This window comes from Aquila chrysaetos, chromosome 1, assembly GCF_900496995.4.
Source record: "Aquila chrysaetos chrysaetos chromosome 1, bAquChr1.4, whole genome shotgun sequence".
Classification (NCBI taxonomy): Eukaryota; Metazoa; Chordata; class Aves; order Accipitriformes; family Accipitridae; genus Aquila; species Aquila chrysaetos.
Window position 1 is genome coordinate 56,719,512 of NC_044004.1, and position 288,358 is coordinate 57,007,869.

The window sequence follows — 288,358 nt, forward strand, 5'->3', positions numbered from 1 at the left end:
TTACAGCGACTCCCATACATCCTACCCAATACTAGAGTTTCAGCAGCCAAATTCAGCATAAAACACATAAGCAGATGCAATCTCTACTTTTTAACAGTTCACAAACTGAAGCTAAATATGCAAGAGTGAATTTTTGCATATTACTCTCACTGAAAAAGCTAGAAAATTTTCCAGATACCCAACAGTATTGAGGTTTGAGGCAAAGTTGAAAAGGATGTTGATAAAATCCTGAAGAAGCAATCTGCCTGTGGACTAAGAATGTCCATGTAGGGTGTTAAGTGTGTGTAACAGAAGGAAGATGTCATACCTGCCTGGTAAACCTCCTGATGTTGACTGGTCTTAAGTCCTGACCCCATGACATGGTCCCTGAAGATGGACTACTGTGTAAAACCCTTCTTTTCTGCAGGACTGAGCAAGCTGCAGCTTACATTTTTCCTCTTAAGTCAAACAGGAAGTCTGCAGCCAAGTTGGAGAGTGAACTCCTGAGAGATCTCCTGAGCTCCAGTTCAAACTGGATTTCTAAAGACCATCTTTTGCCTCCCCTTCAGTTAAGAATCTCATTCAGGCTTCATTTTCTTTATAGTTTTTCCATAATCTATGACTTCAGCTTTTCATATACCAAAACTGTTCATGGCTCATGTCAACTGATACCTATGCAGACAGGCGAGGCACAGTGAGAACGGCCCCTCTCTGCAACATGTGCAGATTGTCTAGCAGTGTGCTGAGTGGAGCACTGATCAAAGGCAGCACAGCGGAGCTCAGAAGCTTCAGTGAAATGTCAGCTGTGCTCCTAGTATCACAGCTAGCATCCACAGAAGGCTGGAAGAGCAGAAGAAAGGGAGGAGGAGGGAAGGACAGAGGCTTTCAACTTCAATGTGAAGTTATTTGATTCAGAGTTGGAGGATTTACCTTGTGTATCTTCAGCCTTATGTATTCTTCCCTCAGAAAGTTTCACAAACAAGGTTACATCATGACATCTGATGTGTAATCTTTACAGAATAATCAAGCATTTTGCTCTTTCATTATCTTGCCTAACAGCAGGCATTTGCCTACACAAGAACGAATCATCTTAGGACATCAGACATAGTCATTACAAGGATAAACTTCAGTGAGGTAGGGAACAAAGATACTCTGAGAGCACAGGAATATTCTCACTAGCTAAAGAAGATGATTCATCAGGAAATGTTAATGTAGGGTCACAGGTAGAAAAGTAATATTCAGGCCAGAAGCACAAACAAGCTGGATTTGTTTGTCTTAAACCTAGCTTCCAGTATTTGCTTTTTTTGCCTTAGTTGTTTATGGTGATTTCAGCTTTTGGTTAAGATTGTCCTGAATTGATCATTAAAGCAAACTACTGAAAGAGATCTAGCACTGGGCTTATATATCCTAGTTAATACAAGGCAAACATGACTGCCGAGTAGATTCAGCCAAAGACAGACCAGTGGGTTCATCTGACCCAAGAAATACCTACAATTACTCTTTCATTACTTTGCTGAACCCTATTAACTTAACCCAGAACTTCCTAATTACCAATTCTGGGCCAGCAGGAAAAGCGCACAGTTGATATGGGCAGATATGGTGTGGTTTCCGTACACTGAGGGAGGAGAACTGTGCTCCAGTCAAGAACACGTAAGGAAGGAGATGTATCTTCTAGAAGGATTGCACTGCTTCAGCTTTCCTGAAGATGATCGTGCTCTGTGCGATATGCTTTTAGCACTTGATGGATTCACTCACAGTAGCAAAGCATCTTGAACCAAATGGTGTTGGACTCATGACCAAGAGACTAACGCAAGAGTTTTCAGGTCTGGCTGGATTGTCTAAATTGACCCAGGATGGCTGCATACTTTGCATTTTTTCACCTGGCTACACAGGGGCAATTTTCTGTGCCAAAATGACCAGTCTCCTTGACATAAAATGAAACAAAATTAAATAACGCACTCAGAGCTTGTTCTGCACAAACTATTGCCAAACATGAGGCGGGTGGGCCTCTCCCTGTAATATTAAACCTCTCAGCACTCACGTTATCCCACCTCAGAAGAGTTATGATACCATATGAAAAACATCATTCACGTGAAGAAAAATTTTCAGTCTTTTACTCCAATATTTTTAAGACCATCGACATGAAAACGCAACTCGAACACAACAGGGTGACGACAGATAACATAGAGCCTATAAGTCATAAGCCACACCTGATTAAAGTCGCACTCCCTCACCTCCCTAGCCGTACCTTCAAGCGAGGGCTGCCCATGCTAAGTGAGGCCCAAGCGACCGGCCGCACACCACCACTGACCCGCTGGCCGGCCGCTGCCCCCCCCCCCCCGGCCGCCTCGCCTCGCCCCGCCTCGCCTCGCCCCGCCTCAGGACTGAGGAGGCGCCATGCTGCGGACTGCCAAAGGCCGCAGCCCCCTCACCCCGCCCCGCCCCCGCTGCCCACCGGGCTCCGCCGCCGCCGCCGCTCCCTCCTGGCTGTAGCGGCCGGCGCCGCCCGCGCGCCGCCTCGCGGCGGCAGCGCCCCTGCGGGAAGGCGCGGCCCCAGCGCAGGGGAACGGGCTGGGTCTCTGCGCGCACGCGCGCGCCAGGCCGGCACCGGCGTGGCCCCGCCCCACCGCGCATGCGCGGCGGGAGTAGCCGGAGGAAGCGCGCGGCTGGCCGCGGCGGCGGGCCGTTGGTGGTGGTCGCGGAGCGCTCCCCTCCCTCACGGCCGCCGCCATGGTGCTGGAGAGCCTGGCTCGCATCGTCAAGGTCCAGCTGCCTGCGTACCTCAAGCGCCTGCCGCTGCCCGAGAGCGTCGGCGGCTTCATCCGCCTCACGGGTAGGTGGGGGGAGCGAGGGGGGGCCCGGCGGCCTGGACCCCCTTCCCGCCCCTCCGGCGCTCGCCGGCGGCTTGAGGGGCGCGGCGGGGCCGGGTCGGGCGCCGCGCTTCTGCCTGGGCTCCGGCACATTCCCCCGGGCCCGTCCCATGTCGGGCTGCGTCTTCCACTCCTCGCTCCAGGCATCGCTCGCTTTCTCCCGGCCGCGCTAAACAAGTTATCTGTTACAGAAGGGGGGGAACCCCAAACGTGAAGTCGCCGTTAAACCGTTTCAGCAGGGAAACTATCCGACAAGACGCTTAAGATGCCCTGTGAGGTAAAACGTAGTGATAGAGTAAAACGCACCAGGCTCCTCGGCCCCTGCTCGTTTGCGCTGTACTTAAAATTCCTCTCTGTGCAAGTACCAGCAAGTCAGAGGCCGTGCATGTAAAGAAAATGGGATTTTAGCTGAAGGCCTAAAACACTGCTGCTTCATTTGCTTAAAAGGTTAAAAAGAGCGTCTATACCGAGTTAAAAAAAAATATTATTTCTGGGAGCCTGCTACATACACCAAGTTAGGGTTTTTTTTTAATTTAATCATTTTTATAAGTATTTTCTGGGTGAGGGAGTGAAAATACCTATTCATTAATTATAGCTCTATCACAGAACAAACAAGAAAGAAAACTAAATACTAGCAAATTCTGTGTTCGGTGCACTTTAGTGCTTAAATACTAGTAAATTCTTTAGGTGTTCAATGCATTTCAGTGCTGTGCAAACTGGAGCTGTCTGAGCCCAGGTTCAGCTGTGATAATACAGCCAGAACCTCAAGTAGTGTTAAATGACAAGATTAGTGTGGTGATAATAAATAAGAGGAATGCTCTAAGAGAAACGCTCTGGAAATAGAAAAAGTGTTCAAAGTGTAGAATCAACCTTACATGTTTATCTTGCAGCACTAAGGTATATGACTTTAATAGTGCTGGAAAATTATTTAATTTAGAACAGGCACAATTTATTTAAAACCAGGCTTGAGTACTTTTTTTTCCAGAATGTTTAGGCTGCTTGTAAACTTTAAGTCCCGTTATCTTTCCCATGACAAGGAAACCCATTTTAAATGAACGATTTTTCTTTCCCTACAACTACTCTCTCATCTGAAAATGCTGTTAATTATTTTTACTGAATAGAGAAATTCAGTTGCTACAAAGTTGGGAGGAATGGGATACAATAAGCTACAGAACAACGAGGCTTCTCATATTCCTAGTATTTGGCAGTTTCCTACTTAAGTCATTGCCCTTTTAACCACAGGTTGTACTTAAATTTGTTAAGCTTAGTAATGCTTGAGTTTAATTTCTTCTTGCTTCACTTGTCCAAACATACGTTTCTGTAATAGGATTATTTGTGCAGTCTCTGTATTTATTCATACTACATAGTAGTAATATAATTTATTCTGAAAACCTCTGGTCAGAACTCTTTTTTTTTTTAAATGAAACGATCAATGGGGGAGAACTGTTTTGCTGTCATGTTACATACCTCAACAGTCAGCTAGACCAGACTAATAGCTGCTGTTGTGCTTGTATATCTTCCTCTCAGGGTGGATATGAATGAAAATGGAGGAGAAGACAGCAAAACTGTACAAGTTGCTTAAAGTTATGGCATAGGGTAAACACAAGATGGTGAGTCTTTTCAAAAGGAAATCATAGGAAGCCATCTCCTAGGCACCTAAATTAAAAAATTATCCTCCCTTAGTGCTTAAAAGTTTTTGAAAGTCATTGAAACCTCATTGCTCATTGAGGAGTCGTGTACTTATCTGCACTCAGAGTCAGTCTAAAGTTTCATCTGAGAAAACTGGATTTCTTCAGCAAGTGCAGCCTCTTCTATATTGTTGTTGTCATCTTAGTCTGTCCTGTCCTAAAGTCATAAGCCTGTAAGAGCAGGGGATTCCCAATTCTGGGAGTTATTTTGCAGCAGCAACTTACAGGATCATATCTATTGAATTACTGTTAGTGAAAGACTGTTAGACAATAGAGAAGATTAGATTAATATTCTCTTTTTGTGTTTACTACTGCAAATTACAGAGGAGCATATTCTTTGGCAAATGACATGTCAAGCATTTTTCTTTGCTTCTTTTTGGAAAGTGGGAAAAAATACCGATCTTAAAACATTTAAAGTGCATTAGTATTTGTCCTTTGGTGGCATCTACTGAACTTAGTCAGGGACCAGCACTATAAAACACTTGCTAGCATAGACCTTGTTCACAAAGGCAGGCCAGAACCCAAATCTGGAACAGTGCAGTCCTTTGCTCGTTCGCTTTTATTGCTTCTGTAAACCTGCATTAGCTTCCAGGCAGGTGCAACTTCAGTTCCTGTAGTGCATCAGCCGTAGAAGCAACAGACCAAAAGTATAGGGAGGATCCTTTTGTGTAGGATATTATATAGTGTACTGATTAAAAATCTTGAGAGAGCTGTTGTCTGTCGTGACCTCACTAAATCACAGTGGAAAACTGCTTGCTTGGAGACAGGAAGACTGTTAACATCCAGTGCAAATCTCCTGAAGGTAAAAGCAATGAGGAAGGAAGGAAAGAATGTTTGACCTTGGGTTCGAAAGTGGATATCTAAATCGTCATGCTGCTGCTGCTGCTCAGATGCCTTTTTCAGTTTCTTGTCATAGCTGCTTTACCCTTCCCTTCTCAAGTTCACTGAAATGAACAGTGTTGTCTCGTGCTGCCATTGCTTTTTATCCTGGTACATGTCATTAAAACGGCATAGACATTCACCTCAAAATAGCATGTGGTCAGATTTTCGAGGTTTCTGTAACAATCTAGGTGTTAGACTTCTTTCCAGAGACATGATACAGTCCTGTGTGGGCTGTCTTACACTTGGCCTACATGTTAAGAGGGACTTTAATGTAACAAGCTGCCAGGCAGGAAGGAGACAGTTTTGTGGATCGTCTTTTACGGTACTGAGGGAAAGAAGGGTGATACCATGATAACAGTCTTCAGAACCCATTTGAACCATGAATGTGTCATTTGCAAAGTGGCTTGCTAACCTACCCATAGCTTTGGCTTTTAATTTATTTAAAGTGTGCTATGTCGCTATAAGGACTGTCACCTCTCTACCTTCATAAGCTAACAGACATATTAAAGTGGTGTGTGGAGTCCTCTGTGTTTAGTTTGTGTAGCAATGTGAACATCTTTACGACACCCAAGCAAACAACAGAAAACAGTTAGGATAGAACTGCTTATTAGTTCTGAAGAGCATGTAATTGAGTAAGTAATTTGAATTTGCATGAAGAATTTTATCAGTTTAGAGACTATACAATCACAGTTCCAATCTCCATTTTGAGTGGTAGCTAATGCTTGTTAAAATTTTGGCTTGCAGTTGAGCTGTTACTGTAAGAAGTTGCTTTTGGGTCTGCATAGGGTCATTTCCACAGAAATTAGCTAAAACATAAATCAAAGTAAAAGATATCAAAGGAGTAGTCGGTGAAAGACAAGCAGGGACCACTTGCTTTGATTTGACTCTCAGTGACTGGCCAGTCCCTTTCTGTTCACAGTGTATGTGTTTATTATTTTTTGGGGGGCTTGTTACTGTTGGACTAAATGTTAAGACAACCTCTCCTTGAAAATGTAACTGTGGCCTATGGTCTGTGGCCTCAGCTTCTTGGAATTCTCTGGGCATTCCTGTTTCAGTGATGTTCCTGATACTTTCCAGGACTTATCTTTGGGATTGGTCTGTGTCTAACACAAGTCAAGTTTGAAGACTAACCTCTTCGATACTCTACTCTCCATTTTTGGCTCCAAAGACTGCCTCTTCCCATGCAGCAGAACTGATAAAGAATCTCCAGAATCAATGTAACTGCTGAATTCTGAGTTATCAGCTGTGAAAATAAACAGTCTTGTGACTTGCCTTACATCTGCTTCAGAAAGGTATGAATGGCTTCAAAAACACAGAGCAGCTTACAGTTGTAGGAAGATACCGCTGCATTAGTTTGAGTGAAGCTTTTCTCCCATCCCTGCCCACCCAATCCAAAGATTTGTGACAGTATCTTGTCTCTCATGCCCTATAAGCATGGTCACGTTGACTTTGTGATCTAAAAGTATGAGCTTCTGGCAGTCTTTTGGCAATAACAAGTCAGTTTATGATTAGTGTTCACATTGGTGTAATTGAGGGCTTTCCAGAGACTCCCAGATTAGAAATATGTAAAGAAATCATTGGCTAGTAAGGACAAAACTCTTTATCAGCAGTTAGCATGATATAAATATTAAATAATAACCATGATACATAATATCCTTGTACTTCCTATTCCTGTTTGTTTCTAATTTCCTTTCTCAGAGAGTACAGCTATCATGTTCCTGTTTCGTTTGGATGAACCCAACTGGTTATGAGTCTCCCATAGTCATGACTACTGTTCCGATTTTGATGGTATATCAGGGAGTTTCAAGCTGTATTGAGATGCCACTTGCTGTTTACTTGCTGGTCTCCTTTAACAATGTTTAATTCTGATGCGAGACATTTCCTTTCTGTGTGTCAATCTTAGCCCAGTTGTATTCATCACACACTTGATAGGTGCCCTGCTTCTGGTTATGGTGCACCTGTTGGAACATCTGTTCTGTCTTGGAATTCAGAGTAGCTTTGTAGAGATCCACCTCTTTGCCAACAGTCAGGTTAAATACTCGATTTGGAAATTTTTTTCAGTGACCAAATATTTTTCCTCTCTTCTAAAGTACGTTCCAAGTCAGTCTTTCACATCAGGTCAGAAAGTGCGCTTGGATTCCTATTGATGGAGTGTTCTGGAACGGTAATGATAGAAAAGACCAACAGGCACTGCTGTCCAGGAAACTCAGTATTTTGTGTAACTGAACACGTTTAAGTATCTCAGTATTAATTGTTATTATTTAGGGCTTACAGCATTTTAGGGGAACTGAGAAAAGAGCAACAGAGATTAGTCTATTGCAGTGACTCTTAGCAAATTTTGTCAATTATTGTGCACAGGGACTGCTGCAAGTGCAGGTGTGGAAAGACTACTGAAAGTTCTTGCAGTGCCTTCAGCATGTATACAGTTGTGGTGCATTCCCAGATAAAACACAGTAAGTGTGGCTTTCATGTCAAAGGCTGTAGAAAGCTCAAACAACATAAAACTAGTCCCACAAAGTATTTTCATTACATGGTGTACTTCCAGAAAATTGAAATTTTTAAGAAAATGCCACTGTGTTCTAACTGGTAAAGTATTAGCGTGAACGTGTCCTCTGTTGTTACAAATAAAATCAAGCTATACAGAATAATGTAACTTCTGAGAACTACAACCTACCTAGCATCCTTAGCCTGCTCTATTGTATTTCCTTTCTTGTACATCTTAATCTCAAAAAACAAACTGTAGAACAAAATTTTGCTATGTTCTGATCCTAAATAATTTAAAAGAGGAACTTGATTACAGTGTCTTGTCTTACAAAGTGCTTGTGCAGCTATTTGTGCTCCAGCTCATTACACTTCTTTGTTTCTCATTTGAAAACATTTTTAAACTCTCTTCCATTTCTGTATAAGTGTTTAGATTTAATGTATTCTCCAGAAATTTAGAAAAATGCTCTCTCCTTTATTTCACCATGGTACTTAAATTACACTGGAGTATTGTTACAGCATGTTTTGCTGGAAAAGTGGATCCACCTTCAATATATATAGATCTTATGCTAGGTGCTGATGAATTTCTTAAAAAGTCCAGTAAGTCTTTCTCTCACCAGTATGTCTAGATTTACAATGATGTAGCAAGGCAGCTAAGTCTGCAGAGGATACTTGAATCTCTTACCTGTACTTAAAAGAAGTTCCTCAGCTTGGTAAAAAACAATTTTCTGTGGCTTGACTTATCTGATCTCGGGACTCTTTCTTTCTCTGTGTATTGTAGAAACTGGTTGCAGATCACTGAGCAAACAGAGCTCTGAAAAATAAACCAAAAAAGATTGGTGATGGTTTTGCTAGTGCTTATCTAATAATCTGTATAATAAACTTGGAACAAATAAAATGAGGAAAACTTCAAGAAGCTAAAAATCTGAAATAAGCAATTAAAAATTGAATTATAAAACATACTGAATAGTTCTTCATATACAGAATGTTAAGATACTGGCACTGAATATACTTACCGCATGTAATCACGCCCAGTTTGCTGGTACACAGTGCTGGTTTACCTTGGGTGAGCAGTACTCCTGTAATTTTTAGGGTTCCTCGTTTCAGTACGTCTTTCATTTGGTTTGGATTTATTCTCTTCCATTGAGTCATCTTCTAGAGCTTTAAAATTAAACTTCAGATGAAATTCTAGGAGTCAAATTTTTACCTTGGCTACAGTAAAACCCAGGTTCTTAATCTGGGTTCTTAATCTGGGTCTGTCTTCTTAAGACTTACCCACAGAGTCTTGTTTGCACTCAGAGCCTTGCTGACTGAGCAACCCCATTCCCTACCCTAAGCCTATGTCATTTGAGAGTAGCTGATGCTGCACCATACTGAAGTGGTGTCAAGAGGCAATCTAAATTCCACCTGTCTTTAGTTTCAGAATGGCTACGGTTATTGCCTTTCCTGGGTGTGCTGGCCTTGCTCGGTTACCTCGCTGTTCGTCCATTCCTCCCCAAGAAGAAACAGCAAAAGGATAGCTTGATTAACCTCAAGATCCAGAAGGAAAATCCAAAAGTAGTGAATGAAATAAACATTGAAGATCTGTGCCTCACTAAAGCTTACTGCAGGTGTTGGCGTTCTAAGACGGTAAGACACTGTGCTACTGTAGGATTAGAGATTGAAACTTGCATATTTTTATCAGTGCTTTAGTGATGAATTTGCTATATGTTGACTTGTTGCTTTTCTCTGGAGGTGGAACATGGTTTTGGTTTTTGAGACTGGCACAGTTCTTATTTTTCTCCACTGTAAACCTATCTGCATGCAGAAAGAAACAGTAGAAACTTGTAAGAAACACAGTAGGGTTTTTTCTAGAAACACTTAGAGAGTGACCACCTGTGAGTAGATTAAAACCAAGCAAGCCTTGTTTAATATTTGGAAATACATTGTAACTAATTAGAAGATAAACTACTCTATTTTGCAAAAACAATACTTAGAAAGTTGTTCATAGTAGGATGAAAGTATGGCTGGACCTGTGTTGGTGAGGGAGAGCATATCCCCATCTGGTCCTGAGCAGCCAGTAGATGACTGGTCTGGATAGTCTCTATACCCCAAATCAACTAGATGTACAGGAGTATTTTTCATCTACCCTCAATTTCTTTTGAATGTCCTGACTGCATGCTGGTTTTGTCCTCTCTGGACCAAATGCTTTCCTGTTCTAACAAAAAAAATCTGCCCTGGACCTAAGAAACTGCCTCAACTATTCTTGCTTCAGGCTAATCACTTCAGCAAAGTATCTCAGCTTTCCTTAAAACAGTACTTTCTGGTTGCAAATGATTAAATCTGTTAAGACCACTTTTACTAGTTCTACAATAAACCTTAAACCATTTATGGCTGCTTTGCTTGTTCTTTCATGGAAAAGGCTTTGTCCCTGACTTTGTGTCTAAGAACAGCTAGTTTAGGACCTTAAAAACTTAAGTTACCTGTTAGCAGTGGGTTGTTTTTTCCCTTAGTAACATGTGTCCTGTGTCTGATAGGAGACAGGGAGTTTGTTGTTGAAACGGGACATACTAGGAGGAACTAGCAACATTATCAAAGTGCTCTTGGCATAGGGGGAAGTATAAAAATCACCATGCAATTGCGGTACAGAGTTACACTAATTCCTCATGTATGTTTTCTTCCAGTTCCCCGTCTGTGATGGCTCCCACAATAAGCACAATGAATTAACAGGAGATAATGTAGGTCCACTAATACTCAAGAAGAAAGAAGTATAGCAGATGCTTAATCCACTAGATCATGATTGATAAAAAGTCTTTTTATACTGTTGTAGTTGCAAGGGACAGCATTTTATTATGTGATTGGTATGATTTAGTCTAATGATTGCTGTAGATTTCTTTTTGGAATAAACTGCATTTAGACAGTACTAAATCTGTCACTGTTTTAATACTTTATTCTGAGAAGAATTATGTCTGCTTTGTAAAACTGTAAAGTAACTATCTCTGTAAATAAGTCGTTTATTTCAACAATAAAATGACTTCCTACAATTAAGCCTCTTTTGTATGAGCATGCAGTTATAAAACTGGCACTATTTCCAAGTGACAGACGTGTACCTTTCTGTTGATTTTGTTCTGCTGAGAAGCCATGTTTTATTCTGCTTTTCAGGAACAAATTTAAGTGCACTTAAGTGGGAGGAAAAGATACTAAATTCATCCTTTGTGAATATACGTAAGCATCCCACTGAGGGCAGGCAGCATAGCGATGTTAAGTTATGCTAGGTGAAGGTCTGGCCTGTGCCTAAGTGGACAGTTTGTTAGTCTCATGCAAAGCAGCCCAGCTCAGACAAACCCCGCACAGCTGGAAAGTCTCATACAGCATCCTAGGTGGAGTGCTGCAGTTCTAGACCATATGAACTAAACTTGAGCAGGTCAGCCACTAACATTATCCCTTTATTTTGGGCCCCTGTGTTGATCATTCATAAGCTTTTGTAAGAGAAGCACAAATTTGCTTCTTGCAAGTTCATTTGTACTGTAGTGGGGACTTTCATGGGAGGAATTGGTTAAATGACAGAACCGAGAAAGCAGAGCTGAGCTGTATTCTTGGCTTGTTACCCATTCAGAATGATTATTTGGGCAAGTCAGAACCTTGCTGTGGTATGGCTTAATTTCAGATGCAGGTAAATAATTGCTACTTATCTAACTGCTAGACTTCTAATGAATTCTTCTAAAGTGCTTTATTCTCCAGTGAAAGACTGTATTCATCAATGTAAAAATAAAAATTTGTTCCATGCTATGACTTTAGACAATTGTACTAAGGCAGATTTCAACTGTTCCTTGACAGCATTTCATTTGACCCATTGTTAGGCAGGTGGGAAGCCCCAGCATGGTGTGCCATTGTCAAAGTTGATCATCACAGTGCTGAAACAGAAAGCAAGTAAGAAAGCAGTTCTCACTTAATGACTCTTGCAGCAGCAGTAGAACTAAGGTAGATCAGTCCTCCTGCATTTGTAACAGTTGTAGTTCTAGGTACCTAAACCTCTTGCCTTGTGGTGAAAGATGGCAGATTAGGATGTGATTGTAAGTTAAATACCTGCTTCTACAAAGTGTGTAGTAGAACCATGGTACAATCTGTAATGTTTAAATGCTTCATGGTGGCCTTACCTTAATGGATGAGCAAATCCTAAATGTTATATTAGGATATAACATTTATAGTAGAGGAAAATGCATAATGTTATTAAGTGTCTCATACTCAGTCTTCACTTATAGATGTGTTATATTGAACACCAAGCCCCAATTCTTGGGTTCAGTGAAGAAACTACTATGTGAAATGCAAAAGCCTGCCTTTAGATTTATTTTTTTTCCAGGCTTTAAAATCCACAGCCTATTGTAGCAGGCTGTTGTTATATACAAGTCTGTATGTGCTTCCAGCTTTTATCAGGGTACTTTTGCATTCAAATAGTTTGATTTCCTTCAAAGTCGGAGAAGTAAACTACGTACATCAATCCTGTTCTCACTTCCATTGCTCTATTCAGACAAACCATGTTAGAGTAAGTAATAAAGCAAAATTGGTTTTGTTTCTCCCACAAAGCTTCTCTAAAAGGAGAATGATAGTGTAAGGTTTAAACTCTTGACTCGATCTCTAGCATGGCTTCATCATGTAATTAATTTTTTCTCCCTGCTTGCAGTTAGATGAGATAGTTTAGCAGCAATCTACAAATGCGGCTATGGAACAAACGGGTGGGTTTTTATTTGGTTTTGGTTATGTCTATAGAGGAATGGAACACTTTGGTAGTATGGGCCTGCAGTAGCAGCACTCAGTCACAGTTCCTTTGTAAAAAGGACATTTTAGTAATTTCCACAAGATAGTGATAAAATGAAGATCACAAGCAAGATAAATGACCATTTTCTTGCATTTCAAAATCTGTCAAGGTAACACTGTCTCTCATGGCCACAGAATTTTCTATAGAAAACTGCAAAGAACTTACTAATAAGTTCAGATTATCTATCTAAAGTCTATAGCCAAGAACTGTGGGTCTCACCAGCGATTGAAAGAGTTGAACCAATTACCTGCTAGGATGTGCTTGGTCATGTCTTGCTCCTGGATGACTTTTATCCCTTTGTGTGGAGCCTCCAGGTTAGGTTAGAAATTTGTCCTGGCTGCTAATAAAGATCAGGACTGAGGCAGTCTTCACAGTCTTGATGCAAAATCAGGGGAAGCTGAACTTGGCATGTCATGACATGGCTTTTTGCTCTACAAGAACAGTAATGTTTACTTTTCTTTTGATTATGAATTTGAACAATAGTTATAATAGACCACAAATAAACCTGTAAAACAGATATGTTTAGAGAAAGATGACTGACTTGTGGCAACTACTAGACAAAGTAAATGTAATTGAAGTGCAGTTGGCGCAAAATTTGATGTCTTGCACACTGTTTATTTAAAAAGCAAACTACAAAACCTGTATCATTCATTGTTTTGTGGCTGTACTACACCATGAGTGTTTCATGGTTAATTTTAGACTTCAGTCTAAATTCCCTAAAATGCTCAGTTTGGCTAAAAAAAGAGAGAGAAAGCAGTGATTATAATTGCATTATCACTGCAGCCCCTGGCCTGTGCGACTTCCTCCTTCCAGATGGCCAATTTCTGTCTTTTCCCATATGCTGCCTGCTCTAACTCTGCCTGCTGCTGGCCCCCAGAAGCACACTGTGCTGTCAGACCCTTCTGCTGCAGAGGTTCTTGTGAACCTTCTGGAACGGCACACACATGCCGTGCTCAGTACTCTCCCACATTATGCCTGTGATTATGTCTCATGACAGCAGGACTCCTCTGGTTATAGTTTACTGCACATTGTGCTATAGTTTTATTTCCTGCAAATAAGAGACTGGCATGGCATAAAGATTTTATTGGCTTGAATTTATGCATTATTCATGAGTGATTTCATGGCATTTGTTAAAAGGGAGATGGTCTTAAATGTCATGACTTCACCCACACAAACTCTGATAAAAAGTGAAATCGTATCTCAAAGTTAACTGCTACTTAAAATCAGCTGAAATTGTCATAATACTTATTAAAACCAGTCTCCTAGGTTCTTAGCCCCAATATAACATTTCTTTTCATGACAAGATGCAAGTGTTTTGTTCCTTTCTGGAAGGCAAGGAGAGGAGGATTATAAAGCATTAATGCTTTTCATTTTAGATCTGCAGGTCTATGTAATAGCTTCAACCTGATTCTTTTTGAAGATTTAATAAAAGCTGGAGGAAAGGGGTCTTGTGAGAAACATCCATATATGGTGGTGAGGAAAGGAAAATTGATTCAATTTCATTTAGATTAGTGAACAAGATGACACTTTATTGGTATAGAGCTATTCAGGCACTTAGAATGGTGGAAGTGATGTAATGAATAAATTGAGAGTGCACTGAGGTTAAGGGAACATGATAAATCCAATTTATGAGATGCTGTTATGATGGTGAGCAAGTACTAGAGGCTATCATGAACAAGGGCTGTTTGTCAGAGGTTTGCTTGCATACTTAAGGTTGTGTTCAAATTTAAAGGGCTATAATCCTTACATGTCACACTTCTGTTATTGAAGAGACTCCAAATTCGGCACAGCAATCCCTCCCTGCAAGAGGATTCTACTTATAAAACTTTATGAAAAAGTGCACTATATAAAGCTTCTACTCCTGTAAGTTTTACTCAAGTAGAATTATTGTATAGACAGTCACTGATGAACTGAACACCATATTCCTTCATCTTATCAATTAGGTTTATAGACGTTACAGTTTCCAAGTATAATAACCTCCTGTTAAAACTACCCCTGCTTAAATAACAGAGTACCTCCGTGAGCCGTGCAAAGTAGGCAGAACAGGCACAGAAGTCAATGGCTGACACAATAACCACCAAGCACAGCACCCTAACCATTCATCAGTGTGCAGTTCGAAAGCATCTCCCTTTGTGGTCAGGGTACAAACATGAACTGAACTAAAGATTGTACATTCCCCAAGGAAGCGGAGAGAACAGCAGTGTGTATAGTAAGAAAAATGTCAATGTGTTTGACAACTGTTAGGGGAAAACTTACCAAAGAATTTCCTGGTATTTTTATCACTGTGCTAGAATTGAATTGCAGGCTATGAACCTTAAATATTTCTCAGGAAGCTTTCTTTTTGGCTTGGAGAGGAAGACATATACAAAGGCATACATACTGAGCTGTAATTAATCTGTATACAGAGGCATACGCTTTTGACACTCTGCAAATAATACAGTTTCAGATAGTTTTCTTTTAAAAGTATTTTTGTGTTGCATATTAAAAGTGTAAAAGCTAAATTCTTACTTATGCCAAAAACATATAAACACATCAAATATATTCTATACAGTATCCTGTAAAATGAGTTCAGTGAAATATATAGTGTAGAAATCTGCAGCGAGGTGTTGTCCACCTCAGTTATAGGCACTAACACCCTTAGTAAAAAATAACAAAACTTCCAGTTTCTGAGGGATGCTGTACTGGCTCCATGCCTCAGAATGGAGCTGGGAATGACCTACTTGGAGCTAGTTACTTGTACAAAACATATAAAGCAAGAAAGATCTGCTGATATCTGTCAATACTAAACCCTAACTGATACCAAAGCTAAAGGCAAGAGCAGGATTTTGATGAACAGAGGAGGTTTACTCCTGGCTTTAGGACAGTCAAGGAGAAGAGAAAGGAAACTCTTCTGGGAATGGGAAAATCAAATGTGAACTATATTGCAACTGACTGTGCAAGAGACATCTGTATTAAATAAAATTAAGAAAACCAACTTTGAGCTTTTTGCTCCCCCTGGTGAAATGTTTGGGCAAGATATTTGACACGAGTATTGCCAGTCATTACTGCGACCCATAGCCACACACAACTTGCATTTCTGGAAAGACCCACAGGATCTGTGGGTACATGCTGAGGGTGTTAGCGCTGTGTCCTAAACACTGCTTCCTCGTGACATCTGCCTTCACACAGCAGCCTTTCTGAAGGTAGGTGAGAATGAGGCTCCTTTCGCTTTGTACCACCCCTCTCAGCACTGCATTCTCAAGGCTGTTCATTTAAAGTCTATTAGTTTTCTGCATCAGTCAGAGGTAAAAAATGCCTTGGCAAATCTGAGAGGCCTCCGCTCTCCACAGTCAATCCAGCCAGCTACCTCTTGGAAAAATGAGCACTAACTGGCTATATTTTTAGCAACTACCTCGTTGTCTTTGCTGCAGTTATCCAAATGCAGATGTGAGGAGGACCTGATCATGGCATTTTCTCAGCCAGATGAGTATTAACTTAGGACAAAGCAACATGAGATCCTAGCTGACCCACGAATCTTGATTTGAGAAGAGGTCTGCTGCTATTGCCAAGTTCCCCAAAAGGAGCTGAGGAAGAAAGGGACAACTCATTGCCACCTTGGCCTTGCTGTGTCAGCCACCCCCGGCCCCAAGAAGAGCCCTCCCCTCCATCCCAGAGTGGCCAGCACCAGACCATAGGCACTCTCAGTGGCCGAAGAGCTGGCTTTCCTTCCCTTGATATCATGTTGTGCAAAGGCTGAGGTACACACATGAAGAAGCAGCCATCCTGATCCCATACAGCCCTCTCCCAGTCCTTATAGCCTCTCCACAACCCTCATCCCATTTTCAAGCTCAGTTCTTTTGTCTACCAGCACCAGCCACACCTGTATTACCAGAGTCTGTGATGGACCCAACTGTCTCTTTCAGCACATAAGTACCACTTGCTGTTTCTTGCTACGACCAGAGCTGACAGTCCTTTGAAGGCACAAAGGAGTGCATGAGCTGTGAGGAAGAACAGTGACAGGAAAAGGCAAGTTTTGGAGCCCAAATGAGGAAGGAGATGGAATCACCGTCCCATGGCAGGACTCATTCACCATGTGTCAGCAGTCTCTTATTCAGAAGTTGCATTCTTTGAGCTGTTGAACTCGTCATCTCACAGCCCAGTTTCAGCTGTCAAGAAGTTATTCACATCAGTCTCCATTTTCTTCTGTTTATATTCCACCTCATGACTCCACTCCATGCCTGAACAGTTCTGATCCTCTCCCTGGCCTCACACCCACACATTTCAAGTAACTGTTCACTGCTGACTTCTCAGTGACTCACTGCCTGGCCAGCCTGTTCACTGTATGTTCAGCTATTTCATCTCTTAAGGCACCATCAACACATAAAAATATTTTATAAAACTCCACCAGGGCTGCTTTTAAAATAGCAGACGTAACTGATACTTGTTTTGGTTTCCTCCATAAAGATTACAGACATGCTGTGTTTACTCAACAGAAGTGTAAGGGCTGAAGGACCATACAACTGTAGATGGCTGTCCTACGAAGGTTCACAGGCCTCTGCCTCTTCTCCAACCTCAGCACCTTCCTCATCCTCCTTGCTAGTTGTCTGAGCCTTCTGCAAAAGTCTGGGCCCTGCCAAGCCAATAACCAGGGCTCCAACTGGAGCAGTGATCAAGATAGCCAAGAAAGCTACTGTCAGTACATCCATTCCGTACTTCTCAAGTTGCTCATCCTGATGACTTCTTGCTGTATCCAGGGCAAGGGAACCTATTGCAGCCTGCAGGAAAGAAAACGTTGCTGAGATGGAGCAAATAACCTTTAGCACTGAAAGAGGCAAAAAAAGGGACTAATCATCAGTCAACATTTAACATAAATTTGACATTTTTAGTACATTCAACCCATTTATTTCTAGGCATTACATAGGAAAGTAAATGTTATATTACACCTGTGAGAACAATTTTCACTTGGCTACACTTCGAATTTCCTAAGCTAATGAGTTTAACTGGGTGGTTCCCTCCCATGAAGAACATTGCTTAGCTGCCATCCTATCCACATTTCTGGAGGATGTGTGATTAATGAAATGGGCCAGTATATTGCATATTGCAGCTGTTAAAATGCCACACTTTGAGAATGCGTCCTGATGGCAGTCAGCTAGTAGCAGCTTCTGAAAATCTAGTTCACAAATCTTGCAATAATCCCTGCCTGTTCTGATTATTAACTTTTGTTTGCAAATAATCATGGTATTGAGCCAAAGTCTAAATGACTTAACAATCACTGAAATAAAGGAGCAGGAATGCAGGCAGCCTGAGGCTTCTCTAGCAATATGGCTGTCAGACTAACCCTTACCAAAATGACCACAAACTGAAAACCCACTCTGAGCCTCTGGTGTGACTGCCCCTGCAGACACTTCACGTGTAAGAGGGAAATGCTTTTACTTTTGTTTTGAGAGTTCTCAGAATCTGTATGTAAAGGCACAATAATCTGCAGTAGCTGAGAAATAGCTAAACTTCCTATGATACATGTACAGTTTGCTGTCATTATTAAGACTACAACCCAGGATGCAAGCAAAACACCTTCACATAGAAGGCTCTCTGTGCACTTTTCAAGCAGATATAGGGTGGTTTAGAATATGAACTGTCCATATGCTACACTCCACTGTTATTGAGCCTGATTACTGCTGTGCTAGTTATGAGGAGCTTTGCTAAGGCCAATATATTTGGCCGGGAATTAAAGTGATGTTGGACTGTTTACCTGGACAGTGGCTTTAGGAATCCATGCCAATGAGACAAATACTTTCTCCTTGAAATTAAACCCAGCAAAACACACCATCAGGAACGTTGCTATAATTCGCACAACTAGGGCAATGCCTAGTGTAGCCACACAGAGCCCTGCAACAAAGACAAACACTTCTCAGTACTTTTGTGCATAGGTGCCTGAGGGGAATAAGCTTCCTAAAACTGTAGGAAGGTGAGGTTTATAGTGAGGTTGGCTTTTGGTTTTTTGGGGTCAGCTGTAGTCTGCTTTGCTTTAGATGTCTTTATAGAGATTCTTTGGAAGCCAATAGTGAAAGCTGGATAATTAGTGAATGATCTTACCAACAGTTTCAGGCCTCAGAGACGTAACAGATACTTCTGCTCCAATTAAACCAAAAAGAAAAGGTTGAAAGATATTCCATGCAACTGCAACAATTTTTTCTACTTCCCTCTGCAATGAAAACAAAAATAATCTGTAAATTCACAAAAATATGGCCAAGTAGACACAACATTTAATTAATCAAAGGACAAAGTGAAAATGCATCATAAAGATTGTCCAGAATTGCTCCCCCTTCTTTGACCTAATACTAAAAGATTCAAAATCAGTTGCGCACCTTTCAAAGGTCAGAGTTTGCCTAGCTCTGCTAGTAAATAAATGCTTGCTATCACAAGAAAAGAAATAAAAATCACTGATGTTTGAACAGTAACAGCAGTTTGCAGACAAGAGGAAGAAAATAGCGCATAGTTGATTTTCAGTATTTAGGAAGAAGTAATTTCAACAGCTTGCTCTGAAGTTTCTGAGCCTTTGGGAACTGCATGCTTAAGCGTGTTCTTCCATTTGTATCTGAGCAGAGTTAGACCCTCAAAAGTTTCAGCCATCACCTAACTCTGCTCACGCTGCATGCAGTCAGAGGCCTGTCTCCATGTGAGCGGCAGCAGCAAAGTTAGACTGAGCAAATCTGAAATCCCTTCCTAGTGAAAGGTGTTGAACTTTCCAGTGCGATGTACTGTATAAGGGCAAAGCCACCTTTTCTCCTTGTGTTTGAACTTTACACCTAACAATTTTCCTAAAACAACTGCTGCCAGGATAAACAGGAATCTTCCACTTACCTGAAAAGCTACACATAGCATATCTAATAGCATTTCTTTTTTAACTAAGTGGGCTCTGAAATAGCAAACGAGCCTTCAGGCTGGAGTGTGTGGAAAATATAAGTGCAGTGGTCTGTCACTTAATAATCAGTCCAGAGCCTAGACATGTCCTGTCCTTGGTGTTCTCTCTAAGACTGATCCTGCAACATCTCTTGCTCTTTAGTCAATGGTAGATGACTGTAATACAAAAACTTCTGTAACCTTAGAGAGAACAAGGTGGAAATATACAGACTTCTGAACATTTTTCTTTATTTGCCTCATTTCTCCTGGTTATCTCACCCTTTTCTTTTTTGGCAAAAATTAATCCTCTTTACAGATGTTAGCATTATTTCAGTCTGTTTACTGTCCACTTAACTGTTCCAGCAATAGGTACGATGGTCCTTGTTCTCAGTGGACAGCATTTGCCAAGTGACTTCCACCAGGGACAGTAGGAGGCAGTGGCCCTTGAGAAGCTCAGCAGGAAAACCTTGGTAATATATTGAGTATACAGTATGCAGACATCTCTGACTGTATCTGATAAAGAAGAGCTAAGGTATTTGAAATCAACATCCTTAAGGCCAAGAAGCTTCATTCACTGATCAAAAGAAATTAAACTAAGCATTTATAGGCTGCATACACTCTTTTAAGGTCCTTCCTTCTGAAATGGTTTAAAAGCTTTTCAATAGAGAGCTTTATCAGTTCTAATGTGCTTAAGTAGTTAATCCCAAGATGAGTTTTTCTTCTTTTAAAATTGGACAACAATGTAATACTTTCAATAGAAAACATGGTTTCTTTTTCATTGTTTTAACAAACCTTGAGATCTTACTGAAGTCAGGGTCTAGATGGGGATAATAATGTGGACTCTGCTATATCTGATGCCCTTTCCTTTCTCTTCTTCTCCCCTTCTCCTACTGCATGTTGCAATGCTACAGCTGTGGAGAGAAAGATGCCCTTAAAACATTAAGTGTAGATGGTATCAAGCAAAAGAGGCAGTGAGACATGCCAAGGTACAGAAATGCAGTGGGGCAGCAACAGTAAAAGGAAGCAGGCTTAGCAGCTAAGGGAAAGTGACTAAAAAGCAGTCTTTTGTATGATTTTTGTATGGCCTTATATCACCATTTATTGTGGGCACCCTGCACTCTGATTTATCCAGAATACACTGGCTGGGATTTGGGAAAGATGAGAGAGGATGGTTAATTAGTGTTTTCCATTTCACCCCCTGCAAAGCCACAGGGAACAAAACCTCAGGGTATTCAGGCCATGTGCACAACTGTATTTTGGACACCTGTTTGTAAATCTTACCATAAAGTGGCTGTGTAACGTTACAGACACTCACAGAGCTGGGACATAAAGCTTTGGATTCCTAGCCAAGTGCCTTGACATCTTGCCATCCTTTACATGGCTTAAGATGTCCAAGAAAAGCTTGTGAGCATTAGGCTCTGTATCAATATATATTCACATACATGGTAACTTTCTGTCATGCTAAATGTTAAAGACTTCCAAAATAAACATAGAATGTTTTTTTTTTAATCCATACACCCCCTAAAGCTTCATAAATGCACCATTACTACTCCTGACAGAAATTCAAACTCCTGTCAGACTGTACATTCAAAGGAGTTTTGGTATGGTATGCTTCTTTATGTAAACATTCACCTTTTCATCAGACCATCCCACACCTGCAACAAAGGCTAAGACTAACGTGCAGAGCCCTCCTGATCCAGGGAAGCCAAAGTAGATGCTGCCAAAAACAGCAAACATGGACAGCCCAAGTACAAAATACGATCTCTTCCATGCCAGAGATGCCTGCAGCCAAGGAAAGAGACAAAAACGTAAATTTCTTTTAGAAATGGAGGAAAAACATTACTTCTGTTAATTTTGAAAATAACAATTTGGAAATAAAAATTGCCATTAACCCTTGTGAAAGAATCAAAGCTTTCCAGTGAGACTTGAACTGCTAAGTTGAGTTGAGGGTTTTTTTGGGGACATTAATTCCTAAGCAATTTAAATTTTGGAAATTTAATAATTTCTTTACTCTGCCCATCCAAAATCTTGCTGCCAATAGGCTTTTTGTATCACAAGGAACATGATGCTCTATTCTAACAGCCCTGCTTCAATTCTGTGATAACAGGATTTTCTACCTGTACAGTCAAGTACTAGAACAGTTTATCCAAGGAGAGGTGAAATCCTTGCCACTAGACGTTTTTAAGGACAAGTCAAACAAATGTTTGTCAGGGACAGTCTAGTTTTATTTGATCCAGTCTCACAGAACACAGTTATATCTCTGCCATTGCTCCCCATTTCTATATATCTCTTTAGCTTCTGTATCACACTTCTTACATCATTTAATAAGAAGAAAATTTGGTCCCACTGAGGGCAATAGATGCTTTTCAAATTGACTTCAGTAGTCCAGAACATATCTACTTTCTTCCACAATTTTCTGTTCACTTAATTGCCCCTTTATAGTAAATTCATCTACCACTTTACATAAGCTTAATTTTTATTGAAAGTAACACATTCTAATTAGCATTAATGATACGCCCAATCACTTAAAGCCTACAATCTGTCCTCTTTACTCGTTTTTAATCTTACGCTTACTGGAAACATCTTACAAAAGTAAATGCATCGCACATCAACCTAATTGATGATTGTTTTACTGTCTGAAATGGGTATCAGACCGTTTCTCCTTTACATGTGGACATTTCCACCACCTTCAACGAGAGCAGGAAGGTGAGCTGGGTTCCAAACTCTGCATCAGGAAGGACTACAAAATCATATATTGTTATAGTTGCAGTAAACAAGTAATCACCTATAAAACACATCCTCACTTGATAGGCTTTGCAACCTGGAAGTTAGCACTGGACACAACTTTCCCCAAAACCAGCTTCACATGAAGCTTGGAAATTAATACCTTAAGAACATTATTCCTTAGCAAAGAATCTCTATTTTATAAAAAGGTTTTTTTACTGGGTTTTTACCTGATCATGGCTTGGGAAATATCGAACGAACATTCCCAGGATCCCCCCAGCTGCTATGCCAACAGCAACCTCCAGCACTCCACGAAGAACATTGTACAGAGTAGAACCTACTTGGCAAAAGAAAAATGGGTTCAGTAAGCCGTACACAGACCCTTCATGCACAAACCACACTGTAGACCTACAAGGGTGATTCCAAGACAGTGTCTGCTTTAAATTACTTGGAGGCAAAGGGGTTCAGGAGGGAACCGATGGGCCTGAAAGAACTGGATAGTACAACTTTCTCTCTCTGAAAGCTCATGCCAAGAAAGTGTGTCAGAGAAGTCAGAGGAAGAGCCACTGTGAGAACATTGCCAAACCCAGGAAAATTTGAAAGAATTATGTTGGGCATGCAGGGACCAGACTTGGCAGCTAAGGAAGCAGACAGGGAAAAATGTTCCCTGAAAGTTGTTGTGACCCACAACTCAGAGCAGACAATGTTACAGCAAGACTTTTGATTGTGGGTAATATCCCTCTCAATATTCAAGTCCATACATGAACTTTATAAGGAGATGTCATTAAGTTACGGACCAGTCAACCACAACAGAGCACACATTCTTCAAAATATCACTGTTCTGGATTTCACCACGTACAGATTAACCAGCATACCAGAAGAGAAAGCCATCCCAAGGCAAGTGTTGAAGCCTGTGATAGCCAGAATGTCATCAATGCTGCCGGCTGCCATTAGCAAAGTTGGGACACCTTTCTCCACACCATATCCCCCAGCTTGTAAAATCAGCATTGAGGGAACCACCACAGCAGGGGAGACTGCACCTAGAACAAAACTGAAAACACATAGGTTCAGCCTCTCTTAAAAAGAAAGCGCTGAACTAAAAAACTTCAAAACGTTCTGACCCCAATTCATATATCAGGGAGCATAACTGGCCTGCAGGGTAGACTCAAGTCCTCATCTGCGGAGTCCTTTACTTTTAATGCTGTTGAGTTGGGCAGGAAGTAAGAGCTGACTCCAATTATGGATAGAAATATCTCTGCTTGTAATTAGCAGGGAAAGGTAAGGAAAATACCTTATGTAAAGGTCTGTTTATGCTTTATGCTCCCTGATATATGCCTTGGTTCTCCCATTTAGGAACCTAGTCTACACATGCCTATGATTCAGTAGCCCAGTTCCTTCTTATAAAAATCGGTGTGTGGCAGAGGAGAAGTTCACCCATCTTGCTCCAGTATATGGGTCCTGACCAAGTCCACCAGTTTAGATAGGACTAGATGGAAAAGGTTTCCTCTTCAAGGATATTACTCCAGAATATAACATGCCATATCCTTACCCTTGTAACAGGAAGACTGTCCTACGTTCATCTCTCTGCAAGGAAACTCTGAGTTCCAGTATGAAGATTCTCCAAATTGTGGTATCATTTTCTGTCTCTAAAAGCCCCCTGTGTTGTGGTTAAAGACTCAGGGATTGCACCATCCTTCTTCAAGTGCTCAGATCACAAACACAGAAGAGTGATGATGCAAGTACTCCTCCACAGCCTGGAAATGTGACCGTTAAATTAGCCACAGAGCCAGACATGAATGGTAAGCAAACAACCACAGGGGCTAAGCACAGCTTCCTAACTGGTGTTAAACTGAGGTCTCTGCTTGGTGCAGAGAACTAACCGCACTTGGATCATTTAGCTGTAGCATGAAAACAGGCACCTTTGTCATGCAGGAGAAAAGAGGGTACGTTACCCTAATATAAATCCCCATTGCCATGGCAAGTGCATGAACAAGTAGGCAAGAACAGCAGCTGTGCATGTTTCTGAGATGCACGGTCCAAAAGAAAGCCGTAAGCAGACTGCTTTGAGCTTCTTAAGAGCCTGCAATGTAGAAGCACATTCAGACATTAGTATCAGTACCCTTGGCTTTATAGAGAAGAAATACATTTACGATCTGATGTGGTTTATTAAAAGAATCCCCTCTGAGCTGCAGTACAGGATGTGACAGATTTACATGGCCTCAGCCAGAGATAGGGTCAAGCACAGCTGGATTTGAATACAAAATTCCAAGTGTGGCAGTGAAACCCACTGAATCTAGGTTTGACAAAGTTCCTGCATGTCCCAGGAAGGAGTGGCAGAAAATTCTGTTTGGCTTCTTGTGCAGAGCAAACTAAATGTGAGACGTTGGGCTAGCTGGGATCCATTTGAAAAGTGCACCCTCAAAAAAAAAGTGCACAGCTGATTTACCCACAGTTACTTGAGGTCATTTGCTCCATCCACAAAAGATTTTGCTACGTTCCCACAAGCTGCATGAGCACCCCCCAAAAATTATCCCCAAATCCATGAACAAATCATGAAAAGTTGTAGAACTGCATAAACTTGGCACAAGGAACCAAGCATCTCTTTCAGCTGTCTCTCACTTGATACCCAGAGAAGATTAAGTTCCATTTGGCTCAGCAACTTCTATTAAAAAATTTCTCTAAAACAGAGTATTTACTTGTAACAGCTGCCTTTAATAGTCACAAACATGACTGACTCTGCTTGGACAGATGCGTAATTTTGACGGGGGGGGGGGGGGGGGGGGCGGCTGGGGAGCAGAAATCAACGAGTTGCACTTTTTACCAGTGCAGTTTATCCTGGCATAATTAGGGCTGAGAATCACCCGAGCAACTGACATCTTTGGCTTCACAGCTTCAACTACATGAGGAACAATTGTAGCTGCATCAAGGCATTGCTACATACAGAGTCCATATGACAGTTTCGTTGCCACATGGGAGAAAAAGGAGTCAAAGATGAAGTTCCCTTGGCAAAAAAAAGTTGTCACAGAATAGAAAAAAAAAGCAATCTCACAGAACTGGGCATCCAAGCTGTGTGTAACAACACACAGTCCATGCTCATACAAGCTTCAATGTCTTGGAAAAAAATGATCATAATCTAGGAAACCAGGCATTCTTCAAGAATGACAAAACCCTATTTTCCTAAATATCTGAAGCACTGGCAACTCCCTAGTTTTTCTTGGTTAAGAAAAATCAGTTTAGTTGTTCTGAACTAGCTATACTTGACCTAAATTTTATATAAACTTTAAGCAGTCCCTTAAACTTAAATAGATAGGGGCCAATATGGTACAGCTTTATTTCAGCCAGCTGATTTTGATCAAGCAAAACCTTGCCTTCATTAATTTATGGAGCATCACATTTCATAGTGTGCAGAGGAAGACTTTTTTTTTGTTCACAGCGGTGTTATGGGCTTTCATTGTGATGTGAAGCATTGTTTCTGTAGTGCAGCAGGACTCATCTTTACAATTAATATATTTGCATAAAAATGGCAATGATTCAAAAAAAAAAGGAAAGAAAAAATAAAAAAGACATACAGGTTTGGATTTTTTGGTTGGTTGGGTTTTTTTGATTTGTGAGAACACAAGCAACATTCTCTTTCAAGGACTGGGGATCCCTTGCTTTACTTGTTTTAGTTTGTCAGTGTAAACTGACAGGGAGTTTGTCAGAGAGCGTAAACTCTTCCTGACAGACCATGATGGAGCACACGTCCTCAAGATATTCTGCTCACAAAATGCAGGAAATTTCTTTAAGACAAGGGGGAAAATAGCCATAAAATCAGTTTTCTTCAGGTATTTTTTTAGATTGCTTGCCTACTCTACAAATCCAACTGCCAATATTAAGATACATATGACTATACAATAGAAACTATGCTTTCTGTAACGATCTAATTTGCAGATCCTCCAAGACTGAACAGTTCAATATTTTTAACAGATCCAATTATTCACTTTTTTTGAGGGCTCTTGTATACTTCGCCTCAGACAAATGGCTGGTGCCATACCTTTGGATCCAGGCCGAGTCCTGCTCGGGTCAAGATAATTGAAAGAGCAATATTCCTCAGTGCTGCAGACCAGCGCAGGTTTATCTGGACGATGTCACTAATGAATGGGGTATTTCGGATTAGGAAACCAGCAAGTAGCATCCCTTAAATGAAAACAAATAAGCTCCTGTCAAATGATTTGGTTTTATTGCACGAGAAAAGCTTGCATAGCATACTCAAAAATAGACACCATATTATATATTTGTGAAAGACAAAGAAACAACTCATGTTCTGAATTATTAGCTGTGTTTTAACAATGCGGACTAAGGCACGGAAAGAGACAGACACGTTTAAAACATTGAAAGTGGCCTAAGAACACACCAGGTCACCAACGAATAAATCTGCAGGATGCTGACACATAGCTTTAGTGCAAGTCAACAGAATGCAGCTTTGTTCACCAGGTGCAGGTCATACTTACCATAAGCAGACACCTCCTCTGCATCCTTAAAGATAATTTTCTTGTTAGCTTGTTTTAACGTGAAAAGAGGAAGATCATCTAGTATTGCGTATTTATCTCAGCAGTTGGAAATTGTTAAAAATCCTCTCAGGTATAAATGCATGCAGGTATCACAGGAACCATAATGCTGAGTTCATTGGGAAATATAATCTAAAACAGCTAATCATGGACTAACTTAAACATTTTAAAATGCTCTGGCAATATGACTCATATGCAAAGAGGGGGGAAAAAGGGGGGGGGGAATCAGGAACTTGATCTTATCCTCTATTAGAGCTATTTGCAAGATTCAACCTCTTGCAAATATTAGCAAAACCGTTGGAACTGTTGTTCGGGAAGGATACAGAAAAGTACAGGAAAGGTTGACTATAAATATAGATCTGCAGAGATACATTGTAGGTCCTGATCATTCAAAGATACATTTTTGTAGCGTAATTTTATATAAGCTACCTTAAGAAACAGGAAACCAAAAAAGACAAAAAGTAAACAAACACTGTGCTCGAGTTAGTCCCAGCTTGGTGTGAGCCTTGGCTGCGGACTTGATTTGTCCTGGAACATGCTAAACTTTCTGACACTGTTCTTCCTACCACCTCCCGGAAAAAAACAGTGGTATAATTAATCAGTGGTACTTCATGACAATTGTATCAGGCTAGTATAATGATCACATGCTCTTTGCAATGTTTGCATGAAGTCCAAGTCACTGGAGCTACCCTGATCTAGAAATCTACCTAACAAAGCAAAAACACTCCACCTCAAAGGATGCCTTCACTGTTCTGCTCCATGTTGCCTGCTGCAGAAACCTCTCTGCAAAATATACTATGTGACTATTTCAGTAGCAATTTCACTCCCTTTTCCTGAGACAGAGGCTTACTAGAAGGTACTTAAGTGCTCAGCCAGCCACATTATACTGAACTGCACCTAGCACAAGTAGATTAAAGGCATGTAAGAGTACAAGATTTGTTTTCTTAGTGTAAAAAAGAGTATTCAAAGACATTGTCTATCTCTTCTTCTGACTCGGATTTCTCCATTTTTTCTCAAAGACTAGGGATCTGAACAATGAACTCTGACCTAAGCAACTCAACAGACATGTGCTGTCATGCTTAAGTTTCTGTTGTTCAGTATTACCTGTCTGACAAGCAGTTTCATGCTCAACTCATAACTTTTACATATAGATGTAATTAAAAAAAAGCAGAATCCAAATGGTCAGAAGCTTTTTTTTTTTTTTTTTTTTTTTTTAAGAGGGATGTTTACTTAGCAAGGGCAGACTCCCTGTGTGTTACGTTCTGTATTCATACTATTGCAGGCATGCATGCTATACACAAAACTTCCCTTCCTCTCATTTGAATTTTTTTTCTCACTCGCGAAACTCAGTGGTGCAGGAACGCACATGCTGCCTGGAGAGAGCCGTATATGAAGCTAAACTGCCCTTCTGTAAGCAGTGCTACTGTGTGAGGCACAACACCAGCTATGCACGTTACAAAATCACACCCATGCACCACAGTCGGATATCTGTAGCCCACCCTGCCATGAAGTTTTGCTGTCTGTCAACAGCTTTACTCATTTATGCACTAAGCATAGTAAGGGGCAGTATACAGCTGGTGAGAAGAACCCGGAGCTTCATTTTTCAGCTTTGTTAACATCGCAGCACTTCACAATATTCTACTGATCTAACCCAAACTTCCTCTAGGAAAGATGTCTGAAAAGGTTCTGATGCTATCGGAATTAAGGTAATTTTCATCTCCCATTTCTGTTTTGCATTTTTATGTAAAATAAGATGTTGATATGAAAAACAATGTTATGACTGGTTCAAAATAACTCTCTTCAGAAGAATTATTCCTTGTGGTGAACTTACTTTCTCAGATTCAGTTAACTTGAGATAAAGGAAGGAGAAGAAAGAAACTGCTTTAGACTACCAGTAGTAGGGAATTCCTGCAGAGTTTTCTTTGGAAAACATTTTAATTGTGCAAGATACTTGCAAAACAGCTCAGCAATAATTTTCTTATGAATTAATTATTCTACTGTAACAGGAGGTCTAGACTAAGACTCCTGTTTAGTGATATTAAACCCGAATTCTAAGTAACTGTGACAGAGGGGACTGAAGGACAATAACCTTTGAATCTGTAGGTATATAGTTCTCTGGACCCCAAAGAATTAAGAGGAGAGCCTTAGTAACATACGGGAGATTTCACTTGAGCTAGTTTGGGGAATTTTGCACCTTCTCAGAGAGGACTAGATAAGAGTCACTTGGAAAAGCTGCAGATTTTGAGCGTGATGCAGTTGTTTGTTCCCAATCCAAACATACCTAGCATACAAATACTACTCGACGGTTTAAACAACACAAATACACAGGAAAAAAAAGAAAGAAGGGTATCTTACCTAGAAGAGCGGGGAGAGGGGGTAGTGTTCGTATTTTAATGAATCCAAAAATTTTACCTCCAATGACAGCAAAAAAATAAAGAAACAGAATTCCAAACAGATTTCCACCTGGGAGACACTCAGTCCCAGTGATGGACCAAACCACAGCCCAAACCAGGACCACGATTGCAACTGGAACAAAACAAGAAATATTCATATTTAATCATCTCTCAGGGACAACTTTGCTGTTAGATCACATTTGTTTTTCTACTAATGAAAAAGGTACTGTGACTTTCAGAAATAAAATCACTTACCTTAAAAATTAGTTTAATCATAACAATGTGTTTAATCTTTGATGCTCCCTAAGCTGATGTTCTGATTCTATAGATGTTAAGATATTCTAAAAAATGGTAACAGGAACATCAATAGGGACCAAAAAGTACCGAGTGAGCCTTGGCCACTGCGAAAAGCACTTAAGAGGTCCCAAACTTAAAGCAAAGACTTTCACTAACTTATCTTGCATTTGCTTATCTTCCTTCAGCTAATTCAGAACTGCAGTAAGAACCTGCTGTTGTACAGCCTGGCATATCTTCAAGCTAATGACTGCAGTTCCAGTCTAATTTTTAAAAAATTTAAGTATAATTTTTTGCTGGATGTGCTTGTGCAACACATTGCTATCCGTGGCGGGGTGTGTGTGTGTGTGTGTGTGTGTGTGTGTGTGTGTGTAATCTGAAGAAGATCATGTCTCTGGACAGCCTGAAGTAGTACAGATACTTCCCTTGATACAGCAATCAAAGAGGGATAATACACAGGGAAAAGAATTTCCTGAAAAATATTATGTGAACATTAAGTGAAAATATTATAAAAATATGTGAAAATATTAAGAACCTTCCAGGTTCCCAAATCTGTTGCTACAGTTATCCAACAAGAACAGGCATGCATAGATATAAAAGCAGAAGACTGAAGGAGACCAAAAAACATGTTGAAGAAACCCCTCTTCTCATAATCATAAGAAAACATATTGCATTTTCAGATTGGATTTTTCTTAATCTTATATGAGGGTGACAGGTGGCAGAGGGAAGACCAGTAGATTTCCAAACATAAAACCCTAAGAATCGCAAGTGAGAGAGAACAGAGGCTGTGGAAGCAGTCAAAGCCACAGAAAGTGCCTTTTGTTAGGAAAAGTCTGAAATAACTGGTGAGCCAGGCATTCTCTTCTGTGAGCCTTCAGAGTAAGGCAAATCTTAAAGAGAATGAGTCAGTTTACCTTGTAGTTAGGATTCTTGGCTTTGCAAGCCTGGCGTATTAAGGAACAAAAGCAGCTATCACTGCAAAGCCTCATATTTGTTGCCTTAATTCAACAAAAAGCCATCCAGTGTACCAAAAATACCACTGTATTGATAATAATCTTAATGCTCTCACACCAAAACGAACTATTGAGATGAGAATTAAGAGGTCTTTCTTCTGATGAAAACAATTTGCAATGCAAAAAGTGTACCCACCATGTTAAACACAGAAGAGAGGATGGAGGAAAAAAACCCTATACATTCAAATTTTTGTTTCACCTAGTTATTTTTTTTCTGCTAAAACATTGAAACAAAAGTGTTATATGTATTTCCTTTCATTATTTTCAAGGACAATAGACAGATATCATTACATCCAGAGAAACGAGTACTTCATTTGTTATTTCTCATTTTAATTAAACTCTGTCTTTCTTACATACCATTTGTCACTGTTTGGGCCAGTAAACCCTGAGGAGGACAAGTAAATATTTGCCTCCATGTTCTTGCAGGTACTGAAGACCCTGCTATCGGTTCCGGAGGTTGCTGAGCACAATGGTTCAGGAGAGCAGTTTCTTCTGTTTGAACATTCCCATCAGTACCTTTGGCATCTGCTGTTGGTCTCTCCTGAATGAAAACAACGAGACTCTCTCAGAATTGGTACCGTATACATTTGAAGTAGCGTACAAGACCTGAAATTGGCTGTGATGTGCTAGATCCACGCTGTCTACAGAGGACTACGTTAACTAAACAACTGCTGTAGGAATGGTCCAGCTTTGTAGTACATTTGGGATTTTGGGTTATGTATTTGTTTTTGCACGGCACAAAGAAGTGCATATGAGAGGCTCTGGGACATTTGCCTTGTTATCTGCAACAAACAGGACTCCTGTCCCAATACAAATAGCACCTGTTCAGCAACAATATCAGCATATTTGATGAAGAAACAGCATTAACAGGCCAGGTTCAGCTTGTCTTGTGTACAAGCTAAATATTTATTAATATTTTCTACAATTTGATAAGGTTCTGCTTCCAGACTGGACTTCACAATACAGTTAACGATTAGCATCATTTCAGTGAGACAGTGTCTTTAATATGACTCCTAAATAAGTTCTGTTGCAAAGCCTTGAATCAAAATAACAAAACCTACTTATGATTAGACAAAGATGAAAGAAACAGAACAGCTGGCCAGTGCAAGCATTACTCACATGATTCATTGCTGGAAGGCTCAAGCTGGTAAGTCAAGGTAGAGATGGAGAAATACTGCCCTAGGAGTTATTTCCTTGAAGAATGGTTCCTTGAAGCTGTTCACTTATACCGATTCATCTACTTATCCATATTCATAGCCAAAGCACTTTTTGACCATTTTTGGATATGTGTCTTCCTTCATTTTAGGGTCCTTATTTTTGACAAGTTAATCATCTACCTTCCCTTATGATTATTCACCTTCATGTCAGCTCATTGTCATAGGATGGACATGGAATTCTTGCCTATACTGTGGTTTGGCCCTCCTCCAATAATAGTTCCACATTTCTGACAATTTTTCTGTCTCATCTCTCTCTCTCTCTTTCGATACATATATATATATATATATCTCCCTTACTCAGAGTCACAGTTGGAACACAAATCTTGTGAGCTTTCAGCATGGAGTTACTTGCTTATCTACCCTGTGATTCTGTGATCACCAGCTACCCATGTGTGTAAAGATATGCTGTACGGTACTTATCTTTACAGTCAACACTATATGTTTACTCTAAAGTGCCTTTTACATTAAGAATTTCATTTTTACGTGCATTTACTGCAAATCTTTTTTAAAGGCATAGAAGTTTCCAAGAACACTGGAAATATGCATATAGAAGTTTAAAACTGGGGTGTGCGTGGTATTTTATTAGATAAGAAAAGGAAGACATGCATGAACAACTTTCAGCAAGTGGACTGATAGGCACAATTTGAAAGCAAAGAAGCAATCTTAAGTCCATGTAATTCTCTTCCATAGCTGATTGTAAAATGTATGCTGATGCATTTTCCACTTCAAGCTGAAATTACAACCGCTGATTTCCAGCAATCCAATGCACCACAGACTTTAAAAACTGAACGTTTGTTAATTGTGAGAAATTCTAACTGAGATTTCTCTTTGTATTCCCTTCAGATATAGGGATTTTAACAGATGTAGGAAGAAAAAGGAAAGGAAAAGAAGGGTTTCCTCTGACTGAAATTGTACTTGAGATCCTAATTAATTACCTCACTTTGCTCGTGCATGGGAATCATGCCATTTGTCTCACATACTGATGGCTCAGTATCTTCATTATCATTTACATTAACCTCCTTTACCATTGTTGTAAACCTAAGGAAAGCAATAAAGATAGAAAAGTTAGAGAGAAGAAAATAATACTATTTTCCAGATAGAAGACTCTCAGTGATCTTGTCTCCTTCCCCATAGATCACATGAAAAAACCCCCACAGCCCAATTTGGAATTTAATGTTTTTTGCATGCCTGTATATGCTGTATGTGAGAACAAGAGACAGAAACTAACAGAAGAACAGTATTAAGCTTACAAAGTCAAGCAGTAAAAAAAAATAAAATAAAAAAAAAATCTGAGTTTTAGAATCAGTGATCTGAGCTAATATGTAATATCTATATTTGTGCCTCCTATCAGCACAAGATAAAGCTTATTTACTGTCAGCACCATTTACCAGGACCATTAGTTCTGGAAGTGTCACAGGCCCTGTGTGCATGGCAGTGCAAGTGACCATTTCATAAAGCTAAGAACAACAACTATAGTTTCTAAAGCAGACACACAAGGGGACACTTTTCTCCCTAACTTAAACCTGATCAGATCCAGCTTCGTTTTCAGGGCAATTTTCAAGAACATGGTTCTGTTAGATATCACTGTTCACAAACGCTTTGACTGAATATCTAAGAAACAGAAGATGCCTGTTTGAATAAAGATCAGGGCTACGCACAACTTGCACTCTATATTCAGGTGAGGCTGAGAAAACATGGCTCTTTTTTACTGCTTATATCCCATGGAGATACTTCTCAGAGTGGGAAATAAGGTCCAAGTTGTTTGTGGGTAATTATCATTGTATTTACCCAGTCTAACTGATCCACTTCTTGTCCCATAGATGCTAACAAGAGATATGGCAGTGTACTGTTCTGGATGTCAGAATTTTGTTTTTGCAAATTTTTACTGTAGTTTCACAAGTCTGAGCCAGCAAGAGTCACATGTACATATCTGAAGGCAAGGCTTGCTAATGCTCTTCTCTGTGACAGCAAAGGTGTGCATGTATTCTCCACCAACTACCTTTCAGTGCTAACAGCATTTACTTGAAGTCTTTTACATTGCTCTGGCCATATAAAACACTGCTCAAGTTAAACCAGAGCTTTTGAGCCAAGAAATTCCTTCCTTGCTAAATTGCTGGAAGCAAGTCAGAGAGCCGATTCTCACAATTATCAAGCCTTCAATTTATAATGATATGTTTGATATTTGGGAACAATCGACGCCATGAACAAAGACAGGGGCTATTGTAACACCAGGGTGGTTTTGTTTGAGCTGTTCTGACATGAAACTGGCTTGAGACATGGCCAAGGCATAGAGGAAGAATACAGAGCCATAGGCAAACACTTTCAGTGTGTTCTAAGGTAATAGTTTTTTGCTTTCTTTCCTTTTTAAATGTAAAGTGTTAATTTACTCAAATTCCAGTACTTTTCTGTATTTTTAATTACCACTTGTGGAACCAAATAACTGTGGTCTCAAAGTTTTTTAATGAAATAAGTGATACTTTGGGATTTTTTCATAGGATTGTTCATTCATCCTTTTGCTGGGACTGGGAATCCACAAATGCGAGTCTACTAACTGGAATAGAAAGTATCAGCAACCTACCAGTGCCTCCCTCCTTCCCTTCACCAACCACTTCCCCAGGGTATATGTACTTAATTTTGTAATTCTGAAAGGGGTGCATGTGGGTAAGGGACAGAAGGATATTGCTCTCCATCCAGCTTTGCATGGGCAACATCGCAGTTCTCGGGGTCCTGTAGCTGTTGACACAAAATATGTTAATACTTCTGAGAAGCCCAAATCCACCTCACAACAGCTTCAGCTCCCTAATGCATTGTTCGCAGTAGCGTACAGGAAAGGAAAGATTGACTAAGCAAGGAGCTTGGATGTTCTGCTTAGCAGGAATGGTTTCAAGGTGTGAATGAGGAGTCTGATAGTGGATGTACTGTCCTTACCTGGTTTGTGACAGGTCTTCATGCTGTCAGGTTCTTGATACTGCTACTTTCAAGCAACAGCCACTTGGATTAATGAGACCAAAGCGAGTAGTCAGTTTACTCACACCAGGGTGGGGGTTTTTGGTGTTCATGGTATTTGTTTGTTTGTTTTGTGGGTTTGTTTTGTTTTTTTAAGCTTCACCCCCTATACAAACAAAATCAGCGATTGAGAAATTGGAGCAGAATTCATACCACAGGGTTAAGACCTGTACTGTGGAAACCAGCCAGTGACAGACTTATTTCAGTACTGCCCTGTAAAATATACTTCCCTTATTTTGAAACAAAAAAGGTTTTTATTAGACCCTCTCATTTTACTTCTTTTTAATTGTTAGGGAGGAAGAAAGGGAGGGAGAGCTGAACTGAAGAGATGACTGACAGGGGCAGCATGTGCATGCCTATGTCATTAGCTGTATCGCCCTGGTGACTGCCGACATTCTGGCTTTGCGCACACACCGTACAGAGAGGAATACAAATAAAATACCACAACCACCACCAGAGCAACTAACGTGCAGGAAAAAAAACCAAAGCAAAACAAAACAAAAAACAAACCAAACCCCACAAAAGCCCCAGCCCAAACCACGCATCACCATCCCCCGAAAGACGTGGGGTAAAGCCTGATGCAACCTCCTTCCCCGCCTCCCCAGCAGCGTCCCGCCTGCGAATCCGGGAAGAAAACTTACCTGGGGAACGGCAGGGATCGGAGGGGAGGAACCGCTCTCTCTGAGGCCTCTCCCGCCCGGCTAGTCCCACATCTCCGTGCTGAGGAGGTGGTAATCCGCTCCCTGCAAGCAGCAGGAGCAGGAGGAGCAGCAGCTCTCTGCCGGCTCTTGCTCCTCCTCCCCCGCTGTTGCTGCTGGTGCCACGGTCCCTCCTCCAAAGCCACAGCTTCAGCTAGACCAGCAGCAAAAACCTCCCTCTGGGGCTTGGGAAGACCGAAAGGGCTTCCCGGGTGCCTTCGTGTCTCCTGGCGATGTGAAGGGGTCCCCGCCGGGCAGGCGAGGGGTGGCTATCACCCCAGCTGGCAGAGGGGCCTCGGGTTGGTCTGAGCGATGGACCGGCCCGCAGCCCACGGCAGCCAGGAGGAGGAGGAGGAGGAGGAGGAGGAGGAGGAAGGAAGCAGGTTTTTGTGTCTCCCAACGCCAGCCCTCCGCTCCCCATATGTCATTTCATCGCAAGCTGCACCCGTGAAGCGGGTTGCTTTCTACGCGGCCTTTCCCGTGGCTGTGGGAAGGGACGTGGGGAAGCTACACACAATCCTCTTACTCAGACTGCGGGAGGGTGGGTGCAAAGAAAGGGTAACGGTCTCCAGATGATTCTGCTCTGGGTGCACGCAGAAGAATTGCATTGCGGCAGGCAGGAGAATAAAAAAACAAAACAAAACAAAACTTGCATATTTGTGGTGTTCCCATGAAGACACTTCTACCTCTGTCCACCTCATCTGTAAGTGCACATGAGGGTACGAGACAGACCTCTCTCAATCTCATTTTGCAAGCTACGCTGGGTGCACATGAAAGCAGATCCAAATGCAGCGTGTTGCTACTTTGCTCCTAGTAGCATTACACAGAATTAAGCTGACTACAAATCTGAGAGAAAAGCTCACTGTTTTCTGATCAGGTTAAATTTCCCAGAAGGACTTTGAATCAGGGAAGTCTCTTTCCCCCTCTCCCGCAAGAGAAGAGTTTGACCTAGAATCTGAAAAGTCAAAAAACTCCTCTTTGTATTATCACTGGGGTGGAAGGAAAACAAACAGCATTACCCGGCTCTTTTAAAAGCAGACCAGGGAATTAAGAGGTCACAAGAGCATTAAGAAGCATTCTCCTCTAATAATCCCAGCAAGCCTGCTGGAAAACCCCTAGACATTAGAACACATTTCAGAATTGTAGCTGTTAACACATCCATGAAAAGCATTGCTAATTAGGCAAGAGACAGCAATCTCCGCTGGTTTCCACCGACTGCCACTGAAAAATCCCTATCTCTGTGCTTTTAGTGCAATGCAAAAAGCAGATGATATCTCCTTTTCTTGCAGGAGTGCTGTGATAAGAAAAGCCATTTCTGAGTAGCATCTGTATATTTCAATCACCAGTGAGCTTACAAATGTTAACTAGTAAAGTTCAATATGCAATAAGTATAATGGATTTTCTCTCAGATTCTAAATTATATTTTCAGAACACACAGTGCAAGTTTCTGATGTTACTGCAGTGGGGAGATTCTCTTCTCAAGGTAGGCCTTCTACACCTAGTGCAGAGGAAGGACTTTGGCCTTGATATTAAAGTCTGAAACCATTGAAACAGTATCCTGCCAGCCTGAACTTCTAACATTTGAATTTATGTCAGTGAAGCCATTTTGGATAATTTCAGATTTCTGCCTCAACTTGATCCTGCTTGGCCGCCATGGTCACTTCATTGAAATACTAGACACTCAAAAACCCCATAAACAAACAAGATCAGAATGCCCCAACCATGATTAAAGGTAAAAGTTAAACCCATAATGAGCCTGAGGAAGACAACAGCCACAATACTTTCTCATTTGTAAAAGTTACATTTACTTATAATTTCAAAATAAGAAGCCTGATCTTAACTAGACATGTTCCATTATCTTTGAAATAAAATAATTTATATTAATGCTTCAGCTAATATTGAAAAGCTTAAGCAATAGTTTTTAAAACATAACAGTTGTTGTTACAGAAACACACAAAATATTGTACATTTTTCCCCTGTGCTTTCTGATTACTGGTCAATCATACTCAGTAGCATTTATGTATGTACATATGTATTTAATATATGAATATATATGAAATTACATACAGCTTCATTCACAAACTAGATAGACCTGTGTGCAATTTTTTTAATGTAACCATATTTCTACACAGTCAGCCCATGTCATTCATGTCAATTTTAACAATATGTTAGCAAAACAAATAGTTTTGGAATTCAGGTTATTCATTGCTTTAGATCTCTTGGTCAGGATCTATGCTTTTTTTCCAGAGTATGAGACTTTACGATAATAGGTTTCTGATTCATAAATCCAAGCTACCATGTGCTATCACAATAGAAATATCAATACAAACTCTTGTAGAAACAGTCCTTTTCAGAGAAACTTAGCCTTGTGTTTTAGCATGAAGTACTCTATTGGTATTTGAGAATCAAGCAACAGAATACCAAAGCCTAGCACCTAGCATATAGATTTGACGGTATTTGTCTAATATTAGTACATCCTTTTGAAGAGGAATATATTGGCTCTATCTAGAGTGGTAAAATCCACTCCTTTTGCTTGTGTGCCAGAATCCAAGTGTAGTCACAAAGATCCACCCATGTATTTAAGAATATTTCTCCCACATATACTCCCATTCATGCCTGCCAGAGTGATGTCCTTGCACAGTACTTTCTGTACATGGAAGGAGGGGAAAAAAAAAAAAAAGATATAGTAATGATACTTTCGAGATCATTTTAGCAGTGATCTATACCATTAGTGAAACAATTCTGGTCTCTATTTCTTCCCACTAGGTCCTCATTTGTACAAGTTAACGTACCCATTTTCTAACTGGTTATAAAACTACATGTGATTCTCTGTGCTCTCTACATGGTATAAGCTTTAGTCTTAACCATTAGAGCAGGCTCCTCTCCATCATTTCTGCTTCACGAAGACAGTGTCTATAGTGGTTATGTGCTTAAACAAAAACCCCTCCCAAACTCCACAAAAATCCTACAGCTTCCAATGCTAATCTGTTGCCCTGCCTTTTGCGCTACTGCTTTTCCAGATTCCAAAAGCCTAACTTGCCCAGGATATGGAAAATGGACACTGCAGTTGCACAAACCAGCTGTGCATGTACACTGACTCTTTGCTGTATACACAGGAAGTTTCATGTGCTCATACACCACATATCTACAGTGTTTGACTGTCTTGCACTGCCCACTTTGGATCTCTAAGTGTTGTCAGGCTTGGGACATATTCTTCTCAATGATTCAGACTGCTTTTCTACAGCTATTACAGTTCTAAAACATTTTACTAACAGTTATACAGAGCAGAAAGGACTTAGTTTGTAATTTGCAAAGCAGAACGTGCTTTCAAGTACAATTTGCAATTAGTATGTTCTCTAATATAGAAACATCTATTACCAGTAACAAAATGATTCAAACATACCAATCTTCAAATTTGCTATTATTTCTGCTTTCTTCTGTTTAAACCACACTTAGTTCAGGATCCGTTTGGCTGATTTAATAGTAGTTGCTCCTTTTTCTCTGGATAGTCTGTCAATGCTAGTAGGAAATGTAATTGTGAATATTTAGCTTCCAAATACTTTGCAGGATGAGAATAAAGGTAGTATTTAATTCCTTTCACTCAGATTTGCTTAAAACACAAGTCAGATTTTGTACCTTAAATAATATTCTTTGCCGTCTGAAATCTTAAACGTAAAATTGGTATTCTTTCATGGTTTTGGAGTTACCATAAATTGAAGCCACATGAAGTATGCTTTACTCCAGCGTTTCACTACTTAGGGAAAAGTGAATCAGTAAGATCAATCTAGAAAGAGATCATATAGCAGTAAAAATGCATCAAATTTGTTTTGAAAGACATCATGTGCATGATCTGAATCTTTACAAGCTGTCTTAACTGAGAAAGATGATCCTCACTTTTTGCCTTTCATGGCAGGAATTTCCTTTTGCAGGTAGGGTCAGTCACAAGCTCCATCCTCCATCAATGATTAGTTCATTACCAGTCACACAGGCAGACTGAAATTACATAAAAACAATAATTTTACCTAATTTTTCATGGCTATTAATTACAGGGGAAATACTTTTTCTTTAAATTAAAAAAGGTGCTTTCTTTTTATACAAACACATTTTGTTTTACAAAAATATCTGAATAAATAGAATATAAACAAACTTGGAAATGAAAGCCTTTCAGCTAACTCAGGGGAGTGTAGCAAAAGTATTATTAGAGGCATTAAGATGAGAATGCATCCTGAGCGTACAAATTGACATAAACTAGACTTCAGATATCTTACCTGCAGGAACAATACATCACGCTATGATGTTATTAGGTCTGTTCAGCTGAGCAGAATCTGACCAGGTCAGACAATTGTAAGGGGACCTAACTGAAAATTTAGGTCATGCAGATAGTGAGGTAAGCAACTGAGCTGTTGACATTCTTCTCTATGTCAGTACTGAAACATACCAGAATACACTGGAAAAGTGGAATTCTGTCTACACGTGGTTGAAAACCCTATGACCAGACTGGAAAAAATTAGTAGCTTTACAGAAATGCTAAAACCAAGATGAAAGTGAGAAGCCAATTACTGATAGATGGCAACATTAAAACTGAATTAATTCCGCTGAAGTATTGTGTTATGCTCAGTAGGACTGCTGGACAAGTCAAGAGAAATCCAGTCCAATTTTAGAATCATAGTAAAATTTACAGCATCTGAAATAACCTTGATGTGCACTCACTAGTGTTGGTGGTATCTGCAGTGGTCATTAAGAGTTTGGTGTATAACAGCCTCAGTGGGTCTATTGTCTTCCTTATGCTGAAAGGGTAGATTCACTGTGAGCATTAGTGCTTTTAGCTAAAACCTCCAGCAGTTCTACGCAAATATTTGCTCTTAAATAGTGAAGGTAGGTGATGACTACTAATTCTACCTCCTTAAAACATGATCTAGCCATGGTGCAAACTTGGAAAAGCAGACAAGCCCACTTCTCCTACCATTCAGGATGATCTGGGGTCAGTCAATTTGCTCAGATGTCGTGAAACCACCAGGCTATGGTACCAAATACAGAATGCCTTAACAGTCACTGTCAACACTCAGAGTACTTTTTGTATCGTAGGTTGAACTCAGTAAAAGATTTTTTTTATTTTTGTAACAATCCAGCTCAAAGACAATGTAAATCCTCCTAAAACAAATTCTCCTTATTGTGAAGTGGCAAAGTAGCATGGGATTCTGTGACAGGAAATTTTATTGTTCCACACTTACTTCATCAGAGGCCAAGTACACAAAGAGATGGGCCACTTCTTCAGTAGTAGCCATCCTACCAGTCTTCTGTCTGGCTAGAAAGTCTTTCAATGCCTAGATATACAAGAACATTTGATATATCAAAAATAAAAACCCCAATTATTTTAATCCAATTAGTAGGATATGTACAAAGCAATACTGGAAACAGGCCCTAAGTCACAACTTCCTTTAGTACACTGAGTTGGGAATTTATGCGAGTAAAAAGAAATTAGAAGATTAATGGTATGAGTTTCAGGTCTCCAGGTAGGAGACTGGACCTAAATCTCTGGTTCCAGAATAAAGCCAACACAAGTCCTTCTTCCTTTGGTGGTAGATAATCCCAGGCCCTTCAAATGAGGGCTCACAATTATCTAGTCAGAATAGTTAAGCATCCCAAATAATTTTGAATTGCATAGGCCAGAATGCCCTTTCTATCATGGTTTTGCACTAGTTTGTGCCTGCCACATGCCACAGTAAAAAATGTCTTCTACTTTTGCACTAGATACTGTAACCAATGGTTGCAAATACTTCCAGAGACGACATACCGTCTGTATTCACTAAACAATAGTATCCTTCTGAGGCATATTAAGACTTCTGTCTTGAGTACAAACTGACCAAACTATCAAAGGATACACTACTGTTATGTTTTCATTGGTACTCTGAAATAAGCGACATGCCTGATTATGGGCAGAAGTGTCACTATATATTTATTTTAAAGGGAGTTAAACATATGTATGCACATGATCAAACTAATAAATTGCTTTCTCACCTGTTCTGGGTTAGGCCGGGCTTGGATTCTTTCCTGTAAAGATGGTGTGTCAACAGTTCCTAAGCAAAATTTTAAATTCAGTGTTAAAAAATCAACTGCATCAATAATCAACAAAAAAATGCAGTTCATTGGTTCTATTCGTATGTCTTAACACTTATGTGTAACTTCATAATGATTCAGGAGAAAGACTGCAAAATAGTATAGGATTCTAAATTTCAATAGAAGGCAAGACTTCTGAGAATTAGATTCAATCCATTTTAGATGGTTAAACAATGGCTAGCCTGTTAGCTAGCCCTTGCCTGCTTCTAACTTCCTAGACTGTATCTTTGAAAATAAGCATTCAAATACTGTGTAATGCATATACAAGGTGCACGTGCTGGGTTAACAGACTAAATGTACAGCTTAACTACAAAAGTAACAACTTTTCTATTTTAAGTCTCAGAAATGTTTCAAGCATGTCCTGTTCTTTTAGATTGCTGGTAACTTTATTAACAAAGAATAGATTTGCAAGTGGCAACTAATGTCAAACTAACTCCGGCCTTCTAGCACCTGCTCCTAGTTTACAAAAGAATGTAAGAATACTTACCAGGACATATACAGTTGCATCTGATGCCTTGTTCAATGAAATCAGCAGCCACAGACTTTGTTAGACCAATAACTGCTGCCTTTGAAGTACTATATACACATCTGTTCACAACTCCTAACAGAAGATCAGTGCGAAGGCAGTGTAGAAACATATTTAAAACAAAAAAGAAAAAAAAAAAAAGCCCCAGATTTGTTCAACATGCACCTGCTTCTGGACTCTAGCACTTCCTGTAGCACCTGTAGTCTCTCTATAAGGGCAGGCTAACTAGAATGCTGACTGGCAGAATTCTACTCGGGCATACACCAGAGGAAAGCACAAAATCTTTCAATAGTATAAGTTTGGGGAGTAGTCTAGAAAAGTTAACAAAGCAAACAAAGATTTAGGAACAGCACAGGCCCATCTGCTAAGTCACCATCAGGCTTCCTCAGGAAACACAGCTACAGTGCTTATGTAATTATCATTTCTTCATTGTTTCTCTGAAGAACATATGTAACAAGATATCACTGGAAGCAATTCCTTTTTAGTTAATACAAACTGGTAAAAAGGATGCTACAAAACTTTCAGGACACAGATTCAAAAGCTCAAAGGCAAGAATCTTAGTGTTTCTGCAATTTCCCATCTGTGTTCTTACGTGTATGTACAAGTTGATGTGTTCACTTTTGGTTTTAATTGCATCTCTCCACAGGATTGGCAGTGTCCTCTAAATTCAAAGTTGTAAAATATTTATTTTGCATTCCCACAATTTTAAAAATTTATATAAGGAACTCTCTAGCAAGGTACTGACCTTTAATGCTGGATGCCACAGAAGACATATTTATAATATTTCCAGATTTCTGTTTAAGCATCTGCAAAAGAATACTTATATCATTCAAATGCAAACTATTTTGTCATCTGCAGGTCCAGCAAAATAATTTTGCCTATGACAACCCACAGAACAGCCCTACATGCAATTGATACGCAGGGTAACAAAGCTTAATTGGCATGAATAGGTGATTCTCTCTTTTTGATCTGTTGACTGAGGTAGTAAAGCAGAATCTGAAATTCTCTCTAGGTTCTCTTCGGTCATCTCAGGGACAAAGACTATGACAGGAAAGGATTTTTTTCCTAGATAGCCACCTCTGGATCATTGTGCTCTGGTCACCACAGTAAGTTACCCTACATAGACATCTGCTCATACCATCTACTAATGCAGTAATTCACTTCTCCATTGCTTTGGAGAAAACTAAAACACAGGTCTCTAGCACCTTTGAATTGTAGCTAAATTTCTTTAAGTTATAACCTTTTTCGGCATCTCAAAACCTGAGATGCCTGAAGTTATTATAAAACACCTTTGAAAATGAAGATCAGCTAAGAAAAAACCCCAACCAACAAACAAAACTAAACAAACAAATAAAAAGGACTGGAACAACACTGAAAAGAGTAGTCATCATCCAGTCATGGTCACAACTTCCACTTCTGGCCTTTGCATTTACAGGAATACACCTTGTTCAGTCCACAAATTTTTGTAGTCCCCAACCTAGTTACTACATCAAACACAAGTGTCCTCAAGCTGCTAGACTATCCAGTTGGATTGTTGTTCTGATATAACCAGCATGTTGGCATTAGGGGCACTGATTGCTTCACAAGATAGTTTCCAGATTTGCATAAAATTCACATTAATACACATATTTTATAAATATTTTGTAGCAGTGGTATTGTACAGTTGTGTGCTATAGTATAATACAGTAGCACTGTATCGCAACGGCTCCCTCACTGCTCTGCGTTTGAAGGATTTTAGTTACAAATTACACAGAGCAAAACCCCTGAATTAATCTTCTCTACCATATCCTTTAGATAGATTGTCTACTTGAAAAATTACACGATGCAGAGAATGTTTTAGAGCAGGATCACTATAATCTAAGGGCCTCCCCTATCCAAAGCTGCATACTTGCATTATCTTAAAGCCCATGCTGTCAGAGTGGCAACAACTTAGACCTCTCACACTTTAAACACAATGCAGCACAGACTAAAAGTGATGGGCAACCAAGCCTTACCTTAGGAAGGAATGTCTTGATCATTAGATACATGCTGCGAACGTTAAGGTTCATAGTGAAGTTCCAGTCTTGTTCTTCACACTCCAGAATGGTCCCATGATGAACAAACCTAGAGTAAGTGCATGAAGTGAATTACTGTCTTAGATTTACATTTCTATGACTTTTTATGCACATTCTTGCATTGCTATTTGTAATAGCTAACCCTTCCAACTTTGAAAAGGATGGGCAAGAGCTCTTTTGAAGAAAGCAAGCAACAGTATATTTCCTCTGATGAGTATCAAGGAGACAAGACAGACCTGATATGTGGAAAGAAATATTTGGTAATAGGGAAATTAAAAAAGATAGAGCACTGTCAAACCATCAACTTTGCTCACTGTTGTGCCAGAAGGGCCAAAGCTATCAGTATAAGGCACCCACAGAGTGGGGAAAACAAATTCCAGAGCCATTCTATCTTGGCCTGAGTAACACAGCTAGGCACAAAAAGTTCAGAGTTGATGAAAACACATGAAAATTTATATTAAAGATATAAAATGCATTAAACAAAAGGAATAATATGCAATTAAGTAAAAGAAACTACTTCTGTAGGACATAGAAACCTGGAAAAAGAAGTAGGATCAAATAGAAGCTGGTTACCCTGCAACATTACAGAGGACATCAATCCTTTCAATGTCCTTGGCCAGATTTTCTATCTGCTCCTTTTTGGTGACATCCAGAACTCGTATTTGAATGCCTAGAAAAACATGGAATTAATTTCAGTGTATTTGGCTAAGGATCAGCAGTTTATTTTTCTGAAGTGCTGAGGACTGCATCTATGATGCAAGTCAGTGGCTTGCCAGGAACAGTCTCCTCTCAGTGGTTCACCATGACATGGAGACTCACTGAGCGAGGGCTACACTTAATGATCAAATTAGTGTAATAGTTAAATCAGGACAGCAATGGACAGCATGGCATGCTATTTAAAATTTCAGAAAGGAATTAACAAAAGATCAACTGATTTGATTGTCTTACAGCATCACACAAGCAGATGAGCTAATGTTATTTACCATAAAAACATTTCCAATAAATTTGAATTCCACCGTGCTCTCAAACTGAAGAGTTACAGAGCCTGTATAATCATAACAAGCTTTCATGCCCACTATTAGAGAATAATAATTACTTGAAACTAGTTACATGTATCACATATACTCACAATCACATTACATGCTATCTAGCCATGTGTAGTTGAGGATATGACGAATCAGCTTTATACCACTTAATGAGAAAAACTGATTTTGCATAAGCCAATAATTTACATAACCTGGAAAGATGTCATAGCCATGATAATAGCAATAAAGAGGAAGTGTAAAAAATTGATGACTTCTATCATGAAGGCTAGTTAAAAATATGATGCTTATGCTTTTGCAATTATTTGTTTATAATCAAACAAAAGAGGGCTGGAAATGTGTTGCTTTTCACTATAAGCTTCCATGTATTTCAGTCTCTGACAGCTGTCACTGTCAGTGCTTATAGCACTAGCTGTGCCTGTGCCATACCTCCAAGAAATCCACTGATAGCAAAAAAAAAACCCAAACCAAAACAATCTTTCTATTTTGTTCAGAGAAGTTATCTCTGAAAGATTGAGCAACGTAATTACTGCAAACCAGGGTCAGGCTCAACTCTTCCAAACCCTTTTCAATAGAATCAGCCCCTCTAACAGAATTGCTTTGGGGCCAACCACAGCCGTGCCATCCCCCAGCCAGAAGCGAAAAGAGCTAAGTAAAAGAACTACTCTTCCAGATGAGCTGTAATATATGATATGATATAAATATGATACAATCTACATGTTATTTTATCTCATTTTACTTGAGTAGCTTCCAGTAATCTAACACAACTAGCTTCTCTCACCCATGCCAAGGCTGAATCCTTACTATGGAATAGGCATACTTTGTGATACACTTTGCCTGCACCCTTGTTCCATACTGCGTGTAAAGATTGAGCTGTGCCCCCTTCTCAAATACATAAACTTTTTCATCCAGAGGAAACTAGGATGAGTGGAAAAGGAGTCAGGGTGTACTCCAGTAGTTTCCTTAGTGGGTACAATTAGGCTCCCAGGGCACTAAGACTTGCTGCTGATCATCCTTTTGCCACAGCCTGGTCACAGCATATCCTACATCAAGGATGAAGGGACATCTAGTGCAGAACACACCTGTGCCCCAAAACATAGGGTTGTTCTGTTTGGGTTTTTTTTTGTTTTGGTTTGGTTTTTTTTGTTTTGTTTTGGGTTTTTTTTTTTTTTTACAATTTAGTCATGTGCAACTAGTGACACACAGTCTAATAAGTGTTTACAACTACCTATTGAGTGACGGTAGAGGAGATGGAGACAGACTTCTCGGAGGCCCACAGTGGAAAGATGAAAGGCAACAGAAAGAAGTTGGAACATGGGAAAGTCTGACTGAATATAAGGTGTGTTTGGTTTTTGGTGGGTTTTGGTGGTGGGGTTTTTTGTTGTTTCTTTGTTTTTTGTTTTATTTTTTTCCTTTTAAAATATCAGTATTATTTTAAAATCATGAGGGCAGTCACACTGGAATGGGTGCCTAAAGAGGTTGTTGACGAAATTCCATCCTTGGAGATATTCAGAACTTGACTCAAAACAGCCTTGAGCAACCTGCTTGAACCAGAACCACTTTGAGCAGTAGGCAGGACTAAATGGCCTCCAGAGGTCTCATCCAGCATACATGAGTCTATGAAATACTGTAAAGCTGCCTGTAAAGCATCTGAGTGATGTCTAAATTATGGGAGAATGTGATTTGAAATAGATAAAAACCTGTTTCTTTTGAAGCCAAACTGACAAGTCCATGAACAGGCTTTATATGCCTTAGTTAAACGATATAGACACTTTTGAAGAGATTGGTGTATAATGATGCAATTAGACTACAGGCTGGTGATTAACATCAGCACTGGAATTACCTCTGCTGGATAAAATTCAAAGACCACAATGTGCCAAGCCTTAATGAATTATAGCTTAACTAATCAGATGTCAAAAGGATGGAAAAGGCTCTGAGTATATGGAAAATTACCTCTTTCCTTGTGAACACTAGCAGAAGGGAAAAAAAAGCACAGTTCAAAAAGCAACACTTTCCTAAATACCCTCAGAATGAACCTGGAAAGTCCTAAAAGTTCCTAAAGAATTACAAAGGGATTGCTTGTGGTGAACTCCAGTCAGTAGAGACCGATGTTTACTCCAAAAGCTGTGCCAGAGAAAAGTGTTTTTGTGTATTTGACTGTCACCCTGTAATAGGAATTCATTAAATCCACTTCCTTCCATCAAATTAAGTTGTAAGCATTTTCAGTTGTAAAATATATCCAAGTCTTATTTTTTATTTCAGGATTTAAAAAATATTTTTTTAATATAATGTCCCATACTTGTGTCACTTATGATTAAGAAACACAGCTATGCAAAACCTGCTCCTTAAAGTGTGTTCCTGTGATATTCGTAGAAAAGCAACCTTCAGGCCTGAGCATTTCTACAAACGGAATAGGCTTTTCTGGTGTTGATGAAATCAGTTTCTGAAGACATAGGAATTCTACTAGACAGCTATCCTCTTAGTAAGTATGGACCATAGAAATGCAAGACACTAAACCTACTTTTCATATAGCTGGATGAAAGTTCTTGTAATCAGAGAAAAGCATTCCTTGCCTTTTAGAGTGATATGTTTGACAATTAGCCTAGTGATCTCAAAAGGTAACTGAAAAGGGTGCCATTCTGGGAAGCAGAAATCAACTGCTTCTGTGACATGAGAAACTCAAAGTTATTCCACATGCCTGGAACAATAGTCTGATATGCTGATGTTGCAGTATTTTACATGCTAAATCTCTGCCATTCCACACCACAGAATAAAGCAATGCCAACATCTGAAGAATTAGCCTCGATATTTTCCATTTTTTCTGACCTTTTGAAGTTTGCCCTATCCCCAAATTATATTTCAGCCAGTCTACAACAAAACTTGCAAGATCTGAAGTAATACCTACTGTAGGTCAATTACCTGGATATTTCTCCAGTTCTTGCAGCTTAGACTCATTAACGTCTGTAGCAATGACCTTGGCTCCTTCTTTAGCAAAAGCCTGAAGAATACAAATAAGAGAATTAGTTTACACTTAGATATTACAGATCTTACCAGAAATAAAATCTGTTTTCTTCTCATTTCCTTTTTGACTTGAAATAAAAGTTGGCTGAAGGCAACTGATCTCTCACTTTTCATTCTGGGCATGTCAGGGAGTAATGGACGTCAATTACCACACACCCTGCGGACTACTAAGTAACTATACAAGATATAAGACAGATTTAAGATCTTTTCCTTAAAGTAAGGAATCCATAAATAAAATACAAGAACAATAACCAGACTAAGACAACAATTATTATTGCCCTTATTAGCTGCACGTGCACTAGCAAGCACATTACAAACACATAGGGCTAGAATTATCTTTATTGTTGGATTTAAATGAAGTTATGGGATTTGACAGGTAAAAGCACAAGTCATAAAAAAAGGAATGATGATATATAAATTTTATGAAAATTCTTTGCATCCAAATCATTGGACTAGAGCAGTATTAAAAGCAGCACGACTTTGATACTTGACCAGAGATATTTCTTGATTCTTGATGCTCCCGTCAAAACCAGCTTTCTCTGCATTGTGATTACTGATATATTAACAGCTATGCTAACAAAGTAACCTCCATGTCAAAAGTATTCTGACATCTCAGACTGTAGCCCCTCATCTTCAAAATAAGTGTCTCAAGTGCAGCTTAAGAGGATAGTGGCATTAAACATGCCAACTTCTTGTAGCTTGTTGGGCATTCACAAAGTGAAATCATCAGGAAAATTACCTGCTCCTTGGACTGAGTAAGTGATAGATCAGCAGTCTTCTGCATTCTTAACTGCATGCATGAGAAACTAACTGGTCTGGCAAAAGTCTTACTTACAGGAGCTTTTCCTAGCTTGTTGATTACATTACAGAGTTACTGAGATTACTAGTTCCTCTATCTGCTAGTGAAGAAGGAAGTGGCAGGGGAAGAACTGGTCAAAAGGAATTAAAAGATAACCAGAAAGTTAATACATATGTTGAATTCTATTTAACAGTAATGAAATAAAATTTGTAAAGGATTTCTCACAGTTGCTCATTGTGAACAACATTGTAGCTGTGCTGTTAGTATCACGTAGACTTAGTTACATCAGCTATTAATGTAGATAAAATATCTTGGGTTTACTATAGGGGAACTTTGGCGTATCCAGCCTTATAACAGGAAATATTCCCTCTATCATCCTTATCTGCTTCCAGAACAAAGCAGCAGAGACTTCAGATTAAAAGTACAGACAGTACCAAACATATATTGTTAAAAAGCACTTGCAGCTGTTCTCAAATCTTGCTTTTATCCTTGCCTAATATCATCACTCAGAGCTGAAGACTTTCAGATATTCAAACAGCAGAAAGCATGCATGATATAGTACAGTGACTACCTTATTCCCTGAATTTTTCAATGCGTAGTTCTAGCTTCATCTATGGTTTATTAATTGAAGAACTTGTCCAATGACACCTGCATCAAACAAGCTAGCATTAGAGACCTAGCTTAGGTACAGGAGAACAAACATTTTCCAACTTACTATAGCAGCTGCTCGTCCAATCCCCTGTGCTGCTGCAGACAGCAGTATGATCTTCCCATCAAGCCGACCCATACTGCTGACCTGTGCAGACAGAAGACGTCACAGAATCAGATGCAAATGCATTCCAAAACCTAGATGCGATTCAGAGTACCTCTGCCATCAGATTGTATCACAAATTGTCCTGTTTGGCTGCAGCGTGACCCTGAGTCATCCAGGGTTCTAAGGGGGGACGGACGGACACTGCCTCAACTTTTTTTTTCCTCACCATAAGGACCTCAAAAAGATCAAAAGGCATTTGAGCTCAAAAGCCAAGATTTATTATAATAGAAACCGGACTTCATTCTTCCTTAAACATTAAAAAAAAAAAAATCAGGATGAAACAGAATGGAAGTACAATAAATAGCTTGTAATCCAATGCTTCCACTGTCCATTGTGTTGTTAGAAAGCTGGTCTTCTACTCCTCTCAAGCTACAAATTCATCAACTTCCTAGATTGCAATAAATTCCACACAATACCCTGGTCTTGGTATCTGCTCTGAATTGTCTTAGGAATCTTCCAGCACAGCAGTTTCCCAGCTCCAGCAGGGCAGAAGAGTGGGGGCAGGAAGGAAGCTCTGTACTGTCTTGCCTCTCTCACGTTGCTTGCTCTCAGGGAACTACTGAGCACGCTTGGGGCAAGTGGTAGGGAACCTCTAGGAGGTTCCACCTTACTCAAGGTGTAGCAGCCAAAAGGCAAAATGTTTCCAGTCAGATTTTTGGTTATTTAAGGAGTATACTACTTAATAGGATGTTTCAAAGAACTGCCTAAAAAGTAAGGTCACTGTATTCCAGTCAGAGTGCAGTATCTACTGTTTGTTAACTGGGTTTCCAATAAGCAAAAATTTCTGCACTTTTATAATCTACAAAACAAAGTTTGTTTATGTAGCTATGAGTGTAGAAAGGTGACCCAAGAACCTGAAGTCTTTAAATATATGTATGAATCCAACATAACGAGTACTTCACTGAGAAGTTAAGATAAAGATACCATAATCTCCCCTAGGTTAGCAGCCAATGCTATCATCTAGAGATGCTCAGATCCACGCTGTGCCTTACATTACCGAGTCAAATTTAGTGTCCTACATCTCAAAACAGATTATTCATTTCTGATTTTGACCAGAAATTCTGTTTTCTCAGCAGCTTTTCCCAACAAAAGTTGCAGCAAAACTAATGTTTCCCTGAAGGTTACGGATTCAGCAAATCAGACTTCTTCTGAAGCAGTTTAACTGAAAAATTCTTTCCTTTCTAATATAAAACACATTTTCTCCTTCGATTTAAAGTCAGACTGAGTTACAGACCATTTCAAGACATTGAAATGTTTCACCATAGGTTTTTCCCCCATAACTGGGGCACACATGCACACACGCACAAAGAAGGAAACAAAGCACAAAACAAAAGAACAGTCTCCAAAGCAAACAGTAACTGAGATGCATCTTTCTAATTAGGGGACAGCACAGTACCTTAAAAATAATTTTCTAGGTTGGCTAGTAAAAAGACATCTCTTCAGATGTCTCTGATGGTAGACCTGATAAGGTTATATGAGATTGGGCCTGTTTTAGCATAACCTTTTTGCATTGACAGGTGAAAAATACCAAGTTAACCAAGCAAAATGAGATTACATGCACAACTAGGTTGTGATGTCTCTCTAATGTACCAAGCTTTCCAAAACGCAACTCCTCAAACACAAAATTCTGGGAAAAGTTCTATGAATTGTAAGCAAGTCCCAAGTACCTCAACAATGAGCTCAAAGTTCTCCCTCAAGGCAGAGGAAGCTCGCTCTTACTCTTTGTTGTCACATATATCTTTTCAGTAGAACAAAAACCCTGATCAGTTCAAGTACTTCCCAAATCAGAGTAACACTTTGGAAGCAAAATACATTTTTCAGTCTAACAGTTTTTATGAACATTTGCCACACTGATTCTATGAAGCATTTAAAAATAAATATTAATATAGTCACTCACCAAGCGATCTCAAACAGCTTGTTATATTTACTGACCTTTGTACAAAAGGAAGTTTTATACTTTTTTCCTGTGCTTGTTGGGATTTGTAGTTTAACTGGTAAATTTCTCTATACAAACGTAATTTCCTGTTGAAGCATTCAGATGCTGCCATCTAGTGAAACTCAAGATTTTAAAAGTGTAATTTTTTTTTTCCTGCACAGGAAAGGACAAAAAAAGGATCGCCAGCATTAGCTGTCCATTCTCCCTAATGAATTGAAGAAATCAACAGGATTCCCACCAAAAGAGAGCACAAACATATTTTTTCCCAGGTAATCTCTCTTTAGCAATATAAGCTATCAAATTCCAAACTAGGACAACACTTGCATGATTAATTTTGTTCTTTTTGGTTTTTTTTTGTTAAACTGGTGATTTACCAACTTAGCTTTTCTTTTTGTATCTAGTGGTTTAACTTATATTTATTAAGGCAAAGTTAATATCATCAGACTGGAAAATTCTAGGACTAACTAATTTAGTTATAAGCTCACCTGAGACCTAAAGTTACCCTGATAGCATTCTTAAAGAATTTGGAGTCCTGCCTGAACTTCAGCTGGGCACATTTACCTCATAAAAGCCATTTCTGTGGGTAAACTGGGACACACACACACAAAGTTCAGTAATGTTGTTTATCTTGCCTTTCCGCTAAACTATGATAGCTTTCTAAGGCTTTGTAAATCCGCTTCCCAGTAAACAAAATCTTTAATGACTAGGTTTTCTAAAAGCACTTATCCTTCCATCCCTAAGCTTTTGCCTACTGAATTCAAACACAGACCTGTTGCAATAGGTTCTGGTTTTTCAGATGAACCACCAGAAAAATCTCCAAATGTAGAAGTGTTCCAAGCAAGCAATAATTAACAACCCCCCTCCTTGAAATTGTATATAAAAGAGGTAGATCTATATATACATCTTCTTTCCCCCTTCTGGAAGGGTCAGTTTAATTCATTTATTAGAACACCAAAATGGAGGGAATGAAAAAAAAGCTGGCAGCCAAAGGAAATATTTTTCAACCATAGTAGGAAGTTGAAAAAACAAACAAACCCAAAACGAACCCCCCTCCCACCCAACGCCAAAACAAAACAAAAAAACCCACCACAAACACCAGTGCTTTGCACATTTCACTATTGGGAAATAAATTGCTCTTACATAGCTGTGGCAGGAAAGGAGACAGTGCAGTGCTGAACTCAGTAATGCTATTTAGAACCTGTGTATTTTTGGCTAGCAGTATCTTTAAGAGTTTCCCAAAATGCATTCCAGGTCAGAGATTTAGAGATAAATGCTTGCAGTTTCTTAGTAGTTACAGTAGTTGGCAGTGTTTTCAGCTATTCAAGGTAAACAGTCAGTTCTTTATTAAAGATCTCTGAAGTACCTCCATCAGGTAAGTGACACTTGTGCGATTCCTCCAATTCCAGTAACTGCTGAATGCTCAGGAACATGTCAACGTAACCATTTGCTTATCAGTTTGGGTAACCCAAAAGGGAGTACTTAAGAGACCTAGCATCATTGAGACCTTTATTCCTATAAAATACAGATGATGCTTTTGATGCAGTTATCTTGCTTAGGTATGACTTTCTCATCCTATGATGATGATTTCATTCTTAACAGAGTTGATATCAGGTTTTGAGTGCCAAATTCCTATATAGTTGGCAGTGGAGGGCATGTGGGGAGGGGAAAGGGAGGAAGATCTCTCTTTTTCTCTGTCAGGAAATGCTTGAAGTCTAAGACTCGATTAGAAGATTTAAACAAAACACTGGTGACAGACTTGTGCAACAGTAAACTTCTGCACAAAGAAATGATTGCAGAAAGTTACAGAGGACACAGACAAGAAGCATAATAATGATGGAAATGGTGAGATTACTATAAAAGATAGTCTTTAGACACTGAATATTGTAATCAATATCCTTAGATAATAGCACAAGCGAAGTGACCACCAAAAATATTTTTAAATACTTAACACATTAAAGTTTATTGTCAAACAAACCTTCTTATACAAAACATACAAAAAAGTAGGTCTCACAGTGCAGGTAAGCAGGCTACTAAAATAGTTCCGTCTTGGAGCCCTGATCATCCAGTTCATTCTCCATTCACTAGAGTAGCAGAAAAGTGTCAGGTCCATTGCTTACTATTAAAAAAATTCCAATACCCAACTTCAGACAGGAACTAGAAGTATATTGAAAGATGATGCAAAATACAAAGTTACTCTTGGTACCATAATTGGCTGAGCTGCAGAAATATTGTAAGGAGTTTAAGAGGAATCCTTGATTGTGTGCCCTATAAACAGAAAGTTAACTTCAGTTGCAATGTCCAGAAAGAGAGGTTAAAATTGTGGTGAAAATGCAGTTTCTGCAGACTTAGAGAAAGCATGGTATAAAAAACATATGCTGAGAAACAAAAAGTATAGTTCTTTCCAACTCAACAACACTCTGAAGATACAAATATTGACCACCTAGAACAGGGCTGTTTTAGGAATGACAGAATGAAAACTTTAAGATTGTAAAGTTTCACAGTAGATCATTTTGTGATTCATTCCTCTTTCCATTTTTTTCTTCAATACGTTGGCTTTTCTTTCTTTGCCATCCAAAAAAAAAAAACCAACCCCACCAAAGTAGAATGCCATCAGATCAGCAGGTTGTGGGCAACATGACTGCTTTTCCATTTTTGTTCTTGTATTCCAGCTTTCCCAGTTCTGGGAAGTAGCAACTCCAAGACAGCAAGGGATTTGCATGCCACCAGAGCTCTTCTCACAATTTGCAGGAGAGGCTGATGGCTTTTGACCTGAAGCAATTATCTTTTGCATATGCAGATTCCGGCTGTAGCCACTGCAAAGGCAGCTTACAACAGAGCACCTTTATTGGGTGGTACAATCAGGGGCCTTATCTTTCTCTGAAGTTCCAAACCAGTGCTTAAGATGTTCTTCTGTAGGCTCTATTCCTGCAGGTCGTGTATCTATAGAGAAGACAAGAACATTAAAGTAACACTTAAACTTTCCCCATTAGACAAGCAGTAGGAATACAGCAATTTAATCTTGACTACTGTTTTAAATGTCAACTATCAAAGCTTGCCTCTGAGGAGCTTTGTGTTGTGAGGAAGTCTGTACTATTACCAAGCTGGCCATCACAAGAAACCGCAATGAGTCATATTCTTTCTGGAAGTCTGCCATTAATGCCTTGAGAACTGGTTAACTCTTCAACATGTCTGCTGGGGCCTTCTGAAAGTTTTTAGAAGCAAGTGTAATGATGAAGGCAGTAGCATTAATATGCTAGTGATCTATGCTAAGAGACTTCCCCAGAAGTCACCAGGCCAGATACAAGAAGTCCTGAGTAGAACTGATGAACAGAAGTTATCACAACAGCTATTACTGCAGCTGGAGCCAGGCAGACTGACAGATTCAACATCAAAGACTGAAGTCTACTGTCTTGAAGAAGTTTAGAAAAAAGTTAACCAGCAGTTAACTTTGAATAGCTTTGCCAGAAGCCTGTGCTTAACCAATGTGAAGTTAAAAAGCAAAACATTTGAGCATCAGCTATCTAGTAATGATATATCTAATAATGATATTCTGCTAATTCACTTTAAGTCAGTCATCAACACTTCCACTACAGCAAAAGAAAAGAAAAAAAAATTTATAATCTTCAGGGGGTGAAGGATTCACTTAAATATTTAGGTTCTGTAGAGCATATATAAGCTTCCCAGCTCCAGCTGGTCAGCCCTTCAACAGTCAGGTGACTAACCACTCAGGAAAATTGTGTTATCATGCAAGTTTCAGGTCTGAATATAGAAAGTACAGCATTTACCCTCAACTTACAGACCACCCCTTATATTTTGCCTTTCCAAATATTTATAGGACAACACCACTATGTTACATACCTGTTAGTGTACCCAAGCTGGAATTATCAAAGAAATTTGTTGGGCAAGTCAGTGGCAGAGGCTTTGATAAGTCCCGAGTCACAATTTCCTGAGAAATAGGTTCCTTAGAGGGTGAAGGCATTTGCTCTTTAAGGGAATATGACACCGTCTTCCTTGGAGACCTTGGTACTGTCGCTTGAGTGGTTTCTCTTGAGGATCGTTCTTTCAATTTTAGTGCTCTTTCTTTCCATTTTCTAAGTTCCTCTTTCAGCTGAAGCTCATTACTGAGAAGAAAAAAACACCACAGCATTTAATTAAGAAAAATTTCAAGTAGTTCCTTTAAATAAGGAAAAACTCCTGACAACAGACAGTTCCTATATTTTCAAGATGACATACCACAGACACGGCAATGCAAGACCATATCTGTATATCTTGCTTTAAGAGGCAATTTTATTTTTTATTTTTAAGCTAAAATTCCTTCCAACATACAATTTGAGTATATCTTCTAGCATTTAAGAGATTCTTATGAAAGCGATTTAAAGTTCAAAAGCCATAAAGATATTTATAAGCAATCACTAGCTTTAAATAAAAGTTTGAAGTGAAAGAATCTAGAAAATCTAAAGTTAATAGTAATTACTCACTTCTATACATCTTGCAGAAAGAAGCACTAATGACATGCATAGTTAAATAGCAACAAATGATTTGACATGTTGCTGATCAGCTTTATACTTACCTCAGTAGAAGGTCATTTTGTTTCTTCAGGTGTAAGTTCTCTTTCTGTAGCTTAGCTTGTTCAGATTTTAGAACAAGTATTTGTGTGCTCTGCACAATACCACTACCACCACCACAAGTAAGGGGTATTTGGGATTGCCGAGGAGCTTCTTTTTCCAGCACCACTAGAAAACAGTTTTATACAGATGTGTGCGTTATTTGGACAGTGCTTAAAACTAAGTCAATATATTTTTTAAGCCTATTCCTTCCTGTGTTCTTATATGTAAAACCTCACTAGGTTATAAGTGCCATTACAACAGCTGTTCTTTTTTATACACAAACACATCTCCCAGCATTCATACTGCCAGGGAGATAAAGAAACTTAAAAGTGTCTTCACTGGGCCATTTAGAGTTAAAATAGTTATAGTTTCAGGTATGTCATAACTATGACTAGAACTAGCTATTCATATGCAAAGTCAGTCAAGATAAAAATGGCAACATGACCTACTGCAACTGCAGCTTATCCCACCACAAGCACAAACACGGCTGGAGAAATAAACACAAGAACTGCTGTGATTCTAATGCGGTATATGTGCAGCTAACATCTGAATTTCCATCTCATCTTCCAACGCACCCAATCCTCCTCATACCCTTTTACCTCAAAGGCCTGCATCTCATTCTGGACTTCAACCATATAACCTTTAAACTGAATGTTTAACATGGAAGAGTCCCTTATATTTATCTTGAATTTACCAGTAACATCTTGCTCTTGCTGTGCTCTTCTAAGTTCTTCTTTTAGCTTTGTTAACTGCTGTTGTTGGTGTTCTGCAAGAGCTTTATAATTAGCAAGTCTATATGGGGCAGGAAGGGAAGAAGAAAAAGAAAAAGAAATCCTCAGTTTCATAATTATTACAGTTGCAGGAGAGCTAGTTTGATTTCCAAATGAACTCTCAAATAAAAAACATACCCAAGTTATACAGATAGAACTACATAAACCTAGTTGTCAGTTAGATTTTAGATAAAGTGCAGAAAACCGAAAGTTGGACTAGAATTATTTTCTGCATATCCCTTCTCTCCAGTGAACTAGAGAGTGCTTTCAATTACTGCTTTCCCCTCACCCTCTGCTGTCAGAACAGTTATTTCATTCATGGCTGAACATGAGCTGGTTGAGAAATTTTGGTGGGTGTATAGGGAAGGAGTTTTGTAATCAAACCAAGATACATATGGTTTTTACTTTCTTTGTAACCTAGCTACAATAAAAACCTAGGACACCTAAAGCTGAATGCTCACCTCTTACTCTGTGGAAAAAACCCAGGAAAATAAAAGCTAAGAACTAAGTAGTTGAGAATTGTAACAAGTTCAATTTTAACTTACTTCATATCAAAAGAGTTGGATTGTTTCATTCTTTCCATATCATATTTTACCAATTGTGTTTTGAGATGATCAATTTCTTCTTTGTACAACTCAGCACCTTTATCTAATTTTGCCTGAAAATAAAAGATATAATATGAAGAAAGGCGTTTTACCTAGAAATTAATTTAAGTTGCTTACTTTGTATCTTTACTATGATCTGCTAGATTTTGCAGGACAAGACTGGGAGCAGGAAGTTATTTTGGAGTAAGAACGCCCACATTACCAACTAGCACTATAGTATTAGTTGGTATCCTAACTCTGGTGTGTTACATGCAATCATATTTTAGAAAGTTTAGCTGACTTGTTTGCAGATATAAGTCTGGGAATTTTGAACTAGTATACAAATATATTACATAGAAAAAACAGCTTATGCTTCAGTTTCAAAATTTATATATTTTTTAGAATGTTTCAGAAATGCACTACGTTTCACCTACAGCTGTTCTCAAGCATGCTCATGCTCTGTCTCTGAGATTAGAGGAGAATGGGAAAAGTATTTTGCTCATACCTGAAGACTCTGATTCTCTGTTAAGGCAGTTCTGAGGCACTTCTCTGTCTCATTCAGTTTGGCTTGCAGTTGGGTGAGCTCACTTGTTGCTGTTTTTATTCTTATCTGTGCTTGTAACTTGTTTATCTCGTCATCTTTCTCTTTGACATTTTTTCCTACTTCGTTTATTACATTTTCCAACTTCTGAATTTTTACTTCCATAGCCTATTGAGATTTATCAATCACTTATGAGTAGTTGTGCCATGAGATATAACAGTAACAGCATATGGTCATATTCTTAATAAAATGAACAAAAAACCCAAACCGCACAAAAAATCTAATACTACAGGCTCTATGGCTGGCAGCTCTTGGTCTCTACCTCACTGTTTTGTGTCACCCTTTAGTATTCTAGAACACTCAAGTCTAAGAAAAAGGTGCTTTTAACAAGGGTAACTGTGAAAAAAAAAATAGTACAGAGAGAAAAATGAGTCCTAAATTCCTAGGATTAAAGACAGAATTCTCCAGCTTCCAGTTTGACATAGTGAATACCATATCAGGAATACTACACTATTGAAGGAAATACTTCAAAAACAAATGGGAACACTTCATATGGATTTCTAAACTGACATTTATTTGTGTACAGAAAACAGGCAATTAAAATAATCACATTACAGGCAAGAGCTCAAACTTTAACTTCGGGAATAACAAAAGCTACAAAAATAAAGTGCACTTTGAGCCAATATATTGTGTGGCACAGATTTACAGTTGCCATCAATCTTTATTTTCTTTTCAGTTTGAAGTGCTCTCACTTAGAAAACAAGCAAAGTTTTCCTTGGAAACAAGTATTGATACCTTTATATCTTGTTCTGCAGCCTTTAATTTGTTGTGAAGCCTGTAGTTTTCTTCTTCTAATGCGAGACTGGCAGAGCCACCAGGGACCAGTTGTTCTTTAAGAGTGTTTAGCTCCTGAAGCAACTCTTCACTTTTCTCTTTTCTCTGTTTCAATTCAACATCAGCATTTTTACAATAATTGGCAGTTCTGGCATCCAGCTCTGAAGAAAGTTGAAGGAGTATCTGAAAATAAGTAGTGTCATACAGATAATTTTAAAATAATTTTTGAATCGTCTAGAAAGGTGGTAAGCAAAGAAACAGGAAGTATCTTGGCCTGTATTAATTTCACATTCTTGTTTGTGTCCCATTTGAAGACGCTTGCTATCAGAAATGGAATCACTAACACTCAAAAGACTGGTATCATTTCCAAAAGTGGGGGAGGCAGGAAGGGACACAAGAGAAGAAGATAATGCATTGCAAATTTACCAGTATTTCTGCATAACTCAAACACTAACATTACAGAAATAAAGGAACTATATTAGAAAGACTTTTTGAATGTCATTAACAGCAAGAAACACAATTATTCGCAGAAGTTTTTGCTAAAATGTATTCATTGACTAAAGTGAAACCATTTGAGAGAAAACATACACATTGGATTATTCTAGAAACCCATATGCTTAACATGCCAGATAAAGAACTTCACACTTGTCAGGAAATGACATCATTATACTAGATTTGTTTGTTTGTTTAGTAAAAGCTTTGATCCACTTAATATGTCTGTCAGGGAATTCTTTCAAAAAGCCTGCCAACATTGGGAAAGAAGTCAAGACTGGCTATTGGCACTACAGAAGAAACTTTTAAAAATGGGCTAAACTTAACAGGACAGAACTGAGTCACAACACTGGGGGAAGGAGGGCGATGAGCTCTTCATACTTCAGATCAATACTAGTAGAAGGAATAATCGTATGAATGGACCAGGAACTTCCAGGATACACTTGTTAGGAAGACTGTTCCTAACAACAAATCAGAAGGTAGTAGATTCCCTCCCATAACCTGTTTTTTGAGAAATCTTCAATACATCTAATAAGAAAGATGAAATCCCATGAAATCCTGTTCATGATGCACTTAACCCTGTAAAACACTGGGTCGTTTTTTCCAAAGGGGGCAAGAGGTAAGAAGGAATGAAAAGAGAAAGGAAGACTGAACCACCTCTAGAATAACTTGACTTTCTGAAATTAGAAAAGGTGTGAGAATATAAGTTACAATTGAGTTTTAAAAATGACTAAAGTAGTTTTGATGAAGTTGGCTCAAAAGAGAGCAGACAAACTTGTGGGCATAAAGCTTGAAGAAAGTGATTGTATCAGGCTGCCAAGTTCTGCAAGCAAAGCTATATAACAATTCTGAACCTACAGCTGCCAGAATTCATTCTGATAAAAACAAACACCCCCCCCCCCCCCATTTATCATCTAGAAAGTCTTTTACAAAGCAAGTTTCCAAGTTTGGATGCATGAGGAAAGAAGTCTTTAAAAATCTTCTAAGTATTCCTCCATCGTACAGTTAAGTATGAGTATAGTTAAGTGCTTTTAATAATGAATAATCTTTAAATAGTAGGTTTTTGTGGTTGTTTTGTTTGTTGTGGTGATGTTTTTTTTCCCCCCAATCAGATTAGAGGCATTTACAGAGTGCTTACACAAAATACATTTCTGATTAAAGATTTAATTTTACCTTTACTTTAGGAGTCCAGAAGTTAATGACTTGCAAAAGCCTTTCATTATCTTTCTTTAACTCTTCTTTAAGTTCCTCTGCATCACAATGAGTTCCTGAACAAGCTTCCCAGAACTGTGTTGTTTCTTTTCTAGCACTTTCTTCCTGCTGTAACTCTGCCTCTATGCAGAGAAGTTCACTTTCCATTTCTGATACATCTTTGAGAATGCTCTTTAAAAAAAAAAAAAGACGACGTAATTCAAGTTTAAGTATTGCTGTGATAACTACATGTCTAAATATACATTTTGCCCTCTTAGCTATCAATATTTGCTGGAAGTCTGTTTTATCACCTAGTTATTGTATAAAAGGAGTTTCACTATACTTAAAATTATACCCTACTGGGAAAATGAGATGACAATCTACACTCCTGGGGCAGGTGGGAAGGGGAAAGGGGAAAATATGCATGTTAGTAAAAGTTTATCTCATTGTTTTAAAAGTCATCTTGGTATCGGGTAGTATGTGTTTTACAGGGCAAATGAGTAAATAACATTCCCACTATTTTATAACCTACTAATTTAACTTTGAGCAATAGAATTTTCATATTATAGAATTAGTAGCCTAAGAAAAATACAAATTCTATTCCCCCCCTTAAGTGAAGTTTTAACAGATAAAAGCAATGCCATTAGATTAGCACCACCACATTACCCCATGCCTTGAAACATGCAAGCTGTTCTGGTTGAAAATTGTTTCAAATACTACCTCTGCAGTTAAGTGCAAACGCTGCAGCACTTCACTGATACTGATGTTTAACTTTTGAGAAGATATTTCATTCCGGTTCAAATAAATCTTGCTGAGACACTGAATCTGAGCTTGTAGCTGATCTTGTTTTCTCTTTTCCTCAAGCAATTCCATTTCATACTTATTAACAGTGGTATGATGATCTCTTTTCTTTGAGCAAACACGACTGAACAGGAACTGTTGTAGAAGTACAGGATGTATCAGTGAGTTTGCTTTAAAATGGTACCCTGCATCCAGCTAAAATTCCATATTTTATAATTCAATCTATTTACTCTCCTAGTCCATTGGTGTCCAGGACAACTAAAACATGACTAAGAAAAATCAAGTTCACACGTGCTGTATAGCAATGACATGTAAGACTTAGCTGGGTCAGCATTTCTAAAGTATGCTATTTTCTGTAGACTCCCAAAACCGCCAAAAATCTGAAAGGCTCTAGACAGCCTTCCATAAATCTAGTCTTTAAAAAGCAAAGTAGTCTTCGTTGTATTTATTTTCTCTTAGAGTTATGGAAGGTGCAGATGATCTACAAGAATATTATCACTGTGCTGATTTAAAGCTTTACTCTAGTTGAGATCACTACTTAAATCTTAAACATCTTTAACCATAAAAGTTAATGGGTATCTGTGGAAAAAAAAAAAAGGAAAGATCAAACCTAAAAATACTACATGAAGTTATGCAATAAAGGTCTTTGGAATAGTTAAACTTTTTAGCTAATGGATATTTATAGAGATGACTGACTTTGAAAATCATGTCCAGTATTTTTGTATACTGGACATGAACCTCACCCTCTCCCTGGGGCCTGCCCCCCCACCCCCTTAACATTTCATGTTAAATAAAGAAACAGAAAACAACCTTATCGCTTACTGTACTTCTGCATATAACAGGAAATCTTTCCCAATTGCTCTCAACTTTTTTTTCTGATAATTGGAATCAGTTTCTCTACTGAACTACAAGTTGGGAAAGGTCTGCAAGGCTATAGAAGTTATCAAACTGCTTGAGTAGTTTTGCAGAGTAAACATGCATCTCCAAGGCATCTTGCATGTCTCTTTCCCCCACAATAAAATACATACTTAGGGGCCCATAATTTGATTTATTGAGTACAGAAAGAAAACTTCTTTTCCCAATTAAAATGGATTAATATTAATGAAACAATATTGTGCAAAGCAGCTGAACTACAGTCAAAAACTAAGGTTTATTAACTTAACTAAATAGTTCCAGTTTTCCAGGATTGTAAAGCATTTACTATCAAATTATTTTCCACAAGATATGGATTCACAAAAATCAAAGCTAGAGTATATAGAATGCTAGCTATTAATATTGAGAGCTTATTAAAAAAAAACCCAAACCAAAGCAATATGAAGCATCCATATATTCAGCATTCTAAGTTGGTACCTTCAGTTTGTTCAATAAACTCTGGAGATGACTGTTTATTTTCTCATTTTCAGTTTGAAGTCTTTTGACTTGTTTACTCTGTTCTGACGAAAGCTGAGTCAGTATCACAGCTATCAGTGCTTTCTGACTGTTCAGTTCATTCTTTAGATTAAGAGACACTGTAGAGAGACATTCATACCTCTTCCCCATATTTGGGAATTTCTCAAGAAGCTCCTAAATGCAAGTGAAAAATTCATTCAGTCACAATAAGGAAAAGAACAATTAGCTATCAACAGAAGCTTAAAATAAACCATCAGACTCCAAGACTAACCCCTACAGTATGTATTGGTTTTACAACAGAAAAGTTAATAGGACTAAGACTTCAGTTGTGACTTACCACAGGAATATGACAAAAACACTAAGCCAGGCACAAAAGCAGAGAATTTCTTAGTTTTCTAGAAAACCGTTTCACAAGCTCAAATTATTTTGATGATTTAGATTGCCTGGCCACATCAAGATATGTAGATCAGGCCATGAAATTGTCACCTGTTCACAAGTTTGCCAGCTGGGCTGCCCTCAGGATGAGCTCCCAACTTATCTACTTGGTCCTTTGTTGAAAGAAAGGGATCACAAAACTGTTCCTAGCATTTTGCCATAAAAAGGGAGATGTGATCAAGCAGTGAGCAGGCTGAGAAATGCAATAGGCTTCGAGGGACTCCCAGTAAACTCAAGTATCACATATGAAGCAAAACTTCCCAGGCATACTACCTCCATCTTTGGTTTTTAGTTGAAAGGAGCAGGATTCACCAGTTTAACTCTTCACCCCGCAGTAAAAACATTGGAACTAACATACCCTGTGTCCAACAGGACCAAGTACAAGATACTTGAGAAAACTGCACAAGAAAGAAGCAGACAAGATCTTACCTATTACAAAAGTCAGAAGGGGAGAATGCCATTAAAAGGGATCAACTGACATTTACTTCCCTCATTATTAGCTCCCTACTGCTGATGTAAGATAGAAAGCTACACATAACTGATTTTTGCAATTTGGTCCTTTACCACTCTTGGTGTTAAATGAAGAAGCACTCAGGGCTTTGCTAGCACAATGCCCAAATCTGCTGTACAGACGTACAGACTGCAGTACAATGGTACTCTTGAAAGTATTTCATACATATTCATAAATTGTGGTTTATTTTGTCTTTCAGTAGGTTAGTAGTACTTCTCACATCTGTGAGAAAGCATACTCAGGAGAGTTAATTATCAAAAGCTCTGAGGAATTACAGGAGTTCCTATTTTGAGGAGAGAAGCTATTTAATGAAATTTATTTTAAATCAATTTATTTTTGATGGGGAGTAACAGAAGGGAGGGTTTTGGCAGGGGGGTTGCAAAAACAAAATGGTGAAATGCTTCTACATGACTAGTTATTTTCATTGGGGTGGCTGGACAGTAGTGAAATCAAGTGAGATGTCTCAACTGAGAGGTTCAATTTAGCATTCTCAGAACAAGATGCATGGTCACTGAACAGCAACAGCAAATCAACTGATCCCATGGTTTGCAGCATCCTTGCAAGATATGCAAACAATTTTATACATTATATACAGAAGCAAAGTTTATGCTCCAGAAGAAATGGTATTAAGGTTTTACATACATCCTTAAAACAAGCAGAGAAGTAAGTTTACCTTAATTTTCAAGGTTTTTTGCTTCAGGCTGTCATCAACCACCTGCTCTGCATTATCCACTGGGTTCACCTGAATAGACATATCATTCAGGTTTCTCTGCTCCAGTTGGTCTAGAGCAGATTCCAGTTTTGCATTTGTTTCAACACACTAAAATAAAAGCATACATATTTAAGTACCATTCAAGAAGAGAAGTTATTAATAACTTAGTTATGCAACTTGCAACACCAACCATCTCAGATTTTTTTTGCAATTCTGTCTTGAGCTGGTCCCGCTCAGACCTGACATCCTGGAGAAGTTTTTGTAGCTCATCTTTTTCTCGATTAATTGATGAGATTTCTTCTTTAAGTTGGAAAGAGTGACTAGCTCTTTCAGCCAATAACTGCTCTTTTTCACGTGATACGCTATCTAGTGTCTCAGTTAACTGTTGAATCTACAATAAATAATGGAGAAGAAAAAAAAGAATTATGATTTGGTCCTGGTTTGTATAGTCCCCTATGAAGTACTCAAATCAGTTGTGTCAAATACAATGAACACAATTTCCAATAACTCTAAAATTCACACTAACAGCAAGAGAAGTTAAAAAATAATTTTGGTGTTCTAGTCAGAAATTAAGAAGAAGAGGAATAGCATGACACCCAGAGAACTCTACTTTAGTCAACTTTGGTCTTCAGTAAACCAAGAGGAAACAAACAAAAAGGCAGTCAACATATGTCCATATCACAAGAAAATGAAAAGAAATAGATTGCCCATCTGCTTAATGAATAGAACAGTAACACATTTGCTAATCTGAAGCAATCCTTAATTATACTCTTTGACCTACAGACCAAGGAAGAGTTTGACAGGTGAAAAGCAAAGAAATGAAAACTGCAAAAAGACTGAGTGGGCAAGAGATAAGTGCAAGACTTTCTGAATAACAGATATAGTTTGAAAGTGTGCAAAGCACCACGGATTCCAAACCCACTTAGGGTCATAGTGTCCACACAGTACTTTTTGAAGGCTGAATAAATACATGTACAATTACTGACTATTATATTAAGCCTGCATACGTTGGATAAATTGGTGTCCATTCTAATGGAATGACCAACCCAACTGGTTACGAGGCTGAGATGAGGTGAGGATGTTATTCCTAAACATCAGTAAAGAAACTTGTACAAAATCCTTTGCCCATGTTCATGCTTGTTTAGCACCCATAAAAGCGACGCACTGAGAATTAAAAGTCAAGCAGGATTTGTCTTGAGCAAAAGTTTAGCACATCAGTGATAAAACATTGGAAGACACAATAGCTACCAAAACCAGAACTCCTCACCTTGTTTGTTAGGCTGTCCTCCAAAATCTCTGACTGCCTCTGAACCTTTAACAAATGTTCTTCCCTTTCTTCAGCTTTGATCTTCTCATTGCTGAGGAGTTCTTGTTGCCACTTCAATTCCTTTTCAGTTTCAAGAATCTGGAGTAAAAATAGAGCAGCTAATTTAAAATTAAGTCCTGAGATAGCATGCGAATCTACTGTTCACACACCAGGCCATTCAATAGCTCACTGCAGTCAAAATATTCAGCACAACCCCCCCCGCCCCTCCTTTGAGTACAAGAAATCTCAAGTTTTGTCTTTGAGAGTTTCTCCCTTCACTAAGCAAAGCCTGCCAACTAGCATATTGATAAATCCTTAGTAATGTAAAGAATTAGACAAAGTATGCTACAAACACATTTGGACATATTTTGTGCAAAGACTGTTTACACAGATGAGTAACACAAAGCAGAGATATAATTTGAGTAGGGTTCACATCAAGAACTCTCTGGAATTATTACTTACCACAATTTTATGAGTTGGACTGTTCTCAGAGTGCAGTTAAATTATCTTTGATAATTTGTTATAGAACTAGCTTTCCTTTCACTAAACCTCTGAATTTCCAGTGAAGTTTTACAGCAAGAGAATTGATACTCAGAAACAGGTGAACTGGAAGATATTGGTAGCAAGAGTAAGAAGATTCTCCTCCCACCATAGATTTGCATTAACTACAGATACTTCAAGTGATTACTCAATGTCTGAACAAGGACAGCTGCCCAATGGATACCACCCAATTCACTTGTCTTCACTGTTAAGATATGCCTCATCCAGAAGAGAAAGAAAAGTGTCAGAATTTGTCAGCTTCAGTTTCAAAACTCTGGAGCTTAACTGCAAAACATACCATTTCATCAAATTCATTAAAAAAACGCCTGTTAAGTGCTTTGTAATGAAACCCATGTATTTTCTGGTTCCTCATTCATTCCTAAATAAAGCAGCCTCAGATAACGTTTTTGAAAGAATTTACATGCATCTTTACCATTCCACAAGACAGAAGTTAAAGCATGCCAATATTCTTCAGTCTGGGTATATAACACTAATACTTCTAAGATATTTTTCAAGACAGCTTCAAGAATTAACCTTCTTCCTCTACCAAGCATTTATAGTTATTATACTTTAATCAGAGATAAAGCACCTTATCAGCACTCTCCTGTAGTTTAATCTCCAGTTTGTTCTTCCCTGCTTGAAGACCTTCCAGCATTTCCTGGAGGTGATCTCTCTCCTGTGCTAACAAGTCACACTGTTTCTCCAGCTGTTGAAGTTCACTGCTTTCACTCTCAATCTTTTCTTGGAGTTCTCCCAGCAGCTGGTGCCTTTCCTTAGTAACCAAATTTAAGTCCTCATTCAACTTGACTACCTATTAAAAAGTTTTATAAAAAAAGTATAAAATCAACACATAACTACTAGCAACAACTCCTCTTCTGTTGCTAAATTGTATTACCATGACATCATCTACTGGATCAAAAAAACCCCAGTACAAGTTCTCATGGGTAAAATACCTGTTATTCTAAGGAGTCCCTGAGGGGACATCCTCTAAATTATTTCTAAGTCTCTTATTACTGTACTTGCCTTTTCTTTCAGTTTGTTTATTTCTTCATTTAGTTTTTCTTCAGTGTTTTGCAATTTCTCTTCTCCATGTGCTAGCATGTTCTTCTGGATATCAGCTTGCTCTTTCTGATGCCTTAGTTCTTCCTGTAGATTCTCCATTTCTGTCAGAACTTTTAAGGACTGCAGAACAAGGTATTACATGGATGTTCACTCAGTATGACTAAGTTTTGCTTACCAGGAGTTAAGAATAAGTCAAAACATTTGAATTTCTAGGAGAGAACTATCAGAATAATCAGTCTTTTACTTATTAAAAACCCCCTCGGTTGTCACTCCCCCATGCCTAGTTTAAGAACTCCAAAGGAAGACAGTCTTTAGAAATAGTCTTTGTTGGTTAAAAAAAAAAAAAAAAGTAGGCAGAAGTAAAGAGGTGAGGAAAAAATGTTGTGTGTTGTGGGGGGAACAGATTATGCAGATGACTAAAAAAACCTCCCAAAACACATCACCATGAAAGATACCCTTATTCTTGTGGCAACTGCCACAAATGACATGAACAGTTTGTCCAATTGTTTAGTAGCAAGATATAAATCTAAAATTAAAGATTTGATAATCTTAGTTTGCTGATTTTAGTTTTTAAATTAGTTGGTCTAATACATACTTAGAAGAGATTGGTGGTTCTACCTGAGGTCTGCTAAAATTCATATGAAAGCTTTTACATTTCTTAAAATAATTTGCAGAGCTGCTCTTAGGAAAAAAAAGTATTTACCAGACTTCCTTGTAACTTTAGAAATTGTCAGCTTGATTTTTGTTAACCACACATCAGAACAAATTTGTCTGAAATAGTGTGTCAACATAACCATACTTTCCGTGCAAATACTTGGAATACTGAACTCACTAATCTGCCAGAAAATAAGACATCAGGAAGGAGAAATAGGCTAGCTAATCAGTTTCTTTTCTGGGTTTATCTTTCTCTTCATCAGTCTAGAACGAGCTGAAGTGGTAGGAGAATTAGGCCCTTAGATATCAGTAAACCTAGATTACCTCTACTGTTCTAAATGCAAAAGCATATAGATGAGAGATGTAACAGGAATTTGCAGAGTACTTGTCCAGCAGGTGGCAGACAACTGTGCCTAAACTCAGAGCGGCACAGTGCCCAAAAGGGCAGGAAGGGGATAGGGGGAAGAAAAAATAAAGAGACAGATTCCAATATCCAGATTGGATTAGTAAACTGAATTTTTAGTTTACTGCTGCTATGAACAAGTGAAGGGAGAGGAAGAGATACTAAATAGCAGAAGGCTTCATGACTGAAATAATTCGGAGTGGTACAACCTGCCTTTAAAACAGTTATTTAAGATTTTATACATACTCTCTCCTTGCTTTCCTGACAGTCAGCCTCTAGCTGATCTCTTTCTGCTTTACAAGTCTCTACTATTTGCTGCAGCTCATCTTTCTCCTGATTAAGTGAAGTGATTTTCTCAAGCTGCTGACGGATATGCTCATTCATTGTTCTTTCATTTTGTTCTTTCTCTGCCAGTAGCTTGCCATATTCAGAAGAGACATGAGTCAGGTTTTCAGTTACTTCAGTGAGCTGAAAGAACAAGTAAGAACAAATATTAATATTTCTAATGATCTCTAGCATGGATCGAATTAATTTGATAGCAAGTTTGGAAAAGAAGCCAGTAACATCCTAATTTATTAAGTTTTGTTGTCCCAGTAATCAGGTTCTGATTTAAGAAGAGTGTTATTGGATCATATTTCACAAGCACTATCTGTACATATGGGTTGTTATGAGGAAGATGTAACAATTTTGCTTAACTCAATCAAATTTCAGTGCTTCTGTCTCACTGGTAGACAAAAGTGAATGTGTAAAAACCTACAGGCCATTATAACTCCATAGAAATTACTCCATTGCTGTATCCACAGCAGATAGGCTTGATTCTAACAAGCATTAATGTCTTCCAAAAGCCACAATAGCTTCAGACATGAAAATAAGTAGGTAAGAAATTTATAATAGTGCACCAAGTTAAAGAATGAGCTAAGCTGCCTTTTAGTTGCTCAAGTATCTTCAGTTACACAGTTAAAAGACATATTATTAGAATTTAAAAAGTTTTAAGACTTGGAAAATGCACTGATGTCAAAGAGCAGTATCGATTCCAAGTAATAATCCATCACTCAGCACTAAGGCATGTTTAGTTATAAGTAAGGGTGTAGCTTGCAGGTCAAATTCCATTTGATCATCTTTTCACTGCCTCTCTTTCTATGGAATTCTTTTGAGAAGCAGTATAGGGAAAAAAAAGAAGGGAAAAACTTTCAATTAAGTTTCATTATTACATTTACTGAACCCTTACAAACTGAAGTCTGCAGAGGACATAGGTTGCCAATCCTGACAGAATGTTTAGTTTACTTGACAAAACTGCATCTGACCTTCTGCTGCAGTTCATCAGTTGTTTCCTTCAATGCCTCTTGTGCTTTCAAGAGTTGATTTTCTTTCTCTGAGATGCTTGCTTTCAGCTCCACAATAGTCTCCTGATATTGTCCAAGAGAGTTATGAGCACATCTCAATTCTTCCTGCATCTCTGAATTCTTTGGACACAACACAGTTAAAGTACATTAAACCCTGAACAACACTTCCAAAATTTAAGACAGAAGTTTAATACGGCTATTATCCTAAAGGAATAGGACTATTTTTCTTACCATGCTAACTGTCTCCTGTACAGTTTCTCTTAGCTGGTCTCTCTCATTTTGGAGATTCTCCAGTTGCATTTTAAGATTATCATCTCCTCTTTCTGTCAGAGTGCTCACTTCCTGACAGTCATGCAATTTTGGAATAAAATCTGTTGTCCCCATTTTTTCAGATTCTCTTTGACATTCATTGGCCTTCACTTCCTCCATTTCATGCAGTTTCCTTTGTGCCTGGCTTAGCTCTTCTCTCAGAACAAGTAATTCTTGCTCAATAGATTTTTCTTGAATCTGTGGTATCTATTTTATACAGAGATAGAAGTCAATACATTTGGGGAAGTAGCTTTATGAGAAACATATCTGACCTTTGACAGGTTGATTATGTAAAACAAACAGAAGCAATGTTTTAGAGACTTGTATTTTTTTTCAGAATAAGATGCGACTGAACTCAATATGCAATTCAAGTTTCTTGAAATAAGAGACATACAAGGTAAAATTTGAAGTGGCAACTTCTGAAACAAAGTACCAGAAGCAGAATTTCATGGCCATAGTTTAAGCCAGGGGACGACCAAACCAAACCAAAAAACCCAACAACCCCGCCCCCCCAATCAAACTACAGAGACCTTATCCATATTTCTAGCCTCAACAGTAGATAGTAATGGTGTCAAGACAATAATTGTCTTGAAATTTGTCCACTCTCCCCACAAATATTAAAATATATGCATACTTTACATTTTTCAAAGTGTGTATACACACACACACTTTGTATATATTTTGTATGTATACATATAACCCATATGTGCAATCAGCATGTCCAATTACAGAAAATGTTGGCTACAATGTCCCTTTAACTACCAGGAAAAAAGTCAATTCTATCTATGCTTTGAAAAAGCACAACCACGCTTTCCACATGAGCAATTTTTAGCTTCAACTACTTATAGAATCACATTTCTGTGCAGATCAACTCAGAACATCACCATCCTGTATCAAGTTAAAATTCTATTTACATAAAAGTGTTTGTCATATTCTACTACCGGTTGTCCATGTAGAACAATGGGGTGGAATATGTTTCAAGTAAACAGTAGTAACCATGGTGTTTAATGGTCTGCAGTCAAGTAGCAGGACCCTTTTCTCCAGTTTGTTTTGCAAATTATTTTCACTTAAATGAAAGTTTAAATAAGCATCCTTTCCATTACAGCCTTAGCATAATTACCAAAGTTCCTTCCCCATAGTCTTCTGTTTTCAAATGTAAACTGTTCAGCTTATCCTGCAATGAATTGTTCTCCTGCATAAGGAAAAAGATTTGCTCCTTTTGCACCTGAAGCTGATCACTTTCTCTACAGTTATTATTTTCTGATTTTTCCTCAGCAAGCTGGTCTCTCTCTGATGTGATGATTTTTATTTCTTCCGTCATTTGTGATATCTATTAAAAAACCATACAAAGACAGTATTTCCATCAATTCAAAACCAAAATAAAATGCAAAAGTTTTGTTCACTCTGCTATAGTATTTTTAACATCAAACCACTGTAACCAAACTAGAAAAACTCCGCAACTGAGTCTTTGGCCTTTGTCACCTGTTTTGTTCTAAATGCTAACCTTTTAGCAGCCTCTTCTGCAATATTGGCCCGATTTTTATCTGGAAAAAGTCTGAGAGAAAGAAGACAAACAAACACCTGTTGGATTATTTTTAGGCATCTGTTCTGAAACATGCAAATGCTGAATTGACACCACTGACTGACTGGGTCTGGCAGCTCATATACTTCAAGAAAAATTCTATCTCACATACTACAGATTCTCCCTTCAGAGAAAGTGTGCCACTGAAGCAACTGTGCAAGATACAATATTCTCAGCACATTTCTTTGTCAGTTGTTGAACATACAGGCACAAAAACCAGTGGATCAGCCTTCTACTGTATGTTGGGCACTGAGCTGCCATTTACAACCATGTGTTACACTTCTCACTGGGACCAAGTGTTATGAACCATTAGACTCATTCCTACCTCTAAGTAACCCTTATCCCTTCTTTCATTTGCCATCTAATGCCACCACTCAAATTGACAACCACGGGGCACACTAGTTAAAGATTTATTAGAGTGTACATTACAGCTTGAAGCTCTACAGAAATAGATCAGCAACTGGTAAAGACTTGGATCAGACAGTACTACTTTCTTGCCCACTTTCTACCAAAAGCTTAGAAATTTTCCAAGGACAAGGAGAAAAAAAACTATATGCAGAATAACTAGGCTTGTTTTCACAGCATTGGAAGACACATTAAAAGCATTTTTATTTTGAATTATTACATAACGTTTTACCCGTATTTCGAGTTCTTTAATGGTTTTCCCTAGTGCCTCTTCAACACACAGAATCTGAGATTCTTTTTCAGAAATATCTTCTTCCAACTTCTTGACAGTGTCTTGGGATTGCTTGAGAGCGCTCTGTGCATTTCTCAGTTCTTCATGTGCCAAAATGTTCTTCAGAATAAAAGAAAGAAAACCGATAGAAGAAAAATCGAGTATTTAATTAATAAGCACTCCTCAATTAAAAAAAAAAAAGCACCACACAAAACCCCACTCCCCTATATATTTCAATATAGTTTATAAGTGTTCTTACACTCCTCCCCTTAGCACATATGGTCCATTTCTATAAAGGCAGAATTCCTACCATTGAAACAGTGTCCTTTATATCCTCTTTGAGTTGGTCTGTCTCAGCTTGGAGAGACTCCTCTTTTTGCTTCAGGTAATCTCTTTCCTGGGTTAAAGTTTTTATTTCTTGCTGACATTCATTGAGCTGCTGAAGAACTGCCTGGATCTCTGAATCCTTGGCCTTCAGTCTCAACTCCATAATCTTTTCCTGCTCTTTTAATTGCTCCATTTCATGTAACTTTCGCTGAGTCTGAATAAAATCTTCTCTTACCTCAAGAAGTTGTTTATGCTCTGCTGTCTTTTCTTCCAGTTCTTTCATTTTGCTAGAGAGCTTTAGTTTGTAAAGGAAAAGGCCAAACACTTTCATTGTAATGCAAAACTGCATAATGTGTACATGTTCTCACAGAAATCTTATATTAGCTTAGAAAAGGTGAGAAATGCTAGCTTTCAACAAGAGAACAAGAAGTTCATCATTTTCCTTTAAGTCACTGCTTATATTCTTGCCCACATTACATAAGCATTTGTTTACAGAACCTTCCTGTGGTTTCTCCTTAGCAACAAGTCTTACTAAAACATAACACCACACATGAAACTGTAGTCTACCTTCACTCCTAATTTGGTAATTCCTATCAAATTCATAGCGGGAATATGACAGCCGTATCAGTGCCAAAAGCCTTGTCCAAAATATACATCTTTAGTTCTCTTTTCTTTTTTTTTTTTTTCCCTTTCTAGTTGCCAATTTATGCAGTACTCTTTGGTTTGAAAATCATCTGTTCTATACAGACTCCAGTTCCCAATGAGGAAACTTTGTTTCTATGACTTTAGATAGAGTAGGTCATAGCAGCATATTTTAAAAAATATTTGCATAATAAAGATACAACTTAAGAATGGGAAAAGAAGAATTAATAGGTCAAGTACAGAAGGAGAACATACAACCCAGAGCAACATTATACATTTCTTTGCCTATGAAGAAATAGACTGTCAAGCCGCATAATCCTGCAACCTTATACACCTGGCACAGAATAAGTAACATCCAGTCATGCTAGAGAAATTTCAATGATAGTGTTATTCAAGCCTTTAAGTCTACTTCTCAAAAAAAGGTAGGGTTTTTTTTTTTGTACTATAAATAAATTCCTCATGTCTTATCTATAAAAAGGAGCAAGCTGACACTGACCTCTAATTTCACTTCATCCAAAGTTGTTTTAGACTCTCGTGCTTCTTTAGATAAAATATCTATTTGGAGCTTCATTTGTTCATTGTTTTCCGATGCAGCTACATATTTTTGCTCTAGTTCTTCTTGGAGCTGTTTAAGTGCTACATATTCCTGATCAGACTTTACATATTTAAGTTGTGCATCTGCTAGATTGTCTTTTGATTTTCCAATTTCTTCACTCATATGTTTAAGTCTAATTTCATTATCAGCTACTTCAGAAAGCAGCTTTTCTCTTTCCAATTTTAGTAAGCGTAGTTCCTCACATTTTTCAAGAATCTGCCAACAGAAAAGCAATATTAATAGCAGTTTCTAAATCAGTATTTGTCATAGCTGCATAATAAAAGCCAAGTTCATATGCAGATATAGGAAATAAAGTACAGAGAAATACACAGCATAGTACATTGGGTTTTGCTTTGTTCGGAGGGAGCTGTCTAGCAAACAATCCTTCAAAGGGAAGGAAGAGAGACAAGCCTTTCAAAACCTTGAAACCTCTTCCTCTAGTTCTTTAGATGGTCTTTAAATATTTCCTTTTTCCTATGTATGAGCTAGGACTGGACTGATACTCCTAGCTGTAACTCCTAAACAGAATATTTAGATGTATCAATAGTTCCTTCATGATACAGAGTTTATAAAATTGTTAACATCTAATTAAGTTTTGTTCATTACTGGAAATAGACCATTGGAAGGGTTTGGAACTTTTTGCAAAGCATTCATAAGTTTGTGAGATTATTTGCCCTGGATAATTTTCACTGCACATGCCTAGTAGCAGGTATTTAAGGATGAAGAAACCTAGAAAGTGTTTGCAAACAAACCATTTAAGACACATTTATAGCAACCTTAGTCTACTAAGCCCTAACCTGCCAGGAAACAGAAAAGTTTCCTTACAAGTTTTCCAGAATTTGCAAGTTAAATCTCACTTCTCAAGCAGTGTTTCTGCTGAGAGGTCTTGAAATTTTCTCTTTGCCCAATTAGACAAAAATTCAGTTTTAGAACAGTAAACCAGGATCAAACACCATTACACATACACACAGAGTTATCAATAGTGACCATAGCAAATAGACAGGCAAACATTGGACCAGAAATTCCCGATTAATTATAGTAGACTTTGTGATTAAACATGTGATCTTAAATTTATTCCTAGTTGCAAATATTAAATACCTGAGGAACAATAATTCAATGAACTTAGTTGTAAAATCTTAGGTCATTTGATTCAAGATAACCTTTGGCTTTAAAAATTCATATCCAATAGGCCTCCATTAATACATTACCAGTCAAGCACAATATAAAAACAAGGAAGCAGTTAGATATTTTGTTGTTGTTGTTTACCTCTTTCTGCTGTATCTCAACAGTATTTGGTAGAGACTGAAATTCTGATAGCTCATTTACTTGTTGTTGTAGAAGTACATTCTCTTTCAATGCTTTTTCTAGTTCTCCTTTGAAGTCAGCTGCCTTTTTTTCCAGCTCCGCAAGAGACAGCAGATCTAGAGAATTAACAAGTTTAGATTAATAAGACAGTGTGAGAAAAAAGTGTGTTTTAAATTAAGCAGAATATTTATAACGTATTCTGGATGTCATATCAGTATAATTCTAGAAAAGTATATTTTACAGTGGCCAACAATTAAAAGATGAAACTACTGGTCTGAATTTGGTCATCATTTGTTAGGTTGACATCTAATTTATTTTAGATTCTCCCTGACAGCCTTCATTAGCTTGACTGTCTGTGTGAAATAGAAAACATTCCGTAAGCTGCAGTTTTCCAAATGGTTCAAGAAAGTGCTAAAGCAGTTACTATGTGCCAGCAGCACCAGAGAGTCTAATATTTTATATTGAAAGAAGGTCCAAGTATTCAAGAAAACAAGAGCTAAAGTCTTCCCTATCCCCCATCTTGGTTTAACCCCAGCCAGCAACTAAGCATCATGCAGCTGCTCACTCACTTCCCCCCCACCCAGTGGGAAGGGGGAAAGAATCGGGAAAAGTAAAACTTGTGGGTTGAGATAAGAACAGTTTAATAGAACAGAAAGGAAGAAACTAATAATGATAACAATAATAAAATGACAATAGTAATAATAAAAGGATTGGAATATACAAATGATGCACAACGCAATTGCTCACCACCTGCTGATCAACGCCCAGTTAGTCCCCGAGCCACAGTCCCTCAGCCCCACTCCCCCCAGTTTCTATACTGGGCATGACGTCACATGGTATGGAACACCCCTTTAGCCAGTTTGGGTCAGCTGCCCTGGCAGTGTCACCTCCCAACTTCTTGTGCCCCCTCCAGCCTTCTTGCTGGCTGGGCATGAGAAGCTGAAAAATCCTTGACTTTAGACTAAACATTACTTAGCAACAACTGAAAACATCAGTATGTTATCAACACTCTTCTCATAGCTAACTCAGAAACACAGCACTATACTAGCTACTAGGAAGACAATTAACTCTATCCCAGCAAAACCAGGACACCCCCCCACCATTATGGGGAAAAGAGAGGAGAGAAGGAGGGGAATAAAGCACCATCTGAAACAGTACCTTTTGGAACTTTACCCTCCATCAGTGAAGTTAGCCTTGTGTTTTCTCGAAATACAGACTGCAACTCTTTCTGCAAGTCAGCTTGCATTTTTTTGTAACTGGCTTTTCCTGCTTCTATTTGGCTTTGGTAGAATTGAACATCCTTTTGCATTTGCTTGTAATTATTTAAGAGTTCATTCTTCAGGAAAACAAAACATGAAATTCACACACAAAATAAAAGTCTACTTGCTCAACATTTAAATATTCCACCTGTCACATTTCCTGTTGTCACTCTGAACAAACAACTTTGGCCTTGATAAATACGGCAGTAAAAGACATAACTTAACTACATTCCTGTCAGAGTCCTACAATGCAACATACCTTATCTCAGAGGTCAGGACCATAACTGCTTCTACTACTTTGTCTTTACTCCTTCAATGCTCAAAGTAAGCTCCATCCCACTTCTCTGAGTTCACATCTCTCATTCTCTTCTGTTCTCTGATAAAATTAGGTTTGGAGTCTTATGTCCTACTAACTCCCTAAAGACTGTTCATCTGCTCGCTCTCTCTACTGGTAAACCTAAAACTAACCATGCACTCCTGTAGTAGAAGCCTCTATTTTCTTTTTATCTTTCTCCTGAAGACCCATTTTCCATTAATTCCATAATAAAAACATTATTTGGAGCACAAGTCATTAGCTTTCTCCAAACACTAGCACATCTTGTCTTTATCGGTTGCCTCCTTCACTAGTGTGGGAGCAGATAGGCCCTTAACAGCATTTTGTACAGCTGTAAATGCAGTTTAACAAGTACTTGCCATCTTCTCCTTAAGCTCCAGATTTTCAGTTCTGAGAAAAGCAGATTCTTTTTTGGCATCCAAGGCTATGGTTTCACTATCGAAGAGGGATTTATTCAGCTGCTGAATTTCCTCAATTAGCTTATCAGAATCTCCCTGAAAAAGACAAATAAATACTCAAATAAATCAAAAAATATATAGACATACTAAAGCAAACGTGTTCATTATAATGTGTTTAAAATGTAAATACAGGTTCAGAAAACTTGGTAAGTTTACTCTGAAAAGAACAGTAGCAGGCTCGTCAGAGATGGGATAAAGAGCAGCATTTCCCATAGTTTTACTTCACCAGAGTACTGCTGTATGATCATGTAGTAATTAGCATTTTAAGTTTTGTAAAAAAATTTTCCTAACGTCTGTAAGGAAGCAGATTTCAATTATACCAAAGTTATATCTAAATTTAACCCACCTCCAACAAAACCAAAACTATCTCTCAACCCAGCAGAAAACTCAAATTTACCACTGAAAAAGACGTGTCTTTTTTTTCCGCTCCTGCTTTCTGTAATTCTTCCACACGATTCTGTAGTATCTTTATTTTGTTCTCTTTCTCTTTCAGCTGCTCCAATTTGGAGTTTATTTCTGCCTAAAAGTTGGAGGAAAAAAAGGGATAAGGAAGATTCTAGTGCCCAGTTTGGTTTTTCCAAGTAAGAATTTAACAAAAACCTGCTTTGTACATAGTAAGCATTCATGAGTTTTAGACATATCCTCACAGCTGGTAAGACTAACCGGAGCCCAATGATGTCTAGGTTGTCCTCAGCAGATGTAGTATTTCAAGATAGACAAACCGAGCACATTTCATACAAGTCTTATTGCATGTAAATTAATGGACAGGCTCACCTCAAGTTCCTCATTGTACACTTCAGCATTTGAAACTAGATTCTTTAAGTTGGTAATTTCATGCATTAGTTGTATCTGTGGAGCAAATTGAAGCAAAATTGCAGAGGATGTTAGAAAGCACCCACACCAGTAGTTTTAGTTGCCAACACCATGAAAATAAGCAAGGTCAATCTTGTGTTTTCTTTTCTATTAGTGGGCAAACCATATAAAAACAAGCATATCTATTTAAACAGCTACAAAGCAAGTTGCTACATATTCTTTCAAATGGATAGATAGGATGCAAAGCTGTTTTATCTTCCCAGTCATTAGACAGGATTCAAGTACAATTTAATCTGCAACAGCTCAAGAAGCAAGAGCTACGTGATCAAAGTAATTAATGCAGGAATTGTACAGATACAACACTTCAAATTCTAGTCACGTTAAGCACCTTTTTATGACACAATGCAGATATTTATGATTTAATCTATTCACTAGCAAGAATGAGAAGGTGCCAAAATTGAGGTAAAGCAAGCCATGAACACATTCAGTGGCATCCTCTGAAAGGAGGCACAAGTAGAAGAGTAGATAGGAAAGCATTTCTAAAATTGAAGAACTCTTTTCTTTTAGTCTTTGTTAGAAAAGCTTTACAGTAAGCACTCATCTACAAGTACTCCTGTAGAGTCACAAGCGTAGGTAAGGAGAAAATCCAATCTGTAGTTTTAAGATCAGTGAAAAGCTTTAAAACAAGCGCTGTCCTATGAGTATTTCTATATAGTTAGAAGTATAGTGAGACAAAAACCCAATCTATAATCTTAAAATCACAGTATGGTTGTAGAAGATATGGTACAATACTACTGTCAGAAGTCATTTAATGTCATTATTCAGAATAACAGAGTTTACCTGTATATATATCTGTGGTGATTTAAATTGATGTATTTCAACTAATGTATTTAGTGAAGTATGTGACCTTTCAGTGTTGCTTTAATTAACCGGCTACATTGGTATCAGCAAATGCTTATGTTTTATGGACTGTCTTCAGATGCATATCTGAAAACACGAATCATTCAAAAAGCAATTCTTGTAATAGATGCAATGTTCTAAAGTAGCTTCTGTTATTAGATACACAAAAGCTTTGCAGGGAAAACTAGCTGAGGATTTGTTAAATGTTGGCTGATAAGGAAGATAGCAAAATTAGTCTAGCATATAAAAGATCTTCTAAAAAGAATCTTAAATACAAGCTAAACCATAATCTATTATGGATCCATTTTGTTTAAGGCCTATAAATCTTTGTAGGGAACACAATGGAAATGAGAGATTATCTTGTTAAATTGTAACCTGAAACAACAATGCAAAAGGCTGTATCTTCAGCTTCAACCTTAGTTTCGTGGTCAGAGGATATTAAACAGACTAGCATGTACAAGTAATCTGCAGAGAAGGTATCAGGAAAGAAATGGAATAGTACACCCATGTCTCAATACCTCAAGTTGTTGGTTTTGGGGTTTTGTTTAGGGTTTTTTTTTTTGTTGGTTGGTTTTTTTGCACTGTGACTTATTTCACAGTTTAGCCCTTGGGCAGCTAGAACCTAATACAAGTAAAACATATTTTGGGTTACAGAATCAGAGCATAAAATGTTTGGAAAAACAAGGTATATCTCCACTAACAGAACAAGGAGGTGAAGAGAACTGAAAGTCAGCATTTCCTATATCATAGGTTATCCAGTAGGTAGGTTTACCTTTTCTGACTTCCAGGCACAAAATACATTCCAGTTTTCCACAGACATTTCTATTCACGCTATTAATTTTACATATTTTATTACTAAGTTAAATAATATGGTAAAAGTTAATGCTCGCATAGTTCAACAGATTACCAAAAGCCAGAGCTATCTTGGATTGTAAACCAAGATGTTTTACACAAGAAATATGTGAAATATGGTTTAGCAACCATACTTTAACTTCAAAACAGTTCTAAAATATATTTATGCAGCAAAGCAACAGTTTCTTGTAGAAATCTAGAGTGAAATTCAGATCATGAATATATAAAAATAATATACGGATACATATATACACACACAAACATATGCTTAACCAGACTTCAGTATGTGATTCTCCCAAAATTTAAGTCTGAATTTTACACTCTGAGTAAATGCAGTTTAAATCCTGGGTTCATTCATTCTGTTGCTGAATGTAGCTTATAACACCATCTGTTTGTGAATTGACATCTAAGTATATGTACACTGAATAAACTCTAGAAAACATTTGAGAATAGAGAATTCTTATCTCTATTTATTGCAATGCACCTTACCTCATGATCTTTTTGTGTTTGTTTTTCCAGTGCCTCAAACTCATCCATTTCTATTTTTTCCTTCAGTTTCTCTTTCATTTCATTTATTTCTGATTTCAACTGCTCATTTTCCAATACTAGGTTATCGAACTTAGCTTGCAGGATGTTGACCTCATTTACAGCAATATCCTGAAGAAGCAGCACAAGAAACTTTAGAAGTTGTTGTTGGAATGTCAGTCTTATTTCTGGAAAATACAGAACAGACTTACCTTTTCTAGCGCTAATGCTTCACAGAGTTGCACAGATTCTTCAAAGTCTCTCTGAGTCTAGAAAAAAAGAATCACTTTCAGTTAACTGATCTACAAGATCAAGCAAGTTTAGTATTATATTCCTTGTTGCTTGTCTTTTCATTGCTAGTCCTGTTTAAATACCAATGCTTACTGGATCATTTGCCACAAAACCATAGAACCATCCTACACCTTCACAGAGATTACCAAGAGACAGACTTTCTAACCATTTATAATAATTCTTCAGACATATAGAAGAATATTGCTGTTCTACAGAACAGTAAGGCAGATCTTACTGAGAAGTGTGTAACACACATGCACTGTAATAGCCAACTGAAATAGATTGTGACATTACCCAATTCATGTTAGGTCCAGCAGTCCATTCTACATCTGAAATCTGATCAGGAACCATCAGAGATTGGTTGTCATGTTCAGAATTCTCTAACATAGCTGAAAAGAAAGATCTATTAAAAAAATACAGAGTAGCAGTAGATTTTAAACTGGAGATTAAGAATTATTTTATCAAAGAATTTTATCACATTGGAAGCAATCATTCAACGGCAAAGTAGCAGCACACTGAGTAGGACTTCTGAATCTCATCATTTCTCTTATGAAAGGGAACAACACTGAAGTCCAGTCCCAACACTTAAGCTGACCACCTTACCACAAGTTAATGAATACTAAACCAAATCCAGAATATATACTTAACTACAGACTAAGAAAAGCGTTTAAGTGTCAAGGAAAGAACCACAACAGTATCCTGCAAGATTTAAAGAAAAAAGCACCACTCCCCCCCACATACAGAAAAAAAACCCCCATGACAATCCACACACAAGCAAAAAAGCTTGGCAGAAGTATAGGTAATAAGGCTGTAACAAGATGCAATTCAGCAACACTACTATCCAATTATGCTCTTGTCTTCAGTTCAACTTTCTTTGTCCCCTAGCTCCTCTAATAAGTCCTTGAAATCCTCTATATTTCAGTCTGATCTTTGAGTAATGACTTCTCTATTCTTGTTGAGGATTTTGGAATTTCACCACCCCCCACTTTTTTTTTCCTGTCCTTTTTGGGGGGAGAACAAGGTTTGGATGGATAGTCTGTGATAAAGAATAACTTTGGCTACTTTTACAAAAAAAAAAAAAGGGGGGGTTGGGGTAGGCTGCATGGCAGAAGTATTTGTAGACCCTGCCTTTCACCTCACAGCTCTTACCTTTGGTTTTAACAAAATTAAAAGTTCAATATCCAGAAGTGTGTGTGTGGGGAAGTAATTTCCTTGGAAGGTGTGTACAAGGACATTTAGTTTTGGTTGGGGTTTTCTGTTGTTTTGGTTTTTGGCAGGGGAGGTGGTGTTTTTTTGAGGTTTTTTTTTTGCCCCCCCCCCCCCCCCCCCCCTTTTTTTTTTTTTTTTTTTTAATTTGTGCTATCAGAGAGTCAGCTTGCTCCCTATGGGAAACTAAGTAATGCTTGCAAAGTTACCCAACAGGAATTTGCTACACGTTATTTCACCTGGGATAGTAAGACTCACACTCCCACTTTTTATTTAAAATGAACCTTATTTCCAGCACAAGAACTACCAGTGTTATTGTGCTAAAACCACTTCCCTTCCAGGCAGCATTCTTTGCTGGCAGACAAAGGTAATTTCCTTATGGGCTACAGGTAACTCTTTCAAAATTGGGTTCATGGAACATAATTTGGGTAGTATAGTGACAACTAAATGTAGTTTTCATATTAGCAAATTAATTTGCATTATAACTTAGATTTATTAAAAAGGAATTACTTCTAATTTCAAAGCTGCTTTGCAGAGTTTCCTTATTGTTTTCCTGAATATACTTACAATCCTCCATGTCTGGTAGTGCCGACAGAGACATTTTCATTTTTTTTGTTTCAGCCAGCCTTGGTTTTTCAAAGTCTTCAAAATAGCTCACATTCGCCTGGTTTATTTTACCAGGAGCCCAAGTAACTCTTCTTCTTCTCTTGGTCTTTAAAAAAGTATTTACAGAAAAAGTGATACAACCAAAGCACTAAGTAGCGAGTAGATGTCGCATTAGACTAGTTCTATAATAGTACCAGCAGCTAACTAGCCAGTTGTTTGCAGTTTCTTCAAAATTAAACCACAGCATAACGGTTTGAAACCAAAAGTCTCTGCAGTCTGTTCACTGCAAGGCAACATTGAATTGATACTCACTCAGAAGTTATTTTAGAAGTTCTCCTTTAAAAATAAGAAAAATTATGTGAAAATTGCCTATCAGACTTATTCTTCATTGTCAATATAACCCTATGCATTTAACATTATCTTTTGCAAAGTACTTTAGAGTTAACAAATAAGATCTAGAACAAGTGCTTACTTTAGCATTCTGTTTTGAGGAAAAGGAGGCAGAAGTCACCAGCATCTCAGTTAAGTTTCGTATTCTATCTTCCTGTACTTTTTGAAGAGAATTTTTTTCTTCCAACAGCTGGGCCAGTTGGTCTTTCTCCATTGCGTGAATTTGAGTCTTTGAAGACACCTTGCATAAAAAGAATATTAACCAAACTGACATTTTAAGAGCACAAACTACTACTACAGAAGATACACAATTACTAATACTTAAAAAGTACACACATTCTTTTAAGCCTGGAAGAGCTGTCTTTAATCTTTAACAATGAAACTGACAATTTAGTCTACAATTTACCTGTAGACTTAGTATTTAAAGGGGTCAAAACTCCCCAAAACAATATAGCCTCAGATTTTTCTAGACAAAAAGCATTATTTCAAGTGTAACATAGTTTAAGATGACCTTCCCACAGTGCCAGAAGCCTGAAGCTCTTTTAGAACTACGATTCAATTGTCAAATAACAGCAAGCTATTCTAATGTATGTGGTCTTTTAAAGCTTGAAGTACTGAAAATTTATTCTGATGTAAAGCAACTGCATTACAGTAGCTAGTTTTTTTGACAACTTTATAAGTTTACAATACTTCAGAGTAATTCAGAGTTCACATGGGATTTTGGAACAAACTCTTCTGTACTTAGTGAAGTACTTTCCTCACTATCTCAGAAGATAGCAAGCAAACATACTTCTAGGCACAAGTTTATACTGCAAATTAATTACCTTAAAAAATAAGAGGTTAGTTATTTTTCCTTAAACTTTTCCTATGACTTTTTTTATTAAAAAAGAAAAAAAGCACATTTTGATGATTTAATTCGCCAAAACAGTATGTTCAGAATTATGATTTTCCTGTGCTTTATTTTTTATATGATCTATGCTCTAACAAGACTTGCAAGATTGCTCCTCAACTCCATAGGTTTTTGGAGAAAGATGAACACATGAAAGACCACACTGGTGGGAAGTTACTACTGTTTGTTTTCTAAATGTATCTTCTGCCCATACATGACATAACTTTTGACAGGGATCTTACGCAGTTGCAACTTCTTGCAACTCAAACTGAAGTTAAACATCAGTAAGGGGGAAAAATATGAATTAAGTTGGAATTTCTAACTGACATTCAATAAATTCTTATATTGCAATTAATTATTCCTTTTGATATGTGGCAATGTTAAAGTGGGCTGTAAGGCATGACAAATTTCTATTTCTTAAATATGTTAACCTACAAAAAGCAAGCAATTCAGTTACTTGATCTTATTCAGTATTAGCTTTCACAAAGATATGTTGACTACCAACAGTTGTTCTAAACTTCACATCATCTTTTCAATTTCTATTCTCTCAATAGAAATGACAGATATAACTTTAAACAGTTTACCTACCCCTCCAAATTTAACTGATTTTAGTTTAAAAAACGAATGTTTCCAAATAGCTATCAGTACTAAGGATAGATGAATTTTAATAAGTTTCTTACATACTTCCTCCAGCTGCTTTTTCAAATCCAGAATTTCTTTGCGATATCTCTTCAGGAGGGCATCGTCATCAAGTACTTCATTGACTTTCGGAGTATTCTTCATTCTTTTGGCTGTATTGGCAAACTGGAAGAATATTCTCTCATGGGCAATAGTTAGAGAACAAATATATCAAAAGACTTATTCTGTCTCATTATTTCCCAACAGAATTAAAGGGACAGTCTATTAGATAAAGAACAACATATAATAACGGACACCAATATTTACATTTGCTTGTTTTTCATGTATTCTAAGCTTTGAAAAGGTAAGTTTACTTTGCTTGATATCAATACCTAAAAAGTGAAGCCTAACATTTAAGCAAAAATATACCAAGTTATTTTTTATTTAATAAAAAGCACAAGAGACTACCAAAAAGGAAGACAATCCTACCTAAAGAATACAGTTCATAAATAGTTCAATTACCCTCCTTTCCTGCAGGACCTGTCTAACATCTTGTGTTAGCAAAGACTTGTAGTTCTGTGTTTGGAAAAGGCAAATGAGAAAACAGAGGTTATCTCCTGCCTGCAAGGTGACAGAAGGAGCTTTGTTCCAACTGCCAGAAAGCTCTAGTTAGACAACCTAGTACAAGATGATGACTGGGAAAAGATGCTGTGTACAAAACAAATATTTCAAGTTGCAAGTCCACAGAGGACCTTTAGAAGATTCAAATGACTACAGATCCAGCAGATTACAGTTTCCACCCCTCCAATCTACAATGAAGCCCTGAGTCAGAATAATGCTTGAAAACAGGCGAGACGTTTTACCTGAAGAGTACTGAGCGTTTCATCAAAAGAAATGGGAGTAATTGTACAAATAATAACTGTCTTAGCATTTCCTCCAAGGGAGTTCTGCAGAATTCGAGTCAGCTTGCTGTCTCTGTAATTTATGAAGCTGATGAAGAGGGAAGGAAAAAAATTAAGAAAGAATTCATATTTTTGTATCAAAACCACACAGGAAATATCTTTTCTAGAGGTAATAGGTTATTTGAAATAGTTACCCACATAAAATAGGATTATATATAAAGGATTATAATTTCTTAGTTTATTAGTGACTTATCTTAAAACAGGTATACAAACACAAGTGCTTACCCAGAAGGGTCATCACAAAGTTTTTTGATAACTTGACCCAGAATGAACAAACTCCGGTTTATATTGCAGCCTTCTTTCAGTCGGACACCTAGGTATCACACAGTAATTTTTTAAATTTATTTTTTAATTTAAAACAACATTAAGATACATTTTCAACCTGTCAAGCTTTTGTGCTATGTTACGCTCAGAGATTATTCAAGAGTTAGATCTCAAGTGCCACAGTGCACTATGACCCATCAGCAACCAGTATCAAATCCTTTATAATAGCTGAAATGCATCAAAATAAGATAGTAATCTATCACAAATAAACATTAATAAGCTTTACATAGTAAGCAGCTGGGGCCATAAGAACTTTAATTTTGTTTCCTATTTAAATTTTGTAAATGCCCATATTTACATGTCTAACAAACCAGCCTTAGATACAACTTTTGGGTTAGTTATTCCTTGTAAGAGAGAATATTAACTTGTGTTCCTCTCAGATCACTTTTTTATGATAAACGCATTTTTGTGCAGCTTCATGCTGTCATTGTTAACAATCAAGCTTCCTCTTTAGTTAAAGAGTTCAGCCATCTATTCAGTCTTTACCTTTACATACAAGTCCCTACAAGCTTCTAATGATTTCTTTACTACAGGTGAACCTTTACTGATTCATCTCCATTCTATTAGTTCAGTGCATGACTGTTGCTGGACCTGCTGTTCTAGAAAAGTCATATTACTACCTAATTGTTTGCACTTTACAGCATTTTCAGTATTTTCCTGAGTAGATCCTACCCTACCAGGGGGAAAAGGGACTATTTGTAAACAATAAGTAGCACAATAGCACATAGAGCAAATAATTTCCTTTCTACCATAGCCTCTTATAAGAGTTTATTAACTCTAAGAAGTGGTCATCAGGAGAGTCCCATTTAACACTCACCTTCAGATCCTGTTTGACTAGCTCTTTCACTGCCTGCCAGATCTACCAAGTTCTGCAAATCATTAAATATTTCACAGGTTAGTTCTGAGACAATTCAGTTTTAGATCCTCTTAATTCTAAATCTCTGCTAAGAATTTCATAAGATTCATACACTTAGAAAAAAACAAGAAGTCTGTCATTATTGGAAGTAATCCATAGCTACTACACACATACCAACCAACTCTTTCAAGGTACATAAGGACATGGAATAAGTTTGTATGAACTCTATCATACCACCCTGAACAGCGTTTCAAACTTGCAGTGCAATTCCTCCTACCCTCACTAACAAAAAGATAAAACGTAGTTTCTCAATACAGAAGTGTTAACTACAGATTCAAGCTTAGGAAGCTTCATGGAATCACAGATCATCTGGTTCAATCTTTCATGGGAAAGAGAGCTTGGATGAGTTATCTAGCACCCTGTGCTGAATTGGCCGTATGTCTCTCCTTGCCTGTCATTGTGGAGATAAGGAAAGGAAGAAATTAAATACCAGAGGAAAAGCCTCTGTCATGGTTTAACCCCAGCCAGCAACTAAGCACCATGCAGCCACTCAATCACTTCCCCCCCCCACCCAGTGGGATGGGGGAGAGAATCAGGAAAAAAGAAAAGTAAAACTCGTGGATTGAGATAAGAACAGTGTAATAGAACAGAAAGGAAGAAACTAGTAATGATAGTAATAACAATAATAAAATTACAATAGTAATAATAAAAGGATTGGAAAATACAAGTGATGCACAGTGCAATTGCTCACCACTCACTGACCAACACCCAGTTAGTTCCTGAGCAGTGATCCTCCCCCCAGGCCAACTCCCCCCAGTTTACATATGAGATGTGATGTCACATGGTATGGAATACCCCTTTGGCCAGTTTGGGTCAGCTGCCCTGGCTGTGTCCCCTCCCAACTTCTTGCGCCCCTCCAGCCTTCTTAGCTGGCTGGGCATGAGAAGCTGAAAAATCCTTGACTTAGTGTAAACACTACTTAGCACCAACTGAAAACATCAGTGTGTTATCAACATTCTTCTCACACTGAACTCAAAACACAACACTATACCAGCTACTAGAAAGAAAATTAATTCTATCCCAGCTGAAACCAGGACAGCTTCACTCTGAATCTGGTTCAAAGTCAACTAGAACTTTATAGCATCCCATAATGATTTGCCTAAGCAAGCAGCCCTCACTTTAATTGGTTTGTTTCAGAAGGGTAAAATCCTGTACTAACTCCACCAAGCAGCAACAGACCAAAAAGGCCAAAAAACCCTCTGTCTCCCCCTCAGTTAGTAGAGGTTACTATAAAGTCAGTTGGAACAGAGACAGGGTAGAAGGTGGGGGGTGGTGTAAGAAGAGTAGGTCCCATAAGTTATGGTGAGGAAAAAAAGTAGGCAGTAGTTTGCTCAGATACTGCATAAGCAGTGTTTACATTCAGATCCCAGAGCTTTTTCACATGAAGCCAGAACAGAAAGCTATTTCCACTATGCATGTGATTGACCTCATACTATTCCCTATTCTGAGTAAGAGTGCTCATGCAGATTTTAAGCAAGCTCAAATGCTTTCATATTGATTTCATTCCTCTGGTTGATTTGGATTCTCTTCTGCAAATCAAGGAAAGGCTATATAGAGGCTTCAGAAACCAAAACAATCCCCTAGAGATCAGCAGTGTATTCCCCGCAGCTTAGGACATTTCATATACTAGTAATCCACCAAAGAGATACTAAGTGGGGTTACTTCTGAAAAAATTAATCTTCTGACCATTGCAGCTGTAGGCCACACATTCTTTTAACAACTAAATTTGAGGAGAAGAGAAGCCTTAAGGTTACCCACTTTACAAGTTACTTCACTGGGCTTGTCAGTCGTCAAGAACAACTGTAGGGGAAGCTGTCTTTAACAAAATGCAAGAGCACTCCGACAACAGCCCCGTATGCTCCTGCGAAGGGCATAACACTCCCCAGTCCAGCCTGAATCGTCTAGGAACTATTCCCATGTTGGAATTCCCTTTGGTGAGAAGATAGATATCTCCTCTAGATAACACCCCAGGAGTCTCCCTCTATACAGATGATCAGAAACATGATTTTTGCTCAAGAAATGCCTGCTAGAACTTAACAACAAAGCATGCTTGTAATGTCATTTTAAAGTAACATTATTCTCTCAAACAAGCAGTAACAGTAAATTCTCTACATAAATGCCTATTTAATAGCTTCTTGGAGTACAGCTTACCAAGTGGGATACCATCACAGCTCCATCACAGTTTGCATTTGCAGGGTCACTTCGTTCTCTGCTTTCAATTATCTAGAAGAAGAGGGTGCAATAAAGTTTTTGTCACTTCGAAAGTAATAAAACCCCTCCTAATAGTGAAACAGTTTTTACCATTCTGAAGATAGTGTGAGAACGGCTGCTGTGTTCATTCATTTTTGTTTCTCCATAATGGCGATTTTCTGTCAAAAAGCAATATTAGAATACTTCTGCTTATATTCTGATAAACTGGAGACAACAGACAAAAAGCACAATTTTAAAAACTATCTGAAAACCACTGACTTCTGAATATAATCTCAAAGAGATACCCTATGATTCTAGATATACCCAATTCATCAATGCTTTTCTAAGATATCAGCTGATATTGGCTAAACAACTTACTTTCTCCTTTTCTGATCCATTCCATAACTTGTTCTGGGGCAACCACCACCTCTTCAATCAGATCTTCTACATATGTGTTCCTCTTAAGAACAAAAACAGTAGTAAATTTTACTGAACTCTAAAACTCACTTCAATACATTAAGTTAACATTAGCAACAATTATTATGGTATTTATTCCATTTTGCTTCCTTCTTAAAAGGAAGCAACATCAGTTGAATGTCTTTTTACTCTGAACACAAGGGACAGGGAAAGTTTAGACCTTTATCAGAACTGTAGCCTAAAGGCACAAGAATCAAACAACAGAGATCTAGAAAGTTTCCTAAAAATAAAACTGGTAAGGGAAATATCCTTCTGGACATTTTCTGAGGGAATCCAGGAGAATTTTTCTCAGTAAATGTTTTAAGGCCATAATTGTACAACTGATAAATCTCCTTTCTTCCCAAGGTCCAAAAGCATTGATCATTTAGGGCATCGAAAGAAAAAAAACAAAACCAAACAAACCACCACAAACCACCAGTTTTTATTATTTGCTACAAAACTTTATATAAAGAAATTGAAGATGGCATTAATACAGATTTATTTTTCCCTACTGATTATCTTACTGAATAGTTCTAGTCTGATGGTTATTCTATGTTCAGAGTAGGAGAAAAGCGTATCTATTTTGTAGATGATATGAAGATGGTATTAAAGTAACTCTGTATATCTGTTGAAGACTTCTAACACATTGAGCTAGAGGCTTAATATCGTGTTTGTAGAAGTTTTATTAGCTAGACAACTCCCAAGTATTCGCTGCCAAAGTTAAATAAAATATACTGTCCTGGAAAACTTAAGGGATTAGGTCTACTTTTACAAACATTTGTAAAGATAAACCAGCAACAGAAAACCCAGCTTCACTGTTGTTATTCTACTGCAAGTGTCCTTGCGCTAATTCTGAAGATAATTACACAATTTGACACAGAAAAGTTTTCAACTAGATGCCTCTGAAAGCTTTTTTTTTTAACTACTTCTTTTACTCCAAGCAGATACAATACTACTACATCCACTTACATTAACATCCTCACGAATTCCCAGAGGCTTCTTTTTCCTGATATCACAAAGCAAATCTGTAATGGTTTCATTGTAGATTTCCATGTAAGAAACCCTTAGCAAGAATTCTCTATCTGGAATCTATTGTTCAAAGGAAAAAAAAAAAAAGAAAAAGAAAAAATAACAGACTAACCAACAAACACCTTTTAATGCAAGTATTCCTAACTCAAAGGTACATGTTTGGATATCATTCCACAGATTTCTTTCCTCTCATCCTCTTTGCACATTAGCATCTACCAATATAGAGTCATTTTTCTTCTATCCCACCTCTTTCCAGCTGCATTAATGGTATATCACTTTCAGTGGGTTATAAAAGTAAGATAACTGGCCTACAGAAGCTTGACAATAGTTCTCCCACTTAAATGCCATTTCCATATCTAATTTCCTCCTGCTTAGGCTCTTTCCTCTCTGTATACCTAGTGTTCTCTCTCTGCTTGATTAGACTTACTTTGCTGCTGCTGCTTCTTCCCCTGCCTCCCTAGTAGAGAATACTGGGGTGAGGAAAGGCTGCAAATGGACTCAAGGACTACAGCACCATGGAAAGCTTTCTTGGCTTTAGTTACTTTTATAGACCCCCTAAGGTACTCTGTGCCTCCTCAAAGGAGCAGTGACCATTTCACATAACTGATAACAATTACCTGAAGTCCTCAAGGCAGAAGCAAGTGCTCTGCCGATGACGTTTTGGAAATCACTGTTTTAACTTACACCTTCTCCTTACTTCCTATTAGTATTTAGCAATTAGCCTATGATTCTTTTGAAAGCCTGAAATAAGTAAATTTAGTGTCATATTCTTCCCACTAAAAAAGTCTTCAATACTGTCAATTTTTTAACATTTTAAAATAGCAGAATAAACACAAAGCTTCACATTACCTTATCTACCACATTAATGAGTGAGCAACCATTTATACTTGTAATCAAGGTTTAGGATATTCGCAAGCTTAACAACCCCCCTCAGTTTTGTTCTGATTTGATTCTGACTAATAGAATCCCATTATCTTTTTTTTAAACCGCTCATCTTTGCAAGGCTACCAAAGCAACTGCAACATATGGTCCAATATAAGTTCATTTCCTTCATAAGCTCCTTAATACTAAAATTAACTTTTATGTAACAATCACAAATATTACTAGTCCTTCCAGTCACTTCAATTTAATGGAATTGCTCACCTCACAAATAAGTTTGAAAACATGTTGAATTGCCTTAGGGATAATGCCCACAGAATCTTCATTTCCCATCATTGTGTATGTCTTCCCTGAAGCAGTCTGTCCGTAAGCAAAAATTGTGCCTAGAAAGATGGTTAAATTTTACTAATTACTTATGAAATACATTACAAACAGGATTTAAACACAGTTTTAAAACTTACCATTATAACCTTGCACAGCTGACTGTATAATTGGAACAGCTACACCTTCATATAATTGCTGAGTGTTGTCACTTGAGTGAAAGACACGATCTTAAAAAAAAATAAATTAAAATAAAGCACGTGAATCCATTGTATTGCAAGTCAAAACCAAGCTGTCATCTTACTTGGTATTGCTGACTTCAAATCCAATAAATGGGCATCAGATGGTTTGTAGGATAATTAAAGCATAAAATGTAATTCTGACACTAACTTTTTTTTTTAAAGAAATATTAAACCCAGAAACCAAGAAAGATACAACAAACAGACAACAGACAAGTCAAAAAAACTAAGAATGATGGATACCGTTAAATAGTCATCTGATTGAATCCTAAAACCAGTTATGGCTAGTTTATCTATGAGGATTATAAGCCTGACAAGACAGGCTACTTGTTAAACTCCCAGCTCGGAGCATGCTTTTATTGAATCTATAATTTGGGAAAAATCTTTGTGGTAGCTACGTTTATATTAACAAGTAGCGTGGATCAGTAGAGACTCAAAGTATACGAGGATCTAACATCCACACTAGGCACTTTTCCGGTTTGGGTTCTCCCACCCCCTTCTCCCGAAGTGCTCTGAACTAGCCCTAGTCTAGTCCATTTTTAACTGGAATTTATATGAAAAGAATCCAGCTCGTGTTCCAAAACCACTCTACAGCATGAAACCAGAACAGAGAAAGCAACGACCATCAGGACGCTGACTTCAAAAGCACGTTCCTGGTACGGACTAAAGCAGAAATCCTGTGTGCCCCAGCAGCACTCCTTCAAAATTATGAAGTTGGAAACAAAGCCCAGGGACGTTGCAAAAAGCTAAGGTCATTAATGCTAGTTGGTATATTCAACTAGTACAGTAACAAAGATCCACATAAGCATCAAAATAATTGCTTTCATATTCTTACCATAACTGAATACTTTTGTACCATTCACTTCGGAAATAGTATTATTTTCACTTTTCCAGTGGAGCGACGCTTTATCTTCTAGCGCATTTTCTCTAAAAGCAGAGATATTCTGTTAGCTTTATTAGGTTAGGACTCTGCTCCTATAAGGGGAGTCTGCCCCCTTACCGCGAGTACCGCTCCCCCAGGCCCTCGCCAGCCCTGTTCCTCCCAGCTTTCCCCTTCCTCCCCGGGGACGGACGCCGCACAAATGCCCCCTTCCTCCCCCTCTTCGTAGGGCGGTAGCGGCGCTCCCCGAGGCCCAGCTGAAGGCGGGGGGGGGGGGCACAGCAACGCCCAGGGAAGCCGGCGGGGGGGGGGGGGGGGGGTTCACGGCAACGCCCAGGGAAGCCACGGGCAGCACTGCAGCCTCCCCTCAGGCGGGGGGCTCGGGTGCGGCCCTCCCCGCCGGATGGAGCCTCACCTGGCGATGAGCGGCCGCACACGCACGCAGACCGTCACGGCTCCCTCCTCCGCCATCCCCGCGGCCGCCGGGCACGCGCCGCCTGGGAGAGGGAACCCGCTCGCCCCTTTCTCGTCCGCACGCAGGCCAGCAACGTAGCTACCCCAACCGCCACCGGAATTTGAACTTCTCCCGAGGCCGCTTCCTATTGGCCCGCGCAGGGCAGACGCCACGGCGGAGCGTACCACCCGCCAAGAGCTGACGGGGGGGGTGGTGGGGGGGAGAGTGGGGAAAGCGTAGTGAGGGATAGATGGCTGAACAGCCCCCTGAGAGCTCCCGCCACACGCCCCCCGTCTGCCGAGAGGCCTGCGATGGTGCCGGCCAGGGCCGCGGCGCCGTAGGAGTGACGCCCTGCGGGCGGCGGCGCTCGCCGGGTAACTTTATAAGCTATCTACTGCATTTGAATAGTATGCTTTCACACATAAAAGTGACATTGTTATGTAATTAGGTTTATTTTTTTGTTTAAGTAAAAGTTACGCTGGTATTGGAGTGCGGGTTAGAAAAACAACGTGGACGTGAGGTGAATGGTAGTTGCTCAGTTTAAAGCAGCGTTGTTGCAGGAAGCAGAGGCAGACTCTGTTTGCCTACTCTTCTAAAAAAACGGGGGCTGCTTCGGTGTGTCGTCTTCCAGTGAAAGCGATGCAGTCTTCAGGCCAGGGCGGGCGGCCTTGGCGGGTAGGGAAGGAGGGTAAGGCAGCTGCAAACAAGAGCCTACAGAAATCAAAAAAGAAGGCGTGCTCCAGTTGCATTTCTTTTAGGGTCAGCTAATTAATGACTAGTTTATGAAAATTCCTGTTTAAACTTTTAAAGTAAAAATATGTGTGTCGTCCCCCCCCCAGTTTTAATCATCATCCTCCTCTTCATCATCCTCAACATCTTCCTCATCGTCGTCTTCCTCCGCTGCAGCTAAGGCTTCTTCCTTCGCAGCCTTGAAAGCCAGTTCCTCCTCCAGAGTGGGGTCTCTTGTCTCGGTGATTTCTGGCCCGCTGGGGTATTCTGCTTGCACTGGTGGAGGCAGTGCAGGAGTGTGGTTCTCCGGACTGTATTTGTGACCCCAGCCAAAGTAGATATTGTCAAATTTCCTGAGAAAGAAAAGTGAAAGATGGCACATTCTCCCCCTGACAAAACATCGGTGGAGATATTGTCAAGCTTATCCTTACTCTGTTGTGCAAAAAGTCACTGTGGTGCAGATATCCTATAACTGAAGTGTTTACAAGACAGCACCTCTTTTTAACTGCTGTAACTGTTGATTAAGACATCTTCCACTTAAAAATCTCCAAATGCTAAAATGATGAAGGCTGTACGTACTCTGTCACTGCAGTGTATTGCAATACGACTCCAACTTCACATTGGTAACATAGCGCTGTTTCTGACCCCAACTCCAGTGCCTGTTTAAAAGCACGTAGAGGTAATGACTGTACCATGTGCAGTGGAAACGAACGAACATTAGAACCACAGAATGTAGCTGTTTTTGTAAAAAAGTACCGCAGACTCAAGAATATAGGTTTTAAATCGAGGACTGTGCCCAAATACTAACTGGATATTTACTTCCATTAACTTTATACTAGCCTTTCCAATGATTATTCATTTTCTGTCTTACATATTTACGGTTGCTATGCACATTTAAGTGGCCTTCTCCATCAGTCTCTGGAATAGTTAGAATTCAGTCAATGAATTAATAATAAAGCAACTTTGACTTCATTAGACAGGTATCTGTGTTTAGCATATACAGTCTGTGTTGTAACCATGCCAACTAGCTACTCACTTTCCAGATGCAAAGGCATATGCTCCGGGCCATCGGTTAGACTGGAGGATTGCAACAGCGTATTGCGGGATCAGGTTTGTAGAAGGCTGAGCTGTCCAAGCAGGGATGTTCTGAATTCCTGGAGGCAGCCAAACACACACGGTCTATGAATAAATTGACTTATGAGCCTCTACAAAGTATTTAAGACTGAGCTACAAGACTTTCACAGAATTCAAGCAATGATTGTATTAAGTTTCATATTAGAAGCACTAGAAGTCAGAAACAAGACATGTAGATGCTGTATTCAAACAGGTGTTTTGGATGTATGGGTAGGTAGCACAGGAACGCTAATAGAGCCATGTACAGAAAAGATCATGCTGCTGAAATTCAGTAGTACTCACTGCTGTTTCGTTTGCCAAGGACTTTATATCACTTATGGATAAATTACATAGTTTTATTTCACCTTGATTAAAGAATGGAGAGTAGGAAAATAATTTACTATCGATGTAATCTAATATTCAGGTTCCCATATTCCCATGATTTACTGCAGTAATGCACTACAGGATCTAAATTTTTACTTGTATATCTGTGCATATGTGTATGTATATATGTTTATTTATTTACACATGCACACACACTTTTTTTAACCTAAAAAGATATGTAAAAATAGCTGAATGTATTTCACATAGTGAGCTGTCTTGAACTTGCAGTAGCCTGGCAAGTCTGAGGTATTTTTTCTCTTCATTCTCAACAAGACTGTTAACTAGTAAACCAAATTATTTCAGTTTTAATGTCAATACTTGTGGGAACATATTTAGCTAACAGTCACAAGAGCATTCCAGACGCCTTTAGAAGGCCTTGAACAGAATAAACAAGAAGACAAAAATAAGAAAGATATCAGTTAGAAGAACACAGGTGCGCATTCCCACGATAAAGGGAACTTGGCACAAAGAACTCTCAATGCAGCAGTTTATCTTTACCAATTAGACTGAGACAAGTTCGCATGTTTTAGTATAACCAATTATGTCTTATGTTTATGCGCATGTACAGTGTTGATATAACCAATCATTAAGTGTAACTAGGCGCGTGGACAGTGCGTGAATAATGTGTGTAACCAATAGTAAAATAGCTAAATGCATGTATGGATGTAACCAATGTATAAAATGATGTCTGATGCTCTAGTAAAGGGTCTTCAACTATGATCATATTGATCTGTCATTGAGTCCATGATTATGCTCCCGCAAATACTGTTAACCATTTTGCTTTTGATCAATTTTGTAAAAGAATGTGCTTAACCTACAGGAGCAAACTATATTGCTCCATGAAGCATCGGAGTCCTATATCTTCAAATATTTACTACCTAAATGCCAACATTCCTAGTGGCTCTCTATCAAAAACTTCATATTCCATGAAGAGTACCTTCATCTTCAGAGAGTGGAGTGAGAAGAGGTGGTCCTATTTCTTGCTGTAGTTCATCTGGCTCCTCTGCTTTCTCCTCCTCTTCATCTTCTTCTTCTTCCTCTGATTTTTGAAAAGGATTAAGCCAAACACAGCGACCCTATAATTGACATGGTAAAATAATAAATACATGTAACAATCACTGAAAGAATGCAGGCCATTTAAAACAACTGGCTCAGGCACATGCACACACAGTTAAGGCGGGGGGCGGGGGGGGAGAAAAGAAAAATACATATTCCACAACTGGTATATTGTCGGCAGAATATTGTATCCTCTTGGCAGAGCGTTCCCTATATCCCTCATTCCTCCCTCATCCCTGCTTACTATTTCAGAATAACCTTATACCTCTGTCATCAGCTTTTTGTTATTTTGTAGTCTTCAGTTCCTTGCCAGTTTAGTTTATATCCTTGCTAGATGACTGCAAACTAAGAGGCTTAACTTAGGGACTTTTCCCCTTCCTTTTAAAGTCTGCCTTGTTATTTAGCTACCAGTCAGAGGAACGTAACAAAATTTTCTTAAGATTCTAATGCACATAGAATTTATTTTTACAACTATGGTTTTGCTGGTAATAATTTTAAACCTTATTTCCTACCGTTTGCTGTTATTTCGCACTAGCATTCTTGACTGGCCAGCAAGTCATCCAGCAATGGTCATCAGATTAGTAATACCTCTTTCCAGCACTAGCCTGATATCACAAGCTTCTAAGCTTTTTCATTTGCATGTTTCACAGCAGAAAGTAAGCAACAAAAAATAAACCAGAAGAAAACATCAAGTAAGTTCCATCTGGCAAACAATAATAAACTACCTGCATTTTAGCATCCTACCCAAGAAAAGAGACTTTAAAACATTTTTGTCAAGTAAGGACTTCAAAAGAGAAAACCTATTATAGAAGATTACCAGAAATTTTTATTATCTATCAAGGCCTAACTCCATACTGTTATCTAAAGATAGGTTTCAATCTCAAGAACACACCATTGAAATACTAAACCTAGAAGGTTCCTAAATACATATATATATATATATATGCTGTATGTAAATATGTGCAGCATATTTATGTATTATATACTATATAAAGTATATTTTCTGTAGAAAAATATTTAATTCCAATACCATTTCTGGTGAATAGTTCAAATGTGCAGGTGAGGAGTGTCATTTACGTTCTGAAACCCTACAGGTACTACAGTGTGAACAGTATCTGAGGTCAGTGTGAGCTATGCCAGAACATACCTGCTTTAGAATATTCTGTACGTGGTGTACCCATGTGGTGAGAGAATCCACCATTTCAACCACAGAAAGAGGCTGAAAATCAGGGTTTTCTTCATATGTATCTCTTCCTGCCCCCCCCTCCTCCTCTTCATCTCCTTCCTCCTCTGCAAACTGGTAAAATCCAATGGGAGAGATATGGGTTCCTGCTGAGATTCGAGCTATCTGTGCACGCAGGTAATTGGCCTCATTTCCAGGGAAAGGAGGAAAGCTCACAACAGGAGCATCCAGCCTACCAGTGAAGAACTTCTTGATTTTCCTGGCACAGACAATCTGGGCTGGCATCACTGGAGGCAACTTCACCCAGGGTTTGCCTGGCTCATTACAGACAAAGTAGACATATTTATTAGCCCCGGTCCCATTTTCTTCTTTTGGGATGACAGGTGGGGGCTTATAGGTGGACTTTGGTGGTTCATCTTCTTTTTCTTTCTCCTCATCTTTGTCTTCAACCTCACCCCTCTTTTTCCCTCCTTCCTCAATAACTTCTTCGTCTTCTGTTTCCTCCTCCTCTTCCCCCTCATGGTACTGTACTTCAGCTATAATATAGTTCATCTCCAGGCCCAAAATTTTGCCCCAGAAGCGACAGGTCTGGATTGGCTGAACACTAATTAGTTTTTTAAGGGCAAGGAATATGTGATAGGATTCATCTTTGCTCAAGCCAATTCCAGCCTGTTCAAAATAAAAGGCTGTTTCCATCACATTAGGTAGAGGGGTTTCTCCCTGGGAAAGAAGATCCAGAGTTAGAGCTGAAGAACAATGTAATTATCTATTTGAAAAATTAAACATGTTATCCACTGAATGTTATACTTTACTTTCCTGTAGTGCCACTTATTCTCTCAAAGCGCTTTGCAGACGTTCACTTACTACATCTTCCACTATCATTTAGAAAAATTAAAAATGCCATTTTAAGGTTAAAGAAGAGAACACCGATGAACTGCAGCTTTTAGAATACAGGATTTCAAAAGTCAAACTCCTAATTACTGCAAAATAAGGAAGGTCAGAATTCTTACACAGGATCTACAAAGGACTTCAGTGCTAGGGCATGTCAGCTATGCAAGAAGCCTTGATGCCCACAAACAGTGTCACTGTGTTTCCTTGTGTTTGCGGCAGATGCATTTGGGGAAAATATAATACATATTTTATACATTTAGACACCAAACCAGCAATATTTCTCTGGAGTGAATGTTGTTCTTTTGAAAACCCTGGCATAAAGCTCCCTGCATTTTTTAAAATACTGGCCCCTGTTCTTACTGAAGTCCACATTAAGACTCCAACTGGCTTCAGTGGAAGGAGAACGAGGCCAATAATGAAGATTTCATTAAGTATTTCCATTCTCTTTATCACCCTTCTCTCATTTCATGGGGGTAGGTGATTATATCACACAGACAAAGATACTAGAAGTTGTACACGGCAGGGTAGGGAATTTGGAAGAAGTAGTACTAGTTGCATATGGAATTTCTTTGGCCCTGCCAGGTTTCTTATATCAAAGCAAGATAGACAGGAGTATGAAAAATTCAAAATTCTTTTCTGAAATACCCTACTTTTTCCATTTTTACCATCATATACTGTTACTGTAAAATAAGTAATAGGCTATGGAAAAGATGAAAGGCTATCTCTTCTGTTGTTAGTATTTGTATTCTGCAATGGCAATTCATTTGAATATATACTGGTAACTTTATATGAAAATCAACATCTTGTTGATTATTTTCCCTTGGTTATTAGAAGAATCCTCTTGATTTTTCATTGGGTACAAATGCTTCTGCATATAAGCAACTGAATACTGAAAAGTCCCTGTTTTAAGAAGTGGCTTTTCCATTCTAGTAGTTCTTCATTGTAACCATATTTTTTTTTAGTTGAAGAAGGAAAGGCTGGAACCACAGCTGGAGCTGGAAGGATCACAAAATTCTCCATTCTCTATTTTACAGTAGCAGCTGTACACAATATTCTTGAACTGGTGTCCAGAATTATGCTCACTTTAGGTAAAGAAATGTCACTTTTAGATAAGAAATTTGGATGCAGTATTCCATGCTGAACTGGCATATGGGAGATATTGTAAACTTTACTTTCTGTTTATCATCTCTAGAACATCTATGATTTTAAAGGCTCAGGATATTAGATTTACTATAGGAAAAAATCCCAACTAAGTAACCAGATGGGTTTTCTTCTTCACAACTAGACAGGGGACCAACTCAGCTATGAAGAGGATACATGGTACCGTGGCTGCAATTATTCGTAAGATCATGAGGGGCAATACTACAAAGGAGACCACAACTACCTCCCATCCTCCTTTCCTCCTTTCCCTTCCCACCATACTCCCACCCATTCCCCGGTATATATGATATCTGTTCTTCTCTGGTAATAACTCACTATCTCTTCTTCTAGTTCTTCATCTCCTCCTCCATTTGCCTTGAGGAACAAAGCTTTACGCTTTTCTGCAGCTTCAAATGTTGGAAGAATCTCATGTTCGTCTCGAAGAGTGTCCATTTTTTTCTGAAACTGAGCCCACTTCACATCCTTGCTGATATTCTCAATTATGTCTACTGCATTTGTGGGCTGTTCATCCAGGATCTTTGTTAGCATATTAGCAAGATGATCATATCTGTCATATAAATGTAAATATTATTGGCCTACTATACAGAAGTCTTAGAATATTATGTTTTTAATATCAAAAGTAGAAGCTAATCACCTGGAGCTTTGGAGAAATCATTGTAATAGTTAGATGAAAGGGGATCATGGAGCATTATGGGAAATTAGACTTGAAGCTAGCCTGATTATAATATACTTAGGAGTAGTCCCATCTTCCATTTTTGGTATATACCGCACCTGCCTCAGGACCTCAAGCTGAATTTAAACTTGCTCTTAATCAAATCAGTTTCCCTTTGAACTCTATAAATTCCCTTGGGAATTTTGATTCCGAAAGATGTTGGACCCACACAAGTATCACATAGTGATGAACTATTGCATTTATAACATATTCTCCCATTCTATATATACCCCTGTGGTATCCCTCCCTTTCTCAGCATAACCCTTTGCCCTTTTACCAACACTACTTTTTTCTCCACTCGTACTTCCTACCCGTTTCAACTGTGTCCCTTTTTCAGACTTACAAGTTCAGGCCAGATGTTGTGCTGCTCTTCAGTAAATAGGCTTTTGCATTCTGAATTGCCAGCATTCGGGATTTGGGATCGGGTATCTGATCATCATACGGACTGTGTCCTGGCTGATGAAGACCATAACCTGGTTCACGTGACTGATAGGGGCCATGCGCACGCTCGTAGGCTTGATAGGGATCTCGTCCTACTGCGTATGTCTGATAGGCACTTTGTGGTTCCTGTGTTTGGTAAGGGTCTAATCGTGCTGCGTCTGACTGATACATGCTTTGCCTTGACTCCTGTGCCTGATGAGAGTCTTGTCCCAGCGCGTATCTCTGTCCGATGTTTATTTCTGGCACGTGTAGCGTTTAAGAGGCTTGTTCTGCTCCTCGTAGATGATAGAGGTGTTGCATTGGGGTCTGTGATTGATGCGGTGCTCGTCCCGGTGCATGGGTCCGGCCGACACTTCCTCTTTGGTCTTGTTCTTGGTAGGGGTCTTCGTCGGGTGCTTCTGGCTGAGAGATGCTCTTTCTCAGCCCTTGTGGCTGATCAGACCCTTGCCTTACCCCCTGGTACTCGTAGGAAGCTGGTCCCGGTTCCGCCTGCTGAGGCTGATAAGGGTCTCGTTCAGGCTCAAAGCCCTCAAAAGGCGGCTGCTCGGGGCCCCGCTGAGGCGGGTGGGAAGCGTACGGCTCGCGCCGGTCGGGGGTGTGTCCGGGCCACAAGTGCTCCCTGAGGCCTCGCTCCTGCCCTTCCCGCGGGACAGCCTGGGGCGGCAGGTCCCCGGGAGGCTCGGCCACGGTCTGGTCCGGGGGGTGCGGACCGGGCCGGAGGCACCAAGCTGCCCCTCAGCCGCCGTCGGCTCCGCTCGTCGCGGAGCAACGGCTGCCGCCAGCGGGGCGGAGCGTCGCCGAGGTAAAGCGGCCGCCGTTGCTTGGGACGCCCGGCGGGGCGGTGCCGGAGGGGGTGGGCCGGCAGCGGGTTTTCTGTCGGCACTCGGCACTGCCGCGCCGTTTCTCCCCGCGCTGGGGACGGGGTAGCGGCTCGTCTGGGCGCGCTAGGCGCGCCCGCTGCAGCCAGGGCCCTTGGAGGGGAGCGGCGGCGGCGGCACAGCGGGGCTGAGGGTGGCCGTTGGAAACCGTTGGCGGAGCCCCGCGCGCCGATGCCGGCGGTTGAAAGCGTTGGAGGCGCCGCGCGCGGTGGGGTGGCCGTTGGAGCCGCAGCTCCCGCTGCGCCCGGGTGCCTCCCGTCGGCCGCTGATTACCCGGCGGGCAGGGCCGTGTCCCGTTCGCGTCGCCGCACGCTGAGGAACAGCAGCCGGCCGGGAGAACGACCCGAACGCCGTCCCCGTCAGCGTTCCTCAGCGCCGGGCGGGAGACAGGGCGGCTGCCTGAGGGGGCTGTCCCGGCGGGCGGGCCCGCCCCAGGGGAATCGCCTTCGGGGGGCTGGGGGCCCTCCTGCTGGGCTCGCTTCCCTCAGCCCAACAGATTTGGTGCGTTTGGTAGGTGGGAAACCCCACTAAGCTGCCCGAGCTGTTACCTCTTTTTTTTCTGGAGGGGTTTTCAAGCCTTGCTTGTTTCTTTTCATCATGACCCCCAAACCACGAAGGGCTGTTAGTACTCTGTCTTGAACGTTTGTGGTACAAGAATCCTTCAGATCTCTGCTGAGAGCAGAGGAATGGGTCTTCAAAAGCTTAATTTTGATTTAAAAATAAATAAGTGACGTTCGTTTGCCTTTGTGACTTTAAACTGCATTTTCTACCGCACACAATCTCCTGCGTTTTAGTGGTGATATATCATGCTGTTGCCATAAGGTACAAAGTTTGTTCTCTTAGGAGGAGAAAAATATTTTAAAATCTGATAATTACTTTAAAAAATTGTATTTGCAGATCCAGGGAAAAAAGCAGACGTAAATTCAGTTGGAATGAAGGTGTTCTGATAGAAAACGGTTTTCTTATGTGATGCTATCAGTGTTAAGGAGACAGCTGGCCATAATGTAAGTAACCTCTGTTTGCAATAATATTCAAACACTAAAATGCAAAGGACGAAGTCACGTTACAGAGGAAGAACCCGCTAACTTCTATTAATTTAGTTACTCAAGATTTGTTTTACAGAAATACAGTAGCACATTGCTGTATGCTTTTTTAGTCCTATCAGGTATTATGTGCTACAGTGCTCTCTACTTCAACAGATACTCAGTTATGTTAATAACCAGAGCCCTCATCATGTGTATATAAAATTTGCTCACATGACTTCTCTCCTTATTTGCTCGTAACTAAGTCAGTGAAGAGCTTTTACTGTCCGAGTAAAGTTAAACCCTTACCTAGTATTCAACAAGGAGGTTATGAAACAAAAACATAGAGCAGGTGAGGTTTAAAAAACAAAAGGCCTTTTAAGGAGTTGCATTTTAGCAAATATCTACAGCTGGCTCAAGGGTAACTGTCAAGTGTTCTCTGACAATTCAACAGGGAAAATAATACTGTCTTAAGGTGTACATGTGAAGAAGTTTGGTGTGGTAAGGTTTTAGTAGTGGGGGAGCTACAGGGGTGGCTTGTGAGAAGCTGCTAGAAGCTTCCCATATGTCCCATAGAGCCAATGGCAGCTGGCTCCGTGTCGGACCCACCACTGGCCAAGGCCGAGCCCATCAGCGATGGTGACAGCACCTCTGTGATAACATATTTAAGAAGGGGGAAAAGTTGCTGTGCAGGCACAATCGCAGCTGGAAAAGAGAGGAGTCAGAATGTGTGAGAGAAACAACTCTGCAGACACCACGGTCAGTGAAGAAGGAGGAGGAGACATTCTCCTGCAGCCTGTGGTGAAGACTATGGTGAGGCAGACTGTCCCCCTGCAGCCCATGGAGGTTGACGGTGGAGCAGATATCCACCTGCAGCCCGTGGAGGACCCCACGCCGGAGCAGGTGGATGCCCGAAGGAGGCTGTGACCCTGTGGGAAGCCCGTGCTGGACCAGGCTCCTGGCTGGACCCTGTGGACCTGTGGAGAGAGGAGCTCATGCTGGAGCAGGTTTTCTGGCAGGACTTGTGACCCCATGGGGGGCCCACGCTGGAGCAGTCTGTGCCTGAAGGACTGCACCCTGTGGAAGGGACCCAGCGTGGGTCCCTTAGTGTGCTTAGTGAAGAAGTGTAGCCCATAGGAAGGACCCACGCTGGGGAAGTTTGTGGAGGACTGTCTCCTGTGGGAGGGACCTCATGGTAGAGCAGGGGAGGAGTGTGAGGAGTCCTGCTCCTGAGGAGGAAGGAGTAGCAGAAACAATGTGTGATGAACTGACCCCAACCCCCATTCCTCGTTCCCCTGCACCTTTGGGGGGGAAGAAGCAGAGCAAATCAGTAGTAGTTAAGCCTGGAAAGAAGGGAGGGTGGGGGGAAGGTGTTTTTAAAATTTAGTTTTTATTTTCTCATTATCTTACTCTGATTTTGATTGGTAATAAATTAATTTCCCCAAGTCGAGTCTGTTTTGCCTGTGATGGTAATTGCTGAGTGATCTCCCTGTCCTTATCTCAACTCAGGAGCCTTTCATTATATTTCCTCTCCCCTGTCCAGTTGAGGAGGGGGAGTGATAGAGCGGCTTTGGTGGGCACCTGGTGTCCAACAAGGGTCAACCCACCAGTGCTGTACAAATCTCAGCAAAATGGCCTATTAAGGTTATAAGTTGTATTAAATAAAATAGCGCAATACCTGAACTGTAAAATATACTTCTGTCATTGATCAGTTAATGTAACTTTTTAAAAATGCAGTTTATTTTGGATGTTTATTAGAAGTAACCAGAAAAAATTCTTAGATGGGGCATTGCAAATTTCTGTCCAAATTTCCAAGTTCCAAGAGAGTAAATACCAAAAGTATCATTGAGGAATCTGACCCATTCTGAAACAGCAGTAAAACATATGTTTCCACATCCTTTAGTAGGCAGAGCATTTATATGAAGAATTAAAAAGTTTCTGTGTTGTGTTCCTATGATTCCAACAAGTAAGACAATATAAAAATGTTACTTCTGCTAGGTTTCACCTTGCAGGAGTTTTATTACCGACTTACTGATCTTTGCAAGGAATGTATGCAAGTTCATTTTGCAGATGTATTTGCAGAACTTGCATATGGACTGCAGAGGGCGGTACAGTACTTGCAAATTACTTGTGAATTCCTTTTTATTTGATATCCATATTTCATATTTGAAGGGAAAACTTGGTTCGTTTAGTAATTCACTTCTATAAAAATTGTATGGAATTAAGTTATCTTTCTACCTGTGATGTTCTGTGAAGCAGCTGCTCAAGAAAGGGCAACTGCTTTATCTTTTCAATCTTGTTCAGCAAGGAAAGAGAAAACTAGGAGCATGTATGTTGCAATTATGGAAGTTAGGACATGTGTAAAATGTACAATGGCTCAGGGCAAAGAGTACCTCAGTGCAGGAGGATGTTTCAGCAAGGTACTGTGATGATCTCTTGTTGATACAGAAAAGTAGGAAATGGATATATGCAATATTGCTGCAGGATCTTACTCTGATGAACACTGTCAGTAGCATGGGTTAATCAGCTGAACAGTAAACTAAAGCATTAATGTTTCCTCTTTCCAAAGGAGATATGTTAATGGTTTGTATTGCCTCTGCTGTGGCCAGGTAGCAATGGTCTCATGTCCTATGGATTCAAGTCTGTTTTCCAGTAGCCTTTTTTTTTTTAATTGAACTCTTGCCTGTTGCTGATTTCCAAGTGGAGATCCAAAGATGGTATAAAATGTTGCATGTAGAACTGGACATCTGTTGCATTTCTGCTCAGTTTCATTGGTGAATTTTGAACATGCTTGCACTGGGAAGGGAATGACAGGCAATCTGAATAGAGCTTCCCATTTCAAGTAGTAATCTTTCTGTGCTCTGTTGATTTCTGTGCAAACAAGTATTGAATTGGAAAGCCCAGATTCAGGTCCCATGTGTGTCTTCGTAGAAGAATGCCTTCATCACCAGACCAATAAGTAGCACCTGTAACTACTGAGGTGAAGTTGCTCTTTACTGTGTAGCAGGCAAGGCAACTTTAGCTGAATTACAGCCTGTACACTAGGAATCAGGTGCTATTGTTTTCTGTGTGAAGCTTGTTCTGGCAAGCGGCTGCCAGGTGTGCTGTCAGCTCACTTAAGAGGAAGGCATAATTAGTAGATTCTTATTGGATTTGGTATGGCATAGGTTTCAAACTGCATACCATGGTCAAGACTAAAGTGTCAGCATGTGAAGATGATCTTTAGCTTTTCCTTTATACTATGTTTATGAATTAAATACTTAATGCTTGCTCTGACTGCTTCTAAATGACTTCAAGAGGAAAGGTACTTGAAAAGTGTAGGTTCTGTCTTGTTACCTTTGTTAATTCTCATGAAAAGACTATTAACTACATAACTACTTTTTAATATCTTTTTTCTCTTCAGAAGCCAGTGACCTACGTCTCTCCTGCAGTTCCAAAAAATCCACATGCAATTTTTTTGCTTAGTTAAACATACAGCAAGTGGTTTTAATTGTGTAACAGAATTTTCTCTTTTACTCTTTTTTAACCCAGAGAGGATCAAAATGTATTTCTGCATCACTTTCAGAATATAGTTTTCCATTTGATTGAAATTCTTTTTTAATGTCACTTCTAATAGCAATTTCCTGCTAAATATCCAAGTGCTTGTTGTATTAAAGCAAGTATTATTCTCAATCTTAGGTGTTTATTGTGCAGAGAGGAACAGATGCTCATACAAGATCTCCTTAAAATATGGCAGTGACTTTTTTTTTTTTTTGTTAGTTACAAGGTTATCATTGAGTCATTACTGCTGGTATGCCTCTTTCTTCTTCCATAGGTCTTGATTCTTTTCTCTTCTTTGGGTTATATGCTGAAGTCAAACTGTATTCCTCAGGTGGTCTTAGACGTTAGGTTAGTGCTGGCAGTCTGAGATGTTTTTCTATGAGGCGATATTATTGGAAAGCTGAGAGACTGTCATACTTCTGCAGGGGGCTGATAGGAAATGCATATAGTGCTCTGAAGAGAATAATAATAATTTTTGGAGATCTAGTGCTGGCTCTTGCTCGTATTGAAGTCGGTGGGAGTTTTGCTACTGACTTCAGTGGAAGTAAGATTAGGGCCTTTGTCATTTCATTACCATTTTTTGACATAGACTAGGTTATATGCTGGGAGACAAACTGATTTTAGTCCGGACTTACAGTGGAGAGTTGCTGTGGTTAAGGGCGAGCGTGAGTTTGCATCCTGAGGTGTGAATTCTGTATTCTGTACGTCCTCTGAGTTCAGAAAATTACTGTGAGTTACAGGATAAAGTTCAACAGACAGTTGTTGTGGTTTGACCCCAGCTGGTAACTAAGCACCACACAGCTGCTTGCTCCCTCCCTCCCACCCAGTGGGATGGGGGAGAGAATTGGAGAAAAAAAAAAAGTAAAACTCATGGGTTGAGATAAGAACAGTTTAATAGAACAGAAAAGAAGAAACTAATAATGATAATAATAACAATAATAAAATGACAATAATAATAATAATAAAAGGATTGGAATATACAAGTGATGCACAATGCAATTGCTCACCACCTGCTGACTGATGCCCGGTTAGTTCCCGAGCAGCGATTCCTCCCAGCCCCACTCCCCCCCAGTTATATACTAGATGTGACGTCACACGTTATGGAATACCCCTTTGGCCACTTTGGGTCAGCTGCCCTGGCTGTGTCTTGTGCCAACTTCTTGTGCCCCTCCAGCCTTCTGGCTGGCTGGGCATGAGAAGCTGAAAAATCCTTGACTTAGTGTAAACACTACTTAGCAGCAACTGAAAACATCAGTGTGTTATCAGCATTCTTCTGATACTGAACCCAAAACACAACACTATACCAGCTACTAGGAAGACAATTAACTCTATCCCAGCCAAAACCAGGACAACATTTAACTATAACTGTGCAGTGACAGCAATGTTGGTGTGGATGAGCAAAATTTCAAGGGGGTAAAAAATTTTATATCACCTGGTAATTGGAGTGCTAAACCTATGCTGCAAACAAAGCTTTTGTTCAAACTATGTTATTACAGTGAGGACTTTTGTTAGGAGAAGTGCAGGAAATTGATAGTTTTTCAGATACTAGAATGTAATGTCTTTGTGATTATTATTTCTATTACTGAAGTTGATGGTATTTCTCTGGTTTTGGGCACTGTGTGACTGACTAAAAATTGCAGTGGACACCATGATTAGTGCTTTCTGGGTGCTGTACCTCTAATTTATTATAATTTTCATTGATGCTGGTATACCATTTCTTCCCTGTCACTACCAGCAGAGCGTGGTGTTTTTTGGTTACTATTTCTAAGAAGAAAGCTTAGTTTTCTGGCAAAGAGGGTGCGGCAGTTGTGCATCTTTTAAATACATGCTGGGTTTAACCGGTGTCAGCCTAGGTACTTTGTGCTGGAGCTCAGAACAGTCCATTTCCTACAAGGCGGCTAGAGCACAACTGCAGATTTTGGAAGCTGTGTGGTGTGATACTTGCTAGGGTGAGATGAAAAGCAGCGGTGATCCTTGCTAGCACATTACAGCGGCGACACAGAGTTCAAGTGGGCCTGTTTTGGATCTACGTAGGGCCAGCTCAGCTTCTGTTATGTGTTTTTGTTGACTGTTATGCAGAGAAATCTGAATGTCTGTGTGGGATAGTGCCTTCTCTTTAAAAGGTCTAACTACGTATAATTGTGTGTTTCTGTACTGTTGTCATCAATTGAACCTCTTCCAGTGGTTCATGTTGAAGATACCCAAATTTGTTCCTCAGAGCTGTATAGATCCTGATGACTGTGGTGTTGCAACAGTGGAAATATGGGCTGGTGGAGTTTAGGATCTTTGATTGCCACAACAGTGTTACCTGGTGGCAGTAGTGTGGTGGAATGAGCTTCGAATAACCTTCTCTGCTCTGGTTTGTTGCAGGCTCGTGAAATATTAAACAGGCTTGTTGCTCCTTGCTGTGCATCTAAAGTTCTCCTTTCCTGGGGGATAGGGAGGTGAAAGGGAGGGGAGATTTTGTTCAATGTAGAAATTCTTGGGGATTTTGTTTCTGTTAATATTTGATTAAGTGACAGTTAAAATGGGGCAATGATTTTAAAAAAAGGAGGTTCACTTTTCACTTTGCAGATCTGTAACCTTTACTGTAGTTCTGAGAATGATAAAAAACTTTTATATTTATTAGATACTGCGTTCAATTTACAATGATTATGTGTAATGGTTTTATTCTTACATGAAGCTAGGCAACTGCAATCACTTCAAAAGCATTATAAATTTCAGTCAATTCCTATTTTGCTTTTCCCTAGCTGTGTATGTTATAGCACTTCTCATTGTAGAGAGGATGGCTTCTATCTTTTTTTCCCCTACTGTAGTAAACCCTGTAGTCTCCAGCAGCAGTGTAAAACAGGGTATAATGATTCAGCAATATTTTACAAAACTATACAAAACGTGAGGAAATAGAGAACCAGGCCTGACATTTTGCCCTTTCAAAAGCAGATGCTTTGCTATTTTTAAAATACTTAGAAAATAAATATTCTAGAATCAAAATCCTTCAGAAGTGTAGATGGCATTGTTTTCATTAGGGACTCTGAAAGTGGCTAGGAGGTTTTGTGGAACCTAGGGATATACAGAAGAAGTTTCAGTATTTCACTAGGATTAGTCATATGTGTAAGTTCATAATTAAATTCTTTATAGGAGGAGCTTGCCATGTTAGACTCAATAAATAAGAAATTATGCTCAAAAATCCATCTTTATATTGCAGTCCCATTAGAAAATCCATGCTACTGAGTATCACTTTTAAAAAATGCAACTTTTCAGGCCATGTTTTTTCAACAATGTCCAAGCAAATTGTCCTATATTATGCTATTTTGACTGTGTGATATGTAATAATTGACTTGTTTGAAGATAGCGGTATGCTCAGAAACAGTATGTTTAATTTGTATCTACTGAGTTCATAATACAATTGCATTCTTCATTTGAAATAATACTCAAAGTGTAATGGGGTAGCAAGCCTATGAAGTTCACTTTGTGATGATTTCCAATAAAGAGAAATCCATCTCTATCATTGTTATTTCATGAAATACCATTAGATAAATCATGACACCAGAGAAAATGGTTGAACCCCAGCCAGCAACTAAGTGCCACACAGCCACTCGCTCGCTCATCCCCATTCCCAGTGGGATGGGGAAGAGAATTGGAAAAAAAAGTAAAACTTGTGGGTTGAGATAAGGACGATTTAATAACTAAAATAAAATATAACAACAACAATAATAAAATATAATAATAATATAGTAATGAAAAGGAATATAACAAAGAGAGAAATAAAACCCAGGAAGAAACAAGTTATGCACAATGCAATTGCTTACCACCCGCTGACTGATGCCCGAGTTGCGATCGCCCTTCCGGGCCAACTTCCCCAGTTTATATACTGAGCGTGACATTTTGTGGTATGGAATATCCCTTTGGCTAGTTCGGGTCAGCTGTCCTGGCCATGCTCCCTCCCAGTTTCTTGTGCACCTGCTCACTGGCAGAGCATGGGAAACTGAAAAACCCCTGACTTGGGATAAGCGCTACTTAGCAACAACTAAAACATCAGTGTGTTAGCAACATTATTCTCCCACTAAATCCAAAACACAGCACTGTACCAGCTACTAGGAAGAAAATTAACTCTATCCCAGCTGAAATCAGGACATCTGGATATAATTTGTATAAGTTCAATTACTCTTTCATTGTGAATTGGACGTCTAGGTTCAGTCTCCATTGTTGTGGACAGCTTTGTCCTATTTTCTTTTTCCAGAGATGTAGAACTTCCTGTAAACAACCTTATTCTAGGAACATGTTCACTTGAAAAGTAATATTTTTTGTTCTTTGTTTTCCTCTCTATTATTTTGGATAGGGCTTCTATTTTCACTTAGTCACTTAGTTTCCATGTCTTTTTTCTATCTATGAAAAGCGTGACAAAAACAAGGCAAAAAATTTGCATCAGCAATCAAAAGACTATATTTAGGTGAAGTAAACAGGAGTACCTATGAAATGTCTCTGAGATATGTTTCCCCGTATTTTATATTAGTATCAATATCACTAGACTTTTTGGTGCAACAATTTCCACCCTATTTTACATATAAATAACTTTTTCGTAGAAAATATACCGTGAATTTAGATAGTAGAATAGATTCTATTAGTTTGTGTTTTTCTTGCAAAATATTTATGTAACCATCGTAAACAATGTCTTGCTCACCTGCATTTGAAAATTGCTTCCCTCTTCCATATTTTGTTGATGAAAACTGCTTCTTTGCCTGTCAGTGCTACTTAGTGTTCAAAGCATCCATATTAAACCATAAATTTATTTGTATTCCTTTGTCAAAATATGAAAAAATATTGTGTCCATGTAAGAAACTGTCAGAGCATCTTAAAAGGTGCCCTTAAGTATGTAAAACATAGGGGCTATAACATTTTACTTTTAGCTGTCTGGAGTGAAATTGAGAGCTCTTTGATGCTTAGAGTTAATATATATAGGGTAAAATGTTTGGAAGTTAAAAAGATGTGACAATCCATGCATTGAGCAAGGATTGCTTAACTGAATGATGTAGAAATTCTGTCATGGTATGCTATAAATTATGCATCTCTTCAGGCTTTAGTCACCCTTCTCAGAACCGAAAGGAGTCATGATTATCTATTTCAGACTCCAAATTTATAGATCTTCTACTGAAGGAGAAAGCGACTTCCCCCCTTTTCCTTCATGGTCCAAAGAAATAAGCAAGACTTGTTTTCTAAAGAACAGCTGCTGGGAGCATACACCCTTTATACCCACCTAGGTACAGCTCAGGAGGGGAGAGACCTGAATTCAACTCTGTTCAAGCTAAGACTCAAATCATATTCCCTGCATCTTGAATAAGGGAACTGTGTCTGTCTGAGGGGACTTGGGTACACTACAAAATTCTACTATCTTTTTCCTAGCTTAGTATTCAAAGTTGGTTTTTCTTTTTCTTAAATCTTTTGTAAAGAAAACCATGATCTTGGAGCATACTCATGAGAGATTCCAGTGCAGTCAATAAAAAGATGAAACAATTAGAGCTAATACTTCATAGCCAACAGTAGTTTTCCAGGATATAGTAATAACTGTAAGAAGAAAACATGGGGAGCAAAAAGTCAAGGTATTAAAATAATTCACAATGGAGTTTGAGACTTCTCTTTAAAGAATCTAGGTCCAAACACCATCTGTTAATCAGATAGTGGTTTGCTTCCTGAAGTGACCATAATTTTATTTGGGGGCGCAAATTCCATCGTGGGGTTAATTAGTGAAATTCTCTGTACCTCAGTGAGACCCAAACTCCTGTCTGTTAGGAATCTGCATTATGGGTTTTTCATTAATGATATTCCACAGAAGGACACACTAAGTTTATGCATTTAAAAAAAAAAACCAAACTTTTTGCACAGATATAAATAAGTGTGAAGCAATCAGAATAATGCTTCAAGTTTTAGAGCACAGTAAAAACTGCCCAAGCCTCTTACAAGGTGGTGTATTTACAGACTGAAAATAAATTGTAACAGGAAAATCTTCAGCAGACTGAATATGCCTACCTATGTTGCATTTCCACTGTCCTTGACAACTCATGGTAATTAGTATTTTAGGTTGAGATTTAATAAATACTACTCAGTTTTGTGAGGTACTGCTTTAACTACTGCTTTGAAACAAACATTAAGAAATTGGGTGAATAGGTTTAGTTAGTTCATTATTGGTATTCAAAAGAATATTATGGCTGTGGAATTCTGAGCTAACTAACAGGTTTAATTATGTACCGTTTGACTTTGGATTTGCTTCCCCTGAGCTTGAAGACACATCTTGTTAACATTCTTCTTTCTATGGAGATTAAAATAGCATCCAGTTGGTTTCTTACCAGGTCTGTGATGCTGTACCTGTTAGAAAAGAGACACTTCCTCAGCCCGAGATCTTAGAGTAGCTCTGACTCAAAACTACTTTTAATACATAATCCAGAGTTTGAACTTTATTTAAATGACGTATAGACATAGTATTGGTCTCTTTATGATAATTAATTCAACAATTCTTGCCATGTATTCTTAACCTTTCACTCTGTGTATTTATTCAATAATTTTGTGGTCAGAAAGTTAACTCTGAGTAATTAAAGCCTCTAATAAAACTACTGGATTATTGTGAGATTGCTCTCAAAAAAAATCAGGTCCAGCTTTAAATTATATAGTTTGTTGCCTTTCTCTTCATTTGCTTAATACTAAAGCACAACAAAAAAGAAAAGAAAAAAAAGGTTTCTATATAGAAGTATTAATTCTTTGAATTTTAAATCTCTCAATCCGAAAATTGTTACAGGGTTTCAGTCTGTTTTATGAAAACACAAAAATCCAAATATAATAGGAATCAAGACATAGTAATGGCAAAACTTGCCAAGTATCTAAAAAATGTAGATGTTTGAGTTACTTTTGGGAGACAGTGTAGTTTCTGAAATTCTGGATCTCTTCCAGAAGTTGCATTTCTACCCTAAGCCTTATTTTTTCCTTTTTTTTAGTTGTGGTGGTAGGTGTTTTTTGAAAGCTGTCACTGTAGACACAGGTGTATCCTGCATATGCAGCTGATATACTGTTCATTTCCTCTAAGCATGTACTATAAATTAATTTACCTACCATCTATCTTGCATTCCAGCTCTTTCTCCTGAGTGTGGAACTTGCCCTTCAGTGACTGAGAGTTCATAACTCAGGGTCTATGAGCTCTGAATAAATTAACACATTCACTTGGGGTGGGTGGGGAGAGGAATGAAAGATTATTATGAATTTCCTGCTAGGGAGAACTCAGTTACTGAGTTATTGAGTCTCTTCTCTCTCTTCCCCACCCTGCAACAAGTGCAATAAGGTTACAAATTAGCTTTTGCCTTGGTTTGAGATTTTTTAATGTTTTGGTCCAGTATTTACAGAAAAGCCATTCTGAGAGCTTGACGGTTTTCATTCTAGTTTAATTATACAGAAGTTACTGCCTGGATTATGGGACAAGAGTACTCTTTAGGAAAAAACACTTCTAAATGTGTCACTGTTTGAAGGTATTGTGTTTAAGTGAACCCCATTTGTAACTGTAAAGAATTTTTATTTTTTAGTTTCGACAAAGATGGTGAGAGGAAAAGAAATAGTTATAATACTGATTTTCTAAATGGATACAATTGTAATTATAAGGCTATTCTCAACTGATTCTCAAATCAGAACAGTTCTATTGCAATCCATTAACTTGCATGCTTTTGCTAGCTGAAAATCTCTCTTGTATTGTCTGTCTCTTGATATTTCTTGGTGCTATCTTGCTATCTTCTTCCCTTCCCAGTTCCTCCACCTGTTTTAAGTCCAAAGTGAAGGAACAAGAGTGTTTTGAGATGAGCAGATAAGTTTAAAGTGTCAAGCTGATGGACCTTTTACTAATTAACAAGGTGATTAACTCTCAGGAAAGGCAAACAGATTTGGCTAATAATATGCCAGAGGACAAGAGAACGCCATGCCTAAAATTCAACAGTTAATGGTAATATTAATTTCACTTGTGGAGGTAACACTCTTGAAAGTGGTTGGAGTTGCAGTAACAATAGCTCTTTTCCTAAAATGGATTTCTTGAATCAATTTTCTACATAAACAACAATTACAAGAGAGGAAGCTGAGATTTTCCTGGAAGGCTTCTGAGATCTAGCCCAGAAAGATGTACGGTCATTTAACAGGCAAAATCATGGTAGGTTTAAAAAAACTGAAAGAAAAGACCTGATCTGACTCCATCATTTCAGGTTTACACTTTTTCAATTTCAGTTGGCTAGATTCTTTCTGGCTCTGAGATTCAAAGGAAGGGCAATGTATACAGAAGGTAAATTTGTATAAAACATTTCTCTAGTTGGATGCAAAGTACTTTCAGGAGTGTGAGTTTCATCTAGTAATGCATTTGTTTCTGTAAACAGACAGTAAAGTGAAGCAATAGGATTTAGAAACAGCCATGGCTCAATGATGGGAGACTATGATTTATCTGTTGTCAGAAGTAATAAAGGGTCCACCATGCCTGGTTTATATTATTCAGGCACTGAAATCTGTTAAATCAGTAGGCACACAAGAGTAAAAAATGAAAGGGAAACATTAGTTTTCTTACAGTTATTTTATGTCTTTCATCTGAAATGTATAAACTTTGCTGTTCAAACAGTACCTTAACCTTGCTTTAAATGCCACAACTGCTTTTTCTCCATTATTTTATATATCCTAATGTAAACAACAGTTAACAACTTCCCTCCTGCCTCATTTAATTATGTTTAACAAGTAATCAATCTGAATTAACAGCAGGAGACTTCATGCCGTTCATATATTTTTAACAGATGTGTTCATATAATTTTGTGAATATATTTGGCAATGAAGGGAGTCTGCTGTGATTCACCAGTTTCCTGGGAGAAGACTTGGGGCACACATCATCTTAATTAAGCATTGTTGTTTTAGACCTCTGAGACTTGTGATGAAGTTAAATAATAGCTCATTAGTTTCTATTTATCAAATGCTTGTGTTGATGGAGTTTTTTCACCTATAAGGGCCTTTTAAATTCTTTCTTGAAAGATTTTTCTGCTAAGACCTTTGGGGGACAGAATGAAAAATGCTGTAACAAATGCATAGTAGATAAATCCTATGACTCCCAAAATTCAAACACCACAAATCAGCTTCTTGTAGTATTCAGTTTTCAGTTAATATACTCAACAATAAATATAACAGGGATTAGTTACATGAGAGAATGTTTGGCTTGTTATGGATTGTGTAGCAGCCTTTATTTTAGTTTTTATATACTGTTTTAATTAAGCCTGGATTTTTGGCCAATTAGAATGTTTGCCCATACTGTCCACCCATGACTTCATTGCATTCACAATTTTGTGTTTCTCTAACATTGGGCCCTGTCCATTTGCTTTACGTGAAAGTGTTGTAGCAAATCTCATGCTTTATTTACATGAAAGATTTGAATCCCTGAACATGGTGAAGTGCTGTAGAAGATTAACTCTAGTTCTAGATTTAAAAATGTGGGCTGATTCTACTATGGCTGAATGAGTTTTGTAACTTGAAAACAGATATAACACTAAATGAATGTTGTAAGCTCTATCCTTGACCAACTTGTAAATAATGTAAGCCAGTGGCAGCATTTGCTCACTAGCTGATTGGATGTCACAAATATTGATGCTATAAAAGCCCGACCAGTGGACAGTTCAGTCAACCTCTGAGAAAAGGTAGATAAGATTTCCTCAAATGACTGGACAGTTACATATTATGGCATATAATCTGTATGCCATCTGATAAGACACAGATGAGAAACAAAATGAGGAGAGAAAGATCTCTCTGTCTGTGTGTTTGTAATTAAAGAATTCACTATTTAAATATTTTTTTGTTTTCCAACAAGCTGAATTGCAGAAGTGAGTAACATTTCTTTAAAGATGTACTTCTGAACTTCATATAGAGAGCAGTTAGGAAAACTCTGTAGTTCTTGGGGAGCTACAAGAAGAAACATTATTTCTCAGATGGCTCTGTGCAAAATCAAGGAGCTCTTTCCCTTCTGTCATTAGGTGATAGTGTCTTGTGATTACAGGTATATTTGCTTTATTTTTTGATGCTAATGTGCAAGCAAATGGGAACGCCAGCCCATGTCTGTCTTGTAGAAGGCAGGAATTCATTGTTGCAACAGCTGCAGTGGTGACTGGCATATGTGTTAGTGTGGGGGGGTTTTTTGCATCACACTTGTGTAATTATGGCAGGAACAGTTTTAGTATGGCTTAGAGGATAAATATTCTAATAAACTCAACTTCTGTTGTAGAAGAGATTTTATATTTGAAATATATAATTTCTGTCACTTGTCTGAGTATTTCAACTGAAAATACTTTAATCTTGGGAGTGGAACATTATCACAATAGTAGCAAGAATTGACTCATAGGTTAGATGGTCAATGTTTCAAGTGTCTTCAAGTCTAATTGTTGAGAGGTACTGTAGCCTAATGTGAAGAATAGATTGTTACCCGTGTGTTAGGTGCAAATTTCCATTCATTGACCCACTGAACTTCTGAAATTAGAAACATTTAAATTTTTTTTTTTTAATTTTATGAAAACAAGCTGCATTGTAACTCCTATTGAACTGGATCAAAGATTACAAAAGCTAATATTGCACTGAATTCAGTTCCACTGGTTCCAGTGATTGGTCTTTTAGGAGGGGCTCAAGCCAGGAAGGAGGAGGAGTACAACTCCCACTCCTCACTTCTTACATGGTAAAAAAGAGCATAGATCTCATGCTGAGCTTTCACAGGCGAAGGAAGTGTCTTTTGGTTATCAGATCCTGGATTTTTAGGTCTTTCTGCTGAGGATGTAATAGCAACATTCCCTAACAGTGTCCAAGCATCTCCCCCAACTCTTCTTCCTGTAGGGGAAAGAATCAAGACTTTGCTTTCCAGCTTTAAAACTTTTTTGCCTTTTAAAACTCACAAAATAAGCATGAAATCTTACTCATGGCAATCATCCAAGAGATCATCATAAAACTGAATCATTGACTTCCAACCCTGGGAACTCTTTTGGATCCGGATAACTATTTTGATAAGTAATTAATGAATTACCTGCACAGTTATACTAATGCAAAGCTCCTTAGACTTATGAAAACAGTGATGTGGCAATGCTATTTAGGGTCATGATAGTATATGCAGTTTAACTCAAGGGGGATGGGGACATTAAAGGGGAAAAACAAAGTGCTACAATATTTGGAGGCCTCTTAGATCTTCATATGCTGATATTAGCATTGACCATCTGGAAGGGGCAACTGGACTGGACTCTAATCTCTGCTAACTGTTTTTTCCCATACCATATGAATTTGCTTAAATGAACAAATAAAAAGACAAACCATGATACTGCTTTAGGCAGATGGGGCAAGCAATAGTAGAGTTTTACTAGTAAAAACTATTTTTGAGAATTATTTCATATGTATAGAAAAGCTTGCATAAATATCAGGCAAGATCTGCACTGATTTCCTGTAGCAGTGCACTGTTGCCCATGAAGAAGCAATGAAAATGCTGTTGCCTGAAGCTTGCCAGTTTCCTTGGTATGGTGAGATATTTTGTTTTCTGCTACAAGCCATGAATCACTGTGGCTGTTAGGTATGTAAATGGTTGGTCATCATTGTTACAATTTTGACTATGATCTTTAGACAAAACAATCCTAAACTTGTTATGAGCCACTTGGCATAGGAAATGGGTAGGTTCCCAGTCATTAAGTGCTCAAGACATATGGGATGGCAGTGATAGGTAGTAGCTTTCACCATTTACAACTTCTGAAAGGACCTGGTATGAATAGTGTGCTTGGGATTACAGAGTATCCAAAAGACCTTGCTAAAGCCAAAGTACCTATATATCAGCTCCAAGGTTTCTAGGTGCTCAGAGCTAATAGTAAATTAATTGTGTATGCAATAATTCTTTAAAGCAGACATTAAGCCACACACATATTGTGGGTGGTAATTTATCACACTGAGCTGCTTTTAGATAAAAATTGTTCTGTGCAATTTGTGATGAACAGGGTTTTTTTGTTGTTGATGTTGATATGCTTGGATCTGACATAGTTGTTCAGAGTTATTCAGCTTAATTAGAAGATCATTCATTCTTTTTTTTCTTAATTCAAGATGGAATTGATTTCAAAATCACCATTTAATGGAAATAGGATTAGATAATTTTGGGCCTGTTTCATTCCTTAGTTATTATTCAAGTCAGCAGACCTCACTTCTAGAGGATCTGCTTGGTTTCTTAAAAAAAAAAAAAAAAAAAGCCAAAAAAGTTAAACAAAACCAAAACCCCAAAACACCCTTGTGTTTGCCTCCTCGAGGAAAAGCAGGGTTTTAAAAAAATCCCTTATCGTATGTTTGCCTCAGTCTTGGAAAAGCTGTTCTAACCCTTCATTCTGAGAAGAGAGATGACACCATGCCCTTGAGATGACACCATGCTCTTTCTAAATGGTAAAAATGTATAAAATTCTGGAATGTGGTTGTGCTGGGCCAACACATTTCTCTCCTGGTCTTGAAAAGGCAGTGCTTTCAGTTAAGCCTAATTATGTTACAGAAAAAAAGAACTGGACTAATGTGTAACTCCAAAATAAGTGTTCAGCCTGCTGTATGAGTAGAAGTTGTCCTTTACACACAATGGTTAATTTTGAAGTGTTCTTTGATCTCCTTGAGTGAAGAGATGACCGCTGTTCCAGTTTGTGGGAAAGTTTCAGGTTATAGGAAAGGTTACTCCAGTTTGCCAGAAGCAAATGTTCGAATAGTTCTCCCTAACAGAGGCAGCCATACAATGTCTTATTGTCAGGAATAAGTAAATGCTGCAAAATTTGAGTCAACTCCAAACTTCAGTGAAACTCACATTTAGGATTTCATTTAAGTTTTGCTAAAAGATGCATATTAGCCACAAAATCAAAATCTCAAATTATGTTCCAAACTCTCTCAAAATTAAGGGTTATTCTAATGAAGCTGAAATTGTACTATTAGAATGCTCTTTGGTTTTGAAATATACAATTGAGTTTAATGCACTTAAGTCCTGGGCTTTTAGTGGTTTGGGTTTGCTTTTTTAGAAAAAGAATAAATTTCCATTTCCTTCCTACTTTTTCTTTTTTCTATACATAGGGTTTTTTTGCAGGTGTTTTGGTAGCTTTTCTTTGCTTGTGGTACTAATCCTTTCTCATAGGCTTGGCAGTCAAGTCTTACTATGTTCATCACACTGAATTTCTTTTCTCAGCGTCAGCTAAATTTAATCACTCCCCTGAGCAGAGATGGAAATTGAACTTGCCTCCAGCACACTTCAACTCAGTAAATACTGGTGTGATAGGAGTGAGAAAATGAAAAAGGCTGCAAAACTGCACGTAATCCCTTAATGCAATATTAGGGATCCTGGGTTTGTCTGTACAAATTTTGAGTACTGTCCAAGAACATAAAAGAAGCAGTTCAGCAGTAAAAGAGGTATGAGCCCTGCTCTTTCTGGGGAGAGTATTGGGAAAGAAAATACTTTTCTTCCACAAAAATTAGAGGTGTGGGTGGCCAGATGGTATTTATTTGTACCGTTATGATATGAAAATTTATTTGATCATTCCATCCTAGTCTTCCTTTCTTTGGCCCACAGCTGTCCTCTGGTTAGATAACATCTGCCTTCTAACATTTACAATTGGTTTGAGTTTTGAGTTTGAATGATCTGATTATTTCCTGTTTTTACCCACATTGGTTATAATCTCTCAGCATAATTTAAAGCCTTAATTCTGCACAGGAGCTGAGGATGAGAGGGGAGAGAAAAGGGAAAAGGAGAGAAATTTTGTTGAGGTTGAGAGATCAACTTTTAGGCAGATATTTCATATTTTTATCCTGATGCAAACTCAGATTCTCTGCTCTGCTTATGTTAGAAGAAATCATGAGAAATCTTGAAGGTTTGTTAGGTAAAATTATGAAACAAGAATGAAGCCCCTAAATGGAGTCAGTAAACCAACCAAGTAATTCTGAAATTACTGAGACCCCCACCTAATTTCATACATGAACATTCATGTACCTGAGGATAAGTTTGAAGTAGCTTTCTTCAGCCATATGATAATCCTAAAACATTAAAGTCCAATTCTACACTTATCTGCCCAGACATTAATCTGCAGCAATTCTGCTGAATAAAGTCTAGTCACTGGAGTGGCACAAGTATGAAAGTGGTGCAAGAAAGAAGAGAACTGGCTATATATTAGAGATCCTACTATCTTTCCTCTTACATCAGTGTACTTATAGTGGAGGGCAGTTCTTTACCCTGAGAGTGCTCTAGGAATGCAAGATATGTTTCCATTGCAAAGTTAAGCTGTGTGGTTATATATCTTATATATAACCTGTGCTGGTGATATATCTTGTAATTCTTTCTCTGGGGATGTAACATGTAATTCTTTTTCCAGGTACTTCAAAGGAGCTCCCCCCCCTCCTTCTGTCAAATACTGGAGAAGATCTGTCAATGTTTTTCCATTTTTTTCCATGATGGGGGATTTGAAGTTCATTCAGGGGTCTCTGAGCAATGGACTTATTTCATTCAGGAACGGGGATTCTGGCCACACATCAAGTTAATTCATGACAAAGTTAAATCCATATTCTAATCTGCAGGTCACATGAAGTTAGGATTAAAAGTACTTTCCCAGAGTTTTTCTGTACCTTTTATGGGTATTTGGGGTGTAGGCTGAAGTCTAAGCCCATCCTGGAGCCTTTGTACTTGAAGAGACTTACCTTTTGTTTTGCTTTTAAAATGTCAGGCCCCATCTCTGCCTATGAACTTCGGCAATGAGTTTAATATAACTCCATTATAGTCAACTCTGGCATAGCTAAGAACAGATTATGATTCTAAATTGGCGTAGAATACAAGAACACTGACAGATCAATGCAGAAGAAAGAACCCTCTTCCTGTAATTAAAAAAAAAAAAATCCATTTTGTATATGTTCTTTTTTCTTTCATACTTTTCCCAGTGAGACCTCATGGAGGACTTCAGTGGAGGGAAAAAGTGAAGTTATTGATTTGGCTTGGTGTAAGGCACATTTTGAACTGCTTTGCTCAGCTCTTTGCATGTATGGGACAGTAACCTGAAAGTCATACTGAGAAATGACACTAGCAGCATTAGGTGTCTGCTGTGATTTTTTTTTGTCTATATTTAAATTCTTTCTATGCACACTTTAGTTCTGAGCCCTTTTTTTAGATCTGTTGTTTTGGTATTATGGATCCTGACATCCTTCATTTTCGTGGTCGAGACGGACAAACGACAAGTACGCATTCTTATAGTACAAGCAAAGAAGGTTTTTTTATTACTACAAGCCAGCAAATTTATACCCATTATACTTGTTACCTTGTACATACGTCTGTCCCTTATTGGTCAAAAAGTTGTCAGAAGTTGTTTTTCTCACCCCTCATTGGGTGACTTTTTCAGGTTCCTTATCACAACTGCAAACGGTCAACACATTCCTTAAACTTAGTTTCCCAGGCATGCTTCTCATCCTTTCTTGTTCTCTCATGGGAACACTGTAATCTTGTCAAGGTCAATATCCTCCCCAGGCCCCTTGGTCCAGCCGAGGTCCTCCACAATTCCCCCTTTTTGTTTTTGCGCCAAATATGCCATGTGAATTGTCCACTGCAGGGCCCTTTGCAGCAAGGACAACACACATGGGAGGATGCTCAATGCAATGATAATAATTGCCAATATTAATAATCCTGTTTTCAATACTCCCTTTAACCACCCTCCAATCCCCCATTGAGAGAATGGGTCTTCTGTCAGCTTCTACACCTCCTTTCTCAGCTGTTGGATACTCTGGGACACTGACACCGAATGATCTGATAGGTTCATACAACACATACCATTAAGGTTTTCACAACTGTGGCCATGGGCCAACAATAGAAAATCAATAGCTGCTCTGTTTTATAGTGTAGCATGGCATATAGAATCTATATCTAGCAATAATCCAGAAAGAGCTTGTGATGTAGCATTGCTTTGCGTGCCTAGCCAGCATCCCTCTTGGCCTGTAGCATTTGCAAGTGTTACCCATATGTTCATCTTGGGCTTCGATGGTACCCATATTGCAACCACTACTCTGAGGAGGCTGCAGCAGGCGACGACACTTCTAAGTAGGGTTTTACCAGTCGTGCTGGCATCCATCGCGGTCCAGTATCTGTGGAGACACAAACATATCCTCGACCCCAGGTTAATAAGTCACAAGGTGCAGACCATTGACCCATCTGCAGGTCCCATATCTGAACCTTAACCCCGGGGGTCACACCAGATATACTTGTCAATGACCCAAAATGACATAGCATTGGTGGTTGTTGAACATCATCAGTGACCTGCAAAAAATTTAATACATACGTGGCCTTGTTAAGTTGAGCCTCTGGGCCCTCACCCATCATTCCCCCTTTTTGTTTTTGAAGCATATGCTTTAGAGTTCCATGGGCGTGCTCTACAATGCCTTGTCCTGTGGGAGAATGAGGGATACCGGTGACATGGGTAATTCCCCAAAGCTGCAAAAAGGTAGTCACCTTGGTAGAAAGATAAACTGGACCGTTGTCAGTCTTAATCTGCTGAGGTACACCAGCCACAGAAAACGCTTGTTGCCAGTGTCGAATAACATCCCTGGCGGCTTCACCTGTATGAGCGGTGGCAATAACAACAGAAGAAAAAGTATCAATAGACACATGCACATATTTCAACCGCCCAAACTCAGGAATATGTGTCACGTCAGTCTGCCAGATTTGCAAGGCTCGAAGGCCTCTAGGGTTGGTTCCATAATAATGAGGTACATGGTGGCCCTGACAGTCAGGGCACACGGCGACGATGGCCCGAGCCTCAGAGTTTGACAATCGAAATTGCCACTTTAAGGCCCGATGTCCTTGGTGAAAAAACCGATGAGCTTCGATCTCCTGTTGTCTCATATTTGGTACTGGACCTATTGCCACCCCCGATATGAGAGCATCTGCACGAGCATTCCCTTCCACAATAAAACCAGGCAAGCTTGTGTGGCTTTTAATATGCATGACATAATATGGGGAGCGGCGTTCCTGAATCTCCATCCATAACAGCTTCAACACCCCAAATAACTTTTCATTTCCCACCTGACCAAGCACAGCCTTATCCAATCTTTGAACCAAACCCACCACATAAGCTGAATCAGTGATGTTTACAGGATCTGGAAAATGTTGAAACACCATCACCATTGCTCGAAGTTCTACAACTTGAGGGGAGCCTTCTTGCTGTTCTATCTTCTGTTGACATTGCTGGCCATCATGCCACACAATGGCTGCTTTTCCTGTTTTTCCTGAACCGTCAGTGAACACCGTGGGACCAATCACCGGCTCTGATTGACTTAGTTGCTTTTGTGTAAAGCGTATTTGATTTCCCATTTTAATTAACGGATGAGAGGGAAGATGATACCCAATTTGCCCAGTATAATTTGCCAAGGCTGCTTGCAATGCAGAGCTATTAGTGAGACACCATTCAAAATAATCGGTTTTAACAGGCACAGTGATACATTCCGGGTCTCTGGCTATCAATTCCATACATCGAACTTGGGTCTTCATGATAATTTGGGTTAAAAGCTCAAAAAGACCTGGGCCGGTTTTGTTTGGTCTGAACGGTAAGAAGGCCCATTCTAACACATGCAATGGATCCGGCCAATCAGAATTCCATTGTGCGATCATGGCAAAAGGTACCAATTTGTCTATTAGTACAAAAACCTGAATTGAGACTGTCAGATCAATTCTCCACACATGTCTATGCACAATTGCTTGCTCTAATTCTGTAATTACTTCTTTTGCCTCAGGGGTTAATGCCCGTGGTACAGCAATATCTGTATCACCCTTCAATCCAAAAGTGGCTGTAATTTCGATGATGGTAACCCTAAATAGGGTTGAACCCAACTGATTACTCCGGCCAATTTTTGTACATCATTTAAAGTTTTTATTTCCAATTGTAACTGAATGGGTTGTGGTGTGACCATCTGATTTAATATTTTCATACCCAAATACAGCCACGGCCGTTGACACTGTGTCTTTTCAGGTGCAATAACTAGGCCTAATCGCTGTAGTGAATCATGTGCTGTGACTTCCATTTCGCTTAACATCTGTTGAGATGGAGCGGCTAACAAAATGTCATCCATATAATGATAACAATAACATGTTGGGAATGCAGTACGAACTGGAGTTAAGGCCTTTGCCACAAACCACTGACAAATGGTGGGAGAATTTTTCATTCCCTGAGGCAAAACTTTCCAATGATACCTTTTCGCCGGCTCACTGTTGTTCACTGAGGGTACAGTGAAAGCAAACTTCTCCATATCAGGTGTGGCTAAAGAGATGGTGAAAAAACAATCTTTTAAGTCCATTATAATAATTTCTCATTGCATTGGAATCATAGTTGGAGAAGGTAACCCTGGCTGCAATGCCTCCATGGTTGCTATTACCTCATTAATCTTTCGTAAATCATGTAATAGCCTCCATTTTCCAGATTTCTTTTTGATCACAAACACTGGTGTGTTCCATGGGGTATGAGAGGTCTCAATATGTTCTGCAGCCAATTGTTCTGCAACTAAAGATTTCAAGGCGAGGAGTTTTTCTTGATTGAGGGGCCACTGATCCACCCACACTGGTTTATCTGTTAACCAGGTCAGTGCCAGTGTCGGGCGCTCCACGCCCTGTAGCACAGTGGCCCCTATGAAAAATCCGTGGTAAGATGCACCCCCCATTGATCCAACACATCTCGACCCCATAAATTAAGTGGCAAAGTGGTGACATATGGCCTCACAGTGGCTTTCTGTCCCTCTGGGTTGCTTATTGGCATGGGTTTTGCTGCAATAAAACTATTTGCAACTCCACCTACACCCAACACTCCTTCCACATTTACAACCAATGGCCACGAGGAGGGCCAGTTATGCTGCGCTATGATGGTCATATCAGCCCCAGAGTCCAGCAACCCTATCAATTTTATCTGTGATGGGGATGCATTTGCCATAGTGAGGGTACAGGTCATTTCTGGCCTGCTTTCTGTAATGTGTTGCGACCAAAATACCTGCGGCTTTCCAGTGGACCCAAAACCTTGAGTACCACGAATTACCTGTTCTGTCGCAGGCACACAGCTCATAAATGGTATGAGTTGAGCAATTCGTGTGCCTCCTTTTATAGTGACTGGAGGGTTTGCAGTAGATACTATTGCACATATTTGCCCATGATAATCAGCATCAATAACTCCCACGTGCACAATTAACCCTTGCAAAGTACTACTTGATCGTCCTATTAGTAAGGCACTTAATCCTTTACCAATCAGTCCCCAGGCTTCCAGGGGCACTTTATGCACTCCTTGGGTAGATAAAGTTACTGTGTGGGCGGTGCATACATCCATCCTGGCTGCTCCTTGGGTTTGTCCCCGTAACTTGTCACAAAGGCTTCTGGTGTCTGCGCTGGCTGTTGTACCAGAAAGGGGTTGCTGGAGTGGTAGGGCATTTGTGTCTGCACGCGCCCCTTCGCGCTCTTTCTCCCGTTTCCCAGCTGGAGGGGTTGACCGTTAGCATGAAATTTAGATTTACATTGCTTTGCAAAGTGTCCCAGCTTTCTGCGCTTAAGACATGTAGCTGCTTCCACGGCCGCCTGCCCGGCTCCTCCTTTTCTATTTTTAGCGGGACAGTTAGCCTTGACATGTCCAGCCTGCCCGCAGCAGTAACATTTCTGATTAGACATACGCATTGCAGACATAGCTGTAGCTAATGCAGACATTTTGTGTTCAACGGAGCCCACCTTCCTGCAAGCCGTAATCATAGCTTCTAGGGTTGGATCCCCAGGGAGCGTCTCAATCACCTTTTGACAATCTGTGTTAGCATTGTCACGGGCTAACTGTTTTACCAGCATTTCTCGTATATGTGCATCAAATACCTGCCGCTCTATAGCCCCCATCAATTTCTCTACAAATGACAGAAACGGCTCTTTAGTCCCCTGTTTAATCATGGTATATCTTGCCTTAGGCTCTGCCAGCTCCGCCGTTCGGAGCAAAGCTTCTACACCAATAGTCTTTACTTGCTCCAATACAAGTGAATGCCATTGAGCCTGATGTTGAGGATTATTAAATTGACCAGTCCCAGTCAGAACATCAGCTCTGTTACCATAACGTGGATCGGTTTGTGAAAGCTGCAAATTGTGTACTGCTTGCGCCTCTGCTCTCTGAGTCCAGATACTACGAAAAACGGCACATTGCACAGGTTGGAAAATAATTTGAGCAATTTGAGCAATATCATAAGGTGTCATTTCTTCCATAGTTAATAGGCGTATTAATTGCATAACTGCGGGGGAGTTGGGACCATATTGCGCAGTTGCCTTGTGTAAATCCTGTATAACTTTCCACGAATGTGGTCTATGTTCATCCATAATTCCTTGTCCTGGATCACCCCGTACCACGGGGAAAGTCATGGCCCCAGTCCCCCTTAAATTCGTTTCACCGGAGTTGCCTGCTGTTACAGGAACGTTAATTTGCTCGGATAGGTCCCAATTTCCTTCTTGCAGAGCTCGAGCTTTCACCTGCTGCCAGAATTTCAGGGGGTTGTGGGGACTGACAGTGATTCGAGCCGGCGGGAGGACCCAGGGCTGTCCTCGGCAACGCGAGCCTCCCTGTGACTGTCCCTCCTTCGGTGTTCCCGCAGACCCCCCAGGGTCAGGATCCCCCATATCATTGTCCATGGGATCACCCCAACCCTCTGATGTTTCGGCTGGCAGAGGGGGGTACAAGCACGAGGTCCCCTGTTCCCCTCCCCGCGCCCGTGGGGGGCTATTCATCCCTTCTCGATCCTCTGAATCAGGCGGCACGGAGGGGGCGGACGGGTTAACCGGCGCCTCCGCCGTTTCAGCGGGGCATACGTCACTACCAGGAAGCAAGTCCTGGGGCCGCTTATAAGTTCTATCTTTAATAGTCCGAGGGTGTCCTGAGGGCTGCTCATCATCAGAGTCATCAACGAAAGGGTTCTTTCGTCGGCCCCGTGGCTTTGGCCGCCCTGCGCGCTCGCCAGAGGACTGGGCAACAGACCCCACGTCCTCTGTGGGAGAGGACTGCCCCCCCCCCGCGATAGGGACGTCTGGCTCCTTCATCCTATCCCTTTGTTCTTTAATGTCTTTGACGGTTTCAAGGAGCAGGTACCACGTCATCAGGAGGCTGGCAGCCTCCTTAGACCCTCGGGACGCACTGTCAAACAGCTTGTCCCCGAGTCCTTGCCACACAGGCACACTAAATGCAGTCGCCGTATCTGCTTTATATCCGTGTTGCTTGCCCCATAAGAGCATTTTCCGCAACATCAGCTCTTCTACTTTAAGTCTTCTCTTTTGCAATATTACTTTCCACATATTTACAATTCCGGCGTCCTCCTTACTGAGGGTCCCGCCCATGTTCCCGGCAGCTCACCTGTTTATCTGCAGGTGTCAAGTATCGGTCCGCACTAGCAGCTCTTCCCGCCGCTCTCAAGCTATGCCGGGCTCTGTCTCCACTGCTCTCCTCGCAGCCACAAGCATTATTTACAGCATCACGTCGGGGTCACCAACTGTCGTGGTCGAGACGGACAAACGACAAGTGCGCATTCTTATAGTACAAGAAAAGAAGGTTTTTTTATTACTACAAGCCAGCAAATTTATACCCATTATACTTGTTACCTTGTACATACGTCTGTCCCTTATTGGTCAAAAAGTTGTCAGAAGTTGTTTTTCTCACCCCTCATTGGGTGACTTTTTCAGGTTCCTTATCACAACTGCAAATGGTCAACACATTCCTTAAACTTAGTTTCCCAGGCAAGCTTCTCATCCTTTCTTGTTCTCTCATGGGAACACTGTAATCTTGTCAAGGTCCAGCCGAGGTCCTCCACACTTCATGAACACACTGGATTTGTTAGAATGCTGACTGAAAGAAACCAATTCTTAAATTTTCCTGAGATTCATTAATGCAATCTTTCAGGTTCCTAATTCTTTTGATTACTTGTTGTATGATTTCAAAGTTTTTCGTAATTTAAACCTCTTGATTTTTTTAATGCTGAAATCTTACCTTGTGTCCATTTTGTTGTCTCCTTCGTAGATTGGAGAAATTGTTGTAGTAACGGATTTTTCCACAGTTCAAATTTACCCTAAACTACAGAAGCAGGTTTTTAGTGGTGGTAGGTCATGGTGACTTTTTAGTCAGACAGCTCATAAGCTTCTCTTCCTTCTGGCTTCTCATCCTTGAATATGAGAGATACACTGTTTTAATGCTCCTCACAGGGCAGTGCAACATGTAATTTCTAATAGCACAGAAGAGCATTGAATATTTTTTGATAAGTAGCAATTTTTAAAATGTAGTTTACAGCCAAATGAATGATTAGTTCTTCTAGCAAGAAAGCTAAGAGCATCATGAACACCATCTCAGGAGTGACAGATAGATAATTCTTCAAGACTTTTAAGGAAGGCTTTGCATCTATAAGGTCTAGATGTATGTACAGTTTTGGCTGTGGAGCAAGATGTGTGAAAGCTAGAATTCAGATCTGCAAGATGCTAAATGCTCTGGTCTTAATCTAATACAATACTCTGTGCATGACATCATTTGCCTTGAGATATAATCTCACCCCACATGCACTTCAAGCTGTCCAAAACATTATACTTCAATGAGTGTGGCTCTGAGCCTGAGCCAACAACCCTTGTTCAGGAGTATACTGCCTATGGTTAAAAGCTGCACTCACACAGCTACATATATTACAATTGGCTGCATGTAAGCAGAACTGCCCAGAGAGCAGGTAGAATGTTAGCCTGTGAGAGATCCGTTAGACACCCCCTCACTCACTTAAATTTAAGCATAACAGTAATTCCACTGAAGCAGCATACTGCAGTGAACGCATAATGTACCACCATGAATACAGGTTTTGAGTGTTTCACTGGAGTGGCCATAAAGAACACCGGACCCAATAGGGTCATTCTTCAGTGACAGTCTCATTTTGTTTGTGTGGGTTTTACTCTCTTCTTCCTTCCCTTTTGTAAATAAATCAGTCAGCCTTTTTGCAGAAATTGGTTATTCATCAAAAGGACAGGCAAGGTAAAAATTTTATCATTACTTAGTTGCTAGTCTACCTATCCAAATACAGCCCTGTATTTCCTATGTTACCAGGACTCTTGCTCAATCCTTGATCATTGCAGCCCAGAAAGCCAATTGCAATCAAAAGAAGTGTGACCAGCAGGTCGAGGGAGGTGACTCTGCCCCTCTACTCTGCTGTGGTGAGACCCCACCTGGAGTACTGTGTTCAGCTCTGGGGCCCCCAATATAGGAAGGACATGTATCTGTTGCATCAAGTCCAGAGGATGGCTGTGAAGATGATCAGGGGACTGGAGCACCCTTCCTATGAAGACAGGCTGAGAGAGTTGGGGTTGTTCAGCCTGGAGAAGAGAAGACGGGGGAGACCTTATAGCAGCCTTCCAGTACCTAAAGGGGGCCTACGAGAAAGCTGGAGAGGGACTTTTTACAAGGGCATGTAGTGATAGGACAAGGGGTAATGGCTTTAAATTGAAAGAGGGTAGATTTAGATTAGATGTAAGGAAGAAGTTCTTTACTGCGAGGGTGGTGAGGCACTGGAACAGGTTGCCCAGAGAAGGTGTGGATGCCCCCTCCCTGGAAGTGTTCAAGGCCAGGTTGGATGGGGCTTTGAGCAACCTGGTCTAGTGGAAGGTGTCCCTGCCCATGGTGGGGGGGTTGGAACTAGATGATCTTTAAGGTCCCTTCCGACCCAAAACATTCTATGATTTTGTTGTTTCTTGTGTTGAGATAGAAATGCTGTAAGGAAATTGTACTTGTTATCCATTATACACTCTACATGATACTTTATCTTTTCCTACAGAGCAGGAAAGATAGGTCACCTTACCGCTCTTGAGTTGCATACAATGTGTGTGTGCAGTTAGCATAGAATAGCCACTTAGTTGGAGAATTTGAAGCATGAAGAAAATTAGCCACATAGCATCCTGGGGAGGAGGAAGGGAAGATAAAGGTAACCTCGATTTCCTAATCACTAGCAAATTGGGATCTTGTTTTGGCTGGACCTTAAGTAGGAGTGTAAAAAAACGTGATAAGTAACATGCCTATCATCCATTCTCTCTCTGTCTCTGTCTCTGTCTCTTTCTTTTTTTTTTTCCTTAAAAATACTCTGAAAAGGACTGTTTTGTTTTCCAGGATGAATCTCCTGAAGAGACCTAATGGGTTTTGGTAGTTTGCAGGCACAGAATAAAAGGGGATATTACTGAGAGACAAGGAAGATACAAAATGAGTTTTCTCAGTAGAGCAGTAAAATGCCAAATAATGCTAATGTGCTTTTATCTGCTGTCAGCTTTCAGGTTCTGTACTTGCCAAACCACCTTGTGTAAAGCTGGCAGGATGTTTGATCTAATCTGCAAATTTAGATAGGCAATTTATCAAAAAAGCACATACAAACCCAACAGGTCTTTTTTGTCTGTAGACTAGAGCCTTTTTAATTTGTTAGTACTTTGTATTACTCCTATTTATACATACAGCTGAGTAAAAAACATATTCCATTGCTTGCTGCTTTCACATAGCTTTGTGGCTTTGCACTCCACATAAGCTAAGAAGTGTTACCAAGTTGTATTAGTAGCACCAGGTTGCCTCGAAACATGGTAGTGTTGCAAGATGCAGTTAGTGCTGGTGATTACATACTACCTGCTTTCTCATCTCTCCTATTAATGAATTAATGTCCAATGATGGTGATAAGTATATGGATCTCCATGAGAGCTTCAGCTGGAGCTTGTAGCTATGATGAGTCTTTAAAATAACAGTAGGTAAGCTGAAAAGCATAATACAAAAGAGCCTGTGAGAAAGGGTCTCAAGAACCTTGGGCTAAGTCTGTAAGAAAAGAGCTATGAACGCCTGTTGCCAAAATCTGATTGGTATGACAGCTCTTTGCCATCATCCCTAGCTCTGGTTCTTAAAAATGCTGTTGCATGCCACTGAAAGAAAAGACTAGAGGGCTGTGTTAAACTGGCTTAGGTGTTTCTCTTCACCCACTGAGCCTGATTTACTGCTTGCTCTGTTCCTCCAGCGCTCCTATGCTTAACTATCAAGGACTTAGGAAAACTGTTTTATTGTTTCTTGGCTTTCTAGAGATATCTCTGTGGAGTCTGTACCAAGATATTGTGAAAGTTTTGTAAGCTTTGATCCAGACTCATGAAAAGTTAGTAATCTTTTACTGTATGTTGTCTTTGTGGAGTTCCCTGAGGTACGGAAGGACAGGCGAGCAGAACACTGTTTTCCAGCAGCTAAAATATGACATGAAACTGAGTTATTAGGAGCAGACAGGTGTCTAACACATTTTGAAAAATCAATATACTGATTTATCTTTCTGTGCTCCCCTTGACACATTAAAAGTATGTCAGATAAACACTGTCAACTTCAGATTGTATTATGCTTTGAAGCATGAACATAAAGTTAATACACAAATTTGGCTTCTGATTTTTCCAATTTAGTTTTACTTTGTGTTAGACATGGAAATTGCATCATCTGTTTATCAGACTTATCAGGCTTTGAACTAAATAAAAGCAAAATACATTCCTCACCAAGATGCCTCCTAAGCCAGAGCCAGCTGCTTGAGTCTTGGCATGTCAAAGCAGAGTGCACCTACTCTGCTGCTCAGGTTTTTTTGCATATTTCATTTCCACATCTTGACTTTAATAAATATGCAGAGAAACTGAAGTGTTGAAAAACTAGCAGTTAGGCTTTTCCCTCACATTTTCAAGCCTCAATTCAGCATGATCAACACAGTAATCCGATTATGCCAGATACTTGGTTGGAACTTTGCGTTGATTGTTCCAGAGTATGTGTTGAATGTTGTGCATAGTGGTATATTAGTGACTGTGGTAGTACCAGCAGGCAGCTATATGGCTATGTATTTGGTGTATTTATTTGTATTTGTCCATGAACAAAACAATGTGAAAGTTTTATGTAGGTCTTTGTCAGTGATTAATTAGCGATGTTAGTACTGAAGTATTTTTCAGTTACAGTTTTTGTGGCTTTGTGTAATCTCTTTCTCACTAGGTTAGTGAGAAAGGATAGCATTCTGATGTTTCTGTCTGCTCACACTAGGAGAGGTTGGATAGCAGGCAAAAATTAGAGCTGACTATGGCTTGATTCTACTGGCAGGTAAGGTATTTTAAGGTGAGTTGCAAGGAGTTAATTTTAAGTGCAGCAAGATCATAAAATATAACTAATTACCATAGCTCTTGCTTTTCTGTCTGCCTGGAAGAGGGGGAGGTATCTTGAGAATTTAACATTTCCAGAAAACATACATCTGTTGTAGTTTAACCCTAGCTGGCAGCTAAGCCCCACACAGCCACTCGCTCACTCCCTGCCAGGTGGGATGGGGGAGAGAATCGGAAGGGTAAAAGCGTGAAAAATTGTGGATTGAGATAAAGACAGTTTGCTAGGTAAAGCAAAAGCTGTGCACACAAGCAAAGCAAAACAAGGAATTCATTCACCACTTCCCATGGGCAGGCAGGTGTTCAGCCATCTCCAGGAAAGCAGGGCTCCATCACGCAGAATGGTTACTTGGGAAGACAAACGCCATCACTGAAAATGTCCCCCCCCCCCCCCCTTCTTCTTCCCCCAGCTTTATCTGCTGAGCATGACGTCATGTGGTCTGGGATATCCCTTTGGTCAGTTGGGGTCAGCTGTCCCAGCTGTGTCCCCTCCTAACTTCTTGTGCCCCCCCAGCCCCCTCGCTGGTGGGGTGGGGAGAGAAGCAGAAAAGACCCTGGCTCTGTGTAAGCCCTGCTCAGCAATAAGGAAAATAGCTGTGTGTTATCAACATTGCTTTCAGCACAGATCCAAAACATAGCCCCATACAAAATACTATGAAGAAAATTAACTCTATCCCAGCCAAAACCAGCACAATACCTTACTGAGATTTTTGGATGGAATAATTACTAGGAGTAGAAATCTGTTCTGAACTGAACAAGGAGCTCTCTGAAACAACCAGACCTGGTAGTGTTTTCTGTTTCCCTACTAGAAAGCTCAGAAATCTGATAAAAATTGTGAAATAAAGTAATGAGGTTCCATTAGCTGTACTTGGTAAAACTTTACTCCATGGCATACATATATAGCTTTACTTTGCTAGTCTTTTATAACCCTTCTGCTCTGTTCTGCTTTCTGACACTTTTTATCTGTAAACATATTTAATTCATAAAGCTTTCAAGAATATTCTTTGGAAAAACAGCTGCAAATGTTTTTGATGTGGTAAACTTTTGCTGTATTATCAAGAGACTATACTTCTGATGCTTTTGGGTATAATTATTTTAACATAGTTCACATCCTGTTTTTTCTTTCCTTTCTCCTCAGTGTGTTTTGGCATGTTTTTATACCTTGAGATGAAGACGTTGTTGCTACTTAAATGCACAAAGATTATTTTAACTTGAGGTTGGAAAGTGTACAAGGCTGGTCTCTCCATGACTTTCTAGTCTTTTATCAACAGATCTGTAGCCAGCTGCAGAGTTTTCCACAGTCTAAATTTCTTTCAGATCTGTGGAGCCCAATTCCTAACTACACTCCCTCTGCTAGACTGAGTGCCCTAAAATTCTGTGCTCTGTACATGGCAATGTTTTCCTCAACATAATTATGGCTGGCATGCTGCTAATAGATCTGGGGGCTGTTAGCCACAGGCACTCAAAGATCTCAGCCCTGTGTCTGAGGTGTATAAGAAAACAAGCCCGTCAGTCCCAGCAAGATTTGGATAAGCATAGAACCGTGCTTAATTGGCTTTCCAGTAATGCATAGACTGGATTCACTTTGCTGTAGATTGTGGTGCAGGTGAAGCCATGAGAAAGGATGAAGCTCCCTGGAGTTCAGAAGCATCTCAGAGTCATGAAGTCATGGCTCTGGGGTTCTCTCTACCGACCTAAGCAGCCACTACAGTGACCACACTGCACATTGATGTGGTTCTGTAGCAATTTGTAGATTAGAGTTACTGAACAGGGAGCTGGAAAACATAGCAAGGGGAAGACCTGGTGTGTTTGTTTTGTCAAGGCACTTAACAACTCTGAAGTGAGATATTCGCATTTAATTGTTCTCTTATTTTGTACTAAAATGTGCCCTTAAAATAGTATCTTCAGATGTATGATAATGCTCCATCCCTGATTCCTTATCTTTCTTTCTTTTTTTTTAATTGAAAAGTAGTAACTTGGAAAGTAAATACTATAAGAGTAGCGGACTAATAATCTATTACGTATACGAAAAACAGCAACAGTATAAAAAAGATAAAGGAAAAAATCTTTAATAGGTCATCGTATACACAAACCAGCTTCATCTTGCAACAGAAGTTGAGTTAGCTTTTATTTCAGAAGTATCACACTTTAAGATGGAAGTTTAGAAGTCTTATTTTTTGGGTAATTCTGTTGTTGTGTGTTCACTGGGACAAAAAAAAGTTATTTTGAATGAATTAGGATAAAATCATAGCAAGTGATTTGCACAGTTGAGGATCCTGACTTGGAAGAGAGAGAGGAAGGAAAGCAAGGAAATGCATGAAAGTGATATGTTGAGTTAAGGCCTTGTGTAAACCATATTTTGAAAGGGTAGAGAAGGTGAGGGGTATGGGCTTAGTGGAAGAAGAACAGATGAATTACCTTAAAGTCAAAATCTTGTGCCTGATGGTATAAACCAACCTGTAGGACAGAAGTAAGCATGTAGTTTCTGAATGTGGAGGCTACCAGATAATAGTATACTATAGAATTTCTTAAGTTGTCTCTGAGGCATCATCAGGCACAGAACTAATTCACTAATACAGTTCCCCATGACAAGTGCCAAAGCATGTATGCATTAAAATGTTATGAAAATTGACTGACCATTGTTTATTCGATGTGAACATGTTAGTGTTAAAATGGTCTTACTGAAAAAGCCTGCTCTGCAAATTAGTGTTTACATCATTTTTTGATTAACTATAAATAGAGCAATAGTCTTATTAATGAAGGTCCTTGCTGAAGTCACTGAAGTCCAACAGGTGCAGAGACTCTTTACATTATGACACAAATGTTATACATCATTGCTGAGGCTGGAATTTCTTAATGGAAATCACTACAGAAAAGAAGAATCTTTCTGTTTAGGTGGTTCATTTAATCAAGAGAGATCACACAGTGAATACATCTATGCTTCCTGGCAAGAACTTATACTAGTGAGTTAATTATTGAGTTATCATAGGCATCTGGCCGAAGAAGTTGGCAGCTCAAAGAATACATATAAAAGATGCAATACAAAAAGATTACCTCTCAAAGCCTCTTTCTTCATTATGAGATTTGATAGGCTTTGACATCAGAACATCAGTGGTGGAGCGTAAAGGCCATAGTAGTGAAAAGATTTGACTGGTGTCAACAAAGTGTCAGCAGAGAAATCCCTGTGAATATCATGACGTCCTGAGAAGCAGAGCTTGTCTTTGGATGAATAGGTGGGGGTGCTCTGGTTCTCCTTTCATACTCACAGACGTAACAAGTCTTCTTAGTTCCTTCATTGCTTGTGTGCAGACAGGTTCCAGTGAAATATGAATTAAGTAGAACTCCTTTTGACTAGCAGTAGCATAACTAAGAGTCACAATTAGCAATATTTTGGATAATTAGCTTCTGTGCTAGACAATTCCGTGATTGCATTTGGAAGAATGCTATCTAGTAGAATCCTTTTAAATCAAACTCTGGGTGCATAAATACTTTGTAGTCTCTTGAGGCATGATCTTGAAAGTGTTTTAAAGGGGATTTTATTAATGTGCTTCAGTTCAGAAATGAATCAGAAATTATTTTTCCCTGTCTGGGTGGTACATCCACTTGTCTGTCATCAAGTAATTTGGATTTGATTGCGGAAACACTTGTTGGAATCGTAATTCAGTCAGTGGACTACTTATGTTCTTAGAGTTATGGCTGTGCATAAATAATTGCAGGATCAGCACCTAGCATCATGAATTCTTTAATACAGAACCTTATTGTTGTTTGTCTGTCTACAGTTTTTAACAGTAAGGCTATAATCACTATTTCCTATCAACAGGAAATCATTGGAATGCATATAAGACTCAGAATTCTATATACATATACTGCATACTGTTATATATAAAAATAATAAAATTATGCATTCTACATTTATACATTAACAATGATATGAACACTTTTCATTCCCCGATATATTTATTCTCTTCCAGCACTGGTGATGTAGGAGAATGCTTATATGACAGACAAAGAGCTGAGGATATGAGACACTGAATCTCAGATTCTCATTGTCTTTTAAATATCTTTCTTCCATTAATTTTGATTACCTAAATAATTTCATGTATCTGGATACAGAAAGCCTCTGACTGAGGAGAGAGTTGTACCACGATCTCCTGAGTCTGAAAGGCACACTTTAGTATTTGGATGGCTATTCCTCCAAATAGCTGCAACAATCTTATTTCTGTAATACTTATTTAAAGACGTCATTTCCTAAATTAATGTGTTCTGTAGAATGCTATGATTTCCAAACTTGCACATATATAAATGTAGAATTTTAGAAATTTTAAAGGAAAACTACTTCATGATTTTATATATAGCACCTGTCACTTCTCTTCCTCCCTACAATGTTTGCTTTGTGGCCTTTTTCTTGAAGACATAATTTCTTTTACAATAATGTACAGGGAATTTAGATATATATTCCCTATAATAATGATGTATGAGGATCTTTCTTACTACAATTAGGGAACACAGAATAAGATTCAGAGTCTGTTACTTCTCAGTCACAAATTTCTCATACCTAACCCAAAACTAAGAGAAAGAGTGCTCTAAACAGATTGCACCAAGCCATGTAGTACTGGAAAAAGACCTGACATTTGAGTCACACAGTAGGGAAATTCTATGCTTCTCTGTTCACAAACAGCAGATAGAACATTTTCATTTGGACACTGGCTGAGAAGTGTGTTTAGCAAGCATGCTAGCTAGTGAGTCTGGGCAGGTGTTATTTTACAAGTCCAAAAGAGTAATATGCCAAACCCCTTTTAATATTTTTTAATTATATAGTCTTTTGACAGCCATTTTATTTAGAAATGAAAGGTGATAGTCTTCTTCCAGTACTCCTTCCTTGCTCCCTCTGACCCTGCCATAACATACTGTATCAACCGTATTAGCCCATGAGTTTTAGCAAACTGAAATTGTGCTCCCCGTACCATCCTGGTTCTCCAACAAGGGATGGAGAAGACAATAAAAAGAGTAAAAATATCTAATGAAATTGTCCACCAGGACAAAGAAGTATCTTTTATTCTTTCAGAGTTACCTTCAGCTGGTAATTCTGCACTTTTTCTTTCAACCCTAAACTGAGCCCTAGCTGGAACCATAGACTAGGGACCCAATTCAATTTACAGAGCCAGTAATCCACCGAGGAAAACTTTGCAGCCCCAGTTTCCTTTGACAGCACTTTTCCAGCAATCCTCTAATTCTAGCTCAGTGCTTTATCTTTTTCTTTATTTAGTAGTCCAGGAGACCCCAGCCACAGGCTTAGTGTTTCTTACAGGAACATTCTTCAAGCAGCCCTTACTTACACTTGGCCGCCCCTTTGCAGTCCTTTTAGAGCCCCGCTCCAGCTACAGTGCTGCACTTCCTCAGAACTCTAAAGTCTGATCATTTCCCTGAACCTAGCCAGGGACCCCACTCCATCTAGGTAGTTGATATTCTTCAAAGGAGAATAACTTTTGGAGCCCCTAAAAGTTTAATCTTAGTTAAAAACTTTGTAAGAGGTAGAAAGGAGAGATGCTCACAAATATGCACAGTTAATACGAGGTTTGCAAATCCTGTGGTTGCCAAAGAGAATTTGATACTGGAATAAGCTGCAAAAGAAGGAGGAACTGCTGTATGATACTGACTTATTTTTCAGAATGCACATGTATGAGGGTAGCTTTTAAATTATTGTGTGCTCTCCGTGGATGACTGTATTAGCACTAATAAACTATGCCTCGAAGCATGTTTGAAATAGATTCTGAAAGACAAGAGGAAGACTCCTTCTCTGTTGGATAAGGGTCATTCTGGCATTCAGGACTCTTGAGTGTGTGACAAGGCTGAGGGGAAGGCGATGGGATTCTTTAATGTAATTCAGGCTGATCACATGAAGCTGTGGAAGGGGGTAGTGTAAGCTCTTGTAGGGTAAACTCTTCTGCTTACCTTGCATGGATCCCTGTGTGCATGGGGTGAATGAATTTCAGTGTGACAAAGATCAGGTTCTGTATGGAATGATTTCTTTTTGTCTCAGCTTGCTTTAGTCCTCTGAAGCATTTCACTTTTATGTTTGAATTTTAGCTTTTATATATTGCAGTGAATCCTGGGTAAAATCTGAAGTGACTTGCTCAAAGATAGAAAGGAAGTCTGAAGCAGTAGAAGAAGTTTAAATATCAGATTGGGGTCCCACCTAGCCAATGGATTCACTTTTCTTTCTCAAGGTCCTGTTAGCTTCTGGGTACATCGTAGCCTGTCTCGATATTGAGTCCACTAAATTATTGAAAACTGAAGCTAAGTGCTTATTAGATAATGACCAGAATCTTCTAAGGCTTTTGGTTTTTCTTTTGCTTTGGATGGATCTGAATGAAATAATCTGATTTGTCTTCACTTGATATGTCTTTAGTCTCTTTTAACCTTCAGTAGATGGAAGTTCTCCGTGAAGAGTATATAGAAGCTGGCCAGTAGGCTGCAGGAGATTAAGTAAGCAAAAGAAGAATTAATCTTTTTCCCCCACCTCCCTTTCACCCATTGACTATTTGTTGGGAAGACAAAGGGATAGACTGGTTCCCACAAGCTCTGCTTTCTTTGAATGAAACCATTTCTATCCCCTGCCTTTGTGCAGTATGCTGTGTCCCTTTTCAAATTCTGTTGCTAAAGATCATGCGTATCATCTTACAGATAAAGCATGGTGTCTGGCTTTAGAGTGGAAGGCTTGCTGCTTCTTCAGCACTTAAAGTGTTGTCAGCTCTTTAGATATGCCTCACAAATTACTAGGATGAAAACATTTAGCTGAAAACCAGCCATGATATGAAGCAGCAATTGAAGGTGAATAGTCAGAGTCCAACTGAAAAGTACAGGAGAAAATTTTAAATCCCAGTTCAGGTAGTTAGTTTTTTCTTCACTGGCCAGCACACTGGAAATGATAAACCTGAATGTATACAAAGTGTTGTCAGTTGGTTGCCAGAGTGAAAAATGCCTGACAGATGATAGCTCCATTGCAGTGGTCTCAGCCTGCATTTCAGGGAGTGGATACTTGGTGTCAATACGTGTAAAACTGTGTATAGGGAGAAAGCTGAAATGCATCAGTTTCTGGACTGCCAACATGTTCATGTTCCTTGACTTCCCAAATGGTTATAAGTAATGATTCTGATGCATGGTGGGCTGCCGCTGCGCACTAACTACATAGCAGCGTTGTAAGTGCTGACAGGTATGTTGTGTGACTTCATTTGAGTGAAGAAGGTATATTTTTTCTGTCTGTAGTTTATGCTTCATGGACAGGCCAACAGAAAAAGCAGGTAGCAATTTAACCCCATGAACTAGTAATTAATGGTAAAGAACACTTCTCTTCTGTCTTGCAGAATATTTTGTGGGAAATGTCGCAAGACGATTTACTAACTCCAGTCCCAATCTATATTAATAAACTTACTTGCTACAAATTTTGTTGATGTAGTGTAAACTAATTTCCCCTGTGGAATTGTAGCAATAAGTATTGACTGAATTAAATTCTGGACACAGAAATGTAGTGAAAAGGAACTTTTAGCCAGAAGCTACAAGGTCTGTGAGCTAAACTGATGATTGAAGCAATCATTCTGTCAATGGTATGTTCTAGCAGCTTGGCCTATGTTTGTTTCCACATGTTGAGTGTAAGTAAATAGCTCAATGGAAGTAATGTTCTAATGAAATGCAGCGAAGCAACATCTGGTATATTTTGGTATAATCTTTTAGCAGAGACATTGATTGTGTTTGGTCTAATTACATATTACTTAATGGAGAGGGTATTATCTTTTGTGAATTTTGTTCTAACAGAAAAGTCAGAACACGGATTTTACGTATAAAATCAGCATGAACATTGCTTTGGAGAAGAAAGGGGACAAAAGACTCCAGTGCAACTTACGTTCTGTGTGAACTTTAGTTTGAAAACTCAAATGGCATGATATTGCAATTTGATCTGGTGGTTAAGGGCTGGGATCCTTTGTTTTGGGGGAATGGAGAAGCTACTTGAAAGTAGTGGTGTAATAGGTAGCCTTGAAACACTAGTGTAATAAGATACCAAAGCCCATTCAAAGGAAAGAATGGAGATTCATTAATACAGGGATAGGACAATAGCATACAAAAGGAATCTTCACTTAGCTGCCTAGGAAAGTCAAAAGCATGATGTATAATATTAGGTTTCATGGTTTGTGGTGGCAGCTGAGGTTTGCTTTTTTGGCTTTTCCTTCTCTTGAACTCTGCTGACCGTGTTACTGTGCATGATGAGCTAATTATCCTTTTTGACTGGTTATACTTGCATACAGTGCAAAATTCAGTTATGATAAATTTCTAGACAACTTGTTTTTATAGTAAGGCCTAATCATGACTGTCATCCCCTAAAGATGTCTTTGAAATACCATATTGGTAATTAACACTTGAAAATAAGCAGCAGTCTCAGTGGGAGACTGAGGAGTAATTTTTATTTCTGTAGTGTTTATAAATTACTGTAGCAGTACTGGTACTGGTAACAGGGTGAAAAATTACTGGAATGGGAGGCTAAAGTAAGAGAGCAGAGGGAATGGCAAAATGGAAATAATAATCCAGATAGAAGAGATTATTAGAAGATTAATGGGATACAGTGGTGAAAAATGAGCCTGGTTTTGTGGAATGCCTGGGGATTCAGTAATTCAATTAGCAGTACCACAGTAATTAAAACTTTGGGCAAACTATAAAGTTCTACCATCCAAAAGGTCCAGCTGGGTAATGAGGCAACTAAAATCCTGGCAAATATGATCATACAGGGAACCTCGCTGTCATATGCAAAGCTGGCAAAGTAATCGTTTTCACAAGTGAAGCCCTGAAGCCCTTTATGAGAGTAAGCGCAAAAGGAATTTCTTTGAGCTATGTAATGAGCATTTGGAAAATTTATCAGATGAATGCATGTATGAAAACTGAAACAAAAGATATTATTTTAGTCTAGACCTGTTCCTACTATAACTATAGGTTTTTAAACCATGTGAACCTGTCACCTTTTTCTCAAATGCACTATATGTAACCTATAAAGAATTACACGTCCAAAAGACAAACTGTAGCTAGCCACCTAGCGAAACCCTTGCAAACTGAAGTTGTGTGGTGTTCATTACACTGCTGCATAGAGGGAGCTGCCCAGTCTCAACAGCAACAAGGTATGGTTGAAGTTACATTGTATTAAGCTGCCATTTAAATATCTAAGATTCAGTAGTCAAAGTTTATATCAACACAGAGATAACACAGATTTGTCATTTGATTTGGAGTTGAAATCTGGTTTTCTGCCTTTTGCATATATAGATTAATTCCTGTTTTTTTATTCTATTCTTACGCAGTTTCTGCTTATCTTCTTCAGCTAAACTGTTTTGTGCCTTGTGTGATACCTATTTTAAATGATTTTTCTTATTATCTCTTAACAGACTTTTCCCTCGTATATGCTTAGTCATCTGAAACAGCCATGAACTGATTTATGAGCAGCTAAGTTAGATGATGATGATTTGTTTGTTGAAAAAAAAGAATTGATAATTCATAGAAGTCTGATCTGTTCTCACAAAAGAGAATTGGATGTAGTAACATCCATTTTTCAGCTCTTCTGTGTCATTCTGGAACTTCAAAGATAGCAGGTCAGCAATAAGTCCCTTTTTTATTGCTGTAATGTAATGCTGACAGCTTGAGGTAGGACATTTATAAAAGATAGGTGATTTAGAAGAATATAAAATTAAAATGAGAGAAATGCTGAAGCTTCTCACAGCTGAGCATTGTGTGGTAGGAATTTTGCTTGAGTTCTGAATAAAGGCTTCACCTTCATCTAATTCCAAACTACTATTAATGTTTGCTTTAAAGTGGAAAACCCCCAAATTCTTAAATAAATGCACCAGCATGGCACCAAGTACAAGCACATTTATTCTAACAAGCTGTTTCTGTCTGCTGGTTTGTCTTTCTGTATCTATTTGTCCATTCTTTCTTCTTTATTCATGAAGAAGAAGCTTTAGCACATATATTCCCCTGGCATTAAAAGTTGAAAGAACACACTTCTGTTTATTACCGTTGAACTATTTTGAAGAAAGCAAGGGAAATGTGCATGTTTTTACCTAACTTTAATTTTTTTTTGGTCGTTGGGGCTAGAAGACCCTGAACTGTGACCCACTTCTCTCATTTTTCTGTTGTTAAGATTTCTGGGAATGCTTAAATAACTTTTTTCTTTGTTTCTACTGTCTCAAGAAAGGTTAAATTTCCTTTCCTTCTCATGGTTGTTGACACTGTGGGCATAAATTATTTCCTTTGAGGCAGCTTGAGTGACATTGTGTCCAGGAGAAATTTCACGCATGTCTATCAAGGTGCTTTTCTTTTTGAAGGCTGAAGGGAGGGCTGAAAGCTTGGCCGTGTATTTAAAATACCATAGTTCTATTGTGCATTAAGAACAACTGAAGATGTAACAGAGTCCTTGAAAACAAATTTTTCTTGGGAGAGGAAAAAAAGACAAAATGTTTATTGCTAAATGAAGTATTACACCTTATGGCACAGAAGTGGATATTTTGTGATAAGTACAGTCTTTATTTAACAACTGTATGATCCTTGTGATTATGCATAAATTTTGAAAATGTGAGTTACTAATGTAACATGGTCTGTCTGAATCTGTAAACTATTGAATAATAGCTTCATGATAGCAGGTGCTGACTTACAGCCTCAATGACACATCAGACTTTAGTATTGGTATGACTGTTTAATTGCTGCTAACTTATAGGAAAGTAGAGGATTGATCATATTGCAGATTTACAGAATACCCAAGGAGTGTTTTCTTGCAGTGGTCCGGATGAGGCCAAGGGGAATAACATTTCTTATTTCCACCTTTCATGATGAAGAAAGAGCTCAAGCTAGTGTTTAAGTGAGAGAGACTTATGAATACTCCACTATTGTTGAGAGCTCATAACAGATGCACAACTGTAAATAATTCTTAGTTTGTCAGCTCAGATGATGATACCTGGGGTCATCTTATTTTTATTGACCCTTGTCTGAAATACTTGTGAAGGAATAGACCTTTTGTTAGTCACCTGGTCTACAAAGAGCAGGTGCTGGAATGCAAAAGCTGATGATTGTTCCATTGTTTGCAGCCCTGTCAGTCAAATCTTTAGAAGCCAAGAGGCTTGTCATTAGTACTGACATTTGAATGCCTGTTTAAAACAAAGCTTTCTGTCTTAAGGACTACTTACTACTTACTGGCATTGTCAAATCCCACCCTCCAAAATTTCCTATGAGTTATGTTTATTCTTCCAGCATTTTCATCGGGTAAGGACAGATCTTGGTCTAATGGAAACTACAGTGGCTTAGCCAAAATCCACAGCAGCACCAACTTTTATGTTGCATATCAGCTTTCCCTACAAAGCTTAATAATTATGAATAGGGTTATCTTATGTGATTTATTGTTGCTGCCTAACTGGGCAACAGGAGTGTTCTTAGTAGTATAGGCAGGAAGGCTTCCCACTGACAATAAATTTAATCTGTGAAAATAATTCCTCTAACTGCCTCTGTAAATACAAGGAAAGGTTAGTAGATAAACTGTGTTTATAACTAGAGGTTTGAATTAGTGCCTGTACGTGGATCCGAACAGAAGGCATATGGTCTACACACTTTTAAAATTAATACAGAGCCTGCTCACATCTCAAAGGCATTGAGTAGGGTTTTATTCAAAAGTAGCTTAACAGAAAAACTCAGTCAAAATTAAAGTTCAGCCACTATGCTGAAAGACAACACAAAGCCTAAAAGCTCCTGACAGAGTTAATAATCTAAAAATAAATCTGAAGTTGCTAAATTAAAAAAAAAAAAAGTGTATTGTCTTTTTAAAGACTACTGATATGACTGAAGGAAAACAGTCTTTACAAAGAAAAGGCAGAAAGGAAGACAGGTAAGTTCAAAATCTCTCATCTCAGTTCCTTCCAAATATGACCTTTCAGGCTTAAAACAAATCCATGTCTAATAAATGTCCCCTCCACATCACTCTTACAATCATCAAAAAATAAATTCTATTAATGAAACTTTCCCCACCAAATAGAGCTGCTTCTGAGCTGTTTCTTGCTGCTTCTACAGGGACTCTGGATTGAAGTCCTTTTTCAGGTGTCTATTTGGGTAAGAGAATGGGGGTGGAGGAGTGACACACAAGACGACTGTTATTCAGAGTCCTGGATGACCATGGAGATAGTGGTTAGATTCCTACCTCTGATAGTAATGCCAAGCTTAATGTAGGCCAGTGCACTCTGCAATCTCACTTGCCTGGCAAATGGAGGGAGGGGGGAAAAAAAGTTGCAGCACTACAAAGTAGCACGTTGATCTAACTGTGAATCCTGTTGCCATTAACAGGACTTTGAATGGATCCTAGAAGGCCATTGTTTAGGCAGTTATATGTCCTTTACTAAGTACTTGCCTGTATTCCTTTTCTCTTTTTTTTTTTCTTTTCTTTTCTTTCTTTTTCTTGCAATAGTATGTATGTGGTACTGGCTTTAATCCCTACAACCCCTTTTAATTTTTGTTTTCAGGTTACTTCACCAACATAGAGGAGAACGGCATTTACCCATTGAAATCAACACTGGTAACACAGTAACTTCTCAGCAGACTCTTCTCATGAATGTCAGCAAGGAGTTCTGCATAAGAAATTGTTGTGAGTTCAGTTTTTATTTTCAGCCTTTTTTCTATAGGCTTTGCATCTGTAAATAGCAATTGATCAAGGGTCAGAACCAGTCTTGCCTATATCTTGACACATTCTGTTAGAAAATGCAAATTAAAAATTCAAACCAAATATAGTAACTGACCTTATGAAATGAGTTAGTTACAAATGTTTTCTGCTTTTTTTTCCTTTGGACCTGAAAGTAGAGCTCAGTTCTAGTTCATACTAATTTGGGAGATCTAGAACTTTATTCTGTCTTTTAGGATGCAAAATTGATCTGGGAATGAAAGAGGATTTATCTTTTTCAAGTATGCAGTAGTTTCTGTCCACTCAAGCCTAAAACATGGGTAAAATCACTTAAGTCAGGCAATCTGGCAATTGCAGAAGCAAACAGGCATACAGACAAAATTGTCCACGAGATTCAAGCCTTAAAATTAATATGGATAATGTATTGACTTATTAGTGTAAACTTGTCCCCCAAACAACACCACCAACAACACTCCCCACCACCCCAAACAAAAAAATAAACCCCAAACTAATGAACTATTGTTGACTTGAAAACTTGAATTTGATTTGCTATCCTCTATAAACAAATATTTAGGTAATTGCTGGTACTCATAGCAAGTTTTGTGAATTTGTCATGAAAAAATGAGTCAACATAGAACATAATTTTCTGTTCATCACTCAGTATTGACGACATGCCAGTCGTGCAACAGAAATAATTCTGAGGATTATTATTTAAAACCTTTATTGCCAGTGTGAACAGAAAGCATCTTTAGCAGGTGGAATGAGTTAATTTTATTTGGAGATGGCTCAGGGCATAACACAAAGACTACCTCTATAAGAACTTGTCACATCTTATATCTGTATACTATATAAACCTTAAGGATGGCCATACAGGATAATGATCATATCAGAAATATGTGTGGTTGCATAAACTAATAACTGAAATGGTCTCAGTTGAAACTACTGAAGAAATTCTGAGAATTTACATCAGTATGTATCAGGAATAGTTTCAAATCAGTGCATAAGCTAGTAAAAGACAAATGTGCTGCCAAAGACTTCATTTCATGAATAGATAGCTTAAGTCTCTTTTCTAATTAGGTACTTGATATTGTTTCTAGAAACAATCTAATGATTTTCTCCCTCAGAGTCAAATTTAGTGAAAACTGACCAATGCTGCAATGGGGACCAGGCCTCCTCCTTCAGGTGAGTTCCAGAGACTTTTTGCATATGAGGGTGCTGAAGGGTAAGAAAAGAGATAATTTGTTTTGCTAACTGAGTAAATTCCTTATCTACAGCCTGACTTTTAATATACATTTTTTTTTAAGGCTAAAACTCCATTTTTCAAAATACCAAAGAGTATAAATCTGAAAGATTGCTTACATTATTGGAAAGGATACTTCACTCACTCCTGGAAATGCCACATGAAATTCCATGGGGTTTGCTATTCAATAAACAGGTTTAGAAATCCTTAGAAGTTCTGGAAATGGGCACTCAGGGCAGTGGAATAAATAGGTAACAAACATTCCCAGAATCTTGCAAATAGATTAAAACCCATGGAAGCTCTCCCAGTAGAGTCTACCTCAATACTTTTTCACCCTGCAGCCAGGAGCAGCTCTGCAAAAGTTACATTAAAATGCTATAATAGGTGAGAGTGAAAATTAAACTGCTGCCTTCCTTAGGGTTTCTTCAGGGAGCAAGAGCTGGAGTATCAGGTCAAATTTCTAGAATTGAAACATACTTTGTAAAGCTATGCCCTTTTATGTGATCTGTTTTGTTATATTGTTTTAACCTTTTCTGGATATGATTTTATTATACAGCAAATTTTACTTTTTAAATTAAAGCAGCAACAACAATATTACATGGTATTTTCCTTCAGGAGGAAAATAAAGATGAAACCATCTTCCGTAACAGTGGAGTATGAAATGTGCTAGGTCTTCTGATAGCTATGAAACATGTAGAGTAGCTTAGGTAGAGGGGGCAATGGTTTTAGTGCATAATAGTATGGTGCATTTTCTCCAGGATTCCTCCTGAGTTATTGCTTTTCTTACATCCAGTTTCCTTCCCTATTGCTAAGGTGGGTTCATTTTGCAGAGTTGAACTCGATGTGAATAGAACTCCCAATCTGGGAATTTAACAGGGTGACTTTTCAAATATGGTGTTCATGAAAAAGATTGAGCAGGTAAGAAAGTGGGAATATAGAAGAACTTCATAAAGCTAAGAGGCAGGCTACAGGTTTTGGATAGTGTAATAGCAACAGTTTTATAGTTGTTGGATAAGGAATTATTTCTGAGCTGCCTTTGAACATAAAAGTATTAATTTAGCCTTCAGACACTAATTCATCAAAGCTAGAAAATGTATTTTTGAATAATAAAACTCAACTGGAAAATAGATGAATCATAAGGATTAAAGCTAAGATTTTTAAATGATAAAAATTAAAATGATAGGCTGGAGATTACAACTAAATTGTTCATAGACAACTGTGCTGAATGTTTTTCAAAGGCAATTTACGTAGAAAAAATTATGGATGTTCAAACAAAGTAATTCAAATCTTATCAGAATTAATCAGAAAGAATACAGAATGATAGTATCTTAATTAATGTAACTCAGTTATCAACTGATCTAATTTAGTGTGAATCTAAAAAACTCCCCTGAGAAGGACAGGAGCTCATATTCTAGAAGACAGAGTAGCTTTCTATCTTTATTTAGCAATGACATGTTTAAGTCAAGTTTTCCTTGCCCTTTTTCATGCTAACATAAAACTGTATCTACACAGAACTGGCTTCCAGGGAGAAGAGAGTGAGATGATAGTGTCTCTTTTGAAAGCATCTTGATTGTAGACTATATTATATAATTTTGTGGGAAATAGTAAAATAAAATAATTTCATCTCTTTAATTAGAATCAATGGAATAGAAAAAAGAATAGTCTGATTTCACTTTAATCTCTTCATGGTCCAAATGATGACTGGTACAAGGACAAGTCTTGTACAATCAAGTTTGGATACACCAGAAAACAGGAGGAGTCAGTCCTTGCTCCTTGAGTGTAAGATAACGCTAAGACAAGACAAAATTCCCACAGGAGTTCACTGAGTAGAGACTGACCAGCAAAAGGTAGTGTGTCACTGTAGAACCGGTGTCATTTAATGACTGCCTCAAGCTTTTAATGGTTAAAAAAGGAAAACAACTCTAGCTTTGAAACCCACATTTTTTTATCTCTCTGCCAGTTAGGCACTGGCACTGTTTACTGATTTTGGCTGGGAGAGAGTAAATTTTCTTCATAGTATTTTGTATGGGGCTATGTTTTGGATCTGTGCTGAAAGCAATGTTGATAACACACGGCTATTTTGCTTATTGCTGAGCAGGGCTTACACAGAGCCAAGGCCTTTTCTGCTTCTCTCCCCACCCCACCAGCGAGGGGGCTGGGGGGGGCACAAGAAGTTGGGAGGGGACACAGCTGGGACAGCTGACCCCAACTGACCAAAGGGATATCCCAGACCATATGACATTGTGCTCAGCAGATAAAGCTGGGGGAAGAAGAAGGAAGGGGGGGGACGTTTGGAGTGATGGCGTTTGTCTTCCCAAGTAAACATTCTGCGTGATGGAGCCCTGCTTTCCTGGAGATGGCTGAACACCTGCCTGCCGATGGCAAGTGGTGAATGAATTCCTTGTTTTGCTTTGCTTGTGTGCACAGCTTTTGCTTTACTTAGCAAACTGTCTATCTCAATCCACAATTTTTCACGCTTTTACCCTTCCAATTCTCTCCCCTATTCCACTGTGGGGGGAATGAGTGAGCAGCTGTGTGGGGCTAAGTTGCCGGCTGGGGTTAAACCACAACACATTCCCAGCATCAAACTTCATTCTTGAGGGAAATTTATTTAATTTGAAACAGATACTTCATTTTCAATGACAGGTTGTAGCATTCTGCATAATCTAGTAGTATGAACAGATGTAAATTGGATGTAAGTTATGGGAATAGTGTAGTGTGACGAACTAATACAAACAAAGCCTCAAACACATGTTGTTAGAGTCTGACTAGAGAGAGTAGCTTGTTTGGGGCTTTTCCAAGTCCTCTGTTTCATTAACTCGGACGTAGTGCATACTAAGATATCAGTAGATTAGATGAGTTTACATTCTTCCAGGATTAAATGTTTGGATAATTAATCAAATTGCAACTATTCGAAGAATTTTCTGTCTGAACCCAGTATCAGCATTGAGATGACTCTTTATCTCTTATGGCTACATGTACAGTTAAATATTTGAAACTATTTCATCATCTTTTATTCTTAAAGACAGCCCTTGCCACTCTTCTTTAGTCCACTTTTGTACATGTGGATTCAGTCTTCCGTTACCTTGAGATGGACAAAACTAAAAGTCACTGAAAGAATTTGTGCAAAGATGCTGATGAGAAAGGCTAGGATAACTCTTGCATCATGTGCTCCATGAAATCTCAAAACTGAGTACTTTTAACTTTCAAATTTCAAAGACTATACAGTCTTAGTGAGATATTTAAAGTATAAGCATAATTACTGAGATTATCACACATAAGAGAAAAAGAAGAGAAAATGCTAAATATAATCTTCAGAAAATATTATCCTAATCTGAAGGTTGCCTTGTTATGAAACTGTCTTTCCCTGTTTCCAAAAGGCTAAGTTGCATGAAGAGAAAACAATTTAAAGCAATTATTTCCTGGAAGCTAACTACCATATGTTTTTTTTTCAATAGTAATGGTTTACTGCTGGTAGACAGGCTGATAGTAATGTTCTCACAAATATTGATGGATGTTGTTCCATCAATACAGATGCACAATCAATGCATCAATGCACAAATACAGATGGATGTTGTTAAGCATAGCCATAATGCTTGGCAATGTGGGGGAAGCGGTCGGAGAGATGCAGTCTTAATGTGGACAGAGGCACTTAATAGGTCAGATAAGTACTCCTACTTTGTGGCCATAAGATAATTACTGATAATGCAGTGTAACAACAGGGTTTTTTGATTAAAAATTTATATTGTGTAGAAGAGGATTGTCATTATTGGTTTGGTTATACGTAAAGTGGAAATTTGCTGGAGATTTAGTGCACTACAAATTAAAGGTTGCACTATGTTTATGTTATTATACTGAACATCTTGTAAACTTTAGACATATGCATTTGGTTTGGTGGCCATATTGCACACTCACAGAATCCTGAAAAAGGTGTGTCTACAGAGCTGCTTCTCTGTTATTTCTGAGGGTGAGGCAACAATGTTTTTATAGTAACAAGATGTGATTGTGTTAATTGAAGATGGTCTCTATTTTAATGAGATTGAAGTATGGTTTTGTAACAGTGGGCACTTAGTTGGAAGGTTTTGGAGATCACCTGGCTGTGGAGGTGGATGTATTTCCAACTGAACAGAGACAAAGATGAACCTCCTGTCAGGGAGTGCTTTTGAGGGAAGCAAGTAGTTCTTGCAACAGAGTATTTTTAGACAGTATGCTGCTTTTCAGCTATTATACACTGATGAATAGGAGTGACATCTCTCAAGTATTTTCACAGTTTAGAAGTGTAAATGGAGTGAAGACCTAATGGAGATCAGATGTCTGCCTTGGCAACTCTGTTTTGTCACATAGCTATTAAAAGGTTTTGAGGGGACAAGAGCAGAAGCTGAATCCCAATCTTAATTTCCTGTCATTTGTTAATACCTGTGTAAGCATGCCACTGTGATGCTACATATTTCCCAGATGTAGGACATGTCTATCCTAAACCTGTCTTACTTACTTTATGTTAAGCTTGTGGTTCTCTTGATCTTCAGTATCCTGTAAGTGCTGTGATGAGTCTGAAACTTCTGTCACCAGTTCGGTCTTTCACTGTCAATGAATGAACACTGAGGCAATTTCAAACCTCATATAAGTCTGTAGCTGTGACAGCTATGAAATTCCAAATAAACACTTTTTTTTAATACTTCTGTTCCATCTTCAGTTTCCACTAAAATCAATCAGCATTGAGAATGCTCTACTGCTTGTGAAGATACTGTGCAAGCAGCAAGTACATTATCAGGAAACATCCTGCATGGATTACATACATGACTGGTTTAATACCTGCTATTTTCAGATAGGCAGGAATGAGTTTTGTGAAATCCCAAAAGCTAGAATGAGACCTGAGGTATTGGTTAATGAAAAAGAATAATAATGTTGCCCTTATGGTTGCATTTTGCATGTTGTTCTAGTAAATGCTTCCTTGGAGCAAGGGAGGCAGACTAGCTTGTAAGGGAGAAGGTAGAGGGTACCATGCTTCTTTCAGGTCTATTTTACTCTGCAAGGTGATATCTCTGGAAGAAGAGGAGAGGAAGTTCCAGCAGAAGGTATTTAATGACAGGCTCAAACTTCAGAGCTGAACATCACCTGCTGTTTAACAATAGGATAAATGTATTTATAGTTTTGCAGATTTGAAGACAGTGCCTTTACTGATAGTTGTTTTTCCCAGTGGAATAGTTTCAGATGGGGGAATAACTATTTAGAACCATGTGAGTTTGTTGTTTTCTGGCTCACAGAAATAAATCAAACTTTATGCTAAATTTTGGATGCATTAGTACATTTGATTTCTTCCAGTTAGAGGCAGATGTAATTCTTTTTTATGGTTTTGAAGGGACGATAAACCTCAGAAAAAGATCTATTGAAATTCTTTACACCTGATTGCTCATCTTTTGTGATTCTGAATGTAAGTCTTTCTTCAGAGGTGGTTATTGTTATTTTTTTGTTGTACTCTGAATGAGATGGGAAGCTGACCAAATCTAGAGAACCTAGTTCCTGCTTCAGTCAGTTGGATGATCTCATTTTAGGTGTGACACAATGAGTAAGCATAACAAAAGTATGGATGTATGAAAGGCAAAGCAATTTCTTGTAGTACTTTTAATAATCAAAATAAATGGAGAAGGGAGTATGAGTTTATTTCTCATTTCTCAAAATGCCTTGCATTGCAAATTCCTTCACCAAATCTCTGTGAGTGGGAGGTGGTATATAGATGCTCTGTTACAGAATTTTCCTGTGAAGAGAATTATGGCTCAGGCAGACAGCATAACCTCCCTGTTATTCCCTTTGGTCTAGCTTTTACCTATTTTTATCATTACACACAGCTGTAAAACAGGTGTCAGAAGATGGTCTCCTAGATTGCAAATCGCGAATTTTCATTAGCTAAGCCAAGGGAAAAACCTTGACTTCCCCTTCTAACATTGAGTTCCTCTGAACATGTAATGGGATAGGATATTTTGTTTGTGAATCTTTCCATCCAACCTCATGTTGAGGAAATTTGTGGTGTGACACCATTCTGGAAATGCAGTTGCTTCCTCAGCCCATTCTCCATGCAGAAAAAAGGCCTCTGGAAAGCTCCTTCTCTCCCTGAGATTGATCTGGTAACAATGTTCTGATACTGTAACATGTACTGAACGAATGCCATGACTGAGGTTCCTAAGCACTAGAATATATGGAGAATTTTATTTTTTTTTTAAATCAGGTCATAGTCTTCAGGTATGAAATGAAAAAATTGGATAATAAAGACATTATTTTCTTTCTAAAAGGAAATTTGCTTTCACTAATATTGCAACATTTGATTTTACTGTAACTGACACCTGCTGTAACTCTTATCATAAATTTGTTACGTGAGCCAAAAATCAAATGATGTTACAGCAAAATATGCTTTACTTATCAAAATTACATGGAAATTGTCTGTAAATTACTTATTTTGGCATTTTAATATTAAAGATTAAGTAGAGATCAGCACATGGAAAAAAGTATTTCATATTAGAAGAATTACATTTGCAGGGATAGAATTAATCCCTGATTTCTTAAAACTAGCACTTAACACTTATGTAGTGGACCAGGAAGCTCATGACTTGCTATGCACAATGAAGAGTTTTCAGTGTACTCTTTTTTAACCCATTTTTCAGGAAGAGATCTCATGGCTTATGTGCATGAATCCCTGGCTTTATTTGTCTAATCTGTGAAACATTTTGAAGTACTATGCTTGTAGCCACTGTAAAGTCTACTTTTGCTTGAATAGATGTCTTAGATATCCTTTTCATTGCAACTTCTGCACAACCTTACTTGTCTGCAGAAATATAAACCCCTTCTGGCTTTCCACCATAAAGTTGACTGTCAGGCTACAAATATCTTTATAATCCTGTCTGACTATATTTTGTCACCCCCCATTCTAGATTTCATAAACACCTCAAACAAGGCTATGTAAAACTGTAGTAAGATGTCCACAGTGCAGAAGTTACCATAATTGGATGCAATGTTACGCAGTCAAAAGTTTTAAAGGACTGTTCGATATTCTTTCTTCAGGAGTATTATAACACAACTGTACCTGAAGGTGCCTGGATTTATCATGAATCTATCTGTAAGCTAAATTCTACTGAGTGATTTTTAGTTGCATAATTTATGCAAAGGTCAGATGATAGATAATTTTGTGGAGGCAGAAGAAATTTAAGGTAGTACTGCTCACTGCTTTCAAGAAGTAAACTGCCATTTAGCAGACATTGTTATGTCTATGTTAGAAGAGATTTGTAGAGACACATTGCTGGTGCTGAGGACCTGACAATCATGCTTTATTTCTAAGGGGTGGGGGGCTACTTTGGAGTGGGTTTAATCTAGTCCTGTTAATGGAATGTCTGCTAGTCTTTGGAGTGTGTCTTTGGGTTAATCTCCTCTGGAAGATAAAACTAAGACCATTTGGAGGTGTGATCCAAAGTGTTGGCTGGTAGGAGTGGAATGACTGAAAGATCGGTTTCAAAAGCACACTCCCAATTCAAGTAAGAACACTTATGTAGCATACACCTATGCATCAATTCAAGAACCCATGAGTAAAAACTTGCTACAGTAGTGTAAGATGTAAGTGTTCAGGTTATCCTGGCGTTAGAGAAGAGCAAAGGAGAGCAGGGGACCTAAGAGCAGCTTCTTAGCAGCAGGAGTCTTCAGTCCCTAAATAGGAATAATTACCATTCCTAACATCAAGTCTGCCTTAATGGCCTCCAATGAAGGTATCAAATCTCCATTGTCTTTGGTGGAAAACAAAGGAGGTATATCAAAAAAAGGAAAAGTATTGGTTTATAATTCAAACAAGAAATTAATAAGAAAGGGGCTTCATGAATAGTTTTGGTCTTTATTGGAGTTATTGAGATGAATAAAGTAGAATTCATTAGGTTTTGTCTTCAGGAAACTGCTAGGACGTCTTGTACAACGGAATACTTTTTATCTTCACATTTAAAATATGTTGTAGGGATCACCTATGGAGTGCTCTAGCATTTTTTCATTGTAGGAGAATCTACTTAAAATTATTTTACTGTATGCTAAATAGATGTAGAGTGGCAGATAAATTCTAGATGGATGAACTGACACAGGGCAATTTTTTATCTCATAATAACTTGTTCATGTGTGTTAGTACTTAGATTAGCCTAGCAGGATATAATTTATATATTTTAAAGCTGTATTACTAATTATGATATAAATGTTAATGACAGATTTTAAAAAAGCCTGTAGGCTAACTCGGTGGTTTTAAAATGTTTTCATGGAGCTCAGCTAGAATTCAAACACTTTGAAGCAAGATAAAACCAGTCACTTAAAACAAGAAGTGAAACAACAAATTTGTGAAAGTAATTCTGATGAGAAGTCTGTTCAATAGTATTCCTCTCAAAGTTTATCTTAAATCTGCTGTGCCCAATTAAAAAAAAGCACACAACAAAACAAACAGATGTATCAAGTTCCATGTTGTGAGAGAAATCAATGCTAAGAGGCAAACATGGACATGAAGAGAACTAACAGTCGATGTACTATCACACTTGTTTTGGAGTGTAACAATTTTGTGCTATGTGACTTTCTTCTGGTTATTAGACTTTTTCTGTTGTAGGGCAATATATATTTCAGAATTTATCAAGCCACTTAGGAACTAGATTTGTATTAGTTGTGCTTCTGCCTTCCTGTTCATTTTCAAGCTAGTCCTTATCTGCATCTCAGTATTTTCAATGTTTCAGACAAATATCTTTTTCTGATTTTCAGTCATTGTGTGTATTTCCTCCCTTCTTCCTCAGCTGTGTATAGCTTTCACTAAGACAGACATAGGGCTATTCAGCTTTTTCCCAGCACAGTGTGCTTAGCTGTTTTGTTTAAATATATATCTTGACAATTACGTTTCTGAAGCTTAAAAGGTGGGACAAAATAGATTTTGCTAAACATTTGCATAACAGTTTTGGAGACTATTTTTGCTAAAGGTGACTGTGATGTGTTTGCCTGCTACATGATGCCAAATACCTTAAATGTGATACTGGAAAAATCAGAGGTAAAACCAGAAATATTTCAAGCCCCTAATTCAGCAATAGCATGTGCATGTGTGTATGACACCTATAAACTATGACCTGCTAATATATCCAAATATATATGCCATCACATCCACAACTGTCATATTTAACCATCTGTTTCGTTTCTATTTAAACAAATGCTGGATGTCTGTACTGTGGAATTCTGTTCCAAACATGCTACCAGCGGACAGAGCATTTTGCAGCAAGACTGAGGCAGATGGAGAAAGCAGAGTCTTGCACTGATGGGTGGTGTTAGAGAATGCTCAGAGAAAAGGCTGTGGGTCAGGGAACAGCTAATGGAAGGCAGGTCTTGTTCGTAGTTCTGCTGCAGTCACTGGAACAGGAAGAGGGAGAATTGACATAGAGAGACTTCCCATAATTTTGTAACTGTCTCTATTTCCAGACTTTGAACAATACACTAATATTGTTCAAAGCGTAAAGGCTAAAATCATTCTTACTATAAAGCAGTACAGCCCTTCTAAATTAGATGACGTTTGGTCATATACACCAGAAAAGGCTCTGGCCAAGGCAATCTGTACAATATTCTAAAGTGTTCTTCATATGAATATGGATGGAAGCTGAAGTCTATTTAGGGCTGATGGGAGTTAATTCAACAAGAGCCCTCAGCAGGGAGTGCCTCCCAGTGCTGGAGGCCAGTTAACAGAGTTCCATCACTTGCCACGGCAGCTCCAGAGGAGATACTGCAAAATTAAACTTAATTTCTGTTGTGGCAGTGGTTTGATATTTACCTTCCTTGGGTGGTGTACAAAGAGATGAAATTACTTACAGGTATGATAGGTGTGAAACTTTCTTCCTGTGACAGTGCCCTGTTTTTATTGTTACTGGGTTTTCATTAATCATTGAAATGATGGGAGTCCTTCCAACCGGAACTGATTAAATTGTTCATTATTGAAAGATAATTCACTGGAAGACTTTCAGAGTATAGCTTTTTGCCAGTTTTTATATTCCATGCAGAAAAAACTAATGGCTTAAATTAGTAATTTTATAATATTAGCTATAAAAGAACAGACAGAAGTCCATGGATTAAAACGTTAAATGACTTAAGTGCACAGAAAGCAGAATTAAAGCAACCTAAACTGGGATGTCAGCTGAAGTGATATTATATAACCTATTCTTTTTGTGTCAGATTATATCTATATGGTTTTCATTTGAGCCCTACACTTTGAGTCTTGAACCATGGAGCACTGTGTGTGTACCATTATGGGGAAATGGTCAACATCATGTAAAGTGGTAGACTAATTGAAAGATGAAAACCCGGAGAGGGTAGCAAACCCTGCTAAAGCACATGCAGCACCAAGGCAAGCTTGCTACATTTCTAGATCAATTATACAGCTTAAAAGAATGGGAAAATTAGGAAAAACACATAGAGAAAGTACTGAGGAGAGTACTGCTGTTGCACCACTGCAGATACTCATATGTTGTCAAACTATGGTCTCCAGCTATCTCAAATTCCAAATAACATTACAACAGTACAATAGGTCAGTTCCTCAATTCCTCTGAAATGGAGGAAATTAACAGTTTGGATTTGTGTACCAAATCCAAGATTATCTTAGAAGTTTTCTGGATGTGAACATAACATCTACTTGTGATGATAAATCAGTCTAAAATTACTGGGAGAATTTTCATAGACATATAATATAGTTGTCTTAGAAATTTGTAACTAAACTGCATATAATAATATTCTTACAGCATCTTTATGAAAAAACTTTCAGTAAGCAGCAGGAAACCAGTTTTTCACAGGCTTTCTTTGACATATATAGCTCAGTGGGAAAGCCTTCGCTGCCAGTGATTCTTACAAACTTTAGTAAAGCATTTATACAAACACTCAGGATTGATTATGTTAAAAGAAAAAGCCAAGGGAAGATTTTGGTCTGCTTTTACTCCTGCAGAAAGAACATTGTTTTAGTTTGGGGTCTATTTTAATAATTGCTACTCCAATTACAAAATAAATGTCTGATAAATATTAAGTAAATTGCCTGAACATTCTTAAATTGCATCAGGTACCTTGGACTCCACTTCCCTCTAACATACAGACAGTATGTCCCATCCTCAAATAGATTGTACTTACTAATACCCCTAAGAAAGCAAGAAGTATTAGACAAGATGTAGTCTTAACCTTGATTTCAGAAAATCTGAACATTTTTTAATACAGAAGGTATCCATAGTTAAGCATCTACAATGTTTTTCATGAAAGAGTCCAAATATATTGTTTATTTCTCCAAAAGATGTGTCTAAGTTATAAATTTGGATTATTTGTTTAGTTATTTTAATAATTCAGTGTTGTCTCTTCTAAGGACAAGAAAAGGCTACACTCCAAGATGGCATTATCCTTATATTGCTATAATAAAATAAAGCCCAAATGTGACATTCTCTGGAAAGGATGTCAGAGTTTGCTCTGATTATTTAAATTGTTTTGCTTTAAAGAACTTATTGCAAAAGTTGTTTTCTATCTGACATTTTGTCACACTTCCAACTCTGATGAGAGAGACTGGCAAGTATATTGATCATATATACTAGATTTTTTTCTCTTGATATCTTTAACCTTTCTTTGTTCTACTGATGAAAAGAGGAAAAGTGAAGAGCATATTAAAAGCATCACTCACAGAAGGACTTTTTAATATTGCAGCAGCAGACAGGAACTAGCCTCACTAATCATATATACTACTATGGGGCATCTCACTCAAGGTACATCTGTCTTTTCAATTAATTATTTTTGCTATATTCAATTATTCCATGTGCAATTTTGACAGATTCACTGCCAGTAGCTTTTCTGTAGTCCATAGGGAAGATGCTTGTGTGGTTTTTCTTTTTGTAATTACGCTTTGCTCCCTTGTTTAAAACACTTGATGTAGCAACTGGTGAAAACACAAAATAATTCTGTTAGTGAAGTTTCTGTATATGCAGATTTTGCAGGATTTAGACAATCCTCTAGCCCTTGTTCTGTACTATGATGAGTCTAAAGGTAGGCTTCATTTTTTACTTCATTTTGACTTAAATATTTCAAGCTTTACCTCTTTTAACAGCCTGGTGGAAGTTCTGATTTCTTCATCATTTAAACAATAAAGCATTGCAACTAAATTCTGCCTTTTTACTGCAGTGCTTCAAGACATCATATCCTGGAGAAACTTTTGTCAAGTTAATGTATTTGTTCCATCTTTTAGGCTGTTACTTGCCTGGGAATTCTGGAACAAGAGCAAGAGTGAACTTGCTACTCTTTTAGTCAATGAAAATGTATTTTCCCAGAAAACTGGCCTTAAAGTTACAGAAATAATTTATTCTCAGGGAGATGCTTTATAACATTTTCTCCTATGCATTATGCAGGAGACATCTAAAGGAATTTCTTTGCTGCTTTTCTTTCTGAGAATCTTTTTCCAGAAAAATTACTGAACAGCTATCTTTGCTATAAGTATCTGTATTCATTCAGAATAGTAATGTACCAATATCGACTTCTTGAGCATGCGTTAGTCTGCAGTGTAAATACTTCTATCAGGTTATAGGAGGTAAGAAAGCTTTGTGGTTCTCAAGGGACTCTAATCCAGAAACTAAGCTGTGAAGCAGAGAAGAAAAATATAGGCAGAAAGTACTATGACATGGAACAGGCGAGGTATAGTAGTTACCAAAATTTTGTAACGAAACAAAAGCCTAAGACAAGGGCACAGGCATAATTCAGTGCTCAAAGTATCAAATATGTTTGTTCAAAGGAAGTCAGGAGTGTCACCATCTTCCAAACTGCCTTTCAAGGAAAAGTAAATAGGGGACAATTTGAGAAGCCAAGTGGCATGTGAAGATGCTGTGTATATTTTTAAAATGATGTTATAGTTTTTAATCTGTCCACCACTATTGTATCAGTGCAAGCTGATCAGGGGCTGCAATGTCAGCCTCGTTTGGTGCCAGAAGGGAGTAGTCATACATCTGTTTTATGTGGTTCATGGTGACAGAAGTGGATTATCACGTTAACTCAAGGCAGTGCAAAGCCTCAGTGCTTGTCAACACAAATTTTGCCTTGCTTTGATGAGTAAGAGCTCAAAGAACTTTTGCCCTACGTGTCTTAACAGTTCTCAACTACTTGACCTGTGCCTGCCAACTCCTCCTGCAGTTTTGAGGATGTATTATTTCTGAGACACTGCACTCATGTGGTACCATTCACCAGCGATCTCCATTCCAGTCCCATTTCCCAATTTGTTTTACCCATTTCTGCACTGCCAGCTGCTGGTCTGTAGTTCTTGATCTCAATGTAGTCCTGCCTATGCTCTAAACCTGGTATCTATTCATGCTATGTTCTTGCAGCTGTATAAGCCCTATGGAGGTTAAGTGCTGGACTGAGAGTTAATAGTTGCACCTGGTAACAAACCAGACAGGGCTTTACATCTGTGTGGCTACCTTTAGCGCTGGCAAACTGACAAGATTTTCTAGCAAAAAACAAATAGGCTTTAAAAAATAGCCCAGCTTTTGGTTTCCAAAAGCAAGCAGGTTATCAAGAATAAGCATGTAGCCAGTGAGTCAGAGAATGAAACTCACAGCAGTGGTAGCCACTCATTCAATGAATTAAGTGACTTATCAGTATTGTTTTCTTCTTTGTGATCTTTTTCACTGATTAGTGTATAAAAGCCTGCCAAACTGAACATGAAGAAAGTAAACTCTGAAGTAGGAAGCCATATTTAAAGAAGGTAGAAGAAATATGCAGAAGGGACAGTTTAAATAATTTAACTATGCAGGAAAAAAAAATGGACTCAACTGACTGACTACAGCAAATACCAGATTTAGGTTTAAAAAGTTACTTTTTCTGTCCCTCATATCTCAAAGATGTGGTTTTTACCTGGAGAAAAATCTGGAGGAAGACAATCCTTGAAATTTAATGGAAGCATAGTACGTAACTATGAGAAGATTCAGACAGCAGCTATCTCAGGCTGACTGCTGGGAACATTGACTTGGGGACTGTGATTGGAGCCTTGACAACAGTGCTACTTGAGCTGTCTTAACCCTGCATCTTCTGCTCCATGGCTTTTGTTCTTGCCTCTGTTCCAACACCCACTCATTAATGGAACTAATCTTTCTGCAATGACTCTATCTTTCCTTTGGGAAAAAAATCCTGCTCAAAAAATTTCTTTTTTTTTCAGTCTGATCAGTTCTCTAGCACTGCTTGTTTGGAAGATGTCTGCAGAAATACCCCTGCCAGCAGAAGGGGTACGTAGAGGTAGGAGCCACTATTTTGGCAATAGTGGTAGCTTAAATGCAAGTCAAGCATTTAGTGTGAATGACACAAATTATTTCTTGGTTGGGACTTGACCTTTGACTCAGTGAAACAAAAGGATGATCAGGTTTTTTTCATGGTTAGACATTGGAAATATACATTTTCTCTTACGTTTTATTATTTCCCCACACTATGCAGTGGAACAGGATAAATGTAGAGTCCCACTAATTGTGACAATGTAACCATGGAAGTATAATTGCAACAGTAAATTAATTTCTTTAATTCAGAATTGCAATCTAGGAGAAAATCATCAAAAAGTTGTCATTCCTTGATTTTAACTAGGATTTAGAGGCTGAAGCCTTTGCTTGCAAGTTTTCTGTCAGTTTAGGCTGGATATCAGTCACTATCAGATGTCAGAGTCCAAGTTTACTAGGGTCTTGGTGAGTTGGCTTGTAGAGTGCAGTATGTACCAAACTTGGTTAAGTTTCTGTGAGGGAAATAATTGTAATAATTTATAAATAATGTAAACATTTGTAGCAAATTGGTTTGTTCTTTGTATAAAACGCCCTCTTCGCTAAAACCCAGACTTTGAAAAAAGTTTGCCCAAAGATGTATGAAATTAAAGACAACACCTTAAAGAAAGAAATGTTGCAAGTTTACTTCTATTTATTAACATTGGTGAATCTGAAGTCCTCATTTATATGGATAACCCTTACTGTCCTGAGGAACTGCACTGACATCAATTTATCCTTGTTAATTAAAACTGCTTGTAAGACTGACTGGGCCCTTAGGTGCACCCTTAAGGCTATATTAATATGGTTTTACTATTGATTTTAGATGTCACCTAGGCTCAGCAATGACATTATAATATAAAGAAATAACACAAGAAAAAAGAAAGGATTGCTTTTACAGATTGCAAAGGAAAAAAAGCTCTGTAACAGAGTAGAATATTATTTTTCTATATAATTAAGTTCCATGCACTTAACTTCAGGTTTGTTGTAAGAACATGCCTTTAATTTTATGACAATCAATACACAGTAAATAAAATTAGTTCAGCAATGCATTAACTCAGATTGTATTGTTGACTAAGTCTTGTCTCAAGAGTGTTGGATTTTGTGTGCCAAAATGCACTAAAGACATTTTTGGGGAGAAGCCAATGATGGATGCTGAGATACAGAGAAATCTTAGAAGTACTTTTCTTTACCTTTGAGATAAAACCAAAGTTGAAAATTTTCTCAGCTTTGTGATATCTTTCCTGATTAAAGAAGTTTATTTACATTCTCCAGCAATGAGAATTAACTTCTTTTCCTCAGCATAAGCTATTTAGTGACAATTTTAATTAATGTTTTTGTCTGAGTTTAGAAAACAGGGTTTGAAGGTATAAGAGGCTACACGTCTAGTGGCTGGTTGAAGTCTGCAATTCACTGTTAGAGGCAACATATTGAGGAAGATGCTCTTCATGCAGGTTCAGACTTGAAAAAGATACACCAGATAAGAAAAGGCTGTTTGTAAAATTATTTACATGTTAGTTATAAAGATTCTTTGGGCTGTGGGAGACAATACATCCTCATTGGTGATCTACTGCAGAATTTTTTTGGTTTTACAGTAACACACAAAGGATAATTTTTAAGAAGTTTGTCTCTAACTTGGCTTTTACAAGTAAGTTAATAAACTCATGTGTCCTGGATATGTAGGCTATCCTACCCATTTTTCTGTTAGGCTATCTGCCACATTTCCTTCTTCACACACTTTTCACTCTCCTTTTCCTCCAACAAGCATATTTCTGTATTCTGGGACAGCAGGCTAAAGTGTCGGCTGGATTCACCATTTTTTGCTTCCTGCCCTGTAACTAACTACTATTGTTGTATAAGAGAAAGGGTTTGTCCTATTAAAAGCGATTTCTACTTCATCACCATCAGCATCGTCTTTTTCTCCACCCTTCTTGGATGCAAATTACCTGGGATGTCAGGTCTTCCACATCCTGTTGTTATGTAAATTCATAAGCCAAGATGCACTTCTCCAGTGCTGTAGATGGTGCAGGATAGAATGGGTCTCTGAAACAGAAAATGGTAACTAAGTAGAAGTAGTAAGGGAGTCTGCAGAGTGTGGATTCATACTCGGGGAGAGTGGACTACAGTAAGGTGGTGAGGTGGCAGGGAACTTTTTTTGCTGTAACTCTTCTCAAGTGTCTTTGTTCAGTAGTAAAACTACTTTCTAGAGAAGTTTGTCAGGCACTCTTGGGGCAGTATTTGCGTACTTTTCTTTCCATTTCTTTGGAAAACACATTATCTAGATCTTCTAGGATACATTCCACTGCATCCTACTCATTGGGATCACCTTTAATCAGCATATAAGAATATGTCCTCTGTCACAGAAGTCTGGAAATGGGAACCAGGAATCATTACTGACTGCTCTCTGAAGGTGTTGAAACTTGATTAGCTTAAACTTTTTCCCCTGCTCACTTTATTGCAATGGCTTCCTTACTTTGAATTCTGATAAGGGCTCCAACATTTGTTTGTTTGATTTCTTCCTAAGTTTTTCTTATTTACTATTTATGTAAATGTTGGTCCTCTTTCCAATTTCTCCCAAGTGGGACAAGCTCATGGAAATAAAATCGTGGCTTCATATGAAATCTTGGTTTCATATTCAAGACAATGCTGTTACTTATATTCCGTTTCAGAAAAGAGAGATTAAGCTCTCTCTAACACTTTTGGAGGAGGAGACTTTCAAGTGCTTTATATGATTGTGGTCACAAAGGCTGTCCCCTGATGCTTCATAGATAACAAGTGGGCCTGCTCCTAATGTCACTAGGAAATTAGGTATGTCATTTATGGGCAGTTACAAAGCCCTGCATGATTATATATTTCCTGAACACCTGAAGGAGAAGCATTTGCTGAATGGTCATGCTTGCGATTGCTCTTAAACAGGAAACAAAGGATGATTCAGCCCATCAGAAGGTTGGGAGCAGTTGAATTATGAACTGCTACTTCCTTCCAAGCTGTTAATTCCTGCAATAGTAAGTTACCAGAATGTCTAATATACCAACTGTGGATTACAAGTTTATTGCAGAAAATGGGATACGCCTGCAGACTTCCAGGCTTTTTTTGCTGGCACTAGCATTGTGAAGCTCACATTTGTATCCTGACAGGGACTAACGTTGCTCAGAATGTATGTGGTGTGTTCCCAGGCTACTTCTGAAATTTAGGCACCATACAGGTGACTGGCAACTAGTCTAATTAGCAGTAGCAGTAAGCAGAAGGCTGCGAAAAGAAAAGATATTCTGACTTTATTCAGTTATAATACATGGAAAGCACCCTTCATTTTCTTGGGAGTTTATTTGCAATACATGACTAAAGCAGAAACAAGCCTTAATGTATTTATTATGCAAGTGCTTACAGAAATTTTATCATGGTAGAGAAAAGCTCTGCTTTAATACTGCAGTTTCAGGTGCCCCAAAGTGAAAGTAGAATGTGAATCAAATCTTATTAAGTGTTTAATGCAAGTCATTTTCTCTAACTAATGAAGGAAGATATAATATACAGTAACTGTGATCAGGCCAGTCACAGGGGGTGATAGAGTTATTTCAGGTAGGAGCAGTAGGCAAACATAAGTATTAATCAAGCTTTACATCTGAGTTTGATTCAGCTTGATTGTATAGAAATAATATTCAACTCTAATGCTGATTATCAAAATTAGAACACCCAAACATGAATTTTTAATGAGCTCTTGCAGAAGAAAAGTTTAAGCGATGAGACTGGGAGGCAGTATATTCAGAGTGCCTATTTTAGCAAGAACCAATATCTTTATATATGTGTGTATATATATAAAATCTTTTCAGGACATGCAGCAGCATGAAGATGTTCACATGAGTTAAAATGTGCGCTCTGTCTCTCTAGTGTAATACTTCTTTTTGTAAGGAGGCAGAACCAGGTATGGATGCCAAAAAGAAAAATATGTGTGTGTAGTTATATGAAAATCCATAAATAAAAAACTCCATAGCTTTAATGACTTTCATAGGCATTAAAGGTGATCATTTTATGTCCTGAAGAAGAAAGATTTTGTTAGTTCAAATAAGTACAGGCCATGTTGTTCTACATACCCATTTCATAACATTCAAAGCTTACCTTTTACTTCATGGTTTTAATAATCGTTGTGGGAAACTCTACAGTGTTAGCTTAGGCTTCAGCATTGCTGGCAGTTTTGCCTTATTTGTGATGTCCATGTCTGGTCCTTATTAAATGACTAAAACTGATCTTAAAAACCAACTTTCAGCTGTAAAATTCACTTAAGAATGAGACCTCAGGCACAGATTTGTGCCCGTGTCACAAACAGTGTAAAAGAAGAGTTATTCTGTAGCCAAGCTGAGTGAAGTCAGCTCATGAGAACTCTTTCAAACCACAGAAATTTAATGTTTGAGAGGTTGATTGACTCCTGCCCTCACTCAGCCCTTACTCAGTTCTCATTTCTTCCCAGCACTTTACAAACCTTGACAAAATGATCTTGACAAACATCTCCACACATGCACACGCATCCTCTGGTGAGATAGGGAAATACTTTTTCACAGAAACACAGTAAGTTGTTTGCTGAAATTGTTCTTCAAGATGAGAAGTGAATAGAAATCCCTTTGTGTCTTCCACAGCCTCTCTCATCCTGGATGCTATGCATTCAGTAGGACTCAGCTCCTCCTTATTTGTAAGTCAAGGTATTTTCTCCTCCTTCAACATGGTTATAATTTCACAGAAGTTCTGCTCTGTTGTGACTGCTGCTGTTATTATTTATTCTGATTCCTGTTCTATACAGCTGTTCCACATTCAAAGTCAAAACTGCCAAGATACTGCTCTCATATCAGCCTTACACCTTTTTCTACTGGCATAGCTATACTTTGAACTCCTTATTATTCTATCAGTCTCTTTACTATTAACAGTATGTCACATTCAAGACAGCTGATAGGAAAGATTTAAAGATAGTACGTGGTGGCAGTGACATAGACTTGTCTTAATGTCCAGGTAAAATTTTTTTTGATGCAAGTCATCCAGAATCAAGTGAAAAGATACATGAAGAAGTCACGAGAAGGCCTGTAAACAAAAGGTGATTACATGGTATTGAATGGGGATTAACGAGTCCAGATTCCTTGGGAAAGGCTTGCATTGCAGAATAATAAAATGGATTTTTCTGTTTATTTTTGTTCTAGAGATAAATACCTCACTGTCTGAAGTACTGTACAATATATAACTGAAGATATGTCAACACAATGCAATTCACTGTTTTGCAGAGATATGCTGATTTAGCTATGAATGTATTATCTAGTTCCTGCCAGCATTACAGTTGTGTGTTTTGCTATTTATAGTAAAGCCAGTAGCCAGGGTGGAACATCACTCTGCAGTTGTATCAACTAAGCAAAAAAACCCTAGTGTATTCAAGCTGGTTTGGGAGTATTCACTTGTGTGGTGGTGCAGACCCCCTGGGCTACATTACAATGTCAGGACCAGCCAAGATTGTGTTCTTGTTTTGGCTACAAGTGCAGTGAGTTGGGACAATCTGGTACTTTCTTGTCCCAGCTACGGTACAGTGAATTAGGATGATTACGCACTCCCTAACTGTACCTGACGCTCTGGTTGCCTGGATCATGGCCCACCCTGGAAGGTGCCAGAATTACCTGACAAGAATTGTGGCCAGAATGGAAGTATACTGACCAAAGTCAATCATCTTGTGATCCTATAAATAGCGATCCTAAGTGAGACCCTTTGAGCTCTCCGGGATCGCAGCAGGCTGTGACCCAGTACCTCCCCCTGACTTGGGATGCCTCTCAGGGTAGATGTCGCGAGGATTTCACAGGGTAGATTTCATGAGGATATTAAGTAGTAGATTTTGCGAGGATTTCCAAGATTGTCCGCTGATAGATGCTGATGAAGAAGAGGCCAAAGATCATCTGCTGACCAATGCTGACAAAGGAGAATAGTGAGTAATTCACTACAATTAGACTTTGCGAAGTTTCAAAGATCATTTGGTACCAATAATGTATTACAGTTGGCAAAGAGAGAAAAATCTTGATCATAGGTTAACCTCTGTATTTGTGTGTGTGTGTGTGTGTTTGCGTGTGTGCGATTTGATTTAGGAAACTTTGTAGTCCTGATAGCAAACTTTATTAAATCACTCTGATTATTGGCTGATGATTAAGTATTGTTAAAAATCATATAAACTAATCTTGTGATTTACGGTAATAATGTTAATAAATCTCAAATTGTTGCTACCTCAAAGTCATGTAGGATCCATAATCACTCATTCCCCAACAAATTGGGATAGTAATTCAACGGTAGGTTTTCCTTACCCTTTGTATCCCTTCCATTAGACATAAACCATTGACCAAGTCTGGGACTAAGATTGGATCTAGCCGCACCTAAGCTCCATTAGGAGTTTAGAAAGCAAGGGGGTCCACTCTGAACCTCATGACTCAATGGGAGGGTCCCCCTTTCCCTTTTGTGTCTCTGGTCTCTGTGTAAATAATTTTAAATTGATCCTAAGTTGATTTTCCTCTGTATGTTTCTTCCATGTAGTAAGTAATAGAGTGAACCTTGCCATCAAACCTTATTAAGTCACACTTTTACAAATTCACATTAAAAAATCACTTTTGCTAATATCTTTGATGTTGATTCTTTAAGTGATCTAAAGCACTCATTCACGACAAATTGGCGTAGTCAGCAGGATCCTAAATCAGGATTCGTGACAGCTTTGCACTGCAGATTCTACTTGAAGGAATTTGCAGAACTTTTCTTTCTTTGAAGAAAACAAAAGAAAAACAGCTGAGTTATGAAGGGAGCACAAAGATATTTATTGAGTACAAGCAAATGACCATGTATTTAGATGCCTATCCTTTGTAGGCATTTTGACAGAGTGGAAGTGGAAGGAGATATTCAAGGAAGATACTAAGATTAGTTTGGGGCATTATACAAGTGTAAAATAATGTAATGTATAAGGGTAACATGGAAGAAACCATAAGATACCTCTTGGAGGGAAAAAAAAGGGAAAGCATTTTCACAGCAAAGATAAGCTCTGTTTTCATGTTAAAAAGGTAGACAATATACTCTGTAAATGAGATAAGTAAGGAGAGAAGCCAGTAGGCAGTCATTTGAATCAACGATAAGCTGAAACTGTTAGAAAAATTGATCTTTGGAACAGTGATATGAAGGAGTCTCTGACATATGGGGAAAAATTCCAACAACATGAGAGATGGTACTTGAAATATGATAAATTGGTTTTGCAGAAGAATCATTATTACTACTGAATATGCCTCTCATAGATTATGCTAGTCAGCTGCTCTGTTTATATTTTTTAGGTAATGCCATATACGTGTTCTTGATATGATTGGAACATCGAAAGGAACTTTATAAAATTAAACTTCCAAAATATGTTTTAGTTGGTTACTGCCTTTGACAGAAAGTCAGTGGAGAAGGAATCATCTTCATTTTTGCTGGCTCAAGACCCACTTTAGATTTAAGCAGAAAAATTCCTCAGTGAATGAGAGGGAGAAAAAACCCTCAACACAAATTAGTATTTTGCCTGTATTTAGGAATTTTTAGAGTTCAGATTTTTGTGGACTAGCTAATGCTTGTTTTTCTATGATATAACATTTTGATAGTATAATATGTTGCCATTTTTAAATGAACGATTTGACAAATATTCTTTGTTTGTTCTAGTAGCTGAAAGCTAGTTAAGTAAAGCCTATGGAATAGTAAATAGATTGTTATTAACAACCTGCTTGGAGAAAAAATAATCTCCTTTTGCAAACTAGACTGTGTATTCATCCAGGCAAGGAGAAGGCTGAAAAACCTTCATATGAATCTTTCAAAAAAAAGAAAAAAAAAAAAGTCCTTGAGTTTTTGGTTTTTTTCCAGTAACTTTGGGACATGAATGCCTTTTTGTTGTTATAAACAAACAATGAAATTTCTATTACAGAGAGGCAGCCAGTTTATGCAAGTGGAAAACATTGACACTGGATCAGAAATTTTGACTTTAGTCTTTCATATCTGTTCCAAAACTGCTTCTGATATTTTCTCAGTATTAGAATGTAGTCTGGGAATCTGCAGGTAGCTGATTTTTCTAAGACCTTTCTAGTGATTCTTATGTTCATGTATATTTGCCTATTTTCTAATGCAGATGTTCATTGATTTTCATGTGGAAAGAGATCCCAAGTGCACTTGTTGCATATATAACTAAGCACAAAGCTGTATATTGGCATGGGAAAGCCTGAAGGCTGGATATAATGGACAGTTTCGTCCTGTGATACATAGCACTTTTAGTGTCCTTATTGAGTGATATTAAGGTATGCATTAACACGTGACTTGGCAGAAGTGTCTGTGTGTCAGCAAGGATGAGTTTCACTAGCTTCACTGCAGGAGCAAATACAGACACATCCTTGTAAGAGTAAGATTCCTTACCCATACAATTTCTTTCCATTTATAGCGTGTCTGACTGAAACCTTCTTGAAATCATTATTATCACCTACGAAGTGAGCTAGTATTGCAAGAGTGAATTGGTGTGCTGGTTTTGGCTGGGATAGAGTTAATTTTCTTCATAGTATTTTGTATGGGGCTATGTTTTGGATTTGTGCTGGAAACAGTGTTGATAACACAGGTATGTTTTCGTTACTGCTGAGCAGGGCTTACACAGAGCCAAGGCCTTTTCTGCCTCTCACCCCACCCCACCAGCGAGGAGGCTGGGGGGGCACAAGAAGTTGGGAGGGGACACAGCTGGGACAGCTGACCCCAACTGACCAAAGGGATATCCCAGACCATATGACATTGTGCTCAGCAGATAAAGCTGGGGGAAGAAGAAGGAAGGGGGGGACGTTTGGAGTGATGGCGTTTGTCTTCCCAAGTAAACATTCTGCGTGATGGAGCCCTGCTTTCCTGGAGATGGCTGAACACCTGCCTGCTGATGGGATGTGGTGAATGAATTCCTTGTTTTGCTTTGCTTGCATGCGCAGCTTTTGTTTTACTTATTAAACTGTCTTTATCTCAGCCCACGAGTTTTCTCAATTCTACTCTTCTGATTCTCTCCCCCATCCCACTGTGGGGGGAGTGAGCAAGCGGCTGTGTGGGGCTTAGTTGCCGGCTAGGGTTAAACCATGACAATTGGCTTAGTGGTTGAATAGTAATTAAAATTGGCTCCTGTATCTACTGGAGACCTGGCCTACTGTCTTCTTACAGATACATTCGTTGTGTCTTTAATTAATTTGTCTTTCTATTCAGACTTGGTTCCTGTTCTCATTCACGTATACGCACCTTGAATTCAGCTGAAAAGAAGAAATTTCTTATTACACTTAATGACTTTCCTTGTGTCTGTTGGTTCACATTAAACAAAACAAAAGTACATACTGACAAAAGCATTAAAGAGCCAATGCATTGTATTAGTTTCATTCTTTGACAATCTTAGTGTAATTACCTAAATAAGTTAAAATAGGTACAACTTACAGCACTAATGGAAAACACCAGACTGATGGCCGTTTGAAATCTGCCTGAGAAAAACAGCTGCCTTCTGTACACACCAAACCTTCCTGTCTCCCATAGTCTGTTTGCTTCAGCTACTTCAACTAGTCTTCCTTTTCCTGACCATCTTTCCTTCTCATATGTCTAGCTAGACTTGATAAGTGGCAGACAATCCATCTCAAAAAAGTGTAAGATTAACAAACTTGAAGTGTATACTGCTGTTTCTCTCTTTGGTATGAAAGATAGGCAACAAACCTTAACAATGTTTTCCCCACTTCAAATATTTTAGTTCCCACAGGAAGAAGTGGCATTCTTCTTGATGTGGATTTAATGGAAGCTGCTGGACAGATGCCACTTTATATGTAGCTCATGTACCATGTAAGCTTTCTGTCTATGGCTTTTTATGATACTCAGATGTGAGTGTGGGGTAGGCTTCAGTAATGCAGATAGTGGAAGCTTCTTTAAAGAAGTGAGCAAGTGCTCACCATTGATGAGGACCAGATGAGATAATTTCTCAGATCTTCCAAATTAGCCTTTGGGCACCAAATGGCTTTCTTTCACTATCTAGCTTATAATGAAGAGAAGTTCAGCCTCTTCTTATCTATCAAGTCTCTGAAGAGAGGCACTGTACTGACTAGATGAAAAGCAAATGCTGCTAGCAAAAATGTGAATAGATACTGATGGGAAGGTACAGTTCAGCTAGAGTTCTTACTCTGTGCATCTCTAATAGACATTGAGACAGTACAAAATTTTCTTGGAGGCAGACAATGATCTTCCATTAAGTAATGCCACATAAAGTCACCAATCTTTCATTAGCACCCAAAAGAAAAAGAAATAAGGAAATAGAAGCAGTGGCTCAAGTAGTGCCCTTGGTGAAGCCAGTAAAGCTGGAAGATGATTTTGGCTTGCTGTTTGCCAAAGCCAGATCGTAAGGGCAACCTCAGACCAAACATTTCATCCTGTGCATAGCCAGAAGCGTAGACCACTAAATTATTTCCTCTGGACAAGGAAAGTCTTCTCTTTAATTTCAGAACGCAAATTATTTTGTCAGAGCCATTTAAGCTGCAAGTCAAAATGTTTGTGACATGAGTTCTTCACCTGGCTACTAGAGTACTGTGTTATCACAGGACTCTCACTATTATGTGCACTGGGAATGTGACATAGGTATTGTTCCCATTTTCTTTTAGAAACTTTATGGGGTACTGTTTTACTTCACGCTCTGCCTGACACACTAGTACCTCTGCATTGCTCAGTGTGGTCCAACAGTTGATTTATTTCAAGTTTCTTTATCACAACAGAATGACGGTCCTGGACACTATATTTTAGTTACTGCTTTTTACAATAGTGCATGTTTACTGTAGCCTCTGTCTATGAATTAACGAGATTAGGGACTCAAGCAAAGTCCCTAACTTGCAGCTTTCAGTTGCTGCAAGTTATGTTAAATTGATTGTAAGTTAAATATCTAAAAAGAGAAGTTTTCCAGAGGTGGTAATCACTGAACAGCAGGACTCACTTTGAAGTTCAGTGGCTGATGCTAATTTCTGAATGATATTTTAGCAACCATCAATGACAGCTTGAAATCTATCACGTTAACAATTAAAGACATCTCAGTGAGTAAACCACTGTCAAATCTACAAATGTTTGGTTCATTTGTTGCAAAATAATGAGAACAGCTTGATGACATATCTAATAATCTGTGACATGTTTGATTATAAGAAAACCTCATCACTGTGAAGAGTTTATTTCTCAATTTGCAGAGGCATCATTCTTGACTTTTTAGAAAATAACCAATTACATGGGTATGCATTTTTTTGTAGGAATTAAAATTAAACCTAGAGATTTGTTAGAAACAAAAATAAATAATTGGTATAATAAGTTTGCAAGACATCCTGACTTATGTTATATTCCATAAAAGTTCTTAAATGTTTGAGGGCAACAGCCAGCTTCATTTCCCTCAAAAGAATCTGTAAAACAACAGACTTCCCTATCATGTGACTTTACACTGGCAACGCTGCAAAACTGAATGCATCACAAGCTGTGGGCACTTAAGGATGGGGAGAGGGTGTCAGTGTTTGGCTCACTGTTTTAGGAACACTAAGTTATTGCAATGTTTTTTTGTCACCCATTCCTGTCCATTTTAGAGACTGTGCTATGACTAGTATTCTAGCAGAGGGTCATGCCCCAGAAGAACAGTGCATAGAATTCTTCATGCTCCATTACTCTTTTCCTTTCTTTACCTTGGTAGAGACAAGCAAACTTAAAGATAGTGATTTACTGTTGGACAAAGAAACTAGCTAAAGTAAGGATCTTTACAAATATATGAGGAGAAAAGTGAAATTAAACAAGAAGAAAACTGAAAGTTAGTTTTCATTAATGAAGGAGAAAATAACTCATTATTAAAAAACTTAATTTCATTTTTTAGGAAGGCCTATTGCTGTAATACCCTGTGAATGTCTACATAAATATGAGGTGTAATGAAATAGACCAACTGCAAAAGCCAAGGGAGGTCTGTGCTTTCCTCGAAAGTGTCATATCACAGCACAAAGAAATAACTGTCTTTTCTTCCTGTGCAAACTTCACCTTGACTTACAACTGCACGTTTAATTCCAGACATCTCATAACTGGAGCTAGAAAGTAATGCTAGAAGTAGGCAGGAAAAAACTCAACAGTACTAAGTTTAAAAAGAAATAAAATATAAAAACCTGGTAGAAATTATTTGAGGAGGAGGTAAATACATATTGGAGTAGGATTAGTCACTGAAAGGTCTTATGTAAATGGAACAGAATGGGTTATAACTAAGGTTAATATTATTCAGTTCAAGAAAAGGCAACTGTTTTGACTAACAGAAAAAAATCTTCTGACAAACAGATTCACTGAGCATGGAAAATTTCCAAAGGCAAATGCAGGAAACTGTTGATTCTAATTTTTTAAAGGATGGTATGAAAAAAATTATAAAACAAGTGGTAAGAAGTAACTTTTATTCTAGCAAAGCTATCAGCTGGGAGATTTAGTGGCTCTATAATTAATATGTATTCATAAATCAATGACTCTTCATCATAATATTAATTCTGCTTCTTTTTCTTTTTTTGATGTAGTGTGTATGAAAATTCCATATTACCTTTTGATTTTGTTTGTAGTTTACATGTCAAAAAAAGAAAAAAATAGTGAAGCAATCCAACCAGGTTGGATAGAACTGAATCTCAAAAGAGATTATTAAGGATTTATTTATTTTTCTGACTATTTATTACCTGATTCAGACACATTTCTGTGGTAGAAAACCAGCAGTGGTCATCTGTAATGCATTGCAGGTAAAACTATAGTACTTGTTATTGCTAGGGAGCCTGCCAATGTGTTCTTTCCCATGGAGTATGACAGTATTAATTTGGCAGGGGGACAAACGAAGTGCAGAGGCTGAACAAGTAGCTGAGAAGAGTGGTATATGGCACTCCACCTCACCCACAAGCTTTGTATTTCCTTTTGCTCTGTGAATCAGTGTGTATCAGATTTTTTGGTCTTTCATCTTGTATGCTTAAACTTACAGATGTCTGTGAAAGTAATATACACTTCAGAAGACTTCTCTGAGTCCTGATGTTCCCTGTATTACTTTAATCAAATGCTATGGGAAAGTAATTTACTTGCTACAACAAAACTTCTAACAAAACTTTTAATGGGTGCCACTGAACTTTCTGGGTCAAAGCCTATGAAACTTTTGTGTTTGCCTGAGGTAGGTCATTTTAATTAAAAATATTAGTTTAAAGATTCAATATGTTGCACCAGCTCCTAAGGGGAAAGGTATCAATTTTTATAAATTGCTAACTTTTGTCCCCAATTTACTCAAGCCAAAAAATTTTAGTTGCAATGGGAAGAAGGAAGATGTTCTTCTAGTTAGGTATCTAACTACTTGGTTGTGTCTCAGAGCACCTAGCTATGTGCCCAGATACCTACACAGGCACGTGCATTTAGCTAGTAGATGAGTTGAAGCTTTCTTAAAAAGATGGAAAAGTCTAAGTCTCTGATTCCTTGGGGATATTTTGTGCTTCTCTAAGCTGGTTTGTGATTTGATCCTTGTGTTTTTTCATGTTCTTTTATTTGCATTGTAATTGTAAGGTGTTCTGCTACATAATATTCTCTAATAATGATTTCTTTGGCTTTTGTTTAGTTGTGAAATGATGCCCTGGCCTAAATGGTGAACACTAGCAATCGCAAGGGAATAGCTGAGGCTGAGTAAGTGCTTTCTCTGATGCTCATTGGATAGCAAAGTATGTCCTAGACTTACAGGTGTTAACTAGTAACTCTTGGTATATAAGGGAAATGAGTGATTACTGTTCTTCTTGTACTTGTAATGATGGTGTGTGTGCATTTTGTAAGATACCTGCCCAAGAATAATTTTCAGTGATACCTTTGTTAGATAGCTTTTTTCTTTTGTGCCTGTGATTCATCCATTTCAGTACCTGAATTGCTCAGACAATGTGTATTATACTGTTCAGCTTCCCTAAGTTTCACATTTAGGTTAAGATAGCTTTCTGCCTTGTCTTGTGTGGTATAATGGTTTCCATTACATGTACTTATATGAGTTTCTGATTTTTAAAGATGATATTGTTTGGTGGGCTGCTCAAACACCTTCAGGTACAGACATGGGTATGGGACATCTTGTTTTACTCTTTTCTATCTGTGGTCTTGTGACAGAAAGCTGGGATGAAATCTTGATTAAAATAAAACTAAAATGCAGATTAGGAACCTATTCTTACACTGTATTGGGCAGGTTTATATCTGGTGGAAATATTAATCTGTTAAGTGACTCATAAGCATTCTGGTCTAAGGTGTAGAACTGTTAAAACTTCCTGAAAACTATTTAAGTTAACAACTATATAGTTTGCCTTATAAAAATATTGTGAAATACAGAGGGACATGGCAAATTAAATACATGCATGACATTCACAGAAATGTGAGTGGATAAAAGAAGAATATTTCTTCCATTTGTGGTGGGTTGATCTTGGCTGGATGCCAGGTGCTCACCAAGCTGCTCTATCACTTCCCTCCTCAGCAGGATGGGGGAAGAAAATAAGATGGAAAAAACCTCATGGGTCAAGATAAAGGCAGTTTAATAAAGCAAAAGCAAAGGCTGTGTGGAAGCAAAAGAAAAAAAAAGATTTATTCTCTACTTCCCATCTGATGTCCAGCCACTTCCCGTGAAGTAGGGCTTCAGTACATGTAGCTGTTGCTCCGGAAGACAAACATCGTAGTAACGAATGCCCCCTGTCTTCCTCCTTTCTCTTAGCTTTTATTGATGTCATACGGTATAGAATATCCCTTTGGTCAGTTTAGGTCAGCTGTCCTGGCTATGTCCTCTCCCAAGGTCTTTCCCACCCCCAGCCTACTGGTGAGGGGGGAATGTTGGAGAGACAGCCTTGATGCTGTGCCAGCACTGCTCAGCAGTAGCCAAAATGCTGGTGTGTTATCAACACCTTTCTAGCTACCAATACAAAGCACAGCACTATGAGGGCTGCTATGGGGAAAATTAACTCCATCTCAGCCAGACCCAATTATTCCCCTTATTCCATACTATTTGTGTTATGCTCGGGTCCCATTTAATACATATATATGTATCTTCTAACCGTCTTGCACTCCCCCAGATGTTCATAAGAACAGGCTATGACTTGGGCCCCATCTGTCAAGATGGGTGCTCAGGACAGGAGAAGCAGTTTGTTGAACTGGGCACCAACACCGGCTTGGTTTGGGTCATCGTTGCATTTATCTGGTTCCTGGCAAAACTCACTCTTCATCGGTTCAGGTCATTCCTGCTACATTACTTCCTACAACATACAACTCGCATCACAGATTATTTTTCCCCCAAGGTTAAATCTCCTTGAGACACACACTGTGTCTCCCCATCCTTCCACATTACCCACCAAGTACACCCAGGTCCTTGAGCAAAGACAATCCAGCAAATGGGTTTGCCTCTTCCCATGGGAGGAGCAATCCACACCGCCTTCCCCAGCCACTTCCCTATGTGCACTACAAGGACCTTATCTCCTCCCACACTATGTAGGAGTTTTGTTTGGGCAGGACCAGGATGGTTAGCAGATCCTCTGGTGTTAACCAGCCAAGTGGCGTCTGCTAAATTTGTATCCCAGTGCTTCCATGCCCCATTGCCCAACGCTTTCACCATAGTCTTTAACAGTCCATTATATGTCTCAGTCTTTCCAGATGCTTGTGGGTGATAGGGGATATGATACCCCCACTCAATGCCATGTTTCTTTGCCCAGGAGTTTATGAGGTTATTCTGGAAATGAGTCCCATCATCTGATTCAATTCTTTCTGGGGTACCATGCCACCAGAAAATTTGTGTTTCAAGACCTAAGATGGTGTTTCGGGCAGTGGCATGGTTTACAGGGTATGTTTCTAGCCAACCAGTAGTTGCTTCCACCATGGTGAGTATGTAGCAGTTGTCTTGGCACGTTTGTGGCACTGGTCCAATATACTGAATCTGCCAGGCCTCACAATATTGAAAACCCAGCCACCACCCTCTATTCCGGGGAGATTTTACTCATGTGGTTCTCTTGATTGCAGCACATGTTTCACATTCATGAGTGACCTGTGTGATGGCCTCCATGGTCAGGCCCACCCCTTGATCATGAGCCCATCTGTATGTTGCATTTCTCCCTAGATGTCCCAATGTTTCGTGGGCCAATCAAGCTACGAATAGCTCACCCTTACGCTCCCAGTCCAGGTCCACCTGAGCTACTTCAATTTTGGCAGCCTTGTCTACCTGTTCATTGTTTTGATGTTCTTCAGTGGCATGGCTTTTGGGCATGTGAGCATCTACATGATGTACCTTTAGAACCATGTTTTCTACCCAGGCAGTGATGTCCTGCCACAATGCAGCAGCCCAGATGGGTTTACCCCTGTGCTGCCAACTGGTCTTCTTCCACTGCTGTAGGCACCCCCATAGGGCATTAGCCACCATCCAGGAGTCAGTATAGAGTACTGGCCACTTTTCTTGTTCAGCAATCCCTAGGGCTAGTTGGATGGCTTTCACTTGTGCAAACTGACTTGACTCACCTTCTCCTTCAGTGGCTTCAACAACTTGTCATGTGGGACTCCACACAGCAGCTTTCCACTTCCAATGGTTTCCTACCACACAACAGGATCCATCAGTAAACAAAGCATAACACCTTTCATCTTCTGATAACTCATTATAAAGTGGTGCCTCCACAAGCCACCTCCTCAGGCAATACTCCAAAGTCTCTGCCTTCTGGCCAGTCCGTGATGTCTTCCGGGATTCCTAGGCGATTGGGTTTCCCCAGTCGAGCTCATTGCGTCATCAACACTACCCACTTATTCCATGTGGCGCTCATTGTGTGATGTGTGGAGGGGATGATTCCTTTAAACAACCAGTGTAGCATGGGCAATCGTGGTGCCAAGAGGAGTTATGCTTCTGTACCAGCAACTTCTGAAGTGGCTCGAACCACTTATATGCTGCTAGTATCTCTTTTTCAGTCAGGGTGTAGTGAGCTTCTGATCCTTGATACCCCTGGCTCCAAAACCCTAATGGTTGACCTCTGGTTCCTCCTGATGTTTTCTGCCAGAGGCTCCAGGTGAGATCATGCTCCCCAGCTGCGGTGTAAAGTACATTTTGCACAACTGGTCCTGTCTGGACAGGCCCAAGAGCTACTGCATGATCTATTTCCTGTCCTGTAGAGATGAGGAGGTACAGAGATTTTCTTCAAAATTTTGGAGCCAAGACACTCTCTCCATATTTGGTGTATCCATATCTGGGCAATATATTGCTGCCAATCTGTTAGAATATGATGACGGGGCACTTTGAATCACCTTCCTCCACATGGCCTGTGTGCACAGGACATCCTCTGCATCTTTGGAGACCTCATCATTGTCTAGATCACTGTAGATGACTTCCAGCACCGCTAATTCTCTCAGGTACTGGATGCCTTCATATGCGGTAGTCCACTTCCTTGGGGAGTTCACAAGATCTTCCTTGAATGGATATCTTGCCTTCACGCTTGAGAGGAGCCATCTCCAGAGACGGCAAGTTTCTGCCTCTTTTCCAATTCCTCTCTTAATTCCCCAGTTTCTAGCAAGGGATCCTAGCTGTTGGGCTTCCTTACTTTCCAACTGCTGACTGTCAGACCCGTTATCCCACCATTGGAGCAGCCAGGCAGTAATCTGCTCACCTGGCTGGCGGCTGTAATCTTTCCACATGTCCTGAAGTTCTGATGACATCAGGGACCAGGCAGTTTCCACTTCCTCTCTGAATTCTCTCTCTCCTTCCTCCAATTTCTTTGTTGAAGGACCAGCTGCTTTATCAAACCTTTCCTCTTCTTCTTCTTCCCTTACTAATTGATGATATGGACCTGTTGTTTTCCTTGTCCACTGTTTCTTTTTCACTACTGGGGCAATTACTGTAGCTGTTGTTTGGGTCCCTGCCTCAGACACAGTCTTCTGAGAGTACTGAACTGTGGCTCAATAGCCACAGGCCAGGCCCCAGTACAGTGCGAGAAGCTGCTGGTTTTCATGGGGTAGGCAAGGCACCCCTCTATCAGGTGGCGCGTCAGTTTGCCAGGGTTGCTCGCCTGTTCAGGTGTAAAGTCCCACGTTATGGGAGGTGACAACTGCCCTAGAAACCTGACCAGATCCTTCCGCACACCCTGCCATCCAGGGACTGGCTGCCTCAGGGCACGTTTCAGTATCGCCTCACCCAAAAGTCCTCATCTTTTACACCAGGACAATACTAGATTCCACAAACCCCGTAATGTGCTAACAGGGTTAATTAGTTGTATTAATCAGCTCTTGTAAGGATGAACAAAGACCTTGGCAACCTGGATAATAAAACCATCCACATCAATCCCGGGCAGGAAAAGGGAGATGTATTCCCTCATCCTCTCCACCAGATAGCTCCCCCAGCACAGCAGGGCCATCAATGCCAGGGCAAAGCACATAGCCATTGTTTGTACTAGCATGTTCCCATGATCCCTCATCCTCCCCACAAAATAGCTCAGATTTTATTAATTAGTACCTTGTTATGCAAAACTTAATGTGATTTTTTTCCAGTTCAGTCAGTCCCCTTCCAGTTCTTCTTAGTGCAGGCTTCCCTGCACACAGGCTTTCCAGATGCTCATAGCTTTCCTGTGTGAAAGAGAAGGGTTCCTTTCAAAGTTTTTCCAATTCTCTCTCTACTAATGAACTTCACAGCTCTATGCTTCCATATTATATAGATAAAGTGCCTCTTGAGGAATAATAATTTTTAATCAGGGGAAGCTTCAAGCAGTTAAAGAGGTTAAGAAGCTTAATTTATGTCATCAGTTGAAATTTTACATGTCACAGCAATTTCACATCAATTTTTTTCTTTTATCTTTTGGTTAGAGAAGGTCAGAAATTTTATGGAAAAAAATATTTTGAGAAAACATTAATTTCTTCTAAACATTCAAATTTAAAAGTGTTGAAAAGAAGTTTTGAAATGTGTAAACCAGGTATTTATGTTAGTAAAATGTAATTTTTTTGGCTCAAAATTACTTTTGTTTTAAAATATTCATATCCAATAAGAAATATTAAAAACGTTCAAAGGTATCAATTGAGGCTTTTCTTTTTGGCTGAGCACTGTTAAAATATTTTTGGGAAGATAGGGATTTGCATCTTTGCATCTTGCCAAGATTTTTGATTGACAACTTAGATCAATGGGGGCTGGAATAAAAATCCCAAAGGTTTTTGAGTAGCATAGTACTTCTTCCCACCTACATACATTATCTTCTAACCTTCTCATACTCTTTGTTTGAAATAACAGGTTTCCCCACCATTAAAATTACTGATTTTCTTATGGGCCCGAAAGTGTTTCTTTGAAAATAATAACCTTGTGTTTCAGAAGCTCATCCTTTCCTTCCCAAGAAAGCTAACAACATTAACCTTAATGGATAATCTGAGCACCGGGTTTCAATGAGTATTTAATTGTTAAATCAATTTCTCTTGCTGTCTCTAAAAAGATGCACTTTATTTTCATGAGGTTTTCATGGCTATCTGATAAGACAAATGGAAAAGACTCTCACATCCTTCAGACAGGAGTACTTTTCCAGTTTGTAGCATTAGATGAGTTGTTTCTCTTTGTTTCTTACTGTGGTGCTAGTGGTTTTATCACATGTAGTACGTTTTATTTCTTCCTCTGAAATGGAATGTTCCAGTTATATGATAGTCGTTCAGGCAAGCCTTTTTTTAGGCTTTAATACATATTTAAAGAAAACCTCTGACTCAGTCTCCTTTCTATTTAGATACTGTTGCAGAGGAACGATTGCGTGGATGAGAATAAAGAACGAACAGTTCCTTGAATCCATTTTCTGACACAGGCATCTGAAGCCTGTTTCACAGAGGTTAAAGCAAGTGTGTTATGACTTTCCAGTCTATAGCCAAGTCATTGAAGTAATAGCTTTCTTTCTGTGCGTTTGCCTCGTATTTACAAAATATCTCCATGGGCAAAAAGCAGATTGATCTGAAATGTTTTCTTTTTCATCTTTATTTCATAATGTCACAACTTATACCACTTTAAGATCTAGGATGTGCAGTGTCGGACATCTTTGGCAAGATGCTGAACTACTTTACAAGCATCTCCCTTGTCTTTGTCAGGAATCAGAGCTTCCCAGTACTTCAGAGAATGAAGCTCTTCTGTAGTGTGAAAAGACCTTCCTTGGTGTGAACTAAATGACTCAAATACAGAAGAGAAAGAGTGTGGGATGGTTTAGACCCTTTGTTTCAGCCTTTGGTTTCTCAGTTGAGAAGGGGCTAGTGAGTTCCAGCTGTAAGGTGAGGATTTCTGTTTAAGTTCAATGGTAGTAAGTCCACATCACTCAACCCACTAAACTGACCTCCCATGTCAGCTGTGGTATCAGGGGTACTTTGAGAAGCTCTGTGTCTTCTTAGTAATGTCAGTGACATCCTGAACTCAAAACACTGTAGACCAATTGCAGCATAATGCTTATTAATAGCTTTTAGAGTATGTGGGAAAGTAGATCTCTTGCTTGTTAATACATTCAACTTTTTGAATTATGTTATATATTTAAGTGATTTTGCCTATTACAAGTCCTTGCTTTTACAGCTAGGAAGCAGGGTTTGTGTTTTTGAAATATTAGGACTGTGGCTGTGTTGCCTCACAATCAAGATTTCCATGCACGATGCTAGCATTAGTATGTACTGAAGGATAAATACCAGATAGTTGTAGAACAAAAGTCACTTGAGAAAGATCATAAAACGTCTGTCAATAAGGTAAACAAGTGCGTTAACAGCTAGTAGTTCCAAGGGACTTAAGCAGGATGAAACAAAGACAAAATTGTTCTAGCAGAAGCCAAAGACTGCTGTGCAAATTGCTGCCTCTGTTGGCTGTGCTCTGTCCTCACAGGTAAGGATTTGGTCCCACCCTTAATGCGCATCGTGCTTCCAAAATGTCACAGGTTTTTGAGAGCAGACCCTGGCTGTTACATTTCCAGTAATTCTAAGATTTCTCTACAAGCACCCACTGTTGCACATCGGGAAAAGCCTTTCCTCTTACATTCAGTAAATTAAATCATTTGAACAGCTTAGCAGAAATACCTAAACTCTTATTAATGATTGGATGCCAGTAGTACTTTCTTCTTTCATGTCTTTCAAAAAATCTTGTCATTTATAGCTCTATGATATTAACAAATTCTCAATTTCTGTGTAAATAGGTGCCTTAGGAGCAAAACTAAGAAAAATAATGCTTTACGTTTTCTTCTTTCTACCTGAATGAATACAAATGAAACTCTACAAAGAAAATAGGTGAATGGATTTTTCTCAGTTATATCAGAGTGAACCCTGTGTAATTTAATTAACTTTGTTGCATGCAATTGAAAGGAATACGGTATTTGGTCCCAGATACTCTCTCACAGATCATCTTGTGAATTCAATGTTAACCATGCAAGGGAAGAGAGACATTATACTTTTCCACTGAGAGAACCAGGAGACATTTCAAAAGCCTTTTCTAATCAAGTTCACTAGTATTATTATCAAAACTATTTTCATCTGCCAGTCATTTCTTGTGTTACATTTAAATTGTAGCTCATTGAAGCAGCAGGTTTTGTTTTCCGTTGTGTGAGGTATGCAGCACAGTGGATCTTGCTCCATGGCAAGGACTTTGGCAGTATTATGTTACTAATGTAAGAGAAATAAGTACAATGCTTATATATGACAATTATAAAAAAATAATTATTTATCATACTACCATCTATGAGATGAGACATATAAATTCCCTATCACAGTTTTCAGTGTCATGTTTACCTGGTGCCTTCTGCAGGTATATACAGCCTGATATATAAAAACAAGTATCTCTGTTAAGCATTTTGGGGGTTCCTATTGCTTTTCAATATTAGGAGGATACAGACATGTTTGTACTTTGATAGTATAAGGCCACAGATCACCTGGAGGGGGGATTTAAAAAAAAAAAAAAAAAGCTTTATTGGCATTTGTGGGAAAGCAAGTGTCCTGGTTTCAGCTGAGATAGAGTTAATTTTCTTTCTAGTAGCTGGTATAGTGTTATGTTTTGGGTTCAGTACCAGAAGAATGCTGATAACACACTGATGTTTTCAGTTGGTGCTAAGTAGTGTTTACACTAGCCAAGGATTTTTCAGGTTCTCATGCCCAGCCAGCAAGAAGGCTGGAGGGGCACAAGAAGTTGGCACAGGACACAGCCAGGGCAGCTGACCCAAAGTGGCCAAAGGGGTATTCCATACCATGGGATGTCATGCCCAGTGTATAAGCTGTGGGGAGTTGGCTGGGTGGGGGCGGATTGCTGCTCAGGGACTGGCTGAGCATCGGTCAGTGGGTGATGAGCAATTGCATTGTGCATCACTTGTATATTCCAATCCTTTTTATTATTATTATTGTCATTTTATTACTGTTATTATTACCATTTATAGTTTCTTCCCTTCTGTTCTATTAAACTGTTCTTATCTCAACCCACGAGTTTTACCTTTTTCCTTCCAATTCTCTCCTCCATCCCACTGGGTGGGTGGAAGTAAGTGAGAAGCTGCGTGGTGCTTAGCTGCTGCCTGTGGTTAAACTATGACAGCAAGTTAAAAGAAATTAACTTTGGTCCTGATATATGCCCCCCCCGCCCCCCATTTCCAGTAAAAGCTTTTCTGGTGTGTTCATTGAGGAAAATGCCAAGCTTTAAAAATGTACATTTAATGATTTCTATAGCTTAGAGACTGACTGCTTTCTCTCAGAGTAAGCAAGATTAATACCCTTTTTTCTATCCCTTTCTAACCCTTTTCCCACTTTTTCTTCCTTTTTTTTGAAGGTCTTTGAGATAAAATGAATAATCAGACGTTTCTTAGAGTCTTATTTAAAAGCATTTATATTAATCATTTAAGGGCACAATGCACTTTGGGAGAAACATAATACAGACACATAACTATAATCATCAGCTGCTGTTTGCTGCTTTGAATCTGTGTTACAGAGTAATGTTGTTTTTTTCTTGTTGAGTACCAAAGCATCTTCTGCAATTCTCATCTTTAAGATTATGAACAAACCAAGTTATCCCCTTCCCATCTACAGAGTTTCAGACAAGCCTTTTCACAAAAGAGGAGGAAGAGCTGTAGACTAATGTTCCTCAGCTATAGTGGCCTAACATTCTTCTTATGGAGGTCACAGTAATTCAGTAGGACCGCTTTCAGGTTGCCTTACAAATAGAGTCTACACATAATAGCCAGCTAGAGGAGCAAGATAAAAGAGGTGGAATTTACATATATGGGCAGAAACATGAAACTGATAGCTCTAACACTATTTCATCTGTTGGAGAAAGGGGGGAAACTTCAGATATTTGCAAGGGATTGAATTTCACAGTTTCTTACCCTGCAGTAGGGTGATTTTGTGAAGCAGTCAGCCAAGTTGTAGAAGAAGAGAGCAAAGTACGCTTTTGATTATTCATATCATGGTAAAGTCTGACCCTGTGCATCAATAACTTGTGATAACAAGTTAATTACATATGCTAATTTAATTTGTGTGCACAGTCCTGGGTTTTTAAAAGCATCCACCTGATGCTCAGCTGTTACAAGTGTCAGCTGCTCTCAGTATGGTTATGCCGCTTGTTTGGGGATTGGCTGTTTCATAAGAGCTGATCCCAGCACAGACAACAAAATTCTGTGCCTCCTCTTCAGTCTGATTAAATATCCCCCATGAAGAGATAGCAGATGAAATTTCCTGTTAGTCTGGGGAGAATCTATATGACATCAAAAAAACCAGAGAAAAGGCATTGTACAAACTGGGAGAATGGCTTGAGAATCAGTAGCACTACTACAGCTGAGAGCACCAGCTAGAGTAGTGTGATTGCTGGGTCTTTGCCAGGGACTCACAAGTACCTCCAGCTGAGGTGGTGCAGAATCTGGCTCCTCACCTCATGATTTAGCAGTCTGCAGCATGCCAGTGTGCAGGCTCCTCATTCTGTGGCCTGAGCGGGATGTTAGAATTGCTACCTTTGGTGTTCCCCAACCAGTGTACATCTTTCCAGAGGCAACGCTTCCCAAAAGTTCAAATTCGTGGCTGGCAGGCAAAAGATAGCTTCTTATTCCAATCTATTTTATTCCATTTTTCTCCACCCTCACCTTCAGGCAGGAGCTGTGGGCCTTGCAGAGTTAACAGCCCTGATACGTACTCTGCCTCCTCAGCAAAGTTAATTTAGTGTTTGACCTTAATTTCTAATAGCTCTGGCAGTGATTGGAAAGGCAGAAGTAATGTTAACTGTGCTTTGTCAATTCAAACATCAAGACCTGTCTCAATATATCTAGAAACACATGGTGGCCTGTGTAGGAGGAATTTAATTTTGTTTCTGTTTTCAATTACCTCTAAAGCCAAGGGCTCCTGCGTGTTTTGGTGCATGACCTGCAAGCTCCTTTATCACCTCCTCAGAGGCCTCAAAAAAATTAAGGCCATTCTGCAATTATTAGTTGCCAAGCCAAACTTATTCAGTAGAACAGGAACATGCATTTTGGGCTGAAGATCATATTACATTGATTAGGAAAATGCTGACCTAGATTCCTTCAAAGCTGTACATCAAACTGATATGATTAGCACATTTTCCTCTATCGTAGCAATCTCTGACACATCCCCATGAGTTTCTGTTGAAATACTCATCTACCAGTGGGAGAAGGCGGGTATAGTTAGTATCCAGCTATTTGGTTGTCCCAACATCTCATTTCTGAAATCCTGTTGGGTGTTTATTATATCACTTGAAAATTCTTGCAAGGATCTGAGCTCTGTGAATGCGCCCCGGAGCCACTACTGGGAGGCCAAGGTGCATTGGGAAATTGCATAGTTCTTTTCCATGGATGAAACTCATAGATTTCATTTAAGGTCTGTCTCCTTCCCTGGAACTTGTGCGTGTGTGTGTGTGCATGATTTGATCTATTTCAAAGACTTTCTGTGTAACACCCACCTTGGTATGTCACTGTGGCAGGCAAAGCAAATGGAATTGCTTGGTAGAAAGTGACTAGAATTAGGACCTATTGCTCCTACCTCATTCACGTCTCAAGGTCTACATTGAGAAGAGTTGTAGAGCTCTCTGCGTCAGAGCTTGCTGAGGCGCAGCCATGCTGGGAAACCTGTCAGGTTGCATCACAGCTCCCTCGTGGCCTCAGGGACAGGCTTCTTTTGAGTTGAAACAAGGAGAAGTTGCCCAAAGATCTTGCTATGGCAGGAAGATGGGTCATGAGTAGGGTGTGTGAGGGTTTTTGCCATCTCCTTTGGAAAATGCAGAGCCAAAGGTTCTAAAATATAAATGTTAAATGTAAATGTAATAGTTTAATAATAACTTATATTGTTGTGGACCATAACTGCCCTTTCATTTGCTGGCTTTCGCTGTATTGTTATTCACAACTTAACCTTTCCACTCATGCCTATGGGCATATCCTCAGCGAGTGAATAAATTGTAACTTATTTTGGTATTTCCACTGCCTCCTATATAGCCTCTAATAGTAGGGTAATTGATAGTCTAATGCTCATCGTTTTTGGAACGTACTTATACCAAGATGTAAAAAGGAAAACAATAAATAACTGAGCACATATAGTCAGGTTATGTAACAAGTTGTTTAAATCTTCCTGAGCTGCCATGTGAGCTTGCGCCTTGTATAGAGCTGTAACAAGCAGACGTCCAGTTGATCCCACTGTTGTATTGGGTGACGTAGTGTCATCTGGGAGGGGAGCTGGCCAGGTGTAAAGCTAGCCACATCTCTTCCTTGCATGCTGCTGTCTACAGAAACTGGCCTAACTTAATCATGTTAGCTTAGTAGGACAGAAAGCCTTGCTACAAACACTTAATTAAAGATAATTTCCTAATCAGGCAGACTGATACTTGGGAATACAGGGCACTGGTGCTTAGACTGTTTGAAAACGAGATACCTTCAAAGACAAATAACAGAAATACATTAGAAGCTTTTTTTAGGCTGTTGGATTTGTTTGGTAATAATTTTATATTTTCTTCAGTTGTTCATGCTATTTGATTTTTAAAAAGCATATATTTAAAAACGTTTCTTATATGGTAATATACTTGCAGACCATTTTAAAGCTGATTCAACAATTCAGTGTTTGATGTTCATCATGGGTGCTTTGTTGCACAATATGGGCATGGAAACATGCTTCTGATCTGATCTTTCAGACATATAATAATTTGTGCCCAAATTCAGAGCATTCTGTGGTTTGTGAATTTAGCATTCAGTAACAAATAATACAACTCCTAAGAGCTAGGATAATTATTTTTCCAGATTTGGAAAAATATTAGTGGAACTCTTTGGCAAATTCTGTTTATCAGTCTAATTCATTTACAACTCTGCTAAATCTGGACTCTGAAGCTGGACAATTTTGTTAGATATTTGGCATGTTCAAATAAGATTTTTTTTTTTCCAGGAAATTTCTTTTCAGCTGCTTTCTTTTCCACAGATTTTTCCAAGGATGAGATATAGTTCAACTTAAAAATCACTTCCCTTGATACTCTGTGATTAGTTTTTTATGCTGTTTACTTAAATGCTATTGAAAAAGTGTTACCGTAAACCTTTTCTACTGGAAGAGACAATTATTAATCTCAGGTTGTTCCATTTTAACTCATCTTTGGCTACTCTGAGTGACAGAGACATTGTTTTCCAAAGACAAAATGCATTTTGGTGGTTTTCTATTCAATGATTTTTTAGCCTTTCAGGGCCAAAGACTCAAACTTCACATACATATACCTAAGCTGTTTGATAATATTTTTTAATTTCTGTACAAGGTATAGAAGGTACCAGCACAATTAGTACGAGATATTGCAGAACAGATCATTAAGCTGCAAAACTGAACTTGCAAATTATGTCTATTAAAATAATTTACCTGAATAGTTGGTTTTGAACTTATATTTGCAGTCCCAGTGGGGGATACTACTCTTTCTTCTTTGGGACATAAAGCAGTTAGATCTCTTCCTTGGACAATGTTGTGCAGCTGTAAATGCCACTGCAACCTATAGCCAAACTGACCATAGATATTGCCACCGGTTATCCATTCGTAGGTGCAGTTTGATAAGCTGCCGTGATGACTGAGAAGTCAAATGCACAACATCCTCTGACTCTGATGGTCTGTAGTTTCTTTGGTGAAAGCTTAATCCATCTTTCTGTGATGCCTGATCCGTGCTTGTGAGGAAGTGCTAAGAGGATGTTTGAGCAGTGGCACCAGAGTATTTTGAGGGCTGACTTCTTTTGTGATGAGGGAACATCAACAGTCTCCTGAAACCATCCAACATTGCCAGAAAGCAGAGTGCTCTGATCATACTATGTGAGAGAATGACATAGAGCAAGCTGGGCTAAATTTTGTGCTAAATGGAGGCTACCTCAGAGAAGAGTCCCCTCAGTGCCTCCTGTGTTTTGCCTCAGGATGAAACCAGAAGGAAGGGATTAGGAGCTGGCATCTTAGGTTAATACGGGAAAACTATTGAGGAACCACAGGATATGGTGGGGGAAAAAGGAGGCTTATAAATGTCTGCTGTGAGGAGAAATATGTCTGTTTTATGTGGTGCAACTTCCCAGTAATTAGATGAAACTATACCCAAGGCTTTCCCTGATTATTCAAGTTGCTCAGACAAGGAGAAGCTATTTAGTTGTGCTTGAAAAAGGGGGTTTGAGGGTTTCACTTGTTCATTTGGCTTGCCATGTTCACCTGGAGACCATACTGCTGTGGTGCTCTTTGTATGAACCTTCCTGGGCACAGGATGACCTGAACACAGTGAAAGAGGAAGCATTTCACTTAAGGAGAAGTCTGAGAGAAGGTATTGCGTGAGAGGGATGTTTGCTAAGACAGTACTAGGGAGAAATGTTGGAAGTTTTTGAGAGCATGGTGGATGGTTACACTGATGTTTTTCCTTAGTATACACTAGGACAATAAATGCTTTGTAATGTGGAGGTAGCTACACATACTGTGAGAGGGGGTGTGTGTGATTATGAATACTAGAAATGGTCCAGCCTTGGCAGCATGGGCAAGTTTACCCATGGTAATTTGGTAGTTTGGTAATTTCAAGGTAAATTTTAGCCTTCACAGAGCTCTATGTTGACATGTGTGCGCTATTTTTGTACCTAAGCTCATCTGCTGCTAGCTCCAAAGTCTCTTTACATCCTGTTAGTTTTAGGGGGATTACATGCCTAACAAGCTATGAAAAGTAGTTTTGGACCCAGGCACAAGCTGTTTGGCTTGCTGTCTCTTTCCTCTGCCAGTACTGGTCCTGCTTCCCCGTATAAGTTAGCTGGTTAGGTGACAGCAATGGCATTGGTTAGTAGCCCTGCGAGTGCTGGGGTGCAGGGCATAGGGAGCGCAGTGAAGCTCGCTTCCTTTCTGCCTTGCTGAAGTCACCAAGCCCCAGGAGAACTGCTCCAGGTGGGTAGCCTCACCTGGCCCATCACTTCTTGGTGATACACTTGCTTAAATGTTTTTAAGGTTCCAAACTCAAACAAAATGAATGAACACTGTGAACATATTAGAACACACTTTTGAATGCAAAGCTTCCTTTCTCTAGCATAAGGCCCTACTGAGTAGAGCCAAGGAAAAGCAGTACCTTTGATCTTTGAGGTGTTGCTGGCTGCCTTAAGTTTTTCAGTTAATGTCCAAGAGGTAGGTTTCAGTATTGCAGACAGGAAAAGAGCTGCTGGCTGGGCTGCTCTGTGAAGTCCATTGGCACTGGACCCTTTCCCTGTCCTCGACTTGTCAGACCTCATCTGGCAGAATCTCTGCCAATCTGGAGACGCCCTGCACAATTGCATTCAGGAAGAAGCTTGCCTGAAGTCTTGGTGTGTATAGCATCGACAGACTTGATCTGTTGTTACTCTCATTTGCATATGAATTTGTGGGCAATATTATAGAAGAGCTGCTGAGTATTTCAAGTGTTAACAGATTTGTAGCATTCAGTTGGTGAATGCCTATTGATTAAATGGTTAGGTTTTTTTAATAATCTAAAGCATGTAAATCCAAGCAGGCTGGGCAACATGAATTTTCAAAGTGAGCGTGCTTTGGAAATACAATTCATGTGACTGGTGCTGGTCTCCCTTTTTGTTTGCATCACAAATATTGCAGTGAAAAACTTAACTGCTGGGAAACTTGGAAACAGTGATTCCAGAGGCTATGTTACAGAGTATTCATAACAGGCAAGTTTGGTATTTGTAAATGTAACCATTTGCTTTGGGAAATCTGATTCCAGTTGTAATCCAATATGCATGTTTCAGTCTTATAGATAGGAGAGAGGCAATCCAATTAGCCAAAAACCATATACCATGTGATACATGAACCCATCTGTAACAATCTGAATTTAAATACCCACCGCAACTGCTCATGGACTGATAATTATCTTTGACTGCACTCAAGAAATCATTTTGAATTATGAATATAGAACCACTTGAATCTGCTCATGAACAGGAAGACTTAAATTGAACTGAATGTGTTATTTAATACAAGGAACTCACACAACATTTGTAAACAGTGGTGTATTCTAAGCAGTAGCTCCTGCATCTTTTGTAGCAATATGTGGAGGTCTTCATTAACAACCAGCACACAGTAATTGGGACTCTAAATTTAAAGCTCATCTTGAACTAGAGGAAGCAGTACAGCAGACTTAAGTTTCTACCTGAGCTGGGGCAACTTCAAAAGTCTTGAAATAAATGCAACAGGAACAAGTGTTTCTATAAACTTTGTATTTCCTGGAGACAACAGCCTGAAAGGTTTTGAAATTTATATTAGTGAAATAGGAGGTTCTTGTTCACTGCTGCAAAAGAAATTCACCAGTATTAAAGGAGAAACATCCACGTCCAAAACACCTGAATGTTTTTATCTAGATTAAAAAAAGGCAGCTTCTAAAACTTGTGTTTTGTTCTCCTTTTCTATACTAGCTCCTTTTGTATGTTATTTTCGAAAATGTGTATTAGTATTGGTCAATGACCTTCCTCAATGGACACATTTAGTTACCAGATGTAAACATGCTGCAAATAGCTCATGCCAGGCAGTTCAGCCAATGCCTCCCAACCTTGACAATAAGACTTAAGCAGACTGGAAGGGAGGCTGTCAAGGGATTCCTGCCAAATAGCTACAGGCTGCAATCTACTGAATGCATCGTGTATGAGTACCCTCAGTTTACTCAGAGTTCATTTTTCCTCTCAACATCATGCTTTTATGTGGAAGACTTGAGACAAGGGTATTATAAATCTCTATTTATGAAATGAGTTTGAAGATCTGCGTTTAAATGTTGTCACGTTTAGCTTTTTTTCACTCTGGCCTTTTTTTTTTCTTTTTTAACACAAGTTTAGCCGGTGTCAAGGGAATGACAGAGAAAACTGATGCTGAACATATGGTCTCTGGAGATGTGAAAGTTAAACCTGTCCTATGCTAAGGGAACCTCACTGCAAAATGGCAGTTCAGGGAGCAATGGAGTCTTTTCATCACATAAACATTTTAGAGACAGACTCCAGCAGGAGCCTGGGCTGAAGTAGTAGGAACTCTTATACATGAGAAGGATTCAGAAGATCTTTCCTGATGCTGTTGAATTGTAGCTGGTTTAGAGTATTATGCCCCTCTCAGTAGGAAGCTATCTCTGTATCTGCCTGTTTTCCTTAACTCACCTCTCAGCAAAAGTGAAGAATGTGGATTGAAGGTTGCAGCGCAGCCGCGAGAGTGCTACAGTGCTGCACCAGGAATCGTCACACAGAAGCATGTGCACTGCATGCAACCTACTACTTTGAGCAATCTTATTGGCACAAACTGAGGACGACCTGATTTCCTCTACCTTCAGTGAGGAGTGTCAAGAGGCCTATAATGAATTTTATAGTGACCAGGACACTTAGCGAAATGTTTGTTCAGAAGTAGTCATTCAAATGCAATCTGCTGTCAGTTGCAGCTTTTTCTGTGCAACTTGTTGCATTGTGTAACTCTTCATGTTTTTTGAGGCTGAGACAGAGAGATGGATTTGCACCATGTATCACTGTAATGTTTTGTTAAAGCAGTGCTGTGATTAAGAGCACGGATTTCTTCATTTGTTGTACAGGAATATCCTGTAACTTCAGAGAAGAACTACAGGAATGGTGAGGCTGTTTTTGACACCCCTACCTTACCAAAATATAGTGAGGTTATCAACGGATTACTTGTCCAGGAGGTCATATCCTAAAACACTTAGTGCAATGAAATCGTTTCGCTAAGACATAGCTGTGAGGAAGCCACCATTGCTTCCTCAATATTTGTCAGCCAAGGATCATAAAAGTTATATGAGGATGATGTTTTGTACATTTGTGATGCTGTATTTTTATATATGGCTTTCTAAGATTTATACTCTACATTTAAAAACAATAAGTTAATCTCACTACAACGATATTGTTCAAACTTATATTCATGTATTGATGTTTATCAACACTGAATTTGTAATAGCCATAGTTACAAAAGACACTTATTTAACAGCTATACATTTTCTGTATGCATGTTCCTCAGCACTTGTACATGAGCAGACAGAGGACTTTACAGCATGTGTTTGTCACCATCAGGTTAATATGGTTAGGTTCATTTTTTTTGTGTATGCAGCTATCCTGAATCTTCTCAGCAGAGTTGTTAAACTCCTGTGAAGATTTTAAATTCTTAAAACAGAGTGTTTCAGGGGGAAAATGATACTTGCTGGATTACTATACACTTTTTTTTTTTAAAGGAAAAGTGAGAGTACAACTATGGCACGATGGAAAATAAATCTGTTTTTTCAGAAATGCAGACCATTGAAAAACATGAACTGGCATTTAAAAGGAAAGCCATTAATGAACAGAACTCTTTGATTCAGTGGATTTAAGATCAGGCCTTGGATAGGAAAAGTGCAAGTCTGGAATTGTGATACATTTTTATCAGAGTACAGTACTCTAAGACCAGGTTCTTCAGTTATTCCACACATGGAGGGTTTAATGTTAAATACCAGATTTACTTATTTGAGGATGTTTCACCTTATGCAGGATTTTGATTTAGCAGAGTGATACAGCAATGCACTGAAATCGCAGTAGAAATACAAATTACACTTAGCAGAATATAGCAATTGACCATACAGATGAATCACAATACAAACATGATTCTCATTACGACTCTCTTATGATATGCTCACTGTCACAATGCCAGGCATCCCGCATCGCTGGGAAGGAATGCGGGCTAAAGCCAGCTCAAGCCTTTCTCCCTTCAAACTTCTCTTTGTTAATTGCTTAGTTTTGGTACCAGGTTGGGTTGAGCACTCCCCTGTGCTGGTCTGGCTAACTCAGAAGGCATTCACACTCTTTTGCTTAAGTTCTGATTTACTGTTTGAGAACATTCATACAACCAGTTGATCCAGGCAACTGATACAGCCATTTATCTAAAACAAAGGCTGCCCTCTAGTCCCTTTTGTATTAAGTTCAGCTTTCTTTGCAACAGTGATGGTCAGTGGATTTTGATTGAATTGGGTGGGAAAGTGTCTGTGTAATAATGCCTAACATGTTTTCAGATGCAGACAGAGGTGTATTTTTACATGCATCTAGCTATGGAAAATTTGGGAAAATAGCCCGAATATTTTTTTTTCTGGTGAAGGTATTTCATAGTGAAACACGTTACTGTATCTTCTGCAGAGAAGTGTTCATTGCCACAGTGGTATTTTTCTTACCTGTGAATCTCCAGTTTAAAATCTTTTGACATTTCTAAAGTCAATCACAAAGCTCCTGTTAGGGTCACTGAAGGAAGATCTTACCCTTAGCACCAAGACAGAAAGCTATGGGATGTTCATCTAAGCAATACATCCTCCTGGAAGTATACATTCCATTGGAATCTAATGTTCACTAATACAGAAACTTTGGTAGAGTTTAACTTAGTCTCTTGGAGATTTTCTCCTTTTTAAAAAACATTTTTCATATATATTTGAAAGATTCTACTGTTGCAGACAGAGCTGAACTTCATTCACCTGAACTTCATTTTGTCTATTTGCCTGGGAATAGGGCTAAATTGTAAAACAATTGAATAGACTTGGGGCTCATTAGGTCTTCATTATAAAGAAATTTTTTTATCAGATGTTTTGTAATTTTGTTACTCTAGAATTAATACACTTATAATAGAAAAACATCGTACATTTCAGCTTCAGTAAGTAAAGGAGCCTGTTACAGTTCAGTAAGTAAAACATAAATGCCACAGGTCAGATACAGCTGAAACAATGTTTTTTTATGCCGTTGGCTTATTTTGAATAATCCCTACAAACATTGCCGTATATAAGGTGGGACTGTGCTTTCGGACTGGTGCATACATACGTCTTCAAGTTCCTCTTTCTTTCTAAAGCAGAAAAGTAAGTGATGCCTAAAAGTCTCATGATATTTATAGCTAGGGTTCATCAGAGGAATTATGTTTGCTTTCCTGTGGTATGACTATCTAGTCCCAAAGCAGGAGAGCATTGTCCAGTGCTGCCCTTCTAGCAACTGGCACCATGAAATGCTTAGGAATAATCATCTGCTGATGTGTGCAGTGAACTGATGAGACTTGAGGCTGTGGAGACGGTCTTGGAATTCCTCCGTGAACAGCCATTGAAACTCGTGTCCCTCGGAGCTGCTCTTTTCTTACGGCTGGCGTGGGTGTTGTCTCCATCATTCGTGTCGAACACCACTGTCATGCTGGACTCCATTCTGGACACAGCATATAGGCTACTTTGCCGGGTGGGATGAAACCTGGCTGCCTTGAGCTCTAGCTCGTCATAGCTGGACACCTCAATGAAGGGGCACCAACGGAAAGCTCGCTTGAAGCCGGCTCGGAACCTGGGAGGAGAAATGCTCGGTAAAAGCCTGTGCTTGCGAGAGCCCGCCGCGGGCCTTCATCTGAAAACATACACCATGCTGAGAGGACACTGACTCGGCTAATTATCTTGCCCCTAATCCTGTTTGTGGTGAGTCAGTGGGAACTTGCTTGACTAAAGTCTGAGTAGGGTAAAAATGACAGTGGTAAGAGCTCATTTCTGTTTCTGATTTTCTATATACTTTCCCTGCATTTTAACATTGGTATTTTCCTGATGCTCGATTTCCCTTCCTTTGCCCATGCCTAAATAAACAAACACCAGCTTTCATAGCACTGTCTTCACAGAAATTGTTTTGATTTGACCTATGATGAAATCTGCGCCTATATTTTCATCTTCTCTTGGCAAGAAAATTTGTAGCATTCTTTTCTCTAAAATACCATCCCAGTTTCCAGATTCCAATATCCCTTCTGTGTTTCCCTCTCTAACAGAGGTGCTTAAATGGAAATGATGTAATGATTAATAATTGTTCACATAAAATATTTGGAAAATAATTTGTAATAATTAAAGAAGTTCCTAGAAAGTTGAAAACTGAATGTGAACAATGTACAAATGGGAATTTTGAGGCTTTAGCACATTAGTGCTTGCAATATTCATACAGTGTTATTTTATTTCAATTCAGAGGCAGAGATTTACTATAAAGACTGTTGTTACTTTTTGTGTGTATGCATTTCCAGAATAGAAGTTAAATATATTAGAAAAACAATTATCTGTAACCTGAAAAAAACACCTTTTCACCTAGACCTAAAACTTATCAGACTTTCTCACTTGTCTTGCTTCTCTTGTTTTGTTTCAACAATCAGCTGTGTTGTTTAATGTGTCTGTAAGCTTTTTGGAGCAATGGTTCAGCAGTCCACATTATGAAAAAATATTGGAAGAACCTCTGATAGAAATGGATTTAGTGAAGGAAGCTGTAAAACCTAAACATCTCTAGACTGTATTTTTTTGTCTCGCCTTGTACCCTCTTTCTCATTCAGGGCATGGTTTTTCTTCATCTTGAAATAATGCTCTTTTTATCTAGATACGTAAGTAATATCCTAATTAGCCTGGAAGATGAGGCTGGGAATAGGTGTTATAACTCTGATACTAGATCCAGCAGATGTAACAATACTGCATTAATTGATCTGACTCCCAGCAAGAGGCTGTATTTTCCTACTGCATGAAAAGGAAGCAGATGTTCCGGCTTCTTGATTTCAGTATGGAACTTAATTATAAGAAAACTTTCACCAGTATTTCATTCTTACATTAAATTCTGAACAAGGTGACCTTTAGTGTGTCTCAAAATTATGAAATTTTTGTTTATTCGTAATCTTTAATCCAGATGTTTAATTTTGCACTGTACGAGTGTCAACATAAGCCACATCAGAGATACTGATTTTTTATGCATAACATCTTTTGTAACTCTGCCATAAAAAGTTTTTGAAGAAAATGGCAATGTTTTAGAGGTTTTATGGTAGCAATTGAGAAAATATGAGGTGTGGTTCTTCCTCACCTGTGATTTTGTAGACACTGGACACCCAGTGAGATCTGCTTTCTGTTGAAATTAATGGGAAATTTGCTATTTGAGTTAGGATTTTGTTCTAGCATACTAAAACTTTACCTGTTCTTTAAACAGTTGTAAATGATCAAAAGGGGCAGAAGGCTGTATGAAATCAGGCATTACCTTGATATTTTAAAAGGCTATGAATGTTAAGCATCATAAACTATCCACATCAAGGAGGCAGACTCCAGTGTTTTTACACCAATAAAAACTCAGCAGGATTTGGTCACTTCATTTTTGATTAGACTCCTTTTGACAAGTATTGCATGATCTTTAGTGGGGTTTTATAAATATTTAACAAAATTGGTATAAAGCGTGCCAGCAATTAAACTTGACACTAGCTGCTCATTCAAAAGAGATTTCAAATAATATTTCACATTACTTATTCAATACTGATTCATACTGACTGAGTTTGTGAACTGATTCATTGTTCTTGGTGGTCTTTATCCAATAATACTAGAAGAAATACTGAAAAATAGGATGGCCAGGATGATGTTTGTTTAGATTCTGGTCCTACAAGCTGAAATGAAAAACATGAGTTCATTCTGCAATCCAGTAGTTTCAAACTGCCAAATATCCATAAAATCTCACCAAACTCAACAAGTGCAGTGCCTTTGAAATTCAGAGCATAATGCCTTGCTATCAAACAATACTGTAATTTAGTGTTGAGTAATGAGAATATAAATATTTGTTTTATTAGCCTGTTACAGACCTCAGAGCCCAGTAGAAATCTAATGGTGAGGTATAAAATACACAGCAAATCACATTTTATATGATATCCTTCCAGCACTGCAAAACAAATTTGTGGCTACAATTAGTTAGTGAACATACAGATTGCACTGTATATCACTAATGACTGTCTTTACTTCTTTATTTAATGTTTTGCAAGCCAAAAAATATTAAACTGCTTTAGATTTTAAATTTTGTATATGGAAACGGGAAGGGTTGGTTTCTGAATACTGAATTTTGCTCTGAAATTTTCAGTAGACCAAAGTATTTACTGGAAGTGTGCATTTGTTTTTTTGGGATTCATTTCAAGTACAAACCTAAAGGAAGTTTTTGTTTTGTTTTCTTTCCCACTAACTGAAAACTATTCAAGTGAAAATTCTTTGTCTTTTATCCCATTTAAACCATTTATATTCTTACTGAAGCTATGCATGCCAATTGTTTCATAACCAATTCTTACCTCTTATTAAGACAGCAGTAGATAATGGGATTGTACATTGTGGAACTCATGGCAAGCCAAAAGCTGGCCAAATAGATTTGCTGAATGTATTTCCACCGATTCAATTGTTGATAGATCCCAGTAACCATGAAGTAAATGTGGTAGGGCAGCCAGCAGATGGCAAATGTCAGCACAACCACAATCATCATTTTTACCACCTGAAAGAACGAAGTAATAATGCTATTTGACAATATACATTAGCCTTTTTTATTTGGACTAGCATTTCAACATCCATTAATAATTTTCTTGCATTTGATTTTTAAAGTTAGTCAAAGCAAAGGTGAATATGCTTTCATATAATTTTCCTTATAATCTGTCTTTCCTAAATTTCTGTTTATTTTCTTTCTTTCTTTTTTTTTTTCCTTGGCTGGAGATCCTCCTTTTCCTAAGGAAAATAACATGTAAATCATCTCTAGCTTTATTTGTATTGATTCTTCCAAGTAATACATTTGCTTACTTATATTTAGCTATCTAAAATATTACTTTTTTCTATACACCTAATCATGGAATAAGGTTACAGGGTGTTTTATTTGGAGACCTCATTTTGGCCTTTATTGACCCTAGTGTCTTTTTTGGCTGTGGTCAGCAAGAATGTTGCTTGTCCTCAATTATTAGATGTGAGTTGAGTAAACACTAGGTTGTAGGAAATGAGCAACTGCAATATCCTGTTTAATTTCAGAGGCTAACAGTTTCCTTGGCTGGTTATCATTATTTGTTGTTTTCTGCAGGCATTGTAACATCTGTTAGCTACCATAGTTTCAATTAAGCACAAATAAAGAGGAGCTCTGTTTTGCACTTGAAATACAAGAAAAGTTGAGTCATGTAAAATTTTCACTCCTGTCTTCCCCTCTTCAGCAATGCCAAATACTAGCCAGCTACCATTGTCAACACAGTATGTCACACGTTTACACAACAGAGTTTCTTTTGGTAGGTAAAATGAAACCAAACATGATAGATCTGTGCTGGGAGGTCTCTTGTTCATTTGTACTGTGAATACTGAGGAATAATAGGGATCGCTATCAACAGTTACTTTCATTTCTCTGTACAAGCTGCCGTTTCCTACTATTTGTAGTGTTGCCAGGAAAAAAAAAAAAAAGAACTGAAATTTCCCATACCTACACATCTTAGGTTGATATTTTTATAACATTTCAGCTAACATAATTGAATCATTTTACATATAAATGTCATGGTGCTGTCCATAACTCATATTACATCTTCCTGTGGGAAAGATAAAGCAATTTTTCATTTAATATCTGGCACCAGTTTACAAGCTTTCCTGCTGGCTGGGACTGTACTGTACACGATTTTGCTTATGAGAATACTTATTATTACTGATACATATACCAGCCATCACTTAAAGATACAAAAAGGGCATCTGTCCACACATACAACAACATTAATAGCATTTGGTTCTTCTAAAGCACTTTTCATCAGTTAACTGTGAACCATTGCAGAAGGAAGATCAGTATTACTATAAGGGAAGGCAACACACCAAAACATAGTATCACTTTCACCTTTGGTAAGTGTCCATCTGTATATCTATATCTAGACATGTATAGATGTATATGGGACTATATGTGAGATGTCTTTTGGGGGAGGGAAGAAGTTGTGACTGTATGTGAATAGACATTTCTGGACTAAATTAGGTATCTGAAATGATGCCATAAAAATATGTTGTCAAATCACAGTCTCTCATTAAATGGCATGTCTTTGCTACTCCTTTGGGCATAACTTCCACTATTCTTCTGCTGGGGATTTACACCTCTACCTTGCACACATTGTACAGGTAGAAGACTCAACTCCATTGTTTCACCACAATACTTAAGCTTTCTGTCCATTGATTTACAGGTGCACTTTGCTTATGCTGTGGTTTTATACCTGTCAGGAATGATAAGTATTCAACACCATTCAGGATTTCTGTGATTTTGGAACTCTTGAAAGTCCAATTACTTGCCTTGATATTTAATTAGCAAGTCTTGCAGTACCAGCTGTGCATGTGAAATTATTCCTAGAATTATTTATAATTGGAATATCATAGGTACTAAATGGAAGGATTTTTGTCTACAAGTTTTCAAAGTGTAATCAGGCTAATCCGTATTTATACTGAACATTTCACCTGTGCAGTGCTTGAGAACTGAAACAGTAGAGCTTTCCAGCAATATATGTAGTTTAATCTGGTTGAACCCTGTGTCACTCATGCCCCAGAGCTGCTAGAAATCACAGTAAGAGTGCAGGTTGCCAGTTTGTCCTACTAAATTGTGTTAACAACATTTTCAAAAGAAAGTTGTTTGTCTTTTTTCTTACTTCCAAATTCTTATTGGCCAGTTTTCTGTGTTATATTGAATGGCAAGGCAAGCAGCACTTCAAGAGTCCACTTAAAGGTCTCCTAAAGCTAGTAAACCTTCACAGCCTGTGCTAATAGTAGCTTTTTGATTTCAACTGCTGCAGTCAAAAATTAGCACAAAATGAATTAAGGTTTGGCTTAACCCAAATATAGTATTTCAGGTTTTCTTCAGAGAAACAGAAATCCCAAAATAACTATTTACACTATGACCTAAATAAAATCCACAACTAAAAATCTTTTGTCACAATTTCAGGCGATTCAATTCTTATTTTAAATGTTTTAACTTTTTTTTTTTTTTTTTTTTAAGTTTTGAAACCAAAAATGCCAAATCACCCCTAGAAAAATCACATCTTTTCCTGCAAGGTTACTGTTTTGTTTAAAACAAACCACTCATCTTTAAAAACAGTGAAATCAGCATAAAATTTTCTTGTTGCTGTTTCTGTCTGGAAATCCATGATTAAATATTAAGTCATCACCATCCTGACAGCAGAAGTTTCTGAAGCAAATAGTTAAACTAGACAACAAGCAGAAGATGATTTTAGATGGAAATTAGTGTTTGATTTAATTTGTGAAGTAACAAGTCACTGGAATGACAGACAGTGAAACACACTACGTTCTTAATCATTCAGGTTTGCAGCTGTTTTTCGTAAATAACAGAAATTACCTAAAAATTTAAAGTAACATTTTTCTCTCAGATAAGGCTGTATCAGTCTGAGTTTCACTGAGGTGAATGGTAATATACTGATATATGTATGTTTAGAGGGAGGCACGCAATGAGGTTTCCTTATTAATGTGTAAAGTGTTTTTTCCTGGAACAAAAAAGTGCTAATTTTTCCAGCAAAAAGGGACCTTTAAGAAAAGTCAAGGTTAAAATGTCATTCTTTTGAGTATTTATGTAGCATAATGCACTCATTGACATATTACCTAAGAAGATAAGTCTGTGTGGCATAAAGTTGTTTGAAACACAGGGCAGTTACAGTTGAATTTGAAGTCAACCACAAAAGTTATGAGAGGAGTCAAAAAGCACTATTCTGTCCTTGTTTCATCAGCTAAGAATGAGTACGTGTTGGCAGAAATGGAGAAAAAGAAGAATAAGAGGAAACTGAAAAGGAGGGAGATATTATTCCCAATTTCCTTTCCTCTTTCAGAGACAGGCACATACCCACTGTGCAAGGCCATAGCTTACGGTTTATGGCTGTAGTTCTTGTCCATCCCTTTGGTCTTTCCAGTGTTCAAATTTCATTTCCTGATGATATCAATAACTATGAACAGAAACTGCCTTCAGGGTCTGTAAACCCAGAGCACTTGATTTTACTTGGTATAAATCCTGAAGAATGAATGCCAGTAAACTGTTAAGCTCAATTAGGGCACAGGGAAAATAAGGGAAACAGGCAAAGTATGAATTTGCTGCAAAAGCCTGATTGTCTTTTCCCACTACACTGTGATGTTTCACTAAAAAATCTCCAATGACACTTTGCAGGTTCAACTGCAGAGTATAAAAAGAGCCTCAATGATTTTATTTTTTTGGAGTACTTAGACCTGTGGCTCTGACAATACAAAGTTCTTTTATTTTGTTTCTTTTTAATATGCCTGTTCTGCTTTATTTTGGGGGGATATTACCATTTTTCAATTGCTTTCTCTTCTGTTCTGTGTTGCATAGAATTCATTAATAAGGGTTTGCTCTTGTGCATTAGGAAACATTTCTAAAGCAAGCAAACCAGAAAATTACTGAATTCTGTTGTGCTTAATCTCTAGCTCTGTTCCTGCCACCATTTCACCACGGAGCTTTCCAAAATGGGTGATTGCAGTGAACACCACCAACCTGTGTCCCAGTGGCACTGTTTTCCCCTGGTCTTCTGTTCAATCTCCCTTTCTGTATTGTGGGCAGCATGGCTGGAGGAAAGGGGTTTTTTTCTGTTCCAGGACTTTTGTTAAAATTAGTTGTACCAAGTCTCTCAGTTGTGCAACGTCAGGCAAGTCTGCAGGCTAGATTTGCAATATGATGAAAAATCAAAGTATTTTATATTTTGATTTTCATCAACATGTTCTGCTGAAATTGTTGTACTTCTGCCTATGTCTAAGAAAAAGTATGTCTATAAAAAAAGTTAATTTATGTGCTTTGTAGTCTTGCCCGTTCCTTTAAATCCTTCCTCTCTGAGTAAGCAGCATTCTCTCATTAATGAATGGTATGTAATGAGAAAAAGAGATATTTAAAAGAACAAACCAGACATAAGTTCATTGGAATTGGAGTTTGCAGGTTTGCTTTTGTTGTGAAACATTTGAAGCAGTAAAAGTGAAAAGGAGCTAACAGATTCTGCTGCACTTGCAAAGAGCAGCAAATACATTTTTTTTTCCTCCTGTTTTTATTTTGCATGAAAAATAGCTAGAAAAAATGAGTCTGATTTAGATGTAGCGTTGAGAACAGCTCTTGAAAGATTAGGAATAAAATACACTTTTCTGAGAGACTCAGTTGCTGCTGGGGGGCTATAGCAATTCGCATTGCAAGGCATTGATTTGCCATCAACACCCAAGATTTAGACCACAGAATCATTTCCTTTTCAATCTGCTCTGTAGCTCCTTATTTCCTTTCTAAGTCATCTTTGATATTGCTGCTTCTACAAGGTCAGGAATTTGGCTTCTGATTTAGTTTGCACCAATATCGCACGCTGTAATTTCATTAGTTTCAGAACTTTTACCCCTAGGTGTTATGCAGATGTAAATGAGAAGCAGAGCAAATACTTTAAGAACACATACAGTGTAAGAATGTTTTTGTTTAGCCACTCATGGATATTTTTTGTCCATGAATACAACTTAAACACAGTTCACAGATAATCTCTGGGAGTTCTAATGTGTTTGTCTTTCTGCTCTGTGCTCTTTTGGAAGAAGTAAAATACCAAACTAACACTGCACAAAGTATTTCTCCCAACGTGTTAGGATGCAATCAATAGATCCACTTCCCAATCCCGGGGACATACATGGTACTTGTGCACTAAGCACAAGCACCAGAGAGAAGGGAACACCATTATGTCTTGTGCTTCTCCACAATGCTTAGTTGGAGTAAACCATCTATCTTTTGCAAGAAAATTAGGATTCAAAGGTAAATCTACTGGTATTAGTACAAAGATAGGACTGATTTCTGAGATGCCAAGTGCTGTGGGTTTTCATATAATTTTGACAAGCTCAGGGATTTTCTGTGCTCTTTTAGCCTATAGAAAGGATAGATTCTTTATAGCTGAAGGAGATGCACATTTAGAAGGAGAAAGAATCGGAGAGCTTGGAAGTCTTTTAGTCAGGTAAGGTACTTATCAATTCTAGTGCTTGCCAAATAATTTTATTCTTCTGACTTATACTTTCCATCCATTTTTTCTCAGTTGCTTGAAATAAAGAAACTACCTTTCATTTCAACTTGCATAAACCCTTGCTGCAGACAGAATTCACAATCACTTACTTTGTTATTTAAACTGTAAAGTTGAAAAAGTTATTCTGTTCTAGTATGAAGTAGCTTTGAATCAGATTGCTGTCTTACAAATGCTAAAATGTGGGGTCCCCCCACCAAATCAAAGCAATTTTGACATTTTTCATGAACGGTCTTAGCTACTACCATTTTTAAATGATGCTTTTCTAAAGTTGCATGGAACACAGCTTTGAGTGTGACTTTAAGGTTCTCTCAACATGTCAAGAAATATCTGTTCCATTGAAGAAAAGGGGTAAATCTTTTGCTCAGGCTTTTTTGCTTGAGAAGACATGATTTTACAAGCATCTGATTGGGGGCGAGGAGGAAAAGTTGCCACAAGTCTTATGTTACTTTATCTAAAGGAGAAGTCTCAATATCTCACAAGAGATTGTTAGATATTAGACAATATGTTAATGTCTGCTGCTCAAACTAAAAGAGTTTTTTTCTGTAACCTAGATGACAAGTAAAAGTAGATGGCTTTGTAGCATTGCCTTGGTCTTCAGCATGGAGTAACATAAGAAGATTATGTTCTTTAGAAAATGACTCTGAGTGGCTGTTGTGAGATCAGCATTACTGGATATGGTTATCCACCTGAGATCTAGTTCTGAAAAAAGTGAAAAGCTGATCTAGTGCTTTTGTACTTAAAAGTCACACCATCACTTATTTTACAATAGTTTCCTTCCTGACCTGAAATGAGCGATAGGGCACGCTTCACTGCCATGCTTCCAAGCAGAGATGAGTTTTGGCGTGGGGGAAACAAAGTAATCATATCTGCTTTTGTTTTCCTAATAGGATTAGTTGGTTCTTAAGTCTACTTTCTGCCACAATTCTGAAAATGTTCTGGGACTTTTAATCCTCATTGAAGGCTCTCCCGGAACCTTGCCAATGTTGAATTTTCCATATAAGACTTCAGAGGGATTGGCACATGTCATTTTTTTCTCTTGGAAACTAGACCTTATATTGAACAGTGCAATAAACCAATAAGGCTATGCTGAATTATGCCAATGAATTATGCAAAAGTGTCCCTACACGTGGTTTGCTTTATGTGGACTCCTATCAATGGAAACTGTCCTCTTGAACCTAAAATGACATGGGTACCTTTGGTTATCTTCAAAATAGGAGCACAGGCTCTTATTTCATGTAGAAAGCGTACAGTGTTTTGGATTGTTTTATTTTCAGCTTATTCACTTAGGGCAATTAAATAAATGATTTATATAATTAGAAACCATTTTAATGTTTACCATATTTCTCTATAATTTAGCATAAGAACATCATGGGAAAGATTATTTAAAACATAGTTTGAAAAACCTCCTTCTTCTTTTTTCTGTTGATAGGAATAAAATTGTGTTGCCTGAAGATTAAATTAATTATTCCTGGACTGTACTTTTTAAAAATGCATGGCAAAATTCTGCTCAGAAAAAAAAAACACGGTTAAAGCTATAATTTTATTGCCATCATAATTATGCGTTTGCAACAGTAGTAACAACTTCCCTTTCAAAGTTTGAAGCAAAAGTGTTTATTACCTCCTAAGAAAAAACAAAAAAATTAATAATGTCCCCCAGTCTATTTTCATTTAAATTGAGTTGAAAGGAAACTGTTAGTGATGCTTGAGGTTTATATTTTGTATTTGATGCACTTAGTTTATTTTTGTGACTCCACAAATGACTGTACAAGGTTATGAATTTATTAGGAGAAGTAGACTTGTAACTCAAATACAGAACATTTTGGAAATATTTGGTCAGTAAAAAGGTGGTATATGCTCTGATCAATTATTCTTGCTAAAAAGTATCAGTAGTGTCATTGTCCTGACAGCATCTGCTATTTCTGCTTTTGTACAGACATTTTAGCATTGCTTCAAGCGTTGAAGTATCTCCACTACTTGGCCATAATGGTCAACACACTGATCATTACTGCACTGGTTTGATACTCCTGTGGAATAAGGTATAAGCTGACCCATGCCAGGGTGGCTGAAACTGTTTCCTAGGAAACCTGCTCCCCAGCCTGTAGAAATCAAAGAAACTCTTTCTATCCACCCCAGAAAATGAGTAATGACATAAAGGTGCTTTGAATAGGTTGTTTACAATGTAGCAGTACAGAAACTTCTAAAGCATGAACTACTTGAGTTAAAGGATTAAATTTGTTAGGTGAAGGTGTCAATAGACATAACACAGACATCCCTCTGTGTCTAGGTGATAATTTTGTCCTGCTTCTAAAAAGCACATTCGGAATATTGAAGGTTCTCTGCAGTTCAGCTCCTGCCACCATTTGCGATGTCTCTGGGCTGTTTCATCTGGTTTCCTCTTTGTAAGTTTATGCTGTAGCAGAAGTTTAGTGAGGTCTCTCACGCTAAGTCTTGAGGAAGTAGTCACATAGCCTTCTGCTTTAACTCAGGAAAGGACGTGCTGGAATTATGTTTTCTTTTTACACGAATAGCAACATGTAATGAATGTAAAAGTGAAGTGTATAAGTGCAATACTGGAACTTCAGTTCTGCTCAGCTGAACATACAGCTCTTGGCCCTGTAGTGCTCCAAAATGACTGATTTGTGTCAGGTTTCCTGGACTTTTCACCACACAGGTGCTGGGCACCATTCCAGAAAGCTCAACAGACTCAAAACTCATGCTCAAATTAATTTGTTCACGACTTCCTTACAGGGACTCAATGAGGAAGGGGCTTCTTATGAGCTCTCTCTTACCTGTATATATATATGTATATACACAGGGCTATACATGTGGTTGCAATTTAGTATATGTAATGGGATAACTTTGACTGCAGATTAGATGAGACACATTCAGAGACAACAAAAGGCATCTGAGGTTTTCAAGTTTTGTTTGTATGCTGGTGAAAGAATTTGCTTAGAACTTAAAGAACATACTTTGTCCTGAATGTGGGATATTAAGGTTATCTGTCTGGAGGGTCAGGTCCCAAAGTTGAACTTGGGGAGAAGTACACAGAGGAAATGAGGGCTGTCTAAAAAAACCCAACTCCATAGTTTTAAACACTGAGATCATCATCTCCATGCTCAAAGTCTGAATTTTGAAAAAGAGACAGATTTGGTTTTCACTTGTCTTTCCGGTAGGAATCTTGGTTTTATTATTAAGGAATGTGTATAGTTCAATTCAGCAATGCATTTAAAAACACACTGAGTTCACTAACATCAGAGTGGTTTGTTGAAATTTTTGATCTGTTTAATCCAGTGTTACTTCCATTCTTAAAAATATGAGGCATTACTAAACAGAAATTTTTGCCCTAGGACTGTGACTAAATATTTCACATGAATTTTCTGCCACAAGTGATCAGAAATGTAGAAATACAGAGGAGAAGCATCACAGAAATTCTAAGTGCACCATCCTGATCCTAATCACTGACCATGCAGAACCACTCTGTTAACTCTGCCCCTGAACTGGAGCTGTTGCTAGCTGTTCTATAAGAAACTTTTAACCAGAAAACTTGCATCAGTCTGTCAGTAAATAGTTATACTGTGCAAGGATTATGCACAGTATAAAGCCATTTTTAGAATTCACTGTTCTTTTACTCCCCTGTGATTGCTGCTGAAAGCACGGATGATGAGTGTGGAGTGATGTGTTCACAGTTCATAGCTGAGTTTTAGGAAAACTTGAGCCGATGGATGGAAGCTGGTACTGTTGCTGAGTGTGCTGTAGCTATTTGGTAGATAGACAGCAGAGCAGGGCAGCTTCCAGTAATTTCATTATATATCACTGTTTTAATGCTGTTCAGAAAATTACCAGAAGGTCTGACTTTATTTTTCCTCAATAGGAAAACTTGATCTAAATGTGGGCAAATTATTAAAAATAGAAGAATTTCCCAGAAAAAAAAATATCATGGGAAGGAGAAAGGATGAACCCTGGATTTCCAGAGTTCTAAGCCCATAAAATAGCTCTGTAAAAAATATTTTGGTTTTAACATGCAATGAAAATAATTCCCCAGTACCTCATGTCCCAGTCTTTCCCTAGGCAACTGCTAAGCACGTGAAGAGTGAGACTATAAAATGAAAATTATGATGCACAACATTAAGAATTACTTTGCTCATTCCCTATATTTTCAGTAGGTATTCCATCCATATACTCAGTAATGGAAAGGGTTTGACACAACTTTTTAAAACTTAAAAAAAAAGTTTTCTCAGAGTATTGATTATGCTGCCTTGTACTTCTGGAATAAAGCCTCTCTCTGTACATGTGTTTAGGGAGGGGGTCATACATTGTCATTAATGTGTTGATGTTGCAAAAATTTAAGAATTTAATTAATGGTAAAGAAAAATGCCCATATCAAGTTTTCCTGTCAATATTCTGTTTGTATTCTTGCTGAGATTTTTAATAGCTATGAGAATGTATTACTGATCAAAATAGGAAAAGAAATCTTATTCTGCTAGTATTTTCACCAGACAGATATTCATATGATATTCTGGCCGCTATTACCCTTTAGAAGCTTTTGTTAAGCTTATGGGAAAAAAAAGGTTAAAAAAAATCCCTATTCTGCAAGCTTTTGACTGTAATAGCAATTACTTGCAAGTGGTGACTTTTACTACTGTGTTAACAGCAATCTGGTGAGTCTGGCAGGGTATCTGTCTTTATAGGTACGGGACAAAATTGTTATGCTCAAAACATTAGTGGAACACTAACATTTGCAGACTGGTCCAATAATCTACTTCATGATCAGTGCTGACTCACCCATGCAGAGCCATAGAGAAGAACAACAGACAGAATTACCATCAGTGCTTCATAGGAAGCATGCTAAGAAGCGTGCTACATCCCTTTGTGTAACTTCATCTATAGTGTTACAAAACCGGTTTTAGGCATGTGTAACAAGACAGGCTCTAGCTTTATTAGGATTGGTTTGCATTTACTATGTTAACAAGGATATTTCATACTTCCCATAAATTGCGAGAGTTAAGGATATCATAGTAAGAGATGCCCTGAAGCAGAATCAGAGGAAACCCATCTTTAGTTATTAATTTTTGCAAGTAACTTTTACCTGTTGCATTTCACTACTGAGCATGACTTGGGAAACACTTTCCACTGGAAAGGTATTGGAGGGAAACAATTTTTATGAGAAAGTATTTAATGCTAACCTCCCTCCAAACCAGGATATATTCTGTAGGTGTCAGTCTTGAGATCGGCTGCATTTAATGTATTTACTGAGGAGTTTAGTACAGAAGAATAAGAGCATGCCAAATAAGTTTGGTGAAAACACACTTTTGTGCAGCTTTGCTGCTACAGAAGAAGAACTTGGATGTTGAAGAACTGCAGGAGCAGAAATGCAACTTCAAAGTGCTAATCATATACTTCTTGTGGTACCTGTAGTGATTGTGTCTCTAAGTGCGGTCATGGCAGTGACAGATACCACAGAGGAGATAGAAACTGCTGGACTGGTACTGTGCTGGTTTTGGGGATTGTTTTACACTGTTCTTCCATAGGTAGGATCATAGTCAGAAAAGTTCTGGGATTTGCTGAATTAAGGACTAATAAAATTTTTCTGCTGTGAGTTGTGGAATTAAATGTTGTGAATAAATGAGGAGACAGATGTATTGATTCATTACAGCACAACCAGGTCATGAGTTTAATGAAAGGAATAAATGAGATATTAGGAAGTTCCAGATGAGGCATTTTCAGTGGAATCAGGAAAGTGTTATTACCACTATGCAGGACCATGGTGAGACTTCATTGCTGGCATTCCTTGTCTGGTTTTTGTCACTTGTTGCATACAGATGTTGTTATATAAAAGAAGACCAGTAGCATTTGTTTCATTTGTGTAACAAATGTAAATAAAGGCTGAGAGAGGATATGGCTATACAAACATCTGTAGAGGTGGCACCACTGAGGGATAAGAAGTAATTAATTAAGCTAACAGAAAATAACAGCATAAATAGAGCTGTCCATAAATAAATTTGGCCTGGAAACTGGAACTCTTGGAGTGGTGAGATTTTTAGAATACTTTCCACTAGACGTAGCAATCCAGAAGGAAAAATGGTTTTAAGATGGAGATTTAAGATGATATCAGGGGAATTCTGTTAGGGTTGCCTGTGATGACAGGTCTTGGGCCCTGAGGCTGCTTCCTGTCCTGTTCTCATTTAACATTTTAATATTGAAAGAGACAAACTGACAGTCAAGGAGTAAGTGGACAAAGCTCTGGGCACAGTTCAACATCTTCCAGTGTCTGGCAAACAAGGGACGAGTTTGCTTTTGGAGGAGCCTTTAAAAGCTCCTGAGAATTTCTTCTTCCTGGTTTGTTTTGTCTTTACTTTAAGCAAGAAATGTGACAAAGTGAAACACAACCACAGTTGTGTTTAAACTGTGTTTAAAGTTTTAAACTGATGTTTAAAACTTGCTGTGTCTCATTGATATGAAAATCTTCAAATGAATTTAATTTCTAGAGTCATTTCACAAAGTCTAAGATATATGACTAGGTGAGTCTAACCTCAGAGGAGACTGACTTAAAAGTATGAAATCATAAAGTTAGACTAGTTTTATGATAGGGAAAACAAAGACAGATTCAGAGCTAATGACTTCAGAAACTTTTAGTTCATTTTTTTGTATTTCATGTAGAGGAAAGACATTGTATGACCCTAACAAGCTGCCACTTTGGGTGGTATTTTTGTCACACCTTCCGCAGCCTAAGGAGTAAATCAGTGGATATTTCCATGTAAGGACTGGAGTCATTAAAAAGCATCTCTGTTTGTTTTTTTCAGTTCTTGACTGACAATAAAGCAGTGGAATGTACAGAACTGGTGCTAGCTGGGGTAAATTGTCCTTCAACCTGATATTACTTAGTCTTTTTGCTTCTTGAGTGTGCTGAACAATGCTTGCTAAATTTGTGAATGGCTGCATGGAAGTACAGCTATGGTTTTCCACCACAATAAAGCTTTGGCCTACAAGGCGCTCGTAATGCATCAGCATTTTGGATAAATGGTAATTTAACTGTAGCTATATGAAATTTCAGATAGTCAAGCAATATAGCCATCCATACAGTATAAGCCATAGTGCTGTGACTGTTAGATTAGTGAGACCAGCTGTTCTTCAAACAGGGTTTAATTCTTCAGCTTCCTCTTCTGTGTTGTTTCTGTGCCCCTATATTTTTTCTCCATTTTATTTTTATTGTCAATCTCTGCAAAGTCAAGAAGTAGACCCATTTACAGAAGAGGATTACCGATGGACCAAAAAATTACACAGGCACCTATTTTTGGCAGGAGATACATATTATTCCTAACAAATTGAATTTCTGCACCTCAGTACCCCCACGACAGAATGGGTTGTTCCACTTACCACTCTCAGAAATGTGAAATCAACCAAAGGGAAAGGGTACCTTCCCAGGGGGGAAGTGCACATGCTTCTTTGTGTATGTTTGCACAGTTCTGGAGTGGGCACCTTGTCAGTATGTAAGCAAAGTGCTCCTATATCACCATGGCAGTCATTTTTGTCCATGAAGCACAAGCACAAATCAATCTACAAGGGGGAAACATTCATGCCCATGAATAAATAAATGGTGGGAAAGGCATGATGGCAATGTAAGTCTCTTCCACGGTCTGCTGTTACATGGCCAATTGGATGAGCTGTCATCAAGATGCCTTCCCCCTGTATCTGCGTGCTCCAGGACTTGGTTCTCTTTGCATACATAACATGGAGAAGTGAATATTTAGACATACGTGCAGCCTTGGTAGACCATTATCTGAATAAAGGCCAAAAAAATCTGTGGTTATTACTGTCTGACTTTTAAAAAACATTCTTAGGTGATGATTCAGTATAGACCAGGGTGTCAGCTGTGAAGATTTGGCTATCCCTTGAAGTCTGTAGTACAAAGCTGTGTAGAGTAGTTGATTGCAGCTGGTGTTTTTAATGGAATTTAAGATAATCAAGTTATATTAACTTTCTGTCATATTAAACTGCTTGACTCCCTTATGCCATTTTGAAAATGGAATATAACATATAGATTATTGGAGACTGGAATTCTGGTCCTCATGCTGGGAAAAGCTAGAAGAAGATGGATTGCTTAAATAACTGGGATAATATTAAACTTACCATGTCTTTGTGCAGTCCCCTGGGGTAGCAATTATTTTCCAACCTTGAAGAAGTCTGAACAAATGTCTAGGATAAAGGTGGAGTTTCAAGATGGTGTTGGCAGGAAATAGGAAGTCACATGCAGGACAAATCCTTGGACCCAGAGTGTCAAAACTTTTTGTTTCTTATGGCTGGATGCAAACTTTGACATGAGGTTTTATGAATGGGACAGTATCTAACTAGTCTGTCTGTCTAGACTTAGTGGTTGCTTGTTAAGAATAAGGATCTTTGATTTCAGAATTACTTACCAAGTGACATGTGAGTTCATAGTGTAATAATCTCATCACCTATTTTTGATGAATAAGCTTTATATTATGAGTATGGTCTTGTTTTTACAAGTCTTTGTCAGCCTTTGTGGATGCTCATAAAGAATTCAGTGTTTCACAAGTTTTGGTGCTACACTGTAATGTTTTGGGCTTTGACTCTCTTGCTCCCCCCCCCCAATTTAACAAAATCTGCCCCTTAATAAACTGCTCCACAGTGAAACAATTCAGCTTCTGTCTTTCATCCTGACCTGGTCAGCTACCATTAATGCCAGCAAAAGTATCATTATTTCTAACTAGTGCTTTTCTTATTTTGTGCGATGTAGTATAAAATGTATATTAATATGATTTCATGTCATGTATTCATATGTGGTTAAAAAAAAAAAAGAAAAAAGGAAAATCTGCCTTTTTAGTTGCACTGAAAGTCAGTAAGAAGTCAGGGATAATATGCTGAACTATATTTTTACAGCTGTACTGCTATGTAAAAAAGGAACATAAGGACATAGGACAATTCCTCCTGGATCAGACAGTTGTCCATCTGTCCTACTATTCTGTTTCTGACAGTGGCAGTAGAAGGTGCTGTTTAGGGAGATCCCCCGAACCTGGCCATTTTCCATCTTCTATTTTCCTAATACTGCTCCAGCATCCAAAATTGTATTAGAGAGGGGTGCATCCCTGCTTCATCCTTTCAGTATCTATTTATGAATTTATTGTCTGTTAATTTGCCTAATCCCTTTCTGAAACTTCTGAGATCATAGCATCTGACAGGAGAGAGTCTCAGAAGCTCTACCAACACTAAATTACCCTCTCTTAAAGTACTCTTTCTTCTACCTGCTTTAAACTGCTATCCTATTAGCTCTTGTATATCAGGATTTGGTGACAACAGTTCTTCAGTCACTTTATCTACCACCTTCGTGATTCTGTAAACCTTGATCATCTCATCCCTTGGCCTCCTTCTCTCCCAACTGAGAAGTCCAAGCCATTTTAATCTCTTCATAAGACCTTTGATCATTTTAGTTGCCCTTCTTTGGACTTCCTCTAAATCCATTAAAAAAAAAAAAAAAGAGCAAAACAGAGAAATATGTAATACGTGCAAGTGGCTACGTGTGAAGTTTTCATGCAGTAGTTCTTACAAAGACCATTTGTTCAGATCCTGTCCTGTTGCTTACTTCCGTAGTCTATGAAAGAGGGAAGTATTTCTTGCAAGTATTTAAGAAAATTATTTGAAGTTCTTGGCATGCCTTTTTGTAATATTTACTTGTAGTCTTTTAAGACTTCACCTGGATATTTCTGTTTATCTAGTAAAAGCTTTTCACACGGTAATTTTGAGTGATTTTTGAATTTACATGTAACCGTTCTGATCCCGACTTGGAAAAATGTGTCCTGCTGTCTTACTTGATTTGGCTTCTCACACTATGTAATATTTAAAATTCATATTCAGAAGCGGTTCTCATGACATCATTCTTCCTACAGTCCCACATTGTTTTGAACAGTCTTTTCTTTTCAGACGGGAGTCTTAAGTTTCCTACTTTTTCATTGTCTCCTCCACTGTGTTGCATATAGTGTAGTAACTAATTAAATAGATGTATTTGACTGTAAATTAATATGGGATGCCTACTTTCGCTGTCAAAATATATATATATATAACTTTGAAAATTTTCTTATGTAGTTAGGCTGGTAAACCTGACCATCATTTTAGTGATTCCTGTAATACTGTGAGTCACTAGCAAACATACGGAGTTTTTTTCTGGGTTTACGTGCAAATTTGCAAAACAGTTTTGATATTGGACAAATGTGGCTTTTAATCAATCTTCGTTGCAGTAAGAAGTTGAGATGACACCTGAAGCTGTGTTAGGAGAAGCAAAGAATACAGGCAGAGGCATAAGTATGGAGGAATCATGAAAATTGCTGGAAAAGATGCACAGGGACATATTATCATAAAGTTAGTAGTTAGAAGTAAGGGGAACTGTAAAGAAAAGATATAAAAGTTAAGGAGAATATTTTCTGTTCTTCTCTATTGTTCCTATTGGGACAAGGCAGTGGCATCTTCTGATGAGAGAAACACTATTTTTTCAGACAGTTGTATCAGAACTGCATCTCTTGACAAAGACAACACTAGCTGATTTTGTTTACAGTACATGATTATTCCCTCTTACAGGTTAAGAAAAGTTGGAAGAGGGATTGGAACAGGTTAGATGATGGGATTGGAACAGGTTAGATGATAGAAAAAACAGGGTGTGGAGACAACATCTGAGAGCAAGTCTCTAAGTATTTGCATTGAATATAAAGAACACTTTGGCCTAGTAAAACTGGTAGTAACATTATAAGCCACCTACATAAACTTCAGTTATGTATGACAGTATTGAAGCTATAATTCTGTCTTGTGAAAATGGGAACTGCAGGAGAATAAATTATGTTCAGCTGAACATCAGTGAGTCTCATGCCAGGAGCTTTAAGAAGAAGGGGTAATGGCTGTAAAGTCCCCACATGTAGTGAATGTTCAGAAATTCAAAAGACTGATGTCAGGCAAATTTAAATGGGTCAGCCCCTGAGACATTTGATCTGTCAAAAAAAAAAAAAAAAGTAGTGGTAGTAGTCTCATGCAGTCCTGAATTTCTAAAAATTTCAAGTCTTTGACCCTTAAAGATACTAAGTATGACTTTGTGCTGCCCAACCTGTAGTGCATACTGTGAAATTCTTTGAATCCTTTGTTCTTTGATGTTGCTTTCAGAAGAATTCAGGGTGCATTGCAAAGTCACACATACGAAGTGATGAAACTATCAAACTACTAACAACTTTCTCAAGCTTCAAATCTTTTCTTGGCAAACATAGTTTCTGTTAAAGTCCTTACATGAACTGTTCACTACCTTCTTAACATTACATACCGTTTCAAACAATCCTAATCAAACATCCTTTGCACTGTATCATTGCATAATATGAAACACGCAGCCAGCTATTTTATATTTCTCCTTCATTACAAGTGCTCAGACTTTCCATATGTCTAGATATCTGCATGCTAAATAGCAAGAAAAACAGATGATTTCTTTGTTTGAATAAGGGAAAAGCAATAGCTCTGTTCTCAGAGGCAGGCTGAGTGATAGCTTTATTTGGATTCCAGTCTATTAGTTCATCTCCATGAATGATCAGTTATGATTCATCTTTCCAAATACCAGTTATTTCATAAATCCTGCCGGAGAGCACAGCAGTGGAACTGAAGAGCTGTCATGGAGCTCTGCCAATAAAGTCACTGATGCAGCTACAATATATCTGCACATAATTTAATCCCCTTGTTGCATGTGTTGAAGGCATGCATTCCAGTACTCTCACATTTAAAATCCTTTAATGAAGGATGCTACTCCTTGTCTCTTGCATATATTTAGAGTTCTAAAGAGGTGCTGTTTTTAAAGTATTCGAGGGATTTAATTGGACCCTTGATAGCGTATAGTAAAAGTCAGATTTTATCTTCAGAGACCTTTAGTTTTTATGACATAAGATGTTTATTTTACTTAGTCATTATGATAACAGGTGCTGAAGTTCTGGGACCTCCTGGTTCTTCAAGTTAGCTTTTAATAATTTTCTTTCCACACTTGCTTTTGCAAACCGTGTCTATTACAGAAAGTGATTCCTTGGTTTGTCTTTACAATCAGACCCCGGGCACACTTCACTCAGTATTTGCTTCCTTTTTTTCACTAGCTGAAAGGGCAATATTGGTAATAGCAAAGTTAATTGACCAGTGAAATCTTTTTCTGCTTATGCTCTGTAGGAAAGGTAATTTCATAACTTTGAAAATACACTTTTGGGTAAGTGACAACATGCATGGCAAAGACTGTAATGGTAATGTTGGACTTCTATGGATAATGTTAAAGAGTGAAATGCTGATCTTTTAAAATGCTTTCAGCATTTCTGGAAATTAGTCCAATAATTTCACTTTGGGGCAAATACGCAAAACATAGTCATTAGTTTCCCATGATGATTCTTCATCATTTTCTCTCTGTTCACATTCCAAATAATCTTTGAACTGTTACAAGGCAATAGTAGTGATAATACTAGTCAAACTGCATTTTGCTTCCTTAAGAGAAGCTAGCATTTTGCCCTTTTAAAAAAGCTATGTAAAAGCAAAAATAAATAACACCTTTGGTTTCATACAAGGCATTGCACATCATACCAGAAAGCTGTCTAGGCATGTCTACCATTCTGACAACTGAAACTTGCCATAGAAAGTTTTGCACTTGTCTCTCATGCGTCTGAATGAGAAAATGATCCTAATCTTTCCTTTCATATATCCTCTGCCATAACAACTTTTTCTGTGTAGTATGTGGGGAAAAAAACACTTTCATATGCCTGGCAGTGTCCTGAAAGAAGTGGAAACATCAGTGTTCTCCAGTATTTGCAGAAGATCTCCGATTGTCTCAGGACCCAATATGCTGCACTCTGCTATTGCTACAGCATGGTAGCATACACCGTTGTTCAAACATATTCACAGTATCGAAAGCAAACTGAGCAATTGAAAATGTGCTCATCATTGTGAGTTAGAAGTCCATGTTTGGGTACCATTTTTTCAAATCCAAAAGGCTAAAAGCATTTTAGTATGAAAAAAAAAATGTAAGAAATGAAAAGCAGAAGGGTTGCCTTATTAAGGAAGACAAGTTAGGTTAAGAAAAAAGAATGTTGTAAGAAAGAAATCTTCATGGCACTGCAACATCATGAAAACTGAACTGGAAATAACTATAACTAGTCAAATAATCAGTTCATAAGCAATCCACAGTCTTGTTAGATTAGGCAATACTTACAGTGAAAAAGACTGAAAGAAAATAACTGGGAAAAAAATAGTTTGTACTTCTCACCAAAAGTTACTGATTTAAAACCTAAATTGTTCAATATGAACAGGCTGATCAGCACTCATCTCAAAGATGCATGGGCCTTAATCTCCTGAAAATTACAGCAGGATTCACTTTTCTTTCAGTAGGATGAGGATCCAGCCTAAGAGGAGCTAACGTTTCGCTAGCCCGTTGTTCAAAACTCAGTATTTTAGCTCTGTAAAGGCTAAACATTTGGGCTTAGTTTCCACGTATCAGGCACACTATATGCTGCTACATGTGGAGTAAGAAGTTAAAATCCAAACGTTACCTTTATTTAATGACGAACAGTAAAGTTACAAGAAGAACAGCTAGTGAACATAGAAGACAACTTGTCAAACTTATCAAACTTTTTGTTGAAGTAGATCTCTCATTACTGTTATTTCAAATGACTTGGTGTTTCTGAACTGCAATATATACTGTGATACTTTGCAACACAATTGCAGATGATGTTATCAGGATTCACTTAGTGAGATTTAATGGAACTGTACCTTTCTCTTAGCTTTGAGCTGCTCGTGATATTTGTTGGACGTGTCGCCTGGTATTTCTCCTCCCCAGAGAGTAATTCCCACTATGGAATAAGTGATGCCCATGACAAGCAGCGGAAAGCAGTAGACCAGCACAATCACAATGACATGATACCTGCAATGAAAAAGCATTAAGCTATTAAGTGCTTTCAGAGGAGCTATACCAATGGAATGGGCTGCTAGAAGTCAGGAGTGCTACTTTAGCACAAAGTGTGTTTTATCTTTACTGGCTAGTCCTTGGTATTTTCACTGTCTTTTTGAAAGTCTTGAATTGCACTACAAATTTATTTACATTTTAGTGCAAGTGCTTTATGGGGTTTCTAGTTCTGATTCTGAACTTGCACTAACATAAATTAAGAATGACTCTATAGTTACGATTAGTGACTGCAGAATAAGGTATGTTTGTCCATAACTAGCTGAATTGATTTAATTATTGCACAGCCAAGTATCCTAAGGGCAAGCTAGGCATTTTGAGCTCTAGTCTGGACCATAAATGAAAGAGGAAAATAAGTATTTAAATGGTATATTTATACAAAGGCCCTGATAAGTGTCCTGTGTTCCCCAGTGTACTTCATATGGCAGATCGGTTGCACATAGGCAACACAGACCTGTTGCCTGTGTGCAACATAGTCACTGCTGCTGATGTAAGCACTGGGAAAAAAAAGATAACTTCTTTTGTCTCCTGTTAGTTCCTGGTTAAATGCTGTCTTCAGATAAAATCCCAGTGAATGATCAGTGAAGAATTCGCAGCCATCACTGAGAGTGACCTTACTCCCCTAAAGAGAAATATCTGTGCATGGCTCCTAAAGTGATAAAAATTATATATGACCAGGGCCTCTTCCACCTGCCTGAAAGAGAGCAAAATGCCAAATTTAATCCTGGGTTGTTACTCAGGCTTTCAGCCTTGAACACAGAGTTCATCTTAAATGCCAATGAAGACGTGAAAGGACAGATAATGTTTCTATGGCTAGGTAACCACTTCTTCCTAATTGTGCCAGAGGGACAAATAGGATATATTCAATTCAGTTGACTGTTATTCTACACTTTCAGAAACTGGAACCAGTTACAGGTTTTACAGTTTTCTTATTTGGACTGATATCCAAGATAAGTAATTGTGATAGTGTAATAGAATGAAGTGGGAAAATCCAACACTCCCATGAAGAGATCCAGAGAAAAAATTCTGATTAGGACAAGGAGAGGCTGGAAATACTTCTTTTCCTGGTTAGGATGAAAAGGAAGCTTTATTTGAATTGCATGTTCTGTCTCCATTTCTGACCATCTCTGTCTGTGTAGAAGTAGCCACCTTAAGTGAAGCAAGGAAGGTAAACATGCAGCATGGGATAGAGAACACTCATAGAAGTGGAAAAGAATAAATGTGTTCCACTTATCACTTAAAATGTTCTATCTTCCTTCCTCTTGCTTTAAGTTTCTCAGTGATCAATGCTGTTTGTTAGTTATTCTGCGTGTAGAGGATCCGCATCATACTCGACAGCTTTTGCCAAGTCTATTGCAAGTGTAGACACTACCACGCACAAGTTTAGAAGAACAAAAGCTTACGTAAAATGCTGTTTTGGACCACCTGGCCACGCTACATAGCAAAGAGTTCTCCCCGGCATCACCTTGGTTATGGAGTATAGGCACTGGGGAAAGGCCAACAGGAAAGCCAAAATCCATATGCTCCCAATGACCACCTTGGTAGCAGTTGCAGAGAGCCTCGGTTTCAAGGGATCAATAATGGCCATGTATCTGTAAAAGAAAGCAAAAACCTGTGCATAAGAAACCTTCAGAGATTAGGATTTATCTAGAATCAACCAAAGCTTAGGGTTGGGAGAAGGATAAAAGCAGAGATATTTGTCTTCCTGGAGTTCTGATGGCATTCTTCTCTTCAGGTGGTTCAGCCCCCATGAAGGCAGTGCTGCAAAAAAGAGAAGGTTCATTGAATATTATTTTAAAGCTGTGGGACACCTGGTTAACCATATGTATACCAGCAGAGCAAGTATTTCTCAAAGAGTTAGTTAATCCTGTTACTGCACAACCTGATTGAAAAGCAGCAATACAGCTGGATCCTCTGTTACTCCGCTACGTAATACAGGGTTTATCTCTAATTAAAAAATTAACAGCCAAGCTGTCAGGATTATTAGTCATCTGTCCAAAAGCTGCAGGAACCTAATAAGTCCACATCCATTTATTTCAGTAGACATAGATTGGCTTCGGATCATCTGCCAAAGAACCCCAGACTGCAACTGGTTCATACAGAGACTGAGAGAGTAGCCATAATGACCATTTCCTCAGGCAATGTAGAAGCACTAAAAGCACCGAGAGAAATGGATGCATAAAGCATGAAAACATCTCATTTGCTTTCTCAGTTCCTGTGTTTGCAGGTAGGATAGCATTCTTCTTGCTGCCCTATAATTGTATTGGCAATCCATGTATGCTGATAACTTTAGAAGAACGTGCAAAAAATCATTAAAAAGTTTACTCTAAGTAATTACAATTTAAAAGCTTAGGAAAAAAGAGCAACAGGAAGGCATCAAGACAGACAGTGAAAGAAAAACAAGTCTGGTTTTCTGTCTTTTGATCTCTGTTATAGATGCAAGGAACAAGGGAGACAGAAATTTTGTATTTTATATACTCCATATCACATACTTCATGAGTTTTCCACATTTTTCTTAGCATGACTACTGCTTTGATTTCTGGGCTAAACCCTGAATTAACGTATTTTCTACCAACTTCCCTGATCACACTATTTTGTTTCATTTAGCATTGACCAAATAATGACTTACAAAATCATTAATCATATTAATTAAGTAGGAACACTATTCAAAATTTCTTCCACTATTAGGGGGAATGCTGATACATATAAGGCAGAATCACATTTAAAGAAATCTTTGTACTTCTGTAAAACCAGGGAGATACTGGTTATATGTATGTCTCTATTGTCTTACCAATATAGCATGCTGAATAACTAATTACATGTTCTTTAATCTGACATCCTAATGTCTTCCAAAACAACACAAGAAAATGTTTTCTACATTAATATTTTCTTCAGATCCAGAGGTTTCTCAGAGTATATTAAAAAATCCTTTTATTCATGATTGAAACACAATGCTGTTTGTGAGTTAATGTAGGAGTTAGCGGATCAGCAATTTAAATCAAGAAATTTCCATGCAAGTATTCAGTGTATCTGTGCTTATTCAGGAAATGAAAGATCTGCCCTTGTGCCGTCATTGGTAGCATTGACATTCTACACTGTGTTTCCCAAACCACTGCTTTTCTGAAATCAGAATTAGAATAGCAATGATTTAGAAGCTCCTCAGGAATAACCAGTGCAAGTCAAAAGAAACTAACAAAATTAAAATATTCTTTTCTGTGTTTCCTTGTGGTTTTTTATTTTCATATTATGTGAAAACACCTGAAGCAGATAGGAAACTGGGATGAATATGAAAACCAGCCTGAATATTTTACCAATGAGAGTTTTCCAAATTTCTAGGAGAATGTCTGGATCAGTTTCAATGGTTTGTCATCAGGGATTAGTACTAATTCTGGAAGAAGCAAACTCATTGCCAAAGAATAATTATGGCCCATATACTTTTCACTATCTTTCACAGTACACATGTCCAGTTATTTGATCATCTTTGACAAGATTATTGGAGTATATCAGTGATTTCCTAAAGGTCCTCTTTGTTTCCATGGTAGGTCTCCAGTCTTCATGCCTGGTAACTACCCTTGTCCTTGTCTGTTTCAGGTTTTAAATACAGCTACAAAGTCAAACCACACCTATTCCAGCCTACATGTGTAGAAAAAATATTTTCAGAACTTTCCAGTATTGCTTTCCTCCTTGCGTCATTTATGCCTTCTAAAGGAATTGCAATAAGTAAAAGATGTACTATGGCTTTTCATCTACTCTTTCTCTACAGTTCTACCTCATGTAAAGATGGATTGGGATAGATTCAGAGACTATTTTCTGTATGGAAAATTACATAGGCAGTAATAGGCATTGCATGGCAGGACTGTGCAAAAAAAATCACTTTGTCTCATCAGCATTTGTAGATTTTGTGCTATTCTTGAGACTTTAGGTGTTGCTGTGGGCTTAGAAGTTATAAAATCAGTTTACTTTACACTCACAGAGGATGAATTATTTTGTAGGGGAGAAAGCATAAATTAGTAGGTCCTATTCTGAAGTGACACTAATATGCGATTATTGTTATTTTTCTTGAGTATGTTTGTCCTTTTGACATTTATAGATAAAAAAATTCCAAAGCTACTCATGATGTTTACTTTTTGCGTTCTCGTCTTCTGCCTTGGCTTTAGATCGTGACAACACTTCTTATACTGTTAGGTGACAGCCTGGGTCTGTGCTTCCAAATTCAGGCAGGATTTGAATTGAAATCCATTGAAATCAATGGATAAGCTGCCATTGATTTGAATCAATCCTCTTTTGGATGCATAAGTTCTGTTCCTCTGCAATTAGAAGAGTAGCACTCATTTAAAATGAAGGAAGGTGTGACATGTCCTAATTTTTACGGCACACACCTAGGTTCTAGGCAGACTTGGCCAAGATTTTTAGGTACAAACATTAGCTACAAGACAATAATAATATTCATAATATAATGCTCCTGTTAAGAATTTGTGCAAGAAATCTTCTGCATTGCTGTTTACCTGCTATGGCAAACAAATTTCATTCAAGATATTCCTACTTTTTGAAATTTCATACTTGAGAGATGGTTAATTATAGAATAGATATTTGTTTTAGCAAAAATAACTCTATTGATAGTTAACCATCAAATATGTGATAAATCCAACATCTGCCATCATAGTGGTACCCAGGCTTAAAACATTTAAATGCTATCAGAAACAGAGTGATCTAAATTTCAGTTCTGAATCATCAATTTCCATATCTAAAATTTCAAGCCTATTCATTTTGCATTGTTTTTACCGCACTTACATATTTTTTCCCACAGCATAATTAGTTCTCCTCTCCTTTACCTGCTTTTTGTTTTTTTTTCAGCTAAACTGGTGCTTTTGGTATTACATACTAACTACGCAATAGCTGTATTCGAGTACTGAGTGTCTTGTCCTGAGAGAGCAGCAGATCTCATGAAAATATACATCAGTTGGATTATTGCCCTCTATCCCCTGGTTCCCTTCTCCTCCAAAGAGTAAATACAACTTGGTAAGGAGCATAAGTTTCTATTCATGAGTCCTGTCTTTCAAATTGAGCTAGCTTGAGCGTGGGCTGCCAGATACTGTCCAAAATGCTTGATGATCTTTACCTGTAGTAGGTGATAACCCATAAACAAGCCACCATTTTCACATGCTTGTGGGACTCTTAAGGCATCCCCTCATAGCCTGGAATCATTCCTTTTAATTGCTAGTTTTCTTCAGATTGCACATTGACATTGTTTTATGTGCTATTGTCAGATTTCTATTACATTCAGATTATTCTTATTCCCAGTTATATTATTCATATTCCCAGTAGGTATCAGCAGTAATTCTCTTTGGCTAAGATAAAATTCCATTGTTTTATCTCCCTGTCTGGTGACTGCCCTTTAAAGATGTGGATTGTTTGTGTGAAATGACTCATTCAGCTGTACTGATGGAAATTTTAACTATTGGCTGGCTGAGTGAGGTAAGTCAAAGGACAAGGATCAGATGAAAAGCAGGCTACTTGTCTTTCTGTTGAAATTTGAGTGATAAGCCAACAGCCTAGCTTTTGCACAAGATAGATTACAAAAAGGTAGCAGGCAGTCATTCTAACAAACAAGATGGGGAGGAGGTGGAGGAGCCTTGACCATTCCCTCAATAATGACTTTGCGCAGGAATTACTTAGCTGACCAGAGAGTATTGACAGCTCTCTACTATTGAGCCTTTGATAACAAATCTAATTTATTCTAATTTGCCAGTACACTAACAATTACAGTGAAGTATCTAACTTGTTCCCTAAGTGGCTTTTCTTAGAAACAAAATTGCTTAATTAACATAGTGAGATATGGCTTTATAGCTGCAACTGTTACACTCACTCAAATTTGTCATGTATGTTTGGTAGCATTTTCCTAGAGAAGCCATCATTGCCATAATTAAGGATAGTGGAAAATGTGGAATGACTCTCAGTTGCAGGTTAAAAAACACCTCCATAGTCAAGCTGTCTCTGGATGTTAATCTCTGTAGCCAAAAGAAGCCCAGAAGAGAACTGAGTCCTTCCTGCACTGTTAGCTGTCATTTGCAAAGGAGGCTTAGCCACTCCTGCCTATGATTTTGTTTGCTGGAAATCCTATCTTGCCATTACTGGTACCTAAGGGTGGTAACTTGTTTGTTGATCTCTTTAGCCTTAACCTGAAGGAGCAGTCGCTAATTTTTCAGTTGGACCTTGCCTTTGATCTCTGTCCATTTTGGCCAGGGTGTTTCCATCAGGAATGAAAGCTCCTGCTAGCACAGGCTAGATGTTCCACGCTTAGGTGTAGCTCAGAAAATTAGTGAGGTGAGGAGGCTAAGTATGGGATAATGTGTATGTATGATGCAGGATATTGCCCCTATATATCCCAATTACCCATGGCTGAAAACTGTAATCTTTCATGGTGTAGCTCAGTCATTAGGGCTCATTTCCTTACGCTGTTTGATGTCCTTACATATATTTTGTATAGCAAAGTGCCAGTTACAAGGGGGAGCAGCAGACATGCTGTCTGAATTGTGCCCTGAATGGTGCTGAACACGGTGTAGAAAAAAGAGGATTGTGTGAGTAGGCCACGAATGAAAGGGAGAATGATGAGATACAGGATCTGGAGCAAAAGCAGAAGAACTGAGACGGAGGAACAGTTTGCTGAGTGCAAAAATAGGAATAGAAGTGAAACAAGAATAATGAGAAACTAATGGGAGGAGAAGCAAAGAAAGGGGAATTACAGAATAATAGCAGACAGAAATTAGGTTGAGAGAGGAGAGAATAAGAAAGAAAACTGGGTAATGTAAAGGCAAAAGACATAGGAGAAAACCCAGCACTACCGGACCAGAGATTCCAAGGTAAGTAGAAAGCACAATGTTTTGACAGTAGGGCTCTGTGGTGGCAAGCCCTTTGGCCTCTGAAGGTATATGGGAGAGAACTCCCAAAGAGCTGTTCTCTCTGTGATCAGCCAACCATAAACTGCATGCAAGGGGAACAGATGCTCCAGTGTCATCTGTCCTAATGATTGTTCTGCTTCTCCACAGTTCTTTCAAGTGGCCTGAACTTATGCAGTCCTTCTGAAGTCAGTGAAAGTGGCAAGTGCTGAAGCCCTCATGGGTCTACCATGGTCTGTGATATTTCTACACAGGCATTGGTCCTCCCCATACCTCTGTCTCTAAGAACACTAAAAGATGGTAGGCATTTGAGCAGGAGGATTTACAATGGCTACAAGCAACTAAAGACTTGTTACCCCCCTGAAAAGTGTTCTGTAGCCACACAAACATTATTCAGTGGGGTGCTGTGCCAATTTGCTTTGCAGTGTTTGGACATTTACTGTTTAGTCAGTCACCAGGCTGGAGCAATGGGACCCCTTGCCAAACAAAGGGCTCTGAACTCTCACTGAGGTCGTTTGATTTCAGGATCGGATTTCCAATGCTTTCTCACTCCAGTGGGAGCTGCTGATAATGCCACAGATAGCTTGTTCCACACAATAAAGCGGGGATGCTGAATCTAAAATACATATCAACTGAAAAGAATTAAGTCATTATGCTCATTCATGACAACAGCAGAAACCAGTATTACTCCATCCAACATAAACACTAACACTTGGAAGATAATTGCAAGATGGAATATGCATATTTATAAATTTAGGGATGTAAATATGTGCAGGTAGAAACTCAAGCCAACACTTGCAAGAATGTGGATTATTCAACACCTGCACCATGTCCTATGTATTACTCTAAAGCATTTTTAGGTAGCACTTCGGTTTCATCACTAGAATCATTAGCACATGATTTTGTTTGCTGTGATCATGCTATATCCCACTGTCATCAATTTTCTTCCAGCTTTGGCTTGTGTTGGTCTTTGTCCCTAACTAATTACTACTGAAGTCAGCAAGAGTCTTTCCATTGAACTTAATGAGAAATCGGTCAGGCTGCAAGATATAATGGCTGGTGCATCATGGTGTGCTTGCTGCAGCACTCTTCAAGACTGTTTTCTTATCTGCTGGGGTCAGAATAGATCTAGTTTCCTTCAGAACTGCTCAGTTTGGCTGGAGTCTACAATTAACTGTTTGGTACTTGTTTCTTGGGTTCATCAAATCAAGAAAATCTGTTTTCCCTGAAACGATAATAGAGACAGTCCTCATTTGAATAACATTGATAAACTCTTTAAGCTAGTGGTTATAATGACAGCATAATTATGTGGCTCTCTTACAGTTTGCAAATAACATAAGAGACAAATAGCTGGTAAGTACTATAAAAGCTTCTGAATTTTGTGTATTATGGTCTTGACAGTAGAAAAGATAAAAAAAAATAATCCTAATTTATCTTTTAGTAAAACAGCATACACTGACTAGTACAGGCAGGAAAATCTTCCCTCTTTAACACATTATTTGGAAAATTGTAGCAAAAATACATAAGACGTTTTAAACCAAAATGATGTTCAAAATTGGATCCTACAAATGCCCATCTGGAGACACAGTTGGAACCCTTTAATTATCCTAAGTGATTTGTTTCACCTGTTCACAGTGTGTTTATAAACTCAAATGGGGAAAAAAGTAATCAATTCAGCCCCAAATTGTAACAGGAAATTGGGACTTGACAAAGGAAGAGACTGAGAGAAAATCATAATTCTTGCATGTAAGTGGCTTGTCAATGGCAGATAGCAGAATGCAATTCCTTTGTGAATTCACAGATGCTGTTACTCCCTCAAAACAGGAGTTGGTTTTGAAACTTTGTATTTGGAATCAATCGGTAATTAAGAAACTTAGGTAGGGAAATTGCCATGCTTCCCTGCCCTGCTTTAAAGCATTGTTGTGGAAAATCCTAGAAAAAGGTCTCTGTCAGGTAGCTACAGTAGATTGAAGAGGATGGAATGAACTGTGAGATTTTAGAGGTATTTTTTGTATGATGAAAACCAAACCTTTAACTTTTGCATTCTTTAATCTTTATCTTCTACCTACTAGTGCAAGGCTCCATCTTTTCTTGTGGGATTGGTCTGTATTCATTCATGGAGAGTGACTTTCTCTGCAGGAGAGTGGCTATGGACATTTTTGTGGGACTAGGACTGTTGAACAAGACTGGGTTTGGTGGCCAGAAGGATCTGCAGTGAACAATGTTACTGTTACACAGTGATCATCTTAAAGCTAACAGCATAAAGAAAGAGTGAATGACAGCATGGTAGATAAACAAACACACTGTACATTTGAGAGATCAGTGGGCAATATCCCAGAGGGATAACTTGGCCTCAATTTACTCAGAGGCACATGTGCTGCTCTTGGTGAATGGCTGTCGTGCTTTGAGCAGGGAGTAACGCTGCAGTTTTTCCGAAATCAGGACTGGCATCCAATGCCTTGTTTTTGTGTACCTCTTAACAGAAACCTTAAAACAGGAATATTGGAATTCTTCAGTATAGCTGAGTTCTCATAAACAGTGCAATGCTTTCTACTTGAGGAACATTTTGGTAGCTGACAACGGGCTAGATTTCTCTAAGTATGTAATTGATTTTATGCAATGTATTCTATACCTATGCATATTGATAGAAAAGCGATAACAATTTTCTTTGGCCTGTCCCATAAAATGATGGACTAACTGACTTGCCCTGACAGAAGGGCTTCTGTTTCTCCTATTCTTTGAATACTATCTACCTGGGCTATCAAGGACAAATGTCAATGCAAAGTCGGCAAAACCAGCTCCATCTGCACAGACCACAACCCACTCTGTTACTGCTTAGATTTCTGACACTGTCATCTGAATGGCTTCCTTCTTGTTTCTGCAGTTATTATGAAATAATTTTATTTTAGGTAAACATGTGAATTTCTCTCCTGGTTGGTAAATCAGTCAGAAATACATGCATATAGGCAATAATATTCAAGAAAAAAACCCAAACAAACAACCCAACTGTGAGAGACTGAAAGAGTTAATGTCTCAAACACTGTGGCGGGGCAAGTTCCACTTAACGACTAACTCTGCATAACAAGGAACTCCGCCTGGCAAGGAACCCCAGGTGAAAAGAAGCCCATCAGCAACAAGAGGAGGAGGGTCTGCTGGAGGGTGCACAGCTCCCTGTTCTGATACCCTGTTCTGATGTGCTGAGCAGGGCAGCTCACCATGCAGGGAAGGGAAAGTTATTCCCCAAATTACCCCCAAGCCCAAAGGCTCACAAGCCGCTCATGACACCTAATTAGCCCAATGCTCACCCGAAGGAGGGGCAGGGATGATAAAAGGACACAAACTGAAGCCCCAGGCGCGCACACCCACCGCAACCGGACCCCTCGGCTGCCTGAACCAACGCTGGACCCAGGACCGGTGAAATCTTTCTCCTCTCCCTCTCCTTTTCCTCATCCGTAATCCCTGCACCTCATCCCTTTAGACATAAACCGTTGACCAAGTCTGGGACTAAGAGCGGGTCCAGCCGCCCCTAGGCTGCTCTGTGAGAAGGAGTCTAGAAAGCAAGGGGGTCCGCTCTGAACCTCATGACTCAATGGGAGGGATATCCTTATTGTCTTCCCTGAACTGATTCCCAGATAAGCAAGGCCTGTAGTATATGTTTGGTGATGTATGGTTAGCACATGTTACACAGTTTACTGGCATAGTTTCATGCCAATTTTTGTTGTGAGCATCCCAGTTTTGGTGGTCAGCACGGCAATTCTTGTTGTGAGCGAATAAAAGGTGAGTTTTGTGAGTTAAAGGATCCCTGGTCTCATTTTACCTTAATCCTGACCTGGCAATCAGCAAACCTGAGTCATTGTCCTGGGAAATTGGGATGTGACACTAACCCTTGGCTATCTTTGAAAAGTACTGCAGGCTACATTACACAGTAAAGCACAGATACATCTTTTAATAATTTTCATTAAGCTATAAATAAGGGCACTGAGAAAATGTATTCAAGGCTAAGACTGTCTAAAATGAGCTTCTCATTTGAACATATAGTTCAAACTTGTCAGATGTTGTTTCCTGCCTGGAACAAGAAGACTTAGGGTTAATCACTGTTGTAAATGTTGCTTATACTCCTCAAGATATTGGTGTATCCACCTGATTTTTTTCATTGCATCTTTTGAAAGCACCTTGTTAAATAGAATAGTTACTCAATGCAACACAAGAAGAAAAATAGCTTAGGCCTGTATTTATTCCCAAACTGCCTCAGTATGTTATCAATAACATAACTCTGGCATGACTTTTGACCCAAAACCAAAAAGATGCTGTCTTTTTGCCTGATCATTATGAGTTTGTACCATAACAAGAAATGGATTATTTTTCCTATGTCTCTGACAGTCTGAATCTTGTAGCCATTGTATCAGGATGTTTTGTAGAAACTATTTCACTTCTTTTCTCAGAAAGAAAGAGAATTTGTCAAACCCAGAAAATCATTTTAGGCCCCCAAGTCATAAAGAGTCCTTTATGTTTCACCTCTTGATTTTTGAACCCTTAATGTTCTCCTGTTCAACTTTTTCTCTCCAGTTCTGAGAACTCGTACTTTTCAGAGGGCAGCCTGGATACTGGAATGCAGAAATATGATGTGCTCCATCTTAAAATACAAATTGAGAAATACAGAGAAACAGGGACAGTATGTCCTGTTTGAATTCTACAGTTTGACTGGCAAAGTAATAATAGTAATAATAGTGATAATTTTAAAAGCATATCTTGCATTTTTCCCTTCATGATATGCAGTGACCAAGGCTGATTCATGAAGTCATGATTATGGAGTCATCCATTAGATTGGAAAAAAAGTGGTATTGAACTTTAGTTTGGGAGTAGGGCAGGTAGTGTTTCGTGTAGTTATGTGACGCCAGAGGCAGGTAAATGTAACTAACAATAAAATGGCATCTTGTGGAAAAAACAGAACAGTGAGTTTACAGAAAGCCCCTTCACCCATTTCTTCAGATGAAAATATTCTCTGATATGAAGGGGAGATCTCTCTGGGGAAAATAGCCTGTAAAGCACAAGAAACCAGAAAAGGAATCCATCTAGCTTTTTGTTTTTCTTGTTCCTGTGTTCATCTCTCTCTCCCTGGTCTTCAGTGCAAATTATGTCTTCTTTTGCATGGAAACCATTTACTTTGAGACAAGAGTTTGAGGGAAGGGGAGTGAGAGAGGGGCCAAAGGCTGCAGTTCTGTTTGGGCTGAACTCTGTGCAGGGGATGGCAGCTGGCTGGGAAATGCAAGTTTCCTGCCTGCCATTGCTTCAACCTCCTCTATTCACTGGTGAGCCAAGCACAAAACACTTGGTGCCAAGAACATGTACAAGAATGCAAATACCAGTATACGTCTTCCTGGTGTGCATCTTTTGCTGATGCTACTACCATACGACCACAACAGAGGGTCATGCCCTCTGCACTCCATATCCTAACCTGTTAGACATATCTGAGATAATTTTTTCACATACTCATTTCCCTATACTTCGGTGTTTCTGAGCACACAGGACAGGTAACAAATACTTAACTCCCAATTCAGATAATGTTATTCTACATCAAAGATGGTCACGTATAGTTTGGCAGGAGTATCAGTTCAAAATGTTTATGGCACATGAAGGCCTTGAGCATTTTGTCCCAGGAATAGGAACTCATGCAGAGACAGATACCAAAATGTATTCTATGGGAAAGATAATACATTTTTCAAGGCGCCAACTACCTACTTCAGAATTTCAGTAACAGATTCATTTATAGGTCTTGTGGTACTACTTTGTGACAATAATAACTGCTCTTATAGCATACACTTGAAGAGAATGAAGAGCCTAAGTGATATTTTGAGGATCTGAGTGTGTACACATGATGAATTTAGGTTTCATTTGATAAATTGAATTGTGTTTATGCCTCATAACTGTCTTCTGTTACAAGCTTGTATCATATTACTTATGCTGGAGTGTAATGAGTGTATAGAGGGTTTATTAACAGCCACCAGTAACTGAACAATGTCACAGAAAAATAGAAAACTGACCCAGTATATGTGTGCTTCTGTAGACATATTAGAAGTCTAAGAAATAAGGTGGGAAACCAGAATGACAAGTTTTGAATAAGGATCCTTGTTGGTGTAATAGGCATACTAAAAACTAGGTAGGAGGAATGTAACACTGTAATACTAAGGTTCATAAAAAAAGAGAGGAGATTGTGCAAGAGGAGGAACAAAACTGAATGTTAAATACAGTTTAAAATCAAGTCAAGTAAACCAAATGTATTAATGAATAATACAGAATTTTATGGTTTGAAACTCCAAGCATGACTCTGAAAAAATAAACTTCAGAATTATACACTCAACTAATTCACAGTAATAATGGTGACATGCCAAAAGAAATTAGAAAGGCTGTGATAGCAGGTAATGCAATGATAATAGAAGGTATCAGTGACTTCTGTGCAGACATAAAATATATTCTTGGTCAACATTAATGACTGCTTTATGGAGCATCTATGAGGAGAAGCCCAAAGTAAACAAGAAGCTCTTGAGTTGGTCCTGAACAGTGTCTATGGTCAGGCTTAAATGTTATTATTCTTTGAATAGCATCTAGAGTATGGCTGGTTTTAACATCTCTGCGGAAACAATAAAAGCCCCCCAAAGCTGCTATGATAGTGTTTCATTTAAAAAGGGGGAACTATAAAAACTTGAGGAAGCTTACTAAAAAGAAATGAGAAGGGCAACCAAAAGGAAACAGAGACTGCTAATAACAAGAATCAATCATATTCTGAAACACGGAGATTCTCTAATTATCTAATCTTTCATTACTGAAGGTTAATTTGATTTTGAGTCTGGTGTTCAGCAAAGTCAATGTAGGGGTGTTGGGAAGGAGAAACCTGGGCCCATGCCTCTTGGATTCTGATACTCATTCTGCTGCAAATTGTTTGATTATTTGATTTTTCAATCAAATTTTTAAAAACATCCATCCTTATGTCAACGTGTTAACCATGTCAACAACACGATGCTGTGTAGTCATACTTAAGTGAGCTGTCTGGGGTACCAGAAGTAAGAGTGCTAATATACCTGTCTTTGAGCTCTAATTTTAATAGCCTTACTCCTTCTAAAAATAGAGTCACAGACACAGTTCTGTGGAATAAATACGAATCGGAAGTTTCATAACAGCTCTGTTGGACTAGACAAATATGAAGTTCTGTATCTGCCTGTAGGTCAAAAAAAAAGGGCATTTCATTCCATCAGAAGGACCAAAAAAGGGGTAAAAGATGAAGTTATTGTTGAAATCATAATGGGACTTTCGGACATGATCAGGTTTTAAGTTTTAAAAGTGGTGATTTACTTTGACAATCTCCTGATTTGAAGTTAATTATTGGACTTTCATTATTAATGGCTCACTGGGGCAGGAAACTGTAACAGCTTCAGAGTTTATATCAGCACAACATGTGAAGAAAGTTTTGTGATTAAAAAAAAGTGCATGAAAATGGAATTCTCTTTAACACTGGACTTTCTTTTGTCATTCTTCTATTGCAGTACCTTTGACTCTGCAAGTAGCTGAACTGAAAAATGGGCTGGGATTTTTGCAGAGTATAGGGCTAGGATAGATGGGTAACATTTGGCAGAATCTGATCTTTAGAAAGGATTAGGTCAAATCCATTGTTTTTCTCTTTCATAATAATTTGTTTAAAAAAACTTACATAGGTCTTTTGGATGCTGTTATGTTGACCCATGTTGAACAGCAGTAAGCCTTGTAGGCCATTTTGCAGTAATGCAGAACATTGGTGTATCGTAAATGTAAATTTATTTGCATTTGTATGAAATACTGGCGTATATATGTCATTCTTTTCAATTACTTTTGCATATAAGGAAATCTAATATATATGTAATAGCTCTTCAAAGACCAAAAGTTTGCTTGCATGCTAGGAAGAAAAGAAATGGTAAGATGTGCATAGGATCAGCAGCTACTCACCATCACTGTTAGAATACCTTGTTTAATTCCAAAGCAGTTGCTTTTACAAAGAGTTAAACTTGTTGATAGGAGGAAATCATTACAGAATTGCTGAGAGAACAATAACTGAGAAAGTCATACTGTAGATGTGCTAATAACAGGAAAAAATGCATAAAAATATACTAAGTTCTCTACTGAAGGCATGTTATTTTATGCTATATTGCTACATCTCCAAACTTCCGCTTTAACCATCAGATATCTGTATAGAATTTCTAGGCCTACACACAAAACTGATTGTATAACGAGGCAATCTTGGGATTGGAAATTAATTGCCAGCCTACATGAACCACCTCTTTTGCATGCTAAGGACTAGTAGGAAGGGACAGTGGGTCTTCGATGGCCAGGGCCAGATGGCTTAAATTCTGCCTACGTTGCTGTGTTTAATATGTCCAAGAACTGTACCACAGCCAGTAGTTACAGATGGAGTTAAGACATCCCTTTAGGATCATGCACTGGCCAGTGGCAAGGGCATATCAGCTCCAGAACTATCCCCTATTCAGTTTATCTTAGGCTATTTTAAAAGTTTATCCCCATAAGATAGCCAAAGGAACTATTGCACTGGAAGCAATGTCACTATACTGTGCAGCATGAGCTACAGAAGAACGAATGAATGCCTGTGAAGCAGTACAGCGTAAAATCTGTGCTGTTTCTGATACCTGAGCTGGCTTAGTTCAAGCTACCTGTGGCATCTCTGCAGCAGACTGCAAACAGCCTGTTGGAAAAGAAGCAGAAGGCAGGGGAAAAAGACCACCAGGAAAGGGTGGTCAGAAATGTGAATAAACCCACATAAATTTGAGTCTATGTTCAATGACCAGGTGGTCATACAGCAGTCTTGGATAATTCCATCATCAGCTCCAGATGCAGCGCACCCCACTGCAGGAGCTGCCTACTCCACAGAAATCTGTGTCATTCCAGTAATTTCACAGTGCACACAACTGAGACAACATGGCCTACAGAATCACATGTGAAAGGAAACATGTACTGCCTGTACATTACTGTGCTCAGTGATGTCTAGAATTGCAACGACTCATTCATACTCTGTGAACATCTGGATGTTCTAAAATGATCAATGGAGCATATCATGACATACTTTTTAGTGAGTTGCAAGGCAAGACCTTTCAGTATTTTGGGATGCTAACAATTTCTACTAGAAAATCATCTGATCGTTTCAGTTCCCTCAGTAGCTTTAACCTAATTTGTAGCTTTTCTTTTTTTAATTTTTAAATTAACATGAATATTTAAGAATGAGTTTACTGGGTCAAAACTAAAGTGGTGTGTCCTGTCTGAAGCACTGGCTGAACTTTTACAGAAGGCAAATGGGAGCCAAAGTTTTAAAAAATGTCCACCCAGCAGATCTGTGCCCTGGAATAGGGCAGTCTGTACATCCAAGGACATTTGTTGGGATTCACTTTGACCCTCAGTTTTCCTCTTGACTCTGTAGAAGTGTTCTGCAGAGGTAGCCGGGAAATGGTTAAAGGTACTGAATGCATCAGGTGTGATTTGGTATAAAAGGAAAAGGAATAGCAGTGTGAATAGGGAAGGAGGGATAGACTGCTCTTCTGTTTGTTTTACATGATGCTCCTTGGTACTACAGAGAGCTCACCTAAACAGAGCTGTGGTATTTTTCACTGTGCTCCCCCCAAGGGAAGATTTTGATTTGTTTTGGGGGGCAGGTGAACTTGGAAGATGTGGTGGGGAGGAAATTGTGATTTATTCAGGGGATTTTCAGACAAGAAATAGATCAGTGAATAACAGTACTAATTGACTCACTTCTGAGTCAACTTAGCACCATTGCCTCACATTGCTAAACCAAGGAAAACATTTCCAATATATTTGATTCTGACCATTGCACTTCAGTCAGTGTGGAGCAGAGCTATTCTTCTCTCACTCTAGAAGGGCAGCCTTTGGATTCCCAAGGAACTGTATTCACATTCATTTCCAGTTTCCTAGCATAAATTTAGGAACTTTCAAGGCAGTAAGTACTACACCTCTGCAGATGTTTTTGTCAGAAAAATGAAAAAACCTTACTCAGAGCATCCTAGTAACTGCTCGGCTAATGACATGATCAGCTGCAGCAATAACAGTTAAATCCCCAGCATCAACTACAAAACTTTTATCTTTCTGAAAAATCTCAAGCTAGATGAGAATCTTAAGCTAAATCCAAATTGACAATGGAAGAAATCTTTGCCTGGTTAAAGATAGTATCACTGGCTTTACACTACCTCCTCCATTATTAGTGGGCAGTAAGAGTTGGGAACAAAATAAATCACTGGCGGGAGGAAAGTGTACTGATTTCCTCCTGTCTTCACCCATCCCCAGAGCAGAGAGGTAGAAGAGTTGCTAAGAATCTCATTTTCTCTTTCATTTTTAGCTTTACAGAACAGAAATGTGTCTGGCTGAGAATGCCACCTAAAATTTGCAATTAGTAGGGCCAACAGAAAAGCATTATTATGAACTTGTCCACAGCACAGAAAAAAGGTACAACAACATGTTTCCCAATCTTTGTACCTGGAAATGAGAAATAACATTTCAGAAGATGGATTGAATGATATAAAATCCTAACTACTGTCATCTGAAAGTGCTGTAGTTCTGCCAAGTCAATTCAGGCAAGATGCATAACGTGATTTGAATACGTAGAAAGGAGTTTTGTGGGTAATTTCAGTGCATTGCTAAAAGGAATAAAAGAACTGAAGCACAAAACGATCTGTTTTTCTGAATGAAAATTCAGGAATTTATTGGATTTCCAAAGCATGGGGTAAGTTATCTCTCCAGTACAGCAAATGTGAAAATGATCATAAAGAAAGGAATGTTTCCTAGGGGAGACTCACAGCACCTTCTGAGAAAGATGGTCCATCAAAGCATCTCTGTCAGAAATCTGACAACTACATCTCCCCTTTACTCTATGGAGACTACAGCTGTCCTATTCCGTTATTGCCAAGAGCACAAAGGTAAAGTTTTTCCCCATCCTGTTTTCTTTCACAGTCACAAAGGCTTGTTTTGCTGCAAGTAATCAGAAAAAAATCAACCACTTTAAAACCATGTTCTTACCAGACCTCTGGATATCTACAGATGGCAATGTAAATAGTCTCATTAGTTAAAATCAGGAGGAACCAAGCAGCTCAGAGCTGTCTGTGAGAAGAGCTATTAAAAACAGAGTCTGAAGTGATTTCTGAGGAGGAGGCAAATGCCTCTGCCTGCTGCAGAAATACAGAGGAGGGAAATTTGAAATCCTTTCCCTTCACACACAATCTCTACAACTCCTTAACAGTATGAATTAGATGACTTTGAGGGACAGATACTGTTTTCACAGGTGGGGAAGCAAAACCCTGAGCAATGGCTGCTGTTACAGAATTAGTATTAAAAAGGTGGAGCATAGAGACCAGCTGAAGTCAAACAGAGAGAGGAAGTGTTTGTTGTAAAAGAAAGTGAGACAGTAAAACCAATGAAAGGCTGAAGGAGAAAGACCAAAGACAGAGAGAAAAACAGTGTGTTAGGGAGAGAGATCTTAAAGTACAGAGGAGCACAATCGATGAACTATTGAGGGCTCTGCCTCTCATCACTTCATGATTGTTATCTCTGTATTTTTATTTCAATAGAGAATCTGATCTCAATCTCTCGCCCCTAAACTTCTCCTCTCTTTTCTCACCTGTCCACAGCTATTGCTGTCATGGAGTAGATGCTGGCGAAGACAGCTGTGATTGGGAAGAAGTTGTGGAAGCGGCAGTAAGCCTCTCCAAAGTACCACTCGCTGTGCAGCGCGTAGATGAAGTTGATGAGAGTATTGAAAGCAGCCATGGAGGCATCGGAGAAGGCCAGGTTCACCAGGAAGTAATTGGTCACCGTCCTCATGCGCTTGTGAGCCAGGATGATCCAGATGACAATGAGATTTCCAAAAACGGCCACTGCCACCACACCACCATAAGCCAGAGACCACAGGGCGATGCGCCAAGAGGGTTGCACAAACTGATTGGAGAAGTTGGCTGCTGAGGATGCTACAGGGGGAGAAGCGTTTCCAGCTGGCGCTCCCAGCGCCTGTCCCCAGGGATTGCCCGCGGCAGCAAGGCTCACGTTCCAGTTGGCTGTGGGGACAGAAGTCATCTTGGACGTTCCTCTCCTCTCTTCCAGGAACGATGCGCCTCTCCCACCTGCCTCTCCTAACCCTCTAAATTCCCCACCAACAGATAAGAAGAGGAAAGAAAGAAAAAAGGAAGTAAGGCAGCACAGCAGGTACTGGGAAGGAGAGATCTGTCAGAAAAAGCTTTGGCTACACTGTTCAAACTGTTAGAAATGCTGTACCAGCTGAGTCAGGAGAGCTACCTCCGGGTGGAACAGCATCCCATTCCTCCTCTGTACGGCCACCTCTTGCTTTTGGTTTTGCTGAAGGAGAAGGGGACTGGGAGGCAAGGCACGTTTTATAGGCTTGTGAGTTCCCAGCGTCATGAAGGGAGTGGAGCGATAAGCTCCATCAGCGGGTAAGATAACACCTCTTTCTCTCTGTTCTCCCTCCTCCCCTTTTATTTCATTCATTACCAGCAGCAGGCACTTTCAGGAGCTGTGGAGAGTGCCACGGGGAAAATGATTTCTCGCCTTGTTTTTGTTCAGAGATTTGTTTTATATTGCCTTTCTTTACGTTTCATTATTATGCTTCCTTTTTAAATAGTCTTTTTGCCCTGTCTTTGCGGGGCTAATTAGCTGGCTTAGTTGAACATCCCAGGACTGAGACTGCTTTTTATTAATGCTGTTTCCAGGTGAATTCATGAATTTATTCCAGATGAGTTCAGATCTGCTTTTTTGCTGCCGTCTTTTCATTTAGTACATGCTTCACTTTTAACCATTCTGTTAACTACAGATTTGGAATAGTGACCTCTTTTAAATAAAGAAATACATCCTGCTGCTCTTTAATTTCACTTTTCAATCTGTAATATGTTACTGACATCAAGAAACATTTATAAAATTAAAATGTGACTATCTTTTTCTTACAGCATTAACTTTGTTGCCGATAAAGCCATTTGCATGTTCAGCAGACATTGATATTTTTTTTTTGCGAACACCATGCAGCCCTAAACATAGGTGTCCTTAAATATGGGTAAAATAGTAGGGGTTTGTTTTCTCTGTAGCTTTGAAAAAAATTTTTTTTAGTTCTTTTTACTTATTTGCATTTATTCCACACTTAGTGCTATTATTATTTTGAGCAAACAATATTTTTATATGCAGTGATTTCTATACTGGTAGAAAAGGGTAAATGAGAAAATTTAACATACAAGAAATCAGGTTTTTTGTTAGTATGTTGTCCTGGTTTCAGCTGGGATAGAGTTAATTGTCTTTCTAGTAGCTGATACGGTGTTGTGTTTTGGATTTAGTATCTGAAGAATCTTGATAACACACTGATGTTTTCAGTTGTTGCCAAGTAGTGTTTAGACTAGGTCAAGGATTTTTCAGGTTCTCATGCCCAGCCAGCAAGAAGGCTGGAGGGGCACAAGAAGTTGGGAGGGGACACAGCCAGGACAGCTGACCCAAACTGGCCAAAGGGGTGTTCCATACCACGTAATGTCATGCCCGGTGTATAAGCTGTGGGGAATTGGCCGGGGGGGTGGTGGATCGCTGCTCGGAAAATAACTAGGCATCTGTCGGTGAGTGGTGAGCAATTGCATTGTACCTCATTTGTATATTCCAATCCTTTCATTATTACTATTGTCATTTTATTATTGTTATCATTATCATTATTAGTTTCTTCTTTTCTGTTTTGTTAAACTGTTCTTATCTCAACGCAGGAGTTTTACTTCTTTTCCCAATTCTCTCCCTCTTCCCACTGGGTGGGGGGGAAGTGAGTGAGCGGCTGCGTGGTGCTTAGTTACCAGCTGGGGTTAAACCATGACATATGTCAACAACAGCTGGCATTGGGAATGCATGCTTTGTGCAAGGGTTGACTGCAAGGAAATTCAACTAACAAACCTTTGTTTTTCAATAGGCTGCAGTCTTTAGGGAGAAAATGTGTTTTAGTGCTGATCTGCTCCATGCTTCAACAGTTTATAGCTACTACTTGTCATCAGCAGAGATTTCAACTGTATCACAGCAGTGGGAGCATGTCTAGAACCTACCCATACACTGCAGGTCCGTGTCACAGCAAAACCACTGGAGTCAATCCCACAGTTCCATTTTGAGTCCCACATCTTCCATCTGCATTGTCTTTCATCCTCTCCCTGGAGGTGAGTCTAAAGAAGGGAATAGTGGTTCACACACCGTTTCCCCAATAGGCTTTGTGCCATGTTCTCAAGAGATCCTATAGCAAGAAGCACAGAGTCAGCAGAGACTGTAATAGTGCTGAGTGGGTTAAGCACTCTTTAAGTTATCTTAAACTACAGCAAACTGTAGGATACATTTCTCTGCCTTTTGGGCATGTATAGAGGGGACTTTGGGAAGGCAGTGAAGAACAACCAGTTGAGTAATTCAGGTGCACTCTCCTGGTAGAATCAGTGGGGTGCTGGCCAGAGGGTTAGTAGGTAGGGCTCCTTGTTGTATCATATTGTCCAAAATAGGACAGTGGAATAGACTGAGAGAATCCCATACCTCGGCAAAGAAATCTGACATGTAATAAATGATCTAAGTCACAGGCAAAATCCAAGCAAGAAATTTAATTAACTGTGGTAAAGAAAATTTCTGTGAGTCTCAGTGTGGAAAAAATTCAAATGGTAGTTCCAATGAGTGAGCAATACTGGCCTGACTAGTTATAACAGAGACTTGGACACTCAGCTGTTGACTCTAGAAGCTTCACTCAAGATTGTCATATAGCTATGAGCGAGAGAGCGCAAACGCCCTGTGCCCTGTACCTTTCCACCTTTATGCCCAAACTAGGACCTGCAGACTTTTACTAAGCTGATGTGTTTTCCACATTCCCACACCAGCTACCCCAGTCCCTGTGTCCCATGTGCTTCTGTTGCTTCCACTCAGCTCTTGCAACCTCAGCTCTATTACTCCTTTTCCTCACTTTCAGCAGAGACACAGGGACCTTACTTCTTGCACACAGTACTGCTAGGCATTCAGCAGAGTGCAAACCTATAGGAACAGCATACAGTATAGCACTTGCAGAAACTTCCCCTGTATAGAAACATAAAGAATCTGCATTTGAACTATTTGCTCTGCATAGTTCATGGAGTCACATTCTGGTCTCGTGTGTAAATTCTGTCTCAGTGGTGAATTCCCCTAAAAAATGTGCAATATGCAGTAGTTCTGCACCAACGCTGCAAACTAGGGGCTGTATTTTGACTTTGAGAGCAGGAGTCTAATTTCTTTTTCCTCTTTTCCCTCAGGAATGAAGCTTGTTCTAGCTCTCTGTCTTGAAAAATTGCTTGCCATTGCATACCGTGTGTTCTGGAGTGACTATTCTCATATGTATTTCACTAATCCTCTACAGTGCCCCCAAGGGAAATTGTTCTCTTCAATACATTCCTAGTCACAGTGTGAAAAGTTAGTACAAGTCAACACCTCATTATGCAAGCAAAGCTATCAGTACATTGAGTCCTTGAGACTTACTTTAAACAAGAATCCGGAAGCTTTTTGTATTCTGTGTTTGTGAAATGTCAGCCAGACCACCAACACAGTATGTGAACAAAAGTGTCAGCTTTGCAGTGCAACGCATGAGGAGGAGAGAACCTGTGCGGTATCATTAACATAGTTCCATAATGGACAACCTAGATTTTTCATTAGTTGCTTGCTCAGTAAGCAAGCTACCTGTTGCTACCTGGATGCTACCTGTTGTGTTGCAGCAGGTATCCAAATCTGGCAGAAGAGGTGGCTGAGTACCTGGAGCTGTTTCGTTTTTGAGAAATTCAACACTGAACAGCGCAGGGCAGATGTCGGGCAACTGGATCAGCATCCTATGGGGAATATTTACAATTCCTTTTGGGGATGACTAAAAATTTGCCAGAATAAATTCATCTGTGCTCCAGCTTTTGTTCTTATTGAAACCCTACAGGAGTAAACTCGTACAATCCATTGAAGCAAAACCAGGTCCTCCTACATCCAAAAGACTACAGCGAAGAAATAGGTTGACCTGCCCTTTGGCACCTGTCTTGCTAGTGTGAGCAGGAAAGTAGCTGTGATTGTTTATAGTTCTTCCTTTGTGTTATATATCTCAAAGTTATTTTTTCACAGTTCCAGCAAAACCTTTCCTACTGAGCCCAGAGTGGAAGATAAGATCTTGACTTAGCATCTCGACTACAAAGTAGATTTAGAAATTAGTCTATTCTTTGCTATTTATGACACCATGATTTATTCTTCTACAGGTCTTCTGGTGTACTTGAAGTTTTAATCTGAAGTCACTCTTCCACTAAATTCATCTGTGTGCTGTGGGAAAGAGAGCCAGACAATATCAGCAGTAGTGCACAAGTAGGGATTTGTAGCAGAACAGCATCTGGCACAGCATATCTATTTAGCATGAGTGCTAACTGCATCATTGTTAATCACAGTAGTTCTGTTTCACAAGACCTGTCCTCTGTGGTTCCTTTCTCTTGTATATAGCACTGAGGGCATTGCTAAGTTTGCTTTTGTGTTTGGATTTGCTTGCTTCATTAGGCTTAGCCTAATGATCTCGTTCCCTGCCTCCTTCTTCCAGCCCCCAGCTGGAAGAGATGATCCTTCAGCAGCAGCTTTGGTGGTTCAAATTTTTTCTTCAGCTTTGATATGTCCTGTTCATCTTGCAAAGCTTTAGCTATGGCAGGAGAATTTTTGCAACTTAAGGATGCTCAACACTGTCCTATTTGTTATGGCTGCTTGTTAGCATTGTGCTGCTGTCATGACAATGTCAGCCTACCTGGCTTTTGAACAGTTTGCTTTTATTTGTGTAGCTTAAAACACAGCTGGAAAACTCAGTTTGAACTTGGTTTCTGATTATTGCTTATGAATGCAAAAGTCTCCTTCCTGGCACCGACTGAAAATGACTCAGTAGGACATCAGGCAACTTCACCGTAAGGATGTTGCAGCAAAGGGGTAGGCCAAAACCAGACGTATTACATGTGGCTCTTCATCATAGCTAGAGGGGGCCGGAAGGGTGGGGACGGTCAGAGCCAAAGAACTGCTTAGAGACAAGTTTTCTTCTGGAATATGATGCTGCAGTACAACTTCACTGAAACTACTTCTAGAATAAAGTAAAACTCAGCAGGTCTATGGACGAGTTGTTGGAAATTAACTAATGCTAATTGGAAATGAAGACTATTCTGAATGATGATAGTTTTCACAAATTATTTCATATGAGAAAACTTTTATTCTTCTTTGATGAAGAAAGAACCAGCAGGATTTCTTCAGCCATTGAGAGTTTGATCTTCTGATCCTCCTGAAAGGCTAAATACACTTGTTTTCCATTGTCACCAGCTTAGCTTAGTCCTCTGTTTTTTAGCTGCCACACATAGGATATGACTGAAAGGGCTGAATAGCTGGTACAGTGAGGTGCCTGTGTCAAAATGTAATTTGTAGGGCACAGTTGTTCTGTGAGAAATAATTCTTATTCATTTGCTTTCCTGGTCAGCTGGGGCTTTGAGAGGAGAATACATTATACAATGTGTGATACTAGCAATTTTTTGGAAAAAATTAAGTGGATTGACTCAAGTGGTTCTTCTACCTGACAGCAGTATATCTGGAGAGGAGGGAAAGGCAGAGTGAAATGGGACGTGATGTAATAAACATTTTCTTGGGCTATTGTGATTAGTCTTCTTTCCTGCTATTATTCTTTTCCTCTTTATATTCTTTGTTGCAGTCCCTAACACAAATTAGTGTGAAATCCTCACTGAATTACGATGGTTTTCTTCTAACCACTGTACGTTCTTTATTTTCTCCAGTGGAAGACAAATCATTTGCAATTGTAATTCCAGGCACCTCTGCCTTTTCATCTTTCTCCATCTGCTCAAGTACCTCTCTAATGTTATAGGTGAGGTGAACTAGCAACTTACATATATGTGTGCACTCATACATGTTTCCCCATATTCTTCTTTTCTTTTAAATTGCTTTAATGATTCTTTTTGTTGGGTGTGGTTTGTGGTTGGTTTTTGGTTTGGGTTTTTTTTTTAAGTTACATTTAACAACAGAATTGCAAGGTCACATAAATCAGAGATGAAAAGAATGTGTTTTATTAGACCTTGCAGGTTCCGAACCCACAGTATTGAAACTAATGGGTAGCTGCTGTTGCCACCTGAAATTCCTGCAGGCCTTTTGTAACCCCACTAAAGTCAACAGAAAAGACACCTACTGGCAATACAATTTCCTCTGTCTCCCACAGGGCTCTTTCCAGTAATTTGTTTCCTTCAAAACATTCAAATTAAGGGGGATTTTATTGGTGACTTTTTCTGTCTCCTAGACAGAATGGAATCATAGTAACTCAGTGCTGAGTAAAATCAGGAAATAAGATTTTCAGGTAACTTTATCCACATTACTCATGCAGCATCGGTGATACATCTGTGTTTCACTGTTACGTGAAAAGTAAAACAAGGAGGCTTCTTGACTTTGCTCTTTAATAACAGGAGATGCTGCTGACTATTGTCATAGGTCCATAGAGGTATTCACACCAACAGAAAAATCTACAATTTCATTATGGCATCAGAATGTGTAAGGAATGAAATCACATGAATCTGCTAAATCATAGAGTATTTAGCATCAAGTGTTATTTTTATTTCAATTGTCTAGCTGTGGTGCTCTGAGTACAGTTGTAACAGGGATGTATGTATATAGGTGTCTCTAAAGTTGCCTTTTCATTCTTGAATTTTGGTAAAGCATAAATCGATTACAACATGAAATAATATTTTGAAAAAAACCAAAGGATAAGTAGAAATTTCATAAGACTTAGATACAGCTACTTAGTTATATAATGCTGATGTTTGAGAGTCATCTGAATCAATTTGCCTTTAATAGGTATTACTGGTGTTCATTTTAAAGAATGAATGAAAATTTCAAACTTGATCTGATGAGCAGTTTCCTTATTACCTTACTATCACTGTCGTATCAAGAGAATATTAAATGTTACTTGCTGCCTTCATTAAAAAAGAATTGTTATGGATTGTTCTTCATAAAGCATTGCAGGCAATTCACAGATTTAGAATACTGTGTACAGAGTATTTCTAAAAAAAATAGTATAATCTCACCCATTTTAGAAGACTGTCTAATTGGAATGCTCATATGAGACCATATTCTGGCAGCATAGAAATAGTTTGTTACTCTTGTCTTTGTTGTACAAGGGAAAAAGTAAAAAAACCAACCAACCAACCAACCAACCCCCCCCCCCCCCCCCAAGTTATAAATATACACATGATATTATGACTTTTGTCCAAAAATTATTTTAAATTCTAAGTGCTAGAGCAGGATCAGAGTCAAGTGAATTTTGTAATTGCTTATGTGGGAAGCATATAACAACTTAGTAGAAAAGCTGTATCTGCAAATTGTAGCAGATATAGGAGGGAGCCTTTTGGCAACACAGAAGATTCTGTGTCTTGAAATGTATCTTTTTACATTGGAAGTAAAGGATAAAAAGAAAACATTCTTAGCTACTCTCTCAAATGTGGGAGAACATTTGCTTTCTCCTGTGCTGCATTTTGGAATCTAAGATTCGTGCCCTGCCTGCTTCAGAATCGAGTTTTTCATCTGAGATACTTCAGGTGCAGGTGGAGAGGGGATCTGAACTTGGCTTTTCTTCATCCTTAACCACCGTCGTGGCCTTCATGCTGACAATGTCTTGTCATGTTTTGTGCGTTTGCTTATGTGTCTGTCAGTGGAAAAGAAACAACTGTCAGAACTGATGCATAAGGACCATTGTATTCTTATGACATTTTCTCACAAACATTCTATTTCTAAACTACAGAGTTTCTTAAGCCAAAAGATCTGCTAGTTAGTTGGTTTTCAGCAGAAATAAGAATTGAATTTCTTCTTCCAAAATTCCAGAATATGACCTACCTATGTAGAGTTTTATGGAACACATTGTTGAAATAATCATGTTTTAAGAAGTATTATTTTTCAATGAAAGTTAATCACTGTTACCAATCTTTTTCTTTTCCTGTCTCTTCTCCCTAATGCTCAGTTTGTGTTTCTCTGCTGTGTGATCTTTCTCCTTCCTTTGGAATTGGAATGAAAGGAAAAACAACTGTGACCATATCAGTGAAATTCAATTTGTGGCTTCAAGTCAGTCAATTTCTTGTGCCTCTTCTGTAACCATTGGACCATCTTATTTCTGCCATGATATATATTTACAAAAGAGTTCCTATTAATTTGATTTCCTATATTCATGTTGAAAGAAGATTATTTATGTAAGAACAAGAGTACTTGGCATTTGCCTTTCATCATTCAGAATTGGAATTTTTCAGCATGAGAGGACTCATTCCTGCAGCCAGCTCAAGGGATGACACTCTGAAGTTGACTGGCCAATTGTTTATTGACTGCTGAAGATCACATATTTGGCTGATGTTCAGCAAGCTGCATTATAGTCCAAAAAATGAAAACATGATTGATTACAAATTGACTTGAAGATTTTTAGGTCATTATGACCCCCAAAAAGCCATGATAGTAAAAGCAAAAAAAGAGGATGAGTGATGAAGAGGGTAATTTTGTCAGTTTTTCTAATGGAAGATTTTCTAGAAATATGCACTTTATGTAATTTCCTGCCTTCCAGACAACAAATATTTTTTCCCACAATTTTGCTGCCAATAGTTCTGTAAATTGCTGTTCCATTTCTGCCTGCTCAGTAAATTCTGTTTTTGAAACATTCTAGCTTTATTCACAAGGCCAAAGCAGCTTCCTGCTACACTCATTTTTCATATTGCTTAGAGTTTAAGGAAAAGCAGAATAATTGCATTTTGAGGGTTTTAGAAAAAGTAAATAATCACATTTAATATCCATAACCTCTGTGAAACAAACAGATTAACCAGAGCAGATTAAGGAATCAGGAAGAATTGAACATTGCAAGTAGTAGTAAAAATAAAACTAAAAAGTACTATAGCACAGTGGATTATTACAGAAAATGTATTTACTTAAAAAAGGGGTACAGTCTAAATTCTTCACAGAAGTCACTCTAAGGAAGAATGATGGGACATGCTGATGCTAGGTTAGGTATTCTTGACAGTTTCTGATCTCACTTACACTGGTGTTGATCCAGACTTACGCTGATTTCTGGGAAATTGCTCTAAATTTCTGCCTTTCTAACTAAAGAGCAAAGTCAGCTTTTAACTCTGCATCCAAAAGTAAGGTTTTAGTTTCTCTTTTTTTCTTAGCCATCATTTAAAATACTTAAAAGTTCCCCCCCAAAATGAGTTATAGTGGAGATAATCCAGGAAAAGCAGATATGATTTAGATACAAATCAGGCCAGGATTTCTGTGTTCATCATAATTCTAGGAATAATTTGTAGTGCTGAATGTATTTTGCTTGCTTTGATCATCTTATGTAATAGGATGTGCTAGCTCCCTTATGGGTGTCTGATCCATCAAACACTTATTCTCAGTGACTTCTCTTCCTATATGCTAGAGAAAAGTATTTTCTGGGCTATGTTATTCTCTCATTTATGAAGTATTACTAGAGAATTAACAGAGTTCAAGAAAGAGTTTTCTTATTAGCTTCTGTGCTTCTAACATGGCAACTAATAAGTAGAAGGTTGACTAAAAGTAACTTCTAATTAGAAATTATTTTCAAAACTATTTCCTGAGTTTTTTGGTCTGGGCTTTTGGTGAAAATATTTAATTTTTCAGCTTTGTATAAGCCTTAGTTGCGCTGTGGAGAGGAGGAGAGTGAAGAGTAAGGGTATTTCTCACTTTTGGCTTCTTTTAGCACACAGTATTTTAAGGATACTGGTACTGCTTACTCTGTCGATCTGCAGTGCCACAGATTCTTCCGGTGATACATTCTGTAAACCGTAGAAAAGAGAGCTAAGTTGTATTAGTTTTATCTTAGCATGGGATAGTGTTCCTATTGCCTTTTGTTTTAACTGAGCTGACCTATTCAGTCACCTGGCTACTACACGTTTTTGTGCTACATCAGCCCTGTTCAGTATTGTTGACACTGCTTAAAACCAGCAGTTTTGGTTTTGAACATGTGGAATGAGCCATATTTACCTGAAAAATTAAGTAAGGTAAAATATATTCTTAGTTAATCTTATGCTTTTTCCTAGAGCAGTGGCAGGCAAAAGATGATCGGTTGCTGAGTGTTAAGAGCATTGAAGTGGGCTTGTGGAGACCCACGTTCTAGTTTGGCTGTGGCACAACCCAGTTTGGAGAAATCAGTTCCTCTCTCAACTTGAAAATTCCCACCTGCCTAATCTGCTTTGTAAAGTGCTCTGAGATTACCAGTTACGGCAACAAAGCATTGCTGTTAAGGTTGGAAACGAAATGTCAGTAATTTTGTCACAAGCTTTTCTTTGTATGCCCGCTCTTTGCGAAATATCAGATTGCTTTTTTATGTACTGAATCACAAAACCTTTCTCCTATTTCTAGTGTCAGACAGGCTCATTTGGCAGAGAAAGAATCTTGTTGCAAATGAGCTGACCTATCTCAATAATTCAGCAAGTTCCAGAGGCATTGAGAAGACAACAGAGAGGAAGGCAATTAATTTTCTGAGGTGAAATGATTTAGACTAATTTATTTTTTGTGGATACAACATATATCACCGGATGAGTTTTGAACAAGCAGTAGCAAAGAGGGAGGAAGAGGCATGAAAGCAAACAGTAGAAACTAAATGTAATTTGTAAAGAATGCATCTTATTTATTTAGACAAGTTCCAAATATTAGTGTTCACACTTGGTGACTAATTATTCTGGAACTTTGTGGAAGGTACTTAGATTTTAATCATCATGGTTTTTTTTTTTTTAAATTAATTCTCAAGTAACAATATGGCATATATTGTTTTCTGATTTAGACTCAATCTCAGTTTACTTTATGTAAAGACAGATCTTGCGTACTCTTTAGCTGTGTTATGCTCTGCTGTACTATACTGTACTAAACTATGCTGTACTGTACAGTACTATACTATAGCTAATATTGACAAGAGCTGAGGGCAAAATTACTTTCCTTGTATACTCTTTCTAAAGGGACAATCATCTTTCATTTATGAGAGGTGTTATTACCATATTGCTTAATCACCAGTTGATTTCTCCATTTATGCTGTCCAGCTTACTGACTGATGTTCAGTGACTGGGCTTGTAGCCATAAAATAGAATGCAAAGTAGAAACTGCATGGAAAATGCTTTCTTGTGTTAATTTCATGAGTGTGAGCATGATCTGATCAGACAATTTTTTAATAGGAAGATTTTTTTTTTCCTGTGGAAAACTTGCCTTTATACATATTTTCTTTATTTTTTTTACTCTTCATTTTCTAAAAAAACCTTGAAAATTGAATTTTTTCTTAGAAAAAAGTTGAAATTTTCAGTATAAATTTTGCACAAAAGCATGAAATTTGCTCACTTAGAATGGCTATTTCTGTCAAAAACTGTCTCAGACTAATATTTTGACTGATCTCTTATAGTAACAGAGTTTCTATTGCTTATTAATTCAGCCATGCTTTTGAAGTGCACAATTGTTTAATTGTTTGTATGTATTTTTCAGTGAGTGGGCTCACACATATCATAGGTGGACTCTGATCTACCCTCCTGTCAAAGCAGATTTCTTAAATCTTTAAGGAACTTCAATAGTTATGCTCATAGTTGATGGATTAACTCACCTAAGAAGCTGCTACCAATTTATTGATGTACCAGGCCAGGACCTAGAGATTCTTACCTTAAAGATTTCACTTGCTTTAGACTATTAGCAAGAATTCAAGGAAAGACTCTCAGATACTAAGCTCGATCGCCTTGGAACATCAATTTTTCTGTTGCTCTTGGGACAGCATAGGGTGGTAAGTGGCCTTAAAATATTTGTTTGCTCTTCTGTTTCAGTTACAATTTCCCACAAGGATTAAAAATATGTAGTCAACTCTACCTCACTCCTAGTTTCTCACTTCTATAGTGCCTGGCTTTAGGGCATAACAGAATAGCATTCTGTCATAATTCTTGTGTGTTCATGTATGTGTGTAATAAATGTTATACCCATACAGATAGAACACTAGTTAAATATACTATTGGTAGGAAAGTTGTATAATGTGTTTAGGTGGAAGGGTTCATCTAAGGAAGGACTGTGGTGATCGGCTACTAAGGCAGCTCTTGCAGGGTATCACATTCCAGTCTGTAGAGCTGCCTGTGCCTTGCCACTCCTTGCATACTACTCAAGTAGCAATGCCTCAGTTCTCTCATTTGTCTGTTATTTGTTGTCCATCAGCTGAGAGAGATTTTCATGCTTGCCTTTTCATTTTTTTTGACATGAATTCCTGGGAAAGATGTATTGCAATTTTTCATAAGGATACTTGGCATTTATTCTTTCCTCTAGGTTATCTGATCCTTATAAGCATCCTGTTATGAGCTTGTCATCGTTTAAGCCCTGTAGGCAGCTAAGCACCACACAGCTGCCCACTCACTGCCGCCCAGTGGGATGGGGGACTGAACTGGAAGTAAAAAATGTGAGAAAACTCGAGGGTTGAAATAAAGACAGTTTAATAGGTAAAGCAAAAGCTGTTGCAAGCAAAATAAGGAATTCCTTCACTATTTCCCATCAGCAGGCAGATGTTCAGCCATCTCCAGGAAAGCAGGGCTCCATCATGGTAATGGTTACTTGGGAAAACAAATTCCGTAACTCTGCATGTTCCCCCTTCCTTCTTTTTCCGCCAGCTTTTATTGCTGAGTCATATGGTATGTATGGAGTATCCCTTTGGGATATTGGGGTCGGTGTCAGCTGTCCCAGCTGTGTCCTCTCCCAACTTCTTGTACACCCCCAGCCTACTCAATGGCAGGGCAGTCTGAGAAGCAGAAAAGGCTTTGGTGCTATGTAAGCACTGCTCACCAATAACTAAAACATCCCTGTGTTATCAAGACTGTTTTCATCATTAATCCAAAACGTAGCCCCATACAAGCTACTAGGAAGAAATTTAACTCTACCTCAGCCAAAACCAGTACAGAGCTCTATCTACAGGATCTTAAAATTATATTTTTTTAATATCCTCCCATGTGAGTTTTTTTTTGCATACGTTTTCCAAGGTAGGACTTACATTCATAGATACACAATTTCACAGTCCTTTTGGAAGTCTCTTAACTCAATCACAGGTGAGGAATTTTTTCACTGAGATGTTTCATTTCCATGTCCTTAGATGAAGAAAGGACTCACAGGTTTGCAAGAGATAAACAATAATTCTAACAGTGTGGTGGTGCAGACCCCCTGAGCCACGTTGTGACGTCAGGACCAGCCAAGATTGTGTTCTTGTTTTGGCTACAAGTGCAGTGAGTTGGGACAATCTGGTACTTTCTTGTCCCAGCTACGGTACAGTGAGTTAGGATGATTACGCACTCCCTAACTGTACCTGACGCTCTGGTTGCCTGGATCATGGCCCACCCTGGAAGGTGCCAGAATTACCTGACAAGAATTGTGGCCAGAATGGAAGTATACTGACCAAAGTCAATCATCTTGTGATCCTATAAATAGCGATCCTAAGTGAGACCCTTTGAGCTCTCCGGGATCGCAGCAGGCTGTGACCCAGTACCTCCCCCTGACTTGGGATGCCTCTCAGGGTAGATGTCGCGAGGATTTCACAGGGTAGATTTCATGAGGATATTAAGTAGTAGATTTTGCGAGGATTTCCAAGATTGTCCGCTGATAGATGCTGATGAAGAAGAGGCCAAAGATCATCTGCTGACCAATGCTGACAAAGGAGAATAGTGAGTAATTCACTACAATTAGACTTTGCGAAGTTTCAAAGATCATTTGGTACCAATAATGTATTACAGTTGGCAAAGAGAGAAAAATCTTGATCATAGGTTAACCTCTGTATTTGTGTGTGTGTGTGTGTGTGTTTGCGTGTGTGCGATTTGATTTAGGAAACTTTGTAGTCCTGATAGCAAACTTTATTAAATCACTCTGATTATTGGCTGATGATTAAGTATTGTTAAAAATCATATAAACTAATCTTGTGATTTACGGTAATAATGTTAATAAATCTCAAATTGTTGCTACCTCAAAGTCATGTAGGATCCATAATCACTCATTCCCCAACAAATTGGCATAGTAATTCAACGGTAGGTTTTCCTTACCCTTTGTATCCCTTCCATTAGACATAAACCATTGACCAAGTCTGGGACTAAGATTGGATCTAGCTGCACCTAAGCTCCATTAGGAGTTTAGAAAGCAAGGGGGTCCACTCTGAACCTCATGACTCAATGGGAGGGTCCCCCTTTCCCTTTTGTGTCTCTGGTCTCTGTGTAAATAATTTTAAATTGATCCTAAGTTGATTTTCCTCTGTATGTTTCTTCCATGTAGTAAGTAATAGTGAACATTGCCATCAAACCTTATTAAGTTACACTTTTACAAATTCACATTAAAATAGGTTTTGCTAATAATACCTTTGACAGTGATTCTTTGAATGATCTAAATCTCTCATCTGTGACAAACAGAAAGCAGGAGTTTCAAAATACTGGCTGTGGGAGTCAGGCAATCAAAAACCAATGGGAGTAATTCTCTTGGGTAGGTTTGGAAATATCTCCAGAATATCTTCTGTTTTTCAAGATGAAAATAAAATTTTGGAGATGTTACCATCCATTTAATACTATGATATAAAGGTGCATGCTTCTCTAAAGTTCTCACTTTATTTCTCTTATTCCTCCTCAAAATGGCTTACAAATAGCTGGGTAGCAAATGATCTGGGCAACTGGGTAGAATTTGAATACCAAGACAGATGGTCAAGACCCTAAAAATTTTCATTGTTGCATTTCTGTGCATTCCCAAAATGTTTTCCCTAAATGTAATTCAATTATTGATTGGTTTTGTCACTGATTCTTTAAACGAAGCAAGCAGGAGATTAGGCAAGCTCTAGACAGCCAATGAAGTAGGAAATCCAAATTTGGAGGATTTCCCCATTACACTTCATGATATGATGTTTTTCTTTCTTGCTGCTTTGACAAACTCCTCATTCCTGCTTATCTAAAAAAAATTACAAATAATTCAGCAGTGATCTGAGTTTTATGCACTTTGAATGCATTTAGTCAGAGAAATTTAATTTTCAATAGAAAGATCCAGTTTGCAGTAAGGGTGTTCAGGTTTCACTAAAAAGCACCTTGGGCCACCCAAGGATATTACTTTTACTGCTTTCTGTGATGTCTGATATTGTAGTATGAGTAGTTACCTTGGTAAGCTGTATGAAGAAGATACTCTAACCACTGTCAATAGCTCTCTGTGTCAAAAAAACTAGAAAGTTAGATGATACATTTTAAGAAAGATGGGAAGGGGGGGTTCTCTTTCTTTTGAAATAAAATATGTGAAGATAAAATTATATGTCCTTTCATTCTCTGATGATAATGGGGATAGCAATTGTAAAAAGCTTGTTCTTGGCAAGAAAAGATGCCTGCTGCTACTTTCTTGACCACAAGAAAGTGTGAGTTGCAAAAAAGTAGAGTATCTGTCAATCCCTCCTCTCCAACACACACCTGACTTCTTGTGTCTTGCTATCATAAGTGATGCCACTCCCCCAGAAAACAGGTTGTGAAAATTAACGTCACTATCTTTTTTTTTTAATGTTTCAAATATTGCTATGAAAAGGGTTTGGTTTTTTTATTTCTTTATAAAGAACAAGTATGTCAGTTGTCTTTTGAAAAGAAACTCTTATCCAGGAAGTAGGTTTTCAAATAAATGCTTAAAATATTCCCATTCTTTGCAGTTCAAATGAGTAGTAAAGAAAGATCCTGTATTTTTTGAAAACTGAAAAAACGTAGAAACCATATTTTAATATGGTTTAATATTCTACTGCCAAGAAAAGAAGATTTCAGACAAGAGTGTTTTTTTCATGAGGGCTATCTCTGCTCTGAGACTGATGTTGAAAACAGAGATGTGTCTTAAAATCCCAGACATCTTCAGAAATTTACAGTTAATTGGGAGTTTTACAAATTTATTAATCAGTAAATTAATGCAAGATCATTTTTTCCCCTGCCACAGGCCTAGAGATGTATTCCCCCAATTGCAGAGTGCAGTAGTTTAAGTTCCCTTAACTAATTGACTTCAACTTTTGTAGACCTAAGTTGGCCTTATGACCAAACTATTTGTTGGATAGCTTGTTTTTCCTAGGAGAGAGGGTAGTCAGAAGCAAAACTGAGACGCTGTGGCAAGTTTAATGATGAAGGAGCTATGACAGCTCAATAATTTGCAGATAATAAGCCACTTCTGATCTTTGTTGCTGTTTTTGGAACAAGAAAACAACTTTTACGTAGAAATTATAAAGAAATTAGTAGATAGCACTGCTACTCCTTTTCTGGCCACAAAGGCAGGTGGATGGACTCTGTATCTACATCCATAATGTGTTACTGCATCCACAATGATGACAGTTGGTCATCTGGCAATTTCTCTGACCATATTAGTCTGTCAACAGCATTGTTCTCTTTAAAGGATACCATTCATTTAGGGTTGGCACCAGGTAGCAATCTCGTGCTAAAAATGCCTTCTAGCTTTACTGGACTTTTTAAAAATAAAGGTGAAAACCCTTTCCTGTCTATGTAAACAAAGGAAAGGGCTCACAGCCTGAATTTTTTCACTGCTGCCCGCCCCCCCCCCCCCCCCCCCCCCCCAGTTCAAAGATGTAAACAGATACAAACATGGATGTCCTAAAGTCAATTTTTGTACCTTGTAGTTGAATCATTACTTCAACAAGTGACAAATGAAAATGAGTTCTATGGTATTATGAACTTACAAACTAAGCCTTACTATAAAAAAAAAAAAACAGAGGCAACTACCTTTCCCCAGTGCAACGGCTCTTATAAGAGAGTAGCTACAAAAAGGACTATAAAAAGAGTCCAGAGATCTGGGATTTTTAAAATTAAAATGTGAGTCTTCCTTAGCTTTCCTGAGGTAGGCAGAAAAAAATTTTAAAAAAATCTTTTCATTAAATCTCCTGTATTCCCTTCAGGCTTTTGTCTGAAAATAATTTGTTCTCATACGTGTAACAAGCACTTGGGATTGAAGCTGTTTTATAAATCTTTTGCTCTTTTAAAACCAATACAGATGGTAGGTGTTGATAAAATATTTGTTGTCTCACTGAATTGTTCAGATAATTTAATTTTGTCAAGTAGGATTTGTAGTAGTAGGAATATGTGTAGAGGTAGCATTTGTAGGCTGAAGAAACTAATTTCTTGTGTCTGACTTCACGTGTTCAGAGTATTATCTAATGGATTTATTCCCAGGTTAATCTGACAGAGAAAGGGCCCTTCATCATTCTTGCTATAGAGCACACATTTTCTTTCATGGATGACAGAGATAGGGAAATCCTGGGCTGGCATATGTACTTTGGGTGCATTGCCCTAATGAAACACTGCTATCCCAAAATGATGAACAAATGCTCCCTGCTGCTAAGCATTGTTTTTGCCTCATGTTCTTGTTTCTTGCTGAGGTAGTGTGTGGGATGCCCAAGAAGGCAAAGCAAAGGGTAACTGGAGTCTCTAGTTGGGGCAGTGGACAATGACAGCCGTTAAAACCAACTTCTGTTCAGAACAAAAAGACAGAAAACTGGAGAGAAAAAATCCAAAGGAAGGACAAAAGGGTAAAAACTAAATCAATAAATAGCAGGGAAACAGGAGATTGGAAAGAGAGCACTGAAGATAATTGGAAGTTGAACCAAATTGTTTCGGCGGAGGGGGAGGGAAGAGGAAAGTCTGAAAACCACACTGTCTTTGTCTGTGATTATATTAACACTTGTATAATGATACGTTTTGTCAAGCATCCATAGTGAGACCTAAAAACATTGGTTTTATCTGTCAACACAGAGCAGCTTTGTTTAGACCCCTGTCTTTCATTGGCAGGATTTTATTCAGTCTCCGCTATCCCAGAGTGTAGATGCTTCTCATGTCTCCAATCATCAAATGAAAGCATTTGACTTGCAGACTGTGGAAATAATTTCTTTTGTGAAATACAAGAAAGCATTTTGTTGGTTTGGGGTTTTTTTTGTTTGTTTGTTTTTTAAATATAAACTTTTGAGAATTTCCACTTGGGAAAAAAATGAACCTCAAACTCTATGTTGATGTTTTTGTCTTGATTCAGGACCAAAGTACATATTGAAATTTCTCGTGGCTGTACACTGGAGGCTGGGTTTTTTGCACACTATCCAGCTCCTGCCATCTCTTTACAGGCAGCCCAAAGCCTTAAGATCAGAAAATAGTGGTTTGATACTGTGGACAGAAAATAGTATGTTTCACTTCAAGCTTTTCTCTATCCAGTTGCATCTCCCTTACCCCAACTGCCATCAATCTGCAGCTATCAACTGTGTTTTTCACTGCTGTCACTTCTTATTTGAGAAGAGCAAATTGTTCTTTTCTAAAGTGAAGTGCAACCTGGCATTCCAGGTTTATATGACTGACAAATTCATATTGATATGCTAATCAATGCATGTTGTCACCTTTATGCCAAGCTCTTTCCTGTCAGAATGTTCTGCATCCCACAGGCTTTATTTTTGCAAGACACTTTGGTAATGCAATTAATCAGCTAACCCAGCTAACTCCCATCACAGAAAACTGAAATAATCTTTTCTGCTGTATGTACTCTCCATCTTTTGTCTATGGTGGAATCATATACTCTTAGATAGGTCTAGAATGTATTTTGTCATTATAAATCATTACCAACACTAGCCCCATGGAAAGGTGCCACTACATACATATATATTTTAAAGCTTGTCTATCTTTACCATTGACTTCACTGAGCAATTGGTCCAGTGGGAATCCCTTCTTCAGTCCTATGATGTTAAGTCTTGAAAAGCACACAGATCCCAAACCTCTAATTCTAAGGTCTATATAGAGTATATAAGGAGAGTATATATAGAGTATCTATATAGAGTCTATATAGAGTACTCTATACTCTGTATAGAGTAACTCTCTATCTATAGAGAGTTAGCACAGAATCTGTGAAACTAGACTGAGAGATAAAAATCTTCAATTTTTAAGAGAAAGGAAGCTCAGGTAAGTAAATTACTCTCCTGAATTCCCGCTGCAATGAAAATGTTTTTGAACAGCCACTGACAGTTTCACATAAGGAGTGATGCCGCTGCTATTTTTTTCATCCAATAAAAGAGGGCCCAGTAGCTCCAGGTAAGTACAGGATGACTTTGTGATAACTCTGTAAAGATGGGCTTCTGGGTGAAGACCTGGGCACCAGGTCTTTTCTAGTACGAAGGTGGATAGAACTGAACCCTCTCTGCAACCATGATCAGCTGCAGCTTTCTATGTCAGAAACAGAAAGAATCAGAGAAGTGTAACACAGTCTTTCTCCTGACGTGCCATCCAACTTTTTGTTATTTGGTGTCCTGGGAACTTACTGAGGAGATCAGATTTAGGGTACCATGTTCAATAGCCATGCTGAGACCTAGCAAAAGTGTTTTTATTTATACTTTTGCTATATATGTCATCTGGCTGTGAGATCCAAAAGTAGACAATGTCCTGTGCCAAAAAGTATTTCAACTTGTCTCTTAAATTTGTGGCTTGATAATTGCTTTGGACTTTCTCTGATATTTTTATTTCTAAAACTCAAGAAATAACCATTCTCTATTCATTCTGTCCAAATCAGTTAAGATTTATTAGATGTGTTTCTTTTGCAAGCAGAGGATTTCTAGTATTTTTAAACCCTCTTATGTGTAAACTGCACCATATCTCTCATTTCTGTTAAATATTGTTGCCTTTCTTTGCAAATCTTCTAGTTACCTGTATCTTTCTTTCTGAATGTTTGTAGTTGCATTATAGATTCATACTACAGTATAATTCTGTTTTGTTCTTTATACCCTTTGTAATAGCTCATAACATCCTGTTTGAATTTTGGCTGCTGCTGAGCCAATGCTTTCTGACAATATCTACATTGATTCTGCCATCTTGTGTCTGAGTGAAGACAGCCAGTGAAAGACTAACACGGTGGGCCCATAGCCACAGGGGTATGTAGTGAAAGCTCTTTATTCCATCAGAGTCGATACTGACTCAGTAGTAAAGGTTCTTTATATATATGCAGTGTTGTTATTACAGGATTTTAAGTTTCTTTCATTAAAAAAATCTACTACCCTTAGTTGCAGAAGGGAATTTGAAAAATTACATACATAACCTTAGAAACCAGAAGGCAAATGAGAAGGCCCTGCAGATTTTTAGCCTTCCTCCCCCAGGCTGGGGCTTTTGAGTGGACTGCTTTGCCTTCTAAGATCAGAATCCAAATTTTTGGATCCTTGAGATGTTTGTTCTTGTGTTAGAGAATTGGAAGGGATGGGTGGCCAGAGAGAAAGGATAGGACAGGCTGGCTGTAGAAACCTTTGAAACAGCCACCCCTTGGGGGAAGGCATAGGTTAGAATAAATGAGACACAAGAATTGCTCTGGTGGAAGAAAGCTGGGGCTTCTGTCAATGAATTTCTTTTAGAATTATCTTTGTGTCCACTAGTGAGTTATGAAGGGGCTGGTTTTTGTTGTACAATGAGTTGACTGTTTGTATCTGATGCAGTAACATGACTTTACCTGTTTATATTTTCCTGGAGTATTAAGAGGAAATATAAGCATTCCTATAAAGCTTTTTAAAAAAATATAATTTGGAACAGCAATAGGTTGTCAAAACCTGTAGAAAAATACTACTCCATATTACATGCTACCTGTTTTTTACACCATATAAAAATGAGTTGATTTCTTCTAAGTCCTGTATGATTTTTCTGGTTGCAATGGTGTTCTGAATTTTTTAAATGAAGTTCTTTGTAGGCTTTAGCTAGAGTTTTTAGCAGTGCCTTTCAGAATTATAGAAACCACAAAATGTAGAAGAGAACTACTGAATAATGTTGGTAGGTTTAAAGTTTCCAGAGGGAGATGATCATATGTAAAATGCATAGATCCTCTCTACAAGAAATATGCAGTATGGTAGATGAAAACAAACAACAGCTTTAAGCAATAAATCTCAAAACAGGTAGGACTATGGATTAGAAATGGATAAATGTATCCTTTATCTGGCAAAATTAGCATAAAAAAAAGAGACAGAACATATACTTAATCCCTCATTAGGCATAATGAGGTTACAAGTGGTGTTCCCCAGGGCTCAGTTCTGTTTAATGTCTTTATCAATGACCTGGACCGAGTGCACCCTCAGTAAGTTTGCAGATGACACCAAATTGGGTTGGAGGGTTGATCTGCTTGAGGGTAGGAAGTCTCTACAGAGGGATCTGGACAGGCTGGATTGATGGGCCGAGGCCAATTGTATGAGGTTCAACAAGGCCAAGTGCTGGGTCCTGCACTTGGGTCACAACAACCCCATGCAACACTACAGGCTTGGGGAAGAGCGGCTGGAAAGCTGCCTGGCAGAGAAAGACCTGGGGATGCTGGTTGACAGCCGGCTGAATATGAGCCAGCAGTGTGCCCAGGTGGCCAAGAAGGCCAATGGCATCCTGGCTTGTATCAGAAATAGTGTGGCCAGCAGGAGCAGGGAGGTGGTTGTTCCCCTGTACTCGGCACTGGTGAGCCCGCACCTCAAGTACTGTGTTCAGTTTTGGGCCCCTCACTACAGGAAAGACGTGGAGGTCCTGGAGCATGTCCAAAGAAGAGCAACGAAGCTGGTGAAGGGCCTGGAGCACAAGTCTTATGAGACGTGGCTGATGGAACGGGGGTTGTTTAGCCTGGTGTATTGGTTTTGTGTGGCAAGGTTTTGGTAGCGGGGGGGGGTTACAGGGGTGGCTTCTGTAAGAAGTTGCTGGAAGCTTCCCCTGTGTTCGAGAGAGAGCCAATACCAGCTGGCTCTAAGATAGACCCGCCGCCAGCCAAGGCCGAGCCAATCAGTGATAGTGGTAACGCCTCTGTGATAACATTTTTAAGAAGGAAAAAGTTGGGACAGGCGGTATAAGGCAGCCGGAGAGAGGAGTGAGAACATGTAAGAGAAACAACCCTGCGGACACCAAGGTCAGTGAAGAAGGAGGGGGAGGAGATGCTCCAGGCGCCGGAGCAGAGATTCCCCTGCAGCCCGTGGTGAAGACCACGGTGAGGCAGGCTGTCCCCCTGCAGCCCATGGAGGTCCACGGTGGAGCAGATATCCACCTGCAGCCCGTGGAGGACCCCACACCAGAGCAGGTGGGTTCCCGAAGGAGGCTGTGACCTCGTGGGAACCCCGCGCTGGAGCAGGCTCCTGGCAGGACCTGCAGATCTGTGGAGAGAGGAGCCCACGGAGCAGGTTTTTCTGGCAGGACTTGTGACCCCGTGGGGGACCCACGCTGGAGCAGTGTGCTCCTGAAGGACTGCACACCGTGGAAAGGACCCATGCTGGAGCAGTTCGTGAAGAACTGCAGCCCGTGGGAAGGGCCCACGTTGGAGAAGTTCGTGGAGGACTGTCTCCCGTGGGTGGGACCCCACGCTGGAGCAGGGAAGAGTGTGATGAGTCCTCCCCCTGAGGAGGATGAAGCGGCAGAAAACAACGTGTGATGAACTGACCGTAAACCCCATCCCCGTCCCCCTGTGCCGCTGGAGGGGGGTTGGTAGAGAATCCGGGAGTGAAGTTGTGCCCGGGAAGAAGGGAGGGGTGGAGGGAAGGTGTTCTGAGATTCGGTTTTCTTTCTCATTACCCTACTCTTGTTGATTTGTAATAAAGTGAGTTAATTTTCCCCAAGTTTGAGTCTGTTTTGCCCGTGACGGTAATTGGTGAGTGATCTCTCTCCTGTCCTTATCTTGACCCACAAGCTCTTTGTTATATTTTCTCTCCCCTGTCCAGCTGAGGAGGGGGAGTGATAGAATGGCTTTGGTGGGCACCTGGCAACCAGCCAGGGTCAACCCATCACACCTGGAGAAAAGGAGGCTGAGGGGAGACCTTATCACCCTCTACAACTACCTGAAAGGGGGTTGTAGTGAGGTGGGTGTCAGTCTCTTCTCACAAGTAACAAGCGATAGGAAGAGAGGAAATAGCTTCAGGTTGTGCCAGGGGAGGTATAGATTGGATATTAGGAAACATTTCTTCACCAAAGGGGTTGTGAAGCGCTGGAACAGGGTGCCCAGGGAAGTGGTTGAGTCACCATCCCTGGAGGTGTTTAAAAGACATGTAGATGTGGCGCTTAGGGACATGGTTTAGTGGTGGACTTGGCAGTGTTAGGTTTCCATTTGGACTCGATGATCTCAAAGGTCTTTTCCAACCTAAATGATTCTATGATTCTATAATAATCAAGCTTGTTGATTAATTTGATCTTCTAATCTGCCTTGCATCTGAAAAACAAAGTCTGTGCCAGAAACACCTTGATTGCATAACTAAGTGTCATTCTCTTGGGATAAAACATCTAAGAATTGCACTGACATAAGAGAAAACTGAAGACAGACTAAATGACAAGGGGGAAAACTAGCATTTTCTTCAGAAAGGCAGGAGGCTGTTTACTTTTATGTCTGTCATACCTAATTCTTAAAGGTCAATACAGTTTCTTTTTTAGAAAACAATAAATTAAATGGTATAACAATAAGACATCAAATACCGTAACAAAATATGTACTGTCATAGAAGAAGAATGCTGACATTTTGCAAGAGGTTAGGGGAGTGAATGGAAAACATTGAATAAGGGAAATTATGCACTTGCAAACATTAATAAGTGTTAGTGGTAATTTTTTAGTTAAACACATACACTATCATTCAGGAGAATTAAAGTATTTGCAGTTCAATAATGGCATTCATTTAAGGCATTTGGGTCTGAATTTTGATATAGAGCAGCTGATGTAGAACTGAGAGCCCTTTATCAGCCCAGCTATTCTAGTGGAAGCTAACAAAACTGTGTAAGGAACTGCTCAGGAGCCAGTGTTTGCATCTGAGCCTGGAGTAAAGAAAAATTATTAGCAGTTACTTAATGACAGTCATTCAGATAATCTCAAAAATATCTAAATTTAGGTACAGAATTGTACATCTTGGGGGAGAATGCTGCATTTTTGGTGATTAAATGTTTGTATGCCTTGGGGAAATACACCCCAGTCCTTCTTTTCGGAGCCCCTGCTATGGAAGTCCATGAATAAATTGTGCAGTCTGAGAGGGTTCATCATTGCTCTTATAATGACTTGTGTACGGTGCCTCCTTGCTGAAGGAGGCACCTTCAGCTCCTTGCAGAAACCTGAAAGATCGGTGCTAATTAGAGAGAAGGAGGAGAGCTGAGAAAATGTAAAGGTGCTTGGCTTGAGGAAGAAGCAGCTAGTGGATATATAGAAGCACAAAGGACAGAGATCACTGTGTAGCTACTGTCCATTAAAGCAAGCCTCTGTGAAAGTAGCATTAAAATTAATTTCAAAAAGGATTTCCCCCCCCCAAACCAAGGTCTTATTATTAGTCAAACTAAGCTTTTATTAAATGTTAGTCAAGCTGGTTATTCCCTTTTGAAAAAACTGGCAATATCTTTTTCCCCAAATATGATGATATGAAGATATTTATCTGGCTGAGAGCAGGGAGAAACATAGAGCAGAAACAGCTCATTTTGCTGTTAATAAGGTCTAGCATGGTGACTAATTGGCTGTGCTCAGAAATGTACAGGCCAGCTAGGACTGCAACAGCATTCAGAATGAAGAACAGCCACCTTTCACAAGGTCACCCATTGCTTGTCCTTTGATGCTGTTTGAATGCAAAGACCCTGGTTTAAAGGGATATCTTTTCAAATAAGGTAAGACAGACTATCTTTTAAATGGTTCACTTCTGCAGCTGAAGTAGAAAAACAAACTCACAAACAATAATTCACAGTAATTATCTGAATGATTTTCCAGCAGAGATTTATGTTAGAAGTATGTGGAACTCAAAGCATGAGAGAAGGTTAAAGAAAATATCTCTGAGTTGTGTTCTGTAGGCATTTACCTAATAATCACTTCCTTTGAATGGTTGTTTTGTGAATTAAATAACTAATGTTTTAAAGCTTTTTGGAAAATATAAGTTGAAACACTGCAAATGCTCACTGTTATTATTACACATGAATCATTGTATTAAGAACAACAACCACCTTTCACAGTTATGGACCCAATCCAGCTCCCAATGTTTTTGATAAGATGTATTTCCTCTAGGCTAATGAGTAGGTCAAAGTAGTTGTCTCTTCCATGTCATTTAGGGAGAAAAACATTTTCTTTCCCAACATTATCATTATATACAGGGACTCTAATAGGAGTCCCATGCCTTTTTTCTTTATGTATAATAGCTGGTCCTGTAAGTATTATTTGTTCAAATGGTGCAAAAAATATTTTTTGCTTGGAAATAAAACTGAATGCCCAGTCTTAGCTTAGGGGTGACAACAGGTCCTCCCTGAACTCAAAGATAATTTCTTTGGCTAGTTCACATTGTTCTTTCAGAGTACTGAAATAATAGGTTTGACTGTCATCTCTTCTTGGCAGAGACTGTGAATAGAAATCCCTGCAATTTGGGAACTTTGGTTACAATTGCTTACTTTTCTAAGTTTTCAGTTCTGCTTCAAGGATAGCACATGGAGGCTGTATAATCCCATTTCTCAGCTGTTCCTCTTGTGAGAAATAGTCACTATCGTGGAAACTTACTCTAACAGAGCTTTGTTTCTTGTCTCTTCTGGCAGCTGTTGTAATAGTACAGAATGGGCTGTAACACAGAACCATCTTAAGCATCATGGCTTAAGAAACCTTTAAGACGTGCTGGAATGCAAACACTAATACTCCAAAACTTTTCTCAGTGCAGGAGGTGAGTGACTGAAAACGGACTAGGATGGAGAAATATTTGAGGAAACTGACTTTAGCAAAGAGGAAAATACTAATTTCTTAAATCATCCATTTTATTCGCACTGCCTGGAGCAGGTATTGATAGTATAAGCCCACTTGGGCATTACTTGTATATGTACTTTTCTGTATCACCCCACATCCCCAGTGTTTGAGAATCTTAAATGAGCATTGTAACTGCAGTGTTGGATTACAGAAGATAATGTTTTAAGGAGATTTTTTAATGCGTTGCTTTCTGATGGATGTCACCAGCAAGTGCAAAACTGCTGTGTTCACATCTCCTGTATTTGTTCTACTAAAAGCTAGCAGAGTGCTTCTCTGACTTTGCCAGTCCATGATGTACAGCAACTTTGTATTGATGTTTGCTATATATCATTGTGCTACATAATTTATTTCTCTTTTCTTAGCAGACATTCATTTTCCTTTATAAACGTGCCAGTAATCAGATGCCTCTTAGGTCCAGCATTTTTTAGCGTTCATAAACAGGAAAGTTAAGTAGCATTAATTACGCCCTGTTGCAAAACCGTGCAAAAAAGTTTGTGATTTAGGCTTGTGTTTCAAGAGCACTAGCTGTCTTTTCCCTTCATGGTGTTAGTATAGAAGAGTATTAAGAATACTCGGCTGCATATTTCACTCAAGTACAACAGTATCACTGAGCAGCCAGAGCACTGGTGTTAAGCTTGCAGGACTGAACAGGAGATACAGATGTGTGGCACAGGGAGCCGTGGGGAGAGGGAAGAGTCTTTGTGTGCATATACTAACAGCTGTCATGCTTGTCTGAAGTTGTTCGTCTGACTTGGTTTCTCTGGCATGCTTTGTCATACAGGCAGTTGCTGCCTGTGAGTCGCAGGTTGAATTCATACTCGACTTTCTGTGGTAAATCCAAGCCTGAGCCTAAATATCTTTTTTAGCTCGATTTTCTAAATATGTCTTGGTGCTACTACCTTTGAAGCCATTTTCTGTCTTATTTGTACTCAGCTCAGCCAGCAACACAGGTGGGGTTTTTTGACAGCTCGAAAGAGTTAACTTCCCCTTGCTCACCTTTCCTGTGCCATTGCTGCCTGGAACAGCCTTGTGTTAGAATACAGCTGGGAGACTAGGCAGAAAGATCTCTGTTCTCCAGGTTGGTGTAAGCTGGTGGCAATGCTGTTAGAAAATGTATTTGAACAGATTATTGTACAATTCATTTATCTCTCCTCAGCCCTCTGTCTGCTTCTCCATGCGCTGGCATGAAAGGCATAAAATACCAATGAAGAGATCTGTGCAGTATCTGAATAAATTTTTATCTCTATTGCTTTACAAAGTCTAGTTTTTTACTTTAGTTTGCTCTAAACAAAGACTATGAAAGAAAACTTAACCCCCTTAATTTCTGGACCATAAAAAGCTTTACACTGAATTCACAGAGTTTTAAGATAGTCTTAATTTAATCCACAGAAAATGGCAGGAAATTAAAATAAAACCACTTTTTTAGGTGTAAAATTTTAAAATGTATAGTGAATTTAAAATAATTTTAGTTGGTAAGAAATTATGATTTTTAAAGGACTTGTATTAGAACATAAAATCTTTCAAAATTTCTGGAAAAAAAATGCTTTGCTGGTTTAGCACCTATCCATTTACATGTCCGTTCAAGATAACAGAACCTTAGACTTTTAGCAATCATTGATTGCTTTGGCAGTAGTTTTGGCCCCTTTCATATTCAAGATACAAGATTTCAGAAGATACGTTTGTATTTATAGAAAAGGTTTTGTGTCTTGCATTTGAAGCCACACATTACAGGCTAAATACAGAATAACACAGGATCAAAGCTGCATTTCTGGTGTCTGTTTCCACAGAGACATAATTAGGGAGGAATGGAGGGCAGTGAAAGAGAGCAAGGAGTCAAAGTACAGAGCACGAAAAATAATATTTAGTGTTTGGTAACAGATGCAAATAAAGTCGTGCTAAACTGCCAACTATGACAACCATACACAGTTGTATAAATTATTGATAAAATTTCCTGGCTTGAAGATAGAAGAGGAGTTGAAGAATGCTTTTATGAAGCTCTTTTCCTTCAGGGTGATGAAATGATGGTAGCTGTTCATCCTATTTCTGCCATGCTATGGTTACAAGTTATGAAATTAATGGTTAGAATTGACCTTTATTTCAACAGCAGAGATGATCGAATACTTGTGTTTAGTTTGTGCGGATCTGTGCAAACGCAACTACTTGCAGAAATTTGGTGTGTAAGATTTGTTTAGAGAAACACAACTAACAGCAAATACTGAAGGCAGGATTTGGAAACTTCAAATGAAAGTGGAAGCAACAATAAAATAACTTTTTATAGTTTAAGAAATAAGCCAAATTTCAATTCATTCCCATCCCTGTCGTTGTTGGCCAATGGAAACAAGTAACACAGTATGCTGCTGTTACAGCTAAAGTGACATGCTTCTCATAGCTTTCATTCCTTGAGTTGATCGACTGAAAGGTTGTCTGTAAATAAGGAGTTGAAAAAGAAACAGGGGAACTTGAAGCAGAGTACAAAGGCAGCTGTCAGCGCTGCTAAGGAGTTAATAAAGCACAGCCTGGAGGTGATTCAGAGGTGCTACCCATGTGTCCTTAAATCTTGGCACCGATCCACACTCTATACTACAGCCTTGTGACCAACTATAAGGATAGATAAAAGATAGCTGTGAGGGATAAGAGAAAAGAAAAATAGCTGCAATCGGTTGTCTTCTGATTCCCGAGTGTCTTACTATGCTCTTGAGAGTACAGTGTTATTATAAGACCTAGTTTCTTTTCTGTTCAGTACCATTTTTCATGTAGTTCCTTTGGGATGAACTATAGCAGAAGAAAAACTGTCTGTTAATTTGCATCCAGCTCGTATTCTGGCAAAGATTAGAATGGGGTTTGCCGCTTGTTTCAGCTGAAGCCGTGTTAGGTCCTTAGCTCTGCTCTGGAGGCAAGGAGCGATGAATGACTCCAACAGAAAAGTGTGAGCAACATAGGAGCTGCCAGGAAAGTAAATGGTCATCTACTGAGCTGTTTGAGAAGAGGGACAAGAAGATAAAAGATCCACATGAAGCAAGTATGTAAGGAGAGTGGAGTGACCCAAAATTTGTTGACTAGGTGGAGCTAGGAGCACAGGGTTGTACTGAAAACTTTTCCATTTGATTGCCCACTGACCTTGAGCAGTTATTTCTCTCCTTTTCTTTGAAAAATTCTTTGCAGTCTACGCTGAATATAAAAGCTGGACTACCAGGAAAAATACATTAGCACTATTCCTGGTATATTCTGTTAAAAGAGCTACATGGGCACCGTCTCTTTATGTATCTTGATTTCCTTTCAAAGGAGAGCATGGAGGCTATATTGTAATAGTTCCTAGAATAGGAATGTGATGTGCACTATACTGCCATGCCTGCTGCAACCAAACGTCTCATTTTCTGCGTGAACTAGGTGCTCATGTGCACTAGCTGGTTTTGTCTGATGGCTATGCAGTGGTTGCATTTTTTGTCTCTTTTTGAAGGGAAAAGCTAAATTAAATATAAACATAATTCTTAACTGAATCCTTTCCTACACTAGGGATTTTTCTGCAAATATTGCATCAAAAGCGTCTCCCCTTTGGTGTTGAGATCCTTCTGTTCAGTTTCTTTTATAATATCTTATTATTCTATTTATGATAATGCTTAGCTAGGGTTTTTATTCTTAAAAAATTTTGAATGCAGATATCCCCTGAATAGGAACATTTTTTCTTTCCATTCAGAGTGCACCTGAATTCAATTTACCCCTCCTTTCTTTTTGATGCTGTAAAAGATCAGTGTCTCTTGAATTTATGTCTGCATCTGTGGCTGAATTTTATTTGCTTGTTTTTGAAGGGTCAAAGGCAATAGACTGTGAGCTTTTTAAAGTGAGTGTGTGCTTACTGTCTGGCAAGTTCTACAATGCCTTGAATTACATTACTTTGATATTAAATTGGCTAGGTTTAGAAGTAGTTTCAGTACCAAAAGGTACTGCAATTCTAGTGCTCATTATACCAGTTAAGATAAGGTTATTATTTCACCTACTACAGTTGGGAAGACTATGAGACTCCTACTGTAACTCACCCAAAATTACCACCTGTGGGATTTTGAAGACTTCCTGTGCATTTCCATGACACTATCGTGAGGGTCAACAACAGCAGCTATATGATACAAATGTGATTTGCATCAGATGCAAATGTGATTTGTGATTAAAAATAGATATAGGTCTAGAGAATTGTTAATAACAGCAGGGAGTGCATAAAGAGCTGTAAGTGGCAAGTGTCTGGAAACTTATGTTTCTGTAGGAATTATACAACTCCCACAGAACATCAGAGAAATGTTCTTTTCTACTTGGATCTACAACCCAGAATGTTATCCTGAGGGTTAATGTATCATAAATAATGTTTCTAATTATTCTGCAACAGAATTTATGCTTTTCAGTCACGCTGTTGTTACTGCTGACCATGTAATAGCCAGCTGGCTAAGAGTCCTCATCTGCAAACTGTGCAATCGCTGTGAAATCCTATATCTTGCTGGGTGCTGTAGTGAAGTGAATCTGTCTCCAACTTCCTAAAAGTCTAGACCACAACGCTCCTCTGGACTTGGCACTCTTCTCTTGCAATTGGGCCATTGCTTACAAAAGGTCTGAAGAAGAAGCAAAACTGGAGGAGTGTGGGCTTGTAGGCCAGAGATGAGAGCACTTGTCTGAATAATCTGTGTTCAGATACCTACCTCAGTGCTCATCTCTGTATTTTACTCAATGACTGATTAAATATATATCACAGAAACAAGTGTTGCCTGGGATGGAAGAGGTTGCAAATGCAATGGGCTAGTGACTTAACATGTGTCAGGGGTCATGAAAGAGAATGGTTAACCTTAAACATAAAGAGTATTTATTTTGGTAGCTGGGCAATACACCTTTTGAAGTGTTTATTCCCTAGGACTGGAAAATAATTGACTGAGCAGGAAGAAAAACGGCTGATAAGATTTGATGAAACAACTTGTTGCATACATATTTCTGCACAAAACTAAAGACAGCGGTGTCATGGAAAGTTGTGGTGATGTGGGTGCAAAGAAAGCTATGCAAAGTCCATAAAAGATGTACCTTGTTTCTTCTGGTATTGTGCCTTATGTGTGTTCTCAACCAATTACTGTGTGTGATAGCTAGCTTGAAGACAAAATGGATTTTAAAGAATGGCTTTGGGGATCCCATTTATAAAATGACGGTGTTCACCTTGTCTGCCATGCTGCCTACATGTGAGAGAACTAGTTTGTTGTTAGAACTGACTTTGTTTTAAATCAAGAAAGTTAGCTTGTGTCTTGCTTTGTTCTGTGCAAACCCAACTGTGGACAATAGTTCTTTGTGTGTGACCATTGAGAGGGAAAAATCTTTTCAGAAACTCCCCCCCCCCCCCCCCCAACCCTACCCTAGGAATTTTAATTAAATAGTTGCATCGTCCTAGGAGTCAAATAAAAAATAGCAAACTATACTTTCTGGGAATAACGCCTTTGTTAGGAGTCTTTTTTTTTAAAATAACTAGATTATATATTTTGCAGTCCTGTAGAGCCTTAATGTAGTTTTACATCTGTTCTTCAAATCAAAAGGACCCTAAACTAAAAAAAACCTAACTCAGACTCAAAGGACTCTGAACTGTTTTGAGTTAGCTTTTAGCTCCTTAGTCTGTAACTCCAATTTGAAAACCATCCCTTCAGTCCTTAGGCCTTATGTTTTGCTGATCTCTCTTCCCAAGAGCCAATAGTGTGTGGTGATGTTTGGTTGCCCGCAAAAGTCTGACTCATCACTACACATCCTATATGTTCTCTCTGCTCAGATACAATTACCTTGTAACTGTAATGAAAAAAAATACATTTACTAAAGACACAGGGTTTATCAGAGCCACGGTACCTATGCTATGCCAATTACATATTATACAGTCACAGAGGTTTAAACTGTAGCAATATTCAGTGGGGAAATATTCAGTGTCTCTCTGTCATTACAGCTGGTTTTCTTCTTTGGAGGGTGAAAAATAACCCCAAACCCAAAACTTAGCAAAAGTCCCGTAGAGAGTCTGAATATTCATAGGGTCTTTAATTGCATCAAGAATGCTGCACCTCATTCTCGGTGCAGCAAGATATTCACTGACCACCATACCCAGCAACAGATGGGGAGTTTGGATTGCTCTGAGTTTGTAGTTTGGAATCATTAGATTCTTCTTCCTCATGGGATATTTGCTGCCTTGTACCACCTGACAAGAAACATACATGCAGCTGAGACACCTCTGAGACTAGGAGAGGGATGGAGGTTTCCAACAATCACCAATTGAGAGGTCCTCTTCTGTTACCCAGTCAGAGGTTTTGATGATGTCTTATGCTGGAGGATCCACAGCTCAGTTGTCCTGAGTGAGTCTGGATTCTCACTCTAGGTGAATTCAGAGATATTTGGCAAGTAAAACTGCAGTTTTCGCATCTGACATCAAATATATCTCCAGGGCAGATCTTTTGTTTTGAGAAAACAAAACACGTTTGTTTTTTTCATCACGGTAAGTTGTACTTGGTGAAAAAGCCAGTTACTCTGACAAGCTGTAGAAGACTAGCAGCAATTTCTGACATTTCATGCATTTCTTGCTATTGAGGCTTGACTTTAGATTTCAAACCAAAGAAATAAAAAATGATTCTTTGGAGAAGTGACTTCCTGTTAGAAGGGGAAGAGAAAAATGAGTGCCATTACTCAGTAATCCTGTTTTTTTCTGCTTCTGGCCTGGTCTTCATGAGCATTAGGTATTTTTTTTTCTTTTAATTAAGCATACCAGTGAACCCTAGCAAGTGTCAAGGCTAAAACATTTAATATACAGAATAATTCCTCTAAAGGTGTCACTTGCTGAAGAGTTCAAAACATATTTACATGGTTGTTCCTGAGGTTCCACCAGCACCAGCAGAGTGAGAAAAAGGTTTTTTACAAAAAAAATTTTGGCCTCACCTGGAGTTCAAATAAATTACAGTTTCAATTCAAGCAGGTTTATCAGCCCGTGAAACTGATACTAACTTTATGACTTTAAGACTTCAAGAAACAAACTTATCTTAGGATCTAAAACTGACCTGATATAAGGGAGAAAAATGACAGAGAGTAGCTGACAGGTGGCCCAGAGAAACTGTGATAGAATGAAGTTTCAATATTTGTAGTTTCTTTGAATATTCCCCCACACTTTTTATCTTTAGCACGCTATAGCTGCATGGATTGCTGTTCTGAGATTTAGCACACACACACACAAAAGAGTAATGATAATATGGCATTAATTTGTGGAAATAAACAACAATTTAAAATTGGACAAAGAGAAGGATAAATGCATTAAGATGAATTAAGACGCTGACACTTATTAGCATCTGAAGCAAATGAAATTAACTAAAAGATGCTTTGATGTTTTAGATAGGAGGAAGTAGCACTAATGGTCTTTACTTGAGTCATTATGGCAATTGAAAATTCCTGCTGTGATCAGTATTTATTAGATGTTAATGTTTTGGTAATACTCCAGATTGCTGTTAAAATCTAACTAATTGGCGGTACTTTTATAAATACAGCCAAAAGCATATCCAAAGGTAGTATTAACTGGTATTTCCTAATGAGCCATTTACAACATTTTTGTCATTCTAAGCATGCTTCAGCCTTTTGATGCTCCTTGTAATGCTCTGAAAGAAACCCTAAATTCTTACTGGTACTGATTGCGCCTTTTTTTTTTTTTTTTTTTTTTTTTTTTTTTTTTAATAACCAGGAGGCCAGAAGGAAGAGTTATGATTAACTTGTCTGTCCTTCTTCTGAGTATCTCAAGCCACTGAGTTCTACCCAGGAATTCCTGCAGGAAAGGAGATGAGCTCCCGCCAAAGCTGGCAAGACCACCTCTTTTGGAAAAATGTTCAGTTTCAGTTCAACAACTCCAAGTTCAGCTACATCCTCTGGTAACCTACTACAAATATTTATTCCCTTGACCACTTCTATTTGTGTTACCTAGGTGTATCCTTTCAAAAAAGTCTGTTCTGTCTTCCAGTCAGGATTGCAATTATGTGAAACTGTAGTGTCCTCTACCAACAGCCAGCTGTGGGACTGTTAAATCCACAGCACCTCTCTTAATGTCCCTCCTTCTGTCCTTGCTTTTGTTCCCTGCTTGATCAAACTGTTCCCTCTTTTATTACCGTTCTCCAAGCCTATGCACAGTTTTTCAGACCTTTTAGTGACTTCTAGTCCATTTGAACCAGTTTAAGGTGAAATCCTGCATTCTTGTCTGACTTGTAGCCTTATTTCCATCTGTCCAATTGCCTCTTCTACTTACTTGTATGGTTCATTTCCTGTGCATTTGCATTACGTTGTTACCTATATGGGTAACGAGAGCTTTCTTCTCAGATCTTGTATTATCAGTCTTGGTAACTTGATGCAGCCAGGAGTAACACCTGAACAGTCCTGGTACAGTCTTTGGATACATTTGCTGTCTAATTCCATCAAGTGTCTAAGGAGCATGCAGGACCTGTGACCCTAAGGAGCTGTAGAAAGCGGCAAATGCTGCCAAATTTCAAGGCTTTGTTCTGCATCATGAGATGCTAGAGATTTTCAGTAAACAGCTTAGGCAAAATGACATGTTTTCCCTAGCCATCTTCTGTGAAACATCTGAAACTTCCCCCCGCAACCCTTGTAACTCTCAAAAGATCTGAAACTAATTACTATATACTATGAAAGTAACCTAATTTCACTAGTGAGGACACGATCCTATGAACACATGTACACAAGCATGATCTTTTTTATTCATGTCTCATTGAAGCTAGCAGATGCACATATAGTTGAATGTTTGTGGGATTAGGCCTAAAGTTTATGTATTATTTAGAATATGGGGAATTTCTGGAGATGCGTCAGTCTTTGAATGGGACTGGGTGTAGGAAACTGAAGTGTTATTATGGCAGAAATAGTGCTGTGCTGCTGCAGTTTTCTCTTTATGACTCTTCCTTTGTTAATAGGAGGTTTTGGTGGAATTTCTGAGTAGGGATGAAATGGTGCACGTATCAAAAAATGTGTGCAGGGTGGCAGGAGGGGAGGACACGTTTACAAGTCATTAGTTTAACTAATGTATTGAAGTAATTATTTTGTGTCTTAGTCCTCTAGAGATTGCAATGATTTGTTTTTCTTCCACAGAACCATCCGGTTGTCACACAGCCCTATTTATTAATTTTGCCCCTGGCTCTTGCAGCACGAATACGGTGTCTTGAGAATTTCTTAGACTGACTGTGACTTATTTATCTCTGTATTTATTACTCCTTTAAAATAAGTATCTTCCTAAAGTGTCTTTTTGAGACTAATCTTCACAGAAAAAAAGGAATTTTGTGAGATACTGCTGGGAGAAATCTGGAAATTTGTGACTTCCTTCTTTTCTTTTCTCTTTTTTAATGAGATCCTCAGGTATTTTAAATCAAAGCATCTCCACTACTATTAATGACATATCTGTAATTTACATCTGGTCTGTATCTATAAATTGTGCCTGGCTTGAATTCTAAGATTTCTTTCTGGAGGCATTACTTCTGTATTTTCTTCCTCTCTTTCCATCCTCCCCGCCCATTCTCTCTTTATATTTACTAACTGAATGTCAATAGAAAGTAGAATTTTCATTTATTAAACAACCTGTTCATTGTCATGCCTGGGTCTGATATTTCTTTAGAAGATACACACTGATAATATGCACTCTATTAGATTCCTTACAGTTTAAGAAAAAGTTCCTGTTCTTCTGAACCATGAAGAAGATATGATTTCTGAAGCATACATGGAAACTACATGGTTATTGAACGTTAGCTGTCTTTTATATTGCAGAAAGCCTTTGCGATATGCCAAAGCACAAACTTTTTTGATTAAATAGGCCAAGTCACTGTCTAGATCACATTGTGTCTTGAGACAAAGCATATTTTTCGGTAACTTCTACATGTTTTAAAAAATTCTTACTTTCTATGAGTGTGGTGCCTATATAGCATCTATCTACACGACACAGTCGTTGCTATTTTTGCAATATTTTTATGAGCCAGCTCTCATTTGCAAATGATCTCCCATATATCTGATTGCTTACTGACTTATCCAAAGTCACAGAGTAAATCCACAGCTTTAGCCAGGAGTTTCTACCTTGGAGTCCTAAACATTAAATCTTCCTTAAGCCTCTTTGCAACCTAGACCTGTATCTCCTAAATGTCCCTTCAGACTTTTCTTGTCTTTTGGAGTTCTAGCCACTGAAAAAAACAGGTACCTAGACTTACAAAAGCAGTATCAGAAATTCTGCTTAGATTAATCATCCAAGGGCTTTTTTTAAGATAAAGTGAAGAAAAGCTTGCATGTTACTTTAAATAACAAGAATATCAGTGTCCCATGAGAAGGACTCTTGATGACCTGCTCTGTTGGCCCATCTCCCCTGACTGGGCTACTTCTCCACTTAGATAGCTCACCATGTCAAGGTAAGACCAGTGTCCATTAACTTCATTATATTTTGAAATTATACTTTGAAGTGCAAGTCCCTTTCAAGGGAAAAAGAATATTTTCAGCACTGAAGTAGATGCATGGGTTTGGAAAGAACAACTAGTGCTTTATAGTGATTTCACATAACAAGTCAGATCATATATAGCCTAAATACAGATTAAAAAAAAAGCTGTATAAATTTAATGTATAAAATGACTGTATAGACCACTTCATCCACATCCATCTGAGTTAGACCCTGACTGCAAGCTGCATATATCACAGTGGGATTAGCAGCTATTTCCCAAACATATCACTTTTTCTGCAGCGTAATCACTGAAGCAACACTGAACTCAGTCATGCCTTCTTTTCCATCAACATTGAATAAGTAGAGAAAATATAATATGTGACAGATGGAAAGCTAAGGGAACCGGACACATTCACTTCATTTTGAGAAATTAAGTGCTGGGATCCCACTCTCACTGCAATGTAAGAAAAGTCTTTTACTGACATTGGGAAGATGTGGCCTGAACTCTACACTGTGTTTGTTCACACATCCAAAGAGAATAAGGTAATTTTGCATAAAAATGATATGCCCCGTTGCTAGGAATTACTTGGGGCAGCAGGGATTTCTCCTTTGCCCCATGACCTCAAAATCCATGCACTTCTTCTACCTCCCAATGGCCAAACAGGTGAGGGTTAGAGCTACGGGCTGGGGTTGGCGCTAGGAGGTTAGTGCAAGGGCATAGGGTTTAGGATTTTCAAGGTAGGGGCTTGCTTTAGGGACTAGTGAAAAGAATTAGAGTAAGGGACTAGGGTAAGGGGTAGGGTGTAAGGTTAGAGATAAGGGTTGAAGCCTAGCTGAAGTCATCTGCAATCACTGTCCCAACCCCATTGCCATGATGACCTGAATCCCCATGATTTTTTTCTCAGACACTGAATCCTCAGCTTGATGCTCTGAAGGGACCTGAGGAACGCTGACCTATGAACAGCTGTATCAGTAACCTGATTACTGGTAGTGGCTTTATTTATCATCAACGTTCATAGCAGACAGGTTTTTCTTTTACCTGTTCTTTAAAAGGAAAGAAGGTGGTGATGCTGGATCGTTAGGCCTGCATTATAGTCATCATTATGCAGGTTGAATTAAAGGTGAACCTTTCTCAATTGTATATTTTGATTTGCAATTTTAATATAACTTCTGTCCTTCACTTCCAAGGTGACATTCTTAGAGTCATAGAAATATCAGTTGGAGGGATGCCTGAAGGCCATCCAGTCTAGTCTCTGGTGAAAACAACAAGAATAAAACAACAAAGAAAGTTGTTCATATACCCAGCTATCAAAATATTTTACGGTGTAGTAACAGCCACCCAGGCAATTATTACAGTCTGTTGATGATGGGAGAGTGTAATATTGAAACAAGTGAATGTCAGCATTTTCACAAAATTCCCTGTAGATAACCCTCTGTGGGAAAATCTGCTCTGAGTGTAGCAAGATATTTCATATGATGATTTACAAATTAAGAAACCAGGTTTTGGAAGAGAGATATGGGTATGGGATCAAACCCGACATGGCAAAAAGTTGGTTTATGAGTTGTCACTCCATAAACAGTCTGGTTGAATCAAACTGCCAGAAAAGATGAGAACTTGGATGGATGAACAGCAGACAGCTTGTGTGTGAGTCTGATCCAAGAGTGGAAGAATCAAATGATTGATCCTAAGAGAGGAAGGGAAGGCCTAGATATTTAATTATGTACCACAGAGATGAGATAGGAGAAAGAGTAGCTGATAACTTTATTACAACTATAACGGAATTTTAAAGTATTGTAATGAAACAGATTCAAAGCCATATGAGAAAACTGCTGTCGTTCAAATCAGTTTACTTGTTAGGAGATAAATGTGAAATTGCAATTTATTTGCAATTGATACTTAAGGCTGTTTGCCATTAATATATATTGATTCAACTAAGTCAGCTTTAAGCCTGATTTTAGTTAAGTTTGTCTAACCTTTAGGGTCAGACAAGACCTTTCAAAATGATGCATTACCCTCTGTTCAGACTTTTCAGTGGTACTGATTTTCAGTGTGTTTCAGCATGTGAAAAATATTAATGGATATGTCTGATAGTCCCTCTGTAAACTAGAAAATAAACATTGTTATGCATCATCTTTTTATAAATAGGATTGTATCTCACCAATCAAAATTTGATTGTTCCTTGATAGATATATAAAAGGGGGAGAGAAGGTAGTGACACAAAAATATAAACTGCTTGGAATTTGACTGAATTTCCTGTAAAATCTTAGCTGAAAGTGAATATGAACTAGCTTGAATAGGGTTACAGTAATATATCTTAAGCTAGCCAGAATAGTGAATGTAATAGGCAATGAATAACGGCGATCTGTCTGGAAATTGGTATTAGGAAGAGTTTTATTAAATGTCTCCTTGTTTAAGCACTCAGAGAAGGTATTGATAATAGTTTAATGAAATATGAGGGTAGTACTGAAATAAGAAAGATGCTTGCACTAGGTGAAGCAGATAATAAAATTGTAATTTTAAGAAAGTACAAAGTTACAATATGAGAAATTAACAAGGTGAATGTTGGGGAAAAAAAAAAAAGAAGAGGTAAATTATAGAGCTGAGGAGAATCTCAGCAATGCCTTATAAAAACCCACATATGCTAGTGGGAAGAGACTCACATGAAAAGTTAATATAATGAAGGTGATCTAGGGTGACAGAAATGTGGTAGAAAACAATGTGCTTATGATGTGGCCTCAAAAAGAACCCGTTCAAAGTTGCCTTGCCATGCAAAAGCATCTAAGGTAGGAACTCTTCTTTGTCTGGCACTGATGTGATAGCTCAGAACAATTTATTATCAGAGAAGAAAAAAAGCTTAGGAATTCCAAAGGCTCTGGGATCAGAGAAGGATAAATGAATTTAAAACTTAAATGTGTCACTGTAACTGAGTCAAATGCTCCTTCATCTTCTTTCCAGTTCGTGCATGTACCATTTTCAGGTAGTGTGTTTCTTGTTTTTATGTACTTTCAGCTGGAATGCTGTTCTCCTCTGCTCCAACATTTAGAACTGTGCAGTACACTAAATAGCAATGCTTTTAACCCTGCACTTCGTCATCTGCAGATCTTTACTTCAAGAACTGACACCAGTGAGACTGCAGTAATACAGAAGCTTCCTCCAGCAAAGTACAGCTTTAATCTTAACTGCAGTAGAAAAACCTGCAAAAAGGCCTGGATTATTGGGTTTTTGCACAACCAATATTACAATCATTTATTTAAGACTTAGCTTTTTTCCTCAAAGGTTTAGGCAGGCCAAGATGCCTTAGGCCCAACTCACTGGTCTTGCACACATCCGTCTGCTGCCTACTGGAAGCAGTAGTACCTGAAAACGGCTTCTCTGGTTCTTCAGAAACAGTTTTTATTTTCCTGAATTGTTTATTCCAGTTTCCTATTGTGATTCCCCTCATTCCCCAAACCAAACTGCTGATGCCAGCATGCACAGTTTGCATCTGTCTTGTGTGCTGTATATTAGTACTTGGGCTATCTTACCAAGGTAAGATTTGTAGGGAGAGGTGTATTTTGTATTAAAAATACAGTCTTGCCTCACTTAAATCTAGATTATCAAGGCAGCACTACTATTATATGTATCACCTAAGCCTATTTCCTGAGATCCTGAAACATGGTGATAGACTACATAACCGGCATAGTGTTACACAGCTGTATAAGGAAATTTTAAATTAGAGGAAAGCAACTCACTGGGAGGTATATGTAACTGACTCACTTGATTAAAGGAACAAATTTTCCCACAAAAGTTTAGAAGTTGAATGTAGATTTAGGAGAAAAAGACTAAAAACCCAGATAGTAACAATGAAAATAATTAGCTGACCTTCTCTGTTCTTTCAGGAAAGAATTGTCAAAAGTCAATACTGCTAGCTCTTGGGAAAGGTTTAACAGTGGTAAAGATCAAAACCAAAGAGGACTGCTCTAATTGCTCCAACTAATCTTGTTGTTAGAGCAAAAGCTAATTACAGTTGAACTTCAATGATATAGATGTAATGGGGGTTACTGAGTAGTTTCAGATAATTAAAGTTTTTCACAAATGACAGAAATTTCAAAGTAATTAATCTATCAGGAGGATTTTCCTTGTCTAAGGAAACAGATTATCTCAATATCTGTTATATTAGATAACAGGTTCAGAGACTCTAAAATAATCTGTTCAGTGAATTCAAGAGTGCATGAAATAGGAGTGAAGTTTAAGAATTTTGCAAAAAACCCAAAGCTGTCAGGACTGTTTTCCATAGCTACTCTAATACTGATGTGCATGTTTTGAAATTGCTTATGGCAGGTCGAAAAAAAAAAACAAAGTAAAAAAAAAAAAAAAACCAAAAACCAAAATACAGAGCTAAGCTATGTAATTCCTTGCCACAGGCTGTTGCAGATGCTACAAGTTTGCTGCTGTTCAAAACTGATTAGATACATTAATAGAAGAAAAATGATCTAGGGCCATTAAAAAAAGATGCCAACTCTGGTTCAGGAAACTTCAGAACTAAGAGCTGAAAGCTGGGAGGCAATTCTTGGGAAATATGTTTCTTTCATTTTCTTTCTACTTTTCCCTAGGAATCCTCTATCGGCTGTTACTGAGTACAGCATACTGAACTAGACAGATCTTTCATCTGACATTTCATGGTTGGTCCTATTTTCTCACTGAATCTTTTTAAACCTAAAACTGTTGCTTTATTTAAACCTGGTAAGTGATCCTCACCATCACAAATCTTCCCCTTTACCTCCCAAAAAATATCAGCAGGGCTCACAGATGGAGTCACTGAGTCCATGTGGTCAATAAGACAATGAGAGACCTGTTTTTCACTAAATGGTCTTATTTAAAAGGAAAGTATTTTCTGGGAAGAATGGGACTGTAAGTAAACAAAGGTATCTTTGCTTTAATATGCACTTTTGGGCAATAAAAATATATATTATTCTGACGTGCTGGTCTATAGGGCCTTGATATTGCTTGAGAAATGATGTGCTTTATTTTGAATAAAATAGCATAGCTCTGATGAATGCCTATGAATTCTCATCATGTAAATAACATTCTGTTTTCCGGGTAAATTTAGATGTATCTGATGTAGACAGTTTCCTAGGAAAACTAATTTCTTTTTAATCCTACAGTAGAACACAACTGTCCTTTAATCTTTGGCAGAAATATTTCACAGACAATCCTTACTTTGTTGTACTTCATAAGTTTTTTTTTTTTCATCAGTTACATCTGTATTGCTACAATGAGAAGAGCTTGTGGCATTATGTCCCCAGGACTTTAAGGAAAGAAAATAAAGTTGGTAAACTTTCAGGTTAACTCTTGTGGTCCTTCCTGAAATGTTGTGACATATTAAAATCAGATTTCTGATCTTATAGCAAGCCATCCTCTTGGTTTCTTAATAGAATATGATCTTCATTTACAAAAATAAACTGAGCTAAACTATAAAGTGAGCTGAACTGAACAGTTAGTGGGGACTCATCTGATAGAAATGGGGTATTCAGTGGGGCAAATGGATAGACTAAGTTCTAGACTAAAATTTCATGCCTGTGTATGTTCTCAAATTCCTTAGCCTGAACTGTGTTGTGTGTTTGTAAAGTTTCTGTTTCTTTTTGAAATGGAAAGAAGGAAAAGTTTTTATGAGTGTGGTCAAACAGAACTGGTTGTGGTCTGCTGTATTTTCAATTATAAATAATCAGTCTGAATTTCCTGAAATGTGTTGCTGAAACAGTGATTGCCTCAGTATACCTTTGGTTTAAGAGATAAATTTTACTGTTTCCTACTATGAGGTTAGCATTTATTTGAATAGGAGATTCACTCATTTTTAATAGCTTAGTGGTAGGGTTACTTAAACAATCCTCAGAAAAACCTATATTCTCTTTTCATGCAATTAAATTTCATTAAAATCTACAGTGAAGAGTGTGTATGGAACATGAAGATAGATGTGTAGATTGAGTTCCAGTTTTGGACAATTGGAGAATTTTCAAGGGAACCCTAAATTCTAGTGTCTGGTGTGCTAAGAAGATGGTTTACCGAAAAATCTACCTCTGGAATAGTATGGCCAAACATGCAAAAGTATGTATTTAAAAATCAGTGCAGTAGTGGAAAGGCTAAAAGAATTCAGGGTGAAAATATTCTTTGTTTACTGTAGGTAGCATGTGATTGGGGTATACATCAGTTTCTAGTTAGTGGATAAAGAAAAAACTTTCTCTGCGGGCAGGGAAGGTTTCACACAGAAAGGCAAAAATCTGATGTTAATCAGAGAAAGGACAGTGGTTTAGAGTAATCGCTAGCCTGATCTGGCATTCTACACTCCCACCATCTCCTTACTGCTGTGTACTGGAGTAGAGATTGTGATATTCCAATCCTTCGAAAAACTGCAAAAATAAATCTCTCCAGTCTGGTAATTCAAATGGAAACAAAGATTGGGGGGTAGCGGAAAGGAGGAGAAATGTTTCTCTAATGGTGTCTAAACACCTAAAGAGCTCTCAAGTGTCCATTAAAGATCCATGGGGAGATTGGAATAAAAGCCCTACAGACCAAATTGATTTTTTCAAGGACGAGCCGCTCTGGTCAGACAACTGAGATCCACCTGAATGTGGTGGGTACATTCTGTCTACAGCTTTTCAATCTTTTCAATCTAGCCACTAGTAAAGAATATTCACTGTGAGTTGTGTTTTTCATAGAAAACTGCTAGTGATAAGAAAACACACTTAGGCTGGCAGAACTGTTAGAGGAAGTGATTATTTCTATTAGTTGTCAGACTCTTTCCTCCCTTACTGCTGAGGTAGCTGCTTTTGAATGCCCCCTTTGAATGACCTAGGAGGTAGGTCCTGCTGAGTATGTGAGAGTGGATTCCTCAGCGTGGACTATACCGTGCACGCTCTGCTCCTGCAGGGAAGCTTGTGCACTGGTTTGCAAATGGATGGAGCAGAAGGAAGAGCTGAATATGCAAGAGGGCAAATAAGGACTGCCTAGTTCCTTTGCACTTAGGTGCAAACATCATCCCAAGCAATTTCCTACACCACTGATCTCAGAGGGTGGTAACTTCACGAAATGAACAATCACAAAAAGTTAACAGGCAGCGTTGTCGCTGGATGGTCATCTGATGCTCATACATGTTAGTTCTGTCTGTGCTGAAAAGTTACAATTTACACTGTACGTCTGGCAGCGATACTCACTGTCAAGCCCTGAAGCTGCCTGCAGGCCTAGTGTTTGATTAATCAGAAAACATTTATTTGAGCAAGCCATCCATGGTTACACACCTAGGTATACCTCCAACAAAAGGAAGTAGGTTGCTGGTGAAATTGTGCTTGATTTCCTCTGAGCTCACCACCTAGACTAAGGATCCTACGCTGGAATACAGATAGGACCTCCTCGCTCCGTGTGTCCGGGATACAAAGATGATTCAAGTACTGAGGAAGTGAAAGGAAGAGCAAAAGGCTAGGAATTTTCTGGCTGGAAAAGGGAAGACAGAAGGGAAAGGTGATGGGAATGCACGGAAAAGGTGAAGAGGGAATGATTAGGGTTTGTCGTTCAAGTATTAGTTTTGCTTTCAAGAAATCAGGGCTATAAAATGAAATTATAGAGGTAGACTAAAAAAAGCAGAGATTTTTCTTTGTGCCTTGTATAATGAAATTGGGGAGCTCTGCCGCAATGTGTTGCAAAGGCCAATGTTTACATGGATGCAGAAACACAACTAGAAAGCTTCATAGATGAAAAAGAGCTGCTGATCTGTTATCAAGAGCTGTTAATCACAAAGATATTACCTCAAACCCTAGAATTTATAAATAAAGATCACTAGATGATCTTTAAGGTCCCTTCCAACCCAAACTGTTCTATGATTCTATGTGGGGAAGAATAAATATGTTTGCTTTCTTATATTCTTTCTTAGGCATTTGCTGTTCCCCACTGTCAGAATAGTTGGATGTTGGGTGAAGCTATCACTATGCCAGCTAAGTCTTTCCCCCAATATGGATTTCTAATGGGATGGACTCGGAGCTCTCAACTGTAACAAATGTAATGAGAATATTCACTGTAGTTTCAGTGATCTTTGACATAGTTGTTGGTGTACTTACGTTCTGGCATGTCTATGACTGCAGACACTTAGATCAGGGCTGTGGGGTCCTGGGAGAGCATTAAGAGGAGATACCAAGGAGATGGAAGCTTTAAGGAGGGGGGAATTAAAACAGAATTATGGGACTGCTAGTGCATGAAGTCATCTCTGCTCTTAGTGACATTTTGCAAGGTTATATTCAATGATGAATCATTAAACTGCTCTGTCTTAGAAACACCAGCAACAGAAACCTCAGCTGTTGCTTTTTTCCTTTGGTTTGTCTTCATTCATATGTGTCAAGATTCTGGAAAGCTGCCAGTAAAATTCCTGTCTAAAGTCTCCGAGAGTTGGCATCTTCTGTAATACAGATAAATATTTTTATGGAGTCTTAATTTAGTATATTTATTAGACATCCAATATCCTAAGTAGAAAAGTGAGAAACCACACACAGACACCTAGCAGCTTTCCAGCTAATTTAAGAAATCTGATTTTGATTTCTGCTGTATTGATTTTTACTTTTCTTCCTATTAGAAAAATTGCTTACCACCTACACCTTAGCAGTACTGTCGATACTCCACCTATTACATTTCTTCTAAACTTGATTTCTTTGCAAATTGAGAGCACTTGCTAGTTTTGAATCAGGCAGTGTTTTCCCCTGTTTTAATTTCTTTGCATAGGAACAGGAAATTGTTTCATTTCAAACACTTGCATATGTTTATATGAAGTAAAGATATATTTCTCAAAGGAACTTGGTGGAGGGAATTAGATAACTCAAATGAACATTTGTCACAGAAATGTTGATCGTGGGTATGATCTGTAAATAGCTTATCGTCCCGCTCTCCTTTTCCATTACCTCCTATAAAACCTATACTACAATTAATTTCTAACAGCTATATGCAGTCATGCCTGCAACATGAAACCCATCTGCAAGGTACTGCTACAAAACTAGATAGTACAGTGAAAAGGGGAAGAGAAACCAAGATCTCTGCATTTGATTTCCACTAATGCCAGAGGCTGTTTGTGCTTTGCATGTACAGAGCACTTCATGATACCATTTATCAGATATATGTAACTGTTCCCTCTTTTTTTCCTTTATAACATAGATACAAATTTAGCAATATCCTCAAATGTCAAAATTGAGACTAAATTATTTTGATTTTGTTTTCCTCCTTTAATATACCACAGTGTTGTTAATATAATTTCTGATGAAGATGTCAGTAATTCATCACTGTTCATCTCCATTAGAAAATGAAGAGAGCTCAGGGAGAGAAAGCTGTCTCACTGAAGTCAGATTTATATTTTGTCCCAAGAGAATATGTCTGGCTATCTTGGACCTACAGATGTAAACAGTTATTAAAATGCTGCATGCATTTCAATAATATAGTTAACCTAGGCATTAGTGACAAAGCAAAACATAGTGTAATATAAATGAATAATAATAAAAACACGTAGCAGCTCTGCATTTTTCACACATATTTTACCTGTTTCTGAAGGTTGAGGCTGCTCTTGCAGAACCATTCTATTTACCTGCTTATGTTTATTCATGTATGACTGTGGAATTATTGCTTAAAGTAAGAAAGCTGTTTTTAAATGCTTTTTCCTACTGTGCTGGCAGTCTCTGGCATCTGTACCTGAAGTCTGGAAAACAAAGTTTATGGGTGAATTGAGCAAAGTTTAACATGGTCTATTCAAAATTGTGCTCTTTTCTCTTGCCAAGTGATAGGAGTAGTCTCCATTGATTTCTAATGATGCTTGTGTTCCTTCCAAACATTTCAGATAGATGGAATTGTAATATTATTACAGTATACTGTTCTCCAGTAGGTATCTCTTAGCTTAAAATTGGCTCCATTGCAGAGTTTTTGGCACTAGCAAATATCCTGTCTGCTTGATTTTCTGAAATAATTTTTTAAAAACAATTCTTTGTATAGATGAAGAACTTGAGAACTGACGTTCCTCAGATGTTCTTACTGATTCCGTTCTGCACTTGTGCTGAAATATTACGTTCCTAGAAAAGTCACGGGAGATTTGAGTGAAATTTTGAATGCTGTAAATGTTTCCAGCTTGACACAGTGACAAATTTACTAGACTCCCTGCAGGGTCTGAGCTGATTTTAGATGTAATTACAAAGATGCATTTAACTGATTATGTCTAATTAATATCAGAAGGTACAACTGGAATTTTTATAATACTGGAGTTCATGAAAGCTACTTTATTATTTTGGTATAAGTCTAAACCAATTTAATCCATCTGCAGTATCTCTAAATCAACTGGATACTAAAAAAAAGTCATCTCTTCCTAGTTCAATATACTATTATATGAGCCACTGTTCTGCTAAAGCATGAAATGAGCGCAATTCTGCTATAATCTACACAGAGAAGTAACATTTATAGTAACAACTTACAGGATAGGGTCCTGTATTCTACATCCAATGACAGGAATTAATTCAAAATGTAAACAGCACTTTTGTATCCTAATGGACAAAATGAAAATACCATGGAACATTGCTGCTGTCGAAACATTGATCCAGTTCAAACAGAACTAATATATGTCTAGTTCCAAACCAGAAATAAATTTGTGGTCATGAATTTAATTACTAAATATGAATTTCATAATAAGTTCATAAACTGTTTTAGTGCAGTGGCTGCTAATGATCTTGTGAAATACACAATTGAAAATACATATGCAACAGCAAATGTGCTTAAGGTGCTTGTACTAGAGAGGGGTGTAGCTTATAGTTTAAGAGAAAAAAAGTTTATGCAAACATTGTAACACACATTGACATGAAAGTGCTTTACCAGTCATGCATGAGCACTCTGGTCAGTCCTTTCCAGCTGCTTGCTAAGTGTACGAGGCAAACTATACAGAATGCTCTGTTAAGACTTTTTGTGTTAAATCCTTAGGAGCTCTGCAGTGGGATTCACCCATGCATCAGCAAACAGGTAACTTGGGGAGGGTAATAAGGGAGTTTAGCAGGAAAGCAAAAATTGGAGACATTTGATATTGGCTGGTTTCATTTCCTCTGGTGTTTTTTGTCATGCTTTTCCCTAATGTCTGGTTGGAGATGGGAGCAATGGGCATGATACTGAATGACTGATAGGACTCTGTGTGCCAGGAGTAAAAGAACTAATACAATCAGAGCCTTTCTTAACACTTTTACAGAGCGGTGTCTTGGATGCTGTCAATGACTCAGGTGCTAAACTTTATATTAATGCTTTCCTTATTTTTCCTCTGTGGGCTACCAGGCATAAGCCATGCTGTGTCAGGTATCAGTAACAATAGCCAGTTTTCAATCAAAAATAAAGCAATCATGGGGTTAGCTGGTAGTAGATGTGTCTCCCAGGAATGCTTCCTTAATGCAGATCTTGTAGCAGGTTACCACAGGAGAGGGAAGCACCTTTACTCATATAAGAACAATCTTATATATGCATGTGCAAAAAACGTATCCCCATTCACGAATAGGTTGTAAACAGATATTCTCACTTCTCATTTAGTACCTGTGGCCAGCAAAGACAGCCTTGCTTGCTTTCAGGTATCTGCAAGGTGGATTTCTACATCTAAGTTAGTTGTCTAGGCTCCCTGTGTAGCCAAGTGAGAGCAGTTGGCACCTCTAGGGTGCTGTGCTTAAATGGAGCTGAATCATCCCCAAGAGACCTCCTGTCACTCCAGTCTGATTCCAGAGAGTTGATGGGCATCTTCAGAAATAGCTACAGTCAAGTGGGGACTCTTGTCCACTTAATGAACTGAACTCAAATACACACTACTGTTTGTATTCCTCTTGAAGGGAATCTTCTACCTCATTACTCAAGTCTGTAGTATTGGCCTGGTCTTGCAAGAATTCAGCCATGTCTATAATATTCATTTAGATAATACCATAGGTTATTTTCATTGTGGCACGTTTAATGATGGGTGGAGGGATGAAAAGTAGCAAGATATATTGGCAAGGTTATGCATTGCAGGCAATATAGGAAAGTCTAGAATGTGAGAAAGATTGTATGTTGGAAAAGCATAAAATTTTACCATTTCTTTGACTAATAACTCAAGTGATTTATTTACCATGTACTTGATTTAATTTTTAAAATAATAAAAATCATGCTTCAGTCAAAGATCAGCAGATCATTTCCTTGCATTGTTTTTTAAAGTCAATATAATTTCAATTGTTTTAGTGGTCAACATAACTGAGAGGACCAAAACTCCAGGTGATGCTTTTTTTCAAATTAGTTGATTGTGCTATTAATTATTCTTATTGCTTGCTTTGTCATCTTCATCGATTTAAGTAAACATTCAGAATACTTGTGGACTCTTTTCAAGTTGGCTATTAAGTGTGCTAGAAACGGTTGGGTTTAGTTTTCCCTTCTTTCATTTTGCATCTGTAGCTGTAAACATGGAAGCTACCTATAAGAAAAAGGAAGATTAATTTTCTGTATGATGTTGCTTTAACTTCCAGGTACTTCTTTCTTTCCTCCTTCCCCTGTGTTGGTCCATTCTGCCTTGTCTAATGTAATCCCAGTAATAACCCCTGCTGTTCTGATACTATTCTTTATCCTGACAGGAATTTTATTACATCCCATGCAGCTTCTCAACTAGATGTTGCTGCTTGTGCTGATTTTTAAGCACCTGTAAGCTAGAAAAGCAGCAAATCTTTACTGTGGTTTACGTAAGGGACTAAAGCATGGCTACATCCTTAGTCAAGAGCATCTAGTGTTCCCTTAAAAATTTACTCATACCTAGGCAGCAGGATTTATCAACGTTCAATGAAGGGAGAAATTTAGTTTCACTGTTTTAGATGGTTTAGGAAATAGTTCACTTTGGTGTAAGTCTCCCTAGAAATGAGGGCTTCTGCACGGCTGACATGATCTCACAGAGAGAGCCCATGGTAAAAGCTTTCTGTGGAAATACCTAAAAGACACTGTAACTGACACCCAGCTTGCTTGTGTTCCCTCCTGGTTTGCTTTGCTTTACTTTAAAATATTCAGAGCTGGTGGAAATGATTTTTCTTGTCTGTAGCTGTTATGTGACTTTTGTAATCATAGTTGTGAATTAGAAAGGGCAAAGAGAAAAATGTTCAGATTTAACATGCTGTTTCATGTTTCCTCAGGTCTGTATTCTTGTTAATCTGGGAATAAAAATACTGGACTTAATCCAAATATTTATGTAAAGACAGAACTAATTTATCCTGAGTAGTTTTTGCCACTCTTATCTTTTCTATGCTTTTAATTTGGTAGGGATATATTTCCAACTATAAAAGTTATTCTTTCCTTTTATAATCTAATGTAACTTGTCAGTCTCTTGGATAGGGCTGTGAAATCGTAGTGTGTGTGTGCATGTAAGAAACTTTCAGCTATTCTTCAGAATGTAAAAAATTAATTTTTGGCATTAGGGCATACTTTGCTAGATCAGGATTTTTTTAAACCTCTAGTCCAACCCTCTGTGCAATCCAGGGCAAATGTTAAAGTACAAGGGAATTGCTCAGGGTCTTGTCTAGCTGAGTTTTGAATATACCCAAGGGTGGAGATTTCACAGCTTGTCTGGGCCCCTAATCCAGTACCTGACCATAATCAGCGTGAATTTTGTTCTTCTATTCATGCAGGCAGAATTTCTTGTGCTTAAACTTTTGACTGTTTTCCCTTGTCCTTTTCTTGGGAAGATATGTAATGTGCCAATCTTATCTGTTATTGATAACGCTGTTGCAGAATATAAATATACTTGCCAAATCCTGTATTTCATTCCTCACCATATGTGGTAAAACAACCTTGAAAAACACCGCTTACAAAACAGCTGATGAAATAATACCTAATGACCCCACTATTTTTTATTTATAGGTGGGGTACTACATTTGCAATGCTTATTGAATTGAAATTGATTCAAACTGGGTTAACATCACCTGTCAACTTTTCCAATCATTACATTATATACATTCCGCACTGTATTTTCTTCCTTTGATGTCTGAAGTAAATCTCCTTTTACAATATGTACTCTATTAGATTTCTGATACATAATGATTAGGGTCTTGTGAACTAGTTCCCCCCCCGCCACGTTTGTATTTAGAGATTATATTAAATTGGCCATTGCCAACATAAGAGGAGGGCAAACATGGAAAATCTTATTTTGTGAAAGCAGATCCTAACTACACAGGTGTTCTGTACTGTTCTGAAAAGAAATAGGGTTACATTGAGCTCAAAGAAGAAAATGCTCAGGATTTTCCTGTTTATTTTTTGGTGCAAATTGTCAGAGGTTCAACCCTCCATGCATTCTTTCTCTAGAGAAGTTAATTTGCAAGTAGCAAGAGATGAGACCCCTCTGCAGCTTGCCACAGCAGTGTCCATCCAATAAAAAAAAGTAAATCATACCTTAAATGTCTCAGACAGACAAGTCCAAACTGAGGTCCAAGTCTCATGACTATTCAGAAATGGCTATAATCATTTAAGTCCTCATCACGGTTGAGCCACATGAGTGGATTTTACCATAGGGTGGCTGGCTTAGCTTAAATTGCTTTCACTTATTCTCCATGAGCTGAAAATTACTTATTCAACAGTTATGTTAGTGAGAGCAAGATGTACTGTTCCTAAAGAAGAAAAGGCCTTTGTATACTTGCAATGAATAGCACAAGTAGCTTTACAGCTCCTCCTTGAGAGACAACGTGGGTTTTTACTTAAAGTAAAAGTGTATGAGGATAAAAATATAGAAATGTAAAAATACGTTAGAATTTCACTTAACATCTTTAACCTCATAAATACTGACAAAAACAGTGAAACCTACATGCAGTTATAACAGTGTTAACTCAGGGAAGGAATCTTCCACAACTGTAAAAAATCTCCCTCAATTGCTCCCCCAAGCACAAGAAAGAGAGCTCTAGGTAATGAGTAACTTGCTGGGGAACATTAGTCTTGTTCTAATAAAGTTGCAGAATATAAATGGGAATATCAATTAGGATAAAACAGTTTTTCATCTCATAACAAATATTAAATATGAAATATTGTCAATTAGTGATCATAAAACCATCATCATGTTTTGATTATGAAAAAATAAGATTGTATACTTTTTAGTTATTCTTTGACACCCACCAAAACAGCCTAATTTTAACCACTGCATCAGGGAAAAAAAAAATATAAAAAGGTTTTTCACTTGATTGCATGTGATTAAATCACTGTGGTTTATGTAACTGTGAAGGAAAATGGACCACTGACTCACGACAGTTTTGAAAAGCTGTCCTCTTTGCTGACTGGAGTCACAATTACAGATTTATTGTGTTCTTTGGTAGCTGCTCAGGCTTCTTTTATGCCTTGGCCCTCCTTTATGGATGACAATATATTCACCCATTTTTTCTATGTGGTTTGCAATAGTACCTGCAAGTCCCAGGCACAGGACACGGTACAAAGGGTCATGTGTTTGACTGGGAAACCGAACTGGATTCTACTCCCACTAAGCTCGGTGAATATTTGTGGCCAACTTATAGAGAACAGAGAGCTTCAGCAAGAACTTACCTGTCTAAATAAATGGGGTAAGTGGGGAGCAGAGCTTATCTCAAAGGTCTGGAGTTTCTTCCTTGTTTTGTTGTAACCTATTGTGGGACGCTTCTTTTTTGTGCTTCATTTAAAGTCACCTGGAGCCTTTACCTTGATTTGAATAGAAGCTAAATCCCACACTTCATTTTTATTATTTCAGTTCACATATTGTGTCAAATAAGGATAATAATCAGCATTGTTAGAACCTATAGAATTTGTAAATTGTATTGTTAATGACAATATTAACACAAAAGCTGCCAAAACTAACACTTGAAATCTCTTATTTCCTTCTAATGTTGTTACCAGTTATGCCTATTCACTCTGTCTCATTCTTAAACTGAATTTTAAACTAGCAATTTTACCCTTTGCACTTCTTTACCTTAGCCAGTGTTACTCCGTGTGATGTATTGTGTGCATTCAAACAAAATACATCAGATTATTTGAATTTATTTCCCTTGGACACCATAGCAGTAATGAGGTTAAATAATCAATTGCTGAATTCCTAATTCTAGTCAAATTCTAGTATTTTTCCATTAAAAAGAAATCAGTATCATTACCAATACTTTCCCTATGTTGATCAGAGATCCCACAGTTTCTATCTACCTGGCAGTATTTAACACATTCCTTGCTATTATTTGCAGTCATTAGTTCCTTTCATAGTAAAGTCAGTGTATCTGCAGATAAATTAAGTACTTTCCAGCC

At 38.6% G+C, this 288,358-nt stretch overlaps 8 protein-coding genes and 3 long non-coding RNA genes across 21 annotated transcripts; 3 read left to right on the plus strand and 8 right to left on the minus strand.

Moving 5' to 3' along the window:
- The first annotated feature begins 2,601 nt into the window (after positions 1-2,601).
- Positions 2,602-10,923, plus strand: CISD2 (CDGSH iron sulfur domain 2). The gene is made up of 3 exons (XM_030014940.2): positions 2,602-2,812; positions 9,318-9,529; positions 10,564-10,923. The coding sequence occupies exons 1-3, from the start codon at positions 2,710-2,712 to the stop codon at positions 10,651-10,653; spliced, it is 405 nt and encodes a 134-aa protein (XP_029870800.1). The 5' UTR covers positions 2,602-2,709; the 3' UTR covers positions 10,654-10,923.
- LOC121233328 lies at positions 2,901-7,864 on the plus strand. The gene is made up of 3 exons (XR_005932468.1): positions 2,901-4,459; positions 6,497-6,711; positions 7,778-7,864. It is a non-coding gene; the product is annotated as an uncharacterized LOC121233328 (long non-coding RNA).
- An 863-nt stretch (positions 10,924-11,786) lies between the features above and the next one.
- On the plus strand, positions 11,787-31,527 carry LOC121233330. Its single transcript, XR_005932470.1, has 2 exons — positions 11,787-11,860; positions 30,972-31,527. It is a non-coding gene; the product is annotated as an uncharacterized LOC121233330 (long non-coding RNA).
- On the minus strand, positions 17,050-39,459 carry SLC9B2 (solute carrier family 9 member B2). 2 transcript variants are annotated; one of them, XM_030014762.2, is made up of 12 exons: positions 39,361-39,459; positions 32,698-32,800; positions 30,903-31,086; positions 29,201-29,371; positions 26,332-26,474; positions 24,251-24,378; positions 23,174-23,349; positions 22,529-22,635; positions 21,207-21,356; positions 18,768-18,876; positions 18,424-18,560; positions 17,050-17,449 (listed from the first exon to the last, which is right to left on the minus strand). In XM_030014762.2, exons 1-12 carry the CDS (start codon positions 39,372-39,374, stop codon positions 17,210-17,212), a joined length of 1,662 nt encoding a protein of 553 aa, XP_029870622.1. In that variant the 5' UTR covers positions 39,375-39,459; the 3' UTR covers positions 17,050-17,209. The 2 variants fall into 2 exon arrangements, with proteins under 2 accessions (XP_029870622.1, XP_040979634.1); XM_041123700.1 differs by lacking the exons at positions 32,698-32,800; positions 39,361-39,459 and adding an exon at positions 31,665-31,724.
- On the minus strand, positions 27,790-29,187 carry LOC121233331. Its single transcript, XR_005932473.1, has 2 exons — positions 27,959-29,187; positions 27,790-27,892 (listed from the first exon to the last, which is right to left on the minus strand). It is a non-coding gene; the product is annotated as an uncharacterized LOC121233331 (long non-coding RNA).
- BDH2 (3-hydroxybutyrate dehydrogenase 2) lies at positions 37,252-51,826 on the minus strand. Of its 5 annotated transcripts, XM_030014910.2 has the most exons (11): positions 51,738-51,786; positions 49,742-49,822; positions 48,126-48,204; positions 44,737-44,833; positions 44,104-44,212; positions 42,855-42,915; positions 42,071-42,184; positions 41,485-41,543; positions 40,698-40,790; positions 39,361-39,459; positions 37,252-38,985 (listed from the first exon to the last, which is right to left on the minus strand). In XM_030014910.2, exons 2-10 carry the CDS (start codon positions 49,811-49,813, stop codon positions 39,406-39,408), a joined length of 738 nt encoding a protein of 245 aa, XP_029870770.1. In that variant the 5' UTR covers positions 49,814-49,822; positions 51,738-51,786; the 3' UTR covers positions 37,252-38,985; positions 39,361-39,405. The 5 variants fall into 5 exon arrangements, with proteins under 5 accessions (XP_029870770.1, XP_029870756.1, XP_029870751.1 ...); XM_030014896.2 differs by having other exon boundaries at positions 37,252-39,459; positions 51,773-51,826; XM_030014891.2 differs by having other exon boundaries at positions 37,252-39,459.
- A 1,014-nt stretch (positions 51,827-52,840) lies between these two features.
- Positions 52,841-93,263, minus strand: CENPE (centromere protein E). 4 transcript variants are annotated; one of them, XM_030014549.2, is made up of 44 exons: positions 93,140-93,263; positions 92,680-92,771; positions 91,746-91,835; positions 91,549-91,667; positions 90,346-90,465; positions 89,299-89,380; positions 89,032-89,099; positions 88,882-88,953; positions 86,632-86,683; positions 85,716-85,803; positions 85,392-85,518; positions 84,595-84,714; positions 83,104-83,262; positions 82,593-82,737; positions 81,114-81,208; positions 80,741-80,797; positions 80,493-80,660; positions 78,213-78,287; positions 77,836-77,958; positions 77,340-77,474; positions 76,546-76,723; positions 75,349-75,503; positions 73,984-74,298; positions 72,829-73,140; positions 72,480-72,638; positions 71,486-71,590; positions 70,183-70,467; positions 69,913-70,071; positions 68,855-69,076; positions 67,513-67,671; positions 67,079-67,300; positions 65,911-66,048; positions 64,834-65,034; positions 64,605-64,751; positions 62,947-63,159; positions 61,516-61,731; positions 60,778-60,987; positions 59,074-59,295; positions 58,243-58,446; positions 57,699-57,811; positions 57,078-57,175; positions 56,347-56,509; positions 55,635-55,897; positions 52,841-54,716 (listed from the first exon to the last, which is right to left on the minus strand). In XM_030014549.2, the coding sequence occupies exons 1-44, from the start codon at positions 93,193-93,195 to the stop codon at positions 54,619-54,621; spliced, it is 6,600 nt and encodes a 2,199-aa protein (XP_029870409.1). In that variant the 5' UTR covers positions 93,196-93,263; the 3' UTR covers positions 52,841-54,618. The 4 variants fall into 4 exon arrangements, with proteins under 4 accessions (XP_029870409.1, XP_029870390.1, XP_029870380.1 ...); XM_030014530.2 differs by having other exon boundaries at positions 56,347-56,506; positions 71,381-71,590; XM_030014520.2 differs by having other exon boundaries at positions 71,381-71,590.
- A 349-nt stretch (positions 93,264-93,612) lies between these two features.
- LOC115341532 (radial spoke head protein 4 homolog A-like) lies at positions 93,613-101,590 on the minus strand. The gene is made up of 6 exons (XM_030014738.2): positions 100,751-101,590; positions 100,011-100,242; positions 97,608-98,363; positions 96,342-96,480; positions 94,944-95,061; positions 93,613-94,260 (listed from the first exon to the last, which is right to left on the minus strand). Exons 1-6 carry the CDS (start codon positions 101,017-101,019, stop codon positions 94,020-94,022), a joined length of 1,755 nt encoding a protein of 584 aa, XP_029870598.1. The 5' UTR covers positions 101,020-101,590; the 3' UTR covers positions 93,613-94,019.
- On the minus strand, positions 101,104-122,332 carry LOC115343943 (vegetative cell wall protein gp1-like). Its single transcript, XM_030020540.2, has 3 exons — positions 122,299-122,332; positions 101,448-101,991; positions 101,104-101,416 (listed from the first exon to the last, which is right to left on the minus strand). The coding sequence occupies exons 1-3, from the start codon at positions 122,330-122,332 to the stop codon at positions 101,104-101,106; spliced, it is 891 nt and encodes a 296-aa protein (XP_029876400.1).
- A 3,283-nt stretch (positions 122,333-125,615) lies between these two features.
- Positions 125,616-127,667, minus strand: LOC121233532 (endogenous retrovirus group K member 8 Gag polyprotein-like). Its single transcript, XM_041125966.1, has one exon. It carries the CDS (start codon positions 127,665-127,667, stop codon positions 125,616-125,618), a length of 2,052 nt encoding a protein of 683 aa, XP_040981900.1.
- Positions 127,668-192,489: 64,822 nt separating this feature from the next.
- TACR3 (tachykinin receptor 3) lies at positions 192,490-235,949 on the minus strand. 3 transcript variants are annotated; one of them, XM_030014797.2, is made up of 6 exons: positions 235,496-235,949; positions 218,344-218,532; positions 216,751-216,901; positions 211,102-211,167; positions 197,233-197,429; positions 192,490-194,471 (listed from the first exon to the last, which is right to left on the minus strand). In XM_030014797.2, exons 1-6 carry the CDS (start codon positions 235,945-235,947, stop codon positions 194,156-194,158), a joined length of 1,371 nt encoding a protein of 456 aa, XP_029870657.1. In that variant the 5' UTR covers positions 235,948-235,949; the 3' UTR covers positions 192,490-194,155. The 3 variants fall into 3 exon arrangements, with proteins under 3 accessions (XP_029870657.1, XP_029870666.1, XP_029870676.1); XM_030014816.2 differs by lacking the exon at positions 192,490-194,471 and adding an exon at positions 196,445-196,566; XM_030014806.2 differs by lacking the exon at positions 211,102-211,167.
- Positions 235,950-288,358: the final 52,409 nt, after the last annotated feature.

Bases quoted from the DNA above. Each gene is read 5' to 3' on its own strand.
- SLC9B2 (XM_030014762.2), bottom strand. The intron at 29,372-30,902 runs GTATGTAAGAAA...GTTTTGTTCCAG, and splicing joins GGCCCAAACAGTGACAAATG to TTGCAATCGTGGTCCTGGTT. The intron at 23,350-24,250 runs GTAACGTACCCT...ATGTGTTTTCAG, and splicing joins CAATGGGGATTTATATTAGG to TTTTGTTCTAGGTGCAGTCT.
- CENPE (XM_030014520.2), bottom strand. From the start codon at position 93,195: ATGGCGGAGGAGGGAGCCGTGACGGTCTGCGTGCGTGTGCGGCCGCTC. The intron at 61,732-62,946 runs GTACCAACTTAG...CTTCTACAACAG, and splicing joins GTTTATTGAACAAACTGAAG to TTCCTGTTCAGTCGTGTTTG. The intron at 57,812-58,242 runs GTATGAGCAAAA...TTTTATTTTCAG, and splicing joins CAGAGAATCAGAGTCTTCAG to GCAAAATTAGATAAAGGTGC.
- LOC115343943 (XM_030020540.2), bottom strand. From the start codon at position 122,332: ATGGGTACCATCGAAGCCCAAGATGAACATATGG. The intron at 101,992-122,298 runs GTAACACTTGCA...CCGGGTAATCAG, and splicing joins AGCCCAAGATGAACATATGG to CGGCCGACGGGAGGCACCCG. The intron at 101,417-101,447 runs ACACCCCCGACC...GCCGTACGCTTC, and splicing joins GGAGCACTTGTGGCCCGGAC to CCACCCGCCTCAGCGGGGCC.
- LOC121233532 (XM_041125966.1), bottom strand. From the start codon at position 127,667: ATGGGCGGGACCCTCAGTAAGGAGGACGCCGGAATTGTAAATATGTGG.
- LOC115341532 (XM_030014738.2), bottom strand. From the start codon at position 101,019: ATGTATCAGTCAGACGCAGCACGATTAGACCCTTACCAAACACAGGAA. The intron at 100,243-100,750 runs GTAAGTCTGAAA...TTTATATGACAG, and splicing joins ACAACATCTGGCCTGAACTT to ATATGATCATCTTGCTAATA. The intron at 98,364-100,010 runs GTGAGTTATTAC...CTTCTTTCCCAG, and splicing joins AAGAACTAGAAGAAGAGATA to GGAGAAACCCCTCTACCTAA.
- TACR3 (XM_030014797.2), bottom strand. From the start codon at position 235,947: ATGACTTCTGTCCCCACAGCCAACTGGAACGTGAGCCTTGCTGCCGCG. The intron at 211,168-216,750 runs GTACAGTTCCAT...CCTTTATCCTAG, and splicing joins AGCTCAAAGCTAAGAGAAAG to ACATTTGTTCAGACTTCTTC. The intron at 194,472-197,232 runs GTAAGAATTGGT...TTCTCCTCCCAG, and splicing joins TACTGCTGTCTTAATAAGAG to GTTCCGAGCCGGCTTCAAGC.
- CISD2 (XM_030014940.2), top strand. From the start codon at position 2,710: ATGGTGCTGGAGAGCCTGGCTCGCATCGTCAAGGTCCAGCTGCCTGCG. The intron at 2,813-9,317 runs GTAGGTGGGGGG...ACCTGTCTTTAG, and splicing joins CGGCTTCATCCGCCTCACGG to TTTCAGAATGGCTACGGTTA. The intron at 9,530-10,563 runs GTAAGACACTGT...GTTTTCTTCCAG, and splicing joins GGTGTTGGCGTTCTAAGACG to TTCCCCGTCTGTGATGGCTC.
- BDH2 (XM_030014896.2), bottom strand. From the start codon at position 49,813: ATGGGTCGGCTTGATGGGAAGATCATACTGCTGTCTGCAGCAGCACAG. The intron at 48,205-49,741 runs GTAAGTTGGAAA...TGTATTCTTCAG, and splicing joins TTGGACGAGCAGCTGCTATA to GCTTTTGCTAAAGAAGGAGC. The intron at 44,213-44,736 runs GTAACCAGCTTC...CACTTACTCTAG, and splicing joins GTCCTCTGTAATGTTGCAGG to GTTTGTTCATCATGGGACCA.